Genomic DNA, 288,358 nt, shown 5'->3' on the forward strand with positions numbered 1-288,358 from the left:
GGGTCCTGCGACTAATTAAAAGTGCGACACAAGAAAGACGGACAGTTAGGGACAGACGCAATGTTTGCTGTATTTATGAGGGTACTGCGCATGTGCAAGCATTACCTCATGACTGTACAGACAGGTCCAGTGTCCTTAGGACACTTCCATTTTCTTTGACTACGAACATGCCAGCCACCGCCCCTGTTCTACGGATGCTTCCATCTTGGATGCGGACGATACGGACAAGTATAGTGTCCTTAAAACACTCCCATTTTGCTCATTTACAGATATCCTGGACACCTGGTGTCTTCTAAGAACATGTTTTATCTCATTTATGAGCGGCACAGAGAGGTACAATGTCCTTAGGACAGCCCCATTCTGTTTATTTATGCACAACTTGCACAGATGGCGCATCCCACCATCACTTCCATCTTGGTTGCCATTGCTATGGTTAGGTGTATTGCCCTTAGAACATCCATACTCTATTGCTTACGAATCGCTCGAACAGGCGCGCTATTCACGAACATTGTACGTCTTTTTAAAAAACTTTTTTTCCTCAAACTCAATAACAACTAATACACAAAAACCTTCCACATACACACACACTTCAATCACCGGAAATACGGGGGGAAGTAGATACTGACACAAATACAGGGGAATTAGGATTCAATACGGGCTGATTGTGAGGGGAAGATTTGTGCGGGGAAGAAGGGATGGATGTTTCATCAAAACATCTATTTTCCTCTTGAAGGTTTGGGGACGGATCACTAGGGAATGGAGAAGGGGGGCAGGTACAGGTGGGACAGTGATAACGTATTTTTCCTCTCACAAATCCTCCACAAATTCCCTTAAACTTTTAAAATGATCAATGAATGTGTCCTGTTTCAGCTCTATCCTTTTCAGCCTGTCTTCCTCTGTGTCGTTTGTTGGCCTTTCATCTTTTTTTTCCTGATCTGTTAAAAATAAATATATATATATATATATGTTAAAGGCCCATAAAATACTAACCATTACTTTGCTTATGCAGAGCACTGTATACCATTATTATCGCTATCTTCTGACATTTCCCCATGCGGAAAATTCTCCTCCAGCCACTCCAAAGTACTGCACATTTCTGTGTCAAAACAAGCCAAAGAAATTTATTTTTCTAATCCTCCTTACCAACAAAAGTACACACACATATAAGTAAAATGAAGTTCACTTACTATTTCCCTGTAATGTGCCTTCCTTGCACTGCGTGCTTCCACTGTCGGTCCTGGCTGCAGAGTATCTGTGAGGTACTTACATTGGAGGCATACCTTTTTTTGTTATGGTATAATCCATTTCATTCTGCATGATTATTGAATGCAAGGTTTTTATTTCACACGTTTAAGTTTCCATAATAATTTGTTAGTACTTATCATGTCTTTATGTGTCCATTTTCAAAGTTGCCCATTTATTGTGTAAAACAATATTACATTTTCCGATACCCCCTGACTGCTTGGTTACTGTTGACCTTGTCCGCGCCCGTCAGCAAACAGGCGCTCAGTCCGTGCCTTACAGATATCAATAGCAAGAGAGTTCTGTATGTTTTATGTTACTTGTATATAAAGTCAGTACATTGCACTACAAATCTCCCAAAATCATATGATAGTGCATATTTAGCAAAAATACGTTGTTACCGCAATGTTATGATCAAGTTCTACCTTCCAAAAACCTGTGAAATTCAGTAACAAAAAAACTTTGTTAAAGGGACGTTATGGTTAAGTTGCCCTACCAAAAACCTGTGCCCTTCCCTAAAAAACTTTTCAAACGCCCCATTATGGTTCAAAGTAAAACCGAAAAACCCCTGAAATTCGCCAGTTATGGTAGGCTAAGAAACCACACCTGCCATCACCACTATACACTGCTAACACTAACACCCAGGACATGAAAGATGACCTCACAAATGTCATTGCTGACATCACTGTCGATATGACATGTTTCGCCTCTTTCTTTTTGTTCAATCCCATATCTATATATGTATATTCAGTACAAAAATGTCTTAAAGGGATTCTATTTGTATGCATTGTGGTCTGTTTGTGTTTTTGGGGACGTCACATGAAGCAGAAATGACCTTATAGAATCTAATGGCGAAGTAAAGAAGTGAGAAACATTTAACATGCAAAATGAAGATTGCACATGCGGAAAGCACTGAAGAAAATGCAAAGCCGTTTTATAATTGTACAGATGCAGCAACGCAAGTAGACTAAGTAATCATGAAGGCTGGCTATACGTAGTGAATAGACTGCAGGCAGTGCCACCATTATATAAATAAAGTGTGTATAGAATATGGATGTTCCACGATGCATTTTAGCAAGCTAGCACCCCATGAACAGAAGGGCTGAAAGTGTGGCGAAGTAGAATAAAACAGCTGATGTCTGGCCCGGTGTCAAGGGTTGGGGCAGCCAAAACGCTGGTTATCTATTCAATAGTTACAATAAATGTGAGAAGCGAGACAAGCTTCTGTTGAGGTGAAATAGAAAAACACTAGATGTGACAGGTTTTATTCATTTAATAGTGTTAAATGCAAAGAAGGAGCTCAAAACACGGTTTCCTGTAACATGGTCAAGTTGAAAATAGACTTTGTGTGAACTGCACTGAGACCAGAAGATAAGACCATGCTCACACTCCCTTCTATTCTCAGGTGCAGTGATTCTTGCAAGGCAGAGTTCAAGGGACTAATTGAATGGCAGACTGCAGGAGTGATGATGGATGTTGGGCTAATTGGGTGGGGAGGAATGATCAGTCCAACCCTCCCGCACCTGGGGAACCAGCTTGCATGCTGCTCGCGAGTGGAATATTCCAGAAGGGTACAAGCGTGCCAACCAATTGTATAGGGCCACACAGCAGAGAGGCCTATAGTTTGAAAGCCAATGAAACAGTGTGTATTTCTATGACACTGAAGGTGACTTGCACTATGGGTGGGCATAGCTGTCCACCCGACCGTAGAGACCCAATCACAACCTGTCCCTATATAGAAAGTTTACTTAGATGTTCCCCTTAAGCCTATCACAAACCCGATTAGGTTTTCTTATTTTGCCACGTAGTATGACGTCACGTATGATGGGTTTTCATTATAAAAGTGTGTTTTATATGAAATGTGTTGAGTTGCTTCGAGAGAACGCTTGTGCGGCGTCCGGTGATGCCTGTCGTACTCCCTGTTTTAGATACTTGTTAATAAAACAGCTAACGATTTGCCAACTTCCTGAGTCGGTCTCATTATTGGTGTGAGAGAGTTCTGCATCCCCATCCATCCCATAGAGCACCACCTCACTTAAAGGGCCTACGGGCTCACCATGCCAGGCATTGGGAGAGTCACTGGGAGGGAGAGTCACTGGGGAGAAAACACAGGAAGAGAAAAAGAAATTGTGCAAAGCAGACTGAATGTGTAACAACCACAGGAGCAGGGGTAGGCAGGATATGAGGTGGAGAAGATAAGGCCATCGAAGGGGGCCATGTGGGATTACAGGGGCAGGGAGTCCTAGTGCCAGAGGTGGGAGCCAGAGAGGTGTCTGGGGATTTGGACTAGAAGCCCCTAGCTAATATTGTGGCAATGCAGATGGGGATGGTATCAACAGATACACTATAGGACGTTATGTCTGTACAATGTGGTGTGTTGTTTAATATTAGAGTTGAAGAGTAGGTGGTGGTAACTCAGCAGGGAGAGGGTGTAGCAGGAGTGGTCCCAGCTGTTTGTTCATCATTGGGGAGAGACTGGGGCCTCAGCAACTGTGCATGCCCTTGCATACGGGTTAAATAGTCTGTTGAAGGAATCCTTTGTCAAGTTGCAGGCAGGTTTGGGGGCATCCTATAACCCCATGTCAATGGTTTCCTCATCGTGGCTCTGGGAGTACATAAGCATGCAAGAGGGGAGGGCTCCCAAGTTGGAAGAAGACAATGTGAAATGTAATTTATGAAGGATGCCTGTCAGGGGGTGATATATCAAGAAATGGTTGTACCTTAAACACTATGCCAACACACTGGCACACTGATCAGTGGCATGGCACCATTAGTCCAAGAATGTGCAATACTTAGAATGACTGCTTTTCCACTCCATCTCCCAGTAGAGGGGATGTAATGAGGGAGTGCTTGTAGGTCCCATGCATGCTTGTCACCAGACACACTGACACAAACAACCCTTTGTCTCTCTGCCCTTTGAGCTTGCCCTAGAACCTCCACCCTCTGTCCATACAACACAAGAAGTACCATCCACTAGCAGGGTCTTGGTGCCACCGACACCAACACATCTTGTTGTTGATAGTGGTGATAGACATTTAGGTGCACCACTATTTGTGAAGTGTTCCTTCAATATCTGTCAGCAGACTAATACATCCTAGCACAGAGAAACCAATGGCTATGAGTGTGCTCTACAAAACCAAGTAGAAATACATATACAAAATACACAGTGAAAGGCCCGACTGATGCTTCATGCTAGCACATACCACTTGTATTGCCAGGCGAACATCAGCTGGGTGAGCTGAACCGCACGTCAATGGAAGATGCTGTTGAGAGGCACCTGCTCCTGCACGATCCTAGGGACAAGTGTTATAGGGATTGAAGATGCCGAGCGGGTAGTATGTTTTTAAGGTTGAGTTTACAACAGAGTTGAATAAGATGTATGATCTGGTGTGGGGTTACAGAGCAAATGGCAGACCATTATAGCTAAGCAATCAAAGACTCAGGTGTGCATTTTGGACTGATTATTGAAAATGTGATGTGAGTAGTAGCCCAATGTGTTGGACAGAACCTTTTCTTTGAATGAAGAAGTCAACAGAGAAGAGTGATCAATCAGTAGGGAAGTAGTATATAGTTATACATAAGAAGGGACAATTTGGGCGGATAGATGAGGCAGGTAGTGGGGTTTAGGGGATGATCAGTGAGTAGGTGGCTGGATGACGCTTACGAGCACAGGTGTGAACCCTATAAAAGTCCAAGAATGGGGTGATGATAGGAAGAGTTTCCCTGGCCCAGTTGTACTCCTTGAAGAACTCACCAAGAGGGCTTCAAGAGGGGTGATGTGTGTTGGAGGAGGATGCTCATGGCAATGAGTAGGTCAAAGCAGACTTCCATGTGCTTGCTGGAGGTTAGTTTGTAGTTGGTGTTGGGGTTAAGGAAAAGGGCCTTGATATCCACACATCCTGTTTTCTGGTACCAAGATCAACATTCCATTCTCATGGAAAACTCTCTGACATCTGAGGAAGTGACTCTAGCTCAAGGACAACCTGGCCGCTGCCTATCTGCAAGGAACAAGATGGCAGGACAGTGGTGCATTGATTTTCTGTTTCCAGCCTAATAATCGGTGCTTTCAAATAGGTTCTATTCTTTCACAAATATTGCCTTTGTAGACCAACTAACAGTATATACCGAAGGGTAAATGGCAAAGAACCCATAGAATTGGATTGTCATAATGCTAAATTCACCATTCTTTTGGATCACAATATCCATGTAAAACATAAGCAGAGCACAAATGATCTTAACATGTTCAGTTGATAAAACAGTTTCTAAGGTGAACCAAACAAGATTGTTCTCAATAAAAAGTCTTTTTGTCTTCTGCCACCATTGTGCCACCCAGTCTCCTTTGTAGTGCCACTTTACAGGCAACCGGCCACACACTCATTAAATGTGATCCTGAAAGCAGCCGTCGAGTGTGATATTCTTTCTGCATGACAGGTGAATAAAACAGAGTCTCAGAAGCCTTGCAGAAAGGGACTTCACTTTTTCCATGGCACGAAGCTCGGTGCCATACATAATGCACTGTGGCAGCCCATTCATATCACCAAAGAGGAGCGAGAATGGAGTGTTGCCGGACATCACGATGGAACCTGATCTCTTATCGTCTGAGGGATACCGCTAAAGTGGCCCCTCCGACGATCCATAGACAGTGAAAGCAGCCGCACACAAAGGGGAAACAAGAGCACTGGCTCCAGCACACAGCAGGGAAGCAAAACATGGGGCTTGGGTTTCCTCCTAAGAGCAGTGCTTTCATTTGACTATGCAATGATGTCCCACTGTCTTTTGTGTACTGTCACTGAAATGTCCCTGTGGGCACGTCCCTGTAAAAGAATTCCTTTTGTGAAAGAAACACAGCCATTTCATTGCTTCTTAATCTATTCATCCCAAACCCTTTCCTGCAATAGACAAGACAAACCGGCTCATTGTTATGTTTGTTTTGCACGGCACAGTTCTTCCCAGGTCCGTTTTTGTCCTCTTTTTGTTTTTTCTAAAATATCCGCTTGGATGAAGCAGGCCTTTATTTCTCAGATCCTCGATACAAACGCGGTTCACAAAGGAATATCAGAAGGTCCTAATACTAAGTGGGTACTACTGCACAATCCAGTTACACCACAGAGGTACTGTTACAGGGTACAGTGCATTTTTATGTGTCCTCTTTAATTCGCTTCAGATTGGCATTGTGACACAATATGGGAAAAACGGTCGGGCTTTTGCATGTATTGTTTTTGTACCACACGCCAGTTCCACGGCCTCCAGGCACTTTGTCAGATTTGTATCAGAGTGGGTGGTTTGTATTATGGAAGAAGGACATAGCTGTAGTTTTTTTTTTATTTACTTGTTTATAACCAAAGATAAGTTTGATTTTTACAAGAAGTTGTTTCACATAAAAGACACTATTAGCACCATGGTTGGTGCAGGTGTTGTAAAGGGTCCGCCATGGTTCAATGGGGAATTACCACCCCATTCCAAGGTTGGCGGGGCGGTAATTCCCCATTGAACCATGGCCCTTCCCCATTCCCATTTTCGCCCCATAGGGCTCTATGGGAATGGGGAAGGCGCTAAGTACGGTACCGCAAATTGTGGTACTGTATTTAGCACCAAGGTCCCTTTGCGGGTCCCTACTTTAACGGCTGGTGTAGACCAGCCGTTAAGGTCGGGTCCAGCAAAGGGACCTCGTAATCAGGCGCTAATGAGTTAACGGCACCGCAGCCTTTTACGGCGCCGTTAACCCATTAGCGCCAGGGTCGTAATGAGGCCCACAGTGCTAAGAGTAGAGAGCAGATAACAAGACGGAAAACGAATCATATTTGAAGTGAAGAAAAAAGAAAAGCCATTATTTGCCACAACACGCAAGAGTCAAACTGCAGTGAATCATAGTGGCTTAATTGGCAGTGTCTGTTGGTAATCTAAGTGCAGCTTCCAAGATCTTTATGGTCGCCGTTGACCATTTTGTTTTTTCACCTGAGACGAGGCGGCACCACCATGTGTCTTACTCTCGAAGCGATACGTCATACATCAAAGGTAGCAGGTAAGCATCACGCAAAAACACAGTTTTAGGACAGTTCAAAAAAGTGTCTTATGGTTTCTACCGTTTCAGTCTCGGCACATAGTCTACAAGTTCTTGATACTGATTTAGTCCGGATAGCTATGATTTCTTGAGTTGGCATTTGGTTGAATCTGATTTTCATAACTATTTTCTGCAGTCTTTTATTAGGAAATGTTATACAGTAATTCAGAGGTCGATTTAGCTTGTTTGTTGTTGGGGGTAAATGAGCGAATAACTTATTTGCTATTGTTGTCTCACCAGTTTGGATCCAGTCTTCTTGGGCTATTTTTGTCTTTATCCAATTAGGATTTTGGATGAGATCCTCAGACTTGCATTCCAAGTCTGACAGCTTTTTTATGAGTTTTTGTTCCCATTTGTTCAGTGCGTTACAGCGTCCTTGGTTAAGTTCTGCCTGGATCAATTTGTAAATCGGCAGAGTGTCTGGTAGAATAATTTTCCAATGTAGTCTCATCTGACTTTGTTCGACTGATGCTTTCAACGATAGCAGGCCCAATTCACGTCTGATAGCTGATATTGATGACGATTTGGGAAGGCCTAATACGGCTTTCCACAAGAAACCTTCCAGTTTCGACCATATAGTATCATGGATATTTAGGGCCGCGTCCATACCGTAAGTTACCGATGGAACCACCTTTTGTTTGTAAAATTGAATTGCAGGTAGTAGGGAAAATTTCCCATATTTCCAGTCTACTAGTTTAGCTTTGGTTGTCAAAGTTTTGATTTTAGCCCACAGCGCTAGATGGTTTGCTTTTTCCGATCTTGTTAAGTCAATCATTATTCCCAAGTATTTTATACTAGAGACGGTCTCTACTTTCGTATTGTTCAAGTACCAGAGTCCGTTGTCTGAAGTTGTTGGTCGACTTTCCCCCATAATCAAGATTTTAGATTTGGCGGTGTTTATCTCCAGATCGTTTTCATGTATGTACTTGGCCAAGTTGGTTAATTGGCGCTGAAGGCCTATTTGGGTCTAATCCATGAGGATCAGGTCATCCGCATAAAACAGATATTGGGGTATTGGGGTATTGCCCACTTTGGGAGGAAAGGCTCTTACCGCTGGTTGTGTATGTTGGAAATCTCCCATAAATGCAATAAAGAGGGCCGGCGCAAGCAGACATCCCTGCTTCACACCGTGTTCCAATGGGAACTGATCCGAGACGGACTCTGAGTTTTGTATCCGTGTGCAGTGCAATCACCGGATCTAAGATTTCTGCAGGACAGTTCCAATTGGATAATTTGGCCCACAGCTTTTGCCGGCTGATCTTATCAAAAGCTTGCGTCAAGTCTATGAATGCTATGTATACTTTTGGTGCACCATTGCTTATGTTTTCTTTTATGATGTTAAGAATCATGATGTTTATACTGGTGCTTGCATTCGTGACAAAGCCTGTTTGGAGTTGGTCCGAGCAGGGGGCAGATCTTGCCCATCTGTGGAATCTGGTTAGAAGAAGAGTTGCAAAGATCTTACCCATGATGTTAAGAAGGGCTATGGGACGGTAATTTGCCGGACTATCTCTGTTACCCTTTTTGAAAATGGGCACTATTACCGCATCAGTCCATGTTTTAGGGATTTGTTTAGTGGCTTGACATTGCTTGAAGATTTTTGTTATTAAGGCGGACCATTCCTCGGGATGTTGTTTTAAATCTAATTTGGTTAAACCATCGGGTCCTGGTGCCCTTGATGTTTTCAATTTCAATATCGTCGCCAGGATCTCTTCTTGATCTGCAAGATCTACCCGCGTTGGCACTGTGCGACATGTGTTGTTGCTTGGAGTTTGCGGTAGAGGTGCAAATTGAGATGTGAAGAAAGTTATCCAAGTCAGTTCTGATACGACATTGGACAGTTGGTTATTTGTCTCGCTGTTATTGTTTTTGATTAAGGCCCAGAATTCTCTTGGGTTTTTTGGCGCTAAGGTTTTAAGCATTTGCTCCGCGTCATTTTGATACATGATAGCTTTATGTTGTGTCAGCCATGATCTATATGATTGTGTTGCTGCTTTAGCGATGTCTTTTTGGTCACTATTGTCGGAGGCTTTGGCGCTTCAATTTGCGCAATTCTCTTAGTTTCATGACCAGTTGGATATCGTACTTGTGTACGCCATTTCCTTTTGATGGAATACGGTTGCCTTGTTGTTTCCTATGCGTCAGAAAGAATGGGATATAGTTTGGTCTGTTTGATAAGTCTGTAGTACTTATGTGTTATGGCAGACATAATTGTTACCAGATCGTTTTTTTTTTATGGAGTATCTTTTGGTAGATTTCCAAACATGTTGCTGGGCCTTCTGTTTCTCACTGCGGTTGAGGTGTCTTTTGGGGGGTCGTTATGAGGTAATGACCTCCTAAGTGGGAGAGCTGAGCCAACACCGGTTGAACCAATGTAGAATGGGGCGTGCTCCTTTGGTCTAATCCGTTGATTATGGTGGTGTTGACTGATGGCATTAATAGTTTGTTCCCCAGTCCGCACTTCTCAGAGCGATGTGGCGGAACGTCTTCATCAAGCAGATTGATTGCGAGTGTACGAGCTCCCCTTGGGAATAGGTTGGCAACGTTAATTCGTGCTTCGAGATTGCCCCGACTGCCAGGGCGTGAAGCATTATCATGTAGGGCAGGGGCCTCTACCAGAGCGTTTTGGCCAGGATCTTCTGTTGTTTTTCTTTGTTTTGGGGCCGGAGGCACTTCTAAAACTGCATCGAGCATTTCTGCATCTGAAAGCTCTGCGTCTGCTTCCAGTTTCCTCTTTGTTTGCTTGGAAAAAAAGTCTTTCAAGGCATGAGATGTCAGAGGATTCTGGAAGGTTGGCTTTCCTAATTCACCTTTTTTTGGTATTTGTCGACCTCCCCTTTTTTGCTGTTGGGATCCTTGATCTAGCAGCTCCCCCTGCTCCTTTAGGATCTTCTTCGTCAGTGCTCTTTTTTTGAGTAGAGCCATTGCTATGTCTCTTTTTTGTGCGATGAGATCGTTAGCAGAGACGTTAGATGGACTAGTAATTGTTTCACGATCCGTGACCGAGTCCATGAGCTCATTTTCACCATGATCGGAGGCAGCGTTCAGGGGTTTAACTTTATTTTTGTCAGATCGACTTGACCGCGAGAGGGCAGCAGAGGACACCTCAGAGTCTTCGTCGTGGGAAGTCGCCGTTTCAGAGGAGTGTATGGCGTGGATTTCCACTTGTATGGTGGCTTGTGGCGTTTGCTGGTCAGAAGCCTCCACAGTAGCTGCTGGCGGCGATTTAACCCGTGCCAGCCCCGCCAGCTGGGCACCTTCCACGGCACACACCAATGCCGTGTCTGCAGAAGAAACGCCCGGTTTCCCGCTGGCTGTAAAATCTGCGGCCCGCAAGCTGAGGTCGGCCTTGCAGGGTCCTTCGACTCCGCTTGGCTCCCCCTCACTCACCGCAGCGGCGGCTTGTGGGACGTGTTAAGCCAGCAACAGAGGGATCCGGACCCCCGAGGGCTTGTCGGGCACTGGATGGTGAGCCGCCTGTGAGGCCAGGGCCGGTCCCCCCGCAGGTATGTTCAAAGATGGTGGAGGTGAAGAATGCAGGGTGGAAGGTGCTGATTCAAGGCAGGGAGGAGAAGCTGGAATAGAGAACGAGTCATCCTCGGTGCTTTCCCCCAAGTCGCGGGGCAGCACTCCACACTGCGCGTCCTCATACTCGATGCCCGCCCCCTCGAGGAAGACACAGATGAAGCAGCAGTCGCCTTTCTCTGTGGGGTAGCACCGGGACTGGAGTTATTTCCATGGTTTTTCCTCTAGCCACAGGTTTTACGCGTGTCTTTCCAATTTTCGAATCAGGCATATTTGCTCCTCAGCACCCTACCAGAAGGACTTTTCAGCTGGGGCTGGGGAGCCAAGTTGTCTAAATTCTCCATGTTGGAGTCTGTAGCTCTAGGGAGCAGAGGGATTTTGGGGTCTGCTTGTAAATCCATGACTCCTTACCTCCTAGCCTCAGTAGACTGCAGTTGACTGCTCGCACCTCAGCGAGCCAACTCCGTGTGCCGCTCCGCGTGAATACTGGGGGTTTTATCCACTGGCACTGTAGAAAGACTGCAGGCAGGCAGGAAGACAGGTAGGGACTGCAGTTGACTGCTCGCACTTCAGCGAGCCAACTCCACGTGCCGCTCCGCGTGGATGCTGGGGGTTTTATCCACTGGCACTGTAGAAAGACTGCAGGCAGGAAGACAGGTAGGGACTGCACTTGACTGCTCGCACCTCTGTACTTTTGTGTTGATGGGTGCAGACCAGAGGTACCCTGAGCCCTGCGTGCACGTTAGTTTGTAGGCATTTAGGGTCATTAGCAGACTTTTGTGAGAGACCTTGTGTACCTTTAGTTCTAGGATGCATTGGCTGAGGGTTCTGTGATCTGTAGGTGTGTTGCATAGATGCAGTGTTCTGTTGTTAACTGTCTCGTGGGAGTGAAAGGTACAGTGAGCAAAAAGCATGTGCTGCAAACTCTCATCTCAGAACAGGTTATCATGCCATGTTCTTTCTGGAGAGGAGCACCTGCTACCTTTTTTGAAATCATTACAGACACCACCTTAGCACCACTCATGACACCCTCTTCTCCCACACACACATCCCTCCATTCTCTTCAAGAACTACAACAACACTAAGACACAGGCACACGACCAAATAGCCCCCTCAAATCACAAAAGCCCTGCAATCGCCGCCATAAACAATGATTCAACCATTTACTCCATTTTACTAGCAGGGAGCCAGATTCCTGGAAAGAACCTGGCTAGAAAACGCATGCCCTGCCACTAGGACACCCATCATACACTTTTGCAACAAATACAAAACAGTCATACACAATGCCAAAGCCACCCATTACCTCTAAAACTCAAACCTGCCACCAATTGTCCACAGATATTTTTCTGCATCATCAAGTCCATCTCCAAACCACCATCCACACCTTCCACATCCTCATCGACTTCAGTATGCACCTCCCTCATGGACATACACTTTGTCTGGCTAACTACAATAAATGTGGCTGCTCTACAATCAAACTAGCTGTAAAGACTGGAGTGGGTAACTGTACTTCTTCCTCCATATGGTAGGGTCAAGGCACAGAACAACCCAGCAGGGCTCTCCATTTGTTAACGTTGGATGAGCATCCAGGCTTAAGCTTTCAGGAGGTGAGGCAGGCTGGTTCTTAAGTGCAGTGTTTCCCCAAAGCCACCACAAAGGAATATCCCCAAAATATGTTAGGTGATAACACAGCTTCTTTATATAAAATAAGGCTGCAACCGCTATCATGTATATACATATAAATAATAACACTTTGTACCTGGAATACTTATTCAAAGAATGGCAACTGTGTACACTCTATGTGATACCACACAAGACTTGAATTCAGTACTGCAGACAGTTTTGAATAGGCATGTGAATTCTTAAGTGAGGTGTATCAGCATAGAATAGGAACGAATGGCAGGTTAGTTGTGAACAGTGGCAGAATGCTTTCTTTAGACTAGATATAAAATTTTGTGTGAAGATCCCCCCACCTGGCCAACCTGTAAGGGAAAAGGTAGGGAGTAACGTATCTTGTCTTTTACAGCCCAGCCCAATAATGTTCAATAACCTTCTGCTTTCTTTTAAAAAATTCAACCACCCCACAGTACCTGAGAGGCCACAGAAGAACAGGATCCAAGACAAATCTGGGACCCCTGGATGACTCCTGAGTCTAAAAGATGTTCCTTCCTCTTCACAGTACCTTTGGTGATTTGGCAGACAAAGTGGCAGTGTTTCTCGGTTTCACTCGATGATTCCCTCTGAGGATCGACTCCCCCTTGGAAGTAGGAGCCACTGGGATGCTGGGATGTGAAAAATGGAACCAAGTGCATCAGTTTTTCTCTTCTTGGTGATCTCCTTTGGTCGACGATTTCTCAGACTGTAGAAGTCCTGTGAAGAGGAAACTTGCTGTGGGCTCCTTAAAGGCATGGCAGATGAGAGTAAGACCCCTGGAAGCCCCTAAATGACTTCTGGCGGGGACGGGTGCATAGGTCACTTTTGGTGTCGGGTTTCGGAATAGTACGGTTTTCCAAATTACAGTCCTTTAGTGTCTGGATGGCTTCTGGTGATTTGGACTCGACCACTGGAGTGGACCCCAGACATTCACCAAGTCTGGACACTTGGTGGAGCTTCTGGTGGTGGGAAACCCACAAGCAGACCTTACACTGTACCTAGTGACTCTGGACTCTCTCCGGCCAAACAAAGTGGTCAGTGATGATGGCAAGGATGTCCCTTAAAATGTTCTTAGGCAGTTTGGAATTTTTGCAGTTCTGGGTGTCCAGCAGGACTATGCCAGGGTATCTCATCTTCTGGGAAGTAGACAGCAACGGCTTCCAGCAGTCAGGAAATGCACCTCCAGACACTGGGTGACTGCAATAAACATCTTCAACTTGAGATGTCTGGGCACTCCTCTTCAGACTTCTCCAGACGGTGGGCACACTGGACTGAAGAGTAGCAGTTTTCACAATTGTCCCTCGTAGCTCGGGGAGAAGTCTCCTTCACAGGTCCTCTCTGGATCAGTCCTTGGAAGACATGAGAGCTTTTGAATTGCAGTGAAAAAATTGCAGCAACAGACTTCTCCTCCAGCTGTGCTTCAAGGAATTGCTTCTTCTTGCTAAGCTTCGACTTCGGCTTCTTAACAAATTGGTAAGGGAGAGGTCCTCGGATATACGCATCTGTTGCCCATTCACTCTGACTGAGCCAGGCTAAGTCAGCCAATCACGCAGAAGTGCATTCATTCAGGCAGGCAGCCAATCAGGCTCACAGGTATACACCCATAACAAAGAATGTAGATTGGGAAAAGTACCCACCCTTTCAACACACTGCATTGCATTTATGTCAGTTTCAGTTAGGGCTGTCTCATTCATTGTGACACCCATAATACAGAATGTGAGTTCACTTCAGACTCCATTCATACAGGCCCCACCCTTATGATGTGCCTACACCACACAGCCCCTGGGAAGGCTTCATTCAGTCTGACAGGAGGTGGTCCTCGAGCCATACATGTTATTTCCACCCAACAGCCAGTCAGGAGGAAAGGGAACAGAGACATATATGGTGTATCCACCTATCAGCCATTCAGGAGGAAGAGAACAGAGACAGGACGTCCCAGGGCTTTGGTAAACAAGGTAAAAGGTATTAGAAAGCAAGAGGCGACAGGGGCCATCTTGCCTTTGTGTAGGAATGTATTGATTCCTATGGCAGGGCCTGGGTATCCCAAAAATGGAGGACACTCAGAAGAGCCACTGCCAAGTCAGCATGTATCTGCCACCAGCCCAACCCTGCTCGGTCGGCAATACACAGTTGCCCCAACAACACACATATGGGGTACAAGGGTGTACCCCACCCATGGGTGCCATAAGTGAATCCCAAGGGTGTTGTTCATAAAAAGATAACATGAAGAGCTGCACTGCCAGAGGTACATATGGACCTCAGTGGCAGAAAACACAAGAAAACACACACAGAGAAGTGTTAGGACAGGGACTGGGAGGCCCTGTCCCTTCATTAGGCATTTCCAGCATCACAGTATAAAATCTGTCTGGCCATGCACACAATTAATTTAACTGCAAGCAATCAGTTTGAATTTGCCTAAAATCAGTCTGGCTAGGCTGACATTTGAAGTGGCTGGTCACCAAACATGTTCGCCATTGAAACCAACAAAGCACTCTTGATTACATGCATATAAACCAGATATACTGTTTTCTGTGTGAATTATTAATACTGTATTTATTATTTACAACACATAATAAAAATCACTTGACACATAAATTGTTATTAACATTCTTATGCTCAAAGCTATAGAACTCTGAAGGATGTCTCAGAATTCAAAATGTTCTTGGATTCCTGAATATATAGGCCTCATTATCCATAGAAGGGATTTTAAGGGAAATACATCTTTCAGTCCAAATGGATTGCAATTCCTTAGGGGAGGACTGGCTCATAGCTAAATACATCCCATTATGGTATAGCAAACTACATTGGGCCGATCGAAGTGGATTCTGGTGTATGTGAGGAAGTGAAAGGAAACCATCACAGGCAACATCCAGTCTGAAAATTGCTATGTCAAGTGATGCTGTATGGGTGCGATTTGTTACATATTCAACACATAAGAAGTTGGGAGAGTTTTTAGGACAGCAGCAGAGAAAGAGAGCCTGTTCAATAGGAAATGAGTCGATCGAGGCTGCATCTGAATGTAGCTGAAACAATATTCCTTACAAAGGCCTTTTCTAGACAAAGATGGATGTAGAACTCTTCCCGAATCAGAACCAGATTGTCTGAGAGGGATTTGGGAGCAGGGGACAGACCAAAAGGACAAATTTACTTTGTAGAGTGCCTGGAACTGTTGATGTCCCCCACCTGTCCCGGGCATTTACAACACAAAGCAAAAGTACAATAACCACAGTGCATTTAGATACATGTACTAGGAATTAGGTACTAGGAATTAGTTCATTTCTAGAAAGCAAATGAAATTATTTTGGTGAAACCTGTTTATAAGCTATGCCATTAAATGTGGGCAAGGCCTGTCAATGAATCTTTGTAGATGTATATTAAAAACAATGCCTTAGAATCTATAATTGTGCAAGACATGTTAGTCTCTGACAGTAACCAATGATGAAATAATTCCATGGCTTTTCCCAGGAGAAAACTGGGTTCGGGAGCATGACATACAATGTGACTCACATATTTTCAGTAATCAATAGACTTCTTAAACTGTGAAAACTAAGGTTTACATAAAAGAATAATCCTGACTAGAGATTTTAGCCCCTCAAAGGGGAATAGGATCGAGTTTATTACCTCCCCTTCATTCACAGAAATAAATGTCAATTCAAATAAACCTAATTTTTCCAGATAGAGTTGAGCAGGCTCCTAATGTCAATGTTAATTTATTTGCTGATTCCATCTTATTAAGTCCTTCCTATAATTGTATGGGGCCTCTGTAAGGATTAACTTGCTACTTTATTGAAATTTTCTCTAGCACAGTGTTAGGGAGAATTCTCCGGAATGGCTAATTTCCCTTACCTACTGAGTCCCTCAGCAGCTTTGCTGGATTTCTAGGATGTATTCTTTTCACCTGACTGACTACTGTCTCTATGAATATGTAAAGTTGCCATTGACTTTACTAGTCTTTTTAAATCCACAGACCCAGTACAAACTATCTTACATAGAGTTCTGGAAAGGGTTAATAGTTATCCCTTTTTGTCTGTTTCTCATGGAGCATTATTTCGTTCCCTTTTCATTAAGATTTGGCTGGTGGCAGTGGTATCTACCCTAATTTTCCTACCGCGGTTATGTTAAATAGCCTTGGTACCGTTTTAGTAGCCTTGAACTTAAACCCGCTGGACCATATTTACTTTTATTTGGTTCCGGCTGGGTTTATTCGTCATTTGTTTTTGTAACAGTCTTTCTCATGTTTTACTGTGCGCCAAACCAGGTTTGGTTCCTTTGTTCACCGACCTTTGGCGGGCATCTGGAGCCTTAGGTGCCTGAATGTCTGAGGGGGACAAGATGTGAGGGAGGGGTTTGAGACTCCCTGCACAGGGTGTCCTTGGACACCCATGTTGCACTCTGTGTGATTGGCTGTGGTGACTGTCTCGGCGGGACAGCCACCCTGCTGTGTGATTGATAGCCAGGCTGTGTGAATGAGGGAAAACTGCATAAAAAGCAGGTCTCTGGGATTGAGAAGGCAGAATCACCACTGGATCGAGAAGCTGACAGAAGAGGACCTCTACCACGACTGAACCTCCCGGTGAAGCCTTGCTGTGGGTCCGAATCTTCAAACTTCGACGACAGGGAAGATCTGCAAGGAATGTTCTCCCCTTTGAGCTGGTGAGACCAACCAGCTCGCCAAACTGCAAGCCAGGCCTCCCTCCGAATTTGCTGTGCACAGCTACAGTGAACCGGATAGCCAGGAGGATCGGACCCTGCTTGGGTTTTAAGGAGCGCACCTTTTATTCGTTGCTTTGCTCTGCTGCTGGTTTCTTCCCTGGGCAGTGCCTAACCCTCCAGTCTTCCTACTTCATTTCAGTCTGACAGTCGCTTCAGGAACCGTGAGCCTGCAGAACCTGCCAGGAACGTCCGCCTCAGCTACAGCCTTCTTCTTCATTTAAGGGACTTTTCAATTCCGGTCGTTCGTTCCATCCGACTGCGGTAAAAGTGCTTGAAATCATTTGCCAATCTGAGGGCATGTCCTTCTCTATTCTTTAAAGTAATTTTTTGTCTGACCAACTTCATTCTGAACTCTTGGCAAAGACTTAACCGCAAACTACTCTGAACTGTGTGATCCTCTGCAAAGACTTTGGTTCATTGACTTTGGCCCAGGCCTCTTGATTTGATTTCCTCACTGTAGTTGCCTTTTCTAGATTGCCCTGCTTACTTACTTGTTGGTGCTGCTCCACTTTTGTCTGACTTTGTCTTTCCCTCCCTTTTGAATTGCTGGAGTGCCATTTTGCTCACACTTCATTTTGAGTTTAACTTGTCCAGAATCTATTGGGTGTGGTGTAGTGTATTAAGATTGTGATTTCTCAACTGCTTGATAATAATGAAATGTTTTCTAACTGATGTGTAAATAAATGTATATTCTTTTACTCAGAAACCTTGAGTCAGTGTTTGTTTGAACTATAGTAATTGCTGTCCTTTGTGTAACTATTGATACTGCTCACTTTACTCTTGAGATAAGTCTGGCTGCTCAGCCATCGCTACCACTTTACTGTGTAGTACAGGCTTGTTACAAAGGTGAATTTGTACTGTCACCTGTAGTCTTAATTGTGTGTGGTGTTCCCAAAGGGTACTGCATATGATTCTGCCTAACAAACAGCGACCCATTCTTCCACTCCCTCTTGGGGTGCAGCCTCCTCTCTCGCCACCAACTCTTCTCTTTAAAACCCAAACATTCCACTCTCATCATTCTATGGTCCATATGGAATTCAGTTGTATTGCTGACCACACCCTACCATCAGTTCCCATTTCCCATTGAGCCCTATGGAGGGGGACGTATCAGCTCTGGCACCTGCGCATGGGGAATTACCGGGTCCGCCAAGGTCAGAATGGCCCTTGAATTACCGGGTCCACCGAGGTCAGAGTGGCCCGGTGATTCCCCTTTCGGGGGTGCCGGAGCCGGATGCAAGTTTGGGGGTAGCCTTGCCGGTAAAACCGGCAAGGCTACCTCCAACCTCGTAATGAGGCCCATTGAATACTACTTCAAATTTGCAATGGACCTCACTACCCTTCTTCCTAAGGCCATGGTCTATCTATTCCAAATTTCCCCAGTATCCAATCTCACTGAGATTCCCAAACCATCTTTAACAAGACATGGTTTATAAAACTTTGACCAGATCTTTTGAACATGCCTGTACAGCTTGATCTTAACCACTGACCCTCTAGGCATGGGTGTGTCTCCCACACAATTAATCTTGTTATATATTTCCTTCACCTCTGTTCAACACTCAATCATCATCTTCCTCACCTCTTCTTCTTTCACTTCCACCAGCCTGACTTTCTTCAGCCATCCTTGACATAACCTTATGTTTGGCTTTCTTCTTCTAAGACTTTCTAACTGCGACATTCATGTGATATAATGTGGAGCCAACCTACATTGAAATGCCCTTTCCATTACCACACTCACCGAGTCTCCTCCCAATGGCGTTGCTAATCTAACTGCATCCATAATAATCCTGCTGAACTGTTCTAGAGTGGCGTGAGGGGCATTTAGTGTTCACAGAGTGTGTTATTAGATTTGGCGAGTGGGAGAGTTAGTGTTCACAGTGTGTGTGTGTTATTAGATTTGGCGTGTGGGGGAGTTAGTGTTCACAGTGTGTGGTATTAGATTTGGCGTGGGATTATACAAGGCTGTCATTACATGTTGTATATCATTCTCTTGTAGAAATTCCTCCATTTCCTTTACCACAAATTGCAGCCCATTGTCTGAGACTAATTTTCACGGAAATCCTTCCATCCAAAGTATTGACTCCAAAAATGGTATCACCCTCTGTGAACTAATGTCCTTCACCATCCAGACCACCGGCCATTTGGATATTATGTCTATTGCAACTATTACATAATTGCGTTGCTCCCCTCTCACACACAAAGGACCCAGTATGTCAACTGCCGCCACCACATCCCATACAGAGTTGTGAACATTTGTCAATTTAATTGGGGGAACCCTTGTTTGCAACACTTGATCACTCCATATGCATCCCTCACAAGCCTTTTCTGTTACTCCCGAATCTCTCGTGCCTTCCGGAACTACAAACCGATGACCTCTTACTAGTAACCCCTTTCCTGTGCTCAACTCATTCTTTATTCTCCGGAATGGCCTAAATTCTTCACCCACTTCATCGCGGGGCCACCCGTTACATAAATACTCCATCACACTTTTGAGCATGTCGTTGGTTTTGCAACAAGCAACCCAGTCTTTCTTACTTACTACCCTTGAGTTCATACAGATGTCAGCTTCCCTTCTATCTTCCATTCTATCCCGTTCTACTTCAAAAGAAACAGTATTCTCAATGGCTTTCCTGGATAATGCATCTCAACAATATTTCGGTCTCCCTTGATATATTCTACTTCAAAATTCAGACCTTGTATCTCGGTTATCCATCTAATTATTCTTCTTGATCTGCCTTCTAGAGCTGTTTTGTTAAATATTGCTACTAATGACTTGTGGTCCATTACTATCACAAAACTCCTTCCCTATAGATAACATTTCAATTTCTCTGCATCCCAAACACAAGTCAGTGCCTCCCTCACCACAACGGAATATCTTTTCTCTGCATCCCTTAAAGTGTGGGAGGTGAAAGCCAATTAAACACTGAAAGGACTGTTGTACTATCAAACTGCATCAAAAAATGCCCCAGCCCATTCTCACTGGAATCCATGTAAAAATATACCTTCAATTGATCTCCGAAACCTTTCAGTATGCGGGCCTACATCAAACTTTGCTTTACTCCTCTCTCGCATTGTCCCAGCTGAACTGTACTTTTTTTTCATTAACACTCACAAGCTTTTTGTTTTCTCAGCCAAATTCTTTATTATTTTTCTATAATATTCGATTAATCCCAGAAACTAGGACACCTATGCATTGTTCCTAAGGGTCTTCATACCCGTTATAACCTCTACTGCATCTAATTTAGACCGCATCCCTTGTTCCGACAACTCGTGTCCCAAGTAGTGAAATGTATTCATTCTAAATGTACACCTTTCTGAGGAAATTGTCAGCCCTGACTCACATAATATCGTCAAGACTCCCCTTAGTCTCACATCATACTCCTCTTGATGCTTTCCCCACACCAATGTGTCATCCTGATAGCATCAAATTCCGTCCATGTCACAACACTATTTACTCATGGCCCTTCGAAAGACAGTTTATGCCGAAACTATGGCAAACGGCATTCTTGTGCAGCTATACAATCCAAACAGCGTTATGAATGCTATCAGCTCCACCGAAGTCGGATGCAAGTGGGCCTGGTGATACGCCACCTTCAAATCTATGCTGGAAAACATGCTAGCAACTGTATGATTTTATGCTTGAGTGACACTTTAATAAATCAAGATATGTTTCTCTGCAAAATAAAAGCTTTTACCCTAGAACCAGGCCGGTTGACAAAGTAGCCAAATATACCATTCAAAACATTGTTTTATCTATATCCTTGTTAGAAACCTATAGAGGCCACCATTCTTAATTGATTCAATTCTATGTAATCCCAATATTTTTCTCTGGTGCCAACACCCATTAAACAAAGTAAATTATAGTGTGTAGTCAGCCAGTCGGTAATAACCTTATTTCGGTGCAAGCCATAAAAGTACATATAAATACATTTATAAAATATTAAATCACGGTTAAAAACTGAAAGTTTAAAATGTATAAGGTGTACAACAAATGCCTGTGCAGCAGCAAAGCAGAAACCTAATCCCTGTTCTCCGAGTAGAATCCCACTCGGGAGGGTCTGCAACCATGTTTTAGTTCACTGTACCGTTCACAGAGGTGGCATGTCCATTTGAATATCAGTCTGGTCCCAAACACTTGGGCAGTCCAGCACCGAAATGCTAGGCAATTCTCCTTTGAACAAGAGTACCACCAGCAACCTCTGACACGTGTTTCACCATAGTCAGCCTTATCAGTGAGGTGAAGCTGTGCCTCTCTAAGCACAGTGAGCAAGCGGTCAACGTCTGGATTACCCTGGGTGATTTAGGATGAAACCACAAGACCTTGAACATGTATACAAACGGTCTGGGTGCCCCTCTATCGGGAATGAACAGGGCCAAATAACCTGTTCTCTGGGTAGGTTCCCACTTGGCAGGGTCTGCAACCACGTTTTAGCTCACTGTACCTTTCACAGAGTAGAATTATCCATTTGCATATCAGTCTGGTCCCACCCACTTGGTCAGTCCAGCACCGAAATGCTAGGCAATTCACATCTGAACAAGAGTACCAACCACAGACACGTGTTTCAGCTTAGTCGGGCCTCATCAGTGAGGTGACGCTGTGCCTCTCTTAGCAGAGTGAGCAAGGGGTCCACCTCTGGATTACCATGGGAAACTTAGGGTAAAACCCCATTATACAGCAGATTTGGCAATGAAAACAATATAACCCTCTGTATGTATATACCATTACTGGTTAAAGTGCGAGTGCTTATTGGATTACCTATTAACAATAGACATATTATCAATGTGCGCGGAGAAAAGCCCAGAAGGCTTCCAATTCTAGTAGTACAAAATCAAATTCCATACTATCTTGATGTATAATCTTAACTTTCAGGTTTAGGGAAGTGAATGGCAACAATATAAAATTAATGTATACACAGCACACATGGAGCACAAGTGGCTCAAAGTGGTCTGCAGTGGGTGTCTCTCTGCTGTGTCTATTCCCTGGAGGAGTGGCCCTGCTGCTGGGAGAAATATCAAAAGAAATAGAATCTGAATCGCAGCACAGAGCAAGGCACGGAACACATGTGGGTCAAAGTGATCTACAGTGGGAGTCTCTCTGATATGTCTATTCCTTGGAGAAGGTGACCTGCGGCGGGGAGAAGCGATACAATCTCAATTGCGGCATGGAGAACCGCACGGAGTGCAAGTGGATTAAAGTGGTCTGCAGTAGGCATCTCTCTGCTGTGTCTATTCCCGGGAAGAGGTGCCCTGCTAATGGGTGACATTTCAAAAGAGATCACATCTCAATTGCAGCACGGAGCGCTGCATGGAGCACAAGTGTCTCAAAGTTGTCTGCAGTGGTCCGCGAGTGGCCGTGGGTGAAAAAAACAACCAGAAAGTAAGACTCTTCATGTTGTAACTTCCTCATGTTGAATGCACAGATAATACTGCTGTCAACCAATAACCAGAGGCACGACTCCCCTACCTTTCCACCATCGCCCCACTCTTTTATTGAGAAATCCCAGCAGTTTCTAAAACATATCAATTTCGTTCTACGGTACAGATTGATGGAATCGGCTCAGGGCAAAATTACTGAATTTCTCAAGCCGCAAATACCCTTGAGCATTGAAGAAGCTGTGGAAAACATAGAGGAGCTGTTATCCCAGGGGCAAATGTCCGAAATAGACAACATTGACAATAATTCCTTGGTCAACTTGTGTTTGAATCTCCAGTGCAAGTCAGCAAGACCTTTGCTCACCAATCACAAGACTGGAAAAGGTGCACTGGGAAAGGGGAGCAACAAGGTTTATGCGTGCCCGCTGACTAATCTCTCCAGCTCACCGGATTTAGAGCATATTGCGGCGGTCACATATGCCTCATCCCCAGTGCATGATACTTCCTATCAGGGCTGGCCTTAGGGCAGGGCAGGCTGTGTGACCGCCCAGGCGCCATGCCCCCAGGGCGTCATTAGCCCCCCCGCCACGCCAGCTCGGGGGAGTTTTCAAGGGCTCCCCCGAGCTGGCGTAGTGGGAGAAGTCGTTGCAGGCACCCTTTTGTTATTAAATGCACCCACCGCGGGAGGGCGCATTTAATAAAATAGGGTGCTGTTGCAATATTAACATGATTACCTCGTCACTCTGAAGCGGGAGCAAGGCGGTTTTCATTGGAATAGGGAGCTCATGCATTAGCATACAAGCTACAGCTTATCAAATCATCAGATCTAATCTTAAGGTGTGGGAAAACAGGATAGAAGATATTTTTGGAGTTGAAGTTATCTGGATCAAAGTTGGCATTAGCGCAGAAACACAGATAAAAGGGCTCCGGGACCAGATTCTACCTTTCCCTCACAACTGTCCAACATTCACTTGTCCCTCCTGACGCCCAACACAAAACAGATTCTACTTAGAGATTTTAATCTCTGGTTGGGTAAGGAAACGGACATGGTGGCGGAATGCCTTGAGACCATTTTAGACTCTTTAGGCTTTTCACAGTTTATTAAAGAGCCAACACACACAAAGGGACATACACAGGACTGGGTCGCAACACACAATCTTAATCTGCATGATATGGTGGTCACACCCTGCCCCTGGTCAGACCACTTTTGTATTTATTTTCAGATGACTATAGATCATTATACAAAAAGATGGATGGAGCACAAAATTACCTCATCTGGAAGAAGCTCGAAGAAATTGACAATAGAGAACCTGAGCACTTGGGCCACGAACCTAAGTACTGCTATCTCTAATATAGAAGAGCTGGATGATGCTCCCGGCAAGATATTCACGAGGATGGTATTGAGAGACTTCAATGAATGGACTCAAAAGCATCAAATCAACATCGGGACCCAAGCCACGCAAAGGGTCATGTCCTTCTTAAGTGGAAGACAAATCAGAGTTGCAAGTGAGATGGCTGAAGCCAAACCCATACTTTTGTTATTCCCTTGCTTCTATAATAGCTATACAATCCCTTTCTTTTACATGCTTTTACATGCTTGAACAGGAAGGGATTTTCTTTGTTAACTATGCAGATGGCACTCAATGTGTCACCTCTATTTCAGGAACCCATAAAGAAGATGAAAATAATATCAACAACATCTACCAAGCAATCAATAAATGGATGGCATGGCGCTGAACTCTGCAGAAAACGGAGCTTCTGATGGTTGGGACAGACAACAGATTGGCCAGGCTGGGCCCACTATACAATACATTCTGTATAGATAGTCAAAAAGAAAGTTAAGACTTTGGGCATTTTCCTTGATAAGAATATGACTATGGAATCTCAGGTCAATTGCATTGTGTCATCTTCATCCTACTTCATCAAACTACTACGCCACCTCCGCCCTTTCATATCTGTGAAGAATGAAGAGGTCTTGGCCGGAGCCATTGTTGGCTCTAAACTGGGCTGTGGCGGCAGTTTCTTGGTCGGCATTGTGCAATATGACCTCCAGCGCCTCCAGGTTGTTCAGAATGGAGCAGTGAGAGCGGTGAAGGGCCTGAGACGCAGGGATCAGATATCTGATGCCATACGTAACTTGCATTGGCTGCCCATAGATGCAAGTGTACGTTTTAGGATGATTCTTATCATGCATAAATGCTTGAAAGGCCAATTGACAGCTTTTCTTATCGAAAGAAATTGAAAAGAAACAAACCCAGTAGAGCACTAAGATCCAACAACACAAATCCTCTTCTTAACCCACGATGCAAGCTTGCCAAAACTCACAATGGCACATTTAATTTTGACGCCCCTGCAGCATAGAATGTCTTGCCTCCAGACATTAGTACTGTGGAATCCATTACTTTTTTGCTAGCCTTAGCTTACCGGGAGCGCACTATAAATCCATAAACATAAACATAAACAGCTGCTGGAGTTGCCTAGAGAAAGAACTTGCGCGAAAAAACCAAATCTTGGTGACTGTCACAGGGAGACGATTATCAACCCCTCTACTTTCGACATGGACATTTTGGTTAAAAAGCTCATGATGGCATTGCACACAAATGTCATTGTGTCTGGTAGCCAAGGAAATCAACAGTCCCACATGGGGAACATTGACAACAGAAGCTGAAATATTAAACCACACTTTGAACAATTCGAGATGCTTTCCTGGAACACTAGAGGCTTTTACTCCTTCATGCATAACCCCTTGGCCTTATCGCATTTTTTGTCAGCTGACATCTTTGCACTCAAGGAGACATGGTTAATGCAGAAAATATACATGGATGGCTATCACATTCTTTTTTTATAAAGCAGCACGCAAAAAGGCAGGGTGTGCATAGGTGGGGCGTGTTGATTGCCCCAAAATATCAGCTCCTATTATTAGAATATATCCCTCTTTGCCAGAGCCACTATATAATGTTAGCCACTATCACAGTTAAAATCAATTAATCAAATATTGATTATGAATATCTATAACACGCCAGGAAACATTCGAGGAAATAGAAAGTTGGCTGAACGAATGGGCAAAGGAGTCCCAGGATGATCTGTATATTATCATGGGGGGCTTAAACTATCAAAGATGTACCCCTCTAACTAAAGCCTCGATTATGGAGAGTAACATTCAACACATTAATAATAAGTACAAAGTAACATTTGTGGAGCATAACCCTGAGAACGCGACTGAACCATGTGGCCCTTGGAGGCCCTTGGAGGCACTCTTTGCTACTTACAACGTACTTCAACTGTATAACGTGAGAGACTCTGATGACATATCGACGCACACTTGGACCAATGGATGTTAATATTCATGGATAGACTATTATCTAATTCTGCATTCTCTTGTCAATTTGAAACTAACTCGGACTGAAGCAAGTGACCATTTAATCAAAAAAATGACATTAAATGAGTCTTAACCGGCCCAAACATACTTGAAAGGACACATATACCCGGAAACAGAATAAGCTGGACGGAAGTAAATACACATGCCTTTAATAGGAGAATTTTAAGAACTGGAGAACACTGAGAATATTAAAGCGTTCGAAGTTGATGACTATGTCTCAGAGATTGAAAAAGCTATGGAGGAGATGAAAGACAACCGAAAGAAAATTGACCATAACAAGCTTAGTAAGAAAATGTATGATAGGGAAATAGATAGTAGAAAACATCTGCTTAAAAGAGATATTAAAGAGGTTAAACAAACCATTGAGGCTTCGGCTGTTCGGAATCTCACAATATCTAATCTAAAAACCAGATACACAAAGCCTCTGCTATGACCTCAGAATCACAAATAATATTTTGGGTGCTCCAGTGTTCTGACAACCGGATGTTCTGGAGCATGTACAGGTCATGGATGAAGGAGAGCCTGCTAAGATAGAAGTCCTTCCGATAACTGAAGCAGGTTGGATAGAGCACTTTACCAAAATGTACAATATCGCTAGAGACAAGGATTTTGGTGGGAGGGATGGGCCTACTCTATGTGAAACAAACAGCTTGACATTTAGTTTGGAAGATATAGGCTCTCTGATAAGCAAACTTAAACCGTCAAATGCTCCTGGCCCGGATTGAATCCCGAACAGTCTCATTAAGAATAGCCCCCAAAAGTGAATGAACATTTTGCACAAACTATTTGAAAAACATCTATACTACTGGTATATACCTGCAAGCTGGAAAAAGTTAATTTTGAATCCTATTTATAAAGAAGGCCCAAGAGAGTCTCTTTGCAACTACTGAATGCTCGAAATGGTTGACACCATTTCCCAAATCTTTGCACAGCTAATCCTAGGAAGGATAGATGACTGGATTAGGGCTCTTCATCTATTCAAGAACCAACAGTCTGACTTTTGAAAAGGGCCTAGGGATAGAGGTCAATGTATGGACCTTATTGCCACTAATTTGTTCCACTATGGAGGATACTGGGGGCTCTTTTTTTATCTGTTTTATTTACTATAAAGCTGCCTTTGACATCGCAAATTGGGAAAAACTCTGGAAGAAACTGGTTGATTGAGGGCTCTAAACTACTTCCTAAAAGAATTATATTCAGACACCATAGCCCAATTAAGAATCAACCAAGAGGGTTTTCTTAGTGAAAATATAAACACCAACCATGGGCTACCCACACCTCATATAAATTATACGTTGCTGCCCATGTTGAGGAAATGTTTAAATCTCGTAGCTTCCTGCCACGTTTGAGCTCCCAACTCGTGGCATGGTTATCCTACGTAGATGACACCATAGTCATTGACCAAACTCCACTGGGCTTGCAACGTAGTCTAAACAAATACTCGGTGGAGAATGGCCTTACCATCACTTTTGAAAAAAACAAGGTCATGGCAAAACAGTCTAAAAAAAGAAAAGAAATTAATTGTAAGTGGGGAATTGAAAGAGAAAAGCTATAAGTGGTAAACATGTACACATATCTTGGGTACAATTTATGTCAATATCAACAGTGTTGGGGTGGGAAAGGTAACCACAACTAAAATAATTAAAATCTTTAATGCTGTTTGAAATTTTGTCAACCCCAAGGATGGTCAGTCTATAGAGGGATTGGTAAAGATTTACAAAGATAGCATTGTGCCTTGTGCTTGCTACAGTGTGGAGAGCTTAACTGAGAGAGATACGTATTGGCTCAAACGTCTAGAAGGTAAGCTATGGAGACTGGCGTCTCCTGAAATCCATACCTGTAGTGCTCATTAACAGCGAATTGGGACTCATATCTTTGGACAAATCAAAAAAAAGTAAGGAGTGGTACCCTCTATCTAAAAAACTTCGAAGCGACTGAAAACCCTGAGTCGATGTTGTTCAACTTCATGGGTTTATTGGAATCTCAGACAATCCTTAGAGCCTTTAAAGAGTGGGCAAATGATGTCCTCAGGTTTTATGAGGACATTGGGCCTCATTCCGAGTCATTCCGAGATCCGAGTCATTCCGAGTCTGGCGCTAACCAATGGTGCTATTAGCGCCTTGGTCGGCGCCGGACCGGTACCAGCACCGACCTGGTGGAATGGGAAATTACCGCCCTATTCCGAGTTGACCAGGGCGGTAATTTCCCATTCCCCAGGGCTCTTCCCCATTCCCAAATGAGCCCCCATAGGGCTCAATGGGAATGGGGAAATTGCAAATAACGGTGACCGTACTTTACGGTCACCGTTATTGGCTTAAAATCCCCTTTGCGCCCTCGTTCCTAACGCCTGCTAAAAGCAGGCGTTAAGGACGAGGGCGCAAAGGGAACTCGGAATGTGGCGGTAAGGGATTACCGGCACCGGTCTCGTTAACGGTGACCGGTATCCCTTACCGCCATACTCGGAATGAGGCCCATTGCCCTTGATTTCACTCAACCTTTTAATGTGGCTGTGGCGTATAAAGAAATGAAGGATAAAGCCCTTGTATGGGACAGGAATGATAGACTGGAGAAATTAATGATGCGATCAACCCATATGCTGTCTACATGTCAGAGTTTCCTAGTAAATACACCCTTTAGATATATTATTTAAACCCACAATTGGAAGGTCAGAAGATTCATCATGCAGCTCTGCCTTGGTCTGCTCCCAACGTTATCTAAAATAGGTGCATGGAGCAACATTACTTATGCAGATAGAAAATGCAGATTTTGTAATAAAATGGAGGAAACTTCAAGCCATTTAATGACAAGCTACCACACGATGATATGGGTTGGAAAATAGGAAGTCTGACCAAATGCGTGCTCTGCTGTGTTCTGGAGACAGAACTGTATTGAATATTAATATTAATTTTATCTGGTTGGAGATTAGCAAAAAGCACAATGACGAAAAATGATTTTAGAAAAATGAAATAGAAATAATGAAATGTACTGTGATATTAATTGTGATTTTTATAATCATGTAATTATGAGGATTTTTGATGTTTATAAATGTATCATAGTGTTGAAAGGTTTGTTTTAACCAAAACACATTAAAAAATGTGTAAACTGCAAAAGATAAAAGACAAAAAGCACTCATTATTAAAATCTCTTTGAAGATGCCTAACGTGGTATGTAAGATTACATCCAGAGGAATGGCAATAACCTCAATAGTATTACCTAATTAGAGATAATGACATTATGTAGGACTTTTCTCCTTCAAACGATTTACAAATGCCATTCCAACCACTTTGAGAAACAATGCATTTAAGAAATGTCCTAATAATCCATGCTCTATGTACATAGGTGTATACAGTGAAAACCACCATGTCAGCGAATAGCAGATGACATGATCTGTTTTTGCGGTTTCATGACTAAGGAGCCTATCTTCAGTACTAAGGTACTATGTGGAAATCATACAACTAGTTGACAAGTGGCTACAAAATAATAGTTCTATTATCAGAACATTGTTATCATAGTTGTGTGGTTCTAATTTATTATTGACAATATCCTGCCATTTGATCTTCTGTCTGTCGTTGCCTGTAACCACAATGGCAGAACAATGGAAAATGTTGATCGAGGAACATGCTAGTTTCTCTTTCAATGCCAAAGTCCGGCAGAGCGCTATGTTGTGACTGTCCAACCTGTTGTAGTGTGTTAATATATTCCAAGAATGGTTTTGTGTTTTCGTAATGAACTGACAATTGGTATGTTCATTTTGCAGAGGCTGGTATATTTTGCCTAGACTATACATTCGGAATTGCTTTTATACGAATGGTTGTCTGTGTGGATTGTGAATGTAAACATTAGTGAGATATTCACAGGCAGGTGGTTGCATTTCTTTTTACTGCCTGTATTCTTGTGGAATATGGTGGGTAACTTCCCCAGCATTGAAAGTTGGGGATGGGGGCATCTTTAATTTCTTATTTTAAATGCAACAGAATATCCAGATTAGAGTAGCCTGTTTCTTGGGATAGATTTTGGGGATGGATTGGCATGGTGGGGTGGTGTTAAATAAGGCACATGTTTCTGTTAAAGTATACATTGTTAGAAATTCAGATTAGGCCATACATCAAATACATCACAGTGGACTACTGCTGAAAGATCTCTTTTTTCATCAGAATAGTCCTGAAGCCATGGACAGGGCTCCACGTGCACCAATACGCGTCTTTGCCATCTTCTTTTGGGAGGCGGCTCCTCGTGTGCAAATTCATGTCAAGAATGGTGTCTATGCATCAGCAGGGCTTTGGTCAGGGTCTGTGGTGAAGCTGGAAAAAAAATCAAAATCTGCACACATCATGACGGACTAACCGACTACCATCTTCTTCATGGCACCAAAGGCCAATAGTGAATTATGTGTTGACATCAGCAGTGTGATGTATGGCTTGCATCCACAAAAGGGGGACCAACTATTGTTGACTTTCTGTAATGAAATACTCAGAGCCAAAAAAAACTCTCTCATCTTGGTGCTGCTCTCTGGGTGATGATTGTAGGCATTGTGCAATAATGGTGGAGAGTACATCGGGTGCACAAGTGGCTCAAGAGCTGCAATGCACACAAAAATAACTTCATGGTTTTCTTTAAAACGTCCTTTAAATTGGGTAGGATGGGCACACAAGGTTTGTGAATGTTGCAGTTTAATTGTGCCATGTTGGCTACTGTGTTGAGTACAGCCACCAATCAATGCGTGTTGCCCTAATCAAGTCCTATTGAAATTGCCGGTGTGGAAAGGTGCAAAAACACTGCAAGAGGCCAGATGTGGTATCAGGTGCACTTCAGGAGGTTAACATTTCCATATCAGTAGGTTGCCCTTACCCCACAGCAACCTATGCCAAAAGTCAAATGAAAGAATTTTAAAAAAGCAGCCCAAACAGCAGTGCACATGGTGAGAAAAAAGTGAGATACCTTAGTAGTAAAAGTTTCCAAGATAGACTATTTATGCGTTTCACATACGGGGGTTTGGCACACTAAGTGGCAATCATGTTATAATGTACTAAGCAAGTTGTGAGGGAGTTTCCGTGACTCCACAGCAATCCACAGTATTAGAAGTCAAAGAGCTCCTCAACTGGGAATTTTGATCTGTGGACAGCTTTTCCAAAACTGTCCAGGGTAATTGTACAGTCAGCAGCAGATCTCTATAACCACTGCGCCGTGAGGCTAATTGCTTCTCCAAGCATAGATAAGCTTCAACCCCCTCTGGTCGATGTATATTGGTAAAAAAAAAGCAAAAAGATAAACTAAATAAAACAAGGCTAATTCAAAGGGAATTGGATCAGGTGAGATCCAAGTCGAGCTTCCATGGCTGTTGCCTTTTCTAAAGCGAACATCTATAATATTTCACAACCAGTGAATTGACCATCATCTTACACCACAATGCACTCTGCACAGCCGAAATCTTGTGCATGGCCAGCATGATTTGCCTCTGTGGAGAGAGTGGTAAAACAACGTTATTTTCCCTTGTGCCGTATCGGCAGTGAGATAAAAGAGAAATACGTTCACCAGGGGTCACTTGGCGAGACAAGGAGTCTCATATTAGGGTAACATGTGTTTCGTGGGTCAGGTAATACTGCTAATGCTGAAGACAAGTTGTAGAATGCAGAAGGCTTTGTAGAATGTGGGCTCAAGGGGTAAATGAAGGGGTAGACCTGCACTCAAGTCCCTGAGCCTTCCCTGATCCTTCCCTGATCCTTCCCTGATCCTTCCCTGATCCTTCCCTGATCCTTCCCTGATCCTTCAGGTATACTATACAGATATCCAAAATTGGATCAGTAGAATGGGATGACACTAACTAAATTTCAATACATATCAAATTTTATACAGTAAACTCATGACAAGGAAAATTCATCACATACAGGACTCATTCAGACATTCAAATATAAAAACACCCAAGTGTTTAGTACATCAATGAGTCATGAGTTTACTGAATAAAATTTGATATGTATTGAAATTTAGTTAGTGTCATCCCATTCTACTGATCCAATTTTGGATATCTGAATGTGGGCTCAAGACATGAGATAAAAAGGTTGACGGTGATGGTGGTACAGGAGGAGGGAGCGGTGTACAGGAGGTTCCATAGTATTGAAGACATTGTCACTTACCTCGGCATGGCATCCTCCTTTCTGGTAATTGCTACACCACATTGGCGATGATTGAAGGGCCATGGATGGGTGTTGCGAGGCAGCTCTTTCCCGCAACAAGACATGCATGCGGAATGGAGGGTGGTCCGTGTGCCACACACTCAGGCCAAGGCGGCCATGAGGAAGTCAAGGTGGTGTCCAGGTGATGGTGAGCCTCTCAACAAACCAAACTAGCTGCACCTAAGCACAGCAATGAGAGAACTCTGCAGAGCGAAATGTTGCGAGAGCACGCGGTCAGCATATTGGCATAAACTAGAGTGTTAAAATCAATTCAACAGGAAGCCTCCCAAAGGCTGTAACTGAAAACAAATGTGCAAAAACTCCACAGGTCGATTCTCCAAGGATCCTCAAAAGGTTGCAATAAAATGAAAAAGTTTACATTTCACCACTGAAACTGAATTATGGATATGGAGTCGTGGCAGACAGCATGAGGCAGGTACATACTGTCCAGTGGAAAGTGTAAAACATTTTTGTAGTGTTTGCCATTAATATAAAGATAATACCACAGTGAGAAAACTGAAAAATCACAGCTGCTGAAAGCATGGTGCCACCACCAACGTTTCTAACAGAACTAGGTACACCACTAATTCTGTGTTAGAAATGGAAAAGATTGATACCTATCTAGTGGCAACTGGTAATGAAAGGTTTTCAGCTTCCAGAAAAGAGGCCATCTTACTTCCACAACCTGGGGAATGAAGAGCACTCTATCTACGATGGCTTACTGAAGATGGTTGTGGAGGGAGCAGGGGATATGGATGACGAAGTTAGAACAGTCATGAGACTGGAAAGACATTCTGGACCAAAGTGTAATACCGTATTTGAATTTCGCAAATTCTTTCAAAGGACTGAAAGGACAGGATGAACCTGTGGAGAATTACGTGGTCGCACTCAGAACCCTTGTCACAAATGTATGTTTGGAGAAATCACAGACTCTTTGACCATGGATCAACTAGTGCAATGCACTAACAACATGCAAGTTCAACAGACATTACTGGCCAAAGACCCCACCTAAGAAGTTGCAGCCGGTTTAGCTCGCAGCATTGAAGAGACTGACAAATATGTCAGGAAAATGAAATCTGGAAAGTTAGACGTACATGAAGTGTGTGCTATTAAGCAGACTCCTGAAAGGAAGGGACAAGACGTACCCACAGATCAAAGACATTAAGACAGAGCCTCTAATGCACCGCAATGCATTGCAACTTCCTTGTTGCCGGTAATGCAATTATTTCTCTTTCTTGTTCCCTACTTTCCCAGCCTTCCATGGATTATTTCCCTGCTTTTTCCTTCCCTGCCTCTCCAGCGGCAATCATTCTGCCTTTTGCATTACGCTGTGCTTCCCTTACCCCGCCTTACCCGGCCCTGCGCCGTTGTCGCCTCTCTAGTTTCTACTGTTGCCCTCTTAATCCTTATTTACTTAGAATGCTGTTTCTTGGGATACCGAATTAGATTCTACAATCTTGGAATTTCACTACGGACTCAGAGGAGAAGACCAGATCATCACACATCTCGTTTGGAACAACATACAAACACCCCAGGGTTTTATGTGCTTAGGCTTGAGTTTTTCCTTGGGTCAGACCTCCGCGTTTGCCAGCTTGCCCTGTTCTCATCCAGGCAGTCCCGACATCAGGAAAGGAGTAACCTTTTTTGCATGAAAGAAGAACTACCTTCAAAAAGCAGGTAAAGACAAAGGACCTCATCATGAGCTGGGCGGTATCCCGGCGGTATTACCATCAGGATACCGCCCGCACTAATAGCGTTAGCGCCACCCGGTCTGGCGCTATTAGCGCCAGAGCAAGGGTTGGGTGGTAATGGGTATTCCCCATTCCCCATTGGGTCCAACGCAATTAGCACACGATAATAGCGCGGCGCTAATTGCGCCCACAAATTGACATTTCTCGGGCGCATTTACACTCAGCTTGAAGCTGGGGGTAAATGCTGCCAGACTCATGTTTGGGCGGACCCTTAGATGCAGCAGGAATAGCGTTACCACCACATTTAAGGGCTACCGCTCAACTTCTGATGAGTCCCAAAGTCTGAAACCCAGTGGCAAATGGAGATATCAAGATTGGGCTACTAGGAAAGTTTTCAGCATGTATAGCGTACCAGGAACACACATGTGAAGGAATAATCTATGTGGCTATAAAAGGATCATTTCTTTTGGGCTGGGAGGTGCAGGACAAACTACAAATAAGGATTGAGACATTTGCAACCACCCCAGTGACTGTAGCTGTGGTGAACAACAAGTGGACGGGATTTCTGCAAGTATTTTCAGACAAACTACGAGAATTAAAGAATTAAGCACTGCATTTTTCTCAAAGAGAATGCTCTTCCTGGCATACACAAAGTGCTCTCTATTCCATGGAAGATGCAAGGAGATCTAAAAGAGGAATTGATGAAATTGGTCCAAATAAAGACGATTGAAGAAATGGAGGTGTTGGAATGGCTTGCACCTATGTGACCATACCAAACGGCAAAATACACATGTGTGTGGATCAAAGAGATCTCAACAGATCAATATTTGTAGACAGGAATCCCCTCCCAAAAATGTCTGAGATGGTAGCTACGTTAGGTGTGGCAAAGCTGTTCAGTGTTATAGACCTATCATCTGCATATCACCAGATTGGCTTGACTGAAGATTTGATGTCATTCATCACCCCCATGGGAGCATTCAAATTTTGCTGCATGCCGTTTGGTTCACCGTCGGCAGTGGCAGCATTTCAGCGGGTCATGGAAAGGACCCTAAAGGGTGTGCCCAATTTTATGTTTTTTCAAGATGACATTATAGTTTATGGAAGTGATATGCATCAGCATGACACGTTTGCATGCTGTGCTGGATTGGCTCAGAGAAAGTGGCCTGATGGGGCAAAGAAACAAATGCAAGCTGGCAGTGGAGGAAGCGGAGTTCCTTTGCCATTTATTGTCAGCTGCAGGAGTTAGACCTAAAGAGAAACTGGCAGCAGCTATTGCACAAGGGCCCACACCAGAGGATAAGGAGCAAGTGTGATCTTTCTTAGGTTTAGCTGTGTACTATCACACATTTCTGAATTATTTTGCAATATAGTCTACACCCCTAAAAGCGTTGTTGAAGAAGGGGATTCACTTTCAGTGGTTGAGTGAATGTGATTTGGCCTTTCAGAACATCAAAAACGACATTTCGAAGAACCCACATTGGGTCAGTTTAAATATAACAAGATGACAATTGTGAGAGTCAATGTCAGTGGGTAGAGCCTGAGAGCCACTCTCACTTAAGTGGGCATATTGGGTGTAGATGTGATAGCTTTCTCCTCAAGACCACTGAAGGAAGCTGAAAGCAAACACTCTGTTATTTAGAGGGAGGTATTGGCAGTGTTTTGGGCCATTAACTATTTCAAGTTATATTTATGGAGCTGTGTGTTCACTGCAAGGACTCACTATAAGCGGTTGGGTAAACTGTTCTCATCGGGGGGAGGTGCTAATGTATTCCCGTGGATTTCCAAATGAGTGGTGTGGCTGCAGTGGTACGCCCAGAGCCGTTTCTAGGGGGGGCTAAGGGGGTTATTGTTAAGTGACTCCAATTCAGCACTCCAACTAAGTCAATGCCTAATCTGGGATGCCCAAGGGAAGCCCTTATTTATATATTTTTATGACAAGTTCATAGATCTGGATGATAACCCTTGTATAACGCCCCTCTCTTTGAATCCCCCTGACCTCACTGAGCCAAGAAGTAGGTTTGTTTTGCAAATTAAAAGATTTATTTGAAAAGTAAACAATATATATATCACACTTTTATAAATAAATTAATATTTGATAGCACACTTATGAATATGACAGTGATCAACAATGGATAATATTACACTAGCACACTTTTTTTAATCACTTAGGAGTTGGTATAGAAAGGATAAGGTAGCTGAGAATACTTTATGGTTTCAAGGAAATGCAATGATGGCAAAGAATGCAGCACAGGGATAAACTGATATGGTTTCAACAAGAGATAATACAATCACTTTTCCCCTCGTGGCAATTCACTCCCCCCGAATGCAATATAAAGAGATGGAAGGGGAGCACATAATTTTCAGGAATACAATCAAATGCAATACCAATTCAGTTTCCCCCCAGTAAGCTTAGAGCAACCGGAATGCTTTAAAACAGGCAGAAATATTTTTAATGTGATTTGCAATGAAGTGAAAATATGCTAAAAATTATTTTAATTCCCTATAGGAGATTCAGGGTAGGTGATAGCTACTTAAGATTGGTTCAGGTCAACACTATCAGTGATTCATGAGGGATTATCAGGTTGAAAACGAATTTCGGCAATGCAAGCAAGATACAGCTATTTTTTAACGTGTGGTGAGATTGAGCTAGTTTCCAATTCGCGGCACTTTTTCCGAGTGCGCCGATCACGATAACAGAAAAGCTAAGGATCTTAGCTTTAAAATGAAAGTTAAATCTCGTTTTTAGCACATATGGTTCAAAAGATACGGACGATTTAGTGGAGGTAGTTTCTCAAATTAAAGTAAAGCTCAGAAGGACAAATGACACTTTCACAGGTTTGAAATCACAGAATGGACACACGATTTCTATGCAGTTGTAAATAGGTTGAAATGGATGGGATGAGATTGTTTTAGACTAAGAGATTGGTTCTGCACAGTTCTGGCTGGATACTCACTCCTAATTTTGGAAGGAATGGGCCTCGTCACAGATCTGGTCAACAGGTTTAGCTGCGGTTCTCTCTGCTCTGCTGGTCTGGATCTCTGGTTATGGCAAAAGTTCTGGCACTGCACAGCGGTCTGGTCTGGGTCTGGTCTGCGGTTGGGATACAGCTCTGCTTTCTGGGTCTGGTACTGGCACCGCGGTCTGGTCTGGGTCTCTGGTTCCGGCAAAAGTACTAGCCAGAAGCGAACAGCACAGCCCGGCTGTTGAATAGTGTTAGGCATCCACACGAACACCAGAATTTAGCTAGCGTTCCCACAACACCTCCCTCCTGTTTGCACACTACTCCCCGGTTACGAGACTCACATGATTTGGTTGTCCCACAGGACCGGTTACGCCGCACCATGTGTCATGTTCATACCCGGTTGCACCCTTTCCTGCACTGGCAGTTGCCATGGAGAACTTACGCGAGAAGAATTGGCAGAATGCTCCCGCATCGCGTAGCTGTCCGATCACGTGCCCCAGCGCAGCGTCCGTCACGTGGTGGCAGAGCGCATCACGTGACTGTCAGGCACCCGTTACAAAACGCTTGACGAGCAAAGCAGTCACTGCTTCCCAGCTGTCTCTTGGACCCTGTTTGACGCTACGTTTGTACCTTGCTCTTGTTGGTATACCTTGACTTCAGAACTCTCACCTGGACTCCCTTGGATTGCCCTTCTGTCCGTCTGCTTGGAACTGTCTACTCGTCGCTGAACTCCGGACCATCCTTCACTTGCAATCAGATTTGTTCTTTGGAACTTTGTGCGCTCCCTCTACGTACCTGTCTCCTGATTCCCACGTTACGCAGCCAGTCCTTGGCTCAGGTGGGCCGTCCTGCTTCCACGTACGACTCTGGTCCCTGTTCTTCTGGGGACTACCTTTCATCTGAGTCTTGAACCTCCTGCACTTAGGTCTCCCGTGCCTTCCTACCACCGGATATGTAAGACCTCTCAGATCTTGTGATTTGTGTTATACTGTCATTGCCTGGTACTTAACCCCGTTCTTTTTGCAGCAGCATCGGTATTCTTGAGGATCTGTGGATCCGGGAAGAGACATCTCCCACCTGTGGCCTCAAAGGTCGCACAGGGGGTTCTTCAGGTACCCCTGTGCATCACTTGGGGACGGAGGTATCAACGGTCTACACGACACTCAAGTCAGAACAGACTGAGAAGCCGTATAGTCGTGTTGAACCATGCAGGGATCCACGGAGGAACCCATAGCTGCGCTAGTTCAGGCAATCACGGTACTGAGGGCGGATATGGCCGCCGCTAACACCGTCATACATCAGAGGTTAGACTCCATACAGAGCGTCCAACATCTCTTCCCTGCAGACCCCGAATTCGGTGATGCTGCCGCTCCACCCACACCACCTCCAGTGTCTAACGCCCCAGCCCCGACTTCTATGGTCCTTTCAACTCCGTTTTCCTTAGCAGCCCCTGACCGTTACCAGGGCGACCCCAAGAAGTTCAGGACCTTCATCAACCAATGCAAGTTACACTTCCTATGCAGACCCCTGGCCTTCCCTGACACCCCTACCAAGGCAGCCTTTACCTTGTCTCACCTGGCTGGCACAGCCGCCGCCTGGGCTAACCCTTTGTTAGAGAACGACAGCCCGGTTCTTTATGATTTTGACCTACTGGTTTCCGAGATGTCTCGAGTCTTCGACACCCGGCACAAAGTTCAGTCCAGGGACCTGGAGCTGTTAGAATAACCCAGGGCAGGGGTTCGTTGATAGAATTTATCACCCGCTTTAGCCAACTGGTCGCCGAGACTTCATGGCCGGAAAGCAAGCAGGTGGTGGTTTTCTACAGGGGGTTGAACAATCCAATGAAAGATGCCCTGTCTGTGGTTCCCTCCTTGCCCACTCAGTATCAGGGGCTGGTAGACCTGGCGCTGCAGGTAGACGCACGCCGTTCTGAGCGCAGGGCCAAGTTAGGGTTCTCCCAGCCAGCAGCCACCTCACCTCCGGCCTCATCCTCAGAGGAACCAATGCAAGTGGGAGGGTTACGGAGTACTATTACTTCACTAGAGAGAGAACGTAGGAGGGTGGACAAAGCGTGTTTCTATTGTGGCCTAACGGGACACTACGTAAAGGAATGTCCACGACTTCCAAAGAAGTCCCAGGTTTTTCGGACTGCTCGACCCTAGACCCGGAGACCAGGTCGAGCATCTAGTATTCTACTCCGGACACAGCCCCTGCTTTTTCTCGCATCCAACCCATCTTTGTACAGGCCACCCTTCGTCCCTCTGTGGATATAACTCACTCAGTCACGATCATCATCGACTCCGGCGCCACAGGGAACTACATTGACATCGCTTTATCCCACTCACTCAATCTGCCTTTAGTGGTAAAAACCCGACCCGAACCGGTCCAAGCTGTGGTCGGTACTGCCTTGATATCCGGTTCCATTAAGCATCAAACCGCTCCTTTCTTATTGACTATACAAGACATTCACACTGAGACAATTAGTTTTGACCTGATTACCATGCCTCAATTCGGTCTTATTTTGGGAATACCCTAGTTGCGGGAGCATAACCCACTCATCAATTGGAAATCAGGGACAGTTCTCTTTGATTCAGACATCTGTCAAAACTATTGTCTCCTGGCACACCATGAAGCAGACACGCCATCACGGGCCTTGGGTGCCATTGCACGACTCACGTTGGAAGACGAAGGGGCCTCGGCTGCGGGATCCCATACTGTCGGGGGGGTGATTAATGGGATTCCCTCTGTGTACGGGGCATACGAGACAGTTTTTGATCGGGGCACCTCCGAGGTGCTTCCCCCTCACCGGTCCTATGACTGCCCGATTGAACTGGTCCCAGGCTCTACCGTTCCCTCTGGTAGGATATATTCACTTTCCCCTTCGGAAGAACAAGCCCTGAAACAGTACGTTCAGAACTCCCTACAATTAGGCCACATTCGCCCATCTACCTCGCCGGCTGCAAGTCCTATATTCTTCGTCCCTAAGAAAGAGGGGGACCTCCGCCCTTGCGTGGACTATCGTCGTCTTAATGCTATCACCAAAAATGACAGGTACCCAATCCCTTTGATCACCCCACTCCTGGACCGGTTGTCTCATGCATCTATCTTCACCAAGTTAGATCTCTGAGGCGCGTACAATCTGGTACGCGTACGCGAGGGCGATGAGTGGAAAACCGCCTTCTGTACCCGCTACGGATTGTACGAATACCTGGTCATGCCCTTAGGCCTATGCAATGCCCCGGCCACATTCCAGCGTTTTATGAACGACATTTTCAGGGACATCCTGGACGTGTTCATGGTAGTTTACTTGGATGACATCCTGATCTTTTCACGTGATCTGGACGAACATGTGCAGCATGTCCAGGAGGTCCTGTCCCGTCTAAGGAAGCATTCGCTTTTTGCTAAACCCGAAAAATGCCAGTTTCACAAAATATCTGTCGAGTTTCCTGGAGGCCTCGCCATGAACGAGTCCAAGGTGCGAGCGGTCCTGGAGTGGCCGATTCCCCAGACACTCAAGGCCTTGCAGGCTTTTTTGGGTTTCGACAACTTTTATAGGCACTTTATCTCCTCCTTTTCTGCCATTGTAGCCCCCCTCACAGCCCTGACTAGCCCCCAAGTACCCTACCTTTGGCAGAAGGAGCAGCAGGATTCCTTCGAGGCCCTGAAGACCGCCTTCACCACTGCTCCGATCCTCCAGCATCCCAAACCCGAGCTCCCTTTTATAGTCGAGGCGGATGCCTCTTCTTTTGCCCTTGGTGCAGTATTATCTCAGACTTGTCCGACATCAGGCAAACTACACCCGGTGGCGTATCACTCCCGTAAGTTTTCCAGTACAGAGGCCCACTATACGGTGACAGAGAAGGAGCTCCTGGCTGTCATTGATGCCTTTCGCGTCAGGCGTCACCATCTCCTGGGGGCCAAGCATCAAGTCACCGTCTACTCCGACCATCAGAATCTGCAATACTTGTCCTCCTTGAAGTGCATCAACAGCAGGCAGGTCCGGTGGCATCTTTTTTTTGCCGCTTTTGATTTTCGCATCACTCATCGCCCTGGGGTTACTCATGGGAAAGCAGATGCCTTGTCGCGCTCTCCGGGCGGGGTCTCGTTGCCGGCATTCCCCGACACTCTTCTAGACAAAAGCCATGTAATCTGTCTGTGTACCCCTTCTCTCTCATTGGTAGATTCTGTACGTGCCTGGCCAAGCAGTCACCCTGACCAGCTACTGGATTGGGATCCGGTATACCGTGACGGCTTGCCCTTCCTACACGATCGCCTGTTCCTTCCTATGCCCGACACCCGTAATCTGGCTCTCGAATGGTCACATGACGCCCCCATCAATGCCCATCCCGGCCAAGAACGCAATATGGACCTTCTAAAGCGTTGGTGCTGGTGGCTTTCCATGAAGCACGATGTGGAGCGCTACGTCAACACCTGCTCTGTTTGTGTGCAATCTAAACACCAAAGGGGTCGTCCGATCGGTCTGCTACTACCGCTGCCGGTACCCCCGAAACCCTGGCACACGTTGACTATGGATTTTGTTACCGACTTTCCCAAGGTGTGGGGCTTTGATACTATCTGGGTAGTGGTAGACACCTTCACCAAAATGGCCCGCTTTGTTCCTTGCAAGAGGATCCCCTCGGCTCCGGTTCTCGCTAACTTGTTTTTTGATACGGTCTTCTCTTTGTTTGGGATCCCGTCTGTTCTTATCTCTGATCGGGGTTCACAATTCACTTCCCGTTTTTGGCGGGCATTGACAAAGCAGCTTGGCATCGACACACGCTACTCCTCGGCTTACCATCCCAAGACCGATGGGCAGACCGAAAGGACGAACCAGACTATGGAGCAGTATCTTCAGTCCTCTTGGTTAGACGTTTTGCGTCTTGCGGAGTTCGCCTATAACAACGCGGCTCAGTCTGCTACAGGCTTCTCCCCTTCGTATGCCCTCTATGGTCAGCACCCCAGGGTGCTGCCCGTCCAGAATGCTTCTGTGTCCCTGAATCCCGCTGCCACGGCCTGTCTTAGGGACCTGTCTGCTGTTCATGCTCGTACCCTTGTGCACCTTGCTGAGGCGAAAGCCTCCATGAAGTCTCGTGCGGATGGGAAGCGCCTGGCTGCTCCGCCCTTTGTGGTGGGTTCCCGGGTGTGGTTGTCCTCCCGTCACCTACTCCTGGTTGGTTGCTGGAAACTCCTGCCCCACTTTGTTGGGCCCTACGTGATCTCCCAGGTGGTCAATCCTGTGGCATTTCACCTGGTCCTTCCGAGCTCCTGGCACATCCATCCCGTTTTTCATGTCTCCCTCCTTAAGCCCTGCCCGGATTCCTCCCGTCTCCGTGCCCCAGTGGCCCCTGTGTCTCTGGCCTCCCCTGACGTTTTTGAGGTGTCTGCTGTCCTGGGTTCCCGTTGGTTTAGGGGTCGTCTCCAGTACCTTGTGGATTGGGCTGGGTATGGCCCGGAGGAGCACTCTTGGGTTTCCGCCTTGGACGTCAATGCGCCTCGGTTGGTCTCCCGCTTCCACCGGGACAACCCGTCCTGCCCACAGGGTCGTGGGCCTTTGGGGGGGGCTATGTTAGGCATCCACACGAACACCAGAACTTAGCTAGCGTTCCCACAACACCTCCCTCCTGTTTGCACACTACTCCCCGGTTACGAGACTCACATGATTTGGTTGTCCCACAGGACCGGTTATGCCGCACCAGGTGTCATGTTCGTACCCGGTTGCAGCCTTTCCTGCACTGGCAGTTGCCATGGATAACACACGCCAGAAGGATCGGCAGAACGATCCCACATCGCGTAGCTGTCCAATCACGTGACCCAGCGCAGCTTCCGTCACGAGGTGGCAGAGCCCGTCACGTGACTGTCAGGCGCCCGTTACAAAACGCTTGACGAGCAAAGCAGTCACCACTTCTCAGCTGTCTCTTGGACCCTGTTTGGCGCTATGTTTGGACCTTGCTCTTGTTGGTATACCTTGACTTCGGAACTTTCACCTGGACTCCCTTGGATTGCCCTTCTGTCCCTCTGCTTGGAACTGTCTACTCGTTGCTGAACTCCGGACCGTCCTTCACTTGCAATCGGATTTGTTCTTTGGAACTTTGTGCGCTCCCTCTACGTACCTGTCTCCTGATTCCCACGTTACGCACCCAGTCCTTGGCTCAGGTGGGCCGTCCTGCTTCCACGTACGACTCTGGTCCCTGTTCTTCTGGGGACTACCTTTCATCCGAGTCTCGAACCTCCTGCACTTAGGTCTTCCGTGCCTTCCTAACACCGGATATGTAAGACCTCTCAGATTTTGTGATTTGTGTTATACTGTCATTGCCTGGTACGTAACCCTGTTCTTTTTGCCGCAGCATCAGTGTTCTTGAGGCTCCGTGGATCCGGGAAGAGACATCTCCCACCTGTGGCTTCAAAGGTCGCACAGGGGGTTCTTCAGGTACCCCTGTGCGTCACTTGGGGACGGAGGTATCAACGGTCTACACGACACTCAAGTCAGAACAAATAGTTTGGTTAGGTGGCTGGATTCTGAGGCCTGCTGAGAAGGATTCAGCTTTTGGACTAGGCCTCTCTGCTGCAAGTTCTGAAGTCTGGATTCTAAGTTCTGGTTCTGGAGTCTTCTGGCAGAGTGCTTCGCAAGAAATCAGTTTGAGGTGGAAAGTGAATGTCCCTATCTGGGTTTCAATGGTTCTTTTTATGTCTTTTGAAAGTGGGTGGGAAGGCTGACTTTCTATGCCCAACCCTCTGAGGATGTTGATAGGCTAGAGGATTCTCTGTCGCCTGACTGGGGAACTGAGCTGTGAGTCATCCCATGTCATGAGACATCATTTTTATGGCATACAGAAAGAACACTCCACTTGTCACTTTGCACACAAATCTATTTTTGACTCAAATGCATATTTATCTATGTACAATTTTTCTAACATTATATGTCCGGTTAACATATTTTCTGTAGCGTCAAACCATCCGATCCCTGTCTTTGTAAGATGTTGTGTTCACTTCTGACAGAATTCTGCCCTTTTCATCCAGAACACAATCTCTAAACTTTTCCAGAATTTACACAAATGTGCGCAAGGAATATGGGCATCAGATGATGAAGTGTCAGATTTTTAACATACAGACATTTGGAGTAATACCCTATTTTCTGCTTCTACCCCCCAGAACATACCACAGAGTCCTAACACCTCTTACAATGTGCACAGAAAACTCACAGGAATAATGATATTATTGATATAATTTTGACAATTATGTACTATGAACTATCCATCTTTCGAAAATTATGCTCTGGCTCAGATGGGTGTGGTTTCCCAAAGCACATGGGGGAATTTCTGGTTTGTCCACTTCCTCCAAGCTCAGCTGGCTCACAGAGGCAGTCCCCCTCCCATTTCCTTCCAAGAGGAAGCCATTTACGACCCCCTGATTTAGCAATTGCTTGGAGCAAAGGGAAGTTCATTGTTCTGTTTCCTTGCAGTCCCAGGCGCCCCTCCACTGATTCAATCAGAGAGGTGTGATCTCCTTTAGGTGGGGCAGCAGAAAACGCCAGGCCTGTGAATACAGTTACTTGGCAAGTTTCAACTCCTGTCGGGGGTAGTTGCCGGGCAGAATTCAGTCCCTTTAAGCCAGGCTTCAGCCAAAGGTCACTTTTGTTCCCATTTTTCTTCATTCAAATCAAATTTACAATTTTGACACATGCAGCTAGAATGCTGATTCTAAGTTAAAAACTATGACATTTAAACAGTTGCAACCTATGTGACACTCAAAAGTAGGTCACTCATTTATTTTAAACATTTCAATTTTAGTAGCTTTAATCCCATTTCACTTAAGCTGCTGACATCCACAGCTCAGCCAGTTTTATTATGAACATTATTTTAGGCTCTTAATCTTTCCAGATTTTGTATGCACACAAGACTTCATTCTACCAGACGTCTGCTGGTGTTCAGTAAGATTTTTGAATATCTTGCAATGTTTGAAATAGGCATTTTGAGCTTGCATTCAGAGAAACAAAGGTGATTTCAAAGCGCTTTTTGAGCTAACAGGCACTGCTGTTTTTCCTTTGGCACCACGTTTCACGCATGGCGCTTCTGGCCCATCACGCTTGCACTGGTGGGTGGCAGGTCAGGCTACCATTTTGGTGTGCGCAAAAACTGCACGGTTTTCCTGGATTCTGGCGCAAATGTGGGCTTTTCGGCCATCTTGGATTTTCTAAGCGCACAGCACCAAATGTTGCAGCATAATAACTTGAACGTGGGTCGATACACCTAACACTATAGCCCCTGGTCTTTTAATTGTAGCCCCGGATAGAATCTCAGGAGCTACAACCAAAAGGATAGCTAGCGCCCAGTCCTGACAGTCCCGGCATTAGCATAGCCACGGGTCTTTTCCAGACCTAGCAACACCCCTGGGTATGTGTTTAGTGTGACATGTTTACCTGGGGAAAAGAATGCAGTGGGTGTTTTCTATCGAGGTTACTGGTGAATTTGTATGATGAAATACAAGAGTATGATGGTAATTCCAAAGATAAGGAAGTAATAAGCTTGGATTTGCTAGATTGTGAGGATGATGTTTGACAATAGGCAGAAGGTGAGAATAGATTGCTTAAATGTTTGGGAGAGTGGACAGTCAATGGGTGCCCAGTAGAGGAATGTTGGATCGAGAAATGGATGTGTTGCATGAGGTTAGGAATGAGCTGTGTGTGACTGATGTAAAGATGAGGTGGGGGAAGAAGGTGGTGCCGCCCAGCAGCTTGAGAGAACTCATCTTGGAGCTGGCACACTTGAGGGACTTGGGCCACAGTCTAACAAAAAGAGGACTGTGGGATGTGTTGTGGTGACCAGGTATGGATGGAATGATGGATCGTAAGATCATGGACTTTCAACACTGTATTATGGCTGACAAGAGTAAGTGTTGCAGAGACGTTCTGCTGTGCCCGGTTCCGGTTCCGAGTCAGCAAGGTTGCCATTGATGTCATGGGATGAATAAAAGTCTGGGTGAAATTATGAGGCTGGTAGTGGGTTCGAGGGCACAAGGGAAAAAGGTTGATGGGTGATGGTTGGGACAGGAGGATGCCGTGGTCCCATAGTCTTAAAGAAGTGGTCACTTACCTCTGCGTGGTATCTTTCTTTCCGTTAACTGCAACACCAGAAAAGTACTGTGTGTTGTTTAGTAGATTATGTTGGGCCCAGAGGTTTGGTGATACTTGCAGGTTAACCAAATGCATCTTGTCTGAGAAATGGTGCTATGGATAAGGCAAATGATTAATGAAGGCTGTGCTCTTTCTATTCTTCGCTACTCTATTTTTAGGGGTTGAACGCTTATTTTATCTAGGGGTCTTCATGTGAGTAAAATCTGTTGGGTTTATGAAGTGAAGTTTAGCTGAGCCTTGCAGTGTTACTGTTTTGTATTTTTAGGTGTTTTTTCTAGCATCGCATTTGGTGGATATTTTGCATTATGTTACCTGTTTCTGTCACAAAATGTTATGGGAGTCAAAGGTGCGATTAAATCAATCAAATCAAATCACATTTGAGCATATGGTGGACATCTGCCTTGCACATGCTCCCACACTAATGTATGATTGGCTGACATCATTCACATGGGAGCACATGACTGGCAGTGGTGCACCGACCATTGGGCAGATTGAACAGATTGGGCTTTTGGGACGCCCCGAAATTTTGGTTTAAGCGGACTTATCCCGGCTGACCAACAGAGCCCCAGCAGGACACGGGCAATACACAGAGCCGATGGCTGCACAGTAATCAAAGTCCCAATTACTAATGTAAAGCATTTCATTGTTAGCAACTGCATTCGTATTCATACATTTTTAGGCATTTGAAATTGCGATGCAGTGCTAGTACTTGCAGATCAGGGGAGTGAATGGGAGGGTAGGGAGACAGGAAACAGCTAATTCTCACAGCAGCCCTTACGTGTGTGTTTTCAGACGTGAAGGGGAGTCTTCACTGTGTGCAACATTGAAGGTGCACCAAAATAGTCTTGTAAGACTGTGTAAAGATGTTAGATGCCCCACACAAGTAAGTGTTCCCCCCTCCTCCACACTCTCTGAAGTTAACCCCTTTCCCAACATCTGAAGAGTTAGCTCACCAGATCCCTCTGAAAGTTTAGCCTAGGTGCCCCCTGCTAACTGGCCTGTCATTATACAATTCCAACAAAAGAAAACATGGAAAAATGGAGCAGGAACAGCAGTTGTCCAGGCCACTTCTGTTCCACTTAACAAGAATGCACAGAAGGGTGAAACACGGTTCGCTCATGCATTGTACATTGCTCTGAACCTTTTCCTAAAAGATGTTGGAGTCTAGAAGGCGCATATTCTGAAAACGATGGGCCTGTAGCAGGGCAATCCTTCATTTGAGCTAGGCCCATTGCATCAGTAATATCCCGCGCAAAATAAAGGCAGCTTGCAGTTCTCACAACCTCCAGTGGCCCGGCAGGCTGCATCGTTAAGGAAAATTCAAATGAAAACAGAAAAATAAAGCCGTTAAACTGCCACATGATGACAGATAGCATGCTTTTGAGAGTTCCAAAGTTTAAGCTAATATGAACTTGGGCAATAGCTAGTTTCTAGACATGCCAGTATGTTTTATTGACTACATGTGGATTATTAATAACTTTTTCCTTTTCCATGATTTCCGCCTAAAAAAAAAAAGAAAACGTTTCTCCATTTAGAAAGAAATTGCCATCCTGTTGACTTGAGTGGCACTGCTCACAAACACCTCGCCCGCAGTTGGCCACCGTCTGGGAGATATAATCACATCACACAGACAGCTCGGCCGGCTATTTTTGGTTGGTGCCTGACGTGTGCTGCGTTTTAGAAGTTTATAGCATGACGTTTCCCTACAGGACCATTCACTGCACTTCCCATCAGCAGTACTTCGCTCGCGCTGCCAGATGAATACCATTTTCCATAATGGCTGCCATGTTACGAAATAAGAACGGGCCTTGAGGGGTAACACAATTGGGGAGTCGCAGGGGACAGTGTGACAAATGTTTCTGTTAGATGGAATTAGCACACTGGGACCGGCCCTTGCTCACTCGAAAGCCTTAATATCGTTGCCAGCATTACCTCTCTGTCCAAGCGCTGTGCTCATTCAAGAGCCTGGACACACGTCGCTGGAACAGTTGCATGTTGGGAATGGAACGCTACTTCCGTCATGTCTGCTCTTATAGTTTCTATTGAAGAGGCTCACTGAAAAGGGATCCACATAAAGGGCACATGCAACGCTGTGGGGTAGTAAGCAGGGTTCCATGTAATTTCATCGTAGGATGATTTTTTGCAGGTTTTTTTACCGCAGATATTTTAACGAAAACACTTTTTTCAAAATTTTTGGGTCCCCTAAACCCCATCCCCTTTAATTTTGCTAATATTCCCGAACGCCTACACCCCAAATATATATTTTTCTAACCCTCAAAACATTTAGATGAGCTTTTTTCATTAAAAAATCTGCTGTAAACAACCCTGAGAAAAAATATCCCGCGATAAAAGGACGTCGTACCGTGAGCAGTAGGTTATACAGTTTAAAAAAAACATGTGTTTTGAACATTTGAAGGTCCGGCAGATGTAGAGCTCTGTCAAAGGCGTCCCAGGGGCATGTCCAGGGAGTTGCCTGGGGTGACATGAGCTACCTAAACTGTGATCATTATGTGTGTGCGCGTTCGTACTTCATGCTACCCCTGCACAAGTCAGTGCCCCACTTGGGCCACCCCAGTCAAAATAGTCTGGACATGCCACTGAGGGGTCCGGCATACATTTTTTTAACAAAAAAACAGTTTCCTGCCGAAGGCTCCCAACTCCTTCAGGCCTCCCCTCCCCCTTTTCTTCAACGATGTGTAGCAAATATTTGAGGTCAGAGGTGGAAACACAGCACTGCGACTGGGCCAGTCAAGTTATCCTTATATTAATCGAGCGCAGGGTAAAGGGGCTGTGTGCTATGAAGCACGCATGGGGCCACTCCTTAATATTCGCGCAGAGGGTTTTGCATGCCTGCTGCAAGGGGCAGCAGGCATCCATTTCTTCATTTATGCAAAACAAAATCAGCTGTGCAAAAAAAGTAATATTGGGGATTTCAGGCAGAGGTCTATGGGTACGGGTGCCCACATGCTCTACTCACAGCTGTTAACCATTAATTGCTTGGGGAACACTAGAGCACATGCCAACCATCGAAGAATGTCCTTGCTTAACCCAATGAAAGAGGGCAATACACAGTCCCCGCCTCACCTACTTCTGACTCGCAATGGGTCCCAGTGCACACACTGCTAACCTTAAGGCTAATTGATACGGGACTCTTTTCTGCAATGCATATGTTGCTTTTGAAAATAGCAAACAGATTGTTTGCATTGGTTTCCAAAGGACACAACCAGCTTGTATGTTTGGCCCCTTGTATCCTGTATACCTTTCATGCTCCCTTTTTGTCCACCATCCCCTTAAATATATTTAGAACACTTTCATGCTGCCCTCATCATCAAATTCCATCAGAGCTTACTCCCTTCCCTTGTCCGTAAGATATACCAGGCAAAGAGATGGCTCCTGTCACTCTCCCCCCATGCTTAAGATTTCCCTTCCCTTGACATGTATTAGGACAATACCTGGTCTCATACTAGTCTTCCACACCTCCACCAGGACTCCTCTGTAGATTATATTGTCATCATTTGGACTGAATCACATGAGGAAGACGATCACTTCTGCAAGGTGACATTGTCCTGACAACTTACCATATGGATAGTTCCACCACTTGTACATTTAATACATCAGATGATCTTTGCCACTACTTTTAGATCATTTTATACTATACAACAGCGATGTGGGGATTTTTGAATAGGTGAGACACCCCTAATGCCATCCACACTAATACTATTTATATCCCCCACCTCCAGTATCATCCTTTCATCATTAACAGAAGGCTAGTTTAAATAAATTCTTATGTCCATTAAATTACATACATAGTTTCTTACCACATTACAAAGATAGAATGCATTCTTTCAATTACTTAAAATGTGGAGTGTAAACACTTATTTCTATTATGCATGTGGAATACATTCCAATCCTTTCATACATCTCAAAAAGCATTTATAATGTATCTAATCTTTAACATATGCCCACAGAACAAAGACATTATTAAAAAGTTAGCCATATCCTAATGTCAAATCATTAGATGTTGACTTTAGCATGACATGTTTCAGTCCTCCTTAAACCTTAGGACTTTCTTCAGGGATCCTTTGACAGTGAACACGAACTGGGCTCAGTGTTTTTATATAATACACAAAAGGCTTCTCGTAGCCTTCTTTAGGGGCCATATACAAATTACAATCTATCAGAAGATCTTTTTTTATTTTAAACAGCAAAAAATCATATTGCCAGACCCCAGACTTAAACATTACCTTAAGTTTAAATGCCCTGGTGTCCCCTCACACTCAGTATTGTCTAGGACTTACAGTGGAGGCCTTTGCTTTACCCAGCGTTTCCTTCAGGTGAGCAGGAGTCTAAGGGGAAGAAGAACTTCACTTCTTGCAAACCATATTGATAATGATAATAATGATAATGATGTATTATTTATGTGTCTAAAACCATACATTTATCTAAAACCATACATTTATCTACATCAAGATAAGTCGAAGAATCTTGACATATGTGTGGCTAATTGTGTGTTGTTTCAGTATGGGAACCTTTTTAGTTCCCAAATGTGAATGTACATCAAAGCCATTAAATGTCCTAATGCCGGGCAAATATTTAACCTGTGGTAACCTTTGGATATCCTGCTGTTTTATGTCAATTTTATTACTGTGCTTTTTCTGTAGTTTAATAAGAACAAATCACCACTATCAGCATGTATACCTGGCTTCTCTGATAATAATGATACTACCTAATACATATTGGAGATTATCATTTTCTGAGATTAAGATTGAGCCTTCTGCCACGCAGAAAATAAGATATATAAGATTGAAAGCAATGAATGTGCCACATTCCTGTAGATATTGTGGGCAGCACTCAGAATCTGAAATGCTTGATCATCTCTTCACGAGTTGCCCTTATCTTCATCAGCAATTCACAAAACACCTTTTAAGGTTCATAGATACTTTTAAATATATGGAGGTTTCAGAGATCTAGAAATCAATAATAAGCAGTAATCACATGCCATTATGTTTAGCAGCCATTCATTTTTCAGATGATGTTTTAACTGAAGATTTGATAGTCATTTAATTTAATTGTTTTCAGGAAGCTGATGTTTATATACGTGGTTTTATAATATTCTAGTAGATTGATTGTTTTTGTAACCATGATATTACTGTGAATCTTTTCTCTGTGAAAGTTATTTTTAAACCAAAACATATAATAAAACCATAATAATTATACTACCTACATAAAGTGGGACCTTTAAGCCAATGCAGCTATACAGCAACTATCCATACAAATACAATGGAATTTTAAACATCTAAGAAGCAATGCAGTGCTCTCATGACTCCTTCGTATTCCTGTGCCAATATATTTCTGGCATGACTGACCCCCTGATACTCTTCAACAATGTAACATGACTGTTTTACTTTACAAAGGTTAAAAGGTTAACACAACACAACTATGCTCTGTCCAGTCAACAGCTGCCAACAATGTATTAGCACTCATAATTGGTGTATTTCTTGGAAAATGAGTGAAGAGGGTCCCAGCGTCATATGCTCATTGACTTCATCATAGAAATGCAGAAACCTTCACACCGGGAATGCTGGGAAATTCAACGTAAACCACCTCCCCCCAAAAATATGTTTGTACACAGGTGTCTGTTTAGTCCAGTAGCTTTGACGGTATCCATGAAGGTGATGCTATGATACCAAGTAATGTTTCGTGTTGGTGTGCAAATACTTTGGCCCACAAAAAAAGACGCTTATCAACAACATTTTCCGGAAAATAAAGAATCATTTGTTAGATATGAAAGTGATACTATGCCATGTTGCTGGACGAAACAAGTCCTTTCTCTGATATTGGCAAAGGTGTGATTGATGTTATTTATTGGAAGTTGAATCCTTTCTAGCATCAGAGACCATCCTGAATTGATGCAGGATCCTAATGATGTTAGGGAGCCATGATGATACAACACTGTGATGTAAAATGGTATATGGGTATTCTAGTAGAAGGTGAAGATGAATCGTTAAGTGATATGGTCGTTATTTGCTTGGTTGATTTATGTTAAAGGAAGTTGAAACAATGTTTAGGAACTATTTAAATGTAATGAATGAAGGCTTATTTTTAAACATACAAAATAGTGCCTGGTCAGCAATTTGGCACATTATGTACATGATATCTAAGGTTTCCGGGAAGCCTCATTCAACTAGGAAGATACAAAGGAACTAGATTCAACACTTCTGTAACTTCACAGCATTGCACAATGTTTGTGGTTAGCAGTGAACAACATTGTTCAGATCTGAGTCAGGTGCATAAACAATTTCATTGAAAGTCAAACAGAACATTTGGGATTCAATTATTGATAAAACGTTATGCAGCCCAAAGCGCGTGCCAGATTTTCAAAAAATCATATAAAATCAATTAAAACTACAATTATAGATTTATCGTGATAGAAAAATTATCATTTGTCAAGCATTATTGTTATGAAATAATCATCATGAAAAATTACAAGGTAATCTGATCCCTATTGTTCATATTTACACCATTAGAAATCACAAACCAATCTTGTCCCAAATTCATCATTGTTTGGAATTACAAATTGATCTGAACCCTATTGTACATGTCATCTATCACCATCAAAAATTACAAATTAATCAGATATTTTTACAAATTAATCAAATCCCACAAATGTATCCGATCTCATTATACATTAATAAAATCCCAACACATGTGTTATACTACATGGAATTAACTCCTTCCACCTTGCATGCTTCTTCAGGGTCTTAATTTTTAATTGGCTACCTGGTATATGGCTGCTCTGTTGAGCAGACGCTCAAACGATCTCTCTGAGTATCTTACAATTTATAACTTTATGATTCAATATGCACATCTTTTTATGATGATTACAGTGCAGCTATGGTTGACTGAAATTTCAGTAACTCCTGTCTAAAGGATCCTAAGGTATAATAAGCTGTGGTGTGAGTAACCTCCACTGTACAGTAGCAACGTGCATTGTTCAGATCTGAATCCTGCGCACAAACAATTTCATTGAAAGTCAAACAAAACATTTGGGATTCTATTGTTGACAAAATGTTATGCAGCCCAAAGCGTGTGTGCAATAATCAAACAATCATATAAGATCAATTAAAACTACAACCTTTTCATATATATCTTGATAGAAAAATGATCATTTATCAAGCATTTTTGTTATGAATTAATCATCATTAACAATTACATGGTAATCTGATCCCTATTGTTCATAATTACACCATTAGAAATCACAAATCAATCTGGTCACAAATTCATTATCATTTGGAATTACAAATTGATCTTAACCCTATTGTACATGTCATCTATCATCATCAAAAATAACAAAATGATCAGATATTATTACAAATTAATCAAATCCCACAAATGTATCAGATCTCATTACACATTAATCAAATCCCAACACATGTTCTACACTACATGGAATTAACTCCTTCCACCTTGCATGCTTCTTCAGGGTCTTTATTTTTAATTGGGTACCTGGTATATAGGTGATCTGTTGAGCAGACACAATAAACAATCTCTCTGAGTATCTTACAATTCATACATTTATGATTCAATATGCACATCTATTTATGATGATTACAGTGCAACTATGGTTGACTGAAATTTCAATAACTCCTGTCTAAAGGATCCTCAGGTATAATAAGCTGAGGTGTGAGTAATCTCTGCTGTACTGGTGCAGCGCGTCTTCAGCATTTAAAAAGTCTGGTTCAATGCTGAAAACACATGGCAACTGTAATATGGTGGTTACTCAGACATCAGGCTATATACCTGAGGAGTTATTGAAATTTCAGTGAAACTTGGCTGTATGATATGCTGGGTCCTGGCCAAATATGACATGACACCATGGTAGGAACAGGAAACATATTTACTGAGTCCCAGCTCCGGGTACAGGGTACATGAATGCATTTAGGCCACATCAGGGAAGTTATTTGGACAGAACATCCACCGGCATCCTCTCTTAGTCAACCCTTCTTCTCAACTGACATTCACAGAACTATTCAGAACATAACATTCTCACACACAGCATTCTATGTCAGTCACTCATAGCATTCGATGCATACAGGGCAGAGTGCAAGGAAAGACAAGAGACAACATATCTTCCCCCTTAATCAACACAAGACACCACCAGAAGCAACAGACATACATACACACTCAGCCCCACACATGAACATCCATCAGCTTCCACAACATGACATGGCCCGAAACCCACACGGCTGGGCACTCCAAGACCCCTAGTTATCTGACACTCCAAGCACTCCGGGTGTCAGCATACCACAACACGCATGTGCAAGTGGAACACCATTCACCCTTAAATGAAAACCCACAGCCAACCAACACGCACCATATCTGCAACACACTGGCTGCCCACCATAACATGTGTACCAAGACCAACACCACTGAGTACACCAAGTACCCTGGATATTCAAACCCCCATTAAATGGGCGCTGCAAGCACTCAGGGTGTCGACAACCCACAAGACACCTGCGCTGAAGTACCACATTCCCCAACTTCAACAATTCCAATTTAGTAAGTGAAGCAGGACCACACCGCATCCACGACACTCGCACCAGACAACGACAAATAGACAAATATTCTAGACACTTTCCACAGTTCACTAAACACATGAAGGTACACCTCACTCACTGTGTTTACCTAAAGCATTGGAACTATGCACTTAAAAAACAACTTTAACTCAAAGTTAACTTGCACATTACCCTACTAACTTAAAATGTCCATGTCCTAACTAACTTTAAACTACAAAGTCCAGCCTGTAAAAAAAGCGTTAAAACACTGCTAAAATCGGTGCACACTAATTCTCAACCACACATTGCTATGTTGCCAGATACATCTCTTTAAAACAGAGGCAACGACTTCCAGAAACACACACACACCAACAGATGTAGAAATTCAACAGGCCTCAAATCACAACTATTCTAAAATTCTAATGTGTATTAAAAACCACCAACCAAGTACTAACAGAACAAAAACACAATACCATGCAACTTTTAAACCTCTCTCTGCTCAATGAAATCTCCCTGAAGAAATTCAGGAAATCAAGGGTCAGGTTCCTGAAAAGCTATTAAGTGACTGTTACCTGGCACCTTCAGAACAGTGACTATTTTCTCAATGGCTGATCGCACTGGGGGGTACTGGACCTTCCTACTAAGTCGGAATATATGTATTAAATTAGACGAAAAGGAGATCCATAGGCAATGTTGCCTCTAATTATTTTTCTATAAGTACGGAAATGATTTTTCTTTGTGTGCACATTATTTTCCATGTGCGCAACTGAATAACGATGTAAGCTACTTTTTGAGCATACGTAGTGAGATACCATCTCTAAAGAGTTTGGAAAGGCAATTTTCCCTGCCCAAGCACCGCAATTCTTTACAAATCAGTGTAAAAGGAGCATCTTACAACTCTTTTTATGAAAATATAGGCTAAATAAAAAATATTTTATTTGTGTTTATAAGGAGAGCTCATCAACCGGTCTAAGACTTCAAGATATGCCATAGTACCTAACAAAAGTACACCTGCGCAGAGAGAAAAACGTGTATGCACTAAAAAAAGTTGCGTGCTCAGGATAAACAATAGGTTTAGTCGTGGCTATTCATTTGTCAGCACTGCTCAGAGACAATAGAGAAAGTGCTTAATGCCATTGGGAAACAACTCATGTTTATGACAAAAAGCAAGTATAGCTAGCTAATCACTGATGTGGCTGTCAAAAATTCAGACATTATGCAATTTTTAAAATTGAATAATTGTAACTGAAATGAATTTGTCAGAAAACATGCCAGTAAGAGTTCATGTGCCACTTTAATGGAGTAATTCAAGGGCCACGAGAAAATCCCTCTCATAATTTGTGTAAGCATGATAATTGCATTAGAATAACTGCACCACAGAATATGATGATCAGAATTCCTGGGCCACTGTTCTCTTTCCACATTATGTTGGTCTGTGAGTTGTGACAACATTTACTCAAAAGCAGCCTTATAGCTAGGAGGCATATACACCATCAATTTAACTCCCTAAAAACAGGGCAATCTGCCCACACAAAAACGGGAAGCCATGAACATATAGGAATCTACCCCTGCTTCTTCTCACAAAGTTCCACTGATATCTTTTTGAATCAATGACCAGCAGATAAGTGGCATTGGTAGAAACTCAATTAATATTACTGCCCGATCTCAAGACTGACTGAAATTCAGTGCATTTGGGGAGTCATGACTGACTTAACTCGGGGCCCTCACGTTGATGTCCCCCATAATGATATGACTTCACATAAGGCCATTTTATATGTTATTGTGAATTCCTCCTCTTATAATATGTATGTGCTCATAGGCTTTGCAAAAGGAACATGCCGAGTTAGTAACTGGAAGGCCAGACAAGTATTTTTTTGATGTTTCTGCTAAATTCGTCATACGAATCAAAAGTTTTTTTTTTTTTTTTAAATGTATTTTTATTTTATCTCAACCAAACAACATTACAACGAAACATAAATAAAACACTTCAAACAACAAAGCCAAACGAACAAAAAGTAAGGCACTGCAATCCCCATCCCTCCCCCCTATGAGCCTGTAGAGTGTTCACCATCAGTGTCCGTTCCGTGCGGTGGGGCCTCATCGCTCTCAAGTCCAGCCGAGGCCGATCCCGCACAAAACAGTTCAGCTAACAACAACTTCCATGCCATGAGAGAGCCTATTTCTTCCCCATCGCCTGCCATACTGCCATCTTGCCACGCTGTCGTTTCAGCATCCGCCCATTTTTGGAGATCCCGCCACCAGACCTCCACTCGCGGCTTGTGACATTTCTTCCACTCCATGGCTATCCTACGTTTGGCAAGCACATAGGCCAGATCTTTAAGTTTATCAACATGTCGAAGCTTACGCGCCCTGGGATACCCTCCCAGCAGACAAGCCCACGCCGAATCCACCTTAAGTGTAATACCCCTTCCTGCCAGCCTCTGCGCCACTTCACCCCAATAAGTTGCAATCACTGGGCACGCCCAGAACATATGTATCATGTCCGCATTCTCTTCGTTACACTTGGGGCACGCCTGGCGCCCACTACCTAGGAATTTGGAAATTCTGAGGGGGGTCATATATGCCCTGTGCGTAATATAGAGCTGTATCTGCTTGAACCTGGCGTTCCTCGATACCTTTTTATGGTACCCCAGGGCGCGCTCCCACATCCCATCCGACATCGGAGCCCCCACCTCTGCATCCCACTCCAGTCTCAGGTACCCTAAATCCTTCCCAACCTTTGTCATCAACATCTCGTACAACCTAGAGACCTCGTGTCCGCCCTCTGATGCGTCATACATCGTCTCCAGCGTGGCATCCGGTTCATCGGCCAAAGTAGTTTCGGGCCACGTGCTCCGGACCTCCCGGGCCACCCTGTGATGTTACATATTGACCCCTGTGTAGTCCCGACCCTGCCTCCAGTTCATCGAACTCCATCAGGGTCCCCTCCTGCCAGATGTCGCCCATTGTAATCAATCCCACTGACTCCCAATACGTCCGGATAATAGTTCTCAGCTGCCCGTCCTCCTTTGCCAGGGCGATCAGAGGGAACTGCGGCATACACGGCGCGGGGTCACCCATCATCCGACAGGCACGCCGCCATATGTTCCTGCCAAGGGCCAGCATCTTAGGACGCTCTCTCATCCATGAGCCAGTCACCCAAATCACCTCCCGCAGATAGAAGGGGGAACAGTCTTTCCCTAGCAGCCTATGTTCGGGGGTCTCTTCATCTGAAAGCCACCTGGCCACATATTGCAGTTGCGCCGCGATATAATAGGCCTCAAAGTTCGGCAGCTTCACGCCACCTTTCTCGTAAGAGTTCTGCAATTTCCATAATGCGACCCTGTTGCGCGTGCCGTGCCACAGGAAATTCCTACACACGCTATGCAACCTGGCGAAAAACTTCCTAGGTATCATATGCGGGATGTTATTAAAATAATGCAGGAGCCTGGGCAACACCACCATTTTAAGCATAGCTCCGCGACCCATCATTGCTAAAGGCAATCTTTCCCAGAACCTCATGCACCTCTCAATCTTTCCCACAGCTAGTTCAGTATTATACTTGTGTTCTTCCTCGGTCGTGTGATACACGTCAATGCCCAAGTACCGGAAGGAGCTCGTTGCCCACGGAATCCGCAGCACCGGCAACCTCTCCGCCGGTATCCCCACATAACTGCCCAGCGGGAATAATACGGATTTCTGAGGGTTAACCGCTATGCCGGACAACCAGGCGTACCTCTCCAATACCTCCAAGATATACTGCAAGTTCTCTTCCGGGTGTTTCAGGTATAACAGCATATCGTCTGCATACAGGGATATAAGATGACACTCTCCTCCCACCTCTATGCCCACCGGATCATACTGCTGCCGGAGGTAAACTGCTAAGGGTTCGAGGGCCAGTATGTACAACATTGGGGACCAAGGACATCCCTGCCTGGTACCTCTGCCTAACTGCCATCTGTCTGACACTACTGCACCCGTACGGACCCTAGCCAGAGGCGCACTATATAATAGCTCGGCCCACCTCATGTAGCATGGTCCCAGTCCGAACCGCCCCAAAGCCGCCAGGAGCCATGGCCATCGGACGGAGTCGAACGCTTTAACCGCGTCCAGCGCCACTATTGCCATTTCGCTGTCGTCCCTGCCCCCCTTTTCCACCACCCTGTGAAGGCGCCTGTGATTGTGGGTAATATTCCTGTTCGGGACATAGCCCGTCTGGTCAGGATGGATCAGCTTGCCTATTACCCTCCGCATTCTGGCCGCCAGGACAGCTGTTAGGATCTTGCTGTCCTGGTTCAGCATCGACAGGGGTCGGTAGGAGCCACAATCATGTCCCGGTTTATTGGGTTTGGGGAGCGGTACTATAATCGCCTCCCTGAGTGATTCCGGCAACCGCCCCACCTCGAACGCTTCATGAAACATCTCTAGCATGGGCGGGAGCACCTCCTCACCATATGCTTTATAAAATTCACTGGGGAACCCATCCGCTCCTGGGGCCTTGCAGGTGGGTAGCTGCCGCACAATCTCCTGCAGCTCCTCCAGAGTGATCGGAGCATCCATCTCCTCTCGCTCTTCGTCACTTATCTTGGGCAGGCCTATGTCTTCAAGTACTACCTCTATATCCTCCCGGCTTCCCCCCTCTCGATCCTCATATAATGCTTGATAATATTCTGCAAATGCTCCATTCACCCCTTCCTGGGTGTTCTGCTCCACTCCCTTTTCAGTGATAACTGACCGGATCGGGGATCTTGGGGTCTCGCTCTTATACAGCCAAGCAAGAAGTCTGCCCGTCTTGTCTCCCCCGGCATGCAGCCTCTCAGTGTACTTCTTGTAATTCAGGTTACAAAGCCTGTCCCAATGTTCTGCGCACCTCTGTTGCAGTTTAATGACCTCCTCCATGTCCGTCCCCCCCTCCCCCAGCTCTCTCTCCAACTCAGTCTCGGCTCTACGCAGATCTGCCAGGACTCCTCCCATTAGTCCTTTGGATTTAGCAATGGCAACCCCCCTCATTACAACCTTAAAGGCCTCCCACAAAGTACCAGCCGACTTGACGCTGCCTGTGTTCGTTTCAAAATAAGCAACAATCTCCTCCCTCACTTCTTCTCTGAAGACTGGATCCCTGAGCGCTTCCGCCCTGAGGCGCCATGTTGGAATACGCGCACGTGGGGGACAAAGCTGCCAACGCATGACCAGGGGCGAGTGGTCCGAAAGGACTCTCGCCCTGTAGTCTATCTGGTCACACTCCGCGACAATGTCCGGAGTGGCGAAAAAGTAATCCAGCCTTGTGTGTAACTGGTGCGGGGCCGAGTAATGTGAATATTGCCTCACGCCAGGGTGTCTCGTCCTCCACACATCTGCCAGGCCAAGGTCTACCAGCAGCGCCTGCAGTACCCTAGCCGCTGGGCTGGGCCTGTCCACCCTGTCGTCTGACCTGTCCTCCTTGGGGTCTAGTACACAATTAAAGTCCCCTCCCCAAATCACAGGACCCCCCATCCCCTCACCCAGTCTAGTGGTCAGTGTCCTGAAGTATGTCGCCGTGTCACGGTTGGGGGCATAGGTATTTATAACGCACACTACTTTATTTTCCACAAGCCCTCTTACCATGACCAGCCTCCCATCAGCCTCCACAACCTCCCCAAGTAGCTTAAACGGGACATGTGGTGCAACCCAAATCAGCACACCTCTAGCATAGGCAGAATATGTGGATCCAACTACAGTCCCTCTCCACTTTCTCCCCACCAGTTCCAACTTATCCCGTGTCAGATGTGTCTCCTGTAACAGGGCGATGTCTATCCTTTGTCTTTTTAGGTACAACATGACCTTGTTACGCTTAAGATAGCTGTTAAGACCTCTAACGTTCCACGTTAGTATCCTAAGGTCCCCCATGACGCATCCGTAGCTCCCATCCCTCTCCCAGGACCACTCGCCTCCCCCCTACCGCAAGGGCCCGCATCACCAGTTTCTCTCCCGGGCTCATATAAAAACTGACCCACCCCACCCCCCTAACCCCCTTAACCCAACCAACTGCCCAGCTCCATCCCTGGATCTCAGGCATCCCTGTGTTCGGTTCTCTCTGGAACCCAAGTAGAGAACCCGACAGGGTGTCACCCCACACACAGTGACTAAACTAAACTCAAACTGGGGTACAAAGACCAGCCCCCGGAGGCTCCCCTCCCGCACTTCCGTATCCGCGCACACGGACCACGTTTCAAAGTCCTAACGCATACACTACCAAACAGAGTCATCCCGACTATATTCCAGTCCCAATGTTCATAGCCCAACCGGGCCCGCAGCATCACTTATCTCTTCCCGTTCCATCCGCCGTCCGCTCATCTGGCTCCTGAGGACAGTTTTGTGCATCGAGCCATTCCATGGCCTCCTCCGGAGTGTCAAAGAACAGCATCTTAGTCTTGAAGAAAACCTTCAATCTGGCCGGGTAAAGCAGCATATACTTGTACCCTGCTGCCCGCAATCGCCTCTTGACCGCCCCAAAGTTCATGCGACTGCGCTGCACTTGCAAGGTGTAATCGGGGTAAGCAGTAATGGTCGCCTCTCCTCGCCGTATGGTGCCCCCCTTACGAAAGTGCTCAAGGATCCTTTCCCGATCCCGATAATTGAGGATCTTGGCGATCACAGGCCTAGGTGGGTTCCCCGGCGGTGGTCTTCTACTCAAGGCCCTGTGCGCCCTCTCCACCGCAAACCCCTGCGACAGGGCTCCCCCAGTGATCTCCTGCAGCAGCAAGTTCTCAATAAACTCCGTGGGATTCTGGCCTTCAGCCCCCTCCGGCAGGCCCACGATGCGAACGTTGTTTCTCCGGGCACGTCCTTCCGCCTCTTCAGCCCTACTTTCCAAGTTGCCCACCCGCTGCACCAGGGCATGGATATCGCGCTTATGTGCAGTGCAGTCCGCTACAGTAGGGCTCATCTCCTTTTCCAAAGTTTCCGTGTGCTCAGCCAGGGCTCGCACATCCTGCCTCAGGAGGTTCACGTCCTCCTGCACCGCTCCAACCTGTAGTTCCAACGCGGTTTTCAATTCGACCACAGCAAGTTGGAGCCTGGTCTCCCACGTCGCCTTCAGATCCGCGATCGCAGCGAGAACCTCCTGGTTCGCACCACCGGCGGCCATCTCCTTGGTCTGAGCCTTATCCTTGCTCCTGGCACCCTCCAGGCCGGGCGACGTCTTGGCGTATTCGTCGAGCGTGGGCTGTTTATTCTTCGCCCTCAGAGGCTTGTTCGACATATCTCCAGTCAGGAGCGTCCCTCCGGTCGCGCCCCGGTCCAAGCCAGGGAGGCACTGTGCCCATACACCACGACTCTGTTGAGAGTCTCAGCTCGCCCAGCAGTCTCAGGCACCGCTGTTATCCGGCGCTCCCCCCAGGTGGGCAGGGTCGCGCTGCTCCCTTCGTACCGCTGAGAGAGCGCACGTATGTTGTGGTCCCGATCTACCGCTCCTTTGTCCCCTCGTCAAGCGGCAGCAGCCATTTTGTCATCCGCCGAGGTTTGGCCGCCAGTGCTTCATTCGGCTCTTAAGTGTCCGTGCGCACTACGAACCCATATAAAAATGTGTCCTCGCGTGCAGCCGGTCTTCATGTACACAGTCTTCCAATTTTCGCCAAATCACAGCGGTCCTTGCGCGGTATCAGTCGGATTATGTACGGATCAGCGGGAGCTCCCGTACAAGCACGTCCTTTCACATGGCTACCAAGCCACGCCCCCTATACGAATCAAAAGTTATTAGCAATTAATTGTTTTGATTTCCTATGGTACTCATTACTCAGCTTGACTCATGCGAGTTGGTTGAAATTGTAAAGACAACTAGGAATACCTGGGGTCCCCTGACTGCACTTTAGGCAATGAACGGTTAAAAAAAAACGTTGCAGCCTAGTTCCCATTCATTTTCCCATAGACAAAAAAGGTCAATTGATGCTTGCACACACAGCCCAATACATTGGACGGATTTGGACCAGGTATGAAACAACTTCGGCAAGAAGCGTTCACTTGAGTTCTTTTTGTGATTTGGGGTTATTCCATCCAGATGTTTTTTTAATATTTGATGGAGAAGGGGGTGCCCTCTTCTTCACAATAGCTATATCTCGGGTAAATTACTAAGAAACCTGGTGTGTATAAATGAAACAGTCGTCATCTTTGTATTTCTCGATATGAGAGATAGCCGCAGCTATAGCCGAGGATATCGGAAAATGAAACGCAGAAAAAAGCCATTTGCAGGTAACAAAATATATCCGTAGCTATGACAAACAGGAACAATGTTATTGGGTGATATAATACGCGCAGGTATAGAGCAGCACGCTGGCTATAGCCTTGGGTATACCTGCGGCTATCCGAGATTATGATCAAAACTGTGTCGCAGACACGACTAGTGTTATAGGAGTAATAGGAGAGGGAAGGCGAGTTGAAAAGAACATGAGGGCTGAGATGGAATAGTTGTGGCGGTGCTTGGTCAGGGCCTGGGTGAGCAGGAAAGTATTTTTTGTCTGCATTTTTTCCTGATAGCCACGGCTATAACAAACAGAAAAAGGTAGTTTTATTGGTTGTTGTCAAAAGCGTGGGTATAGAGCATCACGTCGGCTATAGCCTGGGGTGCACCCACGGCCAGCCGACATTTTGACCGAAAGTGCATCACAGAAACAACAAGTGTTGTAAGTGGACTGGGGGGAGTTGGCATAGATGTGGGAGACACTTGGTGAGGGCTGGGAGTGTAGGAAAACATTTTTTCCCACACCATTCTTCCCGATAGTCGAGGCTATGACAAACAGAAACATACATTTTCATTAGGTGTTCATATACACGCGTGTATGCCGCATGATGCTAGGAACACGTAGCCGTATCAACTTATCACGTCAGTTGATTTGTTGCTACTGTACACGCAGCTATGTATATAGCTGAAGGTATTCATCTACACATTTCTGTGTAATAATCATATTATTCTGTGGATTAGATCACACAATTTTACATGTGTATCTGAATCCACGCACTCACCTCTTTCCCTGTGTCACTTGAACTTTGAAAAGTTGGCATTGTATGTAAGTGTACCCACAGCTACAGGAGGATGTGCTTATAGCTGGGAGTGGAATAGCAGGGGCTATATAAGTTTTGTATGTGTTTCATTGTTTGCAATTGGTAGTGTTAGTGTTGCACGTTTGCACTTGCCTGTGATAGATTGCAGTGACAATGTGTCAGCCATTTTAGTACTTAGCTTACTATAGTGCCTTTTTTAGGTCACTGATTTTGGATAGTATAATGGGAACCATTGTGTAGACTTTTGTCATTCTGAGTGCAGAACTCACAATGTGCACATGCTGAGTGTGTTGCTGATGTGAAAGTAAGTATCAGTAAATATTTACATATTTAAAGGTTTGTTTGCAGTGCAGTCTGTGTCAGCTATATTAAGTAATTGTTTTTTGTTGCTGAAGAATACAAATGTTATATACGGTGGTAAACAGTCATTTTTCTTTCGGGGATAACTCTTAAAATAGTGCCAGTTCATATTTACAGGTTTATTTGCAATGGAAATGCTGAGAGCGCATTTGTCCTGTGATTCCGAGCTTGCTGAATCTTAAACTGTTGTTCACGTTCTTACACATTTCTAGTTAGAGCTTCAAGACGGTGTGGATAAATTTGTTTCTTGTCTACTGCAAATATATTGTTTTGTTGCACTGATCCATGTAGAAAGTTTGTCTTGTGGAGGGATTGAGGTTCATCTGAGTTTAAAGGTGTATTTGCTTGCACTTGTTCATAACTTTCTCTGCCACTCCCCCATGAAGTACCTCCAGCTGTCTATAAAGCTTGAAATGGGTTCATGTTTATGCGTTTGATTTATCTGAATGGGTGAGTATTCAGTTCAAATAATGCTAAAAAAAATGGTTCTGTTGGTCTAATTGCTGTTTATTAACTTGATGTTTGAGTCCAAGTTTCGTACACTTCACATGTTGCTTCACATATTTGTTATGTTCTTGGTTGTTATACATTATGCTCTGTACATATGTGGTTTTCCAATTTTTCAATCTGACTTTTATTTTCTCTAGTCTTTATTGAGGTCCTTATATTCCTTCAAATTGTCAGTATATATGCATGTGTTTCTAGAGTCTGCTTGATATTCTTCACACTGTTTTAATCCCTGTAGTGCTGTTCCTAACTTTATTATGATCCCCAACACGTGTTTCACCCCACTAATAGATGCAGATCTACAGGAGGTTCTTTTTATTTCAGTTATTTCTATCTGCAACAAGGATATATGGAATAAGTATAGTTGGAAACTGTAATTGGGCAATGTTAGGGCATTAATATCCTGCTTCTAAGGCCTTCTGGTATGTTACTCACCCTAGTTCATTCTGTTGAATGTGCTTCTAGATATTTTTCATCATGATTCACATTATTGCAATTATCTAAAATGCATGATGCATTGTGCTTCCTCTTAGTTTCCCAGTATGGGGTCGATATGAATGGCTCAATGACTACATTATCTTGTACTCTGGATTACCAAATATAGGGGGGAAAAGGGCGTGTCTTTGTTATTTTATATTTTTTCTTATTTTGTTTTTTTTGAAAAAAGATACTTAAAAGTAAAAGAATATAATTAAGTACAAGAATGATTTGCCATCTTCCTCTGAGGTCAAAGGCTTGTTTGCTAAAACTTCCAATGGTGACATTTGCAGCACAAAACATTGCACTGCTTCAGATACGGTCTGGGGAGCTGTAGGGAAGGTTGGTCCCAGTGGAGGTCGTGGAAAATAAAGTGGTGGAGGTGGATTGGTGGTGGCTGTAGCTGATGTTAAAGGAGGTGCAGAATAGGTAGGTGCAGCTGCAGGAGCACTCCAACCTCCATGAATGTTCTCCTTGTGTTGTTCATGGGCCTTTCTGTCATTCTCATCCATGTCATCCCAATGCACTACTAGATGATTAATTAATATAGAGGTGCCCAAGCTCTGTGTTGTGACAGTTTATGGTCCACATCGCAGAAGCTTTTTGCAAAAGGTGAACTGTACCTGCTCTGTCTCCTTTACAGAATGGTGCTCCTTCACAAGGAGCTCTCAGAAACTATAAATGTATACCATTTCTTTTTGTAAGGTTTTTTCCAATGCATCTTGTTTTTTTTTTACCAATGACCCAATGTGAAGACAACAGTAGTGTACTACGCACAAATGTTGACTGTTGTCATCATTGTGGTCATAGGCTTCACAACAGGGGGCAGAGAGTTAAGATGGCTTTAGCTGAATTTTAGGGGTTTTGTTGCGTTAAGTTCTCACCTTAACGTCCCTAAAATTAAAGTGTTTTCCTTGAATTTCAAAGGTTTTGTTACAATGTATTGCTCAACTTCACGTCCCTGCAAATAAGTTTTTTCCTTAAGTTTCTATGCTTTTGTTATTCCATAGATTTTTAGAACACTTTCAGACCACTAGCATGGTCTTCGGCCATGGCCAGTGGGCACTGTTCATTTTAAAACGCTCCCAGACCACTAGCCATGGCCTTCGGATTGCAGGCTCTGAGAATGTTCTTAGGCAATGTGCGTTGCTTTTCTTTTAATTAAATTAAATTGGTTGAATACAAAAATAAACACACTGTTCTGCCACAGTTCAAGATGCAGCATATGACGACTAGGCCACAAAGGATTGGTGTTTCACAGGGCATACATTTCATACTTAGCCTATAATTTAATATTTTCAATGATAAACGGCTAGGTATGAGGTTCCACACAACATCATTATAGCATAATTGCTATGTGCTGCGTCTCACACTCCTGCAGACCAGAGTTCTCCAATAGCAGCGTTCAGCATAAATGTAAGGACCAGGGGCCATGAGTCTGAAGAGAGAAGAGGACCGGAGAGAACGAGGAGGGATATAGAAGGAAACGAACACAGCAAAGTAATTAGGAGCAAGTCCATATAGAGATTTAAAGACAAGACAATATGTGAATAAAAAGGAAGCTAGCCAAGAATATTAAGAGAGGAAGAGATAGAATTGTGGTAGGGAAGAAGACAAAGTTAGCGAATAGAAGAGTTAATGACTGATTTTAGTGGAGCCAGATAAGAGCTTTGAAGCCCAACAAGAGTAGTGGAGCAGTAAAAAAGTTGAGAGAAGATCAATAACGATATTAAGAATTTAGAAGCCTACAAAGTGAGGAAAGGGCAAGCATTGAAAATATTATGCAAGTGAAAACGACATGAACGCGAAGTGAGAGAAATATGATGAGAAAAAAGAGTTTAGAATCAAAGTGGAGACCAAGATTACAAGCAGTCGTAGATATTGGGAGATTAGGGGGTGTTAGTGGGGAAGAACAGACCAAAAGTAAAATATTTTTTTTCAGCTGGGGAAAGTAGCAATAAGGGGCTGGAGAGGAGTGTTCTCTACTTGCCCCCGCCATTTTCAAAGTCTAAAAGTAGTGCAATATATTACGGGAATAATGGGATTGTGTGGCAAGCCCCTCCCTTGAGCTGCAAAGAAAGTCTTGTTTGCCCTGGCTCACGTGCAATGGAAGACACACAACTCTAAACCATTGACCGTGCATCTCAAAAGACCTTCTCAAAATAATGCAGTGATTGGGTGAACGTTTCCATGAAGGAGGCCAAATGGATCAAAGTTATGCCTGTTAAGACTACATAGTCCAGAATACACAGTATTTACCAAAATATACTGTTTTACATTTTTTTTTAAAAGTCTTGAACCCTGTCTGCCAGAGTTCAAGGACCAGCATGCAACCTCTACGCCACAATGGCTTAGTGCTTCACAGTGCATACATTTCTTACTCAACCCACAATTTAGTATATCCAATTGTAAAAGGCTTGTGAGAATCCAAGGAACCATATCATTGTATCATAATGGTTAAGTGTTGTGTCTCGAACTCCTGTAGGCCAACCTTCTCGAAAGCAGAGTTCAGCACAAATGTGTACTTATTTCGTTTTTTCAGTTTTTTTATGTTGCACAGAGACAGTGTAATACATGTTACATTCTGTTGTATTATGTTGCAGTAAATAAATGTGTTTCATTTTTAATACATGTTCAATAGAGCAACAATGGTGTAATACATGTCCCATCCTGCTTTATAATGTTACAGTTAATACACGTTTTTTCATGTTTAATCCATATTACAAAATGCAAAGTGACTGCAGGTTCATGCCAATTGCGACCTCATGCTGAAATGTCCTGCCCAGTGCTCCAAGTCTCTTGTTTTGTGGCTGGTCTTTTGTTGACTGTTGTGATATATCAAAATACGACTACTAACCATATTAAAGGAGCACAGAACAGGGGAAAAATGACCAACTGTAAGAATAACAAATTCCCAGTTACTTTCTGCACCTATAGCGAAAATCAAAAGCTGGCACCCATGAATATATCACAGTACTGCGTAGCTTCAAAGTGAGGAAGGGGCTGGTCCCCTCAGGCCATGTTGCTCTAAGTGATCTTGTAACCTTGCCTCACTTATTAGGCACCATGGCCTGGCCTTTTCCTCCCATTGAAGATAAGTAGAGTAGGTCCTTGTTACCGCATGTATAGGACACCTGGATCACCAGTGAATTTTCACCTCTGATATGATATGATATGATTGGTTATTTATAATGCGCTTAATACCCAGAGGTTTCTAAGCACGGACCCGGGGTTCGAACCTGTGTTGCACTGTGTCGTCTTGCTTCCAAGGCGAGCACGTTGCTCCTGACCTATCCTCCCGAGACATATCACTGTAGCAGTAGAAATATCTATTTTTTTATTATGTTTAAAAGATTGCAGGCTTTGAGAACTCCCAATGTTTTTAGTTAATGCCCTCTGCGATTAAATAATTTGCTAAGGATCACACACTTTGGTTAAGCATTGTGCTACAAGACACTTGCTTTATGGCCGGTCTCTTGGTGACTGTTGAAATACATTGCACAACCCCAAATAACTGCATTTAAGCAGCACGTAAAAGGGAAAAAAATGACAAGCTGCAACAATAATTTATGCCCAGGTATTTTTGCCCCCATTGTGAAATTCAAATGCTGGCACCCATGAATATATGCACAGTAAGTGAACATATATCTTAAAGTGAAATATACAAATGTTGCTCAATAGACCTACTCCTTAGATGAAAGTGTGCAAGACAAAATAACATTGGACTTTCAAAAAATAATGAATACCAGAAAAATAACCTGAGAGAGGAAATGTTCCAATAAATATGCAGGCAAAGTATTAAAGGTGCTCACCTTTTAAAACCAGCAATCTATCATGAAATGTTCCCTGGAACACTAAATCCCAATATGAAACAAGTGCTTGTGTCTGCACTGGGAACATGACAACCTGAGTAAAATCCTGGTAGCCAAATACTTGAGCAAGCTTGCCAAACTCAAAAAACCCAAGGAGTTGCGTCCGCCCTCTGAAGAAAAGTTACGCTGTCCACCCACATGTGTGTCAGGATTCAACCATGGAAACTCTTGCATGCTTGTAAACGCACTGCAGTTTAGAGTTCCTTATCAGGCGGTCTAGTCCTCACCTAATATGGCTGCCGTGTGTATATTACTAAGCCCCACCCACCAACCGGTGCGTTGTATCTGCTTACTGATACCCAGCGCTCTGCAGCTAACCACGCTTAGCAGCCCTTCTTTGCCTTCCTAAAGAGTGTGTTAATACCTCGTTCTCTCCTTCCAGTCCGGCTACTTCGCCAAGCTTCCTCAGAAATTTTCTGCTTCCTTTTCTTTTCAGCGCCCGCTTGCTACTATCCTCCTCTCTTTTGCTTACCTTGCCGGCGGCTACGCCATTCTAGCTTTCGGTTCTGCTTCTACGGTTCCGCCTTCTCCTACAGCTCTCTGTGCTCCCTACTGTTTTTTCTTGTGGGATCTCTCTATATCTGGTAAATGGGTTCCTAATTTATTGCTTCTTACCTTTTCCCTCCGCGGTACTCCAAACCGTCTCTTCTTCATTCTACGTGTGCTCACCCTTCATTCACACCGCGGCTGACATCGGCCGCATCATTCTAGTTTCCAGACCTATTCCTTGGATTTACGCTGCAGTCAAACTCACCCAATCCTTTGGTATCTTCAAGATCTGCACCCCGGAGTATATCTTCTTGTCAAAGTCAAGACCCAGGGCATACTCATTTTCCCAATTGTGTGCATTCCCTTGACAACCCGGACCTACCCACAGAAGGAAACTGCATCAGGGTTTTTTGGTGCCATCCGGCTTTTTCCCTGATCTTTGGGGTTTGGCTCCCCGGAGTTCCCCTCAGACAGGTACCAATACCTGTCAAGGTGGCCTCTGACGGAGCCAGACCTTATCTATGCGATAGGAAATCAATGGATAAAACACCAAGGGAGAATTCAAGATCCCAGAAGAAATCATCATCCTCTCCCAAGGACAGCAGATCAGAAGGTTCAGGTGAGGAGAAGGGAAAGGGCAGGGCACATTCTGACAATGTGTCCTTTACTTGTACCATGAAAAGCAGCCACAATCAGGGGAAAATAACTGCACCAGGATTGTCCTGTGTCCACGATTGCAAATTCTCTTGACACATTCTAGGCAAATACTCATGACTTATGTGCCCTCTCATCATTTCCCCTCCTCACCTCCATGTCTGGCTTTCAACAATACTCTTGTACTGGAGGGCGGAGCGACTTCTGAATGGGCACATGATGAAAGGGGCTCCTAGGGGTCCCTCACGTCTATGGAAACAAGGCAAGTCACCACACACGATAGATACACCAGACACGAGGTTGTATTCCCAAAGCTAGGGTTTATTGCAAAGCAAATAGTCTCAGATGGCCAACTCGGTCTCACGCCCCGCAACATGTATCTCTAGACCTCAAGGGACGCAAGAGAGTGAATTACGTACATCAGTTACATATATACAAAATGCATATCACACAATTAGCTGTGACATGTTTAACACCCCCCTTTATTGGGTTTCTTTGAACTCGCTGGGATGATGGACACTTTCGACAAATATGACACCTTCAAATATCTATTCTAGTAACAATATGCAATTTTGCAAGTGCGGAGGGGTCTTTTAGTTGTTGAACAGAACACAGTGCTTCTGTTCTTGGAAGCGAGCTACATACGGGTGAAGAGTCACATTCCAGACCTTGCTATCTATGAGGTGCGATTCGTGTCCGGGGAGCCGACATGCTCTACAGGGCTCGGTAAAGGGGGGCCGTAAGAAGAGCATAATTCAAGCCTTTAGCTGCTTACTTCTAACATATTCTACCATATAACGAGACTGGCTGGCAGCTGTGAAATGATTAAATGCCCCCCTGCGGCTCTGCTTCAAGGCTACATTCGGGAGGGAGCCGGGCATTCCTTCCCGGTACTGCCTATGTTGTGTTTCAATGAACTCTTATTAACCTTGTGGCCCTGCGGCCTTGTCCTTTCACGTTTAGACAACAATGTTAACAGTCAAGCAGTGTAAGCAGAAAATGTGCTGTGAAGCAATTTGAACAGAAAGCAAAATTGCGATCCTTGTTACATCAAAATGGCCGTTCATTGGTAAACTCGGAAACCTGTATTTCTACTATTTCATGCATGAGACGGTTGGCCCACGTCCACCAAAATACGTTTGCCGTCAATCATGAGAGGTATCCATTTTTCTAGACTGACAATGAGATTCAGAGCTCGCCCTCTGGCACCTTAAAATGAGATAGCTGCACCTTGAGGAGGATGGGGTGCAGGATTCTCTTACTCCAACACCAATCAATAAGGACAAGTCAATGGTTTGGCAAAGGGAAGTCCGTTTAATGACAAGTACAAAAAACGGGGAAACAAATGGAAATCATCAGAGCTGCGATCACTTCAACTTCCAAATTCTCCATGCAAATAGTAATTTTTATAGCAAATTCTCGTCATCATTGACGTGTAGAACTCGTAAGTTTGAAATGCAATTATATTGGTTGGGAAAGGTAACTTAAGTATAGTTACTATATCTGTAAATGGTAACAGAGCATGAGGATTGGATAACTCTTATCGGGTGGGCATCTATGCCCATCCATCTACATCACTCGTGATAGACATCACTACAAGTATGACGTCTTATTGGTTCTACTTGCTATAGGACCCTAGATTATTTGGTCCATTGTGATTGAGTAGGTTACACCCCTAGGCATAAATCTCCACTTTAATTAGCAGCATGCAGAACGGACACCCAGATGTGGAGTGCCCCAAGATTCACCCTGCCTCCCTTCCATCAATCAGCGCTTTAGGGCTATGTGTCAATTAGTTGGCTGAGATTGGCCTCGAAACTGTAGCTTCTTGTCAGGAAAAGTTATGGCATCCTCTGGGTTTGGATGACATCAGATGTGGGCACCTCTCCGCGCCAGGCTGGTCACGTGTCAGTTCACTGTGAATCGGCTTCAATTTCCCTCTATTTGTGTGTTAAATCCTTTGTTCAGCCTCGCCACCTGCCTGGGCCTCCTTATCGCGACCTTCACGGAGCAGGCTTCTATGCTCTTAAGTTTCGATTGTTTGGAGTTGCTGCTTTCCTCCCTTCCTTGGGTTGACCTCAAATTCCTAGCCATGAGCTGCTTCTTTCTGAGATTCGATTCCGCTCTTTCATCTATCTTTGAGCTAGTTTATGAATCCTGGCCTGTTCATCCTCAATCATCCTAGGCTTAATTCTGCTTTTTTTAAATGGAGTCGCACTTGTATAATGTGCTTCTTGAGGTAGATATATAGTTGGCGCTTGCCGCTCTATCCTCCTACTAAGCATTGCAAGCAGTAACGTTTCCTTGGCTTCTTGCGTTTCAAGCCTATTTACAGGCATTTAGCCAGTACCATACTTCCATTCTGCTTAAATAGTTACATTTCTCCATAGTTCAGCATTGTTTCTTCTTTTATGTTCATTACATCCTTATTTGCAACATTTCATCTTTGTTTATCGCCTTTTGGGTGTCGTTTCTTTCATCTGTGAGTCTGTCCGTACCATTGTGACGTCAGCATTCGCCTCCAATGAGAGCCCTTTGGGTCTCTTCCGGGACAGTTTGTAAGTAGTCTTCATTTCGCGTCAGCTGCTGGTACGGTTGTCTCAATTGGTATCGTGCTGCCCATGGTTGTCTGGTTATTGGTGCTTCAATAGGTATACAAGTCCTTCTGATGGGCACTGGACAGAGCCCTACTGCGGCTCTCTGTTGGTTTATTTGCTCCTCATACGTCACATATCTTGGCGAGTATGCTTCTGGCATCTCAAAATGGGTGGCTGGAGTGCAAGCCATATTTGGGACCTCCTCTACACTTTGATTTATAAAGCTAACTTGGAAAGTACACATACCATAGTGTCACCCAAATCTATAAATCCTTATAGAACTATGTTAGGCAAAAAGTGTACAATTGTGGCATCATTCCCCCCATCTTAACTGTGAGACTACAACTACCAGAATGCAATTCGGCAAACAATGGTCTCTTGGTGCAAAACTTTCAAGGTATGACAGAAGCATGGGTTTAAAAAAAATAATGTGGATGAGATATTTAAAACAAAGAAAACACATGGCATTCGGGACTGTGGACTGTCTCCCATCTATGCAGTAACCAGGATCAACCCTGTTTAGTTTCAAAGCAAGGAAGGATCCAGGCCCCTTAGGCCATGTTTCTCTAAATGGTCCTGTAAGGCGGGCTAATTATTTAGGCAACATGGCTTTAGGTAGGCTAACCCCTTCTTACTTTGAAGCTAAGCAGGGTTTGTCTCAGTTACTGCCGGGATGGGAAACCCACTGTTGCTGTGAAAATATCATTTTTTTTATCATTGACTACAAATACCAGTATGCAATTCAGCAAAAGGCAAATATTGTCTCTGAATGCAAAACTGTCAAGGACAGACAGTAGCACGGATTAAAAACATATAATTCAGATGCTTCAAATCAAGGAAAAGGCCAGCTGCTTCTCTAAGTGGTCTTGTAAATTTGTCTTATGTATCGGGCAACATGGCCTGAGGAGGCTGGCCCTTTCCTCACTTTGAAGCTAAGCAAGTGATGTCCTGGTTACTGCATTGATAGGAGACCTGGATGGCAATTGTGTCACTGCCCATGCCCTTTGGCCATGGCCAGTGCTTTTTTGCCCCTGACACTAAAGCTTTAAAAATAACGTTAAAAAAAACCCAGTAACCGCAGATCCTGAACTACTCATACCCGCGGCTATCCGTAGTCCTTATAGACGCGAACATTGAAAAAAAATGCTTTCCTGCTCTCCAGTGCCTCACAAAGTGCCCTCTTCATCTGTGCCAGCTCTCTCCACACCCCAGATGGCCTCCTCCCTTCCCCTGCTCTCTCCCTTTCCCCCACATCACACGCTGTTTCTGTGACGCAGGTTGCTTTCAGAAGTCAGCTATTCGAGGCTACAGAAAGTTTTTAGTTGTAAACTCAGTCCCTACACCACTTCCAAATCCCAAATTTCCCTTGGTGTTCTCTAGCTACCCTCCCCACCCCACTACTAGCCTCATGGCATTTGCATGGTTTTTGACCTGCACATAACTTTGTTTGTGCGTTTCATTTTCCCATAGCTCGGCTATAGCTGCAGTTATCTCTCGCATCGAGAGAAAAACAGGATGGCGGCGGCCGCTTCATTTCTAAAACCCTGCGATTTTGTGTAAATCCCCAAGATATAGTTATCTATTTTTGAGACGGGGCACCCCCTTCTCCGTCGAATATTTAAATAACTACTGGACCGAATAACCCCAAACCATGCATGGATCGTAAGTCAACGCTTCGTGCCCAAGTTGTTTCGGACCAGGTCCAAATGTGTTCAAGAGTTTTGGCTGTGCGCTTTGGTAAAAATTGACCGTGTTTGTCTATGGGAAAAAGAATGGGAAGTAGGCCACACTTTTGGAGAAAAAAAAGATTTTGATGCTAAATAACTTATTTATTTTTTAACAAAGTCTGTGGGGGGATGAGGGAGGCCCACGAGTCCTTAATCACTTTCGAAATTTCGGAGAAATCAGGTTCTTGAATCAAAAATTATTAACAATAGAATTTTGAGGGGTTCCTATGGGAGTCCCACTCACCTTAACTATAGGGCTGCTATTGCTGCCCTGTAATATATAAATCAGAAAATGTGTTCATTTGTTCCTTATACAATTCTACACCGTTCCATTAATCAGCCACAAATTTTATATAGTTACCTGTTAGGACCCTCGGGACATTGCAGGCTACATGACATTCGGACACCACACCCCTTTCCCTGGATTTCAGCCCCTTCACACATGAGATGGTTGCCTGAAATCCAGGAAGCATCAGTGTGGTCGTAGAAGGACCGGACAAACCTCATTTGAAGTGTCTTGACACGAGGAAGCAAATTCCTCGAAAACCAAGTTTCAAGGCCCTAAGACGTTCCATTTCTGAGATACTTGCACCACAACACACTGCACTGTGCCGGGCTGAGGCGGCATGTGGAGAGAGTTCACAGATGGTTCCAGAATGCTGCAAAAGGCTGTGTTTTTCACTTTCCATTCATTTTCCCATATGGAAAATGTCCAATATTTGTTCACATGCACTGTCCAAACTGCTGGACGAATTTGATCCAAATAAGAAACAAGTCGGGCATCAAGCACTGAAAAGAAATCATTTCTTGTTTTGTAGCAAATCAAGCCAATGTTTTTTTTGTGTCCACAGAGCATGGTGCCGCTATAGCCATAAAGATAGCCATATCTCCCACAATGCCTTTCTGTTGCCAAACTTTTTGAGTTCTGAAAGGTGTCCAATTTCACGATTTGGGAAACAAGTTCTGAATCGACATTGAAAAGTGCCCTAAAATTATAGAAACAAAGATAATAATTAGGGAGTTGTGAGGGCAGGGACCATCTGTGCAGGGTGAGGAAGGATGATCGGCAAAGGTTAAGGGCTTGGGAATAGCATTGAGATGCAGCACGAACATGGAACCAAAAAAGAAAGTACTTGTATACTATAATACATTGGGATGTGGTAATCAGAATGGTTGCTAGTTGTCAGCGATGTCATAATGACATTTGTGATGTTTCCTGGGTGTTCGTTTTAGCAGTGCATGGTGGTGGCGCGAGTTATCGTTGCTTAACTTACCATAACTGGCAAATTTCTGATGTCTTTCAGCTTTACTTGTCACCATAACCTCCCTTTAACAACGTTTTTTGATTGAATTTCATAGGTTTTTAGTAGTGCAACTTAACAATAACGTCCCTTTAATAACATTTTTTCAGTGAATATATATATATTCTACTTCACATATTTATATATATATATATATATATATATATATGTGTGATACTGATCTGTGTCTCTATGGACCAATCAGCTCTCAGGTTTCATACCTTGCATTTGCCCATCGGACAATCCATTTGAAGAATTTTTGTACCAGTAAATCACAAAGAAAATAGTCTGTTTTTTAAAAAACATTTTCTAAAAGACAGAGCAATTATGGATGGTTTTTGTAGTGTTTACCTTCTCCACTTACATCAAATAAAGTTATAGGAACATTTAGATACAGTTTTTATTAATTTGGGTTCGGCATTGTTGTTCAATGTACTGTTCCTCATCTCATTTTCGTCTGAATAATTTGTAATATTATGATTTATCATTTCACATGGTGTCTTCATATCTTTCCTTTTTTGATAATTCTCAACCTCAGTTGTCCAAAACATACATATTCACCCCAGTACTTTTAGAGTTCTCTATTTGAGTTTCATTACGTTCATATTTATAGTTAGTCCTTAAAATGAGTCCTGTGTTTCTAATGTGTACGGCATATTTGTGTACCAACTCAGTCCTCCTTGTTAGAGCCCCACTCTAATCATACCTTGCTATTCCTCATCACAGTCTCCAACTACCCCCTTACTCTTCCTTGTCACAGTACCTAACTAACCACATCACTCTTCTTTGTCACAGTACCCAACTACACAACTTCAGTCTTCGTCATCACTGTCTCCGACTAGCCCCACCTCGCTCTCCCTCGTCACCCTACACCTTTTCTAATCCCATTTTATCTAGTGGACTAAAAACCATGAAATACTTGATTGCGTACCTCGAGAACAGATATTGATAAATGATATGACATCTGGTTATTAGAAACAAAACTAGCTAAATCCACAATTATGTGCAGAAACACACTTTTCAAATGTTGCATCCCCCTTCTGCCGTACCAGTGATGTCATTCATAATGCCATAAGTGAGGTCATTCGTGATGTCATCAGTGTGCTTAGGGGCAGCACAATGGGACATCATGAATTTCAACAGTTTTGTGATGTTAAATCGGCACCTTAATGTCACTTCAACTAATGTTTTTTTACCAAATGTCAAGGGTTTCATTGCATCAGATTGTTTCACCTTAATGTCACTTCAACTTAATGTTTTTCACTGAATTTCAAGGGTATTGTTGCACTGTACTTATTCACCTTAACTGCCCTTAAACTAAAGTTAACTAAAGTTTTTTCACTGAATATTGATATATATATATTTATAAAAAGTTCAACACTACTTGCCATTCATTTTCCTATAGACAAAAAACGTCAATTTTTGCCGGAAAGCACAGCACAAACCAATGGATGGATTTAAACCATGTCTGAAAAAACTCGGGCATGAAGCATTTAAAGAAGGCCTTTTTGTGGTTAGGGTTTATTCTGAGCAGTCATTTTTTAAATATTGATGGAGAAGGGGAGCCCCCTTCTCCAAAATAGATAGCTCTATCTTGGGTAAATTATCAAAACCAACCGTTTTTAGAAATGAAACAGCCGCCATCTTCTTTTTTTCTAATTGCGAGAGATAGCAGCAGCTATAGCCCCGGATATCTGAAAATGAAGGATAAACAGCCACTTGAAGGTCAACATGGTTGCAAATGTCATTAGTCTAGAGGTGGGGGTGGTTAGAGGTCACCAAGAGGCATTTGGGAGTTGGAGGGGGTCTAGGGACTGAGTTTGCAACACAAAACCTTTCTGTAACCTCGGTTATATCCGCGACTAGCCGACATCTCAACGCACACTTCATCACAGAAGCAGTGTGTGTTGTGGGGTGAAAGAGAGAGTGCAGGAGAGGTGAGGAGGTCATCTGGGGATTGGGGAGTGTTGGTGAGGATGATGGGGGCACTTGGTGAGGGCCTGGGGGGGCAAGAAAGCATTTCTTTAGGCGGTTTTTCAGATATTCACGGCTTTCAGAACTACGGTTAGCCACGGCTATCTGTAGTTAAAACATAAAACGACTACAGATAGCCAAGGTTATTTGTATTTCTGTACCCGGAGCTATAGAAAAAGATATTTTGACTGCTACAGTGACACACTAGGCATCCAGAACTCCCACCCATTCAGTAACTGGAACTGACCTTGCTTAGTTTCAAAGCAAGGTAGCTGCTGGCACCCTCAGTCCATGTTGCCTAATACATGAGCACAAGTTAAAAGCCCACTTACAGCCACATGACCTAAGGGGTCAGGCGTCTTACTTGATTTGAATCTAAGCAGGGTCAGTCACTGTTATTGCATGGATGGGTGACAGTCTACAGTCCTGGATGCTGTGTGCTTTCTTAGTTTTAAATATCTCATAACACACTAAGAAAACACATGACATACACATTATTATTTTGCTAAACCTGCCAATGACAGTCCTTGAAACTATTGGTCTCAGAGACAATTGGTTTGCCTTTTTGCTGAATTGCATTCTGGTATTTGTAGTTTCCCAGTCAAGATGGGGGGAATAATGCTACAATTGTACACTGCTTGCCTAACATAGCTCTATAATAATTTATATATTTGAGTGACAATATGATATGTGTACTTTTCAAGTTATCTTTACAAAGCATTTTTGAAAGCCAGACATGAGCATGAGGAAGGAAATAATGAGAGGGCAAGACAGTAAAGATTATTTGCACACGATGTGGCAAGAGAGTTTGCAATGCTGGCCACTAGTGCAGTTATTGTGGCATATTGGAGCTGATTTTCAGGGCACAAGTAAAAGACACATGTGGGTGGACATCATAACTTTTTTTCAGAGGCCAGACACAACCCCATGGTGTTTTCTGAGGTTGGAAAGCTTGCTCAAGTATTTGGCTACCAGGATGTTGCTCAGGGGATCATACCCCCAGTGCAGACACTTACCCATAAGACCACAAGCACTTGTTTCATATTATGATTTTCTTTCCCTCGGAACATTTCATAACAGATTGCTGGGTTTAAATGCTGAGCATCTTCAATACTTTGCCAGCATATTTATTGGAACATTTCCTCTCTCATGTTATTTTTAATGTGTTCATTACTTTTTCTTAAAAGCCCAATGCTATTTTGTTTTACGCAGTTTCTTTTAAGGGGAAAGACAAATGAACTCCATTTGTATGTTTCACTTTAAGGTACATGTTCTCTCACTGAGCATATATACATGGGTGCCAGCTTTTGATTTTCGCTATGGCCGGTCATTTTTGTCCCTTTTCTGTGCTGCTTAAATGCAGTTAAATGGAGCTGTGTGATGTATCAGAACATTCACCAAGAGTCTGGCCATAAAACAAGGGGCTTGTAGTAAGCTGCTAAACCAAAGTGTATGATCCTTGGCAAATAATTTAATCACACACTGGATTAACAAAAAATATTGTGAGTTCTTAAAGCCTGCAATCTTTTATACATAACAAAAAAAAAGATATTTTTACAGCTACAGTTAAAGTGAGGTGAAAATTCACTGGTGGCCCAGTTCTCCTATCCATGCTGTAACCGTGTCTAACACTGCTTTCAAAGCAAGGAAGGGGCCAGCCCCCTCAGGCCATGTTGCATATTAAGTGAGGCAAGTTGCAATACTACTTAGAGCAATGCAACATGGCCTGAGGGGGGTGCTCCTCTCTCAAGTTGGAGCTAAGCAGAGTTGGTCCAGGTTGCTGCATGGATGGGAGACATTCCACAGTCCTGGGTGGCGTGTGTTTTCTTACTTTAAATATCTCACAACACACCAAGAAAACACAAAGCATCCACATTTTTTCATTTTAAACTGTGCTTCTGTCAGTCCTTGAACGTATTGCACTCAGAGACCGTATTCTTGCCTTTTGCTGAATTGCATTCTGGTATTTGTAGTCTCCCAATCAGGATGGGGGGAAAAATGGTATGTGTACTTTTCAAGTAATCTTTATAAAGCAAAGTATTGTTGAAAGCCTGACATGCGGTGAGGAGCAGAAATGATGAGAGGGTAAGTCATGAGTATTTGTCCAGGATGTGGCAAGAGAGGTTGCAATCTTGGACACTGGTACAGTTATTTTCCCCTGATTGTGGATGATTTTAAGGGCATAAGTAAAGGTCACATGTGGGTGGACAGTGTAACTGTTTATCAAAGGGCGGACACAACCCCATTGGTTTGTTGATGTTGGCAAGCTTTCTTAAGTATTTGGCTAACATGACTTAACTCAGGTTGTCATGTTCCCAGTGCAGATGCATACCAACAAGACCACAATCAATTGTTTCGTATTGGGATTTTGTTTACCAGGGAATATTTCACAACAGATTGCTGGGTTTAAAAGGTGAGCACCTCTAATAGTTTGACAGCATATTTATTGGACCATTTCCTCTTTCAGGTTATTTTAAGGTGTTTATTACTTTTTTTTAAAGTCCAATGCTATTTTGGGTTGCTCACCTTCTTCTAAGGGGAAGGTCAATTGAACTTAATTTATATATTACACTTTAAGATATATGTTCACTTACTGTGTATATATTCATGGGTGCCAGCTTTTGATTTTGCTATGGGGCAGAAGTACCTGGGCATATGTTATTCTTCCAGCCATTCATTTTTCTTTTCTGTGCTGCATAAATGTGGTTATTTTATTTATTTATTGGTAATTTATAAGGCGCTTATATAGCTGGTATTTGGGTCATGTAATGTATCACAACTGTCACCAAGAGACCAGCCATAAAACAAGGGGCTTGTAGCATGGTGCGTAAACAAAGTGTGTGATCCTTGGCAAATAATGTAATCTCACTGCACATTGCCTAAAACAATTGAGAGCCTGCCATCTTTTCTACATAACAATATCACTGTCAAAAAAGGTCAAAATCAGTCTCTGATTGATGAATGTCTTTGTGCGATGGGTTGCAAGTGTTTTAAAAAATAGAGTGGCCGTGCTCACCAGCCGAGACCGTAGTTGATGTCTAGTGGTCTGGTATTATTTTAAAATTTGGCTCAATAGAAAACCAACATAATTTAAAGAACCCAAAAAATTGACTTAACACAGGAGTCAGGAGTATTTGGCACCTAGTCTCCAGTTAGTAAATAGTTTATGTACTGGGCTCAATTATTTTTACTTTCGAAAATGCTAAATAGTTCGGAAAGAGAAGTTTGCTTTTTGCACAGTTAAATATTAATTTTACGTTATCCACTGTTCTATATTGTTGTATTAACATGTCAATGTTTACAGTGTGTCCCTTTTTGAAGAAAATGGCGATGGCTTCACTATTTCAGTAAGGTACATTTTTCTGAGCTTTTAAGTACTTAGTTCAATTCTAAATCTATGTCTGATTAGATCCATGGTTAATCCACAGAAACAGCACATTCCTAGGTTCCTAACCCAAGCACCTTCTGCACTTCAAAATGGGAGTTGAGAAAATCAAAAGAACAAAACGTTCCTTTAATGCTTAAATGGCAGCACATGCAACAAGTGAGACTAACCTTTATCAATGATACCATATCGAACAGATTCAAATCACATCTGTTTAGTGCTCAATTATGAAATGCAGGTGGAGAAGTTCAAATATAAAGGTTTATAACTTACTATTCTTTCTAACATCTATATTTGAATCTGTTCTTTGCAGAGAGGCGGGAAACTGCTATCCGAATTTGATCAGATATGGTTATTCACATAGGAATTTGTGGTAGCGCAGTTCTCCCTTCCTTCCTTCAAAAGGAAAAAAAACGACAGCATTTTAGCCTCTTTTCAACCAAGCCACGGATATATGCTCCAGTCTTTCTCAAATGTTTCCCTTTAGCAACTTTTAATTTATTGACGTTAAACTGGCGCCACAAAAGGGCTGCCTGTGTCAGTTGGCAAGGAACCTTTGATCAGTAGCCTTGGATAAGAAGAGCCCAGGTGTATCCGCCATATTCACATTTACCTTCACAAGACCCTACAACAGACCAGTTTAACTGGCAGAGATACGTAAAGGTTTCTAGACCCTAATCCATGTGATTTTCCTTACAAGGCGATTATTTGTACAGATGACTGCATAGTGAGAAGTGTACTGCGGTGCGCAGCTATACGTATGTGTTTAGGACCAAGCATCAGTTCCCTCTCATAAAGGGAGATTTCACTCTAATTCAGAAAGTAGATCAAGCACTTTGCTGAGCCTGGAGAATATTAGACTGTTCCCATTGTAAATCAGTGACAGTTGTAGTGTATTCCCTTTTGTTATAACAATGCTTTTTTTAATGTAATGTATCTGGGACGTGTCCCTGGCCTAGGGTCCATAAGGAAACTGTGCTGAGTACAGTTCTGCAACATTAGAGATACAAGGCTGCAGCCAAATTATCAGCATCATTTGCTTTACAGAGCGATTTCATGACAGTGCAGAAAAAAGAGCAAATCATTAAATTCACTGTGTTTGGAGAATATGACCCTGTTCCTATAATAACACAACCGCTCCTAAAATGGAGTCTCCTTTGGTATTATTTAAATGTAATGTATCTTGGTGGTTGGGACGCTTGGATAAAGCTCCTGAAGTATTTTTTTATTAAGCCGCATTTTAACATGAGCAATTCAACCCTGAAGCCAAATGAGTAGGGTAATTTACTTTGCCGCAAGATATGTGGTATGTTTGAAATGTAGCTTCCAGATATTTAATGATGTAGTCATTTATGGGGATATTTGCACTATAAGCTAACAATGAGTCTGATGGACTATGCTGTTTCTTACTCTTTTGAGTGGATAGCTTACAAGTAAAACACTTGCGTCAGCCATCGGGCCAGCCGCCACAAGTTCAAAACCAGTTGGGCCAAATGAGCTCTTAATTCATCAGAGGTTTAGAAACTTGAGTCCTATTAAATGTAACATAAATAACGAAGCTTATGACAGTGTCCAGAAGTAGGATGAAGGCAGCATACATCTCAAGAAAAGGACTTGATGATATGATTATTAATGCTGCAAGTCAACCATAATATCATTTCCGACAGATGGTTTGCTTACTGCAGTTCTGAAACAATTGCCCCAAGTGGGATTGGTCTCGGTGACATTATCTACATATGAAAAAACCTATGGATCAGAATGATAAAAGGTTTTCATGTATTTTTGCATTGATCTAGTTTGTGTCACACACTCTATAAACATCATCATCACAAGACGTGCTTTTTGCAGCAGAGGCAGCAAGGATGAAAGTCCATTTCTTGGCTTATCTCCTGGCACATAGCAGTTGTGGGCAACTGTCATCTGAAAACATTCTGTAGTTGTGTCCTGCAGCTGTGGTCGCGGTGTCCCAGCACCAAGTCAACAGGTTGTGCCCATAAATAAAGTTCATGAGCTCCTGATGTTGTAGAAGAGATGAGTCCTAGTGGCATTCTGGATGAATGGAGAGATAGGAGCCACCAGATGTGTATGAACTGGCCATGTCATAGGATGGGACTATTGCAGAGAAGTCTTAGGGCCCAATTATTAAAGGAACTGTGGGAAAGAAAGAAAAATGTGATTGAAATACACAAATACACAAAGGTATGAATTAGTCATTCATGAATATATGTCCTCTTCAACATAATATTTCTTGATTGTGAAAGGGTCTTTTGCAAAGTAAAACACCATAAAGGATATTATCCATTTAAATCTGTATATTACTTAATAAAGGGATAGTTATGTGCCGGCTACAAATAAAAGGACCTGCGGGTTGGAATCTGAGTGTCTTCTGCATTTCTGCACTTACAATTCTCTCTGTCAAGGACTGATTCACTAAAAGGAAGATGCATCCATCCCTTCCATGCATAAGTATAGCAGTGCACTTGTACCCTCCGCATTAGCTCTCAAGGCATGCATGGACGAACGAGCGTGGAGAATATTATGTCAGTTACCTCTCCACCCTATATTTCAGACTGTGGGATGACAGTGGGGCATCAGTTTCCTAAATCCATAGGATTAACACATGTGTAGGGTAGGACAAATAATACCAAAGCCAAAGCCAACAAGCCATTGCACGAGCTCCAAGTTACATTTTTAAAAATACTAGAACGAGTTTTAATAACATTTAACTTGGAGCTCGTACCAGTTAAGATCTGCAAACCTATAGCAATTAGTTTCCATTATGAAATTGTTTTCCAGCCAGGGCACTTCTGTGTGTTTTGTGATTATATTTCCCGGGTGCAGGACAGAGTAGGGGTTGACCTTTCAGTACATTTACAACTTTTCCTCTGAATCCTCGTCTTCCTCTCTTTGTACTTGAAAGGGCAGGTGACAAAAACATTCAGAGGATTGCCAAAAATATTCTAAAAAGGGAGTTAATGGAAAAATAATTGAAATCTTAAGTGAAGAGTTGATGAGCAAGAAGGGAAAACAGGAACACTCTCCTCTGAATCTTCATCTTGTACTTCCCTCTCCTCATCTTCATATCATGATTCTTCTCAGGAGGAGGTTGAGCAAAAAGGGAAACATCTCAGTAGAGAGGCCCTATTCCAAAAGCTTAGTCATGTGGCTGGCAACATGGGCTTCAATGTACAGAGAAAACATCCAGGCCCCACAGGAAAACTCAATATTCAATCACAGTGACAAGTTTGGCATGGGCTCATCTCAGACATCCGGTTTAAGATCCCTTGGAATGAAGAACATGGAGTGGATCAAACTACCCATATTCATGTCAAGATTGTATGCATTTAAAAGGAGAGGAACCCCTGATACCAGAGAAACTATTCTGGCCAGTCTCATGGGCCCATCAGCTTTGAATTCCTATGAGACAGCGGTGAGATTTTCTGTGGACAAAAAGACGGATACAGCCCTGATGAAATCCTATGCTAGAACCCACCTCTCACTGTGGACCAGTGTCTATGCCTTGTAAACCATGGAATCACCCCTGGGGTCTTTCAGAGGGTTAATATAACCATACAGTTCCAAAACACTTGTAAAGCTGGGGAGTTTCCTCCATTGGTATTCTGGTCTCCAAGACCAATAGCTAATTCTGTTCTTCCTGGACTGGAAGCGCCTCAGTCATTAAGCGTCCACATTACATTTCAAAATGGTAACACGAAAGAAAATGATTCATTCGATCACGAGAGAGGATTTTCCTGACATCAAGAGCATGATAATTTCCACAAACCAATATGGAAGTCTTGCCAGAAATTACTGCTGTTTACCTACATAAACCAATACTTCCATTTTAGAGCTCTGCTCTTCACGTTGAAGACAATCCCCAGTGTCTTTACAAAGCTCCTAATCCCGGTGAAAGCTCATGTCATGTGGAAGTCATCCAGGGCTTCTCTTGTTGGGGCTATTGGCTGAAAGCTTCATCAAGAGAATCTCTGTTGAACCACAAAAAGAGAGTTTGTCAGATGCCCCAATCTGTGGGATTCCTGATAACATGTAAGTAATCCTCTCTAACCATTTTGCATTATCCCATACATCTGCAGGAATGATCCTTCTCCCACAGATATAGAGGATTATCCAGGTTATCCAGGACCTTTTAACTTTCTCCAAGTGTAGAGGATCATCAACTCCTGTGTGTTTGTGGTCCGCTTCCACAGGCTCCATTTGTGCCCCATGATATTCCTTCTGCACAGGCATTGTGCCCAAGACACCCAGGACTTTGAGACACTGATTACAGTTGTGATTTCTGTGAGCAGGTCTCTTCAGATGTGGTTGGACAAACAGCACATTTTATAGGGTTTCTTTCTTCTCTATTCATCTCAGTGTATAATTAAAACCGATGCCACTACTGCTGGCTTGGGGCATCACTGGGGGCTTTATTTCTGTAACAAAGGTGGCTCACAGTGGGGGCAAGCTGTTCATTAATTTGGAGGGAGTGTGCAGCCTTTTTCAGGGAGCTTTAGTTCTTCCTGTACTTCCTGTTGATGCCCGGGCCAAAGCAGCGAGCTTCGGGGCCTTGGCCAAGATGTCAAGTATCTTAAGCCTAAAGCCTCCAAAGCATCAGCATGGAGGATTGGGTGGGAAAAGGTACCTGTGAAGATGAAGAATGATTTCAATAGCAACTGCCCGGTGAGTGCCACCTCTTGCAGTGACTCTTCCTCTTCTTCTCTCAGGCCAGCAACCCTTCTTCCAGCCTCAGCTCCATGCTCTGTAACCTTCAATGAGATCTCTTGTCACCTTTTACCTTCTGGAAAAGGGTATAGAGCGTTGCCACTTGTTTCTGGATTGTGTCCTGGGGCTCATGTAGGTCTCACAAACAGTAAAGGAAGATCCCGTGGGGGTCATATATTGACATTTGTCACCCAGAGTTGGTGCAGGGCCTGAAGGCAGAGGTCTTCACAGGTGCAGGCATTTTGCAAAACTCAGAGTAGCCATGAAGTCATGTGGCATGGTACTTTCAGATATACAGGCTCCGACATCCTGGCATGGGCCACGTAGACATTAAGAAGAGCCAGCATGGAGCTGCGCTGCGCCTCCTGGTGGCAGAAATGTGTATGAAGATCAGCTTTGCTGTGGATAGATTATCATAGATGAAGAATTCGTGGAAGGGAGGAATCCATTCGAATAGAAAGTATTTGAAAAGATACATAGGTGGGAAGCAACATTCCTGTTTCACTCACTCAAAAATGCTACATTTGATTCTTACACCAATCTAAATAGTACTCTTGAGAAACTAGGAAATCAGAAACAATAATAAGAACTTGAAATTATATATATTATATGACAACCATGTTCTTATTCAATTCTTATACATTTGTATTAGTAGGATTTTTTATAAGATCTTACAGGAATCGGAAGGGAAAGTCATCAAAAAATATGAGGGGATTTTTTGTATATCTTCTTTCCAAATGAAGATGATCATTGTTTTCACTGCATCTGTACTCTATGGCGTAACCATGCAACAATCTTTAGCTTGTTCTTATAAGTGTGTTATAATCTAAAATTAGCACCGGGGTGGGTTCCACAACCAATCAGCTTGCTCAGATTGTGGATTGAATCCCAAGATTCAATGCTGCATTCTGAGCAGTTCGGAGCTGTGTGCACCTGCCCTTCTATCTTGCCCTCACTTCCCCTTCCCTCCACTCTCCACACTTCCTCCTCCAACCCATTTACCTGCCCATCCCACATCCCAGGCCGCAATGGAATTGGAAGAGGGGCGCCAAGTGGAGGCCATGTTAGGTAAGTATTTGTTTGATTGAACGGTAGTGCCGGGAGTGCACATCCCATTATTTCAAACAAATGGATTCCTATCAGCACCCTGAATCAAACACCTAGGGTGATAATAGCATCAATACCCTTGCTGGCATGCGGAATGGGTAGTTAGGCATTGGGGCCTATTCTTCTAACTTTGGCCATGGGCCATTACCACCCAATCCGGCCGCCAGCTCTGGATTTATTACCATAACAATTGATAGACCCGGTATTCCTTATTTAGAAGCACCGTAACATGTTTCGTCTACATCACTGCTGCCAGTGTAAATGACAGCTTATTCTACATGGGTGTGAGAGGCTGGCATATGCCAAGAAACTGATGAGCTGGGACATTTCGTGGCTCTGGTTTTTTCCCCTAACACCATGCTCATGTCTCATCCAGTGCACACAAAGGAAGGGTCAATAATGGGAGCCGTCCGGCCACTGTGTTGTGCATACCGACAATGTAGAACAAATTGAATGAATTTATTTTGCCATTGCTTTTCTGGATCGTATTGATTGTCCCACTTGCTTGGCCAGAACAGGACGCATTTCAAGCGTAGAGCACTTTGTGATAAACATTTGAAATACTTTTTGTCCTCATCAAGGTATTGACCTAATCAATACAATTCAGCAAAGAAAGGTAGAATTATATGCATGAAAAGATTATTATAATATTTTTTGTCATGGGTTTAGCACAGCAGTAGGATTAATAGTTACAGGCCCGACAGGATTCTTGGTGAATCCTGCAGTTTTTTAGCACAAAAACACTTTCACTGCACTGGTTAGTTTAGAACACGTCAGCACTTTAGACAGTCATATGTATTAAGGTTAGCAGGATGTCAAATGTATTGTTTTTATGTTATTTCATCATTATTTATTATTATTATTATTATTATTATTATTATTATTATTATTATTATTATTATTGTTATTATTACTTGTGGAAAGAAAATGATTATTAGTTTTCAATGATGTATTATGTGTAATATGTGTATCATTGCTCAAGGAAAAAGAAAAAAGATATAAAACAACATATGGGTAAAATGAATGGAACATATTGGATCATTACTAACTTACAAGCATATATTGCATTCAATGCCAGAATATAATTGGAACTATTGACATCATCATAAGATCTGCCAGGAACACCCTTTGTATCACACACACTGATTGCAAAGCCATTCTGTAGCATTGAGGAGAGCAACTGCCAAGCGATAAAACTGGAGTACGTTTTTGAGTCACAGCAAAAAGCAGCATTAAGTTCTGAAGTAGAGTCCCCCACAACTGCCCCACTGTTATGAGCAGCACCAGCAGGGGCGTAGGAAACTCATAAAATCTGGACGGGGGGGATAGGGGACACCTTGATACTTTGCTTTTTTAAATGTATGTATTGTGTGTTAGTCAAAGAGCTCGACTTTTCCCAAAATTAAAATAGCAGTACGTATTCAATCACATATATCATCACTGTATAAAACAAGAAAAAAGAAGAAAAGAAAACAAAAGAAAATTAAGAAAAAGAAAAACAATTCAGAGTACAAAATCCTTCAATTTGGCATCTCACTTCAGAAGGCTCAGTTCACGTAAAAATATTACCACTTCCGAGGTCAAAAGGCTTTCATGGCCTGAGCATAGCTCGTCCCAAAAAGACTGGGTGTCCACCCACCATTCCTGGCTTGTCCTGTGTTCTGGTCTTTCCTGCACCCTTCTTTCCCCTGCACACACTGGTCACCCCGTGCTGCAAACCATCCCTATCTTTCATCTGCACTCCGTTCTTGTTCACATTTCTCCCCTCCCTTGCTCCTTTCTTTTTCTGTCCTCTGCACCCTTTCTACCCTTTTTTCACTTTGCAGTACCACTGTCTGACGGAACTGGGGAGAGCACGCTAAATCCTTGGTCATACAGTTAAGACAGGCTTTGCGTGTCTTCTCTTTCTTAGACCTAGAGATTTCCAACCTGACATGGGCATAGCTTGCAGTGGAATGGTAGCCTCATGGCACAGTTAGATTGTTAGGCTACTGGCGATGTCTTCTTGATGGGGAGGGCCTTAATTATGATGTAGAACATTGTGTAGAGAAGGTGAGTTGGGAGTGAAAGTCTATGAAAAATGACCAGTGTGGCAGCACTCTGAGTGTGATTGTATTGAAAAGAGCGTGTCAGTAGGTAAACTGCCACATAAAGTCCTTTTAAAGGGGTTAGAGAGGAGGCGAGAGGAATGTGTTGCCTTATTCTATGGGCGAGATGATGAGATCCTTGCTGTCAGGATCTCCTGGGGGTCTTGTGCAGAGGTAGCACAAACTCCTACCTCACTGTAAGGTCTTGGCACCCGCACTTTAATTATAAACAGTGAACCGTCCGCAATCTGCCCAGGAAAGAGGGTTAGGGTTCACTGGATTGCTATTGCTGAAAGAATTGAGGCATAGGAATGCGACACAGGACAGGAAAGCACCAATATGAAGCGTCAGCAGAATAAGAGTCATCCAAATGGGCTCTGCAAGCAATACCCCTGATTAGGCCGTTCATGATCCAATGCACCTGCATAGTGGGCTAGAAGCTTAGAAGGGCTGCACTGTTGCAACAGTAATTGACTTAATGGAAATGTATGAACAACAGAAATTAGATTAAAGTTCACCTGAGTCACCAAGCGACTCACCAAGCAGAAGTTGGTGTAGAAGGGTAACAAACTACTGTTGCCCATCAATGCTGACCCTTATCTGACCACAGAGGGTGAAATAATACCCCACTCATGAGAGAGAAGGCACGGGTGGTTGCTGCTCATACTGGCCAGGTCATGGTCACTGTCTCCCTTGTTAGTATTAGCACTGTAGTACTACTATTTGTTGCTGGACATAAGTGTAACACTCAAACTGCACAGTATTTCCTTTATTGTATCACATTGGGCGTGTTATCCGTGTATGTACGTGGAAATTACAGGCTGAATGCACCACTTTATTGATAACTTTTGAGTTACTTAAAATGTGTCCCAAAAAGACTAACTGTAGTACCATGACATTTGTTGGGAGACAAATGTGTGATTCAAGAATATTTTTTAAAATATGTTTGATGTATTAGACACATTGCATGAAGGTAAGCAACTAAAAGTTATCAACAAAGTGCTGCATTCAACCAGAAATTTCTATTTACGTCCTTAACTTTATGTGAGCACTACACATTTTTTACTGTACATCACCAAAATGCAGAAGTTTTTGTTTTACCCCATTCCACTGCATATATATGCGGAAGCGACCCTGTGCAGCCTTCCCCCATAACCGCTCACATTTATTATTAACTTTGCCCACCCCCCATACATGTATGCAGTAAAATGGGGCTGTGGAAATTCAGCATTTTGGGATGCGCAGTGATGGGGTGATACCCTTTATGACACACAGTTTGAGTGCAATGTTCTGGTTTAACATGTGTGCAGCCTATTTCTGGGACCTCAGCTTAAAATTACAATATTTGCTAGTATTTATTTTTGAGTGTGTGGGGGTAAATATTGGGTACACATTATTAGGTTGGCATTGTTGGATTGGGAAGAAAGATGTTCTTCCCTGGGGGCAGTGGAGGGGAAGGAGGGTTGGGGTGGTGTTGTCTCGAAGCTTGTATGCCCATGTTCCCATGGACAGATGTAACAGTGGTGGATGTGTGTCTGGGGGCAAAGACACTGCCCCCTTGTAAAGAGATATAAGTTTGGATTCAAATTCAAAACTCACAACGTTCCTAGCAAGAAGCGCAGTAATGCTACAAATAGACACAGTCAGGGACATGCAGCTAGCGAGATGCAGCTGATTGCCAGGCAGCGCAGTGCGTGTGGGGTCGTGTAGGGGCAGGTCCTGTGCAAAAACATGTTTGTTTTTCAGAACAGTGCCTAAAGGGCAAGACAAAGATAGCATAGGTTTGTACTTTGGAGGCCGGCAGGGTATAAACAAGAGCTCTGGAATGGCTGACCCTCAACTTTTGCGCAAACACGGTTTAGTTTTAAAATAACAGTGTAGGAAGAATTTGAAACTTGTACTTTCAGTGCACTGCACTGAACGTTCACTTAAACAGCAGGTGCATGTGTTTGGGGGTTTGTATTGTGTGTGGGAGGTGCTGTGGTGATGGGGGTTTTGGGGAGTGGGTGCAGGCTAGCAGGGAGCATAGTTCCACTACTTCTTTTCATACACTTCGACCACTGGGCCTAACACAAAATGTGGGGCCCCCCCCCCTGCGAGCCATGCTAAGGGGGCCCCCATCTCAGCAACAAATCACGGGTTGTGCCACACTCTGGGCCGGCCTAGATTATCACGTTTGCACAATACGCACACTGTACTAGGAGAAATATATAAATATATAGAGCACACTTTCTGAGAACAATTGGTTAAAAAGTCAGAATGTTTGCAATTGGTTTGTAGGGTAATGCCAATCCAATACATGCAAGTCACCCACAGTGCACAGGAACATTAATACTTTGCTATTAAAAATTCCATGCCACATTGAAAATGTCCCACTGGCTGCACAATGTAGACCAGTGTAGAGACATAATAACATTACAGTAAAGCATTCCAGGCCACATTTAGACAAACCTAGACGGGTTGCACCAAAATGCTAGTGGAAGCAATAACACTCATCAAGAAGAGAGCACACATTCAAGCCCGGTTCTTTGCAGTCTCTAACAACACAGCCAAACTCTTTAAAATCTGCTTTTGTTTCTAGCACAAAAACTGAGGAAGTTATGGATGTTTTAATTCAGGTTGTTTTTTCGAGATACGCGCAAAAATGGGAAACAGGAATGCACTTTTAAAATGACAAAAAGGATTTCTTACACTTAGAGGATGACTATGAATAAACGAATACCACTCAAGAACACAGCCACTTCATCAGAATGACTGCCTGCAGTGGTCTCGCTTTCTTCAGATGAGAAAAGATCAGCGCAAAGATAGTTTTAATAATACTATTACAGGAGGAAGATAGGAGGGATTAGATAGAGGGTTTAGACAATTCAAAAATACTCCTAACAATGCAGGTTCTGAATACAAGATAGGATGGGTTTAAGATAGGGATTGACTATGGACAGTACATATGCTAGTGACACAGTTCTATCTATAGATACTCACTAGATATGTTTTTAAACTGAACCGTCAGGATTCTGGTCCGTCAAGATTCTGCTCAGGGAAGGGAATCTGGTTCTGGGACAGACAGCTGGGCACCTCGGATTAGATCTGCAAGGTGCTCTGGTCACAGCATGGCACAGGACTGGATCTGCAATGGCTCTGGTCACAGCACGGCCCCGGACTGGATTGAATCTGCCCTTTTTGGTTCTGATGATAATTATTTCAGCAGCCAAGCAGTACAGCACAGCCCGGCTGTATTTTGATGCTTCGCCTTAAGTTTATGGGGTTGGTTCTGGTTCTGGAAATTGAGGCCTAGCTGAAAGTGGTTCAGCTATGCAATGAGTTCTGGTTTGCCAAGTTTCTGGGGTCTGGAGCAACAAAGATGTAAAGTTTTGCAGCACGGTGCTCTGCCAGCATCGGGATAGTGAGTGAATCTGTCTGTCTTTTTGAATGGTGAGCTGTCTCTATTTATGCTATGATAAAGGGGTGTGTGTGCTGGTTTATCCTAAGCTCGTCACTTTGACAGGCGATTGGATCAGAGTCTCCTCTCTGCCTTGATAGGAGGAGAAAAACAGGGTGTCACCTTTATGGTGTGATTTTATGAGGCTTAGAGTCCACCCCTAGCCTCTTGAACACAAAATCTACTTTTGACACAATACATATTTACACATGTGCAACCTCTATAACAATCACATATCCAAATTACATATTTTGTGTAGCAGCTACTCCTTAAAACCCTGTCGCTGTGGGATCTTATGTCTGCCTTTCACTGAATTTCGCCCTTTTCATCAGGAACACAATGTCCAATTTATCAGCAAATGTCTACAAGGGTGCGCTTTTACCATGGGCATAAGTGTATAAAGTTTCATACTTCTAGCATCAATACATCTGGTGTAAAATCACATTTTCTGCCGTTTCTTTCCAGAACATGTCACACGATTTTGCCGCCTCTTGAAACGTGCAGCCAAAAATTACATTAACAATGCTGTTATTTCTATATTTTGCACAATTTTACATGGTAAGTTATCAGTCTTTTTAAAATGTGTCCTTTGTCCTTGTTAAGCAACAAATGGTTGTTTAGCTCCACCCCTTTGGTCTCTCCCTTGGACCCAGTAGCCATCCCCCTTTGTTTTCTCCTGGCAGAGCCCATTTACGACTGTCTTTGCACTTGGCATTTCCTGAGTAGCAGCTGTTCATTGTTCCTCATGCCTCTGTAGCCCAGGTTCTCTCCAAACCCTATAATTATCACTTAGGTGTGATTTCCTGCTGGAGAGGAAGAAGGCCTCTGTGAGGGAACCTGTTATTCCAGTTTGGTTGCTTTAGCCAGGCTTAAATTTAAATGTTAATTCTGTTGCATTTTTCCTTAGCTTAAAACAATCTTGTGATTTCTAATAACAGCTAGAATTCTCATTCTAGATTTTAAACCACGAGATCAAACAATTACAACATAGGCTACTCTCAGTAACAGGCAACTTAGATTGCAAACATTTGATTTCAGTTTATATACATGTTTAAAGTTTACTCAGGCAGGCCGCTGACAGCTGTCATTCAGGCGGCACAGGGTACTGCACCCAGATTTTGACAGATCCACAGACAGGCCACTTTTGCTGTGGAAATCCCTTGATGCTTTCAGCTTTTCAGAACATTGTAAATTCACAATGGTTTCTTGAACTAAGTGAATTGTAGCACCCAGCAAGCATTTTGGATGTTTGAGGGTGTTTTGTACTGCCATTCTACAGTTTCAGCAACAAAGAAAAAGTATTTAAAGCAAGATGTTGAGGTTTCCTTCAGCAAAGCACTGCTTTTCCTTCTGTATGCCATCTTCACATGTTGTGGAGCCCAGTGACATGTTTCTGGAGTGAGATCTATGTTCCACCACTGACAACCTGTGTGGCGGATTGGGCAGCCATCTTTTTGTGTTGGAAAGTGCGATTTTCAGAGGCTTTGGCGCGCACAAGGGTTTTGCGGCCATTTTGATCTTTCTGGCACCATCATAACACAATGCTGCAGCATAGCAGAGAAGAAGTGGGTTAAAGCATCCCACACCTCTCACGTCTTGGTAAAACTCAGGACATGCTGTCCTCTATCTCCTCTTCCTCTCCCTCTTCCACTCTTTGGCCATCTCTACCTCTCTTTCACCTTTCTCCTCTTTCTCTCTAACACCTGACAAGGTTTCTAGACATGTCCGATCTATGAAAGTGTTGTCCAAACAGGTGCTCCCCTGCTCTGCTAGAACCATCACGGACCACATTGACACCCTCACTCCAGCCTTGGCCTATTTCTGAAATCACTCTTTCGCCACTGGAACGGTCCCCTCTCCCATTAAGCACTCCCTTATGCACCCACTCCTCAAGAAGCTGTCTGCTGATCCTACCTGCCCAGCAAACTATTGCCCGATCTCCATCACCCCTTTCCTGGGCAAACTCTTGGAAAAGCTGGCCATCCCCCAGCTTACTCTCCACACTGAATCTGTTGGTTGTCTCCATGACCACCAGTCTGGCTTTAGAGCTGGCATGGTAACTGCTCTGCTGAACACCCATAACGATATGCTCTCTAACCTTGATTCTAGCATTCCTTCTGTACTAATCCTCCTTGTTCGTTCCTCTACTTTCGACACAGTCAACCACGTCATCCCGATCAATCAACTACGTGAGAACCTGGGCATCACGGATCAGGCCCTGGAGTGGCGGACCTCCTTCCTCATGGACTGCCCCTCCAGGACCAACTTTGTCCATTTCTATCTGCCACCTCTCTCTCTACCTACGGCGTTCCCCAGGGTTCTATCCTCTCACCTGGGTTTTTCAACCTCTACTTGGCCACTTTGGCTTACTTGATCTCTACCTTCTCCTGTAACTTTCAGTGTTGTGCGGTTGACACTTTCCTTCAGGCTCCTCTCCTCTCTCGCTCATTCCTGACTGTCTAACTGCGATTCAGGATTGGTGCGCCTCCAATGATCTCAGCCTTAATGCCAGTAAGATGGAGATCATTCTCATTGGGACTCCTGCCCCTGCTTTCCTTCTCTCACTCTGGCCGCCCACCTTGGGCCCTCTTCCTTCACCTTCCTTCGAGGCAAAAAACCTCTCTCTTTCTCTCTGCACATCTCAGACGTTGCCAAGAAGTCCCACTACGAGCTGCTCATCCTCAAAGGGACTCTTCCCTTTCTCACTTTCTCCCAGAAGATCACTGTCTCCAGAGCCCTGTTTCGCTCTAGGCTGGACTACTGCAACAACCTCTTTCTCAATCTGCCTTGCTCTACTCTCCGCCCTCTGCAACTAATCCAGAACAGGACTAAGAGACTTATCCTTGGCCTCAAGCTGAGGGATTGTATCTCTCCAGCCCTGAAATCTCTCCACTGGCTCCCGGTGGCTGCAAGGATCAAGTTCAAGACCCTTTGCATTGTCCACAAGACTTTCTGAGGCCGGGGCCCACACTACATCCAACGCTCTCTTCCAAAATATCTTCTTTCTCGAGCCCTTCGCCCAGATACCTCCATCTCTCTAAGGGTTAGACGCTTCTCCAGGCAGAGAGTGGGGGGTAGATCTCTCTCCTTTGCAGGTACCTCCCGCTGGAATCGCCTCCCTGCCCCTCTCAAACTTGAGCCGACCACCTGAAGTTCCGGAAGCAGCTCAAAAGTTTCCTCTTCTCCTCTGCTTTCTCTCTCTCACTCCCCTGTTGACCTACCTGACCTACCTGTCGGATGTACCGACTGGTTGCTTGGCTACCCTCAGAGTCTCACCTAGTCCAGGCTCTTTCTTGATCAATCACCCTTGTACTGCCTCCAGGCCTACCACGCACAAAGGGGCTGTAACTATAACCCTACAGTCCCTTGTTCTCCTTGCACTACCATGATCCGCGCTGCCTTTGCTGCACCCACTCAGAGCATTACTGCCCTGTTTTCTCCTCCCCTCTTCCTTGCACTTCCCCCCTTCCTTTCACCTTGCATTTCTCGTTCTCGCACTTGCACGATCTGAATGACACAAGGCCTGGTAAAATAGTTTGCCTTGTCCTCCCTCTGTCTTCCATCCCTTGTCTTGTCGTGCCTAGAAGCACTTGTGTAGAGGCCTGTTATAAATGACTTATATCATATAATATAATTTTATCACAGATGTCTAGAAAAATATACAATACCACAGTAAGAAATGGCTAGACTGGAACCACCCAAATGCCAGTCTAGCCAGGTAATTACACTTAGCAGATCTGCTTGATAAGAAATGTGCAGTTAAAACAAAGTCATACCAAACTGAGGAATGACTAGACTGGCTGCACCAAAATGCCTCCCTAGGCACTAATAGCACATATCATGCCTGCTTAGCCTGGACATTGACAACCATTAGGATTTATCGCACAATCCCGACCCCCACACATCCCCTCTCTCTTCCACCTCCTACCCCATCCTCCAAAATCAGCTCATTGGCCCAGAATTACCTTCACGTCCCTCTTCCTTGTCCCAGAGCTTACATAAGAGGCTCCTTGTCTCATAGGTAAATATTGGGATGAGGAAGAGTGGGACCAGGAGTAATGAAGATTACCTAAAGCTAAGTCAGACATTACCTCCATGTACCTCTACCTCATCCCAGTACTTGTGTATTAGTCAGAGTACCTCATACACAAGTACTGCCTGATACACAAGTACAGGGACGAGGAAGAATAGGGCTAGGAGTAATGATGATTACCAATAAGTAATCAAGGCATTAAACACAAGTAGTGTCGTAAGACCATTGAGTTGAATGGGCTTCAGCGCCCATGCCCTTAAATGTTGGGGTATGTTCACTCAACCTAGCTGACCTTCAGAGCAGTTGCTGGACAGAACAGGACACATATGTTAAATGGCACCTGGTTTTCGCTGTTAACAAGGGCCCAGCAATTACTAATTACAAACGTAAAGCATTTCACTGTTAGTACCTGCATTCAAATGCCACATTTTATGCAATTGAAATTGTAATGTGGGTTTAGTACTTGCATGTCAGGTGAGTGATTGGGAGGGTCTAGAGGGGACAGGAGACCGGTCATTCTCACAGCAGTCCATAAATGGGTGCTTTCAGACTTAAAGGAGAGAGCTAACTGCGTGTAACATTGAAGCTGCACTAGAATAGTCTCATTAAAATGCGTAAAGGAGTTAGATGCCCCCACACAAATAAGCGTGCCCCTCCCACACCGCCTGTGAAATGAACGCCTCTCCCAACATTTGAAGGATTAGCCCCCCCAAAATGTAGGTTTTGTTGCACCCCTGAACACAAGCAGACACACCATTCACCATATACACACACCCACACCCAGCCATCTATACATTTAAGTGTGCACTCTTTCACCATACAGGCACACCCAGGCAGCCATCCATACATTTAAGTGTGCACTCTTTCACCATGCAAGCACACCCAAGCAGCCACCCGTACATTTAAGTGTGCACCCTTTCACCATAGAGGCACACCCACTGAGGCACCCACCCATACATTTAAGTGTGCACCCTTTCACCATACACCCACACAGGCAGCCACCTATAAATGTAAGTGTGCACCCTTTCACCATGCAGGCACACTCAGGCAGCCATCCATACATTTAAGTTCGCCCCCTTTCACCGTACATGCACGCACACCCAGGCACTCATACATTTGTGTGCACCTTTTCACCATGCACTCACACAGGCAGCCACCTACGCGTTTAAGTGTACAACCTTTCATAATACACTCAGACAGCACACTTTATGGGGTTGAGGGGAGTCCTATTACTTCAAAAATAAATAGTTTCTTTTTGAAGTCACTCTGACTTCATAAAGAAATTATTTCCATTAAGGACCGATCCATAACAGAAACAATTTCTTTATGAAGGCAGAGTGCCTTCAAAAATAAACGATTTCTTTTAGAAGTCATAGGGCTCCCCCACCCCATGACATGGAGGCCTCCAGCCTGCGTTCTTCCATGTCATGGGGTGGGGAGAGCCCTCAGACTTCAAAAAGAAAGTTTCTTTTTGTAGTCAATTTGTCTTCATAAAGAAATTATTTCTGTTACAGAAATAATTTCTTTATGAATGCAGAGTGACTACAAAAAGAAACATTTAAAAAGAAATTGAAAAAATATATTTTTTCATTTTTTTCTCCAGAGGGGGGCATCTGCCAGAACACATTGCAGGGGCTGCGGGGGCCACTGTTCACCAGTGTCTGAACTGCGTGCAAACTTCAGAGTCTGAAGTTTGTATGCATCACTGCACAGACACACACACTGGTGCAGCAGAAAGACAAACCAACTGAGGGAAACTGGGGGGGTAAATGCCATTGCTACAAGATACAGGCCTAGAGAGCAGATGCTCATATTTCACAAACACTCACATATGGCAACACATCTCCCCACTTGCTGAAGGACCTCCCCAAAGGCCCCTGTCTTGGCCTGGCTGGACAGGATTCTGCCCTTTTTCATCCTCCACCTCAGCACATCCTGTTGAAGTCAGCTGGACTTGGTGGCTGACGGTGACCCCTCTCGCCGGACCCATCAGAACTCAAGGCACACATGCAGTCTTACTTGTGAGCTCACCATGACTTTACATCAACAGCCACTTTTGATTCATGTGTTTTAGTATGCCTTGCTTAAAAATCGAATCTAGGTGTTCTTTTACATCTACAGTCACTGTGTTTACATCAACAGCCACTTTTGATTCATGTGTTTTAGGGAACCTTGCTTAAAAATCGAATGTAGGCGTTTTTACATCTGCAGCCACTTTTTCGTCTGGTTGTGCATAGTGTGCGTCCCCATACCCCCTCTCCCCTCTCCTCTCCTTCTAGGTGTCTTTTGCACTTATTTGCTCTGTTTGTCTTACCCAACACCCCCCTCCGCTCTCTCCTTTTTTTTATGTATAGCTCTTGCATTATTGTAATGACCGCCAGGCACGTGCAATATTTGTTGTTATATGTTGTAACAGTTTGTTTTCCTCCTGTCCTATGTTGTAGCACTTGCCCATTCTGAATATCCCAAGCCTATTAAGAATGCTAATCTTTGCTTAGCTTTTCACCCTCCCTGCGTTGAAGCGCTTTGAAACACTTAAGTGTATAGGTGCTATATAAATTACCAATAAATAAATAAATAGGCAGCTGTTCATAAAAGACCTCTATTCAAGTCACCTTGTTTGACCTACTAGACCTTGTTCCCACACGGCCCACCTTTCTTCATTATCAATAGTGACTATGCCCCAGTGAATTTTCATTGCCCTGCTAGCAGTTTCCTGTTGAAGGCACCACCACTCTCCAAAGCTTCAATATAGTTGTCCCGCCAAAACTGTTTGAGCCATAAATCAGCATTTCTGCTCACAGTGGAATTTTGAAACATGCTTCTTTAACTACTGGTTTGATGTAAGCATTCCTTTTATTACTGTTCTTGTAACTTTAACCAGTGCTTAAAGTTATATCTATAATACAAAATGAACAATGTTATTATTGACAATAACTAATGTGAGTCAATTTAACACAGTATAACATAGCACAACACAACTGTAATGTGTAACCTTTTCTGTGCCATATGTATTAATAACTAAATTATTCGGGTATTGATGTTTTTACTGCTTACTCTCTTTTTTGATATCATCAACGATTTTTCAGTTATTCCTTAGTACAACAGTTAATAAGAACATTTGCTAACACTAAGCATTAGTGTTAATTTCTATGAAGCACTATAAGGGCTGCACACCGCTGTCTAAACATTGGAGGTAGAATGTTTGCTGAGGTTCTGGCAAAATTGTCTTTTTCTGATGCACATTTTTCAAGGCTAGTGAAGACTGAAGAACACTTCAAAGACTCCTAATGTACAGTCATTCAAAAAAATAATAATGCATGCCTTTAACAGTGAGGCGTGGTAAAAACCGTCCTCACTGTCCACAGTAGGAACACAGGGCCTCGACATTGCTGGCACTCAGCGGAAAGTAGGGTTTTATAATGAGAACATTGGTTTAAAAGGAAGGATGATATTAATAACAGAAAATTGAAACGGCTGTGTTATTATCCAGCACATACTCCTCACCTGGGAATTCATAAGACAGAACAGCTGCTGAGAGAGAGCACATCTGTTTTCTCTCACTCGCCCAAAAGGCATGAACTAACATCAACAGAGCACGATATATGCAGCAATAAGCACCAAAACGACTCCCTCCGCGCTGGGAGGGCGGCGGTATTCTTTTGAGAAAAGGACTGAAATTGACATTTTTATAGGACTGAGAACGTCGGACAATGTGGACCCTTGATGCCAGTAAATGTTACTGTTGCTGTTTAGGGCTAGTGACAGCTACCTCTGTGGCTACTTGAGCACTCCCTGCATTTACCAGGTCATGCATCTGCTGCTTTCGGAATTCTGACCTAGGAAAGGCACCAGGCTTGAAGTCACTAGTCCCGTAGTCACATCACTGCATTGCTTTGTGTGAGGGACGTCATTTAGGGGTTGCAAATGGGACCCCTGAAGTCTCCCTTGCTACCCTGGTGGTCGCCCTTGTTAGCCCTGAAAAAGAAACTTTTTTATTTTTAATTTAGTCTCCTGGGCTGTGGCCAGGAGCATTTGGCTCTTTGTTTCTGGAGTGGCTGGTTTTCTGGTAACTAAAGCCGGTAAGATAGCTCAGGGGGTAGAGGGCTTGCTGCTGCAATGTGTGTGTGATCTGCAGGTTGCAAGTTTGACTCCCTGCAAAGTCCACTCAGCCTTTCTTCCTGCTGAGGTTGATGAATGAGTACCAACACAGGTTGGGTAATATTGTATATTTGTTCTATACAAAGCGCTTAAGTGTAAGTGCTATATAATAACACAACATTATCATTTGGCCTTGGACGTCTGCTTGCATTCACACTAATTTGGTAATATGGGACTATACGCACTGATATTAACGATAGGGATGGTGCTCTATTCTTGTATTGAATGTATATCACTTTAGAGTGATACCATAACCATATTGTTCATAGTGTACTTAGAAACAATGCTATGTGATAACACGTCCTGTTTTGTCAAGGGGTGAAAGGTCGTGCTCCATTGCTTCCCGTGATGTCACTTCAGGGTGGGGTCAAATGACATCATTTGGCATTTTGATTATATGACGTCCCTGCTTTGTGTCTCTCTACTCATGTGAAACCGGAGTGCACACAGAGTTAGTTACCATTGTTACCATGTACATAGAGCAAACACAGTGACAGGATTGTCACTAGGGCCTTGGATAATAAACAGCGTTATTGGATCCGTTTTTTTGCCAAAGTGTTGGCAAAAATATATTGAGATGTTTGTTGTGTGCATTGATTCACGGAAATGTTTTTTTTTTGTGTCGGGTTGCTCTTCTGCTAACAGCTTTCCGAGAATGACCTTTCCTTCTGTTTTAGAGGTGGACCTTTAGTTTACCAGTCTGTCTGTCTCATCCTTGGAGCTATGTTTCAAACGCTTCCCTAGTCTGGGGGAAAACCCCCTACAGCCCCAATGCACGTCTTCCACGCGGCAACATTCCAACTTTCCACTCTGACGCTTGTTTCATGTGGCATTTGTTTTCCCCATCCTACATGGTGATCATTCAGTTTACTGGTATATTTCAGCCCTCATGCTCCAAGAAGAGGTGCATGGAACTGCTTTCAGTGTGGGCTATTAGGTGTCGCTAGATCATATCATATCATTTACGAGGGCAAAGAAGAAAGAGTCCAAGGGAAAGAGTGTGCATCGGGAGGATAGCTCAGGGGCAACATGCTCGCCTTGGAAGCCAGATGACTCGGAGCACCACATGTTCGATCCCGGGTCCGTGCTTAGAAACCTTTAAGTATTAAGCGCGTTATAAATAACCTATCATACCTATAAACTGAAACTATTGCAGCTTGTAGGTATTTTTTGACTATTTGCCCACCCATTAACTCCCTATGGCCATGCTAATCCTTATGGCCATTCCCACCCAAAACACCTGTTTGAGCTCGCTTTAATCAAGTCTTACCATGAAACTGTGATCTCGAAGTGCCTGCCAGTTTTTTTTTTCAAAGCAGCCTTCTGAAAGTTAATGGCTTAGTTGGAGTTGTAAACCAACTACTGGTGTAATAAAAAATGCCTTAACCAGGTCTGCCATCAGCCACTCGATTTATACGCCCTCTGTGTGTCCTACACTGAAGTCCTGTTGAAAGCCAGCATTGGCAAAGCCAACTATTTTGGCTTGTTTATAAGTATTAGGCATTTTTCAGGCACTGCTATTAGATGCCCGGATACTGACACCATTTTAGACCTGCGCAATCAATGGGCAGTTAACACAACTACGGCTGTGCCTGGAAAGTGCCTTTCCCATGCCTAGACTAAAGTCCAAACTGTTGGCATTGCCAATGTTTCTTTCTAGTGCTGTCGTCATGTCTAATGGTAAGTTAACCATTCGCATTTTCTATTAAACTGTGTTGTCATTTTTTTTATTTCATGAAAGTATCTTTGTCCTTATACATGTTCCTGAGGAATCATAAAACAATTCCCATTGAACATGTTTTGTGTTGCTTATTTGAGATCAAACAGCACGTAGCCGTTATTATGACCCAAATTAATAGTGCGTTATTTATTGACCTCGGAAGTATCAAAGTCTGCGGTGGACATGGAGGAATTTAAAACCATACCCCTAGTTCTCCGAGCTGAGCAAAACCCACTGTGCAATCTTTCCTGCTTCAGGATTGTAAAGAGGAACTACTGCCGCCAGTGCCATAACAAAACTGCATTGCCTGCTCAGGATCAAGTTTCTTTAGTCATTTCTTTGGTATATGTGTTTATCTCTGCTTCTATTTGTATTTCTGTTCAACAGAGAAGAGTGCCTTTCTGAGCCACCTGTTGTATCTGAGTGAAAGGGACTCAGCCCCTTTAAGACACACACACATCACCAGGGCGGGAAGAGGGCGGAAGGGGAGGGAGAAGGAAAGGGAAGAGTTAGTTACGTTTTGGGAAACAAATAAAGAAGTTTGGAGAAAGCAATGGCTCCGTGTTTCATTGGGGAATGGTTGGATAATTGAGGGAGGAACTCGAGCTCCCCCAAAAACTGGCGATGAAGCAGACGTGGACCCGTGTTGAGCAACAGCTGCGGTGGGTGCGGAACACCCAGCAGGACGTGCTACGCGCCCGCAAATGCCGCCGAAAGCAGCGGTGGATCACTGCACCCTGCAAACGAATGCCACTGCGACTCATTTTCATGGGACGTGTACATTGCACGTAGGACAGCTTACATATACAGTCGAGTCCTCGTCAAATATTGATTGATTCCACAAATGGGATTAAAATCAGCATGGAGACGCCCTGCATGCTTCAAGGCACAACCTCTCTGTCTACATACTGGTAGACCCTACCTGCCTGCATCCTGCAGACCCTCCTGCTTGCATCGTTGTGTAAGCGGATTCAATTCAACACTACAGCTAAGTCAATGCCTAGTCTGGGATGCTGAGGGAAACCCTTCTTGATATATTTTTATGTCCAGTTCGTTACTCTGGATGACCACCCTTATATAACGCCCCTCTCTTAGAATCCCACTGACCCCACTGACCCAAGAAGTAGGTTTGTTTTGCAAATTAAAAGGTTTATTTGAAAATTAAACAATATATATCTATCACACTTTTATAGTTAATTAATATTTAATAGCACACTTGTGGGGATGATAGTGATCAACAATGGATAATGTTACAGTAGCACAGTACTTGGTTACTTATAAATAGGAACAGAAGAATACGGTGGCAGAGAATGCTTTACATGGTTCAAGGAAAGGCAAGGTGAGACAGAATGCAGCACACAAAAACCTTGATATGATTTCAACCAAAAGATAATATGATCACTTTTTCTTGAACAATTCACTCCCCCCCCTATGCAATGTAAGGAGATGAAAAGGAGAGCATACAGTTCTCAGGAATGCAAACAATATAATTCAGTTCCCCCCTAGCAAGCTTAGAGGAAAACAGGTAGGAGTTTTAAACACACGCCCAAAATGCTTTGATGTGGTTACAATTAAGTGACAAATATGCTAAAAAGGCTTTTAATTCCCTATAGGAGGTTCAGGGTAGGTGAGAGATACTTAAATTAATTCAGGATCACTTTAGCAATGCTCTATGAATGATTGTCAGGTTGCACACGAATTTCAGCAAGGAAAGCAAGGACAAATATTTTTACACGTGGCTGAAATTAAGCAAAATGTCAAATCGCGGCAAATTTAGTTGCGTGCGTCGAGCACAATTATGGAGGCACTATAAGGAGTTGGCTATAGGCTCATTGGAAAGCTTAGAATATTAGCTTTAAGATGACAGTTAAAACTCACTCCTAGCACAAACGGTTCCGGAGATACGGCCGATTTAGTAAAGGTAGCTTTTCGGATTTGAAATTTTAAAGCTCAGAATGACAGATGACAGTTTTCAGTTTTAAAGATGACAGAATGACACGATTCTAGGAGGCAGTTCTAATAGGCTAAAATAGTTTGGATTAGATTATTTTAAACTAAGAGATTGGTTTTGGCACAGTGCTAGCTGGGTACTCACACTAGATTTTGGACAGGAATGCGACTTTGTCACCGATCGGGTCAGGATTGGCTGGACTTCTGCTAGCGGTTCTTCACAGTGATCTGGTCTCTGGGTCTCCGGTTCTGTTATCGGTTCTGCTAGCGGTTCCGGATACAGCGGTCTCTCTGGATACTGCTACAGGTTCTTGCAAAAGTTCTTGGCAAAGAATTCAAACAGCTCGCCCGGCTGTTGAATAGTTTGGTTGGTCTTGAGGCCTGCTGAAGAGGATTCAGCTTGAGGATTCAGGCCTCTCTGCTACAAATTCTGGAGTTAATTTCTGGTCTCTGGAGATTGATGGATTTGAAGTCTGGATCTCTGGATGTGAAGTCTGAATTCTCCCGGCAAAGCGTCCCGCAAGAAAGTGGAAAGTGAATGTCTCTACCTGGGTTTCAATGTTCCTTTTATGTGTTTTGAAAATGGGTGTGCGCCTGGGCCTAGCTAAGCCTGCCCCTCTCACTTATCATTGGCCAGTTCCTCCTCTCTCCCTTGATTGGGGGAAAGAAATGGAGTGTCAGAGTGATGCTGTAGGTTTTATGGTCAGAGGAACCTCCCCTTGTCAAATTGCACACAAATCTATTTCTGACCCAAATACATATTTATCTATGTACCATTTTTCTAATATTATATGTCAAGTTAACATATTTTCTGTAGCACCAAACCATCCGATCCCTGTCTTTGTAAGATGTCGTGTCCACTTATGACAGAATTCTCCCCTTTTCATCCAGATAACGACCTCTAAACCTTTCCAGATTTTACACAAATGTGCACCAGGGATATGGGTTTCAGATGATAAAGTGTCAGATTTTTTACATGCATACATTTGGAGTAACAACCTTTTTTTCCGCTACTATCCCCAAGAACATACCACAGGGTCCTAACACCTCTTAAAATGTGCACAGAAAAATCACGAGAATGATCATGTTATTTATATAATTTTGACAAGTCCGCACAAGGGATTATCCATCTTTTTAAAATCATGCTCTGGCCCCAAAGGGGTGTAGTTTTCCAAAGCACATGGTGGAATTTCTGGTTTATCCACTTCCCCCAAGCTCAGCTTGTTCTCACAGGCACTGCCCCTCCCAGTTTCTCCCAAGAGGAAGCCATTTTACAACCCCCCCAATATAAAATTTGCCTGAGCCAGTGACAGTGCTTTGTTTAGTTTCCTGTAGTCCCCAGGTGCCACTCCCCTAATTCAATCAGAGAGGTGTCATCTCCTTTTGGCAGGGGCAGCAGAATGCAGCCAGGCCTGGGAAGAGTGGCTGAGCAGGTTTCACTCCTGTCGGGGGTAGTTGCCGGGCAGAATTCACTCTCTTCAGCCAGGATTAAGCTAAATGTCCCTTTAGTTCCCAGTTTTCTACATTCAAATCCAACTTACAATTTTTGCACATGCAGCTAGAATGCTGATTCTAAGTTCAAAACTATGACATTTAAACAATTGCAACCTATGTAACACTCACAAGTAGGTCACTCATTTATTCTAAACATTTCGATTTTAGTGGCTTTAAACACAAATCCACTTAAGCTGCTGACATCCCCAGCTATTTTCTACATATATATTAAATAATTACTTCCTTCAAGTCATTTCAGAATATAGTTTTACATTGTATCCACCTCTTAGCAAGTCTTTCCTTGGCCTGGTTTGGGTTCATTTGTTCAATTTTACACGAACGTCTGGTGGTTTTAAAACGCCGGCTTTCTGATAGTGGTGAGCACCAGTATTGCATCCATTTTGACATTAAGAAAATGAATTCCCCACAGTTCTGGGTTGCTTTTGGCAATCAGCATTGCCATTCCCAATGGTTTCAGGCTACTGTGTGTGTAGCCCAATGGTGGTTTTAGGCAGTGCCCTCCTGTGCTCACAAAATAGGCAAAAATGGGTGGCAGCCTATTCTTCATGTTTTCCCTGTGTACTCTCTGGGGAGTTCTGGCCATCATGATGTTTTCAATGCTAGTAATGCACAGTTTTATGGTAGGGCTTGGATGCATGGGTAAAAACATCCCACAGTTGAGACCCTTCCTGCCTACATCCTGGAATATCCTCCATGCTTACATCCTCAAAGACTCTCCAAGCTTCCATACTTGAGACCCTTCCTGCCTACTTAACCATGGAATACCCTCCCTGTATACATCCAGGAAGAGCCTCCCTGCCTACATGCTGGAAGACCCTCCCTACCTGCATCCTGGCTGATCTTCCTGTCTACATCCTGGAAGAGCCTCTCTGCCTACATCCTGGAAGACCCTCCCTACCTGCATCCTGGCTGATCCTCCTGCCTATATCCTGGAAGATCCTCCCTGCCTACATCCTTGAGACCCTCCTCTCTGCCTACATCCTGGAAGACCTTCCCCACCTACATCCTGGATACCCTCCTCCCTGCCTGCATCCTGGAAGACCCACCCAGCCTCCATCCTTGAGACCCTTCCTGCTTACATCCTGGTAGACCCTCCATCTCTACATCCTGGAAGAGCCTCTCTGCCTACATCCTGGAAGACCCTCCCTACCTGCATCTTGGCTGATCCTCCTGCCTACATCCTGGAAGACCCTGCCTGCCTACATAATGTTGATTCACTCATACATATGATCTGTAATGACTATCTGGACATGTATATCTTTATTACAGATCCAATTACAAGCACCCTGCGACTGTAATTTAATGCAGAGCACAGTGGTCCTGAAATGAGGGCGAGTGTAAGTTACACTAGAGGGAGAGAAAAGATGTAAACCGTAAGTGGTGGTGGGGGGAGATCAGAAGAACCTCTCTGCTGTACGGCAGTATGTTAGTAAGTGGATTATGGTGGGCACACTTAGAGGAGGTGTACCCAAAAATGAAAGACATGTGTAGATAACCTATTCTGATTGCCACCAATGAGAGCATCCCTACGGCAAAACATTGTGCAAGGGTTACAGAGTGCTGTGTGTGACAGTGGCTGGGAGAGGTGGTGTGTTTGCAGGGTGTTAGTGGGTGCAGGGGAAGGAGGTACTGGCAGCTATTAACCTGTAATGTGCGAGTTGGTAGGTAATGTCTAGTGTAAGTTGCAAAGTGGAATGGTGGGCAGGTTAGTTAGACGAGCAAACAATCAAAAACACACATTTGAAGGGATAATCAATCAAGGATCACTGCATGAAATGCAGCAAATAATTGAGGAGCAGTATTGATGAGACATGCAGGATCAAGTCACAATTAGGGATCAATACGTGAGATGCAGAAATCAAAGCACAATATGTAGCTTTGAACAGCAACTCTATGGATCACTATGTAAGATGCACACATCACTCCATGGAGCATCATGCAAGGGTCAATAATCCCGGGGGTGCAGCAAGAAGAAGTTGTGTATGAGAGCCAACAGCAAAGGAGAAAAGGTATGTATTAATCAGAACAATGGATTAGAAGACAAATCGTGGAACAGTAAATTGAAGGCAGCAATCAAGGCGCAATATGTAAGGTGCAACTATCAAGTAGACGAACATGAAATGAGACATCCTGTGTGGTGCAGCAATCAAAAAGGGAGAAAGATACGGTCAAAGTAATTTGCAGACAAGGGGCCTGTTGTACAAAGCCTTTCTGAATGGGGTTTTCACATGGGAAAATGCTTTTGTAAATCAGGCCCAAAGTCTCATACCTGGTCAGTGTGGTGCCAGTGTCAGGGTTAAAAGGAGTATCTGTTTTTTGCTTGGGCAGGTCCGTTATGGAAATATTGTTTGAATAATGCTTATGGAAAAACTGTTTCTAACAAAATATATTGGAAAGAAAAAATAGTTAAGAACACAATGGTAACAACTGACCATGGGAGGATATGCAGAGAAACACAGGTTCGATCCCCGGGTCCGCACAAAGAAACCTGGGTATTAAGCGCGTTATAAATAACCAATCATAATCATAAACCTATAAAAGGAGGTGAATGCCAATAGTAGGTTCTCGAGGTGATCAATAAGTTACAAAACATGAGCTGTTATTTTGCCTATCTATAAAGGTGAGAGTGGCATGTTTTCTAAATCCCCAAAATTGCAGATTTGCAACAAGGTGTAAAAGTTACTCGACCATAGTGAAGGCAATACCCCTACTCCTACTCCATAGTCTCCGTTCTTTCCCTACTATGTGACATCAGCCTCGTAGGGGCCATTACTGGAGCCTGGCACACAGACAAAACCCTTAATCCAATCAATTGAAGCCAATTGTATGCACGGGGTGCCATGCCCTGCCATAACCCTGCCCTTGTATTTAGTTCACCTGGCCCCATCCATATTGTGACGATCCTTCAGATGGCATCTCTTCTCCCTAGGAGAGAACCCCTTTCAATGGGGCTAGGGAGGTGAGGCCTCTAGCCAGTAGAACCCCTAGAGGTGGTCACATGCTAGATAATCTCATAGGGAGGGACTCCACTGCTGGGGATAAGGACACAATTGGGAGGTACGGCTCCTGTAAAATCCCACAATGTAGGCTGACGATAACGTTTAAACCGTATAAACATAAGATCAACTCTGAAACAATGTGTTATTGTGAAATATCGAACCCACCCGATGACATAAGTACTGAGAAGAAGAAGCGCTGAAAAACATCATATTTGAGTGGTACAAAGGCTAGAGCAGCTACTTCAATTGGAAGGACGTTATGCTGATTCCATCCACGCTATTTAAACTGAACAGCAAAGAACTACTGTGTTCTGCAACATCCTCTGACTTGTCCGGCAGTTCAGGCAAGTTGGAAGCTGTGATACAACAAGAGGGTGAACCCGGAGACCGAGGAGGCCGCATCGAAGCCTGGAAAGCTGCCACAGGGCTTCTAGGGACTGTAGCATGGCATGTCTCCAAGGTTGAGAACAGGAATAGCGGGAAGAGTTTTGCAAGTCATTTGTGAACCGGCGTGATAAACCTGCAGAGACTGAAAGGTGGTGGTATGACCTGCATTGGTTGGACTGTTTGGTCCGATAATCGTGCCAAGACTGCCTATCGTAGGTGACTATCAGGAGAGAGTGAGAGACCATTGAGGGGGTGTCACGATGCCCGCTCCCGGGGAGCCGGCTCAGGCCCTACGAAAGAGGACATCAAGTCCCCGGGGAAGGTCCCAGCAACCCCTTATAGGGGCCCTTTGGACAGCGTCCTGGCACCTATGGCGCCCGGCTCATAGAAAACGTCAGTCCTGGCGCCATAGGCGCCAGGCTCATTATGAAAGTGTTTGGGTGCACTTACCTGATGCAGACCATGCTGCAGAACCCCGGCCTCCTTGAGGCCTGAAAGGAACTACTTTACCTGTGGGTCTCATTTACCACCCGGGCGTGGTTGGGGAAGGATACATACCTAATTGGAGGAAGGACACATTCTAGGAACTTCTTCCAAGGCTATTTAAACCACACCCGATCAGCCACACGTGCTTCGCGTTGTTCTGCATCTAGCAGCTGGACGCTCACCGTGTCTGCTCCTGCATCTTGACTTCTGCCACACCTGCCAGCATCCTGAATCACCTGCAAAGGAAGGGAACAAGAGAACAGAAGAAGGAAAAGGCCTCACCTGCTAAATCTGCATCCCAGAGACATTTCGCCGACAATCCTGAAAAGGAAGACATTTATTTTTAAAAGCACATCGCATCGATCGCTGCAGCGCAGCATTCTACTCACCTTTACAGGGCGCCTCCATGTTCAGCAGCGACCATCCGGATTTGCAGTCGCGCCCCCGCGCCTAGGGAGAAAAAGACAAGAACAAAGGTGAGAGAAAGAAGGGAAAAGGGAAGCTAAAACTCCATGTGAAGACTTACCTGTTGGGTCATTCCCTTTTCATTTCGGGTCCGCGCCGCATCCAGGCATTTTCGGACCCCGGCCCCTAAGGGGAAAAAGACATCCGTGTTAATGAGTGAATGAAAAGACATTACCAAAACACTCATTAAAGACTTACCTGATTTCCACAAGGATTTCACCGCTCACCTCGGGTCGGTGCCTGCTCCCCGGCATTCCGTACCCCGGCCCCTATGGGGAAAAAGACACTAGCATTAGAACATTAATGCATGGACACAAGGGGAACCACTTATAGAAAACTTACCTTGAAGCCAAGCAAGTTTGGTTCTCACCCATCCGAAAATCCAGTGACGTAACTGGATACCAACGCGCCCCTGCATCAGAAGCAGGATGGAGAGCTCGTCCTTCCAGACCCTAAGAAGGATATTTCTGCGAGTCAGACAAGCCAGATCTGGGGCCCGGTCCAGTCCGTCTTCCGAACCCTGCGCATCACCTTAGACGAGGTCACAGCAGCGCGAACCAGGCCAACGCCCCCGTGGGAGTCAGGTGAGCATTACAGGGGGCAATACCTGTCACGGCAGGACCGACAGGTCCAACAGCTATGCTCAGGCAGTCCACAATGACTCAAGGTGGATGAGAGGCGCGATACGGAGGACTACTAAAGGAAAGGTTGAAATAAGCAGCGTGGACCCCTGAACCCTGGCAAAACCAGTGAAGATTTTCCCAGTCGAAGTTTACACGAACCTGCACATGTCCGGGAGAGGGCCATAAAGTTATGAGACTGTGAACCATAGAGAAATAGAGAAAACCATACATCATTTAGTGATACAGTTCCCAGGCCAGTTCCACAAAAGCATGGTGAATCAAGATGGATCCAAGATGGATGGACGATTTCATCGTCCCAACGATGAAAGATATTGGGGAACTAGCTAGGGGATCAGAGCTATTTTCCCAACTCCACGAGAACGTTATGTGAATATTTTGATTTCCTGTTGGGTTACGGAGAACCTAGGACCTTGATGGAACTTTTGCTTTGAGCCATCTGAGAGGCATTTGGACGCTTTGCATCCAGGAGAAGGGAGACATTCTCCTAGATCACAAATAGGAGCTGGACGTTATGATGTTTTGTTGTAGCGCCAGAGATAGAATAGTACTGTAACTGGGGAATAGTCCTACCCTCTCAAATTTGAATATTTGCAAAACAATTTAAATGCAAGTCTTGTTGAAACCCTTGTGAAAACACATTTAAATGGGGCATTCAATATTTGTCCCATTAGCAAGGTACTCGTGAAAACACATAAACATTCAAATGTAGTTATACAGCTTTTTATTATTTAGCTGATACTCTATTTTTACTTTTTTAGAAAACAATGCATGATGTACACAGTTGTGCCCAAAGAAAGATACAACGGTATGTTCATTTCAAGGCATGATGAATGCACTAAAACATATGGAAATTATGAAAAACAACTAATATGTCAATCGGAGCATCATGAAAACAAATTAGATGAACACAGAGAATCACCTGGAACAAACTGGCTCTGTTCAGGAAAACACACGAAGTAGCAAACTTACCCTCCGTTAAATTCTTGATAGAAGACAAAGGACAAGGAAAATCAGCATTGTGCGAGTGGAAGCACCAGTGCAAAGAAATTCTAGCACAATTGGGTTCAGACGAAGATACTTTATGGCAGAATCCAGATCTAGTAAAACGAAAACTATTAGACTGGGACTGGATAGAAATCAACGAAAAAAGATCTTCGCATAAGTGTATGATAAACACTCCACCTGAAGCCAAAAGACGCAACACACTCGCAAAATATCTAACGCTATCACTGTGTAAAGTAAACAATTACGAAGACTATACTTAAAATTTCACCCAAACATCTGTGAAACCAAAGAGATCCTAATCCATCGAAGGAAGATTGCGGCTGGAAACTCTAAATGTAGGTTCTGCGCAGAGGAAGACGAAAACTTAAAACATCTGGTCCTGCGTTGCCCCGAACTTAAAGTTCAACGAGAAAATTGCTTAAGGAAGGAGAGGAGTCGAGTCCTGTCGTATGGTCTGGAAGAATGGTGGATACATCTTCACATTGGCGAAAGTAAATCCCTGCTGATTGCAACGATGCGATTCCTTGATCAAATGCAAATTCGGTTGGAGGAGACTTCTCAATATTGCGAGGATAAGACAATCGCAAACGATTGACTTGGTGAATAGTGAAGACACTGAACAAGAAAGCCATTTATTATATATGCATAGATCTGAAAACGGAAGGTGTAAAGAGTACAGATATAAACGAGAATTAGAGGAATCTCCCGAATGGAGATATACCAAGGTCCATTTGCGCTAAGCTAAGAGAAAGTTTGCCATTTAGTTGTACTTCCTATTTTTGTTTTTGGACTCAATTTTATGTATTCGAAAAGTGTTTTTTAATAAGTTAAAGTGTTTAAAAAGTTTTCAAAAAGTTTGTAAAAACTGAACGAAAAAAATAAATAAATAAATAAAATAAAAAAGTAGTAACACATTTTGTAAATGGGAGACCTTGATTAAGGATCTCCTATGCCCAGCTAGAATATGACCTCGTGATTGGTCTACGTCTAAATGTTATGTTAGAAATATAGGTGCAGACATTGATGTGGGCCCAGGGTGATGTGTGCAGAGATGCTGCAGACGTTTAGGCTGAGATGATGGAAGCCTTCTTCTAGGGCCATCCTAGGTCTGGGTTCAGAGGGCAGGCTCAATTGGACTAATGGCCAAAACTTCCTAATGAGTGACTTCAGTTTGAAAGTGGTCGGACCAAATGTCGAGACAAAAGCCATGATGTTATCTGCTTTGTTATTATGTTGTTTAGGTATCAGGAGGGTTTCCCTTGGTGTGAAACAGGCTCTTCTTTGAGTGTTTTTGATGAGTTTTTTGGGGTATCCCCTGGATGCCAGTTTGAGCTGCAGAATGTTGGAGTGTTTTTGGAATTCTTCAAGCTGGGTGCAGTTGCGACGTATCCTGAGGAACTGCCCATAGGGGAGGTTGTCCCGTAAACTTTTGGGATGGTGACTGATGTATTGGAGCACCGAGTTCCTGCTGTAATGGAGCGCCGTCTTTAGGTGAGTTGTTTTGGCTTCTGGAACTGCACTGCATCTGTCCCCAAGTGTAGATATTCACCTCTTACCCCTCTTTTTAACACATTGTTTCATTCTTTTACCTGTCCTTTACACAGAGTGACCTGACTCTCATGGCCCAATGCTTCCATCATCTCAGCCTACTCCCCAGTTGCAGTGTTATTATAGCCCTTTCAGTCCTCCCCTGGCCTGGGCAGCCCCTTTTTTTCCATGTATCGTGATATAGCGCTCGCTATAATAGGGGCATAGAAATAAACTATTGTGCTTCTGTGCAGGTTTTCACTTGCCTTCCAAATTTATTTTGGATATTTTGGACTGACATCCTTCGCAAACTCCAGTTCCAGATCCATTCCCCTTACCTAAAAGCGCTCCACTCCGCTCTACTGCAAGAGCAGTTTTTTCTACACCATCAAGCAGACTTTCAGTTTTTCGGAAGTAGAAATGACATTATACAAGCTCCAACTATGTTTAACATGGAAGGAGCGCAACAACATCTAGCATCCACAGCTACAGGAGAAGACCTTTTGAATCTCAAAAAGAGATGTTTTAGAACAGAAGTCCATGGGCATTTTCTTAGAGAATACCTTAGAGTCAACATGATTCCCCTCACACTCACAGTACGGAATGAACCAGCTCTCTTCTTAGATGACCAAGAATATCTGCAAGGGTTTAGCAAGATAGCCACCAAATGCAGTCGCAACCTAATGGCCCTGACCATCACCACCGCACAGAGGATCCACTCCCACATTCTTAAAGATCTCAAAGCAGAGGAAACTAAATTTCTCAATGACGATACCTTAACTAATGCACGTGAGAAACTGAAAGAGATTGATAAATCACTGGACACATTTAAGGCCTCCACTCTGGAAAAAAAAACATAAAAACTTGCCAAAGATATCAAAAATTACAAGACAGAACACGTCTATCCCTACCTTTCCGCGGATTACAAGGAAACTAAAGACAAAGAAAGGATGGCGAGGCAAGGGGGCACTTCCAGAAACAGGCGCAGAGGTGTCTCCTTTTCGGATACCACCAGTTCAGACTCATACAGGGACGATCAACCCCAACCCAAAGGCAGACAAACTAACTTTGGGCAATTCCAACCTTTTCAGCAACCACCCATACTGCCTTTCTTAGGCCAAAGGGGTCCCAGTGGAGGGTACTGGGGCCCACCGCAACAACCCCAATATCCTTTCTACAATTACCCCCAGTGGGGACAACCGAACAGATGGCGCAGAAACAATCAGAGGCGGTAGTAATAACCCCATTTTCAATTTATCAGGGACCCCACTGACTAAAGATGAGACGTCATTATTGGCCAAGGGACTCCCATTCGTTCCCACTAACCATACTAATTGGTTTCAATTGGACCTTGAACTATCCAACTTCTTTAGAAAAATCAGGAGGAATATCTTCTTTCTCGACAAGGACCTTCCATCTCCATCCGAAGACAAAGGCCTTAGGCCCAAATCTGACTTTTACCCAAGAGATTGTGAAACACCTGCTTCCATCTTGACCTTTGAAAAATGTATTCGGCAAGAGATCCTGAAACTCCAGTCCACACCAGAACAGCACAGAAGAACTTAACCTCAGGGGAAAGGAAAGCTCTGAAAACCCTAGGCGAGAATAAATCTTTGGTGATCAAACCAGCCGATAAAGGTGGAGGCATTGTGGTACAAAATGACACCCAATACCACGAAATGGTGATGACCCTGCTTAATGAAGAGGGGAATTATAAAAAAAACTCAAAAAAGACCCCACATTGGAGATTAAAACTAAAATCCAAGAAGTCACCAAATACGCGCTGGAACAGGACTGGATCACTGACAAAGAAGAAGCCTTTCTGAATACACCGGAAGGAAGAACCCCGGCACTATACGCTATCCCTAAAATACACAAGAACGGTACTCTACCTCTGGGGAGACCCATAGTCTCGGGCTGCGGTTCTATTTTGGAACCCATTGGAAAATGTATAGATCATTTCCTGAAACCTGTAAGCCAACGCACACCCACCTATCTAAGAGATACTATGGACACTGTTTCCAAATTTGAAAATCAGCCATTCAACCCATTGGAAGACCTTCTAGTCACTCTCGACATCAAGAGCTTATACACCAGCATCCCACAACACCAGGCAGTGGAATGTATAAGAAGCCACCTCACCCAGCACATGACACAAAGAAGGGTTCCCATCAACTTTATAGTGGAATTGCTTGAAATAGCACTTACCAACAACTTATTTTTGTTCAACCACATATTTTATCTGCAAACATGGGAGACAGCAATGGGAGCTGTCTTCACACCCAGCCTGGCCATTATTTTCATGGCTGAATACGAATTGGCACACATACTTAATACTTCCAATCTGTTCCTTGACTCCATCACCCTATGGTTCAGATACATAGATGATATCATCTTCCTTTGGAAAGGAGACAGCCAGACCCTCAACCAGTTCGTTGATTGGCTCAACACATGTACCCAGGAAATCCAATTCACCATCAGTGAAAGTAATCTGAAAAATCAATTTTCTAGATCTTACTATTGCACCAAAGGATAATAAACTGGAATGCTCCATTTTCAAAAAAACTACAGACAGGAACACAGTGCTCCATTACAGCAGTCACCATCCCAAAAGTTTACGGGACAACCTCCCCTATGTGCAGTTACTCAGGATACATCGCAACTGCACCCAGCTTGAAAAATTCCAGAAACACTCCAGCATTCTGCAGCCCAAACTGGCATCCAGGGGATACTCCAAAAAACTCATCAAAAGCACTCAAAGAAGAGCCCGTTTCACACCGAGGGAAACCCTCCTGGTACCTAAAAAACATAATAACACAGCAGATAACATCATGGCCTGTGTCTCGACATTTGGTCCGACCACTTCCAAACTGAAGTCACTCATTAGGAAGTTTTGGCCATTAGTCCAACTGAGCCTGCCCTCCGAACACAGACCTAGGATGGCACTAAAGAGGCCCAAAAACCTCAAAGGTCTACTGACCAATGCCAGAACCAGCAAAAACACCACACGTTCAACTTTATGGAACATAAGGGAGATCCACAGACACCCTTGTGGACAATGCACCGCATGCAGACAAACACGCAAAATATACTCCTTCCCCATTGACGGCAAAGAGTGGCAACTACGGCAATTTTCTAACTGTAAATCAGCTCCTGGTGGGTTGTCAACAAAGTTCAAGACAAGGACAATACTGCTAATTCACTGAACTTTAAGGAAGCATGGTGGATGTTTAAACTCAAATCAACTAAAAAAGGCCTCAACGAGGCCCAACCAGGACAATCAGCTTCTACCATTTCATCTGGTCCAGACTTTGCCCTATTTGCATCTTTGCATCGTTGCCTGCCCCTTGCTCTAAGACTGGGCCACACGGACTGAATGGAAGCCAGTCTTACACTGTCTGCAATGTATATACACCTACATACTCCGGGTGCTGCACCGCCTTCCTCCCCTCCAGGGGCTACACACAGTGGTCCCTTTTATACCTAGGAGTTTTTTCTTCAACACCCATATAGTCCACAGCCCTTGGCTCTGTAGCCCTGCATTTAATGACTTTCAGTTGACTTGACTTACAGCTCTGCATATACTTAGTTGTCTACATATCCATGGTCCCTTTGGGTAGAGTTAGTGACATCATTGCATTCTCATTTACCAGTTACTTACGGTACCCTCTGTTTCTCTAGCATATCTACTGTGTGTCAACACCTTATGGCAACTTGCAACCATACGTATCTAGCTGTCTTAGATATCCTCGGCCTCCTAGCATTGACTCAGTGACACCTACGTATCCTTACTCACCTGTTACTTATGCTCCCCGAGACATATGAATTAAGTGTCAATAACTTATGTAAACATGTAATGCACTTCTCAATATCTGTTGCAATTTGATGCAAATGACAACGGTGCTTCTCCTGACTAAGATTTTCGTGTCAGCCTCCTTGCATCGCTACAATTGGTTGAATTTACTGTTCTCTTCTCACATCCCGATTAATACTCTTCACTCATATGCTTGTTTTCCTACAAGTAGCCTGTTCCCACTGTTCTCTCAGCATTCAATCCAAACGCATCAAAACCATTCAGGGACACAAGCGGCATACATGATATTGCACCGTTACCCTGCACACAATACTTCTCGGGGGCTCCACATAGACTACACACACACGCATGTGCCCAGTGCAGGGACACTTCTCCCGGGCACATGCGCGGGCACCAACTGTGACACTGTACACGTGTGCATGCATCTCATGCAGGGACACTCTCCCTGAGCGCATGTGCGCACTATGCACAACCATTTCACTGCATAGCCGCAGCTTCTTTCCAGAGACAGCACAGGATCTGCAAGAGAAGGCCAGCCTCTACCTGATGCACCACCACTGAACATGTAACTTTGCTGCTTCTTCTATTACCAGCCTGTCTTCACACGAGGTTTGGCTGCCCTTTAGATATTTATATAGAGATATCTTAACTAATCTATTTAGAATGCTTACCTTTCCTTCCATTTTTACACAACAAGCTGCGCCCGCTACACTACTCTCCACTATTTAGCTGGATAGTCTCCCCATGGACTGCCAACTATTGGTCCTGACTCCTATACCTTCCCTAACTTCATTTGGGCCCTAAAGTAATGCCTATAACTTGAATAATAACACCAGACTTAGCGTATATTTATCAGTTTGGGCATCTTTTAGCATTGATTGTGACTTTACATCTGTTTGGGGATCTAGCACTCGGCTACGGCTCTAATTCTGTGAGACAGTCCGGAGGACCCTCGCCCCCACCAGGGCTCCCTTCCAGAACCAGGCTCAGTCTACTAATAAGCCTGCAGTCCAGTTTCGGACCTCCATTTCACCACCCGCCATGTTGCAACTCTGCACAAGCGAGCATCAAATGGTTCTCCCGGCTTTAGGTGAGTTGTTTTGGCATCTGTAACTGCACTGCATCTGTCCCCAAGGTTAGATCTTCACCTCTTACCCCTGCATGCACCTAGCTGCATTTTTAACACATTGTTCCATTCTTTTACCTGTCCTTTACACAGAGTGACCTGAATCTCATGGCCCTAGAACAAGGCTTCCATCATCTCAACCGAAAGGTCTGCAGCATCTCTGCCCACATCACCCTGGGCCCACATCAATGTCTGCACCTATATTTCTAACATAACATTTAGACGTAGACCAATCACGAGGTCATATTCTAGCCGGGCATAGGAGATCCTTAATCAAGGTCTCCCATTTACAAAATTCGTTACTACTCTGTGTTCATCTAATTTGTTTTCATGATGTTCCGATTGACTTATGAGTTGTTTTTGATAATTTTCATATGTTTTAGTGCATTCATCATGCCTTGAAATGAACATACTGTTGTATCTTACTTTGGGCACAACTGTGTACATCATGTATTGTTTTCTAAAAAAGTTAAAAGAGTTAGAGTATCAGCTAAATAATAAAAACTGTATACCTACATTTCAATGTTTATGTGTTTTCACAAGTAGCTTGCTAATGGGACTAATGCTGAATGCCCCATTTAAATGTGTTTTCACAAGGACTACCCCCAGTTATAGTGTTATTATAGCCCTTTCAGTCCTCCCCTTTCGTGGGCAGCCCCTTTTCATCCATATATAGGGATAGAATAGTATCCTTTGTGTCTGGGACGGAGTCTTTTTGTTTTGACTCACATAGACTTCCTGACGTGCACCCGAGTTTCTTTCGTTTAGTTAGGGAAATCCCCTCAGAGTTAGGGATAGATGGGTTTGGTTTATCATTTAAAGTCTATTGCAACCACTATGGCACCACTTGGCCAGTCTCTCTGTTCCTTGTTGCCACAATACGCCCAGGTCACACTTATCATTGTTCAAGTCTGTGGGAGTCATTTTACAGGTAAAAAAAAATGACTTCTGGCAATATTAACATGTGAAAACGTTATTGATGATAATTGGATCCAGAAAATACTGTGCCAATTTCACCTTTCAATGCCAATTTGCCCAACACAGCACATTTTCATGTTATTATGTATCTACTCATAGAAAACTGTCATGCCAGTTTCAACAATGACATGCTAACCCTGTCGCACTGATGTATATTGCCATGCTATTGCGGTTTATATTTACTGCTGAAAAATTAGTGCTGCATTTTCCCAAGAAAACTACCATGTTATTTTCAATTATACTATGCCAAGTTTGCCCCATTTAACCCCTCTTTCATGGAATTTGCCACTTTGCGCTTATAAAATTATGATTTATCAGATAAAGACAATGACATGCTAAGTGCTACATTTACCTCTTAGAATGACCAGTTTCACATTTGCTGCAATAACTCATCAATCTAATGCATTGGATGTGTAGCCTCAGTGTAGAGCATTGTAGTTAACAACATATCCCAGAACGTAATAATGACTATATCACATTATCAGTAGAAATGGTCATATATTGTATGCTTCTAACGTTCCATGGTAGTTTTGCACTGGTTTAATGTTATCTTATTTTTAACATCATTTGAGAAAGCTATTTTAGCATTGCCTCAATAAAATGTCCATGCCAAGTATATCAATGCTGTGCGAGGGATGTCTCCGTTAAGCACATTAACAGCAAAGCACTAGACGCACTTTATGAAATTTAACACAACTTGTGATAGGTCAGAAGGACACAGACTCTTATTAGATATTTGACTGGTGAGATTCATTAAAGGAAAAGAATAAAGCCTATGTTTCCCTCTTCTACAAGGCTCCCCTATCTAACAAAGCTAGCTAAGGTGCTCGTCAGTCGTCAGTGAGTGTCTATAAATGAAATCTGTCTACCGTCCGACTCTAACCTATCTGACCCAACCATTATTAGGACCAACTCAAAATTAGGAGAATTTCTCCCTTCACCTGAGGTTTCTTAACTTCTCTTAAGTTGTTAAGGATTTCAATCAGGCGACACACACCTTAGTTTCGGCCCAGTATGCAGTGCGCCATTGAAATGCTTGTGTTAGATTAGATTCAATATTGAGATGGCTCACCACTCATATCACACCCCCTTTTCAAATACCCCGGGTCACAATGGACCATAAACCAGGCTGGTGGGTAAAGGTAATATTTATTTATTTATTTGAAAATTAAAAGAAATCACACAATTTTTAATATGGGCAGCAATCACCAATGGGGTGATAATAACAATGGGAATGTAAGCAATGCAGTTACTTTAACCTTCTATTGACAGAACTACAGAACACCAGGGAATAGGAGCACGTTTTGATTTTAGGCAAGGTAGCACTTGATTTAGAATTTTTCCCTGTAATGTTCCCTCAACCCACAAATAATCAATTTTAAGTGGATAAACAGAATCAGCAGGTAATCAGGAATGACAACTCGAAAACATAATTAAAATCCGACTTTCCCTCCCCAAACAAGAGAGAAAAACGGATTTTAAACCCTGGCAATGCTAAAATGACACTTGGAAATGGATGAATAAATGAATGAATGTGTTTGAAACAAAATGGTTTTTCATAAAAATGGGTGAAATATGGTAAATCACGATGCAGTTTTTGAGAAAATGAAGGTGCCAAAAAGGCAAAGAAATCATTTTTGACAAGGAACAGTTTTACTCTACACTGCTAGGCAACCAGATTGAGACACAGTAAGATCTGGGGTTGACTCGTGAGTTCAACCCTAGCACCCCCTTGCCCACCCTGGTGGACCCAGTCCGATCACTCCAAACAGGATTAATAGCTTTGGATTTTACAAGACAAAATGATTAAAGATGTTGGCGCTAGCACAGGGCAGCTGGACAAAATCAGCAGGACAGGATCATCTGGTCATGGACTGGTTACCAAAGGATAGTTCTTCTGGTTACTGGATAAGATAGGGCATCAGGGTATCAGGATAGCAGCAGCATGCAGTGAGTGGCAAGCCAGGTTAGTTCAGGATGCTTCCCAAAATACCACAGCGTTTCCCTTGGTTATGGGGATTATTTTAGAATTGAGGCCCAGCTGAAGCAGGATCAGCAATGCTTGGCCTTGTGGTTGGGATCTGGAGTTTAGGTGGATAAATGCAAGATGAAGACAACAACAGACAGGAACAGGATAACGACAGGACGCCGGCATAGGAAATCAGGAATCAGTGTGTCTGTGTCTTGTCAGGGATCCTTATTTATAATGCAAAATTACATCATCAAGGTAGAGGCTGGGCAGGGTTAACTACGCCCGCCCCTAAACTACCTGGATTGGGAAAGGGTTTCTAAGGGGATGATGTCAGGTTTATGAGGTGAGGTTTACAATGTCCCAACACTCCCACATTTACTTTACTTAAAATTCGAATTTGCCAAAAACATACATTTATACACTTGCAATTTCTTGGCAAATTGTACTCACTGGTTACATATGATTTGCAGCACAGATTAGTCCAATCCTCCAGTCTGTGCGACCTTGTTCCGTCTTTCTCATTTTGATAGTTTTAAACATTAAAGATTTGGCCTAAAATTCCACAATTCTATACACAAATGCAAATTGTCCCCAGGGATGTATGTACAAAGTCTTATGTTTGCCACATTAATACTTTTCCGGGAATCTGTCATATTTCGTAACTTCTCTTCCCCATGCGGCAATGAGTTCTACCAAGTTTTAAAAGATAGCCCACAAAATTAGGTTTAAAACTTCAACCTTTTTAAGATTTTGCTAATTCTTGCTACAGAAATAAAAGTGTTTAAAGTTTCTTTGTAACATAGGGCCTCATAACGACCCAGGCGCTAATGGGTTAAGGGCGCCGTAAAAGGCTGCGGCGCCGTTAACCTATAAGCGCCTAATTACGAGCTCCCTTTGCGGGACCCAACCTTAACGGCTGGTGTAGACCAGCCTTTAAAGAAGGGACACACAAAGGGACCTTGGTGCTAATTACGGTGCAGCAATTTGCGGCACCGTACTTAGCGCCTTCCCCATTCCCATTGAGCCCTGGGGGAATTACCGCCCCGCCAACCTTGTAATGGGGTGGTAATTCCCCCTTTCTCCATGGCAGAGTCGGTAACTTACCGGCATGGACCATGGTGCTAATAGCACCATGGTCTTCCGCCAGAGTCGTAATGAGGCCCATAGTCTCTTTAACCAAAAGGCAGTCCCTTTGTTACTTGATCCTGTTTTTTTTCTTCCTCCAACTGCAAGCAGCTGTCACTTCCTTCCAGGCAAGAGGGTTTCTAGTCTTAATTGAAGGTTTTATTTCCCTTTCACACTTGCCTGATGAGCATGTGAACTTTCATTGGCCCTCATTAGGACCCTGGCGGAAAGGGGTTTACGCCAGCGTAAAGCATGGCGTACCTTTCCGCCTGACTACGAGTTCCCGTAGCGCCATGGTGATTTCTACGCCTGCTTTTTGCAGGCGGAAAAATCCATGGCGCTACGGGACCTGTTGTTAATTACGCCACCGTAATTTACGGTGGCGTAATTAACGCCTTCCCCACTCCCATTATACCCTATGGGGCAAAAATGGGAATGGGGAAGGGTAAATGGGGATTGGGGATTTACCGCCCCGCCAAGGTCGGAATGGGGCGGTAAGTCCGCCAACCCCCATGGCGGAGTTGGCAGCTCTGCGCCATGGACCATGGTGCAAATTGCACCATGGTCCTCCGCCAGGGTCGTAATGAGGGCCATTGTCCTATCTCATTTAAAGTTTTTCAAGCTGGCATTTCACACCTACGTTAGGGTGTATTTTCCTTCCTTGGAGGAGTTTCATGGCTGGCAACTGGAATAACTCCAGCTGTTTAATTTCTTACTTTAGGTCTTGAATTAAACAAACCTTGACAGAAGATATCCTTTCTGTGTATTATCACCACTAACATAATTCCTTTACATTGCTAAGGAAGCAGGCTTTCATTAACAATGGAGTTTTTTCTCTTCAGTCAGCACAGCCCATTTTTCCACATGTGTTAAAAACTGCAGCATTTCTTTCTTTAATTCGGTTTTCAGCTCCTCAGCTTGCCACTGTCTTTGCAGCTGTAGTCATTTTCCTTGCAGCAGGACTCTTATATAAAGTATAGATACATTTATCCTTGACCTGGCTCAGAGAGTAAAAAGTCTCTTTGAACTGCTGAGCCTGGATACATTTTGGCAAGAAATAAATGCATGTTCCCGTGTGAGTGAAAAGAAAGTTGCTTGTCGATTTCTTTCAAATCTACTATGACAGGACCTGTCATTCAGGAATTATGCACGTTTTTTTTGAGGCACAATGATTTATCCTGGGCCTGGCAGGGCCGTTTCCATCACAGTGGTTTCAGAATGTACAGATGGAAATAGCATAATACAACATTTTGAAAGGGTGAAAAAAGGTTTAATTCTGAAGGGGAGTTTTTGGCTTTTGCAGCAATGCAGTGCTGCCGGTTCCCTTGATTCCATATATATGTCTCAGAACAGGCTGGCATACTTATTCAGTGTGCCCCCTTGTTTCATTTTGCCTGAGGTGTGTGAGGCAAGATGGTGCAGCCATTTTTCTGTTGCTGCCAAAATGCAGTTTTGAGGTACTGGTGCGCACAGGAGCCAGCACAGCCAGATTGCTGTTTCTTGCACAAATGCAGCTCAGTGATGTGGGGCAATGCGTTGAGTGGGTCAATATATCCCACAGAGTGAAGAGAATGTGCAGTCATGCTGCAGACTGCACGATACCCAGTTAATTTTCCTTTTAGAGCCTGTGTGGAGCTGGTTTGCTACTGGCCCTTCAATTCTAAAGACTACTGGTACGAAGAACTGGCACGAGTGTGGAGACTGTGCAGTCATGCAGCAGACTGCAAGAAACCCTGTTTGGTTTCCTATTGGAGCCATTATGAATCTGGTTTGCTACTGGCCATTTAATTCTAAAGACTACCTTCAAAAAGGCTCCATAGTGCAAAGCGTCGGCGCAAGTGTGGAGACTGTGCAGTCGTGCTGCAGACTGCAAGAAACCCTGTTTGCATTCCTTTTAGAGCATGTGTGGAGCTGATTTGCTACTGGCCCTTTAAACCTGGCCCAAAAAGGCTCCTTGTCACAAAGCGCTGGCGCAAGCGCAGAGAGTGTGCAGTCGTGCTGCAGTCAGGCTGCTGGAAGGAGCGAGAGTGAAGTGTGGTGCTGTCACAGCTGTAACAATGGATCCTGGGCAACTTCCAAGAATGCAGGGGATGGTCTGCTTGCTTGGGGTAAGTGCTTTCCCCAGAAAGCCCAGCCTCATTAGCACCTGGTGTACGGAGGGCCTCGGATGCAACGCTGAATCACCGGATCACATGATGGATGAGACGGGGGATAATAAAAAAGTTGCAACGCACTGTACCATTGACATCACCGATATTGTTATGAAAATTGAAACGCACCATATTGTGGACATCACTGATAAGGTTAACACAGTTGGTAGCGTACTCATTACATCCTGACTGGACTCAATCAATTATTTAAAAGAAGAACATAGATTAAAATAATCAATAAAAAAAGGAGCCACCCTATTCTAGTTTTAGATGCCCCATCCACTGTATTTTAGCCTGTGTATTCCCACCCATGCTATTATAGCTTGTGCATTTGTACCCATTAAATGTATGTATGCACTGCCTCTGGGCCTTATGCACACTTAGGGGCTGTGACTATAACCACTACAGCCCCCTGCCTCCTTGCACTTACCCAGAGCTAGACCTGGCTGCACTCACTCAGAGCAATGCTGGCGTGATTGTACTTCCCCTTCCCTCTCCCGAGCACTTACCCCTCTCCCTTCCCCCTGCACTTTTGTGCTGTCACGCTTTCATGATCTGAATGACACAAGGCCTAGTAAGATTGTTTGTCTTGTCCTCCTTCAGTCTTCCTCCCTTGTCCTGTCACATCTAGAAACACTTGTTAAAAACCACTGAACAGGTTATCATTCCGTGTTCTTTCGAGAGAGGGGGGCACATGCTACCTTTTTTGTATTTTTGGAAGGAACTTGGGGTTGGTCAACCTAAGTTACCTGGGGGCAACCAGACGTGGACTCCCTGCTCACTGTGCTCAGAGAGGCACAGCTTCACCTCACTCATGAGGCCCACCAAGGCTGAAACATGTGTATGGGGTTGCTGTTGGTACTCTTGTTCAGAAGGGAATTGTCATAGCATTTTGGTGCAGGACTGCACATGTGGGCGGGACAAAGACTGATATGCAAATGAATATTTCCCATCTGTGAAAGGTACAGTGAGCAAAAAGCGATGGCTGCAAACTCTCAAAAGGGTTAAAAACCACTGAACAGGTTATCATGCCGTGTTCTTTCGAGAGAGGGGCGCCTGCTACCTTTTTTGTATTTTTGGAAGGAACTAGGGGTTGGTCACCCTAAGTTACCTGGGGGCAACCAGACATGGACTTCCTGCTCACTGTGCTCAGAGAGGCACAGCTTCATCTCACTGATGAGGCCCAACAAGGCTGAAACACATGTATGGGGTTGTTGTTGGTACTCTTGTTCAGAAGGGAATTGTCATAGCATTTCAGTGCTGGACTGCCCATGTGGGCGGGACAAAGACTGATATGAAAATTAATATTTCCCATCTGTGAAAGGTTCCGTGAGCAAAAAGCAGATGGCTGCGAACTCTCAAAAGGCTAAAAACCACTGAACAGGTTAGCATGCCGTGTTCTTTCGAGAGAGGGGCGCCTGCTACCTATTTTGTATTTTTGGAAAGAACTTGGGGTTGGTCACCCTAATTTACCTGGGGGCAACCAGACACGGACTCCTTGCTCACTGTGCTCAGAGAGGCACAGCTTCACCTCACTGATGAGGCCCAACAAGGCTGCAATACGTGTATGGGGTTGCTGTTGGTACTCTTGTTCAGAAGAGAATTGTCATAGCATTTCGGTGCTGGACTGCCCATGTGGGCGGGACAAAGACTGATATGCAAATGAATATTTCCCATCTGTGAAAGGTACCGTGAGCAAAAAGCAGATGGCTGCGAACTCTGAAAAGGTTTAAAAACCACTGAACAGGTTATCATGCCGTGTTCTTTCGAGAGAGGGGCGCCTGCTACCTATGTTGTATTTTTGGAAGGAACTTGGGGTTGGTCACCCTAAGTTACCTAGGGGCAACCAGACGTGGACTCCTTGCTCACTGTGCTCAGAGAGGCACAGCTTCACCTCACTGATGAGGCCCAACAAGGCTGCAACACGTGTATGGGGTTGCTGTTGGTACTCTTGTTCAGAAGAGAATTGTCATAGCATTTTGCTGCTGGACTGCCCATGTGGGCGGGACAAAGACTGATATGCAAATGAATATTTCCCATCTGTGAAAGGTACAGTGAGCAAAAAGCAGATGGCTGCGAACTCTCAAAAGGGTTAAAAACCACTGAACAGGTTATCATGCCGTGTTCTTTCGAGAGAGGGGCGCCTGCTACCTATTTTGTATTTTTGGAAGGAACTTCCGAATCTGAATACAAGGCAATTAGAGCCTTGTATTCAGACTTGTCTTTAAGGGTAAGACTGGACGGGCGGGTCGCCTTTCTAGACCTATACAAAGTAGGAAGAGTCTGAAACAGGCATGCTCCTTGGCAAGCGCACTAATTAACTTGTTTATTTTGGATTTGGTGAACACCTTGAGTAGGGCTAGATGCTTCCCTCTGACAAAAAATGGAAGGGCACAAGGCCACCTACTACACATGGATGATCTGGTCCTTCTGTACCAACTGGATGCCTTGCAGTCATGTGTCAAGTGTAATAGATTAAAGATAAACGTAGCACAATCAAGGGTATTAATATTTGACTTAGCTCATGGCAAGCACGTCAAAACTAAAACCTGTTTTTTAAATGTTGAGCCTTTAGGGAAAGTCAAGTCTTATCTTTATTTAGGTATGCTCTTGAATATCAGCTTGAACAATGTACCAAGAGAGGTTTAACTGAGGGCAAAAGCCAGAAAATGTGCATCACAGGGTTCCATCTTGTTGAAGAAGTTTGAGAGATACTCATTGATTCTGGTTGTGACATTCTACCGCCTGAAGGTGGTTTCCATACTAACATAGATCACACAAATGATGTTTGCTTCCATTCAAACTATGGGCAGTCCTAGAGGGTCTCTTTTGGAAGAAAGTTCTCAGATTTCCTAAAGGGGCCCGCTTACACGTAGTCAGGTATGAGTTGGGACTTATCTCCTTGTATGCTATGGTTTTTACGGAAATATCTCCCCTTATACTGAAAATGTATTGCTAAGACCACTACAAGAGGATTCCCGTTGATAAAGGAAGCTCTAACTGAACACAGTGAGCTGATCGTAGAAGAGTGGAGATCAGCTTGCTGTGAGATAACAGCTAATTTAGATACAACTGAGGAGATGTTGTTATTAAATCCTGTGGCAGTTAAAACAAAATTATGGAGAAAGTATTAGTCAGAAACACTAGAACAAAAATTGCAATTTAAGTTGTACCAACTACCCTCCTATCAATGGCAAACTTATAACACTCTCCGTAAAGACCTGGTGAAATTTCCATGTAGCTTTTATCCATCACAATATCTACTTTTCTGCCTCAACCTGTACCCAACAAAAGATATTCTAATCTCATGGAAGCAGTGGGGGTCGGGGGTGATTTAACATGTAGAATGTGTGCTAAATAGAATGGCAAGTAAACATTGCAGCACCTCTTGCTGTTCTATTCGGGTCTAACTGATGAAAGAGCATGCCATCTTGGGAAATGTTTCGAAGAACTTAACTCTGACACACCAGACGATTGGTGGATGCTCTTCATGTATGGGGAGAAGGTGACACTGGTCATATCCTTGCTTACCTTCCTAGAGGAGATGCTAAAACTGTTAGAAACATTGGATTGAGTTAATGATGAATTAAACAAAATGTAGAGGAACATAGAATGATAGACTGACTTACTGCCATGCTTTGCAACATGAGTAGGGTAGCACTATGCCTCGTTGTTGTTTTCTGTTTTCCATTTTGCTGCCCTTTCTGAGATATCGTGATCTGTCATGTTTTTGTAAATATATTTTTTAAGTTGTTATCTTAAATAAAGATGAAATTTGATAACATAATGTATACTTTTGAAATGGGTGAAAGGTAAGAATAATCCAAAAACCGAAATCAAATAAATACAAATAAAAAAAAATAAAAGACTTCTCTTTCAAGTACTTCTCAGTATATTATTTTTGTTTTTTTGAGTTTAGATTTTTGGTGATTTCTTTTATCAGTTCATACAGTTTACTCATTGCTGTCTTAGACTTTTGATTCTTCTCTGATCTTTCCATATAGGTATGATCCTTTTCTCCACTCCTGGTAAATATATCTAATGATAATCTCTTCCGTCTGGGCTATTTCCTATTTTTTTGAATATTTGGTTTTCTTTCTTTTTACGATTTCAAACTTGTTCTCAGGTTTCCTGTTTATAACCAATTATTTTACCTTACTTTGGTATTCCTGGTATGAATCTTTATGAATGGGATTATTCCTTGAACAATTCTATTTCACTGCTCTTTGTATTGAATATACAACATGTTCTTCTAAATTATGACGAGTATGAGCAGTCCAACAATGGTTCTCATTTACTCTTGTTATGATTCCTCTCTCTTGTATGTGACGGGTATGAGCATCCTAGTAATGATTCACATTCACTCTTGTTATGTTTTTTCTATCTTGACTGTGATGAGTTTGTCCATTCTAGTAATGATTCTCATACATTCTGGTTATGCTTTCTCTCTCTTGACTGTGACGAGTATGAGCATTCCAGGAATTGTTGTCATTCACTCTTGGTATGTTCTCTCTCTCTTTACTGTGATGAGTATGAGCATTTCAGTAATGATTCTCATTCACTCTGGTTGTGTTTACTCTCTCTTGACAGTGACGAGTATGAGTATTCCAATAACACTGGTTGTCACTCCCTCCCGGCTCTCCCATTATCCCTATCATCTTCTGTTCTTCTTAGGGCTAATGTCACCAGGGTTTTTGTTTGGTGAGTATCGGCTTCTCCTCTTCCTGATCTGGGATTTCTTGCTCTTTCTCCAGAGTCTCTCTTCTCTTCATGGGTGGTGATTCGCTATCTCGGGTTTTAGCTTGTCCCGAGCCGGTTGCATCAGGACAGTTGTGGCATAGTTACTTGGACTTCTCATCCACCCCAGTCTTCCATTGGCCACACCACAGTTCTCTACTTCTTTCTCGCTCTTCGCTTTGGTATGACCTGCATCCTGCTTCGACTTTGCTGGCTTCCTAGTTACTGAGGCTAACACACTAGGATCCTCTCAGACTTTCGTCTCTACAGGACGCAGTGCGTCTTGCCTGGCCTTCTGTCTTAAGCCTGCATCTCAGGCCTTTTTAAACTTGTGGCCTCTTCCTTCATTTCCCCAGGCTCCTCCCCCTTCTGGACTGATATAGCCATGGGGCTTCTCCTGTGTAAAGGTTTGATCCTTTTTATCTTTCTCGGTGGATTCTCTCCTCCTCCATATATCCTCTTCTTCGTCCCAGTGGACTGGGAGTTAAAAATGATGTCTTCCATTTCATAATGGCAATAACACATTCTGAACTTCTCTTCACAGATCTTATCCTCAGAAAGTTTTAAAGGTGTTATTTTACAAGGTCCTCTAGGGAGTTCCTCCTGGGAGTGGGAGTTCTTGTCCTCACAGGGGGAACCTCTCCAGGTGAGGTCCCACTTGCCTCTCCACCTTGGGAGGGTATTGCCGAGTGGGCTCACCTCCCTTGCGATTCGCCCCAAACCCCAGATGTAGAAAACAAGTATAACATAAGAAGAACTGCTTGGATGTGGCTCAGCTGTCCTGTCCTGTTAATTGGTGCTTCAGCTCTGGTGGGAGAAGGTCCAATTTTCTTTTATGAATTTTACTTTGTTGCATTTGTTGCTTTTGCAAGATCAAATCTTAATCCACAAATAGTTTATAAAAAACAAGAACATAAATGCACTACACTTCTTAATTGTTTTCAGTAATTAAAAGAAAAGCACCAAAAATAGGCCAATTGAAAAATTGAATGGTGGGACGATAGTCAAACCCAGCTCCACAGCCTTGCTGCCATCAACGGCAAATGCTCTCACAACTTTAGCACCAATGCCATGATGATGAAGCCTGGAGAAGCACAGAAGGGCACAGAGGAGCCTGCCACAATACACACTGTTCCAAAGTGAAAATCACACTGCACTGTACCACAGCACATAAGGCGCATTGCCACCCTGAATGTGCCTATTTATGCAGAAGCCCCCCGAAACTGTTAAAGATGTTGAAGATGGGTGCAGGACTGCTTCATCTATGTTTAGGCTGCGTGCTCCTGTTAGCGCAGCAATGTAAACGATGTCCTTAATGTCAATATCTTCAGTTGATTTCTATAGCTTTGTGAATGTTTGATTTTTATTTTATGGGAATACACCTTGCATTCGCACCAGGTATAACATGCCTAAACTGGTGTAGCACCAAAGCTGCATTCCCGAATGAGCTCTGGAATGTACGGCCTTTTGAGGGAAGATAACTATTGGATCGGGGCTGTGCTCTGGAATACACATGCGATGTGCACCTAATTTAAATAAGACCAACATCTGTATTGAACTAGAGCATAATACAGTGCACCCGATTTAGTGCAATCTATGTTCAGAAAATATTTAATGAACTCCATCTAACTCATTCAGTGCATCCAAACCACTTCCTCAGTTCTCCTTATTGGATTCCAACTTTCATGGGGGTCGTATGGCTAGGGGTTAGGAGGACACTCAATAGAACCACCTTTTTACCACTCCAATGCACCTACATCGTATAGCTTGCTGACATGTGTGTATGTTTGGCATATTCTAAATGTCTACCTTTTGTCCTATATGTTCAATGTAACAATGCAATTGAAAAGAAGCTGCCAATTCAAGATACCAGTGTTGCCCTATTTAAAAATGTTTTCAGTGAAATACATGTTCTATCACTAAAAGATCCCTGCTTGATAGCACTGAGCTTTGGCATACCCCGCTATTCAGTGATGCTAAATTTCGCATTGCATCTTGTACTTATCAACTTTGAATGTTGGTGGTGCGTGGAAATAAAGCACTTCAGCCACTCAGAAACCAATGCTGTACTGTAGTTTATAATTAATGAATTTTAAATACCTGTAGTCTTTCCACCACGAACCTAGACTCTAAATTTAGCCCAACAACATCCATGATCATAGATGGCAGCTCAACACAGCCGCCAAACTCCCATTAGCAGGCTGCAAACCATGGCAACCATTGCCAACCAATGACAACCATTGGCGACTGCAGTATTTTAACATTACTAAAGGTGGACGAATTAAAAGTACTCAGGTGTGAGGCTGCAGCTTTTCTGTCTCAACAGTTAGAGGCACTGAAGAAGTGCATTTAAGTGTTCAGAGGGGTGCCTTAGTGGTGGTGTGGGGATGGTGAGGCATGCCAATGATGCACAAAACCAACTGACCTGGTCACCAGCACTTCCTTGCTAGCCTGCTACTGCTCTGCCTAGTTCAGAGATAGGGGCAGTACCAAAGAGAAAGTAAAGAGGATTCAGATGAGAGACCTTTAAGTAGTTTCAAGTAATGATCCCTCTCCTAGCACCTCATCAGCTTCTTAATACCCGCTGAGGGCTTAGATGAGGGGCACTGACTACATCAGCAGGATGGTACTGAGACAGTCCCAGGGAAAGAGCAGAAACTGGAAGAAAGAGCAGAAGCAAGGGTAAAGCCATCAAACCAGGGAGCCAGATCCACTGATGCAAGAACTCTATCCGGGAAAGCTTCAGGCTATGACCTTATTTATTTATTTATTTATTTATTTATTTATTTATACATTTGTCGCACAAACAAAGCCCAGAGGCAACTAGGTGCTAGCACTTAAGAAGTTGGTTATAATTACTAAATGTAACAAAAGAAAGAAGTTCATATGCAGAGTAGTGAGAACATCAGTAAGTTACATACAGCAGTGTAAATTCAGTAGAAAACTATTGTTGCATTTGTTGAGTAGGCTTCGTGTTTGTCTTGGTGATGGTGGGTACATCAGTATTGGCGCTGGAGGATGAATGGTATGGCGACTGCACCGGAAAGTCAGAGTTTTTATGTTTTTCTGAAGGACCAATAAGATGCGTCATTTCTAAGTTGCGTAGGGAGTGCATTCCACATTTTTGGTGCAATCAGTGGAAAGCTTAGGCCTCCTGCTTTCTACCTTCTGTTTCTATGTATGGTGAGCAGGTTGGTGTAAAAAGATTGATTTTTGAAGATCAGCTTGGTAGATAGGCGCATTGTTGGCCAGGAGGGTGGTTTGAGAAACCAGAAGTCAAGCTGTCCCATATTTATGCACTGCAACTAGGTGGGTAAGTGAAGGGTTTATTTGAGGCTGCACTTAGCATATGATGGCAGCAACCAAACATCCAAGACTGCACCTTACATTCAGTGGCTATGCCCTCAACAGAAGGCTAAAAAATGGTGTTGCATGCCTTTAGTTGTGCATGTAAGCCAGCTTTTGGCATATGGTGACAACAACTGGATAGGTGAGGCTGTCCCTTAAGAGTGGTGACAATACCTTAAAAATTAGGTTGCCATACACTGGTGGGATGTGAAGTTTCCCCTTGCATATGGTGACTGTACCATGAATATGTTATGTTAATGTTAAAGGTCCCCTGTGCTCTGGTGGCTCTGAAAGGTAAGGTGGTAGGGTGTGTTAGTAGGGCATAGCGGGACAAAAGGTAGAGCGAGAGGTTTTTGATGTACGGTTGGCAGCTTCAGTTCGGTTAGCACCATTCGCTAAGCATGGCTGTGGTTTATGGATAAGTAGACTTGCATGTGCTGTTGTGCAAGAATATGTGTGGTTTGTTTTGTTGTTGCAGTGTGGTGAAGTGCGTGCCGATTGATGTGCCGAGATGTGGATGTGTTTGTTTAGCATTTGAGAGGCGTGTAGTTGAAGTTTAGTGGTTGGGCTAGTGGGTCTCTTTTTTTATTTTTACCTTGTTGCGTTTGGTCATCCATCACTCGCCGAGTCCCTCAAAGTGTTCTGCACATAGTGTTGTTTCTCTGCAACTGTTTCATTGACTGTGGGTAGGAAGGTGGGGAGGTCCCTCACCCCTTTGGGTAGTGAAGTGTATGGTGCTAGATTGCTCATATGTCACCAAAGTGGGTTGCCTGCCATCGACTCCCTGAGCTTATAAGGCAGGTTCCCTCCCTCCGAATGGTGGGTTTTCCCTGTTTTACTAGGTGTCAGTTCATTTGTCAGTGCTCCCTCATCTGTAGCCAAAGTGTCTGAGCTCAGGCGATGCCTAGAGTAGGTGTTGGCTTGGGGTTGGGCCTGAGTATCCTGAGTTCCCGCCCTGGCTTCTTCCTTCGATGCACGCTTGTTGTGGCCTGTTTTATGTCCAGGGATTGTCTTTGTTTTTTTTCTCACTCCTGTCTAATTGTGAGTTGAAGAGTCAGGTTTTAAGTTATTCTTTGAATCTTAAGTGATCCTTTGCATTAAGTATTTCTTTCAGAAGGGTATTCCATGTTTTGGCTGCCAGTTAGGAGAATGAAGATCCTCCAAGTTTTCTTCTTGTGTATGGTTTTGGTTCCAGGCAAATGTCATTGCTTGATCTGAGAGTTCCTGCCAGTAGGTAGATGGTTATTTTCTTTTGTAGGAATTCTGCTCCTTCGCCGCAAATCGCTCTGTGCATTATGCATATCATTTTGAGTGTAATTTGCTGTTTGATTGGTAGCCGGTGTAACATTTCTAGCGCTGTAGTGATATTGGGCATTTTGGATACGTTGCAGTTTCTTCAGCAGGTGTTCTGGTATTCTGAGTTAAAGGCTATTGGCGTAGTCTAGTCTGGACATGATGAGTGCGATGATGGTCAGTATGTTATGGGCGAAGGAGAGGAACGATAGGATTCTTTTTATCGTGTGTAGGAGGAAGTAGCATTTCTTGATTATTGCGTTTACTTGTGATTCTAGTGTAAGCACGTTGTCCATTAGTACTCCAAGGTTTTTGACTATTTTCAATCATATTGGTGCTGTTCCTAGTTCTCTGGGCCATGGGATATAATGGTTATTTTCCTGCCTTTTGGAGAGTACCATAATTTCTGTCTTAGCTGGTTTGAGTTTGAGGCTGTTTGTGTTCATCCAGTCGTAGAGTTCTTTTAGACAGTTTTCTACTGTTATGTTCTCTTCTTGTGGGTCTTTCATTTCATGGATGATTTGTGTGTCACCTGCGTAGTTTCAGCCAGTCAGGCTGTGTTTTTTGATGAGCTTGATTAATGGAGTCAGGTAGATATTGAAGAGCAGTGGGGATAGGGACGATCCTTGTGGTACTCCACAGTCGTTGTCTCGTGGAGTGAATTTGAAGGGTTTTATCCAGACAGTTTCCATTTTATCAGCTAGTAATGATTTATTCCAGAGCAGGGCTGAATTGGCAACTCCTATTTCTTCTAATCTCTTGATGAGGATGTCATGGCTGACTGTGTCGAACGCTGCGGAGAGGTCGAGTAGGATCAGGGCAGAGTTTGTGTCAGAGTCTGCGTTTGTCTTTGGGTCAACACAGATAGATTGGAATGCCGTCTCTGTCCCTCTCATGGGTCTAAGGCTGCTTGTGCCTGGTTGAGTAGAGGTGAGGAGGTAGTCCGGGGAGGTCCTTAGCCTACAGCTAAGTTCATCTTGGGAGATTAAGCCACATGGTCCAAGGCTTGATAGGATTTTTGATTTGTTGTGGGGCCGTCTAGCTATCTCGGTAGAGGGTTTCTGAGTATATGTGGCCTTAACGTCCTTTGGATGACATTACTGGGGCATTTGAAATTGTACTAGTCATATGATGGCAGAAACTGGAATGTGAGTGCCTTTTATGGGTTGCTATACAATTCATATGTGGAATTGACTGGCATTGAGCAGCATTCATGGGGCATTGTAGACTGGGGCATTGTAGTCTGCATTTGGCATTATGTCAGGACCTGTTGATGTGAGACTTCTCCTTAAATATAGGGATGATACCAAAGATATGAGACATTAAATGACATTCAACTTAATTTCTGATGAATCGAGGATGTGATCACCATACAATTGTAGTGCCTTGATATTCCATGCTCTACCGTGCATATTGTAAGTATACCTGCCATTTGAAAGTGTGACAAGTATAAGATGGAAGTATCAGCTTAAAAGGCTACGCATGGAATATGATGGCAGTATTTTGACTTGTTAGGTTGCACTTTACATAGTATAACTGTGCATGGCATGTAAGACTCTGACAGGCATAGAATCTACAGATTGAAGATAAGACTTGAAATATTCTGACAGCATTTATGATTTTGACCCTGCATTTAGCATATGACTATTCCTGGAATGTAAGGCTATAACTGCAGGGATGTCATTTCACCAACATGCCAGGTGTAGTGGAAGTGGCATCACACAACCCCTGACCTCTGATGATATCACAGGAAGTGTTGGCATTTGACGCTTTCAGTCCATATGTGGTATAAAGGCACAATAACCATATACTAAATGACACGCCAGTCTTGAGGTTTGAATTCCAAACAGGTCTGGTTTATTAGTCAAAGTATCTCAGTCAGCCGACCGGGTCTCAACGCCTCACGACGTGTGTTCCCAGACACTGTGAGATGGGAGAGAGCGAACAGCGCTAAAGCAGTCAGATATATACATAATACATCATCCTTTACAATACCATTCGGCCTGCCCTTATACATGACGAACAAGGGTTCAGTAATTGACAGTTATGACAAGTCTTCATTCAGTCTAAACATTAGTATTCTAGCAGAGGCTGCAGAGACAGTTTTCTGTTTTTCTGTTATGGGGAACACGGCACTGGCGCAGGGGAGGATATCATGTTCTAGCAGGGAGACATTCCAACCAAGGTTATCCAGTCGCTCTCGCTCATGTGCTAAGGGTCAGACGGGTCTGAGGCAGAGAAAATACCATCCTCCGTGAAGGAGCACTGTTAGTTGCATATAATTCACATGTACTGCCTTTTACAACAGCACTTGCAAGACAAACCGGCACCTGGGCTACTGATTAGGCACGGCTCTTGCACAGCTTCAAGGCCTCAATGAGAGGAAAACAATGTATTTCTTTACGGCTCAACATTCCTGTCTACGTTAGCATTTCAGAGTTCAAGCTGTGGCCTTGCACCGTGTGTGGATTTGAAGCATAGAATATATTTGCAAAGCATTACAAAAAACAAAATGGCCGGCATTTACAAAATGGACTCCCAATGGTCATATTCAGTTTTCATGGTTTGCAATGTTTGTCACATGATGCGATTTGCCTCTGGCCAACATACTATTCATATCATTCAGCTATGCATTTTCATTTTCAATATAACAAACCTTCCCTTTGGCCTTAAGCCAATAGCATCATCATCCATAGATTGCATCTTCATCAGACCCTGTGTCACTTTCTGAACTACCCATGTCGCTATCACCATCCTCATCAGAAATATTGATTGACATAAACTCTTTGATTATTTCATTTTCACGTTTCAGGCCACCATTTATCATGTGAGGAGTGGGCTTCACCATTTTTGTACTAATCGTCTGTACACATTCACTTGTAATTGTGGAGCAAATGGCTGGCAAACATTGTATGCAGCAACAGCAGAATATGAGGATACTGAATATCATAACAAAGATTGCAATTAGTTTCCATCCCCAGGATCTTAACAGTTCCCAGAACCATGAACTTAAGTTTAGGTTCCAGCCACCTGTAGGAACATGGATTTCAGAACTTAGAACCTGTAATTTCTTAATTGCTTCAAATATTGTAGGGGATGAGTCACTTACAAATACACAGCACTCTGATCCCACTAATTTGCATACACCTCCACGGTCAGCCAAAATAATGTCAATAACCATTCTATTTTGAAGTGCCACTAGCCTGATTGCTTTTTTTCCAGTGTCATGTTGTAAAGTATGTCAGTGGTTCCATTAATTGTTTTTTCTAGCACCTGAGACAGTTTTATGATATTCCATGAGTTTATTGCCTGTCCCCAGAAAGGTATAAAGGATTTTGCTATGTCTCCCAAAATGTGCCCAGCAATATCATCTTGTCGTGGCCGAGATCTAGATATTTTTGCTATTTCAGAAGTTTTGGCAAGGAATACACCAAGTAATAATATCCCCAAGAAACCGGTACTTTCCCAACTTCTAGGTAACCATGATAAGCTTGATTTCCACACACAAAATAGACAGACCCTCCTATATATAATGGTTTCTCTTCGTGCTCAAGTAAGCAGTATTCATGCATCTGGTAAATGTTCCCACCGGGTGGGAACCTTTCTGTCGTAAGCAAAATGGAACATAATGTGGACTATGATTAATAATATAGGAGGGGGCATGGCATCTTTGTTACCAACTGGAGCCCTTTTGAAAGTAATTAGGGACTGGTAAGGCCTAGAGAGTCTATCAATGGGACTGGTTGATACAGTGTTCATTTTACTCTTATTTGTAAACACGGAACAACCCAGCGGTGCTAAAACCAATCTTTCGAATTAATTTATGTTTGTTCCATCAAAGTTTCCAGTGACACTATCATTCCATCTTCCAAACAATAGAGCTTTTAATGATGCATAACAGGCAGTACTAAGTGGTAGAGGATGTACATACCAACCCATTCTTCTTTGCCCATGCTGGGGTAAATGCAAGCACACCCAGCAATTGTCTCTATTCAAGATAGCAAGGGTCATATTCATAATCAACAATAGTATATTGTTATCAGAACCTTTTCTGTGTTTCACATCTCGTGATGGAAGAGTGTAAGAAAGCACATAGGCTGGAGTGTTCATAGTGGGAGCATTGACAGTTGGAAATATGACGTTCATGGGATGCATAGTTTCCACGTACCAAAACATTGGGATTAGTGCAGATACAATACAGATAGATATAACGATCAGGAGCAGGCTAGTCTTTGTAGACCAAGTCTTTCTTGGGGCAGATCCAATATTATTGTCTATTGTTCTATCAATGGCAGCATCAGTTCAGGCGGCAGCAGGAGCATGATTTATAAGGCTTATTTCAAGAAAAGTTTCTCAGCGTCCGTTGAAAAAGTTTTCCACTGCAACACACGTGTCGTCAGCAAAGTTCAAACAAGTTCAGTTCAGCCTGCTTTAAGAGAGCAGCAAGCTGGTGTTTACCTCAACAGCTCCAAAAAGGTAGGAGCAAGTATCAATTTCAATTTTTCATAGTGTCAGTATCTTTTGTCCCCGCTTGTTCACGCTAGTTTGCAAAGCCCTTCACTTTTCAAAGATAGCACCGGGAAATTGCATGTCAGAGCTCTCATCTGATACAGTTCATACGCTCCCTTTCCCTAGGCCTCCATTTCCAGTTTCGTCAGTGAGCTAGAAACAAAGGCTGCTGATTACTTCCGATTTCGTGGACGCAGATTGTACCTTAAAGCTCCAGGTACAGTGTGATCGATGAACAAGGCACTGTCGTTGTTTGCGGCAGATGCAGAAACAGTGCAAACCGGCAATGCAATTAGTGATGGTGATTCAGTGGATGAGCAAGGTTGAGGTAAACCTAATGTTTCGATCTTTGTTGCAATCTCCCCAGGTCCCTTCTCGGGTTTATGAAGCAGTTGCGGTGCAAGCAAAGATTTTCTTTCAAAGTTTTTCACGAGGGCCCATTCTCCAGGTTGCAGACAATGTCCTGGCCCGTATATCTGACAGGAAGAGCCTCCTGCACCTGCTGATGAATCAAACGCAAGTTTTGAGTCAATTGTCTACAATAGTCAGCGAGTGACGGATATTCAGTATCCTTCGATTTTCTCGGACATGGCACATTACAGACATTGGCTGGTCTCCCCATAACTATTTTGTATGGTGGGAGACCAGTCCTCACCTGCACAGACATGCGCATACACAATGAAGCCAGTGGTAATGCATCGGGCCATTTCAAATTGCTTTCGGCACATATTTTAGCCAGTTTATTTTTCAAGATACCGGCACTCATCGGGTGTCTAGCTGAATGGAATCATTTATCGATTCGGAGACCTGCACAAATTTGCAATATCACGGCCGGTATAAAATGTGGGCCATTATGCGACCATATGACACGGGCCAGCCCGAATCTGGGAAAAGACTCTTTTAACATGGAGTTCGCTGTTGACATAGCTGAACAATCTTTCAGGACGTAGGCCTCCACCCATTTACTAAATGCACAGACCACTACAAGGACATATTTATAGTTGTGGCATCTTTCCATTTCTATGAAGTCAAAATGGATGACCTCAAATGGCATAGAGGGAGGACCAAAACTTCCTACTGGTGTCACATTCCCTTTTCCAATGTTATGTTGTAAGCAAGTCATGCAATTCTGAACCATTCTTTCAGCAGTTTTCTTAATGTTGCTGTTCTACCATACAGAATCAAGGTGCTAAGACATCTTTCTTGCGCATATATGTGTTGGACTATGGGCAATGGTAACCACTGACATAACATATGCATTTGGCAACATCCATCTATTATTTTCTTTGTCCACCCAACAACCCTCGGGATCTAATTCTGCTGGACCCTCGGACCATTGTTTTATTTCCTCAGGAGTTGCTTCTGCTTGTATCTCTTTAACTGTCTTAATTCCATCCTGTATCATGCAGGATACCCTCTCTGTTATCTCATCATACATTTTTGTGTGCAAATCAGTGGCAGTTTGTTTCGCAATTCGGTCTGCAAATGCATTTCCCTTTCCTACATTACACGTTAATTTCTAATGTGCGTCACATTTCATTAGTGCTAACCGCTTGGGAAGCGCAAGTGCTGACAACAGTCTCACTATCAAAGAGCCATGTTCAATATTAGTTCCATGTGATGTCAGAAAGCCCCTTTCAGCCCATAATTGTCCAAAATTGTGGACCACCCCAAAAGCATATTGGCTATCAGTGTAAATGTTCACACTAAGGTTTTCAGAAATTTCACATGCTCTGGTTAACGCTATTATTTTCGCAGCTTGTGCTGAGTTATATGGGATTCGTTTGCTCTCTACAATGGTTTTTTGTGTGGTGATGACGTAAGCAGCAGTTGATGTGCCATTCGGCAGTTTAAAACAAGGGCCATCACAAAATAGTTCTCCATCTAGCTCTTTCAGGACTGTATCAGTTAAATCAATTCTTCCTTTTGTCTCTTGCTCAGTAATAATTAAGCAATCATGTGATGATCGTTTCTCACTCCCTTTTTGACTGGGAGGGGGCAATAATACAGCCGGATTTAAAGCGCAACATCTCTTAATTTGGATATGCGGTGCAAATAGGATTATTTCATACCTAGTTAGTCGTGCGGATGTGAAATGTTGCGTTCTATTTAGAAGAACGTCTACTGAATGGGGCACCATCACGGTTAAAGAGTGACCTAAAACCATCCCCTCGGTTTGTTTTACTGACGCAGCAGCTGCAGGAACAGCTCGCAAGCAACATGGCAAAGCACATGCAACAGGATCCAGTGTGGAAGAGAAATAACTGCATGGTCTATATCTGCCCCCATGTTCCTGAGTCAAAACAGCCAAAGCACATCCATCATCTTCATGTACAAATAACATAAAACACTTCACATAATTTGGCGTGCCCAAAACCAGAGCTGAGCATAACGCAGCTCTGAGCAGGTCAAAAGCTTCTTGACACTCCATGTTCCATGGCAAAGGTAAAGTAACATCCTTCTTTGTCAATGCCACTATGGGTTTCACAATCATAGAAAAATTAGCAATCCACTGCCTACAATATGAAGCCATGACAATTAAAGCCCTGGCTTCTTTTTTCATTTTTGGAATAGGCATATCAGAGATGCTTTCTATGCGTTCTGGTGTCAATCTTCTTCCCTCCTTCGATAGTAGGGAGCCCAAATAGGCCACCTCCTGTCGACAATACTGGAATTTCTTCAGCGATGCTTTATGACTGCATGCGCTAAATGTGTCAATAACGTAATAGTTCCTTCTTTGCAAATGTCCTCTGAATCTGCTGCTATAAGCAGGTTGTCAATATACTGCAATAATATTCACTGCTCTACTGTAAATACATGGACTTTCTATGTAACCTTGTGGAATACGTGCACATGTGAATGAGCACCCTCCTAATGTAAATGCAAACAAATATCTGCTGTCTGGGCAAACAGGAATACTAAAGAACACATTTTTTAAGTCAATGATGCTGAAGTGTGATGCAGAAGCTGGAATCATAGTTAAAATCATGGTAACATAAGGGACTAATGGGAATTGGGGATCTACTACTTTGTTCACCACACGCAAATCAATTATAAAACGGTAAGGGATTTCATTCCCACCTTTCTTGTAAACTGTAAGAATCGGGCTATTGCATACACTACCAGAAATCTCTTCAATTACATTTCTAGCAATTAAATCCAAAACAATGTATTTCAGTGCTCTTTCACCTTCACTCAAAATTTTGTATTGCGGAATACACAGTAAAGTAATTCCTTCCTTCAAAATAATTTTTACTGGTTCTACTTTCAAACATCCTACATCATTATCACTCACTGCCCATATACAATTCGGCCGTTCACTCAATTCAGTCGGCAATGGCATAGATACAAATTGCGATACAGGAGTTTGTTCTGGCGAAATCATCAAATATACTTCATCAGGAGAACAATATATTACTGCATTCAATTTCCTCAAGAGATTCAATCCCAACACATTTTCCCCACAATTTGTCGTCAAAGGAAACAGACAAGATTCAGTAAATGTACCCAGTGCAATTGGCACTGGTTGTGAAACTGGACTAATTACTGGCGCACCTGAGAACCCTACTGAGACATTTATATGTCCTGACAGTGGTTTATTTGGAACGCGTTGATGATCGATTGAACATTTCTGTGCACCTGTGTTCACTAGAAAAATGTGCTCCCTATTCCCAACCTTCATTTCTACGTAGGGCCCTTTCTGGTCAATGGGAATAGGCACTCGTTCCAACCCCTGTTTCGGTAATATGCATTGGAGGGATTATCAAAAACATTTCCATGGTGTTCTGTTGTTGATTCTGATTAACCTGATGACCCTGACATTGTGGCTGCATCTGGTTTCTAATCTGGTCCGCTATTTCTGGCCGACCTCTAAACGGTCTTCTTGACATAGTCCCATTCCTATTCTGTAATTGTGGGCATTGTGCTTGCCAATGGCCTTCTTGTCTACAATAGGCGCATTGGGTTATACCTATTGGATCCCCTTGCATGTTGGATGATAATGCAAATCGGACTCTAGGCAGTGCATTTCTGCCACCTCTATTATTTTTGGCTACCTGCTGCAGTAACACTCTGGTTTTCAAATCTCTTTTCTTTCTTATTTCCTTATCCTTTTTTGAATTTACTCGGTTCTCATAATATTGGGCCATATGTAATACTTTGCTTTGTGATTTTACTTGCCATGCACTTTCGGATGTCATTATCAATGTCTGAATTTCTGGTAACAATCCTCGCGCAAGCTTATCAACAGACAATCTCTTTCCAGGTTCAGTACTTAGATCTTGACCACTAAAATCTGCAAATACATCTTCAAACCGGTTAAAAAAATCTGTTGCTCCTTCCGATTTGCCTTGTCGACAAGCAGTCAATTTGTCCCAAACTATTCTCTTCTCAGGCACTAAAGTTTTCCATTTTATCTACTATTCGTGAAGGCAAGGTTAGGATGACTTGCAGAGGTTTCTCCCCAGCCTTTCTCTCACTATTAACTCTGATCAAAGTTTCCAGTGAATCGCCCAACATCGGCACATCATTTATACTTCTAATCTGCTTCCACATGTCCGCAGGAAGTATCACAGGAAACAATAAATCAATGTCACTCAATGTAAAAACAGATGAATTCAAAACAGATTCAATTTCCTTACAGAAACCTGCAGGATTTTTCCTAATGTCAGGGACCGTCTGCTTTATAGTCTTCACTTCTTGCCTAGAAAAGGGAACATGTACAAACTGTACAATATAATGGGCTTCTATCTTTCGCGCTGGACTCGCTCCATCAGCGGCAACCTCTACTTTTGGGACAAACGTGGGAGGCACCTCCCTCATAGGTAATTGAAAAGTAGGGGATTCTACATCTGTTTGTTTATTAAGCAACAAAGCCAAATCAAGGGGAATAGCAGTCATTCCGGTGTCAGACGAAAAATGCTCTTTTATAAATCGTGATCAAATCAGCAGGACTACAAACCTTCTTTTTCATGCATTCATCCTGTAAATACTCAACCATAACCGGTAACACCTTTCTCTGCATTTCTGGTGTATATTGACTAAAAGTATCATGCACTTCAATCGGGGAAATGGCGGCTTCCGTAATCCATCTAAGCATATCTCGTGTACAAATTCGCATCTCTTCACTAACAGGTTTCAACGGCGGAAGAAATTGCTTCTGGACATATGACATATGTGGTTCACGCTTACTCATTATCTCTTTATGCAATCGATCAAGTTCTCACTTAAACACAAATATTCTCCCTACATGTTCTCGTATTTTCACTGCATTATCTCGCAAATTGGAAGGGACAATCAAATCACGCAACTCTTGCGGTACCACTGTACTAGTCAAATCACTCCATATTTTAACAAGATAATCTCACATAAAGTCTAACAATACTTGCTGTTCACCAAGGCCTCTATGATCGGATATGGAACTTTGCACAGCCACTTCATTGCCATCATCAATATACATCTCAGCCCACTGTTTCAGTTCGTCTTTCCGTGCCTTACTAATTGTACTACGAGTCATTCTAATAGTTCCTCTTTCGGTCTCTATTGATCCAGAACTGCCAGCTAAAGCGTATAACTCATGCTCTGTAGGAGGTGGGGGGAATGATGTCATGGGCGCAGATGGGACGGCTACTGCAGGTGCATATGGAATCGTGCGAATAGCAACAAAAGGAGGTACATAGGGAGGCAGTGCAACTGGGTCAGTACTTGGATGATCATTTATTTGCTGATTTAGTATCTTATTTATCAATTCGTCTGATGTATGCAAATCTTACGAAGGATATATTTTCTGTACGTCTAACTGGAAGGCCCTATCCATGTTCCTAATGGCTTCTGTCTACTTCTGTTGATCATGCTCTAGTGCTTTCTCTGCAGTTGATGTATCTCTATGTGCATGTTTCTCTCTACTTTTCAAGCGTTGATTCGCTTCTTTTCTCCAGTCCCTTACAACGTCGAACGCTGCAGGTCTGGCCTTTTTGTCTAGCAAAACTGATTCTAAATGTTCTATATACGCTAGTTCAAAGCTTTCAAGGTCTGATACATGTCTGGTCTGCCTATGCCAAACCGCATTAAACACTATTGCCCCATTCCGTATTTAATGTACATATCATGTGCCGGCCAGTTTCCAAAGACTGCCTAACGCAGTGAAAAAGAAAATCTCACTAGACAGGAAGACAATTTCCCAGGCATGGTTAACTCTTATCTCTTCTTCCCATGGGCGATTGTACTTGCAAGTGCAACACTCAACCAATATCAGGATGTTTAAGAATCGTGGTATGACTCACCTCATCAATCAATTTGCCTCTCAGGACACAATTTGCCCATATTGTGGGATGTATTAACCAACTTAAGCTCTGCCCTGCGGCATCCCTGTGTTCTGATGGTGCCAGAATTATCAAAATGGCCACAAAAACCTTCTGCGTGCCAAAACCTATGGAAATCGCGCTTTACAACATGAAAAGATGGCTGCCAAATCTACCATGCATGTTGTCAGTGGTGGAACGGAGATCTCACTCCTGAAACATGTCACTGGGCTTCACAACAAGTGAAAATGGAGCACAGAGGGAAAAGCAGTGCTTTGCTGAAAGAAATCCAAAATCTTGCTCTAAAACCCTTTTTCTTGGTTGCTGAAACTGCAGAATGCCGGTACAAAACACCCTCAAACCACCAATATTCTTGCTGGGTGCTACAAATCACTTAGTTAAAGAGATCATTATGAACATACAATGTCCTGAAAAGCTGAATTTGTCATCAAAACATTCACAGCAAAAATGTGCCTGCCTGTGAAATCTGTCAAAATCTGGGTGCAGTACCCAAGGCCACCTGTATGACAGCTGTCAGTAGCTTGCATGATAGAATTTAAACTTGTACAACTGAAATCTAATGTCTGAAAACTAAGTGACCTGTTATTGAGAGTAACCTAGGTTGTAACTGTTTAATCCCATGGTTTAGAATCTGGAATAAGTGTCCTAGCTGCTTGTTTTAAAATTACAAGTTTGTTTTAAACCAAGAAAAAAATGTAACAGAATGACATTGAAATTAAGCCTGCCCAAAAGCAATCAAACCAGTCCACAGCTTCCCCCACGGAGGTCAGGCTCTCCATTCTGCTTCACTCCACCAGGAACTCACACCACTGCGATGATTAGATTAGGGGAGGATAATTTGGGGCTGCAGGGGAAGGGGACAATGGACATCCTCTGACTGAATGGAAATGTGAAGTGTGAAGAGTCATAAATGGACAGGCTCAGAAGGAACTGGGAGCAGACTGCTTCTGAGCTGCCAGGAGAAGAAGGAGGCGGAGACAAACCACAATTTGTTGCTTAACAAAGGCCTAAAGCACATTTTAAAAAGACTGATAATTTACTGTGCAAAATTGTGAAAAATATGTAAACAACAGATTTGTGAATAAAATTTTTGGCGGCACGTTTTAAGAGGCGCCAGAACTGTTCTTGGAAGTTACTGCAGAAAAAATGGTTTTACACGAAATGTATTTATGCCAAAAGCATGAAACTTCATACACTTATGCGCATATTCAATGCGCACATTTGTACCCATTTTCGTATAAACTGGATATTGCCAAAGGGCAACATTCTGTCAAAAGCAGACACAAGATCCTACAGCGACGAGTTTTGCTACACAAAATATGTAATAAAAATATGTTATTTTTATAGAGATTGCTCACATGTAAATATGTATTGTACCAAAAGTAGATTTTATGTTCAGAGGGACAAGGGGAGGATTCTCTGACTCATAAACCCACATCATCATGGTGACACCCTGCTTTCTCCTCCAATCAAGGTAGGGATAAGAGAAGAGATTCTAGCCAATTGCCTGCCTAAGGGACGCGCTTAGGATAAACCAGCACACACCCCCTTTATCATAGGCATTAATAGAGACAGCTGAGGACTTAGAAGGACACACAAATTCACCCACTAGCCGATTGCTGGCAGAGCACCCTGCTAGGAACCATCCATCTTCCTTGCTCAAGCCTCCAGAAACTTGGCAAGCAGAAAGGCTCATTGCATAGCTGAACCATTTACAGCTAGGCCTTAAGATTCCAGAACCCACCCCAGAAACCTAAGGGGAACAAATGAAACAGCCGGTCTGTGCTGTAACTGCTTTCCTGCTAAAAGAATTATTACCAGAACCAACAGTTTCAATCCAGTTGTGCTGTGCTGTGACCAGAGCCATTGCAGACCCAATCCATTCCTGTGCCGTGCTGTGAACAGACCCAGTTCAGTCCGGTGTGCCCAGCAGAATCCCTGACCAGAATCCCTGACCAGAAATCTTGACAGATCAAAATTATTGACGGTTCCACTCAAAACATTATAGTGAGTATCTATAGAATAGAACTGTGTCACTAGCATATGGACCTGGCTTAGTCCAATCTCTATCTAAATCCATCCTATCTTGTCTTCAGAACCTGCATTGTTAGAAATCTTTTTGAATTGCCCGAACTCTCTATCTTATCCCTACTATCTTCCTTCTGTACTAGTATTGTTAAAAATATCTTTGTGCTGATATATTGCATCTGAAGAAGGCAAGCTCCTCGGCAGGCAGTCACCCTGATCCAGTGGCTGTGCTTCCGTGTGGTATTTGCTTCTTCCTAGTCATCCCCTAGTTTGTCTTTTAAAAGTGCATCCCTGTTTTCCCATTCTTGCGCCTATCTCCGAAAAATGACCTCCACTAAAACGCCCATAACTTTCTCAATTTCTATGCTAGAAACGAAATTTCAACTTCTGCTTGTAGCATTCCAAATCCATATAGTTCTCCCGCAATCACGATTACCGCTTTTGATTGCTTCCGACCTCAATTTTAAGATTTCACATTGTTCCTTAGTATCAACTCATCGGTAGTGTTTGTCTGCAACTATCTACAGCAGCTCCCATAAGAATTTAAACAATTTCAGCAATTTAAGCCATATTTAGTGTTTTTGCACATTCCATTCTAAAGATAACTTTAAAACCATTTTGACAGTGTGCCAATCAATTCCGTTTTTCTCTTGTGTTTGCTGGGTGGGGGGGATTGGGATTGACATTTTGTTTTAATTTTGTATTCCTGAATACCTGTTCTCTCTCCTCCTATCTCTTTACATTGCCTGTTGGGGGGGGGGGGGTTGAGGGCTGAACGCACACAAAAGTATTATTTCTGTGCTGACTTTTTTTGCTCACTATTACTCCTTGTGATTAAAGAGATTGGTTAGTGTTACATCACCCCATTGGTGATTATTGTATACCCATTAAACATAGTGTGATTATATTGTAACTACAAAAATACATATTTTAACTTTGCAAACCAGACTGATTCCTGATTCAGTGTGACCGGGGGGGGGGGGTTTCAAGAGAGGGGTGTGATATGAGTGGTACATCGTTCAAAATAAAAGAACTTTTAGACACAAAATAAATAAGGATTTCAGTTGTGCACTACATGCTAGGCGTTGATTTAGGTGAAGTGCCGGATTGAAATCATTTACATATTGGAGGCTCTTCACGAAATTTCTGAATTAGACATACCACTTGTGACAGTCTAATACAGCACACTAACTGACGGGGTACGTAAACCTTGTTGGGCTACCACACTGTGCTACACTGTAAAACCACCCTTCAATAGAATCACTCTAAGGAGTTTGGTCTGTTTTACAAAAATAAAATAACTCCTGTAAGTCAGAAGGAAATTAATATTTCCGAAATGGCGACCCCAGTGGATATTAATATGGCAAAAGAACACCCACTGCACACATTATTTGTCAGGGGTGAATGGGCCGAGCAGGATGAGAATGTTTGGCTGCAGGAAATCAAAAAACAAGCCACTGCCACAGAATTACATATATGGCAGGATCAGGGTCCATTACACATGGCACTTAGTGAATTGTACATGGCCCCGAGGACAAACAAAGAACAATGTAAAATTGCCAAAATAGCGGCATACCTGTAGCTCCTCATTGGAGAAATACAGGAAAAATATGCCGAAAACCTATATCTGGCAAAAAGGCAAGTACAATCCCTAGATAATACCCAAACTGATTTGGACTCTGCAGAGCAAAGGATACAAAAGAGCCAAGAACCAGAGAATGAAACCAGACAGTACCTGATAAAAGTAAAAGGAGATCTGGATATCCTGCAGCAAGAAAAGGTAGAGCAAGACACCAAATTACTGACACTTCAAAAAGAGTGTCAGGAGAGATTGGACTCTCTACTACAGAGCCAACAAAAGCTGGAGCAGCAATTGAACTATAATAGGGCCTGCTCAGGGCAGATAATCGCTCTGGAAAATCAGATTGATGAGATAACAGAAGAAAATAATAAATTAATTCTTAAAGACCTTAAATCTCAAACAGAATATGATGAAGAGCGCCAGAAAGCTGGTGCATTCAAAAAACAAAGGGACGACCTGGCTGCACAGAGGGGTACTCTAATTCAGGAAAGGGACACCTTAGGCCAGGAAGTCAGTTATTTTAAAACCAAGATGGAAGAAAATCACTTGGCCATCCAGGGAATGGGTGAGCTCAAAATGGACTACGAAAAACTGATAGAGCACGCCAGGAGGGTGGAAGATGCTCTAGGAAAGATGATCAGGCTGGGAAGGATCAGACTCAGGAGGTGGCCCAATACTCCAAAATTAGACAGGAAGCACAGAGAGACAATGAGGCTCTCTGTGAGAAAAATGACAGGCTCCATAGACACTTGGCCATGCAGGAACAATTAATAGAGACCAGTAAGGCCTTAATAAAAGAAAAGGGTCAGATTCTTGCATGGTAACAAGGAGTAGGGGCTGAGAGAGATGAGTTCGGATGGGAGAGGGAAACACTTGAGCATAACCTCAGGAACCCTGGCACCATGTCAAGCTCACCTGATTCCCACAGAGGCGCAGGTCTGGCTTCGAGTGCTGATGCTTCTTCAATGGTGAAGCGCAGGACTCTGAAGATAGACAGGAAGGGCCCCTCTACTCTGGCTTTTCTGGCTCGCAGGAATATTCCCCTGTGCGTGAAAAGGGAGTATTACCTACTGACGGAATAATGCTCAAGCCTCCCACTCCCTTCCAACCCTCCACGATACCCTTCCACGATTCCCCGTGAAGTCTCACCTTAGGGTCTGGAAGGATGAGTTCTCCATCCTGCTTCTGATGCAGGGGCGCGTTGAAACCCAGTTACTTCACTGGATTGAGGTTTGATGGGAGTTCAAAATAAGCTTGACTATTCAGGTGAGGCGCTGTAAGAGTTCTGTTGCAAGTTCAAAAGTTCAAGCTTAATAATAATGTTCATTGTCTTATTGCAGCAAGCGCTAACGCTTATGTCTTTTTCCCCTTAGGGGCCGGGGTTCGGAATGCCGGAGATATGGCGCCGACCCAAAGTGAAACGTGCAGTTCCAGTAAATGACAGGTAAGTTCTGGATGAGCGTTCGGGTAATGTCTTTGCATTCGTCATTCAATGTCTTTGTATTTTTTCCCCATAGGGGCCGGGGTCCGGAATGCCAGGAAGCGGCAGGACCCGAAATGAAATGGGAATGACCCAACAGGTAAGTCTTAGAAGGAAAACTGAGCTTTTCCTATTCCCTTCCTTCTCTCACCTTGTGTTCTTGTCTTTTTCTCTCTAGGCTCTGGGAAGTGGCTGCGGATCCGGATGATCGCTGCTGAAGATGGAGGTGCCCAGGAAAGGTGAGTGAAATGCAGCGCTGCAGCGATCGAAGCGAAATGCTTTTAAAAATGATGTCTTCCCTTTCAGGATCGTCGGTGTATTGTCTCCGTGATGCAGCTTTAGCAGGTAAGGTCTTCTTTCTCGCCAATTCTCTCTTATCTCCCTTTGCAGGTGACCCAGGATGCTGACAGGCGTGGCTGAAGTCCAGATGCAGGAGCTGACACGGTGAGCGTCCAGCTGCGAGGAGCAGAACAACGCGAAGCGTGAGTTGCTGATCGGGCGTGGTTTAAATAACTTTGGAAGAAGTTCCAGGTATGTATCCTTCCACCGATCAGGTATGTATCCTTCCCCGACCACACCCAGGTGGAAAGTAGTCCCACAGGTAAAGTAGTTCCATTCAGGCCTCAAGAGGGCCTGGATGTAGCAGCATGGTCTGCACCAGGTAAGTGCACATTAAAACACTTGAACACATGTCTAGCTTTATGAGCCTGGCGCCTAAGGTGCCAGGACAGGGGTCCAACACGAGCCTGGCACCTAAGGCGCCAGGACTGTGTCCAAAGGGCCCCAGCTTGGGCCCGCTGGCACTTCCCTGGGGGGAATGATGCCTGCTTCTGGGGTTGCTGGGTCGGACCTGGCTCCTTGGAGGTAGGCATCATGACAGTACCCCCCCTCAAGGCCCCTCCCAAGGTTGTTCCCTCCGGGGGTTTTGGCTAGTTCGGAAATCTCCGGTGGAACCTTTGTATTAATCGAGGTGCGTGAACATGGTTACTAGGCTCCCACGATCTCTCCTGAGGTCCATATCCCTTCCAGTCAACAAGATAGAAGAGTTTTGACTTTAACACCTTGGAGTCTAAAATGTCTTTAACTTCGAATTCTAATTCCCCTTCAATTTGAACTGGGTCTGGAGGCTTGGACAGTCGGGTCCCTGGTTGTACTGGCTTCAAAAGTGATGCATGAAAAACTGGATGAATACGCATGTTAGACGGTAAATCCAGTTTAAAGGCCACGGGATTGATTATAGCCTTGATGGGATAAGGTCCTATGAATCTGGGATTGAAGGTTTGCGGGCCCTTGAGGGGTAAATGTTTCGTTGCTAGCCATACCTGGTCTCCTACTTGGTAAGGAGGAGTTTTACTTCGGTGCAAATCAGCGTTTTCTTTATACTTTTTCTTGGCTTGCTGTAAATGAGTTGCAGCTTCTTTGAAGGCTCGGGTTATTGTGGAATGCAGATGATTTACTGCGGGCATTTCCAGGGTCAGAGGTGGATCTAGGTCAGAGGTCCGAGGATGGTGACCATACAAAGTATAAAAAGGGGTTTGTCCGGTTCCAGAATGCACTGAATTGTTGTATGCATATTCTGCGATCCAAAGGATGTCTTTCCAATTTAACTCGGTTTGGTGTAACATGCACCGAAGATATTGCTCGAGAGTCTGATTGGTTATCTCAGTTTGTCCGTCGGTCTGAGGGTGGTGGCTGGTGGATAACCGCACATCTATTTGTGCTAGTTGGCAACACTTCTTCCAAAAATGGGAGACAAATTGACTTGCATGATCCGAGACTAATATGGAAGGGAAACCATGTATGCGAACTATATTCTCCAGAAATTCCTTGGCCAAGGTGGAAGCTGAAGGCAAACCTTTTAAAGGGATAAAGTGGGTCATTTTGGAGAATAGATCCACAATTACAAGGATAGTGTTGTAACCAGCACAAGGAGGCAGGTCAGTTATAAAGTCCATTGACAAGGTGTGCCATGGTGCCGGTGGAATATCCAAGGGTTGAAGTAGGCCGGTTGGCCTTTTCTTTTGACCCTTGTTTTGGGCGCAAATTCCGCAAGACAATACAAAAGACTTTATGTCTTTTCTCCAAGAAGGCCACCAGCGTTTGATTTTTTCCTCCGTTTTAGCGATACCAGGCTGTCCTTCCATTAATGATTCATGATGATGGGCAATAACAAGTTCTTGCAATTCTTTACTTGGCAGAAACAACCGCTCCTGGAAGTAGGGTAAATCATCCTTAACGGTGTAATGAGGACCCTTTTGACTCCATTCCAGTAAGGCTGAAGAGTCTAGAAGTTGTTTAACTTGCGTTTGGATGTCCTCAATAGTTTGCAATGAAGTTAGTCCTAAGATTCTTTGTTCCGGTATGATTGGCACAGGTTCTAAACTCGAATTGGGTTCTTCCATGCCAATCCGGGATAAGGCGTCCGCTTTACCATTCTTGCAGCCAGGGCGATAGGTAATTACAAAATCAAATTCCGCAAAGAATAGAGCCCATCAGAGTTGTCGTGAAGATTGAGCTTTGGCCGTCTTTAAATACTGTAAATTTCTGTGGTCTGTAATTACGGTGATGGTGTGTGTTGCCCCGAAAAGGTAGTGACGCCAAGCCTTGAAAGCAGATTTAATAGCCAGTAACTCTTTGTCGGTAATTGCGTAGTTGATTTCAGGAGGAGAACATTTCCTGGACCAAAAGGCCACAGGGTGTAGTTGGTTAGTTTCTGGGTCTCTTTGCGACAGGACAGCTCCCATGGCCGAACTGGATGCGTCGGTTTCCACAATGTAAGGGAGATCTGGGTGCGGGTGCTTCAATACAGGTGCAGAGGTGAATTTGGTTTTCAGGTCCTGAAAGGCTTGTTCGGCCTCAAGAGTCCATTCAAAGCGTTTGTTTTTCTTTAGGAGAACTGTGATGGGTTGGACTGTTCGGGAAAATTCCGGGATGAATCTTCGATAGAAATTGGCGAAGCCGAGCATGCTCTGAACTCCCTTCACCGAGCTAGGAGATGGCCATTTGAGGATGGCATCCACCTTTCGCGAGTCCATTCGGACTCCTTGAGGTGTTAGGATGAATCCGAGAAACTCAACTTCTGTGGTATGAAAAACGCATTTTTCGAGCTTTGCAAATAGTCTGTGCTGGCACAATTTCTCAAGAACTGCCCTAACATGTTTTCTGTGATCGGATTCTGAAGAAGAGTACACCAGGATGTCGTCAATGTAAACAATAACACAGACATCGATAAGTTCCTGAAGAATATCATTCATAAAGTACTGAAAGGTGGCAGGTGCATTGCACAAACCGAAGGGCATCACCTGATATTCGAAGAGCCCAAATTTGGTGCGGAATGCAGTCTTCCATTCGTCGCCTTCTTTTATACGCACCACGTGATAAGCTCCTCGGAGATCTAACTTGGTGTACACACAAGCGTCTTTCACCTGGTCGATAAGCTCAGGGATCAGGGGCAGAGGATAACGATTCTTAATCATTATTTGATTTAGGGCGCGATAGCCTATACATGTTCTAAGGTCGCCCTCTTTTTTCGGCACGAAGAACAGAGCTGAGGAGACAGGAGACTTGGACGGGCAAATAAAACCATTGGCTAGGTACTGATCTAAATACTGACGCAAATGCAGGTTCTCAGGTTCCGTGAGAGCATAAATCCTACTACAAGGTAGTTGAGCATTGGGTACCAGATCGATTTGGCAATCATAAGACCGATGGGGAGGTAACGTGTTCGCCTGTTCCTTCTGAAAAATCTCTTGGAATTCTTGGTATTCTGACGGTAGCTGTACAGGGGTGGAAGTTGCTGAGGCTAGACCCATAACTGGATTTCTTGGATAACAAGTTGGTTCACAATCAGGAAAACTTATCTTCTTTGCTCGCCAGTCAATTCTGGGATTATGTGTTTCTAACCAAGGAATTCCAAGAATTACTTGAAATTGTGGGGCCTTGATCACATCAAACACGATTGCTTCCCGATGTCCATCCTGACCCACCAGTGTCATTTCAACAGTGGAATGCGTTACAGGCCCTGAGGCTATTTCGGTTCCATCTACTGTAGTAATGACATCTTGGGTTACTTTCGGGCGGAGAGGGAGCTTAATCCTGGAAGCCAATTCACAGTCTATGTAATTTCCAATAGCTCCACTGTCGATGTACGCTTTTATAGCATGCAACTGCTGAGGCTGTTTTGGATCCACGAGCACCATTGGCATGACAAAATGCAAGGTCAAAGAGTTTGTTTTCAAGCTCGGCAAGCGGACCCCTACCCTTGTCGGGCTAGGTCGTTTCCCGAATCAGGTGTCAATAAATCGTTATCAGTGGCTCCAACCACCTTCTTAGGTGGTTTAACCGGACAATTTCGAAGAAAGTGACCGGAAGTCCCGCAATACAGACAAAGTTGCATTTGCCGCCTTCTCTCTCGTTCCTTCTGCGTTAATGGTCCTTTAACACCGCCAATTTGCATAGGTTCGGATACGTCGGTACTCTTGGAGTTAGCGTGGGTTTTGATCGGTACTCAGGTTTCGTACTTGAACCGATCTGCTTTTCTATTTTGAAGTCTGTAATCAAGTTGAACCACCAAGTCTATGTAGTCTGCACAGACCTGGGGTGGATCTACTATCTGAGCTAGAACATCCTTAAGTTCTCCGCGCAGGCCTCGATGAAACAATGTTATCCTTTTGTTTTCTGGCCATCCAGTTTCCACAACCAGTCTATTAAAGGTGGCAACGTAGGACAGGAGATCCTGATTACCTTGTCGTAAAGATAGCAGTTCGTTATCAAAGGCCTGTCCTTGAGAGTGTCGAGCAAACAATCTTTCCATGCTGGCCTGGAAGCCCTGAAAATCCTGGAGAATGGGATCATCCTGATTTACCAATAATATAGACCAATCGGCAGCACTGCCACTGAGGTAAGATAGTATAAAGGCTACCTTGGTCTGGTCGTTAGGGAAGGCCCCGGGTCTGCATAGAAAGTGTAAACGACATTGGTTCATAAAGACGGCATATTTCTTGGGATCCCCCGCAAAACGTTCAGGCGGGGCCAAAGGTATGTGTCCAGGTAGATTGATTTGTACCGGGTCATTCAAACCCATTGATGTGGAAGTACCTCCGGAATTAGGTAAAGGAGTGTGCCCTGCCTGGGCCTGCAATAACCTTTTGGCCAGGTCATCTGTTCTTTCCTTGGATAGGATCAGTTCTCTTTTGAGAGCGTTAGTCTCCTGGCGGGCTGAGTGCACTTCTGCCCGTAATTCCCCTAAAAGCTGGGCCAGCTGATCTGTCTCGGAAGTCTCCATAGCGCCCGGGTGGGAAATTGTGGGCAGGCTTTGCGTTCTGTCATGCTCATCTGATTCCCACGGAGGCGCAGGTCTGGCTTCGAGTGCTGATGCTTCTTCAATGGTGAAGCGCAGGACTCTGAAGATGGACAGGAAGGGCCCCTCTACTCTGGCTTTTCTGGCTCGCAGGAATATTCCCCTGTGCGTGAAAAGGGACTATTACCTACTGACGGAATAATGCTCAAGCCTCCCACTCCCTTCCAACCCTCCACGATACCCTTCCACGATTCCCCGTGAAGTCTCACCTTAGGGTCTGGAAGGATGAGTTCTCCATCCTGCTTCTGATGCAGGGGCGCGTTGAAACCCAGTTACTTCACTGGATTGAGGTTTGATGGGAGTTCAAAATAAGCTTGACTATTCAGGTGAGGCGCTGTAAGAGTTCTGTTGCAAGTTCAAAAGTTCAAGCTTAATAATAATGTTCATTGTCTTATTGCAGCAAGCGCTAACGCTTATGTCTTTTTCCCTTTAGGGGCCGGGGTTCGGAATGCCTGAGATATGGCGCCGACCCGAAGTGAAACGTGCAGTTCCAGTAAATGACAGGTAAGTTCTGGATGAGCGTTCGGGTAATGTCTTTGCATTCGCTCATTCAATGTCTTTGTCTTTTTTCCCCATAGGGGCCGGGGTCCGGAATGCCAGGAAGCGGCAGGACCCGAAATGAAATGGGAATGACCCAACAGGTAAGTCTTAGAAGGAAAACTGAGCTTTTCCTATTCCCTTCCTTCTCTCACCTTGTGTTCTTGTCTTTTTCTCTCTAGGCTCTGGGAAGTGGCTGCGGATCCGGATGATCGCTGCTGAAGATGGAGGTGCCCAGGAAAGGTGAGTGAAATGCAGCGCTGCAGCGATCGAAGCGAAATGCTTTTAAAAATGATGTCTTCCCTTTCAGGATCGTCGGTGTGATGTCTCAGTGATGCAGCTTTAGCAGGTAAGGTCTTCTTTCTCGCCAATTCTCTCTTATCTCCCTTTGCAGGTGACCCAGGATGCTGACAGGCGTGGCTGAAGTCCAGATGCAGGAGCTGACACGGTGAGCGTCCAGCTGCGAGGAGCAGAACAACGCGAAGCGTGAGTTGCTGATCGGGCGTGGTTTAAATAACTTTGGAAGAAGTTCCAGGTATGTATCCTTCCACCGATCAGGTATGTATCCTTCCCCGACCACACCCAGGTGGAAAGTAGTCCCACAGGTAAAGTAGTTCCATTCAGGCCTCAAGAGGGCCTGGATGTAGCAGCATGGTCTGCATCAGGTAAGTGCACATTAAAACACTTGAACACATGTCTAGCTTTATGAGTCTGGCGCCTAAGGCGCCAGGACAGGGGTCCAACATGAGCCTGGCGCCTAAGGCGCCAGGACTGTGTCCAAAGGGCCCCAGCTTGGGCCAGCTGGCACTTCCCTGGGGGGAATGATGCCTGCCTCTGGGGTTGCTGGGTCGGACCTGGCTCCTTGGAGGTAGGCATCATGACACACCAGAGACCTCAATCTCTTCAATTCCATGGACTCTGCCACCCCCATGTCCACTGGCTCACATGAGCCAAGGACCATGGGGATGGTAGACTTCAACCCAAGGGGAAATATGGGGCCAATAGGTCAGTGCCTCCCAGAAATGGATGGGCGGGCATCTATGTAAGGGTTCCCAAGTGCTAGGGACATTTTCTCTGATCAGGGAGACTCCAATGAGGGGAGAATCAGAGAAATGGATCCTCAGAAATATCACTTATCCAGAGATCAGATGGTAAAATTTAGTGGGGAATTCCATGAGGGTAGGCCCACTAAGAGTATATTAAAAACCTCTTCCCAGCTAGGACAGTGGGGGGGGGGGGCGGTACTCAGCCAATCCTGGGAGCAAGGAAGAGTCAGAAGACTCTTCCGAGCGCCACAGGACCCAAGAAACTAGGCCCACACATTCTGTCAGTTCGCAGAATCCGGGAGAGCCTAGAAGACCAGACAGCTACCTCTGGTAGCAGTGCCTCTGAGTCAGAGGATGAGTCGACCAGGGTGACCCGAAATAAAAAAGCCAATAAAAAAGCCAACAAAGTCAAAAGGGCCTTGCTCAAGGATCCCCTGAAACAAATGAAAGCCATTAGGAGCGTCATTACGCCCTACCACAAGAATGCAAAATATTCAGTTTGGGAGCACCTTGAGTTATTTGAACAGATGACGGAAACTTTCCATCTGAAGGACAGCCAAAGCTGTATTCAGTTTGTAAAGTGGACATTTTCTCCTGAGTACTCAAGCTTCTTTGCGGGGCTGGAGGAGCAGAATTATTTCAGATGGTCCACCTATAGGCCGGCCATCCTGAAACATTTTTCCATTCACAGGAACCCTAAAGAGGCTCACAAGGCAGACTACAAATTACAATGTGGGGAAGACTAGGCCCCGCAAGAATATGTTCAGGAATTAAAACGTGTCTTTGCGCAGACCACTGGAAGGGTGCGCACTGAAAGTAAAGAGTTTGTGAACACCTTCTTTCATGCTCTCTCTAAGTATATTATGACCCAGCTAGTGAGGGACTTTCACGAGAAAAGATCACTAGACTGGGTCATTGAATGAGCAACGCGCATCTATGAGGTGCAGAAGCCGTTGGAAAATAAAAATAGCAGCAAAAGCCCAAAACAACCAACACCCCTGCTGCTGCTGAGGTGGCAGAGGTGAAGGTTGCACCCATTTTAGATCTGGAGATGGGGGGGCCTAAAAAGCTTCCCACACAGAATCCCAACAACCCCAAACCCAGAAGGCCCTCGGGCCAATCACAAACAGTGAGCCATGGAGGCAACCCCACAAATGGGACCCCTAACTCCACTGACTTCATCAGCCCATGCTACAAGAGAAATAGACCCATCCTGGGTTATGTGTGGACTCCTCCAGCCCAAAGGGGGGGTCCAACCAGACAGCAGCAAACCCAGGGAACTTCCCTCCTCACTTTCCCCAGGAGGGCAGTAATCCCCCAAATACCGGACAACATTTCTTTCCTAGGTACCCGCCAAATTTCAACCCCCAAAACAACCCATCCTTCTTTCCCCACTTTCCTGAGCCCAGACAGCCCAATCCGGAGAGGGGAGGCCAAGGGTGGAGGGGTACCCCAACTTTCAAAACCTGGGGTATTTTGGGAGAAGGGATAGTTACCCTTCCAGGCATCAACCCAGGGGAGACATAAGGATCCTGTACCAGCCAGAGCGGGTGTCCCAACTAGAGCGCCAGGTCCAGAACATGGTACAGGATCTGGGTCGCATGCTGAGGGCTCAACAGAACCCCCACATGAGCATGGCAGCTCAGAATGCCTCACATCCAGGAGCTGGTGCTCCAGAGCAATAATGGGGGAAGAACCCTGATAACCAACCAGTTCCCAGGGAGGAGGCACAAGGGGAAGTGGGGTGTAAAGCCTTGGAGGAAGCTTCCTTCTCCACTTGTGAAAAGCTCCTGGAAACCCAGGAACCAGAACCAAAATCTCTTGCCCCCGAACGTCTGCCACCCAAGGAGAAGAGGGTGGATAGGAGAAATAAAGAGCCCAAAAAGACCCATTTTGAGGAGGAGGTACAAATCTTCCAGATTGAAGCAGAGGGAACCTCAGAGGATCCTGGGAAAAGGATCTTCTCCTTCAGGGATGGGGGAACTCCTCCCAAAGAAAAATGGGTCCCAAAGGATCCAAATCCAGACTGGGTAGATGTGGGGACCGAGTTAGAACCACCCATCATCAAACCCCAGAATCACCAGCATGAAAATCCCCTGGTTCAAACCTATCCTGGTGACTGCCTCCAAAAAGGGGGGGGCAGCCCAGAATCAGAACCAGGGGAACCCAAAACCTCCCCCATATCTAGCTGTCACCTTTTTCTTACAGATTCCCAAGATCCCAAACAGAATCCTGCCCAAAACACCTCTTTGTCAATGTCCAAAGCAAAGAAACTAACCCACCAGTTGTCCAAAAATGTGCATTATCTCTGCCTCCTTGAGGAAAAGGGGGGAAGATTCTATGCCCCAGTCCAAATACAGGGGCAATGTACAATTTTGGCACTGGTGTACACTGGATCCCAAGCTACCCTTCTGTCAAAAATGGCCTTTGATCAACTGAATTCGGGAAGGGGGGAGAAATACCAAATTCCTCTTACCCCTCTTCCTGGACAACTTCAGAGCTTTGACAGGAAGGAAATTCCTGTTGAGGGGACTACGGATTTGGACATTCAAATTGGGCGACACAAGGTGAAGCACCCGGTCATAGTTGTGACTCCAGAGGGCACCCCTTGTTTACTAGGGAATGACATCCTGCGTAGGTTGTCTCCCCTCATAGATTGTGTAAACAAGGTCCTCTGGACCCAGACTAGCCGACCAATAAAATTGAACCATAGTGTCAACCATGTTAGTTTAAACGGCACATGCCACATGGTTGAACAAAAACCTGGCCAAATAGAATTTCACTTCCAGAATAATCAAATCGCAGACATGACAGTAATTGCAGTAGGACAACAAACTGGTGATTGGGAGTCCTCTCTATTTCCGAAAATCAACCTTCCTTCCATTCTAAGGTGGCATTCCAAACTGGAAGGAAACACTCTGAAATTCTATTCAAATTCACAATCCGAAAATCCCATTCCTATAGTCCAAAAAGATGAGAAATCAGCTCAATGCTTGGCTGACATTCAACAAATTGGAGGGCAGTTGTTCATCCCTATTCAGTTAATTGAAGGGAAGGACTCTGTTCGCGCCCGAGTGTGTGTGAATAACGGTAAGAGCTTCATCAGCGAGGCCATGTTCCACAAACTCCCAAAAGATCCAGCCATTCCCACATTTAAACTGATAGACACATGGGAAATGGACCTGGAAACACCCAATTCCAAACATCTCCTGCCTAGCAGGTGTATGCTCAAAATGTCCATAGGCAACAAGAGCATAGTCCATAATTGTTGGGTCGTGCGAGATGTCGCTGCTGGATTTTATTTAGGCAGTGACATTCTCAATCCTTTGCCATTCATTTGGACCTAATAAACTTCAAAGCTTGGTACCGATTAGCAGGTCATCCCATGGACTTTGATGATCCAGAGAAAGCATTTAGATGAGCTCAACTGCTGCCTTATGCAGTTGAAATTCAGATTGGAGAGGAAGTCACCATCTCAGAATGGACCCGCCAATTTTCACTGGAAGTAAAAATTAAAAGAGGATAGAAACTGAAAAACCCTGACGCCTATATTCATCTTAATGCTCATTTCCAACAGCAAGGGTTGCGGGTAAACTCCACACCACCAGTCAACATACAACACGACACCATTCCAATAGAGGTGGATAACAGCGACCTAAAGAGTATCACTCTGGGCGCAGGCACCGTTATTGGAATGGCGGTTGATGACCAAAATTTGTCCATAGATTTAGGTAATGAACTGTTAGGACGAATACCCAAGGACTGTTATGACAGTGATAGTGAGGATGACGCAACACCAGACAGGATATTCACCCGGCATGGGGGGAATTTTCTGGTGTACACTTCCTGCCCTTATGGTAAGGAAGATGTGACCTGTGACTTCAGGAGGGATGAGGTGATTTTTCAGGTCCACGAGGACTGCTTTCCCCACCTGAAGCCATCAGTCCAAATCTGCACTTTGACTAGGGACTTCTCCACCCAGCTGGAGGAGGCCACTGAGATAGCCAAACCGGAAGTCTTTCCAGGCTTCAGGCAGATGGTTGAAGAGAGAGTTAACCTAGCTGATGCCTGTGAAACTCTGGAGCAAAAGCAAAAATTGAAACAAGTTTTCTAAGATTTTCAAGATCTCTTTGCGGTGGACTCATATGACTTGGTTGCACCGACATCCACACAACAACAATTCCCACGGACCCTGGCATGACTCCAGTGTTTGTGAAGCAATATTGCTTGCCTCTCGCATCAATGGAGTCCCTTACTGAAATAATTAAGAACCGTGAGTCCCGTCCACAGCACTTTCAAGAATCCGGTGCTGGGGATTTTGAAACCAAACAGCCAGTGGAGACTCTGTGCTGACCTAAGGAAGCTCAACAAATGGGTCCATACTTCCCGATGGCCTCTTCCCTACATTGACCAAGGGCTGGCCCAGATCCAGGGTTCACAGTTATTCACTGCCATTTACCTGACTAATGGGTACTGGACTGTACCTGTCATTAGGGAGGACCAATACAAGCTGGCCTTTACCTTCGGGGGGCAGCAGTTCACATGGACCCGGACTCCCTTCGGATACATCAACTCCGGCAATGAATTCAACATTTTTCTACACAAGGCCATGCCCGACTTGGGTGAAAGGGGAAACCTGGCCTATGTGGATGATGTTTTAGTCAAAAGCTCAACTGTGGAGGAACACATAGCAGAGATCCGTTATGTCCTGACACTGTTGAGGGCTGCCGGAGCAAAACTCTCCTTTCAAAAGGCACAGTGGTGCAGAACCCATGTCAATTTCTTGGGGAATGAGATAACTTCTCAGGGTCTCTGTCCCCAGGAAAAGATAGTGGAAGCACTCCGGAAATTAAAAGACCCCACAACTCTGCGGGAACTATGGAGCATCCTTGGACTAACTAATTACAGCCGAAAGTTAATTGAGGATTACGCAGAGATCACAAGACCCCTGATCCATCTTTTGAAGGGGGGGTTCAAGTGGGAGTGGGGTCCAGAACAAGCCGAGGCAGTAAGACAACTCAAAAGAGGCCTCTCACAAGCGCCTTGCCTAGCTTACCCTGTCAAAAACAAGGAGTTCTTCTTGGAGACAGGGTTCTCAAATACATGCTTGACTGCAGTATTATATCAAAAGCATGACAAGGTCAATAAAGTAATCTCCTATGCGAGTAAGACTTTATCCTCTGTGGAGGAAAAATTCAACGATTGTGAGAAGGCACTCCTGGCAACGGTGTGGGCATTGAAGAATTACTGCCCGTTTATCCAGGGGGAACACATCATAGTGGAGACTCCACACCAGCCTCTGCAATATCTCCAAAGTGACAAAATCCGAGCTGGAAATGTGAGTAATTCCCAAATGACTTCCTGGATTCTGTCAATTCAAGGCTTTCCTGTGGAGGTCAGATATGTGGCCAAAACAAGAATAGTCCCCTCGTGTAAGGTCTGGCTGACTTGCATAATTGTGCCAGAGAAAACTGTCTCGAGGACAAAAGTCTTAAAATCAAGGACAACATGGAGTCATACCTTAATTCCCCGCACAAGGTCTATAAAGAAGACCAGTGTGAGGGAATGCCCACTGTCTATGTGGATGGATGCTCCTACCATGTTGACAAAAACGGGGAAAAATAACGTGTGGCTGGCGTAGGGAATGCATGGGTGAATGATGCCCCAGAACCCTCTGCTGGATACAAAATTGGTCCCCGAAGTAGTCAAGTGGCAGAGTTGATGGCTGTGCATCAAGCCATCCTCACTGCTGTCCAACACCAACTCCACGAACTGGTCATAATCACAGATTCAGATTATGTACGGGTTTGTGGAGCACCTGGTTAACTGTAAAATCAGAGGCATGCTATGTGCTAATAATAAACCTTTAAAACATGGAACATGAATACAAAATATTGATGATCTGGTCACCTAGAATGGTATGACCATCCACGGGAAAAAGATTAAGGGTCATTCTAAAGTAGAGGGACCAGACAAAACTGGAAATTACCTAGCTGATCAGCTGGCCAAAACCGGAGCCCTCCAAGGGGATCTACTTGAGATTGAGTCCCTGTTGGGGGAAATCCAGGTCACTGCTATCACTAGGTCCCAGACAAATGCTCACAGTGAACTCTCAACTGCACAATGGAGTAAGGAGAACCCAGATGCTGATTTGATTACAGCTCAAAAAAGGGATCCAATAATTGGTCAATTTTATCAACACATTGAGGACCCTGATAACTTTCCCCTGACAGACACCAATTACATAGGGAAAGAGGACCTCAGAGTGTTGATGAAATGTCCAAAAATGTTCCAAATCCAAGACGGGTTGATGGTAAGGAGATCCATAGCTGGCCATGACCAGTGGGTGGTCCCTACCTCATTCCGAAGCCTGATGCTAAGTCACACCCATGATGCAGCCACAGATGGTCATAGGGGGTTTCATACGACACTAGTAATCTTGCGAGAGGTAGCATACTGGCCACACATGGGGCATGACCTCAACCAATACTTGAAGGGGTGTCTTGTGTGTGCACAATTTCAGCCAACATCACTCACACACCGTGCTCCCCTCCAAAAGCGGGGGATGACTTTGCCTTGGTCAGATTTACAAGTCGCTTTTATCGGGCCCGTGATCCGCTCCTCTAGGGGGAACAAGTACATGTTGACCGGGCAATGCTTGTTCACTAAATGGGTGGAATGTCTCCCGGCCCCAAATTGCAAGGCAGAAACAGCAGCTGCCCTGATGATCAACCACATCTTCTTGCGTTTTGGACTACCCCAAAGGATTGAGTCAGACCGAGACAGCCACTTCACCAGCGAAGTGATGACAAAGATGTGGGAGAGACTTGGGGTCAAAACGAAACTGCACATTGCCTACTGGCAAGCCTCTAGTGGTGGAATTGAGAGATACAACAAGACAATTGGGAGCATATTAAAAATGTTTGTGGCAGGTTCTGGGCCAAGTTGGGACATTCGATTACCCGTTGTCCTGATGGCCAACAGATCCTGCTTCTGCAACAAAAATGTCACTGTTTGAGCTGATGACTGGAAGAAGGATGGTGCTTCCCCAGCATCTGCTCTACAGAACCCAAGAGCAGAGCTTGATAAATGCCTCCACAACTCATGAGTATGTTGAGAATCTGAGAAAACATCTTCAACATGCTTTTGCCTATGCTCAGTGGAATCTAGAAAGATTTGCAGACAGTATGAAGACCCACTATGACCTTAAAATAACTAGAAAAGAATACCAAGTAGGAGACCGGGTCTACTTGCACAATTTCCAAAGGAACCAGGCCAAACAGCACAAATTTCTTCCTAGCTGGCGGGGTCCTTTTGAAATTGTAGACAGAATCTCACCAGTCGCCTACAAAATCTGTATCCCCAAAGGCAGTTTGGCAGAAGGGGAAGATAAGTGGGTCCACATCAACCAGCTGAAGTGTTGCCATCCTAGGCATACTCTGCGGCAACAAGAGGAGCCATCCGGAAACCCAGAGGGGGACATGCCGGATCCCTAGAAAATTACAGCTATTAAAAGCCATTTCACCTGTTAAAATCAGTAGTAATTACAGGCGGGAAAGATTGGCACTTGTATGTCAAATGTATACATCTGCTCCACTACATGAATAGTGTTGTGGAAATGGCCGTAACCTTGCTCTGTTCTGTCATCATAGCACTGGAACCAAGGATTCTAAGCACCAAGGCGGACCACTCGGGGACCGGGAGGAAAGACCCAAGGTGCCCGGAGTATCGCTCCATATTTCCATCCGGAACCGGCGAGGAGAACCTGTCAATCCAGCACTGTTGGGAGAAGCAGGCGATTATTTCCACTTGGACCAAAAGAAAGAATGAACATCCCATCTCCCGACTTCCCCCTGATGGGCGGTCAAATTCAAGTCGTGAGGGGGGGCTTTGTGTAATCCGATGGTTTAGAATCTGGAATAAGTGTTCTAAGTGCTTGTTTTGAAATGACAAGTTTGTTTTAAACCAAGAAAAAAAAATGTAACAGAATGACATTGAAATTAAGCCTGCCCAAAAGCAATAGGCTGGCAATCAGGGAATGGGAGAGTGGGGATCTCTGAGAATGATGCTGAAGATTGTTTCAGTTTTGATGAATTGCATACCAATACTGTGTGGCTGCTGCGGACTATCTGCAGTGTCAAACCAGGCAGGCATAAATAAATAAAATATGAATAAAATAATAAATAGTAAACGGGTAACTCTGCACATTTTCACTTATTTCCAGAACCCCCAGAAAAGCAACACATATGAAAAATTCAGGGGATCAAACAAAAGCAACAAAATAAATACTTCATTCTTAAATTCCAGAGGCTTCCAATGTACGATTTGCTGAATGTAATTAAAGTAACAATGGTGGGGCAGTTTAAATCCTTGCACCCAGTTGATTTTGAGATCAACCTGCTGATGAGGCATTTGCCCAGTTACTGAGGCTCACCTCATTTATCCCCAGTCTATTCCGGATACCCTAGTTAGGCTTTAAACCCCACACCTGCTTCTGCTACAAAGTGGGATGGGTGCCTAAGTTCCTCAAAGGACGCCTACATCACACCATCATCCCCTTCACAGCATTCCTATGATGAGCGCCAGCTCAGGAATGTTCTAGTGCATCACCATCATTCAATGGAAAGGAGCCACCTAGTGGTGAAATGATAAACATTTCTAAAGGCTGCATACGACCTGTATTTACGATACATTGTGGCCATAGCAGTACTAAAGTCTGTGGCCAATATGGCTGATAAGCACATGCAACACATCATTGATCTCATCTCAGCCAATCAGAATATTCGGAATAGAGTCAATAGCTAGTGCTACCGACTGCATTCCACACATTTCTACCAGAAGCAGCCATGATAACAACAGAAAACATTTCTCTGCATTCAAGAAACAACTTACAATTTCACAGCAAGATTTCTTTTAACAAGACACTGCAACCGAATTTAACACAACCAAGAGAAAGCTGAAATATTGAACAACGCTTTCACTTTAGTAAAGAAAAAACGTTCACTTTAGCATTGCACTTCAAGCAAGCTCATACTAAAACTGTTCGAGTTTAACCAAGTTTACAATACAGCATGCTTGCCTTATAAAGCCACATTCATTATTTACATATTTTGAATGAAACCACACTTAATTTGCTAAGACGTTTTCACTACTTGACTTCTTTGAAACTAACATGTTTTACTTCAACACCAGATCCCCAAAACCTGTATTGCTACCAGCACTATGTGTGAATATCCTTATAGACTTACTTGGGATAATTACCCTTCCCACAACTTATGCCCCTGGTTTGTCGTCAGGTCATAACTTGGGAGCAGGTCATTATGCCAATGATAATGTCTCCTCCCTTGCTCTATAAAGCTATAATACACCGATGAAAAGGCGAAAAGTAGAGACGTCACCAGGTACTGCAGCTTTTGTTGCTGAGCAGTTGTCCTGCTGCACGATCAAACATGGAACACAAAGAAAAGCAAAGACCTGGAATCATTGAGCTTGCAATCCTTGGCACCCAGGCTGCCTGGAGTTCATTAAAACCACTGCTGTGGCATCTGTAATATATTTTTTACCATGCAAGATTCTAGTGAATCAAACAGAACAGTCAAGTTACTCATCAGCTGATTAGTGTTTAGACACACTGCCAAGATAATAACAATTCGGAAGGCAGTCATACATATCCAGAACACTGCAGATGTAATGCAACTTTAATGAACATGCTTTCTTCTTGTTTCCTCTTAGAAATGACCTCTGAATTGAAATCCAATAACGGAACATATTTTATAGCATTTGATGAGCTGTATTACGTTATCTTACTCGTTAAATTAAGGTCGTAAATGTACGAGGAATGTATCATGTGATTCCCTCTCAGTTTTAAAAGGTTCACCCGACTTGCTAAAGGGAAGCCAGAAGACAATTAGGAGATCACCCTAAATTACAAAGGTGGGGTTTGAGCAGCTATTAACAGGGCACTGATTTACAGATGGTGTCCAGTGTGCCAAGGCTAAAGTGCTTAAGTTGAAGGGAGTAACCATGTGGACTCACATGTGCAGTAATTTAGACTCTCGATTTCACAAAGCACACTCATTTCAATATTGAGAAGGCTGTTCCACAGAACTCGGAGTACATTTGTAATGTGACCATTGTTTATGCATGAAGCAAAGGCCATTAATTATTTGCATTTAATCATTTATATTATTACAATGAAGTCAACTTTAAACTTAGCAATGTCTTGCTGGGAAAACTCCATGGCATCCGAAAGAGATCATATCGCAGTCAGCCAAACTCAACCCTTACCTCTGTCCTTTCCGCCCCAACGTTTTCAGCACAACGAGATCTCCACCAGCCCCCACCCACAAAACGTAGATGGAAAGGGTTCTCATGATCTTCCTTCCTCCAAAATTAACACATTATTCTACCCTAAACCCTGAATTTTGTCCACTATTGATCTATATTATTTACAGCGTTATTGTATAGGAGCCAATGTCCATCCACTCAAGGAAGTTGTTCTGAATTTGCCTCCGAAACATTGTCCGTTCTTTAAGTGTCTGGGGAGCTACTATGACAAGCCCTATCGCTGTGTTTGCCCTGGAACTATTCTTTCAGATCCAACATAGATGTGAGGTCATCCATTCTGGCTTCTACTCAAGGCGTCACAGGAAAACGTAGAAGGTATGGTTTGTTTGTTTTCTTGGCTTTATACCTGAATGTGGTTTCTAAGCGCAGATCCAGGATTTGAACCTCTGTTGCTCCGCGTGGTCTTGCTTCCCAGACCAGCACATTGGCCCTGTGCTATCCTCCGTCATTGGATGACAGACACTGTGAAGCATCCCACCCAAACCGCGTGCTCATTCTCCTGCTGGATCTCCCGCTTTCGTCATAATGCCCCGGCATCATCAAGAGGCTCAAAACTGACACTTGCGCCTCAGGAACCACTCCGGACTGATTCATATCCTACTTGAGTAAGAAAGAAAGTACAAGTTAAGAACAAGGAACGTTTAAAATGCTCCGGACAGACAGAATCCTCACAAGGTCCATAAGACGAGTAATTTGTAAATAGAAATGTAAATACAAGATTACCGTTTTTAAAGTTGGTCAGGTAATTAACCAAGGAAATCGCTTTGGAATGGGTTACACGCAATGTTACGGAAAATCCAACTACTTTCAGTAGCGTTTGGAGGTACCGCTTTAGCTTAATGGTAGATCTGTTCAATGCACAGCTGTCTTGCTGATCCTTGATGTATTTCATTTCGAGTTATAGCAAAAGTTGAGTAATTGACACATTTAGCGAGATTTCAACATAATATCAAAATAAAATATGTTGTGTTTCCCGGATTGTCTTCTTCTGGACCATATCCCAGGTTCGACCCTTGCTACCTCATAGATTCGTTTTAATGATGCATAGAGGATATGTCTGCATCCAGCACATTTTCAGGTTTGGCTAAAAGGTTGCACTAGAGTGCCGCCTATAAGCCGAAACTAATGCATTGAAGTACAGCTAGGGGCGGATAGTATATGAGGAGGGACACAGTGATTGTATATGTTTTGTTTGGTTATTTATCCGCCCATTTGACTGACCATGGCCATGCCAAACCCGACTGCCATTCCCACCCACTTCCTGCCCATCCCAGCTTAAAATACACCCTTCTGGGATCTTTTTGAGCCTCAAAATCAAACATTGCACTCCAAGAGCCTGCCATGGTTTTTTTTAAAGCAGTCTTTTGTGAGATAATAGTTTTATTGGTGCTGAAACAGGCTTCTACTGTCATAAAATGTTTAAAGGTGGTCTGCCTTTAGCCACTTGATTTATGAACAGTATGCATACCCTTCACTGAGGTCCTGCTAAAAACAGGCATTAGCAAAGCCAATAGTTTTGGCTTGTGTATATATATTAGATAGGCAACATCAGAAATTGAAGGAGACAAACTGGCTCGAAAAGGAGTCCACGGTTAGCAGCTGTGATTTGGAAAAGCCTTTATTAATACATTTTCCATTTAAAAAAGGGGGAAATGTATTAGATAGGCACTGTCATCATATGCCCATGTAAGTGCACCCTTTTCAAGCTGACACCATTAACGGACAGTTAGTACCATTACGTCGATGCCTGGCAAATGCCCTTCCCATATCTAAACAAAAGCCAAAGCTGTTGGCATTGTCAATGCTTGCTTGGTCAGTTGTCTTACTCGGTATAGACTTTATACATACTTCTCTTTTTTGTCATCCGAAATGGCCATATCATCAACCTCTCGTCCCTGCAGATGTGGCAGATACATGGCATATGCAGCTGTGTGAGATGTACCTGCATGCCCTGTACACAATGCACACGGGTGCACCATTCTCAGGCACACAAACCTTTGAGGGCAAGTCATAAACAGGGGATTGGTTGATACAATGGTGCACTTGTATCATGGGGGAGCGAACAGCCAAGAGTGCTGGGTTCAAGACTTATCACTGATTTTTACATTATATGTATTTATTATTTGAGTAATTTAACATAGGAAAGGGTATTTCACATGACCTTATGTGGCCTTAACCAGTTAATTGACCAGACTAAAATAAAAAAATAAAGAAATTATTCTTTCCCAAGATAAACCTGTACATCACTGGTTATTGCCTTTACATTTGCCCTTTTACTCTGCTTGTGGGCACCTCTGCCTAGTCTACCATAAGTAAATATTCTATTTCTGTGTGTACTTGGCATGCTATTTTTTACTGAGTCCTGTAGTACAGTCTCTCCCATGGGACACTGTCCTTCTTACTGAAGTCCCCCTTCACTACAGTTGTCAATGGATGGGTCACAGTAGCAGCTTCAGCAAATTTGCTGCTAGCCTCTAGCTCTCCCCTTCCCTCTATTACTCAAGAGGGACTGCCCAAAGCGAACATATTCTGTTGGTTCGTGATACTTTGAACTACATCTCAGGTAGACAGCAATACTTTCATTGTAGAGTGTCAATCAAGGCCCCAAGACGGCCACCACCTATAGTATGGTGGCACCTTGAGCAGAATACATTCTGTTGATGTGACAATGAACCTTGTAGTGCTTATACGCGAGGGAGCGATTCCACTTTACTACTGCCCACTCAAGTATGAAGACAGTATTTCCCAAGAACCTATCTGTGGCTGATCAGGGGCCAGATGTACTGCCCTACTGTACAATCACAGTGATGGAGATAAGGTACAGGAAGGACGAGGACTGTTGGGTGTCAGCAAAAGAGCCTGCCACCCCGAGGTCTGCCTCCAACCCCCACCTTTCCGGATGCAGATGTGTCCAGTGAACAATGAAAAGCAACATCCTTCCAGGAGAGCAAGGAATTAAAAGCATGTTTGCCAAGTACTGTCATTTCTGCCCCTTCCCTCCACAATATTTGACCTACAAATAGTAGCAACGTATTGATTGAGACCTTAAACCCAGCTCCTACGGTTACTCTAATTTCAAATCAAGTGTACAAACCCCTACAATACCAATGCCTTGATCATGAAGTGCATATCAGCATCCATAGGCTGAAATGTCAGTGCAGCAACTCACAATGAGCTTTGTTATTGTGGCAAAGGGTGCATCAAGTGTTGGAAAACACTACAAATATCACTTAAAAGAACTGTAATCGAGTTGGCATATATTAATAATAATAATTTATTGTAATTTAGTCCACATATTACACAAAGCATTACACAAACATTACAGTGTTCCAGAAAAATTATAAAACAGAACAATAAAACACATCTATACAAAGTTACAAAAGTACAAAACTTCATAAAACTTCATATTTCTTCACACTGTAAGAATACAAGTAAAAATGTCAACTATACAATAGGAATCTCTAATATCTCTAGTACAATTTCACTGGTGTACACCTATCAAAAAAGCACATTATCAGTGCGTCCCATGTAAATCAATTTCAACAACAGTAAAACAGTGAAACAGGTCTAGTCGATTCAGCCAAACTAAATCAAATTAAATTGGCATATATTAATTGTCACAGCCACTCAGTTTTGTTGCTGAGAAAGGACTCATTTGCCTCCATACTTCAGGACGCCAATTAGTCGATGGATAATGGTGCTGGAACAGGAGTTGTTCTACAATATCTAGCTAATTTCAGTACCTCTTTCATTCCACTGAACCCTCTCTCATTTTGGCAAGACAAGATAATGTTGCTGTCCAGCTTTCCAATGGGTATGTGTGTATGCACCCTTATGCATGGTGACACAACATCACAGAGCATAAACTTCTTGAAAGGGGTCTCTGACTTTGGAGGAAATTATAGTACAAGTGGGTTACAGCCCTGTGATCCCTGACACCAGCGTCTCATAGTTCTCTCCCCACCCAATGAACCCAACCACCATCAGCACTGGTTTGTATACATTTATATATCTGCTATCATTGTAATTACTGAATATGTGTTTAATGACTGATTTGTACTCTTCCCATTTACTGGTTCCAGCTGCTTCTGCTTCACCACCATCCGGTTTACAGTAAATACATTATGTAGATCATGACTATGTAAAACACTCAGCGATGGGGCTGCGCCAGACATTAATCATATGCCTTTTGTACAGAGCGTCTTGGAAGAACACTTTTCATTTCCAATACATGAATAGAATAGAGAACAGAAAATACAGTACACATATGGCCATTTCCTGTAGTGCTATTTTTTAATTGTGCTTGATATTTATGACACTTATTAACAACACATCCAAACTTCCAGTTCAGTGAATCCGCACATGACAGAAAAGCTCCGCCCGCAAGCAATGCCATGCCACAATGACACCCACCGACATCAGTAGCACGCAATAGAGATCGCCCAATGCGCTCTCACAGTACCAACTAACACTGCGCCACAGGCGAACTCCGCACATGCCAGAGTAGAACTCTCTCAAGGCCTTTCTAATTGTGCAAGGGAAAAACACAAGCAAAATAACAATTGTGATCATTGAAACTGCTGGATGGTGTCCAGAATGTGCAAAAAGAGCCAGTTACTGAGTGAGCTCAATTAGCGAGCGAGTCAATGAGTGAGTCAATTAGTGCGTATGCTACCAATGAAACTGAGCATGGGAAGATGCCATACGCCCAAAGTGTGATGACTGAGGGGTTGTAAACCTGGCGGGTTAGAGACAGTGAATGCCAAAATTACTTCACAGGAAGTGATATACCCGGATGAGCTATAATCATAGCTACTACCTTCCCTTAGTTGGAGGTGGGGGTCACGGTGCTGGCAAAGGGACTGCTGGAAATAGACTAAGTAACAGCCATGGACATATGAAGGCAGTTAGTACCAGGCCTAGGGCTGTCATGGCGCACCCTCAGTAGAGCTGACGGTTGCTTGGAGGGTGCACAATTAATTAATCATTTTTGAGGGCATAGGACATAATGGTTTAGCGAAATTACTGCAGCAGTTTGGACGGGACTGCTCATTTGGTCTTGAACTAGGTATTATTTGCATGTGGTTCTATCCCTTCTGTAATGGCAAGAGGAAACCCCACGTTCTAAAAGACTTCCCACGACACCTGGCAGTGGTTCTGATCAATTGAAAGCTTTTCCGTCCATCGCTCTTCAGCATTGAAGCTTTTATGTAGCAAATGAAACAGAGCAACTTTCTATGAATGCTGTTAGAAAAGGAATCAATTCAATGTTCTGATTGTGATCTCTGCTGAAATATATGAGTGGATGCATGCCTCAGGTGGGAACATGGTTTTGACTAATAATGACATAGATCATAGCAGTAGGCACACAACTAGCTGAGGCACCTATATGTGTCTTTTACTGCACCAAAGGCACATCAAAGCAGCAGGTGTGAAAGAAGAAAGGGGTTAGAAAAGCACAGATTTTACAGATGCAGGAAGATGATACAGTGTGTCAAGGGGACAGGAGGTGTGCACAGGGGAGTGTGCAGTTTAGGCAAACACTGGGCACGTTACTACATTGACACAAGCTACAACAGCTCGAAATGAGTTACGAAAAATCCCAATCTATCTGCGCTACGCAGCTGAGATGTGCAATCTTTTAAAACATTTCAAAGTAACTATTAAAAGGATTGAATAATTCGAACTGATTTGATGCAGGTTGTTTGGGACAGGCTCACATCTGATTCAAGAGACTTCAAATTTACAAAATATGAAATGGTTGGTTTTAAATCTGTTTAAGCACATGTTCATAGGAACTATTAAATACGAATCCACATGTTAAATTGCACAGAATATACATGAATGTTTGTGAATTGAACTACAATACCGTACAACACAGTTGCAAAACACTTCAGTAGGACGCTTTTGTCTGCCTTCTCACTTTCGCTGACATAACCTCCCAACACATAGATAACATCATACACTAGAAGCTTAAGAAATATGTTGGCAGTCCCACAAAATGTTTGCTCTAGCCCAACAAAATATATATACATATATATATATATATATATCAGTAAAAACGTTGTTAAAGGGACGTTATGGTTAAGTTGCTTGCACTACTAAAAAACCTATAAAATTCACAAAAAAAAAACATTGTTAAGGGGACGTTATGGTTACAAGTAAAATCGAAAACCCCCTGAAATTCGCCAGTTATGGTAAGCTAAGCAACCATAATTCAAGCCACCACTGTGCACTGCTAAGACTAACACCCAGGACATCAAAGATGACATCAAAATGTCATTGATGACATGACTGATGACATCACATGGGAATTTAGTTTTCATGGACAGCCTCCACAAGAGATTGGGGGTCATTCCGAGCTAGGAGGTAAGTACCGGAAAATTCCGGCATGGCGGAAAGTACGACACCGCCCTGGCATCAGACCGCTATTTGGGGCCAATTCCGACCTTGCGACACGCGCTTTCCGTCATGCCGGAAAAGTTCTGAGCGGCATGCCCCTAAACGACCCGCAAAAACCCCTACTGGCATGCCGCGACACGTAAATAACAACACCGCCTTGGAAGAAGCAGCGTCTGTAAATAACGGTGACCGTAATTTACGGATCCTGTAAATTACGGTCCCTGCAAAAAAACGGAAACGGAAATTTTGTCATCGCACAGGAATGGGAAGGAGCGTGGCCGCCATCTTTAAAAACACAATCCATTGCAATCCTCATCAGCCAGCACCCTTGGGAGCAAACTGAAGTGGGGAAAAGGATCACACCACAAGGAAGAATGCCAAAAGCCCCAAAGAAGACTGCGGACCGGCTCCGCAAGCAGAAATTCGGCCCTGAAGAACTGCAGGCCATGGTGGACTACCTGGCACAGCATGCTGACGTTGTGTTCAGCCCTGACATGCAGAGAGAATCCATCATCCGAAAAAAAAAACATCTGGGCTCAAATCGGCCAGAGGATGAGCGCTGTAGGCACCACTCCCCGTACCCCCAGGGACTGTCGCAAGCGGTGGGATGACCTGCGGGTGCGGGGCTTCCTCTCCGCAAACCGGAGTCAGGCTATGCAGACCGGAGGGGGCCCAAGTTCCCCTGTCAGACTTGAGCCTTGGGAGGAGACATGTGCCGCATTGATTGGTACCGAATTCATGGAGGGTGTCGGCGACATGGAGTGTGGGGCAACGTCGTCTGCCGAAGGAGGTGAGTGTCCAAAGTCTACACTGCCAATGGCCATTGTATGGTTAAAGCTCCCTCAAGGGCCATCAAAGGCACATTCTCATGTTGCCTTCCCCCCCATCCAACTCTACCCCCCATCCAACTAATGCAGAGCCAACTGGCACGCAATCAAGGGCCAAGTGCAAGTACATAACTCACATCAACCATAGTGCATTAACTTGCACATCACATCATGCACACTGTGCAGCCGGTTTGGCAGTGTGCCAGCCAGACTGCACATTACCAGGCCATGATGAGTCACTCCGAAACCTGCGTACATGTCATACTCATGCACATGTACCACTGCTGTTGCTACACCCAAAAGGCCACAAAGCCCAATTGATAGAAATGTGAATGCAGCCATGTATGCAATTAGGACATCATACAATCACTCATGTTGGCCCTCTCTTCTACCCCCACAGGCACTGATCATGACAGCGGTGAAGTGCAGTCCAGCCGCCCAACCACCTCCATGGGCAGTGGCAGGGTCTGGCGCATTCCTGCACTGAAGAGAACACCTACCCCGGCTCTGGAAAGGCCAGTGGAGGCCGCACCACCCCAATCCCTCCCAGCATCGGCACCTGCCACAGTGCCCACCCCAACCTCGGCACAGTCCAGCATTTTGGGGGAGGTAGCAGCTACAGGCCCTGTGGAGAATGTGGACAGCTCTCCATCCATCTGTGGGGCATCCGAGGATGAGTTCTATCCAACAGTCCACACCCCGGAGACCTGCAATGTCCTGCTGGCCTCATGCAGTGACTCTGGAGATCCACAAACACCTGCCCGTAGTCCTCCTACCGACACGCAGGGCCACAAAGATCGTGGGCCAAGTCCACCAGTACAGTCCTCGCCAGAGCACGCAGGGCCAAGTCGATTGAGCGATGGATTACCATCATTTGGCACACGTCGTGCAAATCAGCTCGCTGATCAAATCAATGAGTTTGTTGAGGACAACCGCCAGGCCAGGGTGAAATGGCACAATGAACTCAGGGAAATGCGCCAGTCACTCACTGACAGCACCAACAGGTTGTGTGAGACAGTCACTGACAGCACAAACCGTTTGTATCATGTCCTAGGACGCATAGCCAATGCCCTTGAGGCTGTCCAATCAAATCCGCAGCATCAGCAGGAGGAAACGCCCTCATCCAGTGGGGCCACTCCAGCAAGCCCACCAAGACGCACTCTGCGTTCCATGCGACACAGGGACATGCCTCCCCCGCGCCCCGGTAGCAAGAATCAATAGTCAATGCTGCCACATGTGGCCTTCACGTACTACATGGGACTACTGTTGTTGAGTTGGGGGGGGTAAGGGTTTGTTGTGGAGTTGGGGGGAGATGGTGGGGGGAGGGTTTGTTGTGGAGTTGGGGGGGTGGGTGGTTGGAGGGAATGTACACACTCATCCTTGATTTTCAATACACTATCGGTGTTGCAAAGTTTAACCGTTGTGGACATTCCTCATTGAGCATGTGTATTATGACGTCTGACAGTGCATGGTCTACAAGTATACACACACCCAGTGCCCTGTGAGCCCATGTAATGCCACCCTCTGCTGACTTGTGTTCTGGTTATTATGTCCAATCATTGTTTGGCACACGACATGTCCCTCAAGTGCACCGCATCCATGATGCCATCTTGCCACTTCCTCCTCCTCCTTCACTCCATCTTCATGTGCTGCTAGCAGTCGCATGTCAGGGGACAGAGACACAATCCAAGGGATGCACTATTTGGTCAGCTTTACACATGACATGCGGATCTCGGACACCACATAGCAGTAGAAGGGTCCCCCACCAGTCCAGCTTCGCCAACTCATATGTGCCTTACGCAAGCCAGGTGACTGATTCATCTCCACACATGCACGGGTATGGCCAGTGTTTAAGTGCTACCTGGGCCTGTTCTGTGGGTTACTGACAGGGGTCATGTACCATGGTGTCAAGGGACAGCCACCAACACCTGCATGTCTAGCCAATTGAGGTCAGTGTTTGAACTGTCACGGTGGAAAACTGAACTTGGCTGACATGGCAGCGTGTAACTGATGGCCATACGCACATGTCCATGGATGCATTTCGCCCATTCATGGCCACATTATGTGTCCAGTTCAATGAAATGCTGTAGGGGGGTGCATCTACAAGATGGTCCATGAACAATGGCACGGACATCTCGTGGTACATGCTTTGTTGATGCATGCAGCAGTCCTGATGTTATATCCATGTAGTGCTGTGTACTGTGTGAATCAGTAGTTGGATGTGTTGGATGTAGTCAGTGGCTCGTAATCTTCATACTGCTCTGATCCATACTATGGTGAATTCCAACACTCCTATGGGTGTGCCAAACCGGTGACGTGGTGTGGTATCCCCGCTGCCCTCAGTTCAATCCACTTCCAGGGATGAGTCTCTGGTGTGGTGCCATGCTGGGGGCAGCCACATGGTGCATATGCAGTGTGTCTTCCTATATGCCCTTACGGTTGTGGTGGCCGCCAATGAGTGGTGCATGTGATGTGGGATTTGGCCTTGTCAGATGTTGGAAATGTTGTGTTTTGTGTGTGCCTTACTCCATCGATGTGGGAATCTGTACTGATGTGCCGTTGCACTGGTTCTGTGGCAGGGTGGTTGGTGGGGTGAACATCGTGCACTGGCTTCATCATTTCAACCCAGTTTGTTCATGCAGGCACCCACCTCATGGCACCAATGCACTGGCATGACACAGTCAGACGACTCACCAGGCACGTCATCCTGCATGTCGCCCCATGCAGCACGGCAGCGTGGTGATCAGCTGGCCCATTGAGTCATGAGTTGTTCCTTGATGTCGAGCCCACCCATGTGTGATGTTCTTAGTAACGTTGCATTCCATCTGCACGTAGGGGGAGTGGTATTGCTTGCAGTTGCTATCCGCCACCTGCATGCCATGCTGGTCCACCTACGACACGTGGGTGCTGTCAGGGGCACCCATGTCATTTGGCATGCCTACCAATGCATGGGGGCCAACTTTAGTGTTGTATATCTCCTGGGTAGTCCATGTTAGGGATTTGTAGGCCCTTGTGTGCTTGGGGAGGTGAACCAGCACTTGTTTATGTGTCCGTGTAATGGACGGTTGTGACATGCCATGCATCAGCCCCACTGTGTGCTGGTAGTTGCCTGAGCATGGGTGTGGGGCACAGGCAACACCTTCAGTTGTGCCAGGATGGCAGTGTGTATTTGTATGCTGCTCGCTTATCTCGTTATTTCTCGGCCCAATTATGGTGGTCATGGTGTCACAGTCAAACTGGTAGGGGGTGTGTATCTGCTCAGGGGTTTCCTTGAGGGACCGGACATGCTGCGTGGGAATGGGGGCTGCTGGGGTGGTGACGGAGGTTGCACTGGTGCTGCATGCTGGGCCTGTCTCCCCCTCCTTCTCCCCCTCTGTCTCCTCAATGGGGGGGGGCCTGGTGATGTAGGTGTAGTTATTGTGGTTGTGCCCTTGCTGGCACTATTGGTATCATCTTGGTGTGGGAGGGGGTGTGGTGTGTGGGTGTGTTCCTTTTCTGCTGTGGCAAACTCCATTGCCTCAACCTGTGCTGATTGTGTGCACCTGTGGCTCTGGGAACCACTGCTCAGGGTTCTTTACTCCTTCTCTGAGATGCCTGTATGTACTCCATGCCGGCAAGGTACTTTACGGGCTTAAGGAGGCCGTTATTTACGTGTGCTCCTTAGTTGTGATCAGCTCCGGTTTACGCCATGCCGCTAATTTCGGCATGGTGGGGCGCGCGCGCGACCCAAGACCAATAATTACGGCATCATAGTTTACGGTGCCGTAATTAGCGGTCTGAGAGGTCAGAATAGCCTGTAACGGTAAACGATGCCGGTAAATCATTACCGGCATGGTTTTTCCCTTACCTCCTACCTCAGAATGACCCCCATTGTCATTAAAATAATGGCAGAAAAGTGTATGCCAAATAGTTCATTAAGCAATGCATTGCTATAAATACCATTGCATTACTGAGTTCTTTCAGTACATGAACAAACTCATGAAGAAACGTAGCCTTTGTCTGCTGCATGCGCCATATGCATGCAATATTCGAAATCTTCTCATGTTCAATAGTACAATGATAAATGCTTCCATTACATATTTTTGCATACTGTGAAACATAAGTTACTACGAATGCTTCCCTTATTGTCCAATTGTACTATTACACACAAAACATAAAGAGACAACAATACATACAAATAGAAGCATATACAGGGAACGTAAAGTAAGCAAAGAAAACTGCAGTATTACCAGAAAGTTTTCATAACCAAACTATTTAGCTTCATGCACAGAAAAGATTCTTGTGTTTCAAGATTCCTTCTTCTCCTATGTATATGTGTCATATGATGTAACTGTACCCTAAGGATGTGTTGTAAGAACATATGAGAAGGGTAAGGTCTACAAATATAGTACTTTTTATTTTTTTAATTCCTGACTGACAGTGAAGAAAGCCACCTGGCTTAGATATGGCAGTAAAGGCAACAAGAGGGAGCTACACATGTGATGTCATCAATGACATTTGTGATGTCATCATTGATGTCCTGGGTGTTAGTCTTAGCAGTGCACGGTGGTGGCGGAAGTTATGGTTGCTTAGCTTACCATAACTGGTGAATTTCAGGGGGTTTTCGATTTTACTTGTAACCATAACGTCCCGTTAACAAAGTCTTTTTAGTGAATTTCATAGGTTTTTAGTATTGCAACTTAATCATAACGTCCCTTTAACAACGTTTTTTTTACTGAATTTCACAGGTTTTTAGTAGGGCAACTTAACCATTGTAACACAGATGCAGTAAATCTTCACCTGTACTTAGTGGACACTATATTGAGCAACAACTTCCAATTTACTGTATGACTTTGATGACAATAAACCCCACTTTTTGACTTCCTGCTGCCACATCCCATCCCAGCCTCATTAAACCTCACCTTCCGAAACAGTATTTCATAAGGTTAACAAGTGCAATGGTGTGTTCTTTTATATGAGTTAGCGGCGATGTCCGCATACACCAAAACACAAATGAAATATGGCGGGCGCAGCGAAAGAATCTGACGCACTTCACGTTCTTCAACATCCAATCAGTGAAGGTGCCACATGTCCGTGGACATGACGCTACGGATTGGCCAATCGGTATCTTGTCCGCGGGGCAAACAGGGAAGTGTGTCCGCAGAGCGGACATAGATATCACTAATTTTTTGAGACACACTTTCTGGTCGTTTTAAAGAAAACTACTGGACGGATTGGCACCAAATTTACAAAAGCACGCTTTCAGGACAAAGCTCCTGCTCCTGCCACAAATGTGATGAAAATCCGTCCAGCGGTTTGGGCTGTAGGTGTGCGCAAAGTTTTGCCCCCATTCAGTCTATGGAAAAAAAGATGTTTTGGGACCCCACTATAACTTTTCCCCCCCTGGACCAAACATCACCAGACTTTACAAAAAAAAAACTCACAGTGGGCCATATACTATTTTTTGCAAAGTTTGGTGTGGATTCGTCCAGGGGTGCGGAGTTATAAGCTGCCCAAAAAGTGCTCTTTCTATGGAAACAGCAACTTAACCATAACTACACGGCCATGTAATATATATATATATATATATATATATATATATATATATATATATATATATATATATATATATATATATATATATATATATTTAGAAAGTATTTCAATGACTACAGTTCAATTTCACATCTCAGGTTGCATAAATGCCTATTCAAGCCGTTACATGCATGCCTATTCCAGCGAACACGTGTTTCGTCCTAATACGTTATTCAAGACAAGATTAGTGCGGGTTTCAAATCTAAATCCTCTCATGAGTAAAGCAACAAAGCATAATATTGGTGAGTCTTAGTTGAGGTCAATGAATTGACTATAGATTCTTGAATTTTGCAAGATTAGCATAAATCAGAGATATCCTCAAACTATCACTAAGAATCCTTATTAAGGATTTCTTGTTCAGCATTCGGTCAGCCAGTGGCATCAACGACTATGTAATATTTTGAGTGCGTAAAAGTAGTGGGTAAAAGTACCTTAGTTGTCTCAAAGGCCTTCCTGGCCCATTGAACAACAGGCTTGAAATCCAAAATAAATGTTAGGGTGGCATTTTCATGTCCTATCTCTCCCTTCCCTTGTGCTGCATGCAAACTATATCTCGGTCACAGGAGTTAAGACACGTAATGACCATGAACTTGCCCCATCACCCTATGTGCTTTCCCAATTACAACTTGTTTGGGGAATAGTGAGCCAGGATATGTTGGGTGATATTTCCTCATAGTCTTCTATTTTCTCAGTCTTGGATAACTCTCTAGGCCACTTATTCTCATGTTTGATTGGTGTGAGCGTCCCTCCAAGTCCTCAACCTGCTCAAGCAAATTCTGTGTATCACTGCTAGCCCTTTTCTAATATTTAGCTAGGTGACACACCTCTTATTCAGTCAAATTCATTCTACCTTCAACTGGTTTTCTGCACCCAAAGCGGTCTACACTGCATTGAGTCAACTTACAGTGCATACCATCTGTTTGGCTGAAAAGGTTGTTATGGCTCGTCTGCAATTCTGATCGTTTTTCTATTAGGGGAGTTGTTTCTCCCCTGCAGCAATGTTTTCCATCCCTTTCTCCTACTGTTCAGGTTGATAAAGCAACCATATATACAAATCAATGGATTTCTCACCATGCGTTTTCTTATGATTAGGTCTGTTGAACGGCCCCACACGTGTATCCAAGCATATCAATTGCAAGTTATATGCAGCAAGTTTATAGTCTCATCCTTACAAGGTTCATCACAACATGATAATCAGCTGGTCTGACAGCTCCTAAGCTGCTCACTTGGGATTAACAGCACACTGCTGTGTGTGAGGGTGTGGGTGCAGTTCACTTCCTATGTGTAATTGCACAATCAAGGTATAGGTATTCTATACTGTTGCACATATGGGGCAACAAGATGCCCGATCAGCAGATGTATATTACAGAAAATGAATTAAAGGTGCGCACTAATGGATGCTAAGTAGTTCTCTCCTAAAAGATCTCCCACAAAACTAAGCATATAGCTCTTGTCACATCTGGATGTCCGAACACCTGCTCCATTCAGTCACCGCGACACATGCAGTGGAAGGAGACGGATCAAACCATTTGTTTCCATAGCGTAAGGTTTACCCAGTAAGCATTTATTCTGCCTAAGTCTTTCGCTCAGGTCTAAATCTCACCAGTCGATGTACGCAGCCACCTGTGTCCCAGAGTGGGGCCACCACAAAACACGCCACACAGTTAGCTTCAGTGGTTAGATATCTCAGCATGACAATGATCAGCGCAGTGCATCCAATTGACCAAGTTTGCCAACCAGACCTGTTGATTCTTTCAGTGCCCTAGACCACATCACCAGTACATATATTCCAGGAGCCTTTTCTCCACTGTAGGCAAGACACATATTATGATGGCTACTGACATGTTATATCCAACCAAGAGAATATGTAATGAAAGTAGGTGATACACACTTCTCCCTATCAGATGTTTGAGTGGAGTATAGACAAGACACGAGCGTCATCTGCCTAAAGAGTGGGACAGGATTAGCAATTTGCGACAATAAAAGTAACAGAAGCAGAGAGAGACAGAATTGGGGCCTTGTCTTGGCTACCCGGGCTATTGCAAAAAACGTTGCCCGAGGGGCACTGATGAAAATATGAGGTATGGTGGATTTTAATATCACATCACAGAACATTGCAGGAATTAGGAAAAACAAAGGGCAGGATTATTTTATGATTGTTTCATGTCAGTGTCTATCATAATGTTCCAAGAAAGGTGGGTGCCAGGAAGAATACGTACTGAAGTGGTTTCATACAATGCAGCTATTAGTATTCAGTGTGAAGAAATTGCAACAGTGGAAGCTCTCAGCGGCTTGAGTTGTACTGGACTTTTTTTTAGAAAGCCTGCACAATGCATATCAATGGTTAATGTGTATGATCCGGACATGGAATGGAAATGGAAAACTATGGGCCTCACTACGAGGATGGAGGTAACCATGCCGCTTTTAGTGGCATGGCTACCCCCATACCGGGTACCGGGTCCGGGTTCCTTGAATGAGGAATTACCGGGCCACTCCGACCTTGGAGGGCCCGGTAATTCCTCATTCAAGGAACCCAGACTCGGTACATTCCCATTGCCATTCGAGGCACCATAGGGCTCAATGGGAGTGGGGATGATGCTAATATCGGGCCGTTGTTAGCATTCTGGTCTGCTCGCGGGACCCGCTAAGGACGCCTGGTAAAACCAGGCGTCCTTAGCGGGTTCCCGCAAGCAGACTTTGTAATAGGGCGGTAAGGGGTTGACAGCTCCAGCACCTTTACCGGAACCCTTAACCCCTTACCGCATTCCTCGTAATGAGGCCCAATGTCTAGCACAGGGGGCTTGTCTAACACATATTGTAGTAAACACCCCATGGAAATACTATTAGCAGGGGATGTGCATGCTATGTGTCCAGCGCAGTGGGGATATGGCAAACACTAAGCGTACATTGATTCTGCCTTGGAGATTCTGAGTCCACTTATCCTGGAGTAGAATCTATTAAGAGAGGGAGAAAGTGGTCCACAGTGATGGAGGCATTTAACAAATTATTACACCAGCAATCAACGGAAGTATCTGGAACTGGGGATGTGCTACAGCGGGCGTTACCTGGTAACAATACATAAGAAAGAGAGACAGTACAAAATAATGATCCTATTAGACCCAGCAGGAAATTATTAGCTAAAAATATCTCAATAGAGCTAAAGGGATTGAGCACTCAAATGTACTACCAGTTTTGCCACTAGACTTCCATCGCCTCAAACAGTGTGGTTCTGGGTCCGTGGACCAGCAGGCCAGTGTCCAAAGGTCGAGGGACAATAGATCCTGCTTAGGCAGGGTGAACAGATTGAAATTGTGTGATCATTTGGAGGAGTGGGGAATAAAGGAGGGTTTGATGAATGTTCTCATTCTGTTACATTCAATTACATGGGTTCAAGCACGCAAGGATGTGATTATTGGAAATGTGATGAATGTGTGGTTTATGTACTGTCCTTATGATTTGTTAACCTAAAAATGTATATCAATTTATAAAAAGAATATTTTTAAACATAACTTCATCACGCCAACTAGTCTTTATTTAATGCTCAGAGCAATACTTGCTTTGGAAAACTATTTAACAAAAGCTATGAAAATGAGATGGATAATTACTTTAAGAGTACTTAAGTACAGGAAATAACGAACAGCTCTGTGCTATGGCGGCAAACTCTAGAAACAACAAAGCATTACAGGGGGCTATTGTCTTCGCACCTAATGGAGCATGCACATGGTATAACAACGCTGAAACACAAGTGTTGTTTTGCTACAATCATCAAGGACAACATCACCCAGGCACTGTGCCAGCAAAGGCCATCTTCTTACATATGGTGAGGACCCATTTTTAGTGTAAAGTGCAAAACAAGCAGTGGGCACAAAGTCTCTCAATCAGTATACTGTTTACACGTATCCTGATGGAGCAATTTAACACTTGAACAAAAAAGCTTTCATAATTTCCAAAAGAAGATAATTATGTTTCACAGCAAAAACATAGATAATTTTGGAAAGTGGTCATGAATACGCACGCAATCTAGTACCCCTCAAGTTGCATTCATTCTATAGGAAGATTATCTTTCCCATCTAGCCCTTATTTCAAGCAACCAAACGTGAAAGGAATCCTCTTGGTATGTTACTGCAAACACATTTCAAAACCAATTAGTTTTTAGCTCTACATGCAAGGCTAATAGTTGACCGAGACATCATTACTTAATTTGCTAAAATGGAGAATGTGCCATGGGAACTTTAATCACATTTGTGCTTGTGAACTTGAGGCATAATTCACAATCAAACAGAAAAACATCTACTTTATTCATTGTTTGTTGTTGATCAACAACATGCATTATCACATGATCTCATGTCATATATGAGGTGCATTCTTGAACTTACCCTACATTAGTCATTGTGGGAAATAGGGTAATGGCTTCATTGTGAGATCGGTGGTATGTTGGCAGTAAATTTGCAGATTAACTGCTATTACTATAACCATACATTGCTCCTGTGCATTTACCACAGGGTTATGAGTGGCGGCAAGTCAGTGTTAATACCCATTGTTCAAGTCTATAGGACTTGATGGGGATTTTGCCGGAATTACATTAAGCCTTAATTCTGCTGCAGGAATTCTGACAATTATTGTCCTTAAAATGAATGAAAGATTTAACTACAGTATGATGAAAAGTTGGAATTTGGCCCTGGCTAAAAACAACAGTAATTTCATTTGAATGAAATGAAGTGGTAATACAAGAATCAATACCACTTTTTTACCACACCTCCAAACTCATTTTCAGTTCTTCTCTCAAATCTCTTTTGTGTTTCATCGGGACACTCCCATAAATGATGATGCAATTATTTTCTGAAATAAAGGGCAGACCTTATCCCTGTAAACTGGATTGCCATTTTGTACATAGTCTCGGTTTGTTGGTTCCTGCATAATTAAAAGAAGTCTGTCCTATGACATGTAACTATAAAGACCATTGTGAATCTAAGGTAAACCATTCCTGGAATAGCTGTTATTCTTGAGTTCCTCACCATATAAAGATGTCATTAATGAATCTATACCATGTTCTTATCGTCTCAATATAGGAGTTATTCGCAGATGATATATATTGTTTTTCAAAATCGAACATATGTGAATCAGCTACAGTGGGACCATTATGGCCCTCAAACATGTTCGATTCGTTTACGCATAAAGTTGATATTTTTTGTCATGGTGAATTTAGGTAATTCCAATACAATATCATTTGCAAAAAACATGGGGTTAAGCTGTGTGTCCAATGTTTAGAAAATAAATGCTAGGAGATATTAAAATAGAGACCTTCTATGTCCAAAATAACCAATGTATACCTACAGAAGTCAAATGGATAATTTTACATTTTCATAATCATATCTACCACATATTAGAGGTATGAAAAAATGTATTTTACAAATGGCTCTAGAATTGATGTACTCCCGAAACTATAGTTCATTTGATCACTCACATTTAAATGGATTTTGGGCAGTGTAAAAGTCAGAATAATGGACTCCTCGTTGATAAGGAAAGCAGATATGATCGACTAAAAACAAGGGACTGAGGGACCGGGCATAACCAAGATTGATCAGATTATTGTAGACCTCTAGTCCACACTATCTTAATGCTCACCCACAACTATTACCCAAATGTGCCGATCTACAAACCACGTATGAAAAAAGTCAGCTCTGGGAAATAGGTATATATGAATTACCTTTTTCACCTTCCTAAAAAGTTACTCCAGTGGTTGTTGTTCTGACCTAAGTCCCATGATGTATGGTAGGTCTGCAAGAATCAACCATCATTTAAATAAATAAGGTATACTTCTGGAATAACAGCTAATTTAAAGGAAATATAATAACCATGAGGGGCATCCTAATGGCAGAGAGAATACCATACGCCTGGAATAATTCCAAATCACTTTCAAGGAAGAGTTACCTTAATCCTATTTATGTCATCACAATCCCTATTCTTGCTCTGAGTTACTTTTATGCAAAACAGTTGTGAACGCTGATTACCCCCTGGGGAGGGGGTAGATGATTCATGCTGTAAGTGTAGCCATGAAGGCCATAAACTGACTGCGACCATAAAGGACACTGGTAGTGTTATGTCAGATGATACATGTGCCAGTGAGTTCGTTATTTTTATTGTTTATCAAATTGATCAATGGATAGGGAAAGCACAACTATTTGGGTTTAGGTAAGACTTGCCACAAGAGCTCTCTAAAATGGACATGTATGGAAAGACTGCTGAAACAGCACGTTGCAAAACTCTTTGCAGTGAGTGAAGGCCACTTGGGCCTTCATCTTGGATTACGCTGGCTTCAACCAGTTTGGACAATGGGAACTTTTTCTCAACCAGAAGTTATGCTTGACCGGAAGTGCGTCAAGGGGGGGTTGTGCCTGTGGAGGACTAAGCTGGATATTGCCAGACTACAGTGAGTGACCCAGAAACTGAGGATCACATGATGATGGGAAATAAACAGAAAACAGAAGATGTAATATGTATGAATACAATTAACTTTATTGTTATTCCTTCAGGGGCGGGTAGGGCTAAATGGATGTGACCTGTATTGTAAGGGACCAGTCAATGAAGGAATAGCAGGAGAAGTTAACTTCGAGGCGAGTTGGGTTAGTTTTGGGTGGTGAACTGATGTGGTGTTATTTATTTGGATGGTTTTACAAATCCATAATAAACGTTGTCTCGCTTTATCCATTGCCAACACGACTCTTGAGTCTTTTGTCTGATTATATGTTCACAGATGGTGCCCACGACTTGGACCCGTCACGCACCACTGCAGACCGCCGGTGCCCAAAAGCCTCCATGTGGTCTCCACAAGCACTTGAAACGACAAGAAAGGGGAGACCTACTTGAACATTTCTATAGGGGGATTTCAGAGGAGGCGATTGGGCCAGTGAGAGTGCATGCAAAGCTGCAAAGGGAACCGAGGGTCCCCTTTGGGACTAGGGAATAGACATCACAGGATGGGATGTGTTTAGGGAATGTGCTGAAATGGGATGGAGGTTTTGGGATTAAAATGCAGTATGGTAGTAATGTTTGCCTGTGTTGAAACTGTGATTCTACTAGTCCTGTCTCTCTTTAATCCAGAGATTAACCTAGCAAAATATCAAGGAAATGAATAGAACCCGGTACCACGCATAAGTATGGGTTAGAGCAACAGATTGGTGGGTGGGCAGGCTACAGCTCGAAAGAAAATAGGGACAGGTGGATGAGTGTATGATGAGAGTCATTATCCTTGTCAGGTCCACTTTGCGGTATCTCTGGTTATGCTGAACCCTTTTTTCCTCTTAGTGCCGCAAAGAAGTGGAGTCAAAAGAACATGTGGAGCAGGGGTTCCTAGGTAATGGGGCAAGTGACGAGTGAACGCAGAGTTAAATAAGGAAAGGAAAATTGGCAACAGTAAACACCAATAACAGGAAGCCAAACCCCCAAAGGGGTGACCGCCTGTGATACTTAAAACGCATTGGAGGGACAGGGCATCCATGTCCTTGTCCTGTACTTCCTTATCATGTGTGTTCTGTGTTGTTTTATGCACAGCAGTCCAGTTGGGACCCCTGGCAGTGCAGCACTTCCTCTTTTTGGTTGTGGTGAACAGAGACCCTTGGGATACCCTTATGACATCCACAGGTGGGGGTACAAACCTGTACCCCTAGTGTATGTTTTTGGGCACATGGTGTGTTGCCCACAGAGCAGGGTATGAGCTGGTGGCAGATTCATGCTGATATGGCAGGTGCTCTGTGTACCCTCCATTTTGGGATACCCAGGCCCTGCATTAGGAATCAGTGGATTCCTGATAGAAGGCAAGATGGCCCCTGAGGCCACTTGGTGTTGTTGTTGTTTATTTACTTAAAATGCGCACCAAACCCGCAGGTAGCCGGGGGCAGCAGTACAGGATATGCAAGGCTTAAGGCTACATATTTACAAAATACATACACAATAATATAAGTACAAGCAAACAGTGGTTAGGAGCGGGTTACACACACCGCCAATATAAATAGTAACAAAATGCAAGCAGGGCCCACTCTGTACAGGCACTGGCTGGGAATCACAGTACTAGCCCAAGTGGTTTTGTCTTGGTTTCTATTGACTGTTACCTTGATTTCCCAAAGTCCTGGGAGGTCCTGACTCTGCCCCTTCCACTGACTGGATTTTGGGTGAACGAACCATATATGGTACTGTGGGGAAGTGCAGGGCAGACTGGCTGGAGCCTTCCCAGTGGCTATATGTTGTGGGTACATCCTTGGGGTGGGACCTGGGTCAATGGAGTGTGTGACCAATATACATTCTATATTATGGGTAATTTGTAACCACCTCCTTAAGTATGTAACAGCGCCTAGTTGCCTCTGGGCTTTGAGTGCTTTATAAATGAATAAATAAATAAATAAATGGGTGTCTGGTTTCTGTGTGTGTGACACAATGAATGAGACAGCCCTGCCTGTAGCTGACATGAATGCAGTGTAGTGTGCTGAAAGGCTGAGTGCTTTTCCCAATCCGCATTCCTTGCTATGGGTTTCTGGGAGGAAGTGAATGGACTACATTCCTGAGAGCCTGTGTGGCTGTCTGCCTGCATGAATGCCCTTCTGGGTGATTGGCCAGAGTGAAAGAGGGACAGATAAGTATATCTGGGGACCTCTCTCTTACCAATTTGTTCAGAAGCTGAAGTTGAAACTTGAAGCTCATCCCTGAAGCACAGCTGGAAGAAGAAGAAGAATGGTGCTGCATTCCTTCAAAGTAATCTAAAAGCTGTCAGGTCTGTTGAGGACTGATCTGAGACAACCTGGCTAGGAGACATCTTCCTGAGCTTCGAGGGCCCATTGTGCAAAACTTGCTGCACTTGAACGAGGTACCCTGGAAGGCTGTCGACCGGAGAATGGGTCTGCCGAGAATCCTGAAGAGAAGCGCCTGGTCATCGATGTCCATAGATGTCGACCGGGGTTTGGAATATTTCCATGACCGCTGGCAGCCAGTCGAAGTGTGTCGCCCAGAAGCTGGGACCTCTTGATTCCGTGCTGCCCGTCACCTTGAGTCAAAAAACTCTGCATCGCCTAAGAACATTTAAACAATGGCTCCCTTGCCATTACCACTGACCACTTTGTCCCGCCACAGAAAGTCGAGGTCGCTGGCTACCGAGGACAGTCAGCCAGTGAGTTTCCTGCCACCAGAAGTTGACAGAGTGAAGATCCGAGGTCCAGCACGTGGTCGAGTCCTGATCGGCAAAGCTATCCCGAGATATGTGCTGCAGCTCCAACACCGACAGACCAGAGGACCTCTGAAGCAACTCCCAACACCCGACAGCCCCTGCTGGGCCTACATCCATCACTGAGTCTCCTTTGTGGCACTGAACACTTTGCCTCATCTTCACAGGACTTCCACGATCGATCGTCGAAGAGCACTGCAAAGGTCGGTCCTGCAGAATCACTGAAAGTGTTCCACTTTTCTTCAAGGATCTCGACGTCCTGTGGCTCCTGCTTTAAAGGGAGTCCATCCTCAAGTGGCCCCATCGACGATGTGTCAAAGAAACTCTTCCATCACAGCTACATTGGGGTGGTTGAACATTTTGACCAGGAAACAAGACTTATTAAACATTTATGGACTGGGCTTGTTAATACTTTTATTACAGGTTTGTCAGGTGGGGTGATTCTCACTCAGAATTGTGTCTCTATAGCTAAGGAAAACATTCTGCCATTGTTTAGCTTAACCTGCCTTCTTTCCTTATGATCTATGTTGATACACCTTGCTACATGATTTGTATGCTACTTAATAACTGTCAGCAGATGATACATTTTAAAGGACTCTAAAGCTAAGTGTGGTACCACATAGAAATGTTATATATTTGCCATATTAAAATTACCAATGTACAAAGTGTATTATTGAATTGTGTATATCTCTGAAACCTTATTTTTATATATAGAACTGTGTTAGCACATAACATAGTGTGTGGACATTCCTGTGTGAGGGCTTGGGGACTCACTGTACTTAAGAACCAGCCTGCATCACCTCCTGAGAGCTTAAGCCTTGGTTGCTCGTCCATAGGTACCACATAAAGAACCTTGGCTGGGGACCTCTGTGTTTCTTCTCTGCCATATAGATACCCCCTCCAGTCTTTACATCCCCCCACTATATGTTTAGGCAGTTTAGTAGTTCGTCTTGCAGTTATTTGGTTTCATGGCACTATCTGGCACGACAAATTAGATAGACATAGTTCCTGATTGAAGGAAAATTTTATATGGACAAACTAGGCATCTAAACAAGGGCACTGGAGAAGGAAGGGACTAAGATACAATCAGTACAGTGGGAAGAGTTCCCAACATGGCTGGAAGAGGCCACAGCTAGAAGCTGCAATGGAAAGGTTAGATGATTAAAGGACATGAATGACCGGCTAAGGGGACAAATACAAATTCCAAAGGGGTGTAAGAGATAGAGATGGGTGTTGGTTATGCCCACGGATGCTGCTAAAGGAAGGGCTGATGGACCCAGCAAAGGTAGAGAAGGATCAGTTGGATCAGGATAGTCACAAGTCAGAAGATATTCTTGATTTTTTCATTATTATTCAACAATGTTTAGGCACAGGCCTAGAGGAAGCACAGCAAGGAGCATGTGTGGTGGAATTGCCTCACCAGGGGCTGAAAGCACCCCGGGAGATGTGGGGAGCAGATTGAGGTCCATGGGAGTATAGATGCCCAGGGATATGCCACCATGATACAACCCTTTCACAATGAGGGGAGTTGCGAAATATGGAATGATATTTCAGGCTCCCCTCAGACAAGTTTCACCAGATCATGATGACGGACGCCTCCAACAAGCAGTAGTTACTGCCCATGTGCCTGGATGCCAGGACACATTAGGACATTGGGTAAAGAATTCCCCCATATAATGGAAGAGCCACAACAATGTGTAGAGGAACTGCAAACAGTTTTATAACCCCTTATCGGCTGACACAACCCAACTCATGAGAATAGTGATTCCACCGGATGTAGGACAGTGACGAGTGGAACTGGCGACTTGGACAACTGCCGACCCAGTCACAGGGTACGCCCTGTTTCATGCAAGGGAAAGAATAGTGACGACAGTTGCAGAGGTGTGCCCAGACAAAAATAATTGCAGAGAAATAAAAGAGGTGATGGCTGGAAGGTTTGGAAATAATGTTAACTGGCATTGTTCTGGGCAGCCCCCCAGACCATTGCTCTTCACATGCCTAGCCCTTACAAAAGGGGAAAGATCATATGCAAATCAGGCTTGGTCTCAACCTAAAAGGGGCAGTCCAACCCAAACTGCTTGGTTACATCCCTTCTGCATGAGACCACAAGCATCAACAAACCAGTTTCGAGCTTGTTGGGCCTCATTAGTGAGGATTAGCTTCGGTCTCTAGGCCCAGCATGCACGGGACCCACATCTGGGCATACCTGTCACTCTAGGGGTGACTACAGCAAAACAAAAAAGGTGATTGATGAAAGGATTGGAATTAAACGTACGCTCTGGCATTGCTCTGGGCAACCCTCCAGATCATTGGTTTTAGCCTGCCAAGCATAACAAAAGGGGTAAAGACCATATGCAAATCATGCATGGTCTCACTGATGGCACCCAACAAGACTGGAACATGTCTGAGGATACTTGTGGTCTTGTGCAGAAGGGATGTGGCATAGCCATTTGGGCTGGACTGCCCCTTTTGGGGTTGGAGCAAGCTTGATTTGCATATGGTCTTTCCTCTTCCCTGCACAGTTCTTTGCGATGTACCACTGCCAGACCCAGATATAGAGTATTTAGTTGACAGTCATGTTTTAGAAATCAGAATGGGCAGGTGGTCCTAGGGTACGTGGAATATGCAACCGGCAGGGTAGTGGAGAGTGGCAAACTGCCCCAGTTAGCATCAGTACAGGTGGCTGAATTAGTGGCCCTCACACATGCCTGCCGGTTGATACCGATTCAAGATATATATTTGGCATAGCCCATGACTTTGGTCAACTGTGGAAGCAGAGAGGTTTCATGACTTCAACTGGCACACCCATAAAAAACAGCCAGTTTGTTGTAGGATGTCTAGATGCTATATTGTTACTGGAGCAAATAGCTTTCATCAAACGTGCTGCTCACCAGGCACTGGATGACCCTATTAGTTATGGAAATTATTTTGCTGACTGAACCACCCAATTGGCAACCACCTTAGAGGGCAATGATGAGTACATCTTGCCAGTTCAAACAGTGCAGGAGGAAACCCTGTATACAACATTAGAATGCATTGTGCATATGCAGGAGAATGTGCTGTTTAATGAAAAGGATAAGTTGATCTGATAGGGGTGCCGGTTGGATGAGGATTCTCTGTGGCGAGATGAACAGGGTTGGTTAGTGGCTCCAAAAATACTAGTGTCACACCTAATAACAATGTTTCAAGGCCAGGCACATGTTGGAAGGGATGGCATGACAATGCTTGTGTAACAATACTGGTTTGCACCAGAAAGTATCAATATGGCACAAGAATACTGTCAACGATGTGTAATATGCTTACAGACTAATATGGGAAATGCATGTCGATCAGACAAACGGTGCATCCACCACTGCATGGGCCATTTGTGGGGTTACAGATTGATTTTGCACAACTTCCAAAATATATTCAGTGGCAATACCTGTTAGTAATAGTGGACATTTTTTCAGGGTGGGTGGAGGCTCACCCTTGTAGAACAGCAGATGCAGCAACTGTTGCTAAAATACTGATTTGGGAATTTGTTCCCAGATGTGAGAAACCTGTATGCATTAACATCTATCAGGGAACTCACTTTGTCAATAACATCATTAAAGTGCTGTTGTCCACATTGAAGGTTCAACATAATTTGCATTGCCCTCACCACCAACAGTCAGCAGGGGCAGTAGAGAGACAAAATGGGATTTTGAAAAATAAATTGTCAAGTTATGTCAGGAAACAGTGTTGAAATGGCCAGAAGCCCTCCCACTAGTTCTGTATAGCATGAGGAGTACACCAGCCAAGAAAACTGGGTTAAGTCTGTATGAAATCCTTTATGGAAGGCCTACGAGATTGCCTATAGCACCACCAGTGAAAACTGTACCAGATCATTTGCAATTAACCGATGATCGACTGCTGGAATATGTCAAGACATTAATGTATCTGTCAGTCTCATTCACAATCAGGTTCAAGCTGCCCTGCCAAGGGAACCAGACTCTCCCAAAGTCATTTCCATTCCCCACGGCCCAGTGACAGTGTCCTGAGAAAAGTTCATCCAAGAAAGACTGCACTGACCCTCAGGTGGAAAGGGCCCTACATCATTCTGCTCACCTGTAGCCAGATGTGAAGGTTTACAGGCACCTGACATGGATGCATGTGAGTCACTGCAAATGGCAGGAAACCCAGCAGTGCAGTTTCTATTAGCTAGCTGATGTGTTTATTTGTATTTGCTTGCACTAATATAGTGTTAGGAGAACGTGACTCTGTTGTACAAACTGTTCTAACCATGAAACACATGACTAATGTTGTGACATCAGCTGATGTCAGGGTCTGGCCGTGGTTTAAGAAGCAATGGATCATACATTGGCAAAGGGGAACTTGTGATCTAAATGGATCATGGAAATGTGGGGTAGATCTTTGATTGGGATTTATACCACAGCCAGCGGAATGTCCAGTGGGGTTGTCCCATCTCCCTGTTAGGCTCTACCAAATTGGATGAGTGAGGAAGATTATTTGAAAGCCCTCCACTCCAAATGGGAGGATCCCACAGTGAGGCCCCAACCTAACCTTAGAAATAAAGAAACAAGCACAACTACTAAAATACCTACTACTGTAACTACAACACTGATTGTATTGTATCCAGAGCCTTCACAAGTTTCAGATCTAATATATTATTGCCATTCTGAGAAACAAAACGATTTATAGAATCATCTATTGGTATAAACAATGGACAGTAACCACAGTGGTGACAGCACAGAGAGAACTGGGTGTTAATAGAAGGATTGCTCCCGACTTGGTAAATCTACGCATTGCTATGCACACATTGGTGGTGTCAGGGCTTTGTGAGCTGGAAGATCTCTGTTTAGGTGTAGGTAAAGTGAAGGAACTGCTAGTACAATCAGAGTGTGTGAGGGGCCGGAATAAGGAGACAGATGCAGGTAGGTAGTTTGTCCGAATGCTTTTATTTAAATAATAGAAGGAGAGGAAAACATGTCTCACTAGCCCAAAATGATTGCCTGCCTCAACAAAACCAACTAACGTGACCATTGTATTATTGCTTCAAATTGGGAGCAATGGCCTTTACAGCCCGCACCGTTGCAATGCTTGAGCAGATTGAGTGAGGGTCAAATAGTTTTGGATGGAAATAGAGCGTGTTGGGAAGACAAAGGAGCAGGATATAGTTTGGTAGGGAGAAGTTTGTTTCGAGGAAAGGATCAGTGTTTAGAATTGACAGCTTTGCCAGAATCATATCTGCATTTTACTATCCATACGGGTACTAAGCAGTTTACTGTTTCTGGCCAGCTACAGAGCGGAGGATGGTGAAGGAGTATGTGGAGTTTCTAAAAGGGTGGCCGAAACTGGTGCACAGAGGTTTAGGATTGGGAGGAAGTAGAAACGGCAGTAAGACGTGTAACAGATGTGACCAAGAGCTTGCAGGTGTTACAGGCGGTGTATAATAGAGACAAAGAAGCATTTGATGTGGCCCATTAAACAGCCACCAAGTGTAATAAGGGAGATGTTTTATGTGCAGTTAACAAGAAATTATCTGAACGAACTTACATTACCACCACAGTATGTCTCACAGTATTTTCTCTTCTATCGGCAGGGGTAATCTAGTGTTGCATGCAGTGCTGTCGTCAACCAGGAGCTGTGGTAATACAAAACCGACGATCCAGCTCACCTCCTCTTTTCGGTCTGGCCACAACCTCATCCCCGCTTTTGTCCAGCTAGAAATGCAGCAAGAAAGTGAAATGCTGCAGCAGAAGCTGGTGAAGTTGTTGCAAACCCACATAAATCATGATTTGTGTGTTTTGTAAAAATAAAATGAAAAAGTTAGATGGTTTACCTGCACAAAGGAAAAGCAGGAATTGACCATAGTCAGGGGCAAATTAGAATACAATTCCCTGTTCAAACAAAAAACAGGTTAATCAGGGAATGTAAAGTGGTATAGAAAGTTAAAGTAGTTTGGTTGCTAGATTAGTTGTGCAGTAAGCGCAAAAGGGGGGTCTGTGAACTCTGATGACCCCCCTAGAGGGGAGAGATGAGTCATGCTGTAAATGTAGCCATAAAGGCCATAAAATGACTGCGATCATAAAGGGGACTGGTAGTGTTATTTCGGATGATATATGTGCCCGAGAGTTTGTTATTTTTCTTTTTATCATCGAGGACAATGGATAGGGAAATCACCATTTCCAATACGACTCCTAAGTCCTTTGTCTGATTTAACTTTCATACAGTCAACCATGAAGCCCTTAGCTAATACCTATCTGAACCTTGGATAGAGTATGTAAATCAAGAACCACAAACATGTTTTTTCTGATTAGTGCATCACAGGAACACAAATCTAGTCTTATTGCGATTACTAGCAACTATTCACTGTACAAATATTTATGGCATCTTAGGTTAATTGGGAAATAATGATTGGCAGTGGAAGGATGGGAAGTAGGGATTGGAAATCGACATATCTAGGTATGAAGAAGAATTCTGAGCTCAACTCTGTATGGGGTTAAAACCCAGAATGCCATGGAATATTTCAGGTTTACAAAACAATTTAGCAGGTGATGAATTTCTTATCTAAATGAAAGAGTTTAATGTTCTGATGTTCCAAGAGACACAGACCCTTCCCCTTGTCACAATGGTTGTTTTTTAGGGCTTAAGATCAAAATGAAATAGAGAGTACAGTAATAATAGAGGGATGTCATTTTATTTTATTTTTGAAAATGCATGGCCTTAACAGTGTGATCCTATGTTATACTCAACAAAGTATACACCCATTGAATGCAGTAGTAGGGACTTTAATGTGAAAGTAAAGTACTGGCTCTGTGGCATGTACTACTAGCGGGAGATGATACAGTCATTGCTATTACTGCACCCGCGCAATGCCATGCTCATCGGAGTACACACTGGCAACTAATACTGCCACACCTCTGAGAACGAGGTTTTCTATTTGCTAATGGCAGACTCCTTTCAGATACTCCGAAAGGGATCACCTGCAGCATAACAGAGTTTTCTCCATCACATAACACATCATAATACAAGGAGGCAACTGGAACCTGATCTCATACTTTTCAGTAAGACAAAGAGAAAAAAGTAGCCATGATCCACTGATTGATACCCTCCAGGGAGGATCTTCACTACAACTGCTTTGATAACAGTAATAGTGTGAATGTTAATTTAATGGATTTTCCAGATGTATTTGAAAATGTTGAGGTAACACTTTCAGTGCCTATCCAGAATGAAGACAGTGTGCAATGCCAAGCTCATACAAACATCTAGGGCAGAATTGGTACTTCGTCAGATCTCTTTGGCTCAACGTAGAGGACCTAAACATCCCCACAGTACAGAGATGTGCACTCCAAGAAATAGGGAGATTATGGAGGACAGAGAGCAGAAAATGTCCTACCTCGGTGTTAAACTGCAGTGACTTGAAAGAGCAAAATATAAACTACATGTGGAATGGTACAGATGTCTACTACCATGAGGGCGGGGTGGAGATCAGAGAAGAGCAAGGGCCCTGTCTGCTATTGCTGCTATAAGTATTAAAAAAGTTCAGGAAAGAAAGAGAGAGAGAGAGAGAGAGAGGAGAGAGAGGGAGAGAGAGAGAAAGAGAGAGAGAGCTCGGACACATGTTGAAGTGGGGAGAGTTACTCTGAGGAGAAAAGGGGTGTACATTCTGCAGCAGTACTTACATTGATTGTCAGAGGTAAATGGCCCTCTCATGCTGCCACCAATATGTGACATCTATGGGATACAGCTCTACTGTGAGCATTTAGTAGTTTGGCGTCACTAGATAAAAAGAGAGGGATCTAAACCTTCATGTTAGGGATACTTTAATTCGGAATACTGAATGAAAAAACAAGCACTTAATTAATGCATGCATTTATTAGGTTCGCACAACCACAAAGTAGCCTTGTGGGGCCAGATTACAGAAATGGTGCAACATTAGCACTACACCAAAGTTTACCCTAAAGCAGAAACCTATCATTTTAAAGCATTTTTGCACAAGGGCAAAGTTTGCCCTAGTGCTAATATCTTGCAAAGTTTCTGTAATCTGGTCCATGGCTCGCAAACATTTACAGGGGTGACAATTAGCAAACAATTTAAAGACATTAAAACAATCCATAAACAGAAGAATATTCAAACAACAAGGTCAAGAAATCTGGGACTACGAAATGGCAATGAAACATATTCAAATAGATGCCATTTTTACTTGCTGTCAAAACAGGGGCCTGATTCATCGAACGTTTTCCAATGGGATTGGGCCATTATAAAACACTTCCATGAATCTGGCACCCTGTTAGATGACTGGAGTTGGAAGTGGTAGGTAGAGAATTCGAGATTGGGACCCCCAGAATTGTAAGCATTTTCCACCCCATGTCCTAGTGGCAACGCTCAATAAAGGTATCATGCCTAATCACACCAACGTTCTAATAAAAGCAATGCAGGTGTTGCCCCATTATGACATGGAAATATTGCTTTGATATGAAACTTCTACAGGTGACACTACATTTTGTACCCCAACATTCTTTCAAGGTACTTGCCTAAGGAACGTGGCGTATTAAAATGAACCCTAGTGTGAGATCTGCATTCACTATGTTTTTCCAGCTAAGCACATATATTTTCATTCTCCCGTTTGTTCTGCTTGTATAGCGCCTAATTCACCAAAATGCATCTCGGTGCTAACAACTTATTGCTGAATTTGATGTTAGAGGTTACGCTGAGAACAGCCTGGTTAGTTTAAGGTTGAAAAGTAAGGAAATCCTTACCTAGCTTTAATCTGAGTTGGCAATGCATAGATTGGCAAACGTTTCAAAGTCTGCACATGTGGCTTACCACTAGGAATAGTACCATCCCATTATCCTTGTTATGGCTATCTATTAAGCTTCACAACTAGTTTGTAAAGCCACCACTACCTGTCCAGAAATATTTATTTATTTATTTACGTATTTATTTATTTATTTATGTTTGCATTTGTTAAGCACACTAAACCCAGGGGCATCAAGGCGCTGGTTAAAAGATTTACAGCACCTTTGCGAGTATTATACATAAGGTTCATTGGCATCAGAAAACAGAATGGCAACCGTGGGAAGGCCTTAAGAGAATAGCAAACTCTTAAGGTCCAGTAGGATTGTTCAATAAAACATTATATTGAAATGTGTATAATCATCCGTGCAGCTAATTTATAATTTTTATAACAGACCTCAGTCGCAGACAATGCCAATGCGGCCATTAGCCCCTCCCTTTGAAAGTAGGCACCAACGATAGATGCCTTAAGCCAAGGACCAATGGCAGTGTTTAATAGTGTGGGAGGAGCATAAAAGAGATTGGTCTGTACTTGCTTCTAATTCAATGAATGACCAAGACCTCATGGACTCATTAGTTATTTCACCCCATGTGCAGGCAGACAGCATGCTAGATTTTCTCTGTGCCACATGGTCCGATAGGATGCCCATACTAGATGAGACTGCCATCCTCCCCACAGTCTTCAGTGCTGGATGGCATAGGGGGTACAGAGGTGCGGGATGCAGTGTGTATTGCCTCTAGCGCCCATACCCAGTGGGAGACACAAGGAAATATGGAATGAGTGTACAGCGTCTGCATGAAGCAAGAGGCATGGGGCACCAATATTGCAATATCTGAATGTCCCTCCAAAGTGCAACATTGCACAGGGTTGCCAGCTAAAACCTGCTCCCGGCAAGGTCACTCCCTGCCTTTCTTCCCACTCTCCCACAACCTTTTAGGATCAAGGGATATCTGAATCCCTTGTCTCTGCTGCGCAAATACACTCACACTCCCACACCACTCCCCCACTCACCTCACTTAACTGCAGCCTGCATTCCCTACCGCTGCAGCGTTACACAATTGCCCATGTCCCGATCCCCTTATGTTAACACTCTGTTGATAATTACGCTTCTCCCTGGTGTCCCCCAGACCACAATCGACGGCTTACTCATTAGGATACCACAGTAGTAGACATCATCCTTATAATAATGATGTATTATTTATATAGCGCCTTAATCCAAAGCGCTTTACAGAGCACATATTTTATATGATGTGATATGACATTTATAACGCGCCTATTGACAAGTGTTTCAAGGCGCGACGAGGCAAGGGAGGGGGAACATAAGTGCTTGTGGGGGGACTGTAAAGGATACAGAAAACAGTCCCTAGGTGCAGGGGTTGCCAGGGAGGCAGTGTAGGTGTGCAACTGGCGGGGCCTGGGCCCGAGATCAGGAGGGTAGCCAAGTAACCAGTGCAGTATCAGCCAGTATTTCAGCAGGGGAGAGGGGGAGAGAAGGCAGAAGCAAAGAGGAAGGTTTTGAGGTGCTTCCTGAACCAGAGATGGTTCTCCTCGAGTTTCAGGGAGGCAGGAAGGCTGTTCCAGAGGGAGGCCCCTGCAGTAGAGAGAGATCTCCCACCAACTCATTGCTTGGAGAAGCGATTGACCCTGAGAGAGTTGGATGCGGATGAGCGAAGAGCTTGAGAAGGAAGATATTTAGGAAGAGAGAGTTAAAGGTATTGCGGCTCCAGGCCCCAGAAGGCCTTGTGGACAATGCAGAGGGTTTTGAACTTAATGTTCGCAGCCACTGGGAGCCAGTGCAGAGATTTCAGTCCTGGAGAGATACGATCCCTGGGCTTGAGGCCTAGGACAAGTCTCGCAGTCCTGTTCTGGATGAGTTGCAGAGGGCAGAGGTTAGAGGCAGGCAGATTTAGAGATATAGAGGCTGTTACAATAGTCCAGCCTAGAGAGAACCAGGGCTCTGGAGACAGTGAGCTTCTGGGGGAAGGAAGAATACCTCTGAGGAGGTGCAGCTGGTAGTGTGACTTCTTAGAGATGTCGGAGATGTGAGGAGAGAAAGAGAGTGTGGCATCGAAGATGACCCCCGAGGTTTTTAGCCTTGCAGGTCAGAGCAGGAAGAGGGCCAAGAGAGGCTAGCCAGAGAGCAGCAGGGAAGGAGAAGGTTGGGTGTGCCGATGAGTAGAATCTCAGTCTTACTGGCATTAAGGCAGAGGTCATTGGCGGCCTCTACATTTATCGAACTCGGAAAGGATGAAAGGCTGAGGTGGCCTTGCCGGGATTCGAACCTTTGACCTGCAGATCATGTTCAGATTGCAGCAGCAAGCGCTCAACCCGCTGAGCTAGTTTACCGGCATGCACTACACAAGATGAGTGACACCAGTGAGACTTGTGCACAAGAGACCTGCACTGTGTGAAAGCTGCGCTTTACAAGTCATGAAAACATAGGCCACGTTTTTCACCTAGGGGCCTCCCTCTGGAACAGCCTTCCTGCCTCCCTGAAACTTGAGGAGAACCATCTCCGGTTCCGGAAGCACCTCAAAACCTTCCTCTTTGCTTCTGCTTTCTCTCTCCCTCTCCCCTGCTAAATCACTAAAACTGTACTGAATCAGCAACTGGGCCACTCACCAATCTCGGTCCTTGGCCCAGCCACTCTCCCCTGCACTGCCTTCCTGGCAACCCCTGCACTGCGGGACTGTCTCTGTATCCCTACAGCCCGCCTTCCCAGCACTTGTCTGCACTTATCTTGCACTTGCCACCAGCTGGCCCTTATTATTTATCTTGTTCATTACTAACCCTGTACTGCACTTTCCCCTCTCCCTTTCCCCTTTGCACTTTTCCCGTCCCCCCTACCCATGCACTTGCGCGATCTGAATGACACCTGGCCTAGTAGGATCGTTGTCTGTCTCCCCTTGTTCCCCCCTCCCTGCCTCGTTGCGCCTTGAAACACTTGTGTATAGGCGCGTTACAAATGCCATATCATATCATATCTTTGATTTACTTGATTTGGCAATTCCTCTGTGGAGAAATCTGTCTTTGAATTATCTTTTATATCAACCAATATTGTGCCACTTCCCTGTGGACCTCTGGGTTGGGAGCATCTATGTTATGTGCAATCTACCCAAAAAGTAATTTAAAAACAAAACCCTCCAAATGAGAGACTCAAAACATTCTCAGGGTCATTTCTAAAGTGAGCGTTGCAGAACAGGAAAGCGTAAAATTGCTTTTAAGCTTTTATTTACTGCACCTGCTCATTTTGGAGTCATCTGCAGGCATAGAAGGGCAGCAGAGCGGAGCTAGCATATCCGCTTCTCTTTCATCCTCCATCTCAGGAGAGCACTTCATTTTATGTAGGGGTTTTCATACAGGCGTAAAACGAATGCATTCCAAAGGACTACGCCTCACATTAGCCTGAGATAATGAGCAGCCTGATTCCATTCGAATGCATTGTGACATGCAGCCTGCAAAGCGTATTTGAAGGTGGTGTTTTATTTCTATCAAAGAGGATCAGGTGACACAAATATGTTGCACTGTAATACGATTCATGCAAATTAAATAGGTTTTCATGAATATATCGTATGCTACGATCAGGGTGGTCATTTCACCAAAATGCCAGGGGTAGCGGAAGTGATGTCAGTTAACCCCAGCACAAAGTGATATTGCGGGAAGCAATGGAATACAACCTTTCACCTGTTGAGAAAACCGGAAGTGGCATCACATAGCATTGTACACTACGGAAAATATGGTTACGATATCACTATAATGTGATGTACATTTCATGCTAGAATGGATCGCCATATGTATCGTTAATATCAGTGTGTATAGGCCCATATTACCAAATTACTGTGAATGCAAGCAGGCGTCCATGACCAAATGATAATGTTTTATTATATAGCACTTGTGCTTAAGCGCTTTAAATAGAAAAAATATACACCCAATATCACCCAACTTGTGTTGGTACTCATTTATCGACCTCAGAAGGATGAAAGGCTGAGTTGACGTTTTTAAGAACGGACTAATTCAGTGACTCACCCCCTGAAGTGTGCCTGAAATAAACCTTTAATGAGTCTAGCAATTATCATATAGAATTCCAGAAAGACACATTATTTGATATTCCTAATCTTTCTTATTTACGGTCAGTGCTGAAAGTGTTAGACTTGTGGCACTCCTGTTATTAATTTTCTTCTTTTTTTTTTAAGGAGCCTGAACAAGAAGGCCAGCACTCCAGACGTAAAGAGCCACATGGTGCTGGCCACAGCCCAGGAGCTTGCATTACAAAAAAAAAACAAAAAAAAAAAAGTGTTTTTTTTTCTTCTTTTTTTTAGAGGTCGCTAGGGAGACCTCTTGACGTCCCTGGCTACGATTAGGTGACATTCAACCGGGGGCTGCGGTAAATGATCATTGGAATTATTTTGGAACAATCTGGAACAACCGGAAAATGAAAGACCGGATGAGTTGGTGATTCCGGATTTATACACTCTTAGAAGTGGCCCATACAGATTTTCTACTAACCTCAAGATATCAGTGTAGTGGAATCACCTGCCAAAACAATCTTACCGTTGCAGTGTTTGGGGGTGTATATTGTATCGATTGTAAATCAGAGTGTAGGGAAATATGGTTTTTCCCTACATCCTGAGGATGGTGGATGAGCTCGAGTTTATGTGATATAATGGACCTCGTGAGATTAGCACAGTGAGGGATTGTTTGGTAATTATAACAAGTGATCCTGTGTAATTTATGAATTGCTATATATTACCGCTCTATGGTTATGGTGAAACTTATTATTGGTGATTTATTTTCATATATTAGGGCCCTGCACCCAAAGGCCTGGAATTTTGTGCAAATCTGTGTCACTGTTCAAAAGACATAAAGTGTCCAAAAACATTTCTATACATTTTCCCACAGAAAATATCCAATCTTTTCTCACGTGTGCGGATTTGCACCAAATGGGCACGAAGCGCTCAAAGGAAATCTTTTCTTGTTTTGGCACAAACCCATCCAGTTTTTTTTCTTTTATTTGTTGCAGAGCGGGATGCCCCTGAAGCCAAAAAGTTAGTCATACCTCCCATGATGCATTGCGCTTGGCAACCATTTTCAGTTTCGAAAGCCTGCAATTACGTGATCTGAGAATCAAGTTCTGAATCTACCTTGGAAAGTGCTTTAAAATGATGTAAAGGGTGCTAATTACAGAGTTTTGAGGCCACGCAGGATATGGGCACGTTGAGGAAGGATGATTGGTGAAGGTTTGGGATTTGGGCATAGCTACGTTTTATATGGTTTTTCTCCAGTGTTTTACCATGATCGAGAAGCGGCATATTCAAAAACTCTGATACATTGAAATATGGTGATCACTGTGGTTGCTAGTTAGGGAAAGATGAGTTAATCTAAGATTTATATATATATATATATATGGGGCTAGTGTATTGAGATCGAGAACTGTTGGTTTTGTGACTATAAAGTGCGTTACTGAGACACGTTCACTGTCACGCCTTGGTTACATTGTGGTTTATTTTGATTGGATGAGGTTTTCACATGATTTGTGGGAATGCTTCTTGATTCAGTGTTCTCTTCATACTGATTCTAGAAGTCCGGATTTGTACAGAAGTTTTAAAAGTTGATTTTAGGATTGTTTAATGTTTGATTTGTTTGATGGGAGGATGTAAGGGGCATAAAGGAGATAGATTAGTGTTGTCAGCTTTGGGAAAAAGGCAGTGTGCACAGAGATAAATCGCATTATTTTATATGATTGGCACCAGATGAAGTCGATGAGCGAGGTCCAGAGGATGATGCAGTTTGTGGTGGTGGTCTGCTTCCTCTGTGGCATGTGGCATTGCAGGTCCGGCGGTGGGTTGCAGGGCATTGCAACCAGGGCAGATTGCCTGTTGCTGGAACCTGCTCCTGAAACATTTGTCCACTTGCTGCCAGTGGTAATGATTCTGGTAATTGACAAACGTTGTGCTCAGGCTCTACACAGGAACCATAGAGAATCCTCTCCTGTGCACCTCGCCACAAAATGTGAACTGTCCCTTCCCAAACTCTAACAGCCGAGTGTCTTTAGGGGCCTTGAAGTACTGCTAGCATAGGGAAGGTACGAAAGTCCTGCAGCTGTAATATTGGGTGGATCTGGATGCTCTACCCACTCAATGTCTTCTGGGTCTTTAGGGACAGTGACTAGGCTAATACCTTCATCGCTGGAGGTCACCATCGACAGAAAATAATAAAAAATAAAAAGAATAAAAAACAATAATGAAAACAAAAAGGATAAAATACTTCTTAAAAAGTGAATAAAAACTAAAATGAATATAAAACTAACCAACAGAAAACAAAGTACAACAGAGGGAGAACTCAAAATGAAAATGTTTGAGTAGGTGAAAGTGCTCTTTGGACAAATAGCACAGTCAAAGTTTGCACTGTGACTATGAGTTTGTCTCCAAAGCTATAAGAAAGTGTAAGGTTTTCTTGAGTATATCGCGATCTGTATGTCTATGAATGAATCAGCTCCCGAATGGCATACCGTGAATTATGATTTTGAAAGAATTGAGTCTGTTTTTCTTCTTTTTATATTAAGGATTTTAGAATATGTTCACTGCCAATTTGGTTGTTGAGTAGATCAGCTGCGGAAAATACTTATTTTTACTAATGTTGAATATATGCTTTTCCTTATATGAATATTCTGGTGAATCTCGAATTTGGGACACAAATGTTGAATTTTAATGCTGCTCACGTAGTGGTTCGAATCTTGAAGTTGAGCACGAAAGTCCTTTTTTTTCTCAATTTTTACTGAAATGCAGTTTTTTATTTCAATGGTGTAGGTGTGGTTCTCGAAGTGAATTACTGCTCAATGGTTTTGGGTGGAGGATAGAATGTGAATACACTTTGAAATCATTATTTTATCTGTTTTTTGATAGACAGAGGACCCGATTCATGGAATTGTTTGCACGGATCAAAGTAAGTTTGCACTGCTGAAAAGTGACTTTGCACTGCCAACACAAAATCTGATTCATTGAACTGTGTGAAGTGTATTTTTGCAGTGCAAAGTCAGTACAAAGTAATGTTTGCAGTACAAAATGACTTTACACTGCAAAAATAAATTGTGCACAGTTCCATGAATCAGGATTTGTGTGGGCAGTGCAAAGTCACTTTGAACTGTGCAAAAAATGTCAGGAATCGGGCCCATGGTGTCTTCATATATCGCCTCTTTTCTTCAATCTCAATACTGAAAGACCTATACTCTAAACAATATATGAAACTCATGCACAAGTGTTCCGAAATTAGTACTAATGAAAACAGGAAAGATTTTGAAATGTGCATGTAATTTGGATGTGCTGAGAAAGTACCTTTTATTTTTATATTAAATGATCCAATAAAGCACTGGGACGAGTAAGAGGACTGTATGGCTATTAGATCTAGATTTGTGATGTGCGGTTAAAGTGGATATAAAAACATAAAGCTTGGATTGCACATATTATGAGTAATATTTTCACTACATGGGAATAATTTTAAATTAATACAGTGTTTACTGATTTCTATAGATACTATACATGAATCTGGATCTCACATCTGCATGCCCCTCTTCCTCATCCCATTTCTTTCGTAGATCTTGTTCAGAGTATTATTTTTTAAAATAAAAATCATATTTATAGGTAAACCTTAAAAGGAGATCTATGTTATTAATGTGTAAGGTATATTTGTGTACCAACCCACTCTTCCTCACCACAGTCCCCAACTATCACACCTCACTCTTCCTTGTCACAGTTCCAAACAACCTCACCTCACTCTTCTTCATCTCATTCCCCAACTACACAACTTTAGTCTTCCTCATCACAGTCTCCCAATAACCCCAACTCGCTCGTCCCCATCACAAAACACCATTACTAATTCCTTCCAATTTAGTGGACAACAAACTAAATTAAGTACTTGATGTTGCATAGCTCAAGAACAGATATTGTGAACAGAGTATATGATATCAGGTAAGAAAAAAGATAGACTTAAAAATGGTGGGAGCTATAGTATAACAAAACACTTTAAATTCAGTGAAAAGACTTTAGTTAAGGGACAGGTAAGGTGATAATGTTCAGTGCCACAAAACCCTTGACATTTAGTGAAAAGAAAATGTACTTGATGCAACGGTAAGGCTGAAACAAAACAAAACCCTTAAAATTTGGTGAACAAACTTTAGTTGAACTGACGTTAAGGTGTCGATTTAACACCATAAAACCTTTGACATATGGCAGGTGCTGTAAGCTTCACCACCTTAACTATGAGGCCCCCATTGTGCAGCCCCTGAGCACACTGATGACATCACAAAGGACATCACTGATGATATCACATATGACATTACTTATGGTATCATTAGCGACCTCAGCATTGGAGCAGATCATGTGCAAGAAAGAGAGATGCAGCTTTTAAAAAAGTGTGCTTCTGCATATAAGGGTGAATTCAGCTTGGTTGGAGTTTGGCTGAACTGAAGCCTCCAGTACTGAGCCACGTCAGCAAAGAGAATTTCCTGGAGAAAAAGGTTTGAATTTCCATACCCAAAATGCCTTGCTGATGTGGCTCAGAACTGGAGGTGAGCTTCCAGTGCTGGCTACTAAGTGGTGTTGTGGAATACGTGACTTGGCTCAAAAAGGCAATCCTATTTTCACATTTCAGCTAAAACGGATTTTTCAAGCTTTTTTAAACCCACCATACATTTTTTGGTATATATATATATATATATATATATATATATATATATATATATATGTATATATGTCAGTTTAATGTTATTCGGCCATAAGACCATCAAAGTGCATATATACATCATAACAATACACACAATGTTTACAAAAATAATCACTCGATCCCAGGAGGTCCTCATGTCTCAAAAACGACACTCAGCACAATGCCCAGCCCCAGCCAAGTCTATCCACAGCTGCATCGGCAGGTGTTTTATGCCGTCTATGGATTTTGGGAGTGCTACCATGTCTGTTAAACAAACCCATTAGTGTTGAGCCCAGTGGGACTATGTTAGCTCCTGATAGAATCAAGAGCTGAGGCACAATGCCCAGTAGGGACACATGCCTTGTGTAAGCGATATTCAATCAACACTACAGCTAAGTCAATGACTAGTTTGCAAAGGTAGCGGGCGCCCCTCTCTCGACAGAACAAGGCCTGATAACCTGTTCAGTGGTTATTAACCACTTGAGAGTTCGCAGCCACTGATTTTACTCACTGTGCCTTTCACAGATGGGAAATATCCATTTGCATATCAGTCTTTGTCCTGCCCAGGGGCAGTCCAGCACCGAAATGCAATGGCAATTCCAACCTGAACGAGAGTACCGCCAGCAACCCCATACACGTGTTTCACCCTTGTTGGGGATCATCAGTGAGGTGAAGCTGATGCCTCTCTAAGCACAGTGAGAGGGAGACCACGTCTGGTTGCCCCCAGGAGACCTAGGGTTACCAATCCCAGGTTCCTTGAAATTTAGTTTGCAAAGGTAGCGGGCGCCCCTCTCTCGACAGAACAAGGCCTGATAACCTGTTCAGTGGTTATTAACCACTTGAGAGTTCGCAGCCACTGCTTTTACTCACTGTGCCTTTCACAGATGGGAAATATCCATTTGCATATCAGTCTTTGTCCTGCCCAGGGGCAGTCTAGCACCGAAATGCAATGGTAATTCCAACCTGAACGAGAGTACCACCAGCAACCCCAGGACAAAGACTGATATGCAAATGGATATTTCCCATCTGTGAAAGGCACAGTGAGTAAAAGCAGTAGCTGCGAACTCTCAAGTGGTTAATAACCACTGAACAGGTTATCAGGCCTTGTTCTGTCGAGAGAGGGGCGCCCGCTACCTTTGCAAACTAAATTTCAAGGAACTTGGGATTGGTAACCCTAGGTCTCCTGGGGGCAACCAGACGTGGTCTCCCTCTCACTGTGCTTAGAGAGGCATCAGCTTCACCTCACTGATGATCCCCAACAAGGGTGAAACACGTGTATGGGGTTGCTGGTGGTACTCTCGTTCAGGTTGGAATTGCCATTGCATTTCGGTGCTGGACTGCCCCTGGGCAGGACAAAGACTGATATGCAAATGGATATTTCCCATCTGTGAAAGGCACAGTGAGTAAAAGCAGTGGCTGCGAACTCTCAAGTGGTTAATAACCACTGAACAGGTTATCAGGCCTTGTTCTGTCGAGAGAGGGGCGCCCGCTACCTTTGCAAACTAAGTCAATGACTAGTCTGGGATGCTGAGGAAAACCCTTATTGATGTATTTTTATATCCAGTTCAGTACTCTGGATGACAACCCTTGTATAACACCCCCCACTTAGAATCCCCCTGACCCCACTGAGACAAGAAGTAGGTTTGTTTTGCAAATTAAAAGTTTTATTTGAAAAATTAAACAATATATATGTGTCACACTTTTATAACAAATTAATATCTGATAGTACACTTAGACATATGATGTGGATCCACAATGGGTAATGTTACAGTGGTACACTTGATTACTTAGGAGTAGTATAAAGGATGAGGTAGCTGAAATGCTTTATGGTTTCAAGGAAATGCAAGGTGGAATAAATGCAGTACAGAAAATAAACTGATATGGTTTCACAAGAGATAATTTGTTCACTTTTCCCCTGGTGGCAATTCACCCCCCTATATGCAATGCAAGGAGATGTAAGTAACACACACAGTCTTCAGGAATACAATCAAATACAATACAGAACTCAGTTCCCCCCCAGCAAGCTTAGAGGAAACAGGTAGAAGTTTGAAACAAGGCCCAAAATGCTTTCAAATGTGATGGCAATGGATGGGAAAATGTGCTAACTGATTTTAATTCCCTCTAGAGATTCAGGGTGAGTGAGAGATGCTTGTTGGTATTAGTTCAGGCTCACTTTAGCAATGCTCTATGAGTTATTACCAGGTTGCAAATGGATTTTAACAAAGGAAAGAATGGAGCTGCTATTTTGACAAGTGGAGAAATTGAGCCAAAATCGCTAATCGCGGTAAATTTCGTGAGTGCGTAAATCGCGATTGCGGAAAAAGTATAGGGAGTAGGAAGTCGGTTCTAGGTTCGTTGGAAAGCCTAGAATCACAGCTTGAACATTACGTTCCTAGTCCAAACGGTTCCAGAGATACGGACGATTTAATAAAGGTAGATTTTCGGATTTGAAGTAAACTCAAAATGACAGGTGACAGCTTGCAGCTGCACAATTGACAGGTGACAGTTGTGCAGCTTTAAAAATGACACATGACATGATTTCTAGGAGGCTGTTCTAATTAAGTTAAAATAGTTTGGATTAGAATATTTTAACTAAGAGATTGGGTTCTGCACAGTTCTGGCGGATACTCACTCCTAATTTTGAAATGAATGGGCCTCGTCACGGATCTGGTAAACTGGGCTGGACTTCGGGCGGTTCTGCTCACAGCGTCTGGGTCAGCTCTGTTCTGCTGGTCTAGCCTCTCTGGATACAGCGGCCTCTGGTTCTGGATACTGCTCTGCTTTCCGGTCCGGATCAAGTGGATTCTGGATGTAACACTGTTTTCTGGGTACTGGCAACAGTTCTTGGCAAAGAATTCAGACAGCTCGCCCGGCTGTTGAATAGTTTGGTTAGGTTTGCTGGATTCTGAAGGCCTGATGATAATACTTTTGCTTGCAGAGGGCCTTCTTGGTTCAAAGTTCTGTAGTCTCTGTTTAGCTTGGAAGTTTAAGTGTTGGATCTCTGGATGTGAAGTCGTCGGTCAGCACGCTCCGCAGCAAAGGGGATTGAATGTCTCTACCTGTCCCAGCAGTCTCTTTTTATGTGTTTTGGAAGTGGGTGTGTGCGTGGCATAACTGAGCCTGCCCCTCTCTACTTGTCATTGGCCCAATTCTCCCCTCTCCCATGATTGGGGGAAGGAAATGGATTGTCATCATGATGAGGTCTGCTTATAGGTCAGAGGATCCTCCCCTGGTCAATTTGCCCACAAATCTATATTTGATTCAAATACATATTTCCCAGATACACAATTTGTTGAAATTACATGTACACATTATATATTCCTTATGGTCCATGCTTGTCCGCCTCTGATCTTCCTGGGGGCTTGCATTAAAAAAGGACAACATTTTGCGCTTTTTGACTGGTTTACCAATATCGGACATTTACCAAAAATTACACACATGTGCGCAAGGAGTATGGACATTAATTGCTGAAGTGTCAGATTTTTAACATGCAGACATTTGGAGTGAGACCCTATTTTCCGCTAGCAAAACCCCAGAATACACCACAGGGTCCTAACGCCTCTTAAAACGTGCACAGAAAAATCACAAGCATAATGATATTACTTATATAATTTTGACCAGTCCGCACTATGAGTTATCTATCATTTAAACTTATGCCCTGGTCAAAAAGGGGTGTGGCTTCCCACATCACATGGTGGAAGAACTGGTTTATCCACTTCCCCCAAGCTCAGCTGGCTCTCACAGGCACTTCTCCTCCCACTTCTCCCAAGAGGAAGCCACTTTACGGCCCCCCCAATATAACATTTGCCTGAGTCCATTGTTCAGTTTCCTGCAGTCCCCAGGTAATTCAATCAGAGAGGTGTCACCTCCTTTTTGTGGGGGCAGCAAAATGCAGCCAGGCCTGGGAACACAGATGTTGATCCAGTTTCAACTCCTGTTGGGGGTAGTTGTCAGGCAGAATCCAGTTTCATTAACCCAGTTTTCTACATTCAAATCAAAATGACAATTTTTACACATGCAGCTAGAATGCTGATTCTAAGTTCAAAACTATGACATTTCAACAGTTACAAACTATGTGACACTCAAAAGTAGGTCCCTCATTTAATTTAAACATTTCGATTTTAGTGGTTTTCAGTTCAGTTTAACTTAAGCTGCTGACCTCCACAGCTCAGCCAGTTTTGTTATGAACATTGTTTTGGGCTCTTTTTCTTTCCAGATTTGGTATGCACACAAAACCTCATTCTGCCAAATGTCTGCTGGTGTTCAGTGAGATTTTTGAATATCCTGCAATGTTTGAAATAGGCATTTTGAGCTTGCATTCAGAGAAACCAAGGTGATTTCAATGGGCTTTTTATGCTAACGGGCACTGCTGTTTTTCCTTTGGCACACATTCCACTCATGGCACCCCTGGCCCATCACGCTCGCACTGGTGGGTGGAAGGTTAGGCGACCATTTTGGTGTGCGCACAAACTGCGAGGTTCTACTGGATTTTGGCGCACATGTGGGCTTTTTGGCCATCTTGGATTTTCTAAGCCCACAGCACCAAATGTTGCAGCTTAATGACTCAAACGTGGGTCAATACACCTGACACTTGTGGCATGAACAGTGTTAAAGAGATGAGAATCACTGATTGTGATCAGACTGTTGGACTTTGGGCGTCAACGCGCTCCGATTCCTAACGGGTCACTCACCATTCTTTGGTCCCTTAGCTCAATGCGGATTAAATCATGAAGACATCCATATACTAACCTCAACCAATGCATACATTCGTTTGTAAGTGAGTCTCTAGGTTCGGCTTTACCCCTAGGACATTTAGGAACCTTATGCATAAATTACTCCCGCTCTGTAAATTGAAAATGCTGTAAGGTAACGTGTCAGAGGGTCCTCTATGCCCAACTTCAGTAGCTCTTCCCCCCAACCTTCCACCCCTCTTACAAAACTGGCCCCCTTGGGCCACCTCCCTATGGATCTGCTGCCAGAATGATTGCACGCTTTCTGCCAGGGCGGGGTTAGACATGGGGTTAGTGCCAACATCAACCTGGCCCGAGTCCCATTTACAGATACCACCTCAATGGGCACCTCAGAATCACTTTCGATAGACTGAGTCACATCCAAACTCGGGACACTAGGGGGGTCCTTCATTAAGGTTACAGGGTCCCTGTTGTTAGTGCCTTACTTTTGGTCACCTCGGCTACCTCTTCGTGAACTATTTCCGGTAATAACAGCTTCTTTAGGGCCGCTAGTTCATGCAGAAGCAATGAACAATTACAACAATGGGCTGTATCCTTGACTGCGGAGACTGGAACAGGAGTATAAAATGTTTCTGATGGAAATAAGCAGATGGGAATTGGCCTCTCGGGCATACACTTTCACGGTCAACAGATCACATACACCTGCAGTTTCATTGGCCCATGTTTCTGTGGTTATTGGGGAGCTGGGCGTTGATGTCAGAGGCTTTTACCCTGTGGGTCTATGCCAGGGGGTTTGGGTGTTATGTCTAAAGGGATGGTGGCTGCTGTGGGCACTAGGATGGTAGTTGTTGTAGCAGGAGCAGCAAAAGCAGAGTTATTGAAGCAATTCACCTGGAGCAGTTTCTGTGGGGGCTCTAAAAGGCACTTCTCAGAGCAGTATAGGGTGGTAGAAGTAGTAGTAAAGAGGCCAGCAGTTGCATTAGTATGTGGCACTGTTGATGGTTCACAGGACCCCATGGGAACATCATCTTCAGTCAGCCCCCTTCCTTGAGTGCACATCATTGCTTCACAGGCTGTTCCTAGCCCTTTGTCATGCCAACCGGGATTCCCCTCGACAGTGTAGTCTATTTTGGAATGTTCACCGTTAGCATCGACATTTTACCCCAGAGTGATCGAGGTACTCCCAAGGAAATGGTTGATTTATTTAATCAAATTATATGCTTCGCCCATTAAGATTACCAGGCTATTGCCCCTGGAATTGCCGCCACCTGACTCAGCATCTGCATTCACAACAGGCATCGACTTCCGTTTAACTGCTAGAATTTTTCACATTCCTTGGCGTAATATCGACAAGCTTCGGGGGGTTCAGGAGGGGTAATGGGGGGCGAAACCACAACCTCTGGAGCCACTGCTATCATTGCCATGTCGATGTCCAAATCAATGTTGTTAGGAAAGGGTGTAGATTGATACTGAGTCTACGTATGGCATTCAAATGTGAGAGGCCAGTCAAGATCAATTAGAGTTCCACCTCCATTTCACACTCCTCACTGTCCTCATTCCTCGCAGGTTCAGTCCACGGTTTTCTTCTGTTGTAATGAGTGAGGCAAAGGTGGACATCTCCTTCAGTCACTGAACACCCCCTGTGGGAGCCAAACACCCCAGGCCCTGTAGGTCCCCGCAGGCTTTGGCACCAGCTGGCCATGGAGCAGTTGTTCTTGAAAGGGGGAATGGCCTGGTGCCCCAGTGCTTCCATGACAACAACCTCCAGAAAGAAAACAGCTGCAGCCCCCTGTGGGAGCCAAACACCCCGTACCCTTAGGCCCCGTGGGCTTCTGACCTAGCGGGCCAGGGAGCGGTTTGTATTGAAAGGGGGTATGGCCTGGTGTTCCTGTGCTTCCACGACAGGAACCTCCAGAACGAAAACAGCTAAAGCCTACTGTGGGAGCCTAACACCCCTGCACCCTTCGGTCTTATATATTTTGAAGTTTTCAAACCAAATAAATATTTCCCTGAATCTTGTGACATTGCAACATCTGGTTGGTGGTAGCTTATGCTGGTGGCATTCTGGGACATGTAGTTGTAGGTCTGCAATGGGAAAAAAGTAGAGTCTCTACTGCAGCACTGCCTCAAGACACATGATGCGGAACTCCTGTACTGTACAAAAAAAACAAGACATAATAAAAACATTATTAACTATATATATGCTAAAACAGCACGGAATAAACAAAAAACAAATAATGAAAATGTACCAAATACTAAAAGCCTTTACCGGTTTGCAGTGCCTATTTTTTTCTCCTGCAGGGAATACATTAAAACAAAAATGTATCAAATATAAATGACACAGATCTTAAACATGCTGTTTATTTAAAATACCATTGGTGGAGCAGAGCCAAATCTTGTTCTTACCCGGTTGATGGGGCATGTTGGGAAACTTACACAAAAGGATAGGATGCAAATGGAAATTCTACATTGAAAAATAAATATATGAGCTTCATTCTGTGCAAAGCATTTGAAAGAAACGCATGCACGGAGTTATTGTGATGTCAGCATCCCACCTACAACAAAATATATTGGTCCACAGCAAATGAAAAGAACCAAATGAAATATGTTCTGTTACATGAAAGTTTACAGCAATATTCATTAAATGGAGGATAGTTAATCTGGGATAAAAATCAAATTGAGGCCTACATTATTTCTGCTTTCCTCTTCACAGGACTGAGAATCAGTTCTATATAATGAAACATACAGAGACTTGCAGTGTATTGTTATTGATAGGAGCCTGATTGCAAAATTGTGATAATGCTCCTGTTTAAAGAACACAATATAATGTGGGAAAGAATGTGACCTCTTATGTTACATGTGACACATGTAGCCAGCTACATTGGAAAAAGCAAAATGGCATTTTCTCTGACCCCAACAACAGTGCTGAGAAGAGGTTTTCCCCAAAGAACTGAAACCAAGGACCGGAGGATGGGCTATAAAATGTATGACAGTCCTTGCACCAAAGGATTGAATGCTCTCTTTGTTCTGAAAAAGAGGCCTTGGTAATTAATCAAATGATGGTCATTAGCAGTTTCCATGTTTCACTTGGTCTGTCTAAGAATTCTCTAAAACTGTAGAAATACATTCTGAAACCTGGGCTTGCACGGGACCTGCCCAGATCATCAGCAACTTTCAGCAAACCAGCCTTCCGTTAAGGACTCCATTTATGCTTGCAGAGGCAGGGAATCTAGCATCTGTGACAGCCAAATGGTATAATCATGTAAGAGGCCAAAACCTGTGTCAATATTTGGTTCTGAGCATCCTAATTTGAAAGATCCTGCTCACAACAGATCCCTTAGGTGTCATAAGTGGCCCAGCTCTAAAGGACTGCCACCATATGACCATTTCCAGGCTAGGGAATTAAACTACTATTTAATGTTTTGTTAATTAAGGACAATACATACATCTTTAAATCTTACATATGGGATCATATTCTACTTAATATATTTTGAAAGGATTGTTGTAGCAACTTACTTTTAAAAACAAATAGTTAAGAGTAAAAATCTCTACCAGTTGAATGTAAAACGATATGTTGATGGTATTTGTTTAATTATGCTAAATATATTAATGGAAATATTTCTGCACAGGAAAGATGCACATCAGGGATCATATAGCCTAGCACCGATGCCAGCAAACCCAATATTCTGAGATGGGACTAGAATCTTTGAGTTAAAGTATCAGAGAATAAAAAGAAAATATCTGTCACACGAACATCAAATGTCGTGTTGAGATAAGACTAGCATCATTTGGGTGAGTATGAGAATCTGACAAACTAATTAGCACTTTAATCATGTGTGGAACATCATGTTTTAGAAATTCTCAATTGTGTAATGTAAAATATCCTAGAAAACATGACAACAAATGGGAGGGGAAACTGGCTTTAGAATGTTACTCCAATGGACTGCCCTCTTCACTAATATGCCAAAAGAGCACAAAGGGATGTTTTAATGTGGTTTAGTGTGATGCCACTTTTGGAACAATGTCCAATTACATTGACTGACTGGATAAAATAAAGACAGTGGTTGTTAATCTATAAAAATACAACCCACACATTTAAGGACTGAAGGATTGATGGAAAGAAGTAGAAAGAAGAATTGACAACAACAGAAAGGAGAATAGAATAGCTTGATTTTCTTTGTACTAATTCTGGATTGCTGGCAGACCACTGTGAAAAGGGCTTATATGGAGTTCAATCCCAGGCTTTCCTCGGTACAAAAGATAGAAGACAGGCTCAATACAAGAGGACAAGAACCAGGATGTGGAAGAAAGCTGGTTCATCTTGCTGACTGATGATCAGAGAAACTTGAATCAGTCCCTGTTTGTGACTCAGCCAAAGATAATACATTCCTATTTGAGTATAATGGTAATGGGAAATGTACATTTGAGGGGAGGTATATTCTAAAGGTGAATAGATTAAATCCCACCCCCTCTTATTTGGGAAAGTATTGAGGGGAGGTATATTAATTGACTGTACATCCCATGGAATGAACACATATTTCAGAAGTGTATGTGCTTCTGCAAACTTTGGATTTTGATAAAATAGACCCAAATGGTGTGTACATTGGGTGTGGGATGTTTTTACCCATGCATCCGAGCCCTACCTCAAAAACTGTACAGTACTGCCATGGAAAACATCATGATGGCCAGAGCTTCCCAGAAAACGCACAGGGAAATGCATGAAGAATAGGCTGCCACTCATTTTTGCCGATGTTATGGGCACAGAAGGGCACTGCCTAAAACCACCATTGGACTACCCACACAGTAGCCTGAAACCATTGGGAATGGCAATGCTGATTGCCAAAAGCAACCTAGAATTGTGGGGAATTCATTTTCTTAAATCCCAAAAATGGTTGCATTACCAGTACTCACCACTATCAGAAAGCCGGCGGTTTAAAACAACACCAGACTTTTTTCTTTTTTGTGTAAAACTGAATAAATGAACCCAAGGCAGGCCAAAGAAAGACTTACTGAGAGGTGGATACAATCTAAAGTTATATTCTGAAGTGACTTGAAGGTTTATAACAAGACTGGCTGAGTTGTGGATTTCAGCAGTTTAAGTAAATGTGGACTGAAAGACACTAAAAATCTAAATGTTTAAAAGAAATGAGTGACCTACTTTTGAGTGTCACATAGGTTGCAATTGTTTAAATGTCATAGTTTTAAACTTAGAATCAGCATTCTAGCTGCATATGTAAACATTGTCTTGACTTAAACTGGGTAACAAAAAGTGACATTTTATCTGAAGCCTGGCTTAAGGAACTGAATTCTGCCCACCAGCTACCCCCGACAGGAGATGAGACTTGCACAACAGCTGTGTTCCCAGGCCTAGCTGCCCTTTTGCTGCTCCCAGCAAAAGGGATATGACACTTCCCTGATTGAATTACCTGGGCTCTGCAGGAAATTGAACAAAGCCCTGTCCTGACTCAGGCAAATGTTTTATTATGGGGGCCGTAAAAAGTGGCTTCCTCCTGGAAGGAAAGGGGAGGAGCACTGCCTGTGAGAGCAAGCTGGCTTGGCAGAACTGGAAAACCAGAAATTCAACCTTGTGCTGGGGGGAAACCACACCCCTGTAGCCAGAATATGGTTTTAGAAAAAGATGAATAACTCATAGTACGGACTTGTCATAATTATTTAAATGATACCATAATTGTTGTGATTTTTCTGCCCACATTTTAAGAGGTTTTTAGAACCAGTGGCATGATCTGGGGGCAAACTAGCAGTTAAGAGGGTATTACTTAAATTGTATGCATGTTAAAAATCTGACACTTCATCAAGTAATGTCCATACTCCTTGCGCACATGTGTATAAATTTGAGTAAGAATCTGATATTGGTAAACTGACCAAAAAGTGAAATATGTTGCCATTTCTGAAAGCAGGCTCCCAGGAAGAGCAGATTTGGACAGGGTATACCTCCTGTGATATGTGATGGGTGCATGTAATTTTAAACAAATGTGTACCTGTGCAAATATGTCTTTTGGGTCAAAATATAGATTGTGTGTAATTTGACAGGGGTGGGTTCTCTGTACCATAAACAGATCTCATCATGATGACACTTTATTTCATTCCCCCAATCAAGGGGAAGAGGATGAAGTGGCCAGTGATAAGTGGAGAGGGGTAGAGCCTAGTGATGCTGCACACACACCCATCTTCAAAACACATAAAAGCAGACAGTCAGGACAGATAGAGACATTCAATTCCATTTGCTGCAACGCGCTCTGCCGGACCATACCACATCCAGAGATCCAGACTTCAAACTGAAGGCGCAGGCTTTTGCATTGCAACAGGGAGCAGGGGCGGATAGAGACCAGGTTCGCTGGGAAAGGGAAACTCCTGAGCATAACCTCAGGAGCCCTAGTACCAGAGGCCTTTATCTCTCTCAGTCCCTGGACTCTGCCACCCCCATGTCCCCTGGCGCACATGAGGACCGGGCCACAGGGATGGCAGATTACTATCCAGCCAGAAGCATGGGGCTCATAGGCCAGTACCACCCAGGAATGGAGTGGTACTGGGTGGTACTTCAAATCCATCAATCTCCAGAGAAAGCTGTGCAGAAAGATCCAGAAGCAGTGCTGTACCCAGAGAGAGAGCAGAGCTGACCCAGACCACTGTTAGCAGAACCAGAGAGCTGACCCAGATCACTGTGAAGTGCAGAGACCAGACCAGAGTCCAGTCTAAAACCTGACCAGATCCGTGGTGAGGCCCATTCTAATTCAAGAATATAGTGTGAGTACCTAGCAGAACTGTGCAGAACCAATCTCTTAGTTAAAATAATATAATTCAATCTATTTTAATATAAGTAGAACTGCCTCCTAACTGTCACCTGTCATTTGTATAGCTGTCACTTGTCATTTCTAGTTGCTAGCTGTCACTTGTTACTTTGAACTTTTAAAATTTAAAATCCGAAAAACAACCTTCACCATATCGCTCATATCTCCGTGACCGTTTGTCTTAGAGACTTGCAGTAACTTTCCTCTGAAAGCTTAGAATCTTGGCTTTTCAACGAACCTAGAACCGCATTCTTATTCCATGCACTTTTGCCGCAATCGCGAAAAATGCACTCGCGAATTTGCCACGATTTGCAAATTTCTCCACGTGTGAAAACAGCAGTTTCCTTGCTAAAAATTCGTTTGCCTCTTAAGAACCATCCCTGAATCATTGCTAGAGTGAGCCTGGACTAATATTAAATAGATACCACTCACCCTGAACCTCTAGAGGGAATTAAAAGCATTTTAGCATATTTTTCACTTCATTGCAAGCACATATAAAAGCATTTTGGGCCTGTGTTTCCAACTTCTGTAGTCTAAGCTTGCTGGGGTGAACTGAATAACATTTGATTGCATTTCTGAGAACTGTGTGCTTTCCTTCCATTTCCTTGCATTGCATAAAGGGGGGAGGGGATTGCCAGAGAAAAGTGATTACATTGTTTTGTTGAAATCATATTGAGTATTTTCTGTACTGCCTTTCATTCAACATTGCATCCATCTGAACTTATATAAAGCATTCTCTACCACCTTATTCTTCTGTTCCTATTCACAAGTGTGCTAGTGCCAGACTATCCATTATTGATTACTGCTCAGATTCAGTGTGATATTCAATTATTAATTTATTATAAAGCGTGATATATATATATATATATTGTTTAAATTATCAAATAAACCTTTAAACTTGCAAAACAGAACTACTTCTTGGCTCAGTGGCGTCAGGGGGATTCCAAGAGAGGGGTGTTATATAGGGGTAGTCATCCAGAACGCATGAACTAGACATAAAGATATATCAATAAGGGTTTCCATTCAGTATCCCAGACTAGGCATTGACTTAGCTGTAGTGTTGAATTGAATCCTCTTACAAATTGGGGGCTCGAGCGGGACGTTTGGGTTAGATCTACCATTTGTGCAGATTAATACAGCGTGCCAGCTGACCAGATACACATATCCGGTCGGATCACCACGCTGTGTTACGCTGTAGCACTCCTCAAAGGAACGCTCTAAGGAAAAGGTCTGTTTTGCAAAAATAAAATACAAACTTCTGTAAGTCAGGAAGGAACTCAAATCTCTAGAATGACGACCTTAGTAGACATGAAAATAGCCAGAGAGCACTTCTTACATAAGTTATTTGTGAGAGGTGAGTGGACTCACCAGGACCGCATGGTCTGGTTGCAGGCCATCACGCAACAGGTCACTGAAACAGAGTCAGATATATGGGGAGATCAGGGTCCCCTACATGTGGCCCTGAGTGAACTATACATGGCTCCTAAAGCTAAGGATGAACAAGACAAGATGGTTAGGATAGCGGCATACCTGTACCTATATATGGGAGACATGCAGGATAAATGTACTGAAAGCCAAGATCTGGCGAATAAGTGACAGATGGCGTTAGAGAAGGTCCAATCTGACCTGGTCTCTTCTGAGCAGAGGCTGCAGGGGAGCCAGGAGTCAGAAAATGAGAGTAGACAGCACATCATTAAAATAAAGAAGGATATGGACATCCTGCAACAGTAAAAGGCTGACCAGGATACCAGATTTCTGGCCTTGCAGAAGGAGTACCAAGAAGGTTTGGACTCCCTACTGCAGAGCCAGAAAAAGCTGGAGCAACAGTTAGACTTCAATAGGGCATGTGCTGAGCAGGTAGTCACCCTGCAAAGCCACCTAGATAGGGAGAAGGCAGAGAGCAATAAACTGATTTTGAAAGACCTGGATACCCAGGCAGAGTTTGACCAGGAGCGCCAGAAAGCTGGTGCCTTCCAAAGGCAAAGGGACGACCTGGCGGCACAGATGCAGGCTCTTAGTCAGGAAAGGGATACCTTAGGCCAGGAAGTCTGCCACTTAAAAAGGAAAATGGAAGAAAATCACCTGGCCCTCCAGGGACTGGGTGACCTCCAAAAAGAACACCATAACTTGTTAGAGCACACCAGGAAGGTGGAGGATGCTCTGGCAAGAAAGGAGCAGGCCAATAGGGACACAGCTCAGGAGGTAACCCTCCTGCAGCAAAGACTGGCCCAGTGCTCCAGGACCAATCAGGAAACACAGAGAGAGAATGAGGCTCTCTGCCAGCACAATGATAGGCTCCAACAACAGGTAGCGATGCAGGAGAGACTGATAGAGTCTAGTAAGGCCTTAACTGAGGAACTGAAGGCACAGGCTCTTGCATTGCAACAGGGAGCAGGGGCGGATAGAGACCAGGTTCGCTGGGAAAGGGAAACTCCTGAGCATAACCTCAGGAGCCCTAGTACCAGAGGCCTTTATCTCCCTCAGTCCCTGGACTCTGCCACCCCCATGTCCCCTGGCGCACATGAGCACCGGGCCACAGGGATGGCAGATTACTATCCAGCCAGAAGCATGGGGCTCATAGGCCAGTACCACCCAGGAATGGAGGGGCGGGCATCCGGGTATGGGCACCCAAGCACAGTGCAATTTAATGGAGAACCCCAGGAGAGTAGGCCCATTAAGGGCATCCTGAAAACCTCTGCCCAGTTAGGTCAGTGGGGGGGTACCCATCAAATCCTGGCAGCAAGGAGGGATCTGAAGACTCCTCTGAGCGGTACAGGACACAGGAGACCAGGTCCCCACATTCTGCCAGCCATTCCCAGGCTCGCAGAATCCGGGAAAACCTGGAAGAACAGACGGGAACCTCTGAGAGCAGTGCCTCTGAGTCAGAAGATGAATGGACCAGGGTTACCCGAACCAAAAAGGCCAATAACGCAAAAAGGGCCTTGCTTAAGGACCCATTGAAACATATTAAGGCAATCAGGAGTGTCATCACCCCTTATCATAAGAAAGCCAAGTACTCTGTTTGGGAACACTTGGAGCTCTATGAGCAAATGATGGAGACTTTTCATTTGAAGGACAGCCAAAGCTGTATCCAATATGTAAAGTGGACATTCTCCCCAGAGTACTCCAGTTTCTTTGCAGGGCTGGAGGACCAAAATCATTCCAGGTGGTCCACCTATAGGGTGGCCATATTAAAACCTTTTTCTGTTCATAGAAATCCTCAAGAGGCTCGCAAGGCAGCCTACAATTTACAATGTGGGGAGGATCAGGCCCCACAAGAATTTGTGCAGGAGTTAAAGCGTGCTTTTGCACAGACCACAAGAAGGGTGCGCACAGACAGCAGAGAATTTGTCAATACATTTTTCCATGCCTTGCCCAAATATATAATGACCCAGCTCGTGAGAGATTTTCATGAGAAAAGATCTTTAGACTGGGTCATTGAACAGGCGACCCGGATCTATGAGGTGCAGAAGCCAATAGAAAATAAAAATAATGCGCCCAAAAACCCCAAAGCCAACAACACCCCTGCTGCTGCCAAGGTGGCAGAGGTAAAGGTCACCCCCGTTTTGGATTTGGAGATGGGGGGGCCTAAAAACCTACCTGCACCTAATAATGCTAGGCCCAGAAGGTCCTCGGGCCAGTCACAAACAGGGAGTCAAGGAGGTAGTCCCACAAATGGGGTCCCTCGCTCTCCTGACTATGTAAGTCCCCGTTACAAGGGTAATCGACCCATCCTGGGTTATGTGTGGACTCCTCCAGCCCAAGGGGGGGGATCCAGCCAAGCACCTAACCCAGGGAACTTCCCTCCCAACTTCCCACAGGAGGGCAGAAATTCTCCAAATCCTGGGCAGAACTTTTTCCCCAGGTATCCACCCAATTTCCAACCCCAAAATCATCCATCCTTCTTTCCCCAATTCCCTGAGCCCAGACAACCTAATCCGGGAGAGGGGAGGCCAAGATTGGAGGGGTACCCAAATCTTCCCAACCCGGGGTACTACCAGAGAAGGGATAGCTACCCTTCCCGGGATCAGCCCAGGGGAGAAAACAGGGCCCCGTATCAGCCTGATCGGGTTTCCCAGTTAGAGCGCCAGGTTCAAAACATGGCGCGGGATCGGGGTCACATACTGAGGGCTCAGCAGAACCCTCAGATGGGCCTGCCGGCACAGAATGCCCCAAACTCTGGACCTGGTGCTCCAGAACAATGACGGGGGCAGCACCCCGATAACTCACCGGTTCCCAGGGAGGAGGCACAAAGGGAAGGGGGTGTAAAGCCTTGGTGGAAGCTTCCTTCCTCACTTGTAAACAGCCCCTGGAAACCCAGGAACCGGAAACAAAATCTCTTGCCCCTGAAAGTCTGCCTCCTAAGGAGCAGAGGGGGGGTAGGAGAAACAAAAGACCCAAACAGACTCAGTTTGAGGAGGAGGTACAGATCTTCCAATTTGAGGGAGAGGGATCCTCAGAGGATCCTGGGAAAAGGATCTTCTCCTTCAGAGAGGGGGGAACTCCTCCCAAAGAAAAATGGGTCCCTAGGGATGCAAATCCAGACTGGGGAGATGTGGAGACTGAGCTACCGCCGCCCACCATCTCATCCCAGAACCAACAGCAAGAAAATCCCCTGGTTCAAACCCATCCTGGCGACTGCCTCCAAAAAGGGGGGGGGCAGCCCGGAACCGGAGCCAGGGGAACCCACAATGGCTCTGATCTCCAGTTGCCAATTTTTTCTTTCAGATTCCCAAGGCTCTCCACAGAATTCTGCCCAAATCTCTTCGCTAGCGATGTCCAAAACCAGAAAGTTAGCCCACCAGTTGTCCAAAAATGTGCATTATCTGTGCCCCCTTGAGGAGAAGGAGGGAAGATACTATGCCCCGGTACGAGTACAGGGACAGGGTAAAATTTTGGCACTGGTGGACACGGGATCTCAAGCTACCCTTCTGTCCAGAAGGGCCTTTGATGAACTGAATGCAGGAAGGGGAGAGAATTACCAAATTCCTCTCACCTCTCTTCCTGGACAACTCCAGAACTTTGACGGGAAGGAAATTCCCGTCGAGGGGACGGCAGACTTGGACATTAAAATTGGGCGACACAAGTTGAAACACCCTGTCATAGTTGTGACTCCAGAGGGCACCCCTTGTTTACTAGGGATTGACCTCCTGAGAAGGTTGTCACCCCTAATAGATTGCGTAAACAAGGTCCTCTGGACCCAGACTAGCCGACCCATAAACTTAAAACAGAGTGTCAACCATGTTAGTTTAAACGGCACATGCCACATGGTTGAACAAAAATCTGACCAAGTAGAATTCCACTTCCAGAATAACCAAATTCCAGACGTGACAGTAATAGCAGTAGGACAACAGACTAGTGATGGGGGGTCCTCTCTATTTCTGAAAATCAACCTTCCTTCCAGTTTAAGGTGGTATTCCACACTGGAAGGAAACACCCTGAAATTCTTTACTAATCCACAATCAGAAACTCCCACTCCTATAGTCCAGAAAGATGTGAAATCAGCTCAGAGCCTGGCTGAGATTCAGCAAATTGGAGAGCAGTTGTTCATCCCTGTTCAGTTAAATGATGGGAAGGACTCTGTTCTCGCTCGAGTGTGTGTGAACAACGGTAAGAGCTTCATCAGCGAAGCCATGTTCCGCCAACTCCCAAAAGATCCAGCCATTCCCACATTCAAACTGATAGACAAATGGGAAATGGACCTGGAAGCACCTAATTCCAAACATCTCCTGCCAAGCAGGTGTATGCTCAAAATCTCCATTGGCAACAAGAGCATAGTCCACAATTGTTGGGTCGTGCGAGACGTCCCTGCCGCCTTTTACTTAGGCAGTGACATTCTCAATCGCTTTGCCATTAGTTTGGACCTAATAAACTTCAAAGCTTGGTCCCGATTAGCTGATAATCCCATGGGCTTTGATGATCCAGAAAAAGCATTTAGGTCAGCTCAATTGCTACCTTATGCAGTTGAAATTCAGACCAAAGAGGAGGTCACCATCCCAGAAAGGACCCGACAATTCTCCCTGGAAGTGAAAGCTAAAAGAGGACAATATTTGCAAAACCCTGATGCTTACATACATCTAAATGCTTCTCTCCAACAGCAAGGGTTAGGGGTAAACCCAACACCATTAGTCAACATAGAACATGACACCATTCCAATAGAGGTGGATAACAGCGACTTAAAGAGTATTACTCTAGCCGCAGGCACCATTATTGGAATGGCGGTTGATGACCGACATTTTTCCATAGATTTAGGTAATGAACTGTTAGGGCCAATCCCCAAGGACTGCTTTGACAGTGACAGTGATGACAATACAACACCAGACAGGATTTTTACCCGGCATGGGGGGAACTTCCTGGTGTACACTTCTTGCCCTTATGGTAAGGAAGATGTGACTTGTGACTTCAGAAGGGATGAGGTGATTTTCCAGGTCCATGAGGGCTGCCTTTCCCACCTGAAGCCTCCAGTCCAAATCAGCACTCTGACCAGGGACTTCTCCACCCAGCTGGAGGAGGCCGCTGAGATAGCCAAACCAGAAGTCTTTCCAGGCTTCAGGCAGATGGTGGAAGAGAGAGTCAACCTAGCCGATGCCTGTGTGACTCTGGGACAAAAGCAAAAGTTGAAACAAGTTTTCTTGGATTTCCAAGATCTCTTTGCGGTAGACTCATATGACGGTGGTCGCACTGACATCCACACAACAACAATCCCCACGGACCCTGGCATGACTCCTGTGTTTGTGAAGCAATATCGTTTGCCTCTCGCATCAATGGAGTCCCTTACTGAAATAATTAAGAACCTTGAGTCCCGGGGAATAATCCGTCCAGTCCACAGCACCTTCAATAATCCGGTGCTGGGAATATTGAAGCCAAACGGCCAGTGGAGACTCTGCGCCGACCTCAGGGAGCTCAACAAACGGGTCCATACTTCCCGATGGCCTCTGCCCTACATTGACCAAGGGCTGGCCCAGATTCAGGGGTCACAGGTATTCAATGCAATAGACCTGACCAATGGATACTGGACCGTGCCTGTCAGCAGGGAGGACCAATACAAACTGGCTTTTACCTTTGGGGGCCAGCAATACACATGGACCCGGACTCCCTTCGGATACCTCAACTCCGGCAATGAATTCAACATTTTCCTACATAAGGCCATGCCCGACCTTGGTGCGAGGGGTAACCTGGCTTATGTAGATGATGTCCTCATCAAAAGTTCATCTGTGGAGGAACACATAGCGGAGATCCGTTATGTTCTGACGCAGTTGAGGGCCGCCGGAGCAAAACTTTCCTTTCAGAAAGCACAGTGGTGTAGAACCCGTGTTAATTTCTTGGGGCATGAGATTACTCCTCAGGGTCTCTGTCCCCAGGAAAAGAAAGTGGAAGCACTTCAGAAACTGAAAGACCCCACAACTCTGCGGGAACTAAGGAGCCTCCTTGGACTGACAAATTACAGCAGAAAGTTCATTGAGGGCTACGCAGAGATCACCAGACCCCTGATTCATCTCCTGAAGGGGGGGGTCAAGTGGGAATGGGGTCCAGAACAAGCCGAGGCGGTAAAACAACTCAAGAGAAGCCTCTCACAAGCGCCTTGCCTAGCTTACCCTGTCAGAAACAAGGAGTTCTTCCTGGAGACGGGGTTCTCTAATACGTGCTTGACAGCAGTATTATACCAAAAGCATGACAAGGTCAATAAAGTAATCTCCTATGCGAGCAAAACTTTATCCTCTGTGGAGGAAAAATTCAACGATTGTGAGAAGGCACTCCTGGCAACGGTGTGGGCATTGAAGAATTACTGCCCATTTATCCAGGGGGAACACATCAAAGTGGAGACTCCACACCAGCCTCTGCAATATCTCCAAAGTGATAGAATCCGGGCCGGAAATGTGAGTAATTCCCGAATTACTTCCTGGATTCTGTCAATGCAAGGCTTTCCTCTGGAGGTCAGATATGGCCAAAACAAGAAGAGTCCCCTCGCGCAAGGTCTGGCTGACTTGCATGATTGTGCCAGAGAAAACTGTCTCGAGGACGAAAGTCTAAAAATCAAGGACAACATGGAGGCATACCTTAATTCCCCACACAAAGTCTTTGAAGAGGACAAGTGTGAGGGAATGCCCACTGTCTATGTGGATGGATGCTCTTACCATGTTGACAACGACGGGGAGAAAGAACTGGTGGCTGGCGTAGGGAATGCATGGGTGAAGGAGTTCCCAGAACCCTCCGCTGGATACAAAATTGGTCCCCGAAGTAGTCAGGTGGCAGAATTGATGGCGGTGCATCAGGCCATCCTCACTGCTGTCCAGCATCAACTCCACGAACTGGTCATAATCACAGATTCGGATTATGTACGGAACGGGTTCGTGGAGCACCTGGTTAATTGGAAAACCAGAGGCATGTTATGTGCTATCAACAAACCCTTGAAACATGGGAAGTTGATCCAAAACATTGATGATCTGGTCACCTCGAATGAGATGACCATCTATTGGAAAAAGATCAAGGGTCATTCCAAAGTAGAGGGACCAGACAAAACTGGAAATGACTTGGCTGATCAGCTGGCCAAAACCGGGGCCATCCAAGGGGATCTAATTGAGATTCAGTCCTTGTTGGGGGAAATCCAGGTCACTGCTATCACTAGGTCCCAGACAAATGCTCACAACGACCTTTCAATTGCACAATGGAGCAAGGAGACCCCTGATGCTGATTTGATTACAGCTCAGAAGGGGGATCCAATAATTGGTAAATTTTACCAGCACCTTGAGGACCCTGAGAACTTTCCCCTGACGGATACCGATTACACTGGGAAAGAGGACCTAAGAGTGTTGATGAAATGTCCAAAAATGTTCCGGATCCAAGACGGTTTGCTGGTAAGGAAATCCAAAGCTGGCCACGATCAGTGGGTGGTTCCTACCTCATTCCGAAGCCTGATGTTAAGTCACGCCCATGATGCGGCCACCGCCGGTCATAGGGGGTTTCACACAACATTGGAAATCTTAAGAGAGGTTGCATACTGGCCACACACGGGGCAGGACCTCGACCAATACTTGAAGGGGTGTCTTGTGTGTGCACAATTTCAGCCATCATCCCTCACGCACCGTGCACCTCTCCAAAAGCGGGGGATGACACTGCCATGGTCAGATTTACAAATCGACTTTGTAGGCCCCGTGATTCGCTCTGCTAGGGGGAATAAGTACATGTTGACTGTGACATGCTTGTTTACCAAGTGGGTGGAATGTCTCCCAGCCCCAAATTGCAAGGCAGAAACCGCAGCTGCCTTGATGATTAACCACATCTTTTCCTGTTTTGGTCTACCTCAAAGGATTGAGTCAGACAGGGGTAGCCACTTCACCAGTGAAGTAATGACAAAGATGTGGGAGATACTGGGGGTCAAAAGGAAGTTGCATATTGCTTACCGGCCAGCTTCTTCTGGGGCAGTAGAGAGATATAACCGAACCATTGTGAGCATATTAAAGAAGTTTGTGGCAGATTCCGGGCCAAGTTGGGATATCCGATTACCTCTGGTCCTAATGGCCATCAGATCTACCCCTTCATCTGCAACCAAAATGTCACCATTTGAGTTGATGACTGGGCGCAAGATGGTGCTTCCTCAGCATTTGCTCTACAGGACCCAAGAGCAGACACTGATAAATGCCTCCACAACTCATGAGTATGTGGAGAATTTAAGGAAACACCTTCAACATGCTTTTGCTTATGCTCAGCAGAATCTCGAAAGATCAGCTGATAGCATGAAGACCCACTATGACCTGAAAATTTCCAGGAAGGAATATCAGGTGGGGGACCAGGTCTATCTATACAATTTCCAAAGGAACCAGGCCAAACAGCGAAAATGTTTGCCTACATGGAAGGGACCCTTTGAGATTATAGACAAAATCTCCCCTGTGGCCTACAAGATCCGCATCCCCAAAGGCGGTTTGGCAGAGGGGGAAGACAAGTGGGTCCACATAAACCAGTTGAAGTGTTGCCATCCCAGGCACACTCTGCAACAACTGGAGGAATCCTCTGGAATCCTAGAGGGTACTGTCTCAAATTAATTCAGTTCTAACTTAAAATATCCTACATATCACCTATCAAATTCTGAGTTTCTCAATGTGGGTGTTTTCGTTTTTGAATGCAAAAAGAAATGTGCATGTTCATATGTTTTGACTATAAATTTATATGCCACCCCACTATATCAATGGTGGGGGAAAAATGTCTATGAATAGGTATTGCCGCTCTTCCTTTGTCGTCCTAGGAGAAAGAAAACCGGGAGACGGGCCAAGGAGGACGATCCGGAGACCGGGAGCAGAGACGCAAGGGGCCCAGTGTACCGCCCAATATTCCCATCAGGACCGGCGAGGAGAACCGATCGATCAGTACCGGATGGAGGAAAAGATGCTGAACTGTGCCATCTATTGGAAGAAGATGAGGAAACATCCCAGGTCTTGCGAGTCCCATCAGTGAAACAGAATGGCCATCGCAAGAGGGGGGCTTGTGGGATGTTTTTACCCATGCATCCGAGCCCTACCTCAAAAACTGTACAGTACTGACATGGAAAACATCATGATAGCCAGAGCTTCCCAGAAAATGCACAGGGAAATGCATGAAGAATAGGCTGCCACTCATTTTTGCCGATGTTATGGGCACAGAAGGGCACTGCCTAAAACCACCATTGGACTACCCACACAGTAGCCTGAAACCATTGGGAATGGCAATGCTGATTGCCAAAAGCAACCTAGAATTGTGGGGAATTCATTTTCTTAAATCCCAAAAATGGTTGCATTACCAGTACTCACCACTATCAGAAAGCCGGCGGTTTAAAACAACACCAGACTTTTTTCTTTTTTGTGTAAAACTGAATAAATGAACCCAAGGCAGACCAAAGAAAGACTTACTGAGAGGTGGATACAATCTAAAGTTATATTCTGAAGTGACTTGAAGGTTTATAACAAGACTGGCTGAGTTGTGGATTTCAGCAGTTTAAGTAAATTTGGACTGAAAGACACTAAAAATCTAAATGTTTAAAAGAAATGAGTGACCTACTTTTGAGTGTCACATAGGTTGCAATTGTTTAAATGTCATAGTTTTAAACTTAGAATCAGCATTCTAGCTGCATATGTAAACATTGTCTTGACTTAAACTGGGTAACAAAAAGTGACATTTTATCTGAAGCCTGGTTTAAGGAACTGACTTCTGCCCACCAGCTACCCCCGACAGGAGATGAGACTTGCACAACAGCTGTGTTCCCAGGCCTAGCTGCCCTTTTGCTGCTCCCACCAAAAGGGATATGACACTTCCCTAATTGAATTACCTGGGCTCTGCAGGAAATTGAACAAAGCCCTGTCCTGACTCAGGCAAATGTTTTATTATGGGGGCCGTAAAAAGTGGCTTCCTCCTGGAAGGAAAGGGGAGGAGCACTGCCTGTGAGAGCAAGCTGGCTTGGCAGAACTGGAAACACCAGAAATTCAACCTTGTGCTGGGGGGAAACCACACCCCTGTAGCCAGAATATGGTTTTAGAAAAAGATGAATAACTCATAGTACGGACTTGTCATAATTATTTAAATGATACCATAATTCTTGTGATTTTTCTGCCCACATTTTAAGAGGTTTTTAGAACCAGTGGCATGATCTGGGGGCAAACTAGCAGTTAAGAGGGTATTACTTAAAATGTATGCATGTTAAAAATCTGACACTTCATCAAGTAATGTCCATACTCCTTGCGCACATGTGTATAAATTTGAGTAAGAATCTGATATTGGTAACCTGACCAAAAAGTGAAATATGTTGCCATTTCTGAATGCAAGCTCCCAAGAAGAGCAGATTTGGACAGGGTATACCTCCTGTGATATGTGATGGGTGCATGTAATTTTAAACAAATGTGTACCTGTGCAAATATGTCTTTTGGGTCAAAATATAGATTGTGTGTAATTTGACAGGGGTGGGTTCTCTGTACCATAAACAGACCTCATCATGATGACACTTCATTTCATTCCCCCAATCAAGGGGAAGAGGATGAAGTGGCCAATGACAAGTGGAGAGGGGTAGAGCCTAGTGATGCTGCACACACACCCATTTTCAAAACACATAAAAGCAGACAGTCAGGACAGATAGAGACATTCAATTCCATTTGCTGCAACGCGCTCTGCCGGACCATACCACATCCAGAGATCCAGACTTCAAATCCATCAATCTCCAGAGAAAGCTGTGCAGAAAGATCCAGAAGCAGTGCTGTACCCAGAGAGAGAGCAGAGCTGACCCAGACCACTGTTAGCAGAACCAGAGAGCTGACCCAGAATACTGTGAAGTGCAGAGACCAGACCAGAGTCCAGTCTAAAACCTGACCAGATCCGTGGCGAGGCCCATTCTAATTCAAGAATATAGTGTGAGTACCTAGCAGAACTGTGCAGAACCAATCTCTTAGTTAAAATAATATAATTCAATCTATTTTAATATAAGTAGAACTGCCTCCTAACTGTCACCTGTCATTTGTATAGCTGTCACTTGTCATTTCTAGTTGCTAGCTGTCACTTGTCACTTTGAACTTTTAAAATTTAAAATCCGAAAAACAACCTTCACCATATCGCTCATATCTCCGTGACCGTTTGTCTTAGAGACTTGCAGTAACTTTCCTCTGAAAGCTTAGAATCTTGGCTTTTCAACGAACCTAGAACCGCATTCCTATTCCATACACTTTTGCCGCGATCGTGAAAAATGCACTCGCCAATTTGCCGCGATTTGCAAATTTCTCCACGTGTGAAAACAGCAGTTTCCTTGCTAAAAATTCGTTTGCCTCTTAAGAACCATCCCTGAATCATTGCTAGAGTGAGCCTGGACTAATATTAACTAGATACCACTCACCCTGAACCTCTAGAGGGAATTAAAAGCATTTTAGCATATTTTTCACTTCATTGCCAGCACATATAAAAGCATTTTGGGCCTGTGTTTCCATCTTCTGTAGTCTAAGCTTGCTGGGGTGAACTGAATTACATTTGATTGCATTTCTGAGAACTGTGTGCTTTCCTTCCATTTCCTTGCATTGCATAAAGGGGGGAGGGGATTGCCAGAGAAAAGTGATTACATTGTTTTGTTGAAATCATATTGAGTATTTTCTGTACTGCCTTTCATTCAACATTGCATCCATCTGAACTTATATAAAGCATTCTCTACCACCTTATTCTTCTGTTCCTATTCACAAGTGTGCTAGTGCCAGACTATCCATTATTGATTACTGCTCAGATTCAGTGTGATATTCAATTATTAATTTATTATAAAGCGTGATATATATATATATATATATATATTGTTTAAATTATCAAATAAACCTTTAAACTTGCAAAACAGAACTACTTCTTGGCTCAGTGGGGTCAGGGGGATTCCAAGAGAGGGGTGTTATATAGGGGTAGTCATCCAGACCGCATGAACTGGACATAAAGATATATCAATAAGGGTTTCCATTCAGTATCCCAGACTAGGCATTGACTTAGCTGTAGTGTTGAATTGAATCCTCTTACATGGGAGATCCTCAACTTCCTTTCTGTGAAATGGCCAAGTACAAGGTAGGGAGTCAAATAATATCTCACTTTGCACATGCCCAGGAAAATTCTGTAATTGAAGCCATTCTCTGGTTATCTCACTGAGCGGAGTGGCTCTGAACCACTCAAGAAAAAGGGAAAAGAGTTTTTAATTGCCACCCAATTAAACATTGAATAATGGAAAAGATGCAATCCCTACAGTTGCACTTCATACTGACAGATGACATAATGCATGCATTTTCTAAAATCTTTTTCACACATTTTTCCTTGAGCATTTTGCTCCTTGTATGGTTTGCTAATGGCACATATGGATGGTGTTGTAAAATATGTTAGAAAAAGAAAACGTTGCTACCAGACGTGCATTCACCTGACACTTATTCCGACTTGCCCACTTTTTTTGTGACTCAGGTCAATGATTTTTTAGAGAGAGTATCACAAGCACAGACCCATATTTTGCGATATTCTTTCATTTTGATGCGTGTATGCTTATGCTATAAGTATAATGCAATGTGATGAGATCTCAGTTTGTACAGCACCCAAACACCTTGTGGAGGTTTCTTTGCACTAAATGGAATAGACATTGAAGAGGAAGAGAGAGAAAGAGCGAGACAGAGACAGAGGGATGTATTTATTCATAGTAAACCATAATACCCTTGGAACTGACATTTGCTACCATCACTGACCCTCTTGCACAGCTGGGACTTAATTGTTGAGGAAAACATGGATAGTCCTGTGCCCTGTGTCCTCCTGACAATCCTAATACACTCCAAACACAACCAGGCCCTCTTTTGGCACAACCGTGTGTGCAATGTAGTCTATCATGTGGCCATCCAAGTAACTTCCGGTCATGACTCTGCAACCTAGGCCTGCCCGCCGCAGGCAAGGAGTTTGTCTTACCTGCTTCCTTGCAGATTGTTGTTCTTGTCCACCCAGAAGCCCTGTGCACCTAGTGAAATGAAGGCACATTGCGTTTGCTCCCTCTAACTAACATAGGCCCTTGCCTATCCAAGCAACTGCATGCTTTCTGGAGGGAACAGGGACGGTCTCTCTGCAGGCATTGTGATGTAAAAGTGATGGGACTGCTGGTCTGGGACCATTTTGTCATACTCAATATCGACCTGGTCTCCCTAAATTCTAACGCACTCTCACATCCTGTTTACTGTCACTCTATGATTTCCGCTTCTCCCCACTAGCCTGGAAAGCAATATTACACACATGCATATTATCTTGGGAAATGTTTCTGCAGCCATAACACAAACCAAGAGGGACAAATACTGCACAACATTGCATCATGGTACACTGGGCTATACAGCACTTGAAGTGGACATATTGTGTGTTTGGTAAATGAGCTATTTTGACTCCAACACACATAACAGGTTTGAATTTCTGTTACTACAATCCTGCTGGCCAGCAAGGTAGTGAGTACCTAGTTAGTCAGGAGCATGTCATAGTTACTCACAGTAACTTCGTTGTAAATCAAATAGCCGTCTCCAGGTTTAAGTCAGGAGTAGGTCAGAGCTGCTCAGAGTAAGAGATATAGGGGATAACATGTTACTCTGTGTAACTCCGGCTTTGTTCTGATGTATTGGGAGCATGTGCAGAGTATGACGGAGCTACTCATATACTTTCTTAGTGAATTGAATGGCCCACTCCAGATCGAAGTCAAGGCTATGCCAGAATAACTTCTTTGTGACTCTGCCCCATAGTTTGTGCTCATTCACTTTATCAGTGATTAATTTAGGGTCATCATAGTTAACCCTTTCACTTGTACAGGTTATTGAAATATTGAATTTGTTCTTTCCCCTGGAATGTTTAGCCCCAAATATACCACAAACCACCTTTTATTACAACCCTTCATTAGGTGAACTACCAATCTTGTATTATCGATGAGGCATGACGTCCATCTTGTTTAATATTAATTAAATACATGTACGCATTGGTGATATTCATTTTTGCACTAATCAGTCACGGAATAGTCGAAATCCATTCAGGTTTGAGAATGGTCATCATATTTCAACCAATCTCTGTGTTCCTGATAGAGCACCTCTCCCAAACCAATTAGCCAGACCAGAAAGGAACACAATGACCCCAGCGGTAGCCGTGCTGGTAGAAACGGCACGGCTGCCGCTGGAGTCATTTTTTTTCCAGCGCTCTGCAATGGGGACTTACCGGGGCATTAAAGCCCCGCGGTCCCGGTAATACCCCATTGCCGGGCCCCAGAAAAAATGACTCCTCATTCCCATTCGAGTCCCATTGAACACAATGGGAATGGGGAGGATGGAAGCAGTGGCACTGTGTGCAACAATGTCAGTGCTTCCGTCAAAGTCTGCGGGCGGGTGCCGTTGGAAAGGCCCCCACCTGGAGAATTTGGAGTATGCCGGTCCAGTAACAACGGTACCTGTTACCGACCGGCATACTCATAATGAGGCCCAATGTACTGAAGTTTCATGCATTTTCAATAAAAGAAAATCAAGCTTGTGTGAAAAGCAACATATCGCTGCACTTAATAAGCAACACGTTTCGACATATGGCATCTGTAAGGCATAAGTCACAAAGTGCTATTTAACGAAGCATAAAATGGATAGCCTCGCCGCTTATGGCGCCGGGTACATTAATCAGTCCTTTTTTGTATTTTATGTGTGTTGTGACAAAATATTTGAAAATTCGGGCTAGGCTCCTGCTACAACTCCTTTGCATTTATTTTGAGTAGAGTTTGTGGAAATATTTAAAATAAAGTTAGCTTGAGATTTATGACCCCCAGCACTAGGCCTTGGAGCCCTGGGAATAGCCATTTGATGAATGCGAGTTTGGCCCGCCTATTTATATTGGCTTTAGGCGCCTCTGGGTCCGGTTGATTGCAAGTTGAGATTTCTTGAAGTTACATGTTATGAACTCATTGGTCTGCATGTGGCCGCTGAGGACTTCGGGTCCAGGGACCCATGAAGCCGCATGTTGGTCTGCAGTGTATATTTAGGAAAGGAGACGTGTTCAGGCTGCTGGATGGATTCACGCAAAGTGGTGAACTATCTTGAATGCTTTATATATCAGGGCGCTGCTGCCAGGTCAATGGAGCAGCACACGTGGCATGTACAATGCCCCGTGCTCTGTTTTTTAGAATCCTTTGCACCAGTGGTCGAAGTGGGCGGGAGCCAGAGGCGTTGCCAGGAAAGGTTCGTGGGCTATAGCCCCAGGTCTTTTGGCTGTAGCCCCGGATACAAGCTCAGGGGCTACAACCAAAAGGCTAGCTAGCCCCGCGTCCCGACAGTCCCGACATTAGCATAGTCCGGATCTTTTCCAGACCTAGCAGCACCCCTGGCGGAAGCGTATGGTAGCAGTGGTTCTCTTTTTAAATTAAGTTTGACTGTTCCTATACTTTTATTTTAAAAATAAAGCGTTCTGGAATGGTTTTGTTTTAAAATAAAATTGTAGGAAGAAGTTGGAAAATGGACTTTCAGTGCGATGGACTGAACGTTCCCTTAAACAGAAGGCGCAGGTGTTTGAGGGTTTGTATTGTGCATGTGAGGGGGGTGGTGTTGGGGCGTGCAGGCCACTAGGGAACATAGTTCCACTACTTCTTTTTCGCGCACTGCGACCACCGCTTTGCACCAGCATGACAGATGTTGGCAGCTGGCTGAGGGTGTATTTAGTCCCACCAATGTTTTCTGTGGGTACTCCCCTTTTAACCTTTTCTTACTATATATATAATGCTTCACGCCGGATGGCACCCACTTTGAGTGCTGTCATAATAGCTAATGTTATTAGCATTACGCCTTGCTTTTCCCCTCCATTTCATACGCCCCCCGCTCCCAATTCAAATGAGGCTGTACGTCATGGGGCAAACCTGCATTTTGCAAATCCAAATCCCGAAAGGAATGACTCCGACTTTCATCCTTCAGAGGCTTATGATCAAGTTACTGTTAAATTTGCTAGTAACATCATCTACTATAATCACATCTGGGTGCAAACTGATGCAAAGCTTTATATTTAAACATGACATGTGGTAGGTACCCTTAGTCTGCTGCTGTTTTCTCTATGGTGGGGGTGCGGCGGTGCTTTCCTGACTAATTGGAATTAAAGCATGAATAAAAACATCACACTTCTGCGGATGTTCCGAGAACGGTAGCATTCACACTTTTTGTAAAACTGATTGTAAAAAAGGCGTGAAGCTGATTTAATTTCACCCGTTTTAATACCTTGTTTACACAATGCCTCGCAAGTGTGGAAATTGCATGGAGGGTACCCACGAGCAACTTTTTGCAAAATTATCCCATTGCATTGCATTGAGGCGAGGGGGATATTTCTTTCACTTCTTAGCAAATAAACGTATATTAATGAATGCTTCTTACCTAGTTAATATATTCTATTTTTTTCTTGATATTGATATTGATATACATTGATATTTTATTTATGTCGCGCTTGTACACAAGTGTTTCAGAGCGCGACCAGGCAAAAGGGAGGGGGTACAGGGGAGAACAAAAACAACAATCTTACTAGGCCCAGTGACATCGAGAACGCGCAAGTGCATGGGAAAGGGAAAAGGGGTAAGTGCATGGAAGGGCAAGTGGAAAGTGCGGGGCAGAGGAGAGAACAGAAGAAAATAAATAAAAATAAATAAATAATTAAAGCTGATAGTGCAGCCAGCAAGTGGCAAGTGCTAGGTTAAGCACTTCTTGAAAACATTTCAGGACACCTCTTTAATTGTGTTTCTTTGGTGCCCCTTATATAATGCTCGCCCCTAAAATCCAGGCGAGCGGGGCCAAAGCCTCTGAATGGCCAGTAAGGTTTCTACAGAGTCAGCCACAGGTCAGGCCAATCAGTGTCAAAAACTACAGTTGCTACTGCATGATCAGCCTTAACTTCATGCACTGCATGCACAACCTTTCCTGCAAGACCATTCTGATGGAACATAACTTGAATTTCTTTTGCAATGCAATTTCCAGCGGTTTTTGAATGTGTGACTAGTCCTGTCATGGGAAACATTTGGAACCAATACTATTGCTTATTGTGGCACCATGTAGGCATATAGTGGCAACACCTGCCATTTGCATGGAGCACCCTAACTGTAGGGTATCATTAGATGCGACATGATAATTACCAGGTGAAAGTGGGCTTATTATTCTATGTTCTTGGTTTAGAAGAAGAACGAAGAATCCTTCAACGATTTAAAATATCCCTAAAAACATGGCTTTTCAACCAATTTTAACACACCCAATATTAACATATTTGCCTCCCTGCCATCACAACCTCGACTGTATGTTGTATTCTGTATGACTATTCTTCTGTACATTGCCCTATTGTATTGCTACTATCAACTGTGAAAATGCACCAATCAAACTGTCTGTAACTACGCCGTGATACCTCAGGGTCGGGGCTTATAACAAATATAATAAATAAATAAATAAATAAATAAATAAATAAAATAAAGAAGAGTACTACTTAGCCATATGATGCTGTTCCTACACTACAATAATGATAGTTTCCTGAACACAACAGTTCCAACACAAAATCATCTACTTATACAAACCGAAACACTCAAATGATACAGCACATATTGCAAGTACAAGAACACGACACACATACAGTACACTTCCACCTATACACTCTATGCAACACATACAGTTAACACATAACTAAAGGATTTGAAAAGGCTTCTTTCGCTTCATAGTACAATCCGTATGGGTAATGTAGTGCTCTCTGGTAATTCTGCAGTCCAGAAGTGCTCTGAGTAGCTAAACACAGATCTCACTGCCACCTATCAAAGCTTGCATTTGTGCCTTTGCATTACTCTACTCTGAAGGCAAGCATTACAACAGTACTTATCATGGCTCACAGACTTGGCTATTACGATACAAACTAAGCAAGGCTATCTTTTTGACCCAGTTCTTTTTAGCAATTCCTGCTACGTTTATTTTCATAGCAGCCAGATTGGCTGGTTGGCCAATTCAGAGAAGTCGAGAAGCTGATGAAACTGTTCACACTGGAATGCTGAACCTTGAATTGTGGGAAATGAATGGATGAACTGTGGACGTGGACTAAAAAGGGCATCATCTAAATGGGTGAACTGTCAGGGCTTATTGATGGATCCATGAATGATGGTTCTTAATTATAACTCACCAAAATATGTACACTTTCATAAAGAAGTGAAACCCTGACAAAAAGCGGGTTATTTGCTTATCTGGAGGCTATGGATAGTTCTATAGTTCATAGAAAGTGCTTCTTATTTCAATAATTCATAGGAGAGTTTCTTGAACATTAAGGGCATAGTTGAAGTTGTATATGCCATATAAAGTTAAGCATTCAACTTAAATGAAGTTCAGGTGACAGATGAAAAACATATCAGCTTCCTTCTGTTCTTTATTGATAAGGCTTTGCAAATCCACTTAGCTTACTGCTCCCAGGGCTTGGATACCAGACATTTTACAGCTTTATTTAATAATTCACTTGGGAGAACCCAGAAAGAGATCTTTATCTGCATTGTGTTAAAAAGATGGCCATCTGCTTGAGAAAGATTTAAAAATACCCCTTAAATCTGATTGGGAAACACAAGGAAGTATTGTTTTGTTTTTCTAAAAAAATGCCAGGTGAATTAGTGATATCAGTCTTAACTCTATAGGGAGTAAACATGCTTCAGGATTGTCATCCAACTCCAGGCAAAGCACTACTTTGTGTATTTTAAGCCACACAAAAGTTAAACCCTTGCACGGCATTTAATTTGGAAAGTACACAATTTACATACAATTGGATCAACTAGGTATACTTAAATTAATGTACACATTAAGAATCACATGAAGTCATTTGCATCCCCTGGGTGGATATAGGAAATATGTACCTCTTCAATTACAGGCTTCTCTTCTTCTTGTCCGTGCTCTGGATTTTTCGGTAGCCCAAAACTGCAAAACCAATGTATGCATTTATGTTAAATATGCCTACATTACACCCATTGTGTAGAGTCTGAATGGACCACTGCTGTGGATGCATGAAAATCACACCATGGATCCCTCATTACTCATGAAGAGCAGGGAATAGACTAAATGAACAACATATAAACTGTTTGTGTGTAATGATTAACATAGGCATGCACATTCAATTTTTAATATAACCATCTAAGTCTGGAAAATGTCATCACTATATTCACAACAAAAGTAGACTAAATCAACTTTACATAAATCAAGAATGTAACAAATGCATTTTTAATTGTACATTTGTGGACAGATCAATAATGTGTATATGCATCATACCATTACATACATGTAAATATATATAACACATAAACCGGTGTGCCACCAGCATATTATGCTTTGTCGGACGCTACCCTAACATTACAAAAATACATCAACAGTATGACATTCTGAAAACAACAACAGTTTAAAAAGTGCATAAGGAGTGCTAGACGGTATGCAGTGATTTTAACAAATTGAAAATGAAGAATGACATTTTAACAAATCAAAAACAACGAAAACATATTGAATTTTTAATAGCAAAATATAAGTGGGTTGGGGTAAGGGGTTGAATCTGGTGGGGAGGGTTTTTTAAACAAGGGAAAATGGGGGGTTAGGCCCCCCCAATAAAAAGAAACAAAAAAATGTGATATGTTTTTGTTGCTTTGGATTCGTTCAAAATGTATTCTTCAACTTTTAGCTCGTTAAAATCACATGTAACCGTGTTAGACAGCACCTTATTCTAAATTCATCATACATTTTTCTCTAAGTGAATAAATAGTGGCAATCAGACATTTTCCTAAAACACAGAACGTGCTTAAACATAACCAACTAGTACATATTATGATTAGTACACAGTTATATTAGTTTTAGAATGTACTTATTTTTTTATTATTTTGACCTAATTGTCCGTCCATAATCTGTTGTCATATCAAATGTAACTATTTTACAGTGTACTCGTTGTATCTTGTATTGACCTTACTAGCATTCCTTACCCTACTCTCGCATCAGGCATAACTACTATTTGGACATGTAGTCAGTTGATTGTGCAGCATTCGTTCATTGCTGCCAGTGATTCTTATTCCGATTATTAGTAAACCCATTTTGATGATTAACTGGACAGAATCTCAGCACCAGTCTTGTCTTCCACAAGACAACAAAACATTAAATAGTCACATCAGTATTCATTGTCAATTGAGATAGTTGCAGTCAGATTCGATGGCAATATATTGAAATTGCTCTAATAACTTCAGAGAAATCACAATCTCAAGGGTTTGCATGGGTATGTGGATGTGTCAATACTTGAAATGTTCCAGCACGATGTACACCCAGTGATTGGTAAAGGGGGCTGCTTTGAAAAAACATGCAGCTGGTATTAAAGCCTATCGATATTGACTCTGCTTGCTTTTAGCAAACCCTTAAAAGCAGGCATAGTCCATAGGGATCCCTGTCTCATAATGCTGATGCAGTTAGAAATGCCTGCGGATTCCTTGCATGAAGCAGGCTAACTAACGGAGTACATTTCCCACTGTGGTCCCCCCCACCCCCCGGAGCAGACAATCTATATCAAAATGATTTTATGAAGCATATCTCAGGAAACATTTTTTCAGTGGTTTTCACACATCCATTCCATTTTGCACCTTCTTGAAAAGGAGGGTGAAATGCTTGTATTTACGGAAAAATAGCACATTTCCCAGGTCGCAGTCCCATGGTTGGATTTTGCTCATGGGCATGTCGGATGTGTAAATGATGAAATGGCACATGCAGTGCAAACGAGGGTGCCAATCAGTGGCTCAAGTGAAACTCTTTGAGGATAATTGCATAAAATAATCAGAATTGGTCCCTGCATATTTACTGATGCCTACATTAAACCTATCGATTGTGAACCCGGTGACCGGGGCCCTTTAAGGTGAGGTAGCAATACTTTGAGATGGATGGGGATGGAGAAGTTACTCAACCATCAAACATCAATAATCAAAACGACTCAGCAAGTTGGCAAAACGGTGCTGTTTTATTTGCAACGGTCTAAAACAGGGAGCTACAACAGATATCAGCAGACGTTTGCTCGATTTCTCTCAGAGCATTTAATAAAAAACAAAACTTTTATATCAAAAACTCGTCATAGGTGATGTCACCCTACGTGGTAAACTACAAAAACCTACTTGTGGATGTGATAGGATAACAGGGAACATCTAGGTATACATTCCATACTGACAGAGGAAGTGATTGGGTCTCTACTGTCAGGTGGGCAACTAAACCCATCCCAAGTGCAGCTCATCTTTCGTGTCACCCTAATACTCGACACTTCATTGGTTATATAAATTATAGGGCTCCTTGATACGCAGCCCCCTACCATTGGTTTGGCACCTTTGTACCCCTCTGGAATATTCCACACGCTAGCAGCACGCAGGCTACCAACCAAGGTTTAAAAGTGCACTGTGGTTCTAAAGGTTCACTCCTGGTTCTATACATTCCTATGTATTATACATTGGCACATCGCCGCAAAACTATTCACTATGTAGCCAGCCTTAAGATTACTTTGTCTACTTGCGTTACTGCGTCGGTACACATGTAAACTGATTTACATATTCTTCAGTGTTTCTGTAGCATGAGCATCTTCATCCCAAGACCGAAATGTTGCTCATCTTTACTATCTTCCCTTCAGAGTTTATAGGGTGTGTATATTCTTCTCCCTTGTGCATCTCCTCCAGGTGCATCATTTTCTACTCCGCATGAAGTCATCAAAAAGAACACTATGTCGTTGTGCATGTATGTAGGGATTTCTCAATGGATACCTTGTTTCCATGATGTTCTGAGGTACAGGCATTCTTACCGGCACTGCACGTGTTCCGGCTCCCAACATATAGGCATCGTGGGGGCGGCGCTTCTAGTGTGGGTACTTGACTTCTCCTATACAATTGTTATTTAAGAATGTACTCTCTTGGCTAACTATCCACAATATACACTCTCTTTTGGTATATACATAGGCAATAAGCCATGAGACTCGCCCGATTGTAGCGAGGGCCTTTACCATATGCGGTAATGGCCCGCAGTTGAGGGGTTTATTGCCATTAGTACCCTGGCCTGTTAGACTGGGGTACTAAAGGCATTGTTTTCTGTTCTGAAACCCTCCGGCGTTTCGCAACAGAAAAATTAAATTAAAAAAAATGGCTGCCGGGGCAGTGAAAACCAAGTCCGTTTTCCCTTTCCATGGTGGAGATTGAAAAAAATAGGAAAAAGGTAAACAACCAAAATGGCCACCATGCGAAGGGAGAAGGGACTATACGTACATATTGCCTTCTCCCTTTCCATGGTGGCCATTAAAAAGAGAGGAAAAAAGTAAACAAACAAAATGGCCACCATGGGAAGGGAGAAGGGACTACACATAGTCCATTCTTCCTTTCCATGATGGCCTGTTGCAGATCGGGAGCAAACGCGATGGGGACTGATGTTTTCGCAGTGCGACCGCTCTCGAAATGGACAAAAAAGAAGATAAGTGGGGTGGGAGGGTGGTTTAGGGAATCCCATGGATGGGGGAGGCGATAGGAGAAGACCTTCCTGATTCCCCAGCAAGGGGATATTGCAGCCACCGGCCGTGAGGAGGCTCAGGACAGCAGGATTACCATGTGGTCATTCCTGCATTCTGAGATTCCCCATTGGCTGGCAGGCCGCCACCCCCCTAATAATCCAATTTAACCGGTGTCATAAAACACTTATTTTCACTGATTGACACCAAACATTCTTAACAAATACTCAGAACAATAATTCTTGCTTTGCAAGTAACACAGACATACATCACCCCGACTTCAACTGATAGGCTGTATAATATCGAACCATCACTGACCTTTAAATCCTTCATATCCACATGGCCAATAATCTGAAATATCCGAAAAGTAGCTATGAAAATTATTGCGAAAAACAATCAGATGTGTATTATCAACTTCTTGTGCCTCACACCTTGTGTCAATTGTGTTATGATGCTCAATGCTGAGTAGAAAACACTTTTGTAATCCGGCAAATTCAGTTTGTCTGTATTCAGAGATGCATTCAGCTTTTTCAAGGCTAGGACTAGTGTTTTATGAAATATGTCTACTTCTAATGTCATCAACCAATATTCAGCTTTGATTAACATCTCATCATCCTGAATACTTATTAAAGAGGAATATATTTGAGATGCAGTCACAATAATTTGTCTTACAAAGGATATCTACAGAAGATGCATTTTTAGATGTAATATCTAAAACTGAGGCATTGGATAAAAATACCTGGCAGGTGTCTTGAGTGCACGAATTCTGATACCTGACAATAGCGCAAGTACCTGGGTTTTACTTGACAAAAACCTGGCAATCATGTCAATTACTGGATCTTCGATAACAATACCTGAAAATCCCGTGGGTATCCGGAAATGTAAATATTAGACCATTTTCTGGTACTGGTGTGAATATTTTAGAATTATTGTGTAGGCTTTTAATGTTGTAATGCAATACCTGCTGTCGGTGGAATAAGTACCTTGGCTTTCGATGGCAATACCTGTTAATGAGGAGAGTAACTAGGCATTTGATGGCAATACCTATAAATGAGGAGAGTCGCTAGGCTTTTGATTGCAATACCTGTAAATGAGGAGATTAGCTAGGCTTGTGATTACAATACCTGTAAATGAGGAGAGTCACTAGGCATTTGATGGCAATGACTGCAACTGTGTGATCATGATGAGAATGCCTGGGCATTTGATGGCAATACCTGATAACACCGAAAAATGTCAGCAATTAAAAAGGCAATAGCATTTCATTCATCACTGTTTGTTCGGCTGGTAGCTAATGCTCGGACGATCGATGATCAATAGAGTGGTACAGGCCATTGTCAGAATGGGGTGATATCAAATCCTTTAAGGAATAGGCCTCATTACGTGTATGCTGGTGCTGGGAAACCAAGTAGTGCTAACAGAGCCACTGCCACGTTTACCACACCGCCATATAACATGCTTGTAGGGAAAATGAAGGCAATGCCTCTGGTGGTAGCTGGAGGTATTCCCTCTACTAGAATAAGTAATTGTAGGAATTACCACCAGTGGTAATTCCTCCAAACCCCAACACACCATTCAGGGTAATAACAAAATTGCGAAATCAGATAACAGATTATAGTAGAATTACCGCAGGTAATTACATCAAACTCGCAATGAGGCCATGTACTGTCTATTCAACTGATTCTATGTATGAGACGCTTTTTGCTTTTTTGTATAATCTGCTCTGGCGATTTCAGTCCCGGCAATCAAATGTAAAAAGAAAAGTAAGTTCTTGGCTCTTTTTCGATAAGGCACAGCGTTCGTCTATGGCAGGGGTGCACAACTGATTTTGACAGAGGGCCGAAAGTACCCTACATGATGGCTATAGTGGGCCGAAAAGTAAATGTGGGTGGGGCGGTAGGCGTGGTGTGGCGTGGCAGGAGGCTTTTTCAACCCCTAATTTTTATTAAACACTATGCCCCATAGCCCCCACCCCTCAAACAAACACTATGCCCCATGGCTCCCACCCCTCATGCAAACACTATGCCCCAAGGCCCCCACCCCTCAAGCAAACACTATGCCCCATGGCCCCCACTCCCCAACCAAACACTATGCCCCATGGCCCCCACCCCTAATGCAAACACTATGCCCCAAGACACCCCCTCTCAAGCAAACACTATGCCCCATGACACCGCCCCCTCATGCAAACACTATGCCCCAAGTCCCCCACCCCTCAAGCAAACACTATGCCCCATGGCCCCCACTCCCCAACCAAACACTATGCCCCATGGTAACCACCCCTCATGCAAACACTATGCCCCAAGACACCCCCCCTCAAGCAAACACTATGCCCCATGACACCGCCCCCTCATGCAAACACTATGCCCCAAGTCCCCCACCCCTCAAGCAAACACTTTGCCCCATGGCCCCCACTCCCCAACCAAACACTATGCCCCATGGCCCCCACCCCTCATGCAAACACTATGCCCCAAGACACCCACCCTCAAGCAAACACTATGCCCCATGACACCCCCCCCCTCATGCAAACACTATGCCCCAAGGCCCACACCCCTCAAGCAAACACTATGCCCCCATAGCCCCCACTCCCCAACCAAACACTATGCTCCATGGCCCCCACCCCTCATGCAAACACTAGGCCCCAAGACACCCACCCCTCATGCAAACACTATGTCCCATGGCCCCCACTCCCCAACCAAACCCTATGCCCCATGACACCCACCCCTCATGCAAACACTATGCCCCAAGACACCCACCCCTCATGCAAACACTATGCCCCATGACACCCACCCCTCATGCAAACACTATGCCCCAAGACACCCACCCCTCAAGCAAACACTACGCCCCATGCCACCAAGCATGCACCATGCATACATACTCATACAGACCCCAACCCCCCCACCCCTGCATACAAACTAACAAGCATGCTCCATGCACCCATACAGACCCGAACCCCCCACCCCACAACTCAACACACACTTCACTTGCACACAAACACATTCAGGCAGACCCGACACACACCCCACCCCCGCATCTCAACACACACTGCACTTGCACACCAACACATTCAAGCAGACCCGACACACACCCCATCCCCGCATCTCAACATACACTGAACTTGCACACAAACACATTCAGGCAGACCCGACCCCCCCCCCGCATCTCAACATACAATCCACTTGCACACAAACACATTCAGTCAGACCCGACACACACCCCACCGACGCATCTCAACATACACTGAACTTGCACACAAACACATTCAGGCAGACCCGACACACACACACCCCCTCCGCATCTCAACACACACTGCACTTGCACACAAACACATTCAAGCAGACCCAACACACACCCCACCCCCGCATCTCAACATACACTGAACTTGCACACAAACACATTCAGGCAGACCAGTCCATCCCCCCACCCCCCCTCCGCATCTCAACATACAATCCACTTGCACACAAACACATTCAGGCAGACCCGACACACACCCCACCCCCGCATCTCAACATACACTGAACATGCACACAAACACATTCAGGCAGACCCGACACACACACACCCCCTCCGCATCTCAACATACACTGCAGACATACAAATACAAACACCCATACACACCCGACACACCCCCCCACCTCCGCATCTCAACATACATACAAAAACAAAAAACACAGTCAGGACGGACCCGAGACAGACAGACACACACAGACACAAACATACAGCCCCCCCTAACCCCCCAATGTACTTACCCAGACGTGCTGGAATGCTGGCGAGGTTGCTGGCACTACGGCTGGCGTGGCCAGCAAGGCTGAAATGCCTTCCGGCATCAAGCCTTACTGGCCACGCCAGCCGTAGTGCTGGCCCTCCATTGGTGCAGCACACACGCACTACGTGGCTCATAGGAGCTGCGTGGTTCGTGCGCACTGAATGAATGAGGGCCAGTGTTTTGTCCGGCCCGAGAGACAACAAAGACTTTCCTAATGGAGGGCGGCCGATGCTGCTTGCGGGCCGCCCTCCATTAGGAAAGTCTTTGTGCCTCGCGGGCCGGACAAAGCGGGATGGCGGGCCGCAACTGGCCCGTGGGCCGTATGTTGTGCACCCATGGTCTATGGGTACATTCAATTTGAAATATGTTCATATAAATATATATATATACACAAGAAAGGAGGAAGGTAAACCGCACTCCAGGCGAGGAAAAATAAATCTCCATAACTTCCAGACCAAAAAGGGAACACTCAAATCAAAATGTTTACGAGTTTATTAAAATGGTTAAAACAAAACAGCAACAACAAAACAACAGAGGCAGGACACCATGGGGCAAGACCTGTTACACAACGCGTTTCGCGCTGCAATAAGCGCTTGTTCGTGTATGGGGGGCACGGCTTGCAAGCAGTTTAAATCACACACAATAGTCCTATCATTGTGTCCACTGCTCGCAGCAACAAGCTGCTCTGTGTATATATATATGGATATGCATCTCAATTGTTGCCTTGCATGCGGTAACTGCGATTACTGTTTTCCACATCATACAGCACTGGGAACATTGCACCGAAATCGAATGTTCTGTTTACATTTGCTTTATGTTGCTTCTATTGAAACCACAATTAGAAATAGATGTATATAGGTAGAGTGAAGAACAGTGTTGCTTGTTTATCTACATTGGGACACTGATAAAGATCACTGTATTATGTTTCTAAGCTTTGTCAGACATCTTACACCAGCGCAGTTGTTCTCAGAAGCATGAGAACATTTTGTCTTAAGTAAGCATTTCATATAAGAAGAAATATGTGGTTGCTAGGAGCAGAACGACATGGGAAAGTACAAGTCCCAATTCTTAGGTTACTCTATTATGGGTTTAGCTGGCAAGAGGCAGTACAGAATGGTTAACCGGATAGTATTACCCTCACTTTAAGGCAAATTACTTTTTGTGGCGAACCGTCGAACTACGTTGACTATCTGAAGGAGGCAGGAGGTGCATTAAAGCTTTAAGGTGCCTGGCTTTGGCTTATCATTAAGCAGTGCCTCAATGAAAAATTAAACTAAAAAAAGAGCCACAAAAGAGTTGAAAACAATTGAGATATATATTACATGGACGCGGTAGCGTCCATGTAGTTATGGTTAAGTTGGTGTTTCCATAGGAAGAGCATTTTTTGGGTGGCTTATAACTTCGCTCCCTCTGGACGAATCCTCACCAAACTTTGCAAAAAAGTATACTGCCCACTCTGAATTATTTTGCAAAGTTTGGTGAGGATTCGTCAGGGGGGAAAAGTTATAGGGGGGGTCCCAAAACTTGTGTTTTTTCCTATAGACATAATGGGAAAAAACTTTGCGCACGGCTACAGGCCAAACCACTGGACGGATTTACACCAAATTTGCGGCAGGAGCGGGGGCTTGGTCCCGAAAGCGTGCTTTGGCAAATTTGGTGTAAATCCGTCCAGTAGTTTTTTATAAAATGACCAAAACGTAAGGCAAAAAAATTAGTAATATCTGTGTTCGCTTCGCGGACGGACTTCCCTGTTCGCTCCGCAGACAGCACCCCGATTGGCCCATGGCCTTGCGTCATGTCCGCGGACATGCGACGTGTTCGCTGATTGGACGGCAAGGGGCGTGGAGCGCGTCAGATTTTCTGTGGCACCCGCCATCTTGTATTCACCGTCGACCGCGTACAGCGCGGTGAAACGTGGATAAAAAATTGTATTTAGTGCCGTGTGCTGGTGTGTAAGAGTGTTTGGGGAGGGTGGGGGAGTATGAGATAGGTTCAATGTTTTTTTTTTTTATGTGCTAGACGTTTTTGTTGCGTTCGATTTGTCTGCGGAGAACACGGCTGTTCTGACATTTTGTAAATAAACTAAATGGTGGGGTGTTTAGAGGACGGAGTATGTGTCATTTTTGTTCGCAAGGAAGGTAAAAATGAGCTATGAACACTCGTGGTGTACTTAATTGTTCGTAAATACACAAACTGGGGGTGTCCTCAGGACGCTGTCCCTATTGTAATCTGTCTAGTTGAATGTGTTCTAAGAACACTCGCGGTGTCCCGAAATGGTTGCAATTACACAAAATGGGGGTGTTCTGAGAACGTTGTTTGTATTGTTCTTTGTTAGGGTGAAAGTGTTTTAAAACCACTCCTTTTGTCCGCTAATAGTACAATTTCCTATGGGCGTCAACCGACTTTTTGTCCACTAAAGAAACAATAAATCCAGCTGGTGTGCGCCGACATTATGTGATAATCCTATGACTGGCGCTATTGACCTGGCTGACTTGCTTTTGTGATACTAAATCATATCTCCCGCCCCTAAGCCTGATGTTATCAAAGCATTCATATTCCCCGCCTCTCTCCGTGACGTTACAGGGTGCGTCATCAAACGCGCCCAGTCCTCTGCAGTCCTAAGTGACTTTACACAGAACCCAGAAGACAACACATATTATGTCACAACACAGGGCGCCACAATTCGGAATATGAAACAGTGATTTAAAAGCAAACAGCAAGATTGTACATTTTGTAAAGTACATTTATTTGACATCAAATGTTTAGAGAATATTCAGCAATTTGCATTTGTCTTTGTTGTCGATCCGCAAAAGTTCATGTTGAGGCACGTGATGTTCCTTTGCGGTACAGAGGGTGCTAGATCAGCTTACAACTCAGTGCGCCACAATTCGGAACATGAAACTGTGGTTTAAAAGTAAACAGCAGGATTGTACATTTGGTAAAGTACATTTATTTCACATGAAATGTTTAGTGAATATTCAGCGATTTGCTATTGTCTCTGCTTTCGATCAGCAAAAGTTTATTTGGAGCCACGCGTTGTTCCTTTGCGGTAGATAGGCTGTTGGTTTATGATAAAAGCAGTAAATGGTCGCTCTGATAATCAGAAGGTTACTCCAACAACGAGCCATTAGACCACCCTATTGGTTGGTGTGTTGTTTGTAGCCGCTACTACTGCGTAAGGGCATATTGGTCCTTGGCGATTGTCCCATAAAATGGTGAGGGTCATGAAGTTGCATATTTGTCCCTGCACCTGGCAGTTGAAGACCCCATCCGCTGGAGTCTGTAAATCGTGACATAGGCAAAATGGGGCCACATACCTGTTTTAAAAAACATAAATTAGTCTCACCAGCCGATCTTCATTAAAAATCATCATTTTATTTATTAGGGCGTGAAACTATTTGCTATCGAAGATAGTGCTACGGAGTATGTTAATAATAAAATAATAATATTTTCCCATTCATATAGCGCTAAGAACCGTGAGGTATCTAAGCGGTGCTTATTATTAACCACGGTGTGTGGTGCTCATTTATCGACTACGGAAGGATGAACGGCTGAGTTTGGCCTTGCCGGGATTCGAACTTGCGTTAGCAAGCTGTACACGGATGTCAAAGCGAGCGTTGTACTCGCTGTGCCACTTGACAGGCTACAGTGAAGTGGCACAGCGAGTAGAGCGCTTGACCGCCTATAGACCGGTTAAATTATTTCTATTAACCCACCCTGTGTCGTCTGCCTTTTTCAGAGGCCTCTAAACGACAGGGGATCAATTCGGCGGTGATAGTGCGCGGTAGAAAACATTATGCCACTTTCAACGAACAAGTTCAACTTAAGCGGTCTTTAATGCTATGCTATTTTAATTATATTTGGTATAAAATAATCTAAAGGGTTACTTACAGTACAATTGCAATTTCCATTGTCTACGAGTAGTGCAGTCCCAAAATACGACTCCGCGTGTGCGAACGATCTTTCGCATAGTGATATAATATATAAAAGTGGTTTCGTTTCAGAAATGTCATCCTTATCTTCTCTTACGTTTTAGCAACACTCCTTCAAGAGAAGTCTTTCATCACAATCTCTGTCTGTCAAGGTCAAAACACAATACAACCTTATAGTCCGCTTCGTGAGCCTCTCCCGGGCCTGAAAAAAAAATGGAAGCAGCTGACCTTCACTGTGAACGAGCATAAATTCTTACTTTGCAACATTCTGTGTAAAGCCATCTGTGAGAAGTTGGTTTTTGCACGCCATGTTTGTATATTGTTTGCGTGATATTAAAAAAAGTTTGTTTAAGGGACGTTATGGTTCTGAGTACAGCCGAAAGACCCCTGAAAATCGCAAGTTATGGTAAGCTATGAAAAATAACTCGCGCCACCACCGTGCACTGCTAAGACTAACACCCAGGACATCAAAGATGACATTGCAAATGTCATTGATGAAATCACTGATGACATCACATGTGTATGTACTTTTCATGGAATTTGTGTACTAGGGATTTTTATTATAATGGTGCGAAAAAAGTGTCAAGGATATTGCAATAAATATCATACCGTTATTAGTGCTTTGAACGATGCATTGATATAAATAGCATTGTATTATGGGATTCTATCTAGTATACTGAGCTACTAATGGAGAAACATAGCACTGTGTGCAGAGTACAAGATGAAAGTATAATATTTGTAATGTTAATATGTTGAATAATGAAATGATAATGGTACTGAAATATTCGAAAATTCACAAAATGGGGGTGTTCTGAGAACGTTATTCGTATTGTGTGATTGCTTAGCTGTATGCAATGAGGGAATGGCACAGAGAGTAAAGTGGATGCCGTCCGCGGACACCGCGGCTGTTCGTGGACAGGGCGTGCTACATCCGGGTTTTTCCAGGAAATCCAACATGGAAAGAAGACTGTACGGATCAGCCAATCAGATGTCGAGGTTGTGGATTTGTGTTGAAAGAGACTGTGTGTGGTGAAGATGGCAGAAGTAGAGAACGTCAGGGTGTTGGTGCGTGGAGATATGTTTGTGTATGGTTTACAACAGTACGCTCAATGCAGGCATGTTGCAAAGAAATTTGATGTGAAAGGAGTGGAGGTGGTGTGGAGCACTGTACCTGATTGCAATGTACAGGGAATTGTACAAGTTTGTGAGGATATGGCCACGATGAACAGTCCGCATGTGGTAGTTTTGCACTATGGTGCTTTCCATTTGGGCAACGTCAGTGCCCCTACTTTGTTGGCTGATTTGGAACGCTTGGTTCAAGCCGTAATGAAGATCCTTCCAAATGCGAAAGTAATTTTTTCTGGATTACTACCTAGGGCAATATGGGACAATAGTTCAGTTTTTTGTCCTCAGCAAAACATTGCTAGGTGTGTCATCAACGAGGCATGTGTGCCTTCATGCTTAGAGCTGGTATGTTCTTCTGTAATAATGAGAATATTGATGCCAGTAATGCTGTTAATTTTAAAGAAGATGGCATTTCTTTATCTTTTACGGGAAATGCCTTTCTATTTTGGAATGTAAGGGTTGCTTTGGAGAAGGTTATGTGAAGATTTTAGGAGTAAAGTAAGAAAAAAAAACAAGAAAAAAAAATACAAAATAACAGGTGTCTGTCAAGCATCTGTAAAAAAACAAAAAAAAACGGCTCTTTTCAGAGCCAACTTCAAAGGGGAAATGGGGCACACTATTTAAATTTACATTCACCACGCTCAGATTTTCAATATGTCCGCGGACATGGCGGTAGTCCGCGGACATGAAAATCACTATGAGGGGGTTAGTATGTTCTATGTTACATGTATATGAAGTCAGGGATATTATGGTTAAGTTGTGCTACTAAAAACCTATGAAATTCAGTGAAAAAACGTTCTTAAAGGGACGTTATGGTTCAAAGTAAAACCGAAAAACCCCTGAAATTCGGCAGTTATGGTAACATAAGCAACCATAACTCGCGCCACCGTGCACTGCTAACACTAACACCCAGGACATCAAAGATGACATCACAAATGTCATTGATGACATCACTGATGGCATCACATGTACATTTACTTTTCATAAAAACTCTGTACAAGGGATTCTTATAATGCTGACCAAAAACTGTCAAGGATCATTGGGATAAATATCATGAGCTAATTAGTGCATTAAGCAATGCATTGATATAAATAGCATTCTATTATGAAGTTCTGTCCAGTATACTAAGCTACTCATGCAGAAACATAGGCAGTGTGTGCAGCATACATGATGAAGGTGCCATATTCATAATCTTGCCATGTTGAATACTGAAATGATAACTGCTTTCTTATTAGAGTTTTGCGTACTGTGAAACATGTAATAAGTAGATAATAAAACCCACTTAATACATAATTATTACAGACAAAACACAAAGAGACAACAACACATACAAATATGAGTATATACAGGGACAGTGAAGTAAACAAAAAAGCAGAAGTAGTAGCAGAAAGAGTTCATAACCTAACTGATTGTCTTTATGCAGAGAAAAAATTGCTCTGTTTCAAAGCTGCTACTTACCATATGTATGTGTATCACATGATGTGACTGCACCCAAAGGAAAGGAGAGTGAGTATAATGTATACATATATGACCATATACAGGGAAGGTAGAGTAATAAAAATAAAACTATGAGAAAGTGCTGATAACCCTAATGATTATCTTCATGCACAGAAAGGATTGCTCTCTTTCAAGCCTGTGTCTTCCGCTATGTATATGTTTCATATGATGTGACTTGACCCTAAGTCTACAAATATAGTGCCTTTTAAATTTTTACTTCCTGGCTGTTACTGAAGAAAACTATGTGGCTTCGATATGTTAGTAAAGGATAAAAAGGGAGAGCCAGCCATGTGATGTCATCAGTGATGTCATCAATGACATTTGTGATGTCATCTTTGATGTTCTGGGTGTTAGTGTTAGCAGTGCACGGTGGCGCGAGTTATGGTTGCTTATGTTACCATAACTGCCGAATTTCAGGGGGTTTTCGGTTTTACTTTGAACCATAACGTCCCTTTAACAAAGGTTTTTCACTGAATATATATATATATATATATATTACATGGCCACGGTTGTGGCCATGTAGTTATGGTTAAGTTGCTGTTTCCATAGGAAGAGCACTTTTTGGGTGGCTTATAACTCCGCTCCCCCTGGACGAATCCTCACCAAACTTTGCAAAGTATATGGGCCACTCTGAATTTTTTTGTAAAGTTTGGTGAGATATCGTCCAGGGGGAGCTATAGGAGGGGTCCCAAAACGTCTTTTTTTCCCATAGACTGAATGGGGGAAAAACTTTGCGCATGGCTACAGGTGAAACCGCTGGACAGATTTTGATGAAATCTGCGGCAGGTACAGGGGCTTGGTCCGGAAAGCGTGCTTTTGTAATATTTGTCACCATACATGTAGTACGTTTATTTATAATTATGAAAAAGTAGGTCTGAAATAATTAGTGATATCTATGTTTGCTCCGCGTTCACACTTCCCCGTTCGGTCGACGAACAAGAAACCGATTGGCTAATGGGCTGCCGCCATGACCGCGTACACGCGACGTCTCTGCTCATTGGCTGCTGCGAGACGTGTTCTGCGTCAGATGGTTTGGATGCGCCCGACATCTTGGATCCGCAGAAAGCGGAGCAATAACCAGCGTACACATGTTTTTTTCATTACCCTATTTTGCTGTGTCACAGAGCATTGGGAAAGGTTCCCACAGTAAGAAATGGGAGATCTATGCATTTGTTCTTCGGCCGTCATGATGTAATTTCTATGGACACCTTGTACGTACAGTTAATGTGGATGGCAATAATGATAGCACTTCAGTCCATATAGTGGGCAGGAAATTTGTAACACTTCAGTCCATGTAGTGGACAGGAAATTTGTAACTCTTGAAAGCACACAGGTATAGGTAGGCAACATTGAAATTAACAACATGCCGTGAACGCATTGTTTTTCCCAATGGCTATTATTATATTTATTAGTACACCGCCATGGGTGGCACATGCTACGGTGGTAGTGGGCAGGGGCTATAGTCTTAACATATGGGTGATTATTGCACTTGTTCTGGGGGTCGGTCGTCATGATGTAATGTGTATGGACATCTTGTACGCACAGAAAAGGAGGGGTCCAATAAGGCCAGTATTTGAGGCTGTGCACTGCATGGGGGAGTTGTTACATTTGTAAGGATACGTGTGGTATTAGGGAACATTGAAATTGCCTACATGCTGTGAATACATGGTGGTTGGCACATGCTACGGTGGTTGTGGCCAGGGCCTAGAGTCTTGGATGCATGGTCGTCGGCTGAAGGCTGAAGGCCTTACTTCCAAGACTCTAGGCCCTGGCCACAACCTCCGCCGCATGTGGCACCCATGCATACACCCCTTGTGTTGCATTCTCATTGGCAAGTTGTGGGGAGTGCGTGCAGTGTTGGGTGCATGGCCGAATGCACCCAAGAACAAAGTGGTGGTTGTGGGGAGAGCCTGCACTCTTGGGTGCAGGGCTGAAGGCCATGCACCCAATAATACACTTATACATACTTTATGACGTATGTTCTGTGGCCTCCTTGTACGCACAGAAAATGAGGGGTCCAATAAGGCCAGTATTTCAGCCTGTGCAGTGCACGGGGGAGTTGTTAGATTTGTAAGGACACGTACATTACTGTTTCCAATGGTTATCATTATATTCATTAGTACGCCGCCATGGGTGGCACATGCTACGGTGGCTGTGGCCAGGGCCTAGAGTCTTGGATGCATGGCCGTCGGCCAAAGGCCGAAGGCCTTACTTACAAGACTGTAGGCCATGGCCACAACCACCGCCACATGTGCCACCCATGCACACACCCGTAGTGTTGCGTTTTGATTGGCAAGTTGTGGGGAGTGCGTGCAGTCTGGGGTGCATGGCCTAAGGCCATGCAACCAAGAACTAAGTTGTAAGTACTAGACTTGGAAGACACTGCACACCCATCCCATGTAAGATCTACAGACATACACCAAGGAGGGAAGCCTCTGGGCAGAGGTACTGAAGGATAACACACCTATAGAATAACCAACCACTACCACACATCACCGAGGTGGTTGTGGGGAGACCCTGCAGTCTTGGGTGCATGGCTAAAGCCCATGCATGCAAGACTGAAGTCATAAGCAGTGGAGTTACAAGTTAATATGGGTGTGGTGGATTGTGGTTGTTGTTTTGATGCCCTAGTTTCTTCACTTCATGGCTGCAGACGATGGTCCGAAAAGTAAATTTATAAGCAGCTAATTTACAAGGACCATGTTTTACATAGACAGCGATGGTTGTGGATAGGAACTGTACTCCTTGAAACTTGGTTGTAAGGCGTAGGTGATAGGTTACTCACCGAGACGAAAGGCCAGCCTACAGGCACTGCAGCATATTACTACCATAGAGTAGACGAGTAGATTCCCATGTGTAGAAAATGCCTGCCAATATACTTACTCCTTACTTTGTTCAGAATCCATAAACTTTTTTTAAATTGGTTTTCGTACTTGGCGGAAGTATCACTTTTTCCATTTCTGTGATGAAAGAAAAAGGTGTGTTAATGTTTGCAGTTTTTCCACATTTACCAGATTGCATAATAGACAGTTAACATTTTTTTTTAGACCCTCATATTTAGTTTACAAACCAGTGTACTGTGCATTGCGCTCAGTTTCTGTGTTTGCTTTTCTAATCCTTGGGTCTGTGGAAAGAAATCCTTGTCGGTTTAATAAAAAAAACTTAATTTCTTATGCAACTAAGTACTTCATTTTTTCCTTTTAATGTTTTCTTCATTTTTCTGGTCAATGTTATGTTTGTTGTCTTCCTGCCCATTTTTAACAACAGTTAGATACCTGTAGGCGTATTCTAACTATGCATTTGTTCCTACAGATGTTTGATACTCATTCATTTGGGTCGTCGTTACATCCTGTTTCCTTCATCTTTCCCATTAATGTTTTCTTTGTTGCCTTCCTGCTGATTTTTAACAACATTTAGATACCTACAGGCATATTCTACCTGTGCATTTGTTTCCAGCGATCTGTGATAATCATTTATTTGTGTCATTCTTCCATCCTGTTGGGTAGTTAGATAGTTATGGGCGTATTCTAACTGTTTGTAGTCTTTCACTTACTTTGTTGACAATTTTGAAGTACACATTATTTCGTAAATTTTGGCTTCAAGTACATTAAATACGCATTTGTTAGGTTAGCTTGTTAGGTTAGCTGGCAACCTCTGCTTTAGAGTAATGGTGCTATCATTACATTGAAACCATCCAGAATTCTTTTTAATGTATGCAGTGTAGTGACCTGCATTGGCTGTAGCTCCTGCATGGTAGATTATGCCTACTGTTGTAAAGGTTTTCTTTCCAAGTGACACTTGACCGTGTGTAAATCCAGTTTGCAGTTGTTTTTGGTGCCATCTGCATTAAAACGTAGAAGCATATATATTATGTAGGCACTATGTGATTGTATCAGTAAGGTAGAGCGATTGTCTGAATTGCAAATACTACATAATCTGCCATGGTTTGCATTTTGTTCAAGTTGCTGAAATGGAATGCTCTCACAATTTGGTATGGAAATATACACAAATCGCTCATTTTGGATTTCTTCCTGTATCACTTTGTTACAGACAGTGTATGTATGTTTCCACATGTACAAAATTTGGAAGATTTCATTTACAGGTATGCTTTTGTTTTCCAATACTAATAGTATGTACATTAGAAATTATTGTGGATCTTCTTGTGATTTCATAGTGAATCTCACCATTCCAGAACAGTCGTCCAATTGTTGCCTTACTTCATGAACACTGTATGTGTTGTCAGCATTGCCTGTTGCATTTCTATTCAGCACTAACATTTGCAAACACAATTGGTCTGTGATGTGCAGGTAAATATTGTTAACAATTGGTGGCAATTGAAATAGAATATTCATTGCTACATTTGCATAGCAACTTACCCCACTTTCATTTGTAAATTTGAATGGGCCAGCAAGTTCTGTATCTGAGTGCATTTTTCGGTTTTTCTGTTGGTTCTTTGCCGACGTGCCTGGTTTACATTCCCTAATAGGTTCTTCTATGTTTGCGGCATTGATGAAACTTTAGCTTCTTTTCTATTTTTTGCGGAATTTCCTGTTGTATTCTGTTACATTTCTGTTTCATTTACTTTTCTTTTACCACGTTTCCCTTTATCTGGAACATGGTATTGTTTCAGATGAGGGGTGTACAGTGAATGCAATCTATTGTATTCTAGAATGCAAGGAATATCAGCTTTGACTTTACTTGAATCAAAGTTTATTAACAATAGACCGTCAAGTGTACGTAAGCGTGATAATGCTACGTAGCTCATGCCTTCCTTAAACACTGTCTTTCCTATATCTATCAATGCTTTCTCTAGGGTAAGACCTTGGGATTTATGAATGGTAACTGCATATGCAAGAGTTAGAGAAAATTGCTCTCTACGTACATACATGTCTTTGAAGAGAAGAAATCGAGCCATTGAGTGCCCTATCCTTTTCACTGCTGAAACTTTATCACAGCGAATATTTACAAACTGAATGCTGCTATCACGTGGGTATGATTGAAAGCCAACAACTGTGCCCAGTGCTCCATTAACTGGACCTTGCTCTACGTCAAGGTTACGTTTAAGCATTACTCTACAATTTAATGATAATTTCAATACTTTTTCCAACCGAGCTGTGTTGGAGATTGAATTTTCTAAACTATTTGGTCTTGTGTGGCTTGCTCACACATGGGTACTGTCAAAACATGTACGTCTAGTTTGTCTGTGGTGCTAATTTCTATTCTTGTTTACATTTCTTTCATTAACATTGTTTCATTGAATTTGAAACAGCTTGCAAGAGTTGGCATTAAGGCCATACAATTGACATTTTTATGCGCTATTTGTTCCATAACATCAGTTGCACATGCATTATCGCCATAAAGTGCATGTATATGCCACTTTTTCAATACAGCTTGTGCTTCTTGCGATAGTACACCAACTCTAATACTTTTTAAGATGTTGGCATAAGTGAGATCTGCAGATTGCTGCATGTTCTCAGTTAATTCTATGTTTTGGAAATGTTGCCAAAGGTTAACATTACCTATGCTACCAACAGTTTTCTGGCAGAGTTTGTGGCCTAATGTTTTAAAAATCGGTTCACCTTTTACTGGTGTCAATTGTAGAAGATCTCCGAAAATGATAATGAGTTTCCCTGCAAAGAGTTCTTCGTTATTACTTTTAAGTACTTCTTGCAATTCGAGATGAATGAAAGCCAACATTAGATTGGAGACATGCTCACTTCATCTATTAGTAGCCTTTTCATTTGTTTCAATACTCTACGTAATTCCATTGCAGCTTCTGCAGAAAGTTTTTAGTAGTCTAATTTATTTTGATGCTCTACTGGAAGCAGTAGTAAGCGATGTAAAGTCACACTGCATATGTTGTAGGCAGCTAAACCTGTGGGGGCTGTTACAACAGATGACAGTTCGTTGTTTGTCAATTGTTGAAGGAACTTGCTGATCATTTTGATTAAGAATGTTTTCCCTGATCCAGCTTCACCACTGACGTACAGCAGTATAGGTTTGTAATTTTGGCAGGTACATTCTTTATTTTCGTGTTGTACGCCATGCACCATTTGTTTTGTTACCTCTTCAAAAATGGTGCGCTGATCGTTGTTAAGTTTTCCTTGTTGTACAGTTAAGTCCGCTGTATCTTCTTGATACTGATACATGGTGTTTTCTACTTCTGCCATAGCAACTTTAGCCTCATTTGCTATTAGTGGTTGTCCTAATGGTTCTCGACTTCCTGTTACAGAAGGTTGACTACTGTCGGAAGAGTCTTTATCTAGTTGGGCCTGAATTTCTTCTTCCTGTTGCTGCTCATTGTGTAACATTGTTTTGTACTGCGTAAAGTTAACATCGGTGATAGTGCTTTCATTTGCTTTGAAAGCATCTTCATAGCACTTATAATTATCTAGTATGTCTTCCTCTTTTCTCCATGGTTTGAAAAGTTGTAACAGAGACAAGTAATATAGCTCTTTCTGTTGAGGAGTTTTTAATGACAATTTCACATGATTAATTACGCTCTGTTTGTTAAGTTTCACTAAGCTCCCTTCACAATCGGTCACTCTATATTTACGTTTGCTTTCATCGGGTTTTAGATTATTTTTGTATGCAAAGTTTTGAGCTATGTGGTATAGACACATGCTTTCCAGAGTGGTACTCCTGTTTGGATAGTATGTGTCCAGTAAATTGTTTTTTAGAATGTCTTGGCTGTTGGGATAATTTCTGGCAATTGTTTCTATGTCCTCATATGATTTCAGCACTCTTTTTCTAGATTTTGCAGGACCAAGACTGAGCCATACTATGTTGTCTGATTTTCCATACAAAGCAGTGCCGGTTAAACTATCTGCTGCTTCATAGGCCCCACATTATCTATGAGAGAGCATTTTTATGCCTAGGCTGTACAATTTCTGTGATAATGTTTTGTCTGATGCTAGGTCATCCCAGAGGTCTTGAAGCTCTGTTCCTGAGGTGGCCTATTGTTTGGGATGTGTGCCATTACATTTTTACACTCCACAATACTTTGCCTTGTGTCTACAAGTTCATTTTTATTGTTGCAGAAGCTAGTCCCCACGCTCAGCGTAGGTTCGGTCACAAGATGACCTCCTCAACACATCCGCCCCCGTAATGAAAGTCCCCTGGACAGAAAATGCAAAGAATCAAACATGCGCATGTTCACAAGTGTCTACGGACAGTGTTCGGGTTCTGAAACTACTTCAAAGTGAGACACAAGTGAGACGGACAGTTAGGAACTGGTGCAATGTTTGCAATCCTTACATTTGTACTGCGCATGTGCATGCATGCTATGTTCACTGTACGGACAGTTCCAGTGTCCTTAGGACAACCCCATTTTGTTTGCCTACGAACTTGCCGGCCACCATGCCTGTTCTACGGACGGCACCATTTTGACTGCGCCCAATACGGATCGCTATACTGTCCTTCACACACTCCCTTTTTACTCATTTACACCCATACCGGACATCTTGTGTGTTCTACGACCATGTATTATCTCGTTTCCAAGCGGTACGCCGACGTAGTATATTCAGTTTATGTACGCACATTTTGAAAAGATGGTGCAGTCACACATCACATCCGTCTTACTTCGCATTAGACAGCACCCACATTCCATTGCTTGCGGATAGGTCGAAAACAAAAAAATCTACACACACACTCTTTCTCTAGAACTACTGCAAAAAAAATTTCAAACACACACACACACACATCAATCTACAGAAATAGTGGGGGAAGCAAACACGGAAACAAATATGGGGGAATTAGGATTCAACACGAGCTGGTTATGAGGAGAAGATTTGTGAGGGGAAGGAGGGATGGATATTTTGTCAAAACGTCTATTTTCCTGTTCAAGGTTCGGGGATGGTTCACTAGGGAATGGAGAAGCAGGGCAGATGCAGGTGTGGCAATGATAACAAACTTTTCCTCTCACACAGTCTTCCACAAACTCCCGTAAACTTTGAAAATTGTTGTTCAATGTGTCCATTTTCTGCTCTATCCTTTTTATCCTGTCTTCTTCTGTCTCGTTTTTTGCCCTTTCTTCTTTTCTTTCCTGGTCTGTTAAAAAAAACAATACATAGGTTGAATGCCTCTAAAATACTGGTCACTATTTTGCATATGCAGAACACCACCACTGCGCACCTCTACCCCTAACACCTAGACCATGAAAGATGTCATCTCAAATGTCAATGCTGACATCAATGATGACATCACTTGTTTAGTCCCTTTCTTTTCCTTCCCTGCCATACATATATATGTAAAATCAGTGAAAAAATGTCACTAAAAGAATGTTATACTTCACAGTGCAACCAAACACCACTGCACATTCCCCCATTATAGTAAGCTAAGAAACAGGTGCACAGGGGTGGTGGCAGGGTTGGGGGCTTAGTTTACCATAACTGGTGAATTTCAGGGGTTTTTTGATTTTAATTTGAAGCATAAAGGGGAGGTGGAAAGTTGTACAGGTTTTTGTTAGGGCAACTTAACCATAACGTCCTCTCAACAAAGTTTTTTTTGTAGTTATATATATATATATATATATATAAATATATATATATATATATTATACTACTAGTGGCTGTGAAATGTGTGACTTGACTCAAATGGATATTCCTACTTTTTTATCAAACATTTTATTGGAGTATGCAAAGAAAACACATTGACAATAGCATAATATTTCACAACAACAGAGTCTGTCCAAGATAGCCACCAGCATAACCATGTGGCTGCCCATTGGCCGTGATACAAGTAATAAAGGCTTACCCGTGGTGCCCCCCCTGCTACAGTTCAGTGTACCCCAATCCCTGTGCTATTAGTGAGTTCCTCCTTGGAGCCAGCGCGTTAGTGGAGGCCTTCTGGTGAGGCATGGGAATCTTTCAGTGTAGTCCATAAACAGCACCCACGTGTTGAGGAAATAGTTCCTCCCGTGCTTCGTCCCCTCCTTCCCCTATGCTGACACTCAGAGGGGAGCAAGAGGAGGCTCCTAATATGCGGATGCAGTCGTGCGGGGGTGAGAGGAGCACAAATCCTCTTCTGAGGGTAGTAGAGTGCACTCTCCCTCATGGTGGGTGGAAGCTTCACATCATGTCAGTTCCATGCTTAGGCCTCCAGGTCATGCCGGCAAAGCACTGTTGTGTGGCGGCATATAGATGGTCTTATGTTCCTTCAGGTGAAGTACCCACCTGTCCATGCTGCAGGATAGCCTTTTGAGCAACAGGATGCCATGGGGAGCTCCTGCCGTGGGATTTACTGAAGGCCCTCTGTCAGCCTGATATGCGGCGCGGTCCCTGGTGCTCACTCAATGTCCCCCAGCCCACATGGCTGAACCCACGGGATGGGGCAGTGCAGTACAGCTGTTGCTTTAAAGGTGCATCTAGAAAGCCTTTCCTCCTCCGATATACCCCAGAGCTCACCTTCCACGAGCGGGTGCGTGGTCCATGCTCATATGCACCCCAGAGCTCCACAGCACAGGCTGCTCCTTGCATTTCAGGGGCCCCCAAGTGTCAAATTCTATTAGCAGGTCAGAAGCTCGGGGGGCCCAAGGGCTCAAACCACGCTGCTGGGCTCTGATCCCAGCTCCTCTTCCCACTGGCAAAGTGCGGGACGGTGCCTGCAGAGCTCGAGGGGCAAAGACTGAGGCCAACTCGTGGGGGAAGGGATCCTATGCTGCAGCGACGCTCATGGACCTTGTCCAAGGGCAGGCCGACCTGGACATCAGGCCGGCGAGGCAGTGGGCCACAAGCTACCATAGGGTGTACCGTGTACCCATCAGGTCCGCACCACTCACCTGGTGGAGAAAGCGGGTGGAATCACAGTCAGCTTAGGCAGGTGGAGGCAGGCACAACTGAAGCCCCACAGGAGAGACGGAGCCTGTGCTGCCAAGTTGCCGCGGGCGATCCCCCTCCAGCCAAGTCAGTCCACAGTCGTTGTAACACTCCAGAAAGCTCCTCCAATCTTGTGGCTTTGGTTAAGGGCACTGCAGGGCTGCGCAGCGAGGGGGAACGTCCGCGCATCCGGCTGAGATGGCTGGTAGGAACATCAATCAGCCCCGGCAATTGAAGGCGGCTGTCAGATCATGCTTTATGGGGGAATTGGGATCCATGCAGCTGAATTGTCCCAGGCACCCTCCAGTCAGTCGCTTCAGGCCACGGGTGTCGCTCTGCTCGGCCGGCCCCTCCTCCATAGCTGTTACAGTGTGCCAGTGGTGGATGTGAACGCCAATTCCTATACAATTGCTGCGTCGGGTGGGAAGCTCACACAACAGTATTCTCCACAATCACGGCGGCTGTCCACTGGATTTTGCGGGCGATTCATGTCCCGCTGCAAAGGCATGCAATCTTTTCAATTTAATGCTAAACCGGACCGAGGAGCCAGCGTTGTTATGCTCGATGCCCGGAGCACACCAGAAGATTTTAAGGAGCCATGCTCCTCGCAGCGGCTCCAAGCCACGCCCCCGGATTTTCCTCTTTAACATTTCAGGTGAAAGGTTTTTTTTTTCCAAACCTTTTTAAACCCTCCATAACGTTCTTGGCGTTGTGAAAACATGGCCAAATGCTCCATCCACAAGGTTGTCAGGACTATACTGCATCGATGATCCCGAATATGGGTAAAACCAGGTATATAGTTGTCCTGAAAGCATTCCAGAATGCTTGTCCTCGCATCCACCTTCACCGACACTGGGGAGGAGGTGATTCTGAATCGGTTGAGGATAGGGCATGTGGGGCTGAATGACTGTCTGTTTCGAGTGGGGAAACGTGAGTCGAGGGACTTTGCGGTGTGTGGGGTGCCTGAGACTATGGGACAGAGAATTGATGAGGGTTCGGTTGACTGCGCTGGGTGTGGCTGAGCTGAGTGGGAGGGCTTTGCTGGGAGGTGACGGGGTGAGAGGCAGGAGGAGGAGCAGTGTGATGTTGGATTTTGTGAGGCAGACGGGGCGGTGGGAGGAGTTGTGAGTTTATGTGAGCTAAGTATTGATTGGTGGGTCTGGTGCACATCATCCTTTAGGATGGGGAAGCGCCTGCGTGGGTCCGCCCACGCCTCCGATAATTGAGAAGAAGAAGAAGAATGCTTGTCTTGGGTTGATTACGCTATGTATAAAATAGCACTGCCCTAAACAAATACAATTTCATGTAAAAAAGGTTTGCATTTGGGCTAATTTGCATACCCACAATGCCTTGCTGTTGTGGCTCAAAAGTGGAGGTGAACTGCTGGCGATGGCTACTATGGGGCTCTGTGGAGTGTGTGACTTGACTCAAATGGATTTTCACATATATATATGAAAATGAATGTTATTTTACAAATGGTCCACTGGTACCCATAGAAGCATCCTGTGCTATATTGAGAAAGAGAGAAGAACATACATTTATTTTTACATTTGATTGCCGGACTGAAATTGCCAGAGCAGAGTGTGAAAAAATGCAAAAAGCACCTTCTACGTAGAGTCAGTTGAATATGCAGTACAGGTCCTCATTACGAGTTTGATGTAAATACCTGCGGTAATTCTGCTGTAATCCGTTATCCGATTCCGAGATGGTGTTATTACCCTGAATGGAGTATTGTTTAGAGGAATTAACGCTGGCGGTAATTCTGCCACTGTAATTCCTCCATTTACTTATTCTAGTAGAGGCAATGCCTCCAGCTACCACTGGAGGCATTTCCTTCATGTTCCCTACAAACATGTAATATGGCAGTGTGGTAAAAGTGGCAGTGGCTCTGGTAGCACTACTTTGTTTCCCAGCACCTCCATACACATAATGAGGCCTATTCTTTAAAGGATTTGTTATCACCCCATTCTGACCATGGCCTGTACCACTCTATTGATCATCGATCGTCCGAGCATTAGCTACCAGCCGAACAAACAGTGATGAACGAAATGCTATTGCCTTTTTAATTGTTGACATTTTTCGGTGTTATCAGGTATTGCTATCAAAGGCATTCTCAGCATGATCACACAGTTGCAGTCATTGCCATCAAATACCTAGCTACTCTCCTCATTTACAGGTGTTGCAATCAAAAGCCTAGCTGATCTCCTCATTTATAGGTATTGCAATCAAAAGCCTAGCTGATCCACTCATTTACAGGTATTTCCATCAAAAGCCTAGCTAATCTCCTCATTTACAGGTATTGCAGTCAAAAGCCTAGCTAATCTCCTCATTTACAGGTGTTGCAATCAAAAGCCTATCTAATCTTCTCATTTACAGGTATTGCCATCAAAAGCCTAGCTGATCTCCTCATGTATAGGTATTGCAATCAAAAGCCTAGCTGATCCACTCATTTACAGGTATTTCCATCAAAAGCCTAGCTAATCTCCTCATTTACAGGTATTGCAGTCAAAAGCCTAGCTAATCTCCTCATTTACAGGTGTTGCAATCAAAAGCCTATCTAATCTTCTCATTTACAGGTATTGCCATCAAAAGCCTAGCTGATCTCCTCATGTATAGGTATTGCAATCAAAAGCCTAGCTGATCCACTCATTTACAGGTATTTCCATCAAAAGCCTAGCTAATCTCCTCATTTACAGGTATTGCAGTCAAAAGCCTAGCTAATCTCCTCATTTACAGGTATTTCCGTCAAAAGCCTAGCTGATCTCCTCATGTATAGGTATTGCAATCAAAAGCCTAGCTGATCCACTCATTTACAGGTATTTCCGTCAAAAGCCTAGCTAATCTCCTCATTTACAGGTATTGCAGTCAAAAGCCTAGCTAATCTCCTCATTTACAGGTATTTCCGTCAAAAGCCTAGCTAATCTCCTCATTTACAGGTATTGCAGTCAAAAGCCTAGCTAATCTCCTCATTTACAGGTATTGCAGTCAAAAGCCTAGCTAATCTCCTCATTTACAGGTATTGCAATCAAAAGCCTATCTAATCTCCTCATTTACAGGTATTGCAATGAAAAGTCTAGCTGATCTCCTCATTTACAGGTATTGCCATAAAAAGCCTAGCTGATCTCCTCATTTACAGGTATTGCTAAGCTACTCTTCCATTTACAGGTATTGCCATCAAAAGCTTAGTTACTTATTCCAATGACAGCAGGTAAAAGCCCACATAATAATGCTAAAATACTCTGGCGCCAAAAATAGTATAATATTGCCATTTCTAGATATTGTTATCAAAGATCTAGTTATTGACACGATTGCCAGGTTTTGCCAGATAAAACCCAGGTACTTGCACTATTGTCATGTATTGCCATCAAAAGCAGTGCACTTAAGACACCTGTCAGGTATTTCCATCAAATGTCCAGGAACTCACTCCATTGCTGTCTGATGCCGACGGCGCACTAGGTGCACTGATTATTGACTGCCAAGATACTGACCCCTCCGCCAAGATACTCACCCCAATGGCAAGATACTCACCCCATTGCCAATCATTGTCATTAAAAGAGTACCCAGCCCATTGCAATGTGCTGCCATTATAGGTTAACCACCCACCCTCTTGCCAGGTATTACTATTCATTATTCGGGTATACGCACCGTGGTAAGCTATTGCCTTAAATACCCCGAGAGTTGAATCAGTCCACCTGTGCTGCCCGAGCACTGTCCGAGTGTCAGAACACAGGAAAGAGTACGGTGCCAACAGAGGCAATAACACTGCCCCCTTTTGCAGTAAAAATACGTTTATGGTAGACTGTAAAATATCCCTTAAGCTAAGCAGAATTGCTAACAGAGGCACAACTCTTTTTTTAGGTACACAGGCCATGATCCTGTTAAGAGATGCCATAGTGATCTTGATGCACACACACCTGCACCCACACTGCCGCCCTAGTCCGTTGGCATTAAGAAAGGGGAAAATCCCTGCTCATGGTGAGAGTGTGGGTGCGTGTGTGTGTGTGCGTGTGTGTAGTTGAACATTGAGTGCAGGGGAGAATCAAGGAGGCGGTGTTTCGCATACTCCGAGGCCCACCTGCCCCTGGCCTAGAAGGAATGCACTGTCCCCCACAAATGTGGCATTCTCTCTCCACACTTGTGCATGTGGAAATGCGCGTTCACTTCTCTGTGCCCCTCGAAAAGTATGAATTCCTCAAATACTGGACGGGGTTGCCTGTGCCCTTTCCAACGCCGGCACATTCTTTATCTGCAAAGACATGTCTAGAAAAACTGCTTCTCAGCTTTACGTCGCTGCAACTCCCCGAGGTTAGGAGTGGAGATATGGCGCCTACCACGTTCTCTCTATTCCCCAGATAACACAGAATTGTGCGACGGGTCTCAGCCAGTGGCAGAATAGTGCGTTATACACACGTGTCGGGTGCTTCTGGGCCTATTCACAGAGTATTTAGCCATTGTTCTCCATTATGAGGGACAGGTGTGTTGCTAGGCGACACCAGGGACGTCATTTCACCAAAATGGCAGGGGTAGCGGAAGTGACATCACATGACCCTTGACCCCCTGATGACATCACAGGAGGTGATGTCATTTGACCCCACCCCAAAATAATATCGCGGGAAGCGATGGAACACGACCGTTCACGCGTTGACAAAATAGGAAGTGGCATCACATAGCATTGTAAACTACGAAAAATATGGTTACGATATCACTATAATGTGATGTACATTTCATACAAGAATGGATCGCCATATGTATCATTAAGATCAGTGTGTATAGGCCCATATAACCAAATTACTGTGAATGCAAGCAGATGTCCATGACCAAATGATAATGATGTGTTATTATATAGCACTTACGCTTAAGCGCTTTATGTAGAAAAAAATACACCCAATATCACCCAGTCTGTGTTGACACTCATTTATCGACCTGAGAAGGATGAAAGGCTGAGTTCAGGCGTTTAAGAACAGTCTAAATCAGTGTCTCACCCCCTGAAGTGTGTCTGAAACAATCCTTTAAAGAGTGTAGCAATTATTGTATAGAATTCCAGAAAGACACATCATTTGGTATTCCTATTCCTTCTTATTTAGGGTCACTGCTGAAAGTGTTAGACTTGTAGCACTCCTGTTCTTCTTTTTCTTCTTTTTAAGGGGCCTGAACAAGAAAGCCAGCCACGAGTCACATGGTGCTGGTCACAGCCCAAGAGGTTGAATTACCACAAAAAAAAGAGGTCACAAGGGAGACCACAGAGGTCGCAAGGGAGACCTCAGAGGTCGAAAGGGACATCTCAGAGGTCGCAGTTACGACCTCTGGTGACCCCTAAATGACGTCCCTGGGCTACACGACTGTCATGAAGCGAGCCTTTTGGTTGTAGCCCCTGAGCTTCTAGCTGGGGCTACAACCAAAAGTCCCAGGTCTTTAGCCGCCTCAACCCACCTCTACACCCTGGGAACGCCTCTGAAGCGGGAAAAGCTTTGGGAAGGGGGAGAACCTGTGATGTCTGCTCCAGGAGTTCTTCTAAGCAAGACAGGGAGGACGGCTCGACCTGTTGCCGAAGTGACAATAAAGAATGGCGCTTTATTGAAGCATTAAGAAACTAAGCATCAAAAAAAGTTACCAAAAACACGTTGGAGATGGGTATAGAACTCAATCCACAGGGATTCTGCTAAGGGCAACACATGAGGGTGTTTTAAGAAAGAAATCCGTGAAGCCCACACACACTCTCTGTCCTTATATCCAACCTGGTGCACACCATATTCATACCTCAGGTTGGACGCCCCTTGCAGATATAAAGGTCAGGTAAACAAGGTTCACTTGCTAGTGTAAAGTGTGGCAGCACAGACTGCACATGGCACTCATGGGGTTCTTTGTGAATCACCAGTGGTGCGGAATATGTGCGTGGTCACAGCCACAATGTGTGACTGCCACACGTTGCACACTCAAATACATTTCAATGTAAATGATATGATATGATATGATATGGCATTTATACCGCGCCTATACACAAGTGTTTCAAGGCGCGACGAGGCAAGGAGGGGAAAAACAGTGGAAGACAGACAACGATCCTACTAGGCCAGGTGTCAATCAGATCGCGCAAGTGCGAGGGTAGGGAGAAAGGGAAGAGTGCAAGGGGAAGGGAAAGGGGAAAGTGCAGTGCAGTACATGGGAAAGAATAATAAATACGATAATAAAAAAAGTCTGATGGTGGCAAGTGCAAGGTAAGAGCAGACATAAGTGCTGGTAAGGGGACTGAAGGGATTTCAGAACCAGTCCCCAAGTGCAGGGGGTTGCCAGGGACGCAGGGCAGGTGAGCAAAAGGCGGGACCTGGCCCCAGGATCAGAAAGGGTGGCCAGGTAACCGGTGCGGAATCGGCAGGGAATTTCAGCAGGGGAGAGAGGCAGAGAAAGCAGAAGCAAAGAGGAAGGTTTTGAAGTGTTTCCGGAACCGGAGTTGGTTCTCCTCGAGTGACTGCTCTACCGCCGCCTCAGTGATCCGCCTGCGACTCCGATTATTCTGTTCAACAGAATAATCAGAGTCGCGGGTGGATCTTTTAAATGAATCCACATGTAAATTCCTATGAAGACATAGCTGTGCCGAAGGTTTAAAACATGTAGATAATGGTTTAAATCAGAGATATCCGACTTTCAACATCCCTGGTGAGGTAACCTCACAAACATGGTAAGCAGACAAATAGCACTGGCATGTAAAAAAGCACGCACTGCTATTTCATCCATCTTTTAAACTAAAACCACAAAGTGCTTAAGCATTTACATCAAATATGGAGGAGAACATATGGGAATCAAACCAGAATTTCATGCACAACTGGGAACATGTTAACACAGGTTGTAACTGTAATTGGTTATTTTAACACGCTTAATACCCAGAGGTTTCTAAGCGCGGACCCGGGAATCGAACCTGTGTTGCTCCACATCTCCTCGTGCTTCCAAGATGTGCGTGTTGCCCCGAGCTATCCTCCTGAGCTGAGGAAAGTAGGCAGCCTCCATGCCCCTCTTGAGCTACCAATAGACGTTGGGGGCATTAAAAATGGGGCAATACAAGGCAGAGGCGCACAACACTTTGGGCCTCATTACAAGTTAAGCGGTAAGGGGTTAACGGCGCCGGTAAAGGTGCCGGCGCCGTTAACCTCGTACCACCTCATTACGAGGTCCCCTCGCGGGACCGGCTCACGACGTCTCGTCAGACCAGACGTCCTCTGCGGGTCCCGCAAGGGGACCAGCATGCTAACGACAGGCCTGTCATTAACGGGCCCGTTGTTAGCATGCTCCCCATTCCCATTGAGCCCTATGGGGGCTTAAATGGGAATGGGGATTGTCCGGGTTCCCTGAATGGGGAAATACTAGGCCTTCCAAAGTCGGAGTGGCCCGGTATTTCCCCATTCAGGGACCACGGACCCGAACCCGAGTTTGGAGGCAGCCATGCCCTTGTTAAGGGCATGGCTTCCTTCAAACTCGTAATGAAGCCCTTAGTATGTTTTGACAATGCACACACTTATCTGTACTCAGACACATTGGTGAGTTAAAGGCTCTCCAAGATGACATTGGCTGTTCTTTTTTACTAGCTTTTACAATGTATCTTGGATAATGTCAAGACTTAACTCTGCAAGAATTGATGGAGAGGCACAAAGCAAAACATTAGCCAGATTAGAAGCCAGTGACCTTTGACATTTTACACCACCCTATTTTTTGTAATTTCTTGATTTACACAAAATTCTTAAATTCTTAAATGTTCATCTGCGTATTAACCCAAAGGAGTTATTATCAATTGCACCCAAAAAGGTAACAATTCTCCAAAAGTTTAAAACAGTTTTTACTAAAATGTAAACAAGATTTCAAATAAAACTTTCAACTGAATGGTTCAGTTTCACCATCAAAATTACATTAGTGTTTCTCAGAAGAGCGAGACTTCACAATACAGTGCTATTGCATCTCTTGTATGTATTTCTCAGTGTTCATTTTGTGATACAACCAGATACATTCCCTTAATACAATAGTATAACCATGTACAATTTTGGTCTGAGTTCAATCATTCAACAGTTAACCGACGCGTTTCGAATATGTCATCCATCATCAGGGCTTGTTCAACTTAGACTTAACAAATTGTCTTATTCAAATTCTTCAGTGTTTCTGAAATTAGCAATATTATGCATTTCAGTATTGGCGATTGGATTTTCAGCATGTTCAGCTAATAATATAAATCCAAAATTAACTAACCTTCTACGGTAATACTTCAATAAAACAGTGACAAGTTGCTCTGGTCCTTTGTAACCAAATTTCTTCTTAACTCACACTGTTGGATAACCTACATAAAACAATAACATACATCACTATCATTAAGTTGTCAATGCCCTTATTCCATTAGCTTGAAAGTACATAAAATCTGTAGTACATCTATACTTCAAGATTTTCCTGGGCATGAATACCACAGCTATCCTACCAGTGAACTTGGTATCTCCCACTCCAATATCCAGCTCTGATAGGTGTGGTAAGTCGGAGTACATGTCTCGCACTAAGCGAAACACTAGGAGAGATGGAAAACGTCTCATCAGTGTCTAATGCATGCACTGATTTAATGGTTAAAAATTATTTGACTCTGTTGATTAAGTAATATCAATCCCCTCTCCCACTAGTATGCGTGGGTGCCTCATCTCAAATGTCTAATGACAAGCACATTATGTTATACTTTCACTTTGTATATCTGGAGATTTGGGTCCAGCTTCATTTCTAAACCCCAGACCGTAGTTAGTCTACGTCCTTCAATTCTTACAAAGGAGTGTGCCGGGTAAGACATTTAGGACATGAAACAGTGTCTGGGAATTCTAATGCGGCATGCGTGCCGAAAAGAAAGCAGTTCACTCACTTTCACTAATGTGATTTAGCCGAGTATAGTAACCTGCTGCGTGTAAGTAAATGAGCAAGGCAAGCGGGTCGTAAGAACTCTGACCACTCACTTCCCCTCATGTGGTTTTATAGTTCCACATATTGTCTTACCTCTCAGGATATCTGTATGCAGCGTCTTTGGCGTGCAGAAACAGACAGCAGAAAGATGCACCGTTCTGTACTTGGCTAAATCACATTCATCCTAAGGATAACTGAGGTTTGCGATTGAAATAGCTTTAAGAAATGTAGCTCATCTGTTCCATTTTAGCCCACAGTAGATCCCTATCTACCAGATCGATAGTGGTAGAGAAATCAACAAACAATGCATGAAGTCCTGGGGCACCCTGCTATTTTGCCTTTGATGTTAGGTTATGGGAAGTTGAATAGCCCGGGCGAAAGCCCCCATGAAACCTATCGAACAGGCCCTGGGTGTCTGTCCACAGTTGTAGCTCCTTTAAGATAAGAGCTGAGAAGATCTTACCAGTGGAGTCCAGCATTCACTGGAGCCTCTAATTGGACGGATCCAGGGGGTGGGGGGGTTTTTTAACACTGGAAAGAAGGTTTGCCAGGACCTAGGAATTCAACCGTCACTTAATATTTTATTAAATGTAATATTTGGTAAGGCTGCCCAGAACTCAGGGTCCTCCTTTATGACTATATTTGAGAGCCCATCGTGGCCAGGCGTCCTCCAGGGTTTTAGCCTTTGAATAAATAATTTGATTTCCAGTCCAGTTCATCATAATGCTGGTTTAGGCCTGCTGTTATATCATATGTTCCAACATATCCCTGGTCCATCTTTTCATTGTGATGTGAGCCTAAGTAGTCAACCCAGTCTTCTTCTTTTATAGGGTTAATCATTCCTTTAGTTTTACTGCCTTTCACTTCACCCAAGATCTGCCAGATGCTCCTGGAATCCCTCGCTGCTAGTATTTTTTATCATGAGCAGCCACTCTGCCATATGACCGGATCCCCAATGCACTTTTTACATACATTTTGTGGCCACTCTAATCAAAAAAATCTGTCCTTAGTGTTAGAACATCTATGTTTAATTAGGCTTACTTCTTGTCTCACACGTGACTTTCTATCTCACACCTCTATGAGAGTGCTGGGTCTTTCCCATACATTCAACCAAAACAGAATTTGACGTTGCATGTATACTCGAGAATTCCACAATCCACTGCTTCATTTCCTCTATTCCCTTACCACCAAAATTAGCAAGAGTAGTAGGGCCGTGGTTAAAAGTGGTTCTCGCAGCATTCTAGATAAAACAATACAATTACCAGCCAGGTTTCTTTCAACTTGTCCAAGGTTCGTTTTAGTCATTCTTATTGATTGATCGTTCTAATTTCCACAGGTGCATGATCACTCGATTTATACCATTCAACACTCATATCAGTCAAACTCTAGAGGAATTGGGGAGTAACAAAAAAGTAATCCAAATTAGCTCTCTTATTCCTCATATGGCAGGTAAAGTTACCAAGGTAATCACCTTTCATTCTTCAATTCAATATTTTAAGATCCCACCCCTTCATGTAGTCTGACCACAGCTCACCAGCATAATTGCTGATCTGATGCTTCGGGCTACTGAACTCTGCCACGTTTTTATTCATACTTTTTAAACCCTCAAGCCATACACAGTGGGCATTCAAATCACCCCCAATCACTATTTCATCGACCCAATCCCCAGCTGACCAGCTAACAAGTAACTCATTCAGAACCCCTAAAATGTCCATCGGTAGCCTCCCACAAGGTGGATCGTAGACATTATCAATGAGCACCGAGCGTCCTTGGTTATGGGCAAAGAGTTCAACTTCACTGCAAGTACATTTTCGGTGTTAGTGATTGGAATCCTACGTGAGTTCATACAATGATTTACCCCAACAGGCAAGCCCCAGTAGGGCCTCCCAGTCTCGCCATGGTTGTCCTTAATTTGATAGGTGGTGTAACCATTAATTACTATCTCATCCATCAACCAAGATTCCTGTATCAAGAAGATTTGGTTGCGAGTCAAAATACTGAGAGATTCCCCGGCCTCCAGCAGGTCAGTAAACCCACGGGCATTCAAAGATAGGATAGAGGCGGTCATTCCTGCCTAGACAGAACAACAGGCAGGGATTATGCTTGCCATTTCTAAGCAGCCTGGATGTCAGACATTTGCACATTGCTTGTATTTGTGGGGTTGATTTCAGACAGTAATGAAGCAGAAACAGTAGTACCTGCTTTGATACTTGGCAGGGTCATGTCCTCGCTTTCACAGTCAACAATCGAGCTGAATCCCAAGATTCAGTAGGAGATTTTTAAAGCTATGTGATAGAGTGACTGTCCCCAAGTTTTTACAATGGAGTAAAGATGTATTGACGCTCGTAGCTGGCAAAGGTTGAAAGAAGAGAAAATCATAATTATTGAGGACCCGAAGCTGTGGAATCTGATGCATATATTTCAAAAAGATTGATCTACTTGTCCATGACTTCCTGTCTTTTTGGACCAAATGTTACAGGATGTTGCCATCCATCCTCAGCTGCTGAGCATAGGGTTTATCGCATTATAAGTATAGTGGAGGAGTGCAGAGTTTTTTTTTTATCCGCCATGGTAGAGGGTCCTTTTCCCTGGCCACCGATTTTTATAAAAAACAAGCAATTGCCTCTGCCTCTTATGGGGCTGAAATCTTCTGCAACTCATGCCTGTCTGACCTGGAAATAAATTCCTAAAGGGCATGCTTATGTTGCCAAGGGAAGCTCCTAATGCCCTAACTCGCGTGTGTCCCATAAGTGTTGAACTCATGTATAGACTGGCTTTATATTGGCTGCACTTATGGTCTACCCCGGAACTGCGGGTATACTTTAAAGCACTGATGTACTTGATTGGATCACAGAGGGGGCAGCCTTCCATGGGTCAAGCACTTAAAAAAAGTATTTAATGACCTTGACGAGCTATCACTGTGGGAGAATCCTGCAAGGATAGATAAAGCTGCCATTGGAAGAGTAAAGAAGGCAGTGAACATCCGTTGTAGGGAAAATATGGTGCCAAACTGTCAAAAACTGAAATTCAGTGAATTCTACCTTGCAAGCAAACTGGAGTTGGGATATGAAATGTACTCTGATTTTATATTACCAGTGTATGCACGTAGCCTTTATATGGATTATAGGATGGGCACCCTGAGATTGGCTTCATTCGTCTTGGGAGGATAGCTCAAACAGAATGTGTACACCTTGGAAGCAGGCCGATGTTGAGTAGCAGAGGTTCGAGCCCTGGGTCCCTGCTTAGAAACCTCTGGGTATTGAGAGCGTTATAAATAACCAATCACAAAAACCTGGGGTAGTGGGAATACAGCAACTTGCCCAGAATTTAATCCATTGCCGGAAACATTGAACCACTTTTTTTTCTTCTGCCCAAAAATGCGAATGCTGAGGGCCATTTATTTGAAACCTATTTTGAGAGTGGAAGGTGCCCAGGCAATAAAAGTAGCCATGACTCTTTTAAAATAAACTGTAAGCCAGGCGACAGCTAGTATGGTGACAAAATGTATTCATCGGGCATGGCTGTTAAGCAGCACTGCCATAAAAGAAATACGGATACATTTTTGTAAGTATCCTCTGCACAAATGCTGCCGAGAAGGAACGGCTGTGAGCCTTCTCCCCTATCGGTCTTGGTAATTGGGCCATTTGCTTAAACTTTGATGCAGAAATGGTCTGCGAGAGACTCGTATCTCTCCCATTAATGAGCTCAAGCAAAATAATCTGGATACTACATTCTGCTGCAATAATTCCTATATACTTGTATTGAGGTATATTGAATTCATCTGAAAGAGTTTTTTTTTAAAGAAACCTCTAAAATGTTAAAATAATGTTTTTAACAAGGGATTAATGCTTCTATAATTTTCTCCTTTTTTACCTGAATTGAGACCCACATTGTTAAACATCTCTTTCTAATATTAATGGAATGTTTGTATTGCTGTATGCTTTTATGGTTTTTATGCCGGAATAAAGCTAATTTGATTGCTATATTGACTATAATAGATCCTACCTTCACAAAAATATCTGCTCCTGTTCACTTGTACTTTCATTACCTGTTTGAATTGTTTGAACCTATATGCAATCATGTTTACGCATTTCGTCCACCAAGTTGATAATGAGTAACTATCGTCTGTGTTTTTTAATGACTGTTCAATGATCTCCCTTATCTTCGTTGACCTAGTTTTCTCAATTGAGCATAAATCCTTTGCATGTAACTTGAGTGTTCAATTATGTCTTACTGTCTGGATCCGAATGCTTGTCTTTTTTTAGGGCTTCGTTATAGAGTTCAGCGGATGTTATCGGACAACATATGGATGCAGTAAATACCATACCCATATACAGTGTTCTGAACCTTCACCCAGGTTATGCCTTTACTGATGGCATGACAGTAACGGAATATTTTGCATGTGCAAAACAAATCTGCAAGCCTTGATGGAAAACACTGTCATTGCATACAAACTACTGATACAGCTTTATTGTACTGCAGGAAAAAAGGGAATCGTCCAAAATATACAATTTAAAATGAGCGAATGCGTGATTTGACCAAATTTCGGCCGTTTGAAAATTCCAAATGGCCGAAAGGTTTGACCAGATCATGCATTCGGTACTGGGGGCAGCAGGGGTGTCCCCTGCACCCTTGCTCACTTTATTGCGAGCGGGAGTTGCAGGGGTGGCACCTGCACCAGTCCCGAACAAAAGAGAAAAAGAGGCTGCAGGGGTGTCCCCTAACCCTTGCTCACTATATTGTGAGTGGGGGTTGCAGAGGTGTCCCCCGCAGCCATCCCTGAAAAAAAAAGAAAAAAGAAAAAAAAGGAAAAGACCCTGCAGTGCCCGTTCCCGATCACGGAAGTGAAAGGGAACAGGCGTTGCAGGGACACTGCGATCAGCGGCTGAAAAGTATTTATGGGACTGGGGATGTGGGTGGGGGGCGGGAGCCAAATTGGACATATTCAGGGGAGAAATGACTGAAGGTTATTCCGGAGAAATAATCTTTGTTTTTTTCTCCCTCAAACATTTGCATCTCAGGCTTTAAACCCTGATCCGAAAAAAGATGCAGTCGCCATTTTCCAAATTCATTTGCAATCTCATCTCCCTATTCCAGCAGCTACCCACCAAACATAGAATGGAGGGCATGGGTAAGCACTGGTAGCAATGGCCACTAGAGGGAATTTACATTTTCTGGAGCTTTCGAAAAGAACAGCTTTGTAAGGCGATGCCCTAGCTTATTGGCAATCTCCAGAACCACCCCATTCACAGAGGTTCGCCAGTTTTTGGGAAGCTATCTCAGACAGGATTGTGGCCACCTCCTCTCATCCCATTACTGCTGGTGAGGTGAACAACCTGAAGTGATATGGGCAGGCTCTTCTGACAGGCTCTTCTGACAGAACACCTGTGATGCCGGTGCTTCATCCATGGAAGGGGAAGGTCTGAACAAAACTGTCATACAAGGGATTGCAAGTCAAGAGTTCGCAACCAGGACAGCTGCAGGGAACTAACAGCATTATATGTATGTTGAATGTTCAAAAAAGAAGGGTCGAGGAGCGCACTCAAATTCCTGGCCAATATATTACCCAAAAACAATCACAGGGTTCAATCTCAAAGTGTCCAAAATATTCACAGGGTTAAATCCCAATTACTGCCCAATAGTTCACAGGATTGATTCCCTTTTTGCACTTTTGTGCTCCTTCAAGTGTCCAAAAAATTCACAGGGTTAAATCCCAATTTGCTGCCCAATAGTTCACAGGATTGATTCCCTTCTTGCACTGTTGTACTCCTCCAAGCGCTTTCGTATCTGCAATACTCATCAGTGAAGCTGAGTTGCCATTCAATTCAGGTGAAACCAATATACATGCAGTTGCAGTCTCTAGGAATTATGGTCAATGTAGTGAACCCTTTTAAACAATTCAGGTGACCGGTGAAAGACTCCCCTCCAACACACACATCATACCCTTAGCAGGGGGAGGGGGGAAAAACCATAATTATGGCTCTCAAGTGTAGGGCAAAATAACCCTGGTGCTCCAGCCTCTGGAGTCCGGATCTCCACAAGTTAAATGTTCAAAAAAGCAGGGGCGAGGCACGCACTCCAATTCCTGGTCTGTCAGATGAAAGACTAGAATGGATGGAAAAGACATGCGTGCAAATATGGACAGAGCATATCACAAAACTGACATGGGTCACCGCTCTTGAAAACCTGATCAAGGTCCAGCAAGAAGAGAATTACGAACTTTGTTTCTATGGGGAAGGAAAAGTGTCGATGGGTTCTAACACACATTGCAACAGAACCCTCATCATCCCTGATCTTTGAAAAAATGCACTGCTACATTAATGGACCATTACTGGGTGTGCGGAAAACAGGCATACTTGTACCTCCCATCATCATGGAGGAGCTCCTGTGATTTAGCAATGCTGCATGTGGTGATACCTGATGTGGGATATATTGCCCCACTCAACAGCATTTCCCCACATCGCCAAGCTGCATTTGCGCAGGAAACAGAAACCTGGCTGCGCTGGCTTCTGTACGCACCAAGACCTCAAACTGCATTTTTGCTGCAACAAAAAGATGGCTGCACCGTCCTGCCAAGCCCCCTTCAGGCAGGATGGAATGAAGGGACACACTGAAGGAGCATGCCAGTGTGTTCTGCAACATATAAATGGAATAAAGTGAAAAAGCAGCACTGCTTTGCTTGAAACCCAAAATTCCCCTTCAAAATGAAACTTTTCCACCCTTTAAAAATGCTGTTTTGACGCCAATTCCATCTGTTCTGTCTTAAACTACTGTGATTAAAAAGGCCCTGCCATGCCCAGGATATTTCATTGTGCCTCAGCAAAACCAGGCATAATTCCTGAATGACATTCCCAGTCAAACAACTCTGAGAGAAATCAACCAGGAACTTTACTTTTACTCACACAGGAACACTTGTTTGTTTCTTTACAAAAGTATCCAAAGCAGCAGTTCAAAGAGAATCTAAATCTCTGAGTCAGGTCAGTACGAAGTATCTGTTCTTCAGACAAAACTCCTGAATTCAAGAAAATTACTATGGCAGTGTGGGAATCTGATGGAGCTGCCAAACGGAATTAAAGAAAGAAATGCCATCAGTTTTCGACACATGTGGAAAAATGGGCTTTTGCAAAACTAAACTGTTGAATGAAAGCCTGCTTATTATATATGTAAAGGTGTTTTGATGCTGGTGGAAATACATACATAGGATATTTTCTTTTACAGGTTTGTTTTAATTCAGGACCGAAAATAAGAAAATAAAGGTTTTAAAACCCATGGGCTGAATTTGCAAGCTCTCAAAAACCAGTTATTCCAGTTCTAAGCTCTAAAACTTCCCCCTTAGGAAGGGAGCCACACAATGAACTCTCAGCATAGACTAACAACCCACTGATAATAACAGGGTGGGAAAGATTCTAGACTAGAGAAACCCCCTGACAATGGGACTCCAAGGGCAAGGAAGTTGGAAGTGTGAAGGGGCAATACAATCTTCAATCAAGATGAGAAAACCCCCACCTGCTTTGAAGGAAATGACAGTTGGTTGCAGCTGAAGGAAGAAAAAAAAATGATCTGTGTCAATGGACTGCCTTTTGTTTCCAAAGACTGTTTCATAAAAAAACTTTTTTTTTTTATTTTTGCAGTGTAAAAGTGAATTTTTGGGTTTTCTTTTAAGACTTGATAAAATTCACTGACACCTTGGGGACAGAAATGGGAGAATATGGCGGATTACAAGAAAAGCATCTATGTTGCAAATGCACATTTTTGTACATACATCCCTGATGATCATCCACATCCATGTATAAAGTTGTAGAATTGTGAGTGATATAGATCCCATTGAAAAGCGTGAAAAACTGGTAGAAGGACGAAACAAGGTCTCACGGACTGGAGGATTGGACTGCAATGTGCTGCACAAAATATGTAACCTGCGTATATAATTTGCTAAGAAATTGCAATTGTATAAATGTATGTTTGTGGCAAAATCGGATTTTAGTTAAAGTAACTGTGGGAGGTTTTTGGACATTGTAAAACTCACACCATAAATCTGACATCATTTTCCTGAAATCCAACCAGCTGAGAGTGAGGCGGAGACTATCATCCTTGTCCAATCCTATTGTTAGATGCGTGTTTAGTAAGCCTGCCCCAGTCACATACTTGGATGATGTCACTGGGCATTATAAATAAGAGTCCCTGACAAGACTCTAGGGACACACACTCTTCCTGATTTTCCTGCGCCAACGTCCTGTTGCTGTTCCATCTATCCAGACTCCAGATCCCAACTACCAGGCCAAGGCATTGCTGACCCTATTTCAGGGCCCACTGCAAAACTGAAGCATTGCTGATCCTGCTCCAACAAGATCTAAACTCTGAAAACCCACTAAAAATTCACAAATAATCAAAGGGGAAAGCGGTGGTGTTTTTGGGAAGCATCCTGATCCCATTAACTGCATCCAGAGGTACCAGAGCCATCCAGCTGACCTGTAGTATCCAGTGACCAGTATTTGCCAGTCCAGAAGTGCTAACCGGTGACCAGAACTGCCCAGTTGTTTGCCAGGCACCCTGCCATGTAGTGACCCGAACCGTTGACTGTCCAAAATCCAAAAACGAAAAAGCGGACCGTGAGTATCAATTGCCACCCCACCTAAACCCATAGCCTATCTTGACTTTGTCCTCATCCCACTCTCTAAATCACCCTTTCCTTATCCTGATAACTTGTTCAAACTGTCAGAATCATTCTTGCAACCCTGCCCTTGATTTCTAGTGTTAGCGCCATGCTTCGCTTCATTTCTGTCTTGCATAGACCATAAGTCATTAGCGATATTGTGTTTAAATAAATTAATTTTCCCTTAAGAAAAGGGGTACAATGCATGAAGGGTTACAACTGCAGCGTAACTTTTAAGATTCATGTGTGGCGTTCCTCTTTTCTTAGCCATTAAATTTAGTTTAAGTAAGATTTGCCTTTCAATTTTAAAACCGATTCCTCTCTTTTCACTGCTCTATTTTCCTAAAAACGAACCTCACTCTATCTTGCATAACTCACTCAATTTATAACATTGCAAGGGGTTTAAAATATGTTTTTCTCTCTTGTTTGGGGAGGGAAGATCAGATTTGAATTCTGTTTCCTATTTGTCATTCCTGATTACCTGCTGCTTCTGTTTATCTACTTAGAATTGATATTTGTGGGTTGAGGGAACATTGCTGGGGGGAAATTCTAACTTAAGTGCGATCTTACCTAAACCAAAAGTGCTCCTATTCTTCTGTGCTGTATATATGCTGTTTATATGTTCCATCAGTAAGTTAAACCCAGTGCATTGCTCACATTCTCATTGTTATTATCACCCCATTGGTGATTGCTGCCACATATGAAAAGTGTATGATTTCTTTTGAATTTTCAAATAAATAAATAACTATTGTATTTTACCAACCAGCCTCCATTGTGACCCAGGGTATTTGAAAACAGTGTGTGATATGAGTGGTGTACCATCTCAATATTTAATCAAAATAAAAAGATAAGCATTTCAGTTTTGCGCTGCATACTAGGCCGAGACCAAGGTGTGTCGCCTGATTGAAATCCTTAACACTGAAGAGCACATAAAGTGGGGAGTGGTGCCAATAGGGCATCAAGTGGCATCTCGGCCAACAGAAGCATTCCCCCCATCTTTCGCATACTATCCGAAGATGAGTAACAAGATCATCTGTTCCAAAGGAAGCACACCTCGAACTACCTGTCTCAAGAATCTTCTGACCTCCTTGCACAAATCCCCTACGAATACAAACTTTTCAACTCAGCAGGGACATTTTTGCATCGCTGGTGTCCAGCATCCAAGCACAAGCAAATGCCAAGTGGTTGCAGATTGTGCGGTGGGAGCTGATCCAGTTGGCGGATGACACTGAGAAGTGGACCTAAGAGCACTTCGACCCGGTATTACCCAAATTGTTCGAACACAATTGTTCGAATGACCCAATTGATCGAAAGTCAAGGGTCCGAATTGACCTTTGCACAATTGACCGCATATATATATATATATATAGCTGTTATGGGTCGTCGTTCACCGCCCTTTGTGCGCAAAACCCAGCCACCTGCTCCTCTAGCACTTCGACTTCCTAGTGCAACTACCAGAATGAAGAGGAGATTTGTGGCACTCCCCAAAAGAATTCGGCATTATGCTGCCCCATTTCGTGCACGATGGCAGCTGCCGTGGAAGTTAGCGGATCGAAAAACTACATTCCCCAGCAAACCTGGCTCCGTACGGTAGTTTGACGGTAGAGCCTCGCATTGGCTTGCCCCGCCTCTCTCACTGATTTAGTCCATGGAGACAGCCAGGGCGCCACTTCTGTTTACAGCTACTCCCGGCATTTAGAAGCTCCATCTTCAATTGCTGAAACCTCCTTGTTCTTACAGGATTCGACTCGGACTGCTTACTGGACCCTCTATTTTGGAATACCCTTATTGAACTGCCTTCCCGTGTACCGAACCTGTTTTTGCTTCACGGACACCGCTAGAAAAAGTTTGTCTTTGTTATTGTCCGCTAGTGTACCAGACCTTGCCTGCCTTCGACTTCCTATCTCAGGAATAGCCATCCCGACTGGCTGTTCTGCATCGCGCCAAACCTTACCTGCCTTCCACTTACCTTCCCTGGATCTGCCATCCCGACTGGTTGCTGTCATCATCCTTCGTTCATCAGGGGTAAGACTTTTCTGCTTCACAAACGGAACATTTGGAAAGCCCCTGGTTAATCCGTGCACTCAAGGACGCTCTGCAGCTGTGCACCAATCCGAATCCAGTGCGACTCTCGTGCCGCCCGGGTATTAGCATCCTCCTACTAACATTTCCTTTTTCTTATTTTATCCCTGTCGTTGTGTTCTAAGCTACTCAAATCCTCCATTCAGTCTCCACTGGTGATTCCCGAATTGTGCTGTTCTTCTATCCTACGGGGGGAAAAAGCCCAGGTATTATATCAGTTAGTAAGGCTTACAGGGGACAACTGTTATCTTCGTGTTACTCACTTGTTATTCTTCCTTTACAGCCTGGTTCGTGGCGGTGCGCTTTCTCCCCGCCCTTCTGGGTGATCAGTCCCCTTGTCTGGTTAAATACAGCAAGTGGTCATATCATTTTGAAGGTCTTATTCCCTCACAGAGAGGAGGCTTGGGTAGAGGCCCTACCCAAAGCTCTTCAAGCAACTTCCTGGGTTTTGTATACTCCCCGGTTCCACGCACTCATCTCACCGGTGAGTAACAAAAACAGAAGCCATGGATGAAGCTGATCCTTTGGCTGCTTTGTTTCGCTTGGTGTCTGAGTTACGATCTGACATGACATTAGCTCATGATGCCATGCATCAAAGGATCGACAGCTTACGGAGTATTCAAAACCCCCCGACACTCGGGGTAGACATGGCGGGTGCGGCCGCTTCAGGTTCCGGTCTGCCTTCAGCTTCCGCCTCTGGGTTCTCTGCGACCCCGGTTTTGATGGCCACTCAATTCCCGTTGGCCCCTCCGGAACGCTTTACGGGAGATCCAAAACAATATCGGACCTTCATGAATCAATGCAAATTGCATTTTTTGTGTCGGCCCACCGCCTTTCCAAACGCTACCACCAAGGCAGCCTTTATTATTTCCCATCTCGGGGCTACAGCGGCTGCGTGGGCCAACCCTTTACTTGAGTCCAACAGCTACGTCCTCTATGACTGTGACTACGACAAGGCTCTTCTTCTCTTTTTTCTTATCTCACCAGATTCAATCAGCTAGCTGCTGAAACAGACTGGCCCGAAGAGAAGAAATCAGCCGTATTCTACCAGGGGTTGTCCGAAGAACTAAAAGACATCCTAGCCACAGTACCGGTCGTTCCGACCTCCTTCGGTGAATTATTAGATTTGGTGTTGCAAATAGATGCCCGAAGGTCTGAAAGAAGAGGAGAACGTAAAACACCAATCCTTACCCCCGTTCCAGCAGATGTAGTTACTCCTCCTCTTTCGATTCCAGAACCCATGCAGATAGGGGCGGTGAGGGGTCCTTTGACTCAAGCCCAACGTGAATATCGACGTTCACATAATTTGTGCATGTACTGTGGTTCTTCAGAACATCAGTTGAAAGACTGTCCCAAAAGACCGGTCAAAAAGGCGGGAAACGCCAAATCCCGGCGATAGATAGAGTCCCTACGCCGGGATTGTCTTCTTTGGACTCACAGGGTTTTTTGTCTGCTCCTGTCAGTCTTCCTGTGTTATTTACCACGGCCGAAGACGCTACGTTCCCCTCCGTGGCTATTATAGACTCCGGAGCTACGGGGAACTATATGGACTTTGACTACGCTGCAAAAAACAAAGTGCCCATTCTACCAAAGGCTCAACCCGAGAGGGTCCATACTGTGGACGGTACAACTTTGGTATCCGGTTTGGTTACACAGAACACCTCCCTTGTCAGCATGAAGACCGAAGACGGACATGTGGAATCGCTTTCATTCGATCTAATCAAAGCTCCTCAATACCAGGTCATATTGGGTATTCCATGGTTGCAACACCACAACCCTGCTATTGATTGGGTAAAGAAAAGTGTTTGATTCCCTTCTTTGGAGTGTAATGAAAACTGCTTTCAGGATACGTATGTATGCCCGGAGTCTTCCTGTCAAGCTCTGGTGGCTTCCTTGTCTGTCATAGGTGCCATCGTTCGTGACGCTAGTAAGGACATCCCTTCTGAATACGAATCCTTTCGGGATGTGTTCGATAAGGGCAGGGCAGATTGATTACCCCCTCATAGGACCTATGATTGTCCAATAGACCTGTTACCTGGGGCCAAGATACCAGCCGGAAGAGTCTATTCCCTTACCTTACCAGAAGACAAGGTTCTGAAAGAATACATAGATAAAGCCTTGGCCACGGGCTTTATTAGGCCTTCCAAATCCCCAGCGGCATCTCCATTATTCTTTGTCCCTAAGAAGGAGGGGGACTTGCGCCCTTGTATAGATTACACGGCATTGAATAATGTTACGGTAAAAAATCAGTACCCTCTCCCGCTGATATCAGTGCTTCTGGATCAACTTGGTTCATCAGTGGTGTTCACTAAACTTGACCTCAGGGGGGCCTATAATCTCGTTCGGATTAGAGCAGGGGACGAGTGAAAGACTGCCTTTAAGACACGGTATGGCTTATTCGAATACTTAGTGATGCCGTTTGGACTTTGTAATGCCCCGGCCACCTTCCAGGCCTTTATGAATGACGTCTTCCATGATTATCTGGATCAATTTGTCATAGTTTATCTAGATGATATCCTCATCTACTCATCCTCTATGAAAGATCACTGCGTACATGTGCGTCTTGTGTTACAGAAGTTGAGGGAGAACCACCTGTACGTCAAGGCAGAGAAGTGTGTGTTTAATTCCGCCGAGGTGGAATTTCTTGGTTATGACTTGACCAGTCGTGGCATTCGTATGAGTCACTCTAAGGTTAAAGCGATTCTGGAATGGCCCGTTCCTGCCTCAGTTAAAGCACTGCAGTCCTTCTTGGGGTTCTCCAATTTTTATCGACGGTTCATCCATTCATTCTCGTCGATCTCTTCTCCTTTAACAGCACTGACCAGCTCCAAGAAACCATATGCATGGAATCCGGAGGCACAGCGGGCCTTTGAAATCCTGAAGACCGCCTTTTCGACAGCACCGGTCTTGCAACACCCAGACCCTCTCCTTCCCTTCCTAGTGGAGGCCGACGCCTCCGGTTCAGCGGTTGGGGCAGTACTGTCACAAGAATGTCCCGATTCGGGAGACATCCATCCAGTGGCATATTTTTCCAGGAAATTGACCCCTTATGAACACAATTATCCTATCACAGAACGTGAGTTATTAGCCATCAGAGATGCCTTTGCGGAATGGCGCCATCATCTGTTGGGGGCCCGTCATCAGGTTACCGTCTATTCGGATCATCGTAGCCTCCTTGCCTTCAAATCTATGAAGTGCCTTACGGCCCGACAAGCTCGTTGGCATCTATTCTTTTCCCAGTTTAACTTCGTCATCACATATAGACCGGCTCGCCTCAATGCCTGTGCTGACGCTCTTTCAAGGTTATCCCACGGTTCCTGTGTTTCTAGGGCTGATCGTCCCCTGCTGTTACCGGAAAGGGTGGCTTGTGCCTGCACTCCTCAGCCTTCGCTCCGTGCCCTTATATCATCTTGGGTGTCCTCAAATGATGAGGAATGTGAATCTTTGAATCTCGAGATCGTACAAGGCTTGCCTTATATTCAGGGTCGTCTCTTTATACCTCCTGGAGAAGCACGTCTTCGAGCTTTAGCCTGGTCACACGATTCCTTGATGGCGGCACATCCGGGGCAGCAAAAGACGTTGGAGGCGCTGCGACGTTGGGCTTGGTGGCCGTAAATGTCCCGGGATATCATCGATTACGTGGCCTCTTGCTCAGTGTGTGCTCAATGCAAGGTCTCGAGATCCAAGTCTGTGGGCCTTTTGCGGCCTCTTCCGGTGCCACATAAACCATGGTATATGGTTTCCATGGATTTCATCGTGGATCTGCCTCCTCTAAGCGGTTATGATACCATCTGGGTTGTCATCGACTACTTCTCCAAGATGGCTCTGTTTGTTCCCTGCTCGGGGTTACCTTCGGCCCCCGTCCTGGCTTCTTTGTTTCTCAAACATGTCTTTCGTTTCTTTGGACTTCCCTCTATCATAGTATCGGACCGTGGCCCTCAGTTTACTTCTCGCTTTTGGAGGGCTTTGACTTCTTCATTGCACATCGACGATCGTTTCAGCTCTGCATACCATCCGCAAACCGATGGACAGACTGAGAGGGCTAACGCCACTTTGGAACAGTTCCTCCGATGCCTGTGTCTCCAATTTCAGTCTACCTGGTTAGAGACGCTCGCCCCTGCCGAATTTGCCTACAATAATTCGGTACACTGTGCCTCGGGTGTATCACCGTTTTTTGCCTTGTATGGATTCCATCCACGTTTTTTGCCCTTGGATCCGGCACTCCCCATTGACAACCCGGCCGCTCAGGATTGTGTAAGAGAATTGGACTCAGTCCGTGAGGGTGTTCGATCCCATCTTCTTCTTGCACAGGAGAGAGCAAAAAAATACGCTGACCGGCATAGGACTGCAGCTCCTGAATACAAAGTGGGCATGAAAGTTTGGCTGTCTACGCGTAATCTTCGTATTCCTGGCAAACGTATGCTGCTCCCGAAGTTTGTGGGTCCTTTTCCCATTACGGAGGTTTTGAATCCTGTGGCGATGCGTCTTTCTTTACCAACTTCGTGGAAACTGCATCCTGTTTTCCACGTCAGTCTCCTCAAGCCTTGTCTTCCTTCCACGCGCCTACCTACGCGACCTTGCGCTATCCGCGTGGATGGCGAAGATGAATATGAGGTTGCCGATATATTGGACTTCCAGCTCCGCAGGGGTCGGCCCTTTTATCTGGTCGATTGGAAAGGGTATGGTCCTGAGGATCGGTCTTGGGAACCTTTGTGTAACATCCACTCGCCTGTACTCCTGCGGCGTTTCCATGCCCGCAAGGGGTTGCCGCCGTCTTTGGGGGCGGATGCTGTTATGGGTCGTCGTTCACCCCCCTCTGTGCGCAAAACCCAGCCACCTGCTCCTCTAGCACTTCGACTTCCTAGTGCAACTACCAGAATGAAGAGGAGATTTGTGGCACTCTCCAAAAGAATTCGGCATTATGCTGCCCCATTTCGTGCACGATGGCAGCTGCCGTGGAAGTTAGCGGATCGAAAAACTACATTCCCCAGCAAACCTGGCTCCGTACGGTAGTTTGCCGGTATAGCCTCGCATTGGCTTGCCCCGCCTCTCTCACTGATTTAGTCCATGGAGGCAGCCAGGGCGCCGCTTCTGTTTACAGCTACTCCCGGCATTTAGAAGCTCCATCTTCAATTGCTGAAACCTCCTTGTTCTTACAGGATTCGACTCGGACTGTTTACTGGACCCTCTATTTTGGAATACTCTTATTGAACTGCCTTCCCGTGTACCGAACCTGTTTTTGCTTCACGGACACCGCTAGAAAAAGTTTGTCTTTGTTATTGTCCGCTAGTGTACCAGACCTTGCCTGCCTTCGACTTCCTATCTCAGGAATAGCCATCCCGACTGGCTGTTCTGCATCGCGCCAAACCTTACCTGCCTTCCACTTACCTTCCCTGGATCTGCCATCCCGACTGGTTGCTGTCATCATCCTTCGTTCATCAGGGGTAAGACTTTTTTGCTTCACAAACGGAACATTTGGAAAGCCCCTGGTTAATCCGTGCACTCAAGGACGCTCTGCAGCTGTGCACCATCCCGAATCCAGTGCGACTCTCGTGCCGCCCGGGTATTAGCATCCTCCTACTAACTAACCTTTTTCTTATTTTATCCCTGTCGTTGTGTTCTAAGCTACTCAAATCCTCCATTCAGTCTCCACTGGTGATTCCCGAATTGTGCTGTTCTTCTTTCCTACGGGGGGAAAAAGCCCAGGTATTATATCAGTTAGTAAGGCTTACAGAGGACAACTGTTATCTTCGTGTTACTCACTTGTTATTCTTCCTTTACAGCCTGGTTCGTGGCGGTGCGCTTTCTCCCCGCCCTTCTGGGTGATCAGTCCCCTTGTCTGGTTAAATACAGCAAGTGGTCATATCATTTTGAAGGTCTTATTCCCTCACAGAGAGGAGGCTTGGGTAGAGGCCCTACCCAAAGCTCTTCAAGCAACTTCCTGGGTTTTGGATACTCCCCGGTTCCACGCACTCATCTCACCGGTGAGTAACATATATATATATATATATATATATATATATATATATATATATATATATATATATATATATATATATATATATATATATATGTGTATATATATATATATATATATATATATATATATATATATATATATATTTTGCTTTGGTTATAGCTTGAAGATATTAGCTTGAAGATATTCGGCACCCTGATTGTGCAGGGCGCGATGCACTATACATAGTGCCTTAAATTCGACACGCTGGGCCACCGGGATCCTGTGGAGAGTCCGAAGCACAGGGGAGATGTGAGCACCAAAGGGTGTGCCTGTTGCAACCCGAGCGGCTAAATTCTGAAGCCGCTGCAGCTGTTGGGTCAAGCCCTTGGGTTGAGCTAGATACAAGGAGTTACAGTAGTCTAGCCACGACATAACCATGGCTGCCACAACCGGGGGACGTAGAGGAGTGGGGATCAGGGGTAGCACCTTCTTCAGAATTTCCAACTGGAGATGACCAGCCTGACACACCGCAGGGACCTGTTTGTCCATATAGAGAGATTCAGATAGCACAACCCCCAGATTTTTCACTTTATTGACCAGGATAGGAAGAGGACCTAGAGATGAAGGCCAGAAGGAGGGCACCCATAGCGTGGGATCAGGGGGACAACCCACCACCATCACCTCAGTTTTATCTCCATTTAACTTGAGCCAATTACAGTTCATCCAGTCTCCGACAGCTGTAAGACACTCCCGCAGGCACGACGACACATCAGCCGGATCCAGGTCTAATCGGATCAGAATCTGAGTGTCGTCCACGTACGAGTAGC

The 288,358-nt window shown here is 44.0% G+C and overlaps 1 long non-coding RNA gene across 1 annotated transcript; it reads right to left on the minus strand.

Moving 5' to 3' along the window:
• Window positions 1–82,590: 82,590 nt before the first annotated feature.
• LOC138515633 (uncharacterized) lies at window positions 82,591–200,950 on the minus strand. The gene is made up of 2 exons (XR_011282122.1): window positions 200,864–200,950; window positions 82,591–82,982 (listed from the first exon to the last, which is right to left on the minus strand). It is a non-coding gene; the product is annotated as an uncharacterized lncRNA (long non-coding RNA).
• Window positions 200,951–288,358: the final 87,408 nt, after the last annotated feature.

This window comes from Ambystoma mexicanum, chromosome 6q (genome assembly GCF_040938575.1).
Source record: "Ambystoma mexicanum isolate Mex_15411 chromosome 6q, UKY_AmexF1_1, whole genome shotgun sequence".
Classification (NCBI taxonomy): domain Eukaryota; kingdom Metazoa; phylum Chordata; class Amphibia; order Caudata; family Ambystomatidae; genus Ambystoma; species Ambystoma mexicanum.